The sequence below is a fragment of the Schistocerca piceifrons genome, chromosome 3, assembly GCF_021461385.2.
Source record: "Schistocerca piceifrons isolate TAMUIC-IGC-003096 chromosome 3, iqSchPice1.1, whole genome shotgun sequence".
Classification (NCBI taxonomy): domain Eukaryota; kingdom Metazoa; phylum Arthropoda; class Insecta; order Orthoptera; family Acrididae; genus Schistocerca; species Schistocerca piceifrons.
This window is the reverse complement of record NC_060140.1, coordinates 254523270-254811627: the sequence shown is the minus strand read 5'-3', so window position 1 is coordinate 254811627 and position 288358 is coordinate 254523270. Positions and strand designations below refer to the sequence as shown.

General features: G+C 40.3%; 1 protein-coding gene across 1 annotated transcript; it reads right to left on the bottom strand.

The window, feature by feature from the left end:
- Positions 1-65607: 65607 nt before the first annotated feature.
- Positions 65608-286962, bottom strand: LOC124788557 (vacuolar protein sorting-associated protein 13B). Its single transcript, XM_047255828.1, has 27 exons — positions 286869-286962; positions 259999-260133; positions 256194-256371; positions 255971-256076; positions 248239-248423; positions 241327-241430; positions 239990-240251; positions 230943-231139; positions 205922-206128; positions 200410-200548; positions 179037-179154; positions 178330-178472; positions 153814-153986; positions 145002-145193; positions 139802-139958; positions 133959-134093; positions 119906-120171; positions 116756-117025; positions 106572-106872; positions 104918-105132; positions 104454-104670; positions 100646-100853; positions 100085-100403; positions 90021-90239; positions 87529-89370; positions 75474-75842; positions 65608-70823 (listed from the first exon to the last, which is right to left on the bottom strand). Exons 2-27 carry the CDS (start codon positions 260083-260085, stop codon positions 65748-65750), a joined length of 11685 nt encoding a protein of 3894 aa, XP_047111784.1. The 5' UTR covers positions 260086-260133; positions 286869-286962; the 3' UTR covers positions 65608-65747.
- Between the last annotated feature and the right edge of the window lie 1396 nt (positions 286963-288358).

Genomic DNA, 288358 nt, shown 5'->3' with positions numbered 1-288358 from the left:
CAGTATAGGATCGGAAAGAAAGGGCGTCGTGTGACACATTTTGGCTCCTCTGCAGAGGCATACGCTACCGCCGGCATGGCCCTTTGCTTCCCTGGCGCACGCAAACCCTCTCGCCTGCACGGACATTGCTACTCTAAGGCTGTGTCTCCTGAGAGACCTTCAACAATACGAAGACGGTAATTCACTATACAAGCAATGATCACGGATTTCTGAAACGAAGCTACAGAAAACTGTATCCTTTGGTTCCATGTAATGTGCAAAACAGAACGCAGACGTTTTATCTTCAAAGCTTGTAGCATCTTGGTAAGGCATTTCACCAGACAGCCACCTTCCGTTGGTTCACGTTCAAGTCGCCCAACAAGTTCTAATTTAGATAGTTTAATAAAACTTTCCATTATGGCGTTTGACATATCGCAATCCCCATTTTAAAAACAATCTAGATCGTTAATAACAAATAAATCCATTTCCTAGTGCGTGAAATGGTACTACTGATACGGTACTGCTTCTGTTTGCAGCACACTCAATTTTACATTCGGTTGTCATATTTCGTCACCACTTAGCAGTGCTAGCTTTACGTCTCTTGCCGGCCGGAGTGACCGAGCGGTTCTAGACGCTTCAGTCTGGAACCGCGCGTCCGCTACGGTCGCAGGTTCGAATCCTTGCTCGGGCATTGATGTGTGTGATGTCCTTAGGTTAGTGAGGTTTAAATAGTTCTAAGTTCTAGGGGACTGATGACCTCAGCTGTTAAGTCCCATAGTGCTCAGAGCCATTTACGTCTCTTGCACAAAGAGATGGGCTGTACCTAAGAGGGCAGTTTGAAAAGTTCTGATCACCACCAGATGTCAGCGCTAGTCTAATAGTAGGTCATCTTTTTAAGAGTGTAAACACTCAACATCTAAGTTCTTCCGGTGGAGATCCGCGTAGTGATTTGTTAATATGGAAAAATCGAGAACCGAGCAATGATTAAGTACTTCTTAAAGATAATACATGTCGATTTCAGGGACTCTGATCCTTTGTATTTAACTGGTGAATGGTGTTAAGTGGACAGAGGAGTTTAAATTTGTTCGAAGCTGCTTAGATGATTTGTGTAGTGGTCGGCCAAGATTTGCGTCTAACCCAGAAATCATTGAAAAAGTGCGTAAGATAGTAATGGAAGATGGCTGCCTGAAAGTACGAGAAACTGCTGGAGATGTAGGGCTGTCATCTGAACGGGCTATCACATTTCAACAATGGAATTGGAACGAGGAAATTATCAACTAGGTGGACCCACAGCTCTTAATGGAGAATCAGAAACGCATTAGAATGGAAATGTTCTCACCCTATTTCAGAGCAACCAACAAAGTTTTTGCCCCGGTTTATGACCACAGATGAAACATGAGTCCACTACTATACTCCGGAGACAAAACAATAGTCAAAGAAGTGGAAATATGTTGATGTACCACAACCAAAAGAAGCAAAGGCAATGCGGTCGGCTGGAAAGATCATGGCGTCAGGATTCTGCTGATAGAGTACTTTCCAATTGCTCAAGTAATTAGGGGACAACACTACGCTAATCTCCTGGAGCAACTACAGCAACAGATACGAGAAACAATGCGTGGTTTGGTAGGGAAGAAAATTATCTTTCATCACGACAGTGCGCACCCAGGCACAAGTGTCATTGTCATTGCTAAGGCAAAAATACATGAATTAAGATATGAATTGCTGCCCACCTTATTCACCTGACTTGGCTCCATCAGACTTCCATCTCTTCCCGAAGCTCAAAATTGTCCTCGGTAGTTGGAGAGTCACTTCAAATGAAAAATAGATAGCCGAAGTTCACGGGTATTTTTCAGGCGTGGAGTAATCTAATTTTAGAGATTGGGATGAAGGCAATGGAACGTCGCTGGATCAAGTGCCTTAGCGTCACGGAGTCTACACTGAAAAATAAAAACGTTCCTCTGAGGCAAGTCGTTTTTTTTTCTATTCCATTCCGCAAGTTTTTAAACTATACATGTAGAAGCCATCAGTACCTACATTCAATAATTTTTTTTCCAGTCATCATTCTTCTGACTAGTTTTATGTGGCCTATCATGAATCCCTTTCCTGCGCCAGTCTTTCTTCTCGGAGTAGATGATGATGATGATGATGATGTTTGGTTTGTGTGGCGCTCAACTGCGGGGTTATCAGGGCCCGTACAAATTCCCAACCTTTGCTCAGTCCAATCTGCTACTTTCAGGAATGATGATAACAACACAAACACCCAGTCATCTCGAGGCAGTCTCGGAGTAGAACTTGCACCTCCATTGTTTGTTAGATGTATTTTAGTCTCTGGCTTTCTTTACAATTGTTACCCTCCGAATGCCCTCTAGTATCATGCCTTAGCACATGTACTATCTTTCTGTCCGTTCTTCTTCTCAGCCTTTTCCCTATATTCGTCTCTTCGCCGATCCTGCAGGGAATCTCCTCGTTCCTTACCTTGTCAGTCCACCTGGTTTTCAGTATTCTTCTGTAGCACCACATCTCAAATCCTTCGATTCTTTTCTGTTGCGGTTTGCCTGCTGTCCACGATTCATTGCCATTCAATACTGTGCTCCAAATGTACATTCTCAGAAATTTCTTCCACAAATTAACGAACACGTTTGGTACCAGTAGATTTTTCTTGGTCAGGAATGCCCTCTTTGCTTGTCTTCTTCTTCTTTTTATGTCTTCCTTGCTTCTTCCGTCATAGGTTATTTTGCTTCTCACTTCCTTAACTATGTCTATTTCGTGACCAAAAATTTTGTTTCTCGCTATTCACATTCCAGCTGCTCTGCATTACCTTTGTCTTTTTTTGTTTACTCTCAATCCATATTTTTTACTCATTAGATTGTTCATTTCATTCAATAGACCTGTAATTCTTCTTCACTATCATCAGCGAATGGATATCTTTTCACACTCAATTTTAATCTCGCTCTTGAACTTTTCTTTTATTTCCGTCCTTGCTTCTTCAATGTAGAGATTCAACAGCAGGGGTCAAAGACTGCATCCCTGTCTGACAACTTTTTTAATCAGAGCATTTCGTTTTTGGTTTTGTAATTCCAACCAACATCAACAATTACAAGACCATAGAGGGTACACTGATTACTGAAATCAATGTATGAGAATATATTTAGTGTTGTAGTTCTAGGCGCTTCAGTCCGGAACCGCGCTCCTGCTACGGTCGCAGGTTCGAATACTGCCTCGGGCATGGATGTGTGTGTCCATAGGTTAGTTAGGTTTAAGTAGTTCTAAGTCTAGGGGACTGATGACCTCAAATGTTAAGTCCCATAGTGCACAGAGCCATTTGAACCATTTTTTTGTAATAGTTCAGTACTGGTAACAATTTGTGAGTTGTGTTGTGTGGTCCACGTAACACTGAACCTACTAATACAAAATGTTAGAGTCGAAAACAACATTTGATAAACATTATCTTCGACTTTAATGCTCTTTGCATTTTTATTTACCGAAATATTGAGACTGTTGTGTTCTTAATGAAAAGCTTTACTGCTCTTACAAAATCCTGGAAATGTTGCAACAGAAGTAAAAGTGGATTTAGCAAGTGGGCATATACCCAGAATGCAGCACATTCTTCGACTGTTTTTAAAAAAGTCCGCGGTAATCATTGACAAGCATTATATCATCGTATTCCTCGTTTCAAAAAATTTGGAATACCATTTAAGGAGCTACGATATTCGATTAAAACGTTTTACTTTCAATACCTGAGCAAATGATAAACAAACAAGCAAAATCACTTATCCAATTTCGATGCTATAACGATATTAGCGAGTAAATTACAATACACTACATATCTTTCTGGTGTGGTTTTTAATAATTACTTTCACTTTACGTTTCAGCTTCTCTGATTCATTTTCGAGAAACACTATTTGCTTACGAAAATATATATTTTTATACTTGTCATGAAGTAGCATCTTAGCTTGTTAACTAAATAATTTATCGTAAATTATGATTTCTGTATTGCTCATGCAAGTGCACTTGACTCACAAATGTTGTATCGACAGAGTCGTTAAGTGCTAATATATTTTCAGTAGGTTATAAACCATACATTACTCCAACAAAATTCACTCTAAAATTCCGACGTGAGCTGTATAGGTTGAGCACTGGAATTATGCTGTTGCGTGTGGGCCTACTTGCCTACTACTGGACTGTAATAAGTACGTATTTCTCACTTTATATCTACGAATACTTATCTGGTATTTTAATTAAGTGAGAACACATAATTGAAAATGTTTTTCTCCCTGTACAAATTAATGAGCTTATTAATGTGTAAAGAAACGAGGTCATCACTGCAATAGGATAATATAGTCAAGCCAACAGTTGCATATTAGTGTTGTTTAATCGGTATGATACTATACAAAACTGTCGCCTCTAGACAATTTTCAATGAAGATGGTGCAGTTATTTTCTGTGTTACTTGCAGTAAGAACGCTCAAGTTCGTTTATTCTTTCTTTTTTTCCCTCCTGTCTTTTCATATCGAAAGGAAACATTGTTAGCGATGGATTCATTCATCACAGCGCATTTACAAATTTGCAGTTTTAAATCTACGGTGTTTTTAGAAGTTCCATAAATATACTGCTTGGCTTTTGCATAGTTCCTCAATCACCAGAGAAACAGAAAAGTAGTCATTTATTTTTGTTTTTGGCACACATATTTCAGTTAGCAGGGTGCTGTGCCTTTGAGGCGGAAATGGAAATTCACTATCACGTGCTTACAAAAACCATGTTAAACGTTATAAACAAACTGGAAAAGTCGATAATGCAGTGCAGGAATGTAATCTGTATGTGCGTACTTTCTTGATTCGGAGTGTGGGTGTTCAACGCATTACGCTTTGTCTGATGTCCACTGTTTTACAAATTATCGACGCTGAAAATCCCATCGTGGGTTCAGTGACATCAGCAAATCTCTGCGGCACTAATCTCTCATCAAAGGTACCGTCTAGCCAGATCTTGAGATAGCAAACGCTTTATCTGATCTCTCACTTATTAATGTCGAGGACAATGAATTCTTTCAAGTGAGGTCACGCTGCTGTCTTCCTCGAAAACATTTGTTCGTCTTTTCCTATCAACCATACTGGGGCGAATCGCATGTTTACTTCATAACCAGACAATAAATGGTTCAAATGGCTCTGAGCACTATGGGACTCAACATCTATGGTCATCAGTCCCCCAGATCTTAGAACTACTTAAACCTAACTAACCTCAGAACAGCACAAAACACCCAGCCATCACGAGGCAGAGAAAATCCCTGACCACGCCGGGAATCGAACCCGAGAACCCGGGCGTGGGATGCGAGAACGCTACCGCACGACCACGAGATGCGGGCACCAGACAGTAGATTCCAGCAAGCGATTCCTTTTAATTTGAAAGCAGCATGAGTTGAGCTTATGCAATAGTGTTTCTTAAATTTAATCTAGTTGTACAAATTCATACTTATTTTAACAACGTACTCTGAAACACAGCAATACAAAACAGGTTTCCGATACCATAATCTGTAGAAACTAGTGAGTCATGTTTCACATAAACATGAATTACAGTTTGCACCGCTTTCAGTTATAAGTGAGGGTTCTTTAGAGGACTAAGCATTTCATCAATTTCGTTCAAAACGCCTTTCTAGAGAATAACTTTACCCTCACCACGAAGGTTGATTTCAAGGGACAGTTTGACATTTTTCCGTCTAACAAATCATTGCCGGAGGTGAAAGAAGCAATAGACATATCTTGATTGTTCTATCTACCCTTTATAGCCAACTCTTCACTTGCCGAAACTGTCCTTGTCAGCGTCGCCTTATTCTGCCATGAAAATTACATTTTCAAACGGAGTATTTACCGACGATGTTCAAAACTTTAATCTTATACTCCTCCGGTACGAACCGAGTGATGTGGTGCAGTGGTCGGCACACTGGACTCGAATTCGGCAGGGCGACGATTCAAATCCTTGTCCAGGCCATCTGTGCTTTCCCTGAATCATTCCAGGCAAATGCTGGGATGGTTCCTTTGAAAGGGCACGGCCGACTGCCTCCCCGTCCTTGAAACAATCCGACTTTGTGCTCCGTCTCTATGATAAAATAAGTGAAATAAGGGAAATCAGAGCTCGCACGGAAAGATATAGCCGTTCGTTCTTTCCACGCGCTATACGAGAGTGGAATAATAGAGAATTGTGAAGGTGGTTCGATGAACTCTCTTACACATCCACCATAAAGACCCGATCCCTCTCCATGCGATTTCTATATTTTCTGAGCTCTGAAGCCGGCCGGTGTGGCCGTGCGGTCTGGAACCGCGTGACCGCTACGGTCGCAGGTTCGAATCCTGCCTCGGGCATGGATGTGTGTGATGTCCTTAGGTTAGTTAGGTTTAATTAGTTCTAAGTTCTAGGCGACTGATGACCTCAGAAGTTAAGTCGCATAGTGCTCAGAGCCATTTGAACCATTTTTTGGGCTCTGAAGAAAGACATTCGTGGCCGTCAAAAATGGTTCAAATGGCTCTGAGCACTATGGGACTTAACATCTGTGGTCATCAGTCCCCTAGAACTTAGAACTACTTAAACCTAACTAATCTAAGGACAGCACACAACACCCAGCCATCACGAGGCAGAGAAAATCCCTGACCCCGCCGGGAATCGAACCCGGGAACCCGGGCGTGGGAAGCGAGAACGCTACCGCACGACCACGAGATGCGGATTCGTGGCCGTCGATTTGCTTCGAATTAAGAGGTGTACGTCTCGGTACAGTCACGGTTTCGCAGCCATGAAGCCATTGACTGCCTTGTCTCGCAGTAGGATAAACGTATTAATAGTTATGGTGATTGCTTTTGAAATAACAAACCGTTTACTTACGTGTGTTCTATCTATCTCGTTTTCGTTTGAGTGCTCCATATGCGAAGACAACTGAGATCAAAGGGTAAGAAAGTCAAATGTATCACCTGTCTCTGTCAGTGGCTATGTTTAATACTCTGACGAATATTACTGCCACGCAGCCCCCACCCCCACCGCCCCCCTCCCCCTCACCACGATTCCCTACTAAGCTGAGCGCCTGGGATGTAGTGTTACTTACGACGCACCAGTTGGCCGGCAATCATACAAATGGGCAATGGTTTTCGTGGAACAGGAATAGTGTTCCGACTGAGGTGATGATTGCATTGACAATGCTGTTTGCTGTATTTCGACTGCTTAGGCGTAGGCGGTAGTCGACTACTTCCGCGTTGTTCCGAATGGTTGTCTTCAGGACACAGGTAGGCATACTTGACCCACTCTCACGGCGCTGTAAGAGGCTTCCCATTCAGGAGAACTTTTATTGTATGCTAGCTGCGCGCCAGAACCGGATATGGTCCAGAGTACGGTGGTTGTAATGGTGTTCCAACTGTGCCCGTTCATATCACATAGGAACACGTATGTAGGTCTTTGTGAACAAAAATTTTGTTGTCCATGTGGCAAGATAGCAGACTAGGACGGAACTTGAAATTCTGTATTTCACTAGTTGAGGGAGGAATGACGGTTCATGTTGAGAAAGCACTTGTTGATGCAACAAAAACAATGATGGGAGTCTCAGTATTCCGGCGAAAAGGTTTCCATGCCCGTTTTTACCGCCTTGCGGAGGCCGAGTATTACCAATGGCAATGCTGATATCCAAGATGTAGTATGACACATTATAGCTGCTTGAAGAGTTACATGCCACTGCTCTACTATCCCATTACCTGCAGGGTAGTAGCTGGTTGTGTGGTGGTGCTGGAAGCCGCACAAATTGGCTGGAACAGAGCTGATTCAACCTGTGTACCCTCATCCATGGTAACATGCGAACAATCCAAGTAGACAAAAAGGTTTGATAAATACTATATGTGATGACGTTAGCAATGGGAATGGGTCTTCCCATCGTGTGTATCGGTCGTTGTCGGTAAGGAAGTACCAGTAACTGTCTGCTGGGGTTCTCGTAACCTAACATGGTTTGCACCATACTTACTTTGAATCCCAAACTCACGTTGGACGTGACGTGGAATTTTAGGTCATCCATCTTTGGTACGCAGATGGCGGCGTATAGGATTGAGGCAGTAATCGAGATCAAACTGAGGTTTTTTTTAGGTCTTGGTAGTCAGAAAAAGTATAAAACGACTCAGACGTCTTACTAAGGAGATAGATATGTTAATATGGAAATGAGACTCTGGGTTGGGTTCTGGTCTCCTTTTAATGCTTCTTTACGTGTTTACGCGAACATGTCGACGAGTACAGATGCTAGTTTACAATCTGAGTCCTGAGACACACTCACAGTAAGCGTAAAACATAGACGAGACTTAGTATCTCAAGCTATTACTAGATATTCAACCAATTAGCAGAACGAATGGCGACGCCACGTGCTAAGGCCCTCTTGTGACTAGGACACACACAGTAATGTCTAAAGGCCACGACCATGAATCACGATTGGAAACAGTTACTATCGCTGTAATCGAACGCTCAGGAGCGGTTACAAATCATAATGAAAGTTACAATCAGATATAGATACATATGGGCAAATGAGCAAAGGACACCACTAACCACAGTCTAGAGGTACATTAAGGAAAGTTCACCAAGTCCTTTCAGGTGTACTAGCTCAACAGGGTATAAGTCGAACCTTGCTCACGACTCAAGCTCTCCCCTGCATGTCGATCAGTGGTCTCTACATACTGTGTTTGGGCTTGTTTGCTTACGGATGGCACGTGACTGCGTCGCCTATTTGTCAAAATTGCAGTCAGCGAGCATGACTTTGCCCTTTTTCAGTGCTTTCTGTCACGTACCAAACCGGCGAAAGTGATTGGCGTCGTCTCCTGGCCATTTATCTCTCAGTCTAAGTTACAAAACTTACTGCTAATATTCGTACTTAGACGATTTTTTGTTTTTCTAGCAACACTTCATGACTTGGTCATTACATCTCCTTTCCTGGAAGAAGATTTCTTCTCTATTCTTAGGACCTGCTTAACAGTTCTTTCTTATCCAAGCTATAACTGACATAGCTGTATACATGTACATACATACATAGGTTTTTCTATTAATACAGTTAATATATCCTTGAAACACAAATATGTTGGTGATGTTTCCTAACACATAAACGGAAATGCGCGTTTCAATAGTTAGATTTCTCAATCTCTACTACTCTTTTCTGTAACTCTAAATTATATTCTAATTTATGATACGCTGTCCTATTCCTTTTAGGTGCATGAAAGCGCAATTCTTTGCCTTCATCGATATCTCTTCATACTGTAGTGCCAATGGGAACCCCTACATGGATATGTGAACAGTTGGTAGTATGTGCCGGAAATTCGCTCAGTCTGTATAGTCTGTTGTGTATGTAGCGTGGTCCCCTTGCCATTTCCTGCACTCTCTCCTAAAAACGTCAGTTTATCAGCTCCTTTCACGGTTATATCTGTTGGTTTATAACTGTCACATAAAAATGTTAATCTTTCCTCTTTGGGGCTATATAGACCCATTCATTCTATCCCAGTGTTATCTGTTATTCATAAAAAATTTTGATACGGTTTTTTGGGAACTCCTGCGGTTGCTTCAACAGATTTATCTCACAGGGAGATTTAATTACAAATGTGTGTTTACTTGTTTTACGGGCTTGTGCTACCACCTTGCAATCTAACTGTTGTATAGGTGCTTGTTGTTGTTTGTCACCAGTTATTAGAAGATACGAAAAATGCATTAGCAGTACAGCTGTACTGTTTATTGGCAACATATGAAAATTTGTGGTGGGCCGAGACTCAAAATCGGATTCCATGGATTACGCGAGTGGTCGCTTTAATCACTTCGGCTCTTCCAGGGCCGAGCCAATCCTCGAAACGCCAGCATGTGTCCACGTCCTGCACTCGTACAATCGCTGTGATTCAAATGGTTCAAATGGCTCTGAGCACTATAGGACTTAACATCTGAGGTCATCAGTCCGTTAGAACATAGAACTACTTAAAACTAACTAACCTAAGGACATCACACACATGCATGCCCGAGGCAGGATTCGAACCTGCGATCGTAGCGGTCGCGCGGTTCCAGACTGAAGCGCCTAGAACCGCTCGGCCACTCCGGCCGGCTCGCTGTGATTCCCGCACAGGAGGAGACTTACTTATTATTCTCGTGGCCTTTGCCTAGGCATGTAAAAGCTATTTGTAACGTCTGCGTTTAACGGTCTATTATGTAATGTCCTTCAGACAACAGACACTGCTGTGATTTACACCGGTATGAAACACAAGCAATGTATTCAGCTTGCGAATGTGAGTCTCCAGCTCTACAATTCAGTTGTGACATATGAAAACTTGTGCCACCAGACCTCGTTCTCGCATTTCTTGCTTTATGCAAGCGGTCGACCTAACCACTTCAGCTGTCCGCGAATGCGGTCAGGACCGACCCAAACCTCAATATGTCACTGTGCGACATGTTTAAGTGATTAACATTACAAGATCATTGTTTAATGTAAGCGGGAGGTAAGCTATTGCAACTTTGAAACGCTGGTACATTATAACTGATGTAACCGCCAGAACGCTGAATGCAGGTATGCAACGTGCAAGCATAGTGTTGTACAAGTGCCAGATGTTAGTTTGTGGGATGGAGTTCCATGCCTGTTGCATATGGTCGGTCAATACAGGGGCGGTTAATGGTGATTGTGGATGCCGCTGGAGTTGTCGTTCGTTGATGCCCCATATGTGCTCTATTGGAAACAGATCTGGTGATCGATCAGGCCATGGCAACATGTCGACACTCTGTACAGCATTCTGTGTTACAAGTGCGGCTTGTGGGCAAGCGTTATCCTGTTAGAAAACACCCCCTGGAATGCTGTTAATGAATGGCAGCACAACAGGTCTAATCACCAGATTGACGTACAAATTTGCAGTCAGGCTGCGTGGGATAACTATGAGCGTCCTCCTGCTGTCATACGAAACTGCACCATAGGCCACAATTCCAGGTGAAGGTCCAGTGTGCCTAGCACACACGCGGACTGGTTAAGGTTCTCAACAGGCCTCCCTCTGATCAACACATGGCCATCACTGGCGCCAAAGGAGCACCAGCTCTCATCAGAAAACACAACAGATCTCTACTATATTCTCCAATGAATTGCTTGACACCACTGAAGTTGCTAATGGCGGTGGTTCGGTGTCAGTGGAATGCTCGCTACAAGGCATCTAGCTCGGAGCTGTCCTTGAAGTAACCGATTTTTAACAGTTCGTTGAGTCACTGTGGTGCCAACTACTGCTCAGACTGCTGCTAGAGATGCAGTACGATGCGCCAGACATACACCCCGAACGCGATGATCTTCCCTCTCGGCAGTGACCGAGCGAGGTGGCGCAGTGGTTAGACACTGGACTCGCATTCGGAAGGACGACGGTTCAGTCCCGTGTCCGGCCATCCTGATTTAGGTTTTCCGTGATTTCCCTAAATCGTTCCAGGCAAATGCCGGGATGGTTCCTTTCAAAGGGCAGGACCGACTTCCTTCCCCATCCTTCCCTAATCCGATGAGACCGATGACCTCGCTGTCTGGTCTCCTTCCCCCCAAAAAAAAACAACAAACAACCTCTCGGCAGTGCCACTGTGCTGCTGGTCCCGACGGAGGTTCGAGTCCTCCCTCGGGCATGGGTGTGTGTGTTTGTCTTTAGGATAATTTAGGTTAAGTAGTGTGTAAGCTTAGGTTCAAATGGTTCAAATGGCTCTGAGCACTATGGGACTTAACATCTATGGTCATCAGTCCCCTAGAACTTAGAACTAATTAAACCTAACTAACCTAAGGACAGCACACAACACCCAGCCATCACGAGGCAGAGAAAATCCCTGACCCCGCCGGGAATCGAACCCGGGAACCCGGGCGTGGGAAGCGAGAACGCTACCGCACGACCACGAGATGCGGTCGTAAGCTTAGGGATTGATGACCTTAGCAGTTATGTCCCATAAGATTTCACACACATTTGAACATTTTGAGCAATGCCAGGTGGCCGTCCGGAGCCCGGTCACCTTGCGGCCGAACATTCCTTTGACCACCACTGCCAACAATCATGTACAGTGACTACATTCCTACCAAGTCTATCTACAATATCACAGAATGAATATCCAGCTTGTCGTAGCCTTGTTCAAACTCTGTGAGGTGTTGATAACGGCGTCTTTGTCACCTTGACTGATATTAACTCATCACGTCCAATCTCAAAGGTAACTAACGCTCAGGACCGTTACAGTGCGCATTTAAATCAAATCTGTTTTGCATCCTCTTAATGATGCTACTAGCGACTGCCGTAAAATTTGAATAGACATGATTTTTCAGGTGTAGAAACACGCCTACCAACTTTTGTTTATGTTGCACAACTCCTTCTTGGTGTTGCATTTTTTTCCCCTGTCAGTGTATGTTCCGACGTGCCTGATGTTTTCCAGCATAGACTACTTACTAATACGTCCAAAGGAGTATTAATTGATAACAAAAAGCCACAATTTAAGTCCTTTCCTGCAATTATTTATCTCTCATAGGCTTTCCAGTGTTATTCATAAATCAGCTTCTTGGTAGGATCACTGCACTACTCAAGATATACAGGGTGGTCCATTGATCGTGACCGGGCCAAATGTCTCACGAAATAAGCGTCAAACGAATAAACTACAGTGAACGAAACTTGTCTAGCTTGAAGGGGGAAACCAGATAGCGCTATGGTTGGCCCGCTAGATGGCACTACCATTGGTCAACGGATATCAACTGCGTTTTTTGAAAATAGGAACCCCCATTTTTATGACATATTCGTGTAGTACGTAAAGAAATATGAATGTTTTAGTTGGTTAGTCTGCTGTCCCCCTTCAAGCTAGACAAGTTTCGTTCTTTGTAGTTTTTTCGTTAGACGCTTATTTCGTGAGATATTTGGCCTGGTCACGATCAATGGACCACCCTGTATAGTCAACACACGTTTATATTAAGACAATTTTTATTTATAACACGTTCATAGAAGATAGAGTGGTCATTACATGTTCAAGATCTCTTTTGTACTAGCTTATTATACATAAATCTGTTTCAAACATGCCTGTAATAAAAATGCACAGAGAAAATTTAAGTGATGGCACGATATTCTTGCCGTCGTGAACCGTCGGCGCTCTACTACTTAGTGGTCTGCACTGCCGATGGCTACGTCAGTAGAACCCCGTTGGACCACTTTGCTAGGCATCTTCACAGTGCAACATGATTCAAACAGAAAAAATAATATTTTAGTAACAAATCATACTCAGTGTACGTAATTAAATAACAAATTTTTATTGCCCATAAAATGCCGCTCATAATGTGTGACGCTGAGTGCGAATAAAATATACAGGTTTTAGTTGTATAAGTAGACAGTGCTTTTGATAATGTTGACTGGAATAGTCTCTTTCAAATTCTGAAGGTGGCAGGGGTAAAATACAGGGAGCGAAAGGCTATTTACCATTTGTACAGAAACCAGATGGCAGTTATAAGAGTCGAGGGACAAGAAAGGGAAGCAGTGAAAGGGAGTGAGACAGGGTTGTAGCCTCTCCCCGATGATATTCAATCTTTATATTGAGCAAGCAGTAAAGGAAACAAAAGAAAAATTCGGAGTAGGTATCAAAATCCATGGAGAAGAAATAAAAACTTTGAGGTTCACCGATGACATCGTAATTCTGTCAGAGACAGCAAAGGACTTCGAAGAGCAGTTGAACGGAATGTACAGTGTCTTGAAGAGAGGATATAAGATGAACATCAACAAAAGCAAAACTAGGATAATGGAATGTAGTCGAATTAAGTCAGGCGATGCTGAGGTAATTAGATTAGGAAATGAAACACTTAAAGTAGTAGATAAGTTTTGCTATTTGGGGAGCAAAATAACTGATGATGGTCGAAGTAGAGAGGATACAAAATGTAGACTGGCAATGGCAAGGAAAGCATTTCTGAAGAAGAGGAATTTGTTAACATCGAGTATAGATTTAAGTGTCAGGAAGTCGTTTCTGAAAGCATTTGTATGGAGTGTAGCCATGTATGGAAGTGAAACATGGAAGATAAATAGTTTGCACAAGAAGAGAAAAGAAACTTTCGAAATGTGGTGCTACAGAAGAATGCTGAAGACTAGATGTGTAGATCACAAAACAAATGAGGAGGTATTGTACAGAATTGCGGAGAAGAAGAGTTTGTGGCACAATTTGACTAGAAGAAGGGATCGGTTGGTAGGACATGTTCTGAGGCATCAAGGGATCACCAATTTAGTATTGGAGGGCAGCGTGGAGGGTAAAAATCGTGGAGGGAGACCAAGAGATGAATACACTAAGCAGATTCAGAAGGATGTAGGTTGTAGTAGGTACTGGGAGATGAAGAAGCTTTCACAGGATAGAGTAGCATGGAGAGCTGCATCAAACCAGTCTCTGGAATGAAGACCACAACAACAACAACATGTGGATAGTGGTAATAGTGAATTTTCAGTCATACCGTCGAAGCAACTTAATAGTTTGGGACTCCACCATTCACAAGGACGAAGACAAGTGAAAACTAGAAAACTTCAAGCACAGTCAATAATAGTTCACATAATAACTTAGCAGCTCCATATGATGAGAAACTCAACTTCCTTATCCTCGGGAGTTGTTGCTTCAGAAAGTCCAGATACCGTCGTTGCTTATGCACTTATTTTAAAATAAAACACAGAATATATCAGTTTTCTTGTTTTATAGTGTAACTGAATACTATGTGCATAAATGGTAGATACATGTTATCGTCTGACAGCCTCCGAAAGAGTCGCACTGAAACAACTTCCAAAAGGCAATAATGCAGGCTCACTGACTGTTCTTACTTCGACTACCACATCCTTACTGACTCTGCCTCTGCCCGCGTTGCTCGTGCGCCACTTCCTTTCATATAAAACAAAACAATTGAATACATTGTTAAATGTAAGATTTACAAAGCAATAATTAAAAGTCATTAAATGATTTCGTTACTTACATAAAAAAAACGGTCACATATTGCCCTACATGTTCTGATACGCAATTTGGAAAATTTGGAAGAGTTTACATAATTTCATATACAATTTCAATGAGTTTTGCAGTAGAACAATTTAAATTACATTTTAACCAATTATGAACAAATTATTTTGAATACAATATTGTAATTATTGTCTAGGATAGTTCTCAAGCGGAGCTATCATTTTAAATAATCAAAATGAATAAATATCGTTGCTTTTCGGAAACAAAGGAGTAGTAAATTTTCAAGAGTTTGTGGTGCAACAGCACTGCACGGTTCATATCACGAAATTTCCAAGTTGAATTATTAACGAACGGCTTACTCCCCTTAGTAGCTAATATAAATCGAGTAACATATTAATGTGAACTTTAATCTGAAATAGTAAGCCCATTTGTACTAATTTTTTAAAGGGCAATTTACTAATGAAGCTGGATATTGACATAACAGCACAAAGCCCAAAAAGTTAAAAATTCGAGCTACATTCACTTCTTCTGAGAATGTTGACATGAGGAAGGGATTTAAGAAAGGAATGGGTAGGTAGTCCACTTTCGCCCACTTGATGCCGCTCAAGCGGAAATGAAGGACGGTGCTGCTCATTGAAATCTGGAGCACCACACTCTTTGCCGAGTCCAAAGTGGTGAAGGATTTGACTTTTCCTACGCTATTAAAAATCTTGTCAATTTGGGGTAACCAGAAACACAGTCCTAACGCAGTTGTCATTTAGCTTTCAGTGCTGCTGTTGCTGTGGTTTTCAGTCTAAAGACTGGTTTGATGCAGCTCTCCGTGCTACTCTATCCTGTGCAAGCCTCTTCATCTCCGGATAACTCCTGCAACCTACATTCTTCTGAATCTGCTTAGTGTATTCATCTCTTAGTCTCCCTCTACGATTTTTACCCTCCACGCTTCCCTCCAATATTAAACTGGTGATCCCTTGGTGCCTCAGAACGTGTCCTTCTTCTACTCAAGTTGTGCCACAAATTTCTCTTCTCCACAGTTCTGTTCTGTACCTCCTCATTAGTTACGTGATCTACCCATCTAATCTTCAGCATTCTTCTGTAACACCACATTTCAAAAGCTTCTATTCTGTTCTTGTCTAAACTGTTTATCGTCCATGTTTCACTTCCATACATGGCTACACTCCATACAAATACTTCTAGAAAAGACGTCCTGACACTCAAATCTATGCTCGATGTTATCAAATTTTCCTTCTTCAGAAACGTTTTCCTTGCCGTTGCCAGTCTGCATTTCATGTCGTCTCTACTTCGACCATCATCATTTATTTTGCTGCGCAAATACCACAACTTATATACTACTTGATTTTAATTCCTACTTCAAATTATTCTTTTGATTCCTTTACTACTTGCCCAATATACAGATTGAATAACATTGGGGATAGGCTATAACCCTGTCTCACTCCCTTCTCAATCATTGCTTCCCTTTCGTGCACCTCCACTCTTATATCTGCCATCTGGTTTCCGTACAAATTGTAAATAGCCTTTCGCTCCCTATATTTTACCCGTGCCACCTTCAGAATTTGAAAGGGAGTATTCCAGTCAATGTTGTCAAAAGCTTTCTCTAATTCTACAAATACTAGAAATGTAGGTTTACCTTTCCTTAATCTATTTTCTAAGATAAGTCGTAGTGTCAGTACTGCCTCACGTGTTCCAAAATTTCTGCGGAATCCAAACTGATCTTCCCCGAGGTCGGCTTCTACCAGATTTTCAATTCGTCTGTAAACAATTCATGTTAGTATTTTGCAGCCGTGGCTTATTAAACTGATAGATTGGTAATTTTCACACCTGTCAACACCTACTTTCTTTGGAATTAGCATTATTACATTCTTCTTGAAGTGTGAGATATTTCGCCTGTCTCATACATCTTGGTCACCAGGTGCAAGACTTTTGTCATGGCTGGCTCTCCCAAGGCTATCAGTAGTTCTAACGGAATGTTATCTATTTCCAGGGCCTTGTTTCGACTTGGATCTCTCAGCACTCTGTTGAATTCTTGACGCAGTATCATATCTCCCACCTCATCTTCCTCTATGTCCTCTTCCATTTCCATAATATTGCTTTCGATAGTCCGTAATTATCCTACACTTACGCTTCCTCGAAGCATCCATCTTCTTCGGAATCATCAGTAACGGAAATTCCACACACTTGTGATTTTTCCATTTAACATCGCATCTGTTTCGTTTCAGAGGGCTTACTTTTTTGCCTCTGGTAATTGATATGGACAGATATTTACCACATTACCTTGTGCCTAAAGTTCCACCTTAATTTCATAGTACATCGTCTCAGTGTACGTTAATATATCACCTGGCAAGTGATAAACATCGTGCTATGCAGTCCATAGTTCAATAATCGAAGTCCTTTATCCTTTGTTTAATGATTCACTCAAACCAATCCATGTAACCTCTTAATTAGCGTCCTCGTCTTTTGGTCCACTGGAACTACTGTGGCGTTTATCGCCTCCTTCGTGACAGGTTCTGCACCTATCTTCATCTTCGGTATTTCCATTGTAGCTTCTTCTTCTGTAGTATTCAAAATACTCGTGATGTTGGTGCCTTTCTGTACGATCACCATTGCTGCAGCCAATACAGGCCTGTTGTCTCCCCATTACCTCTTTGGTCGACCTGTGACCTTTTCCTCTTATTGACCTATTTGTGTAAAGTCACGTGGGTACTCTTTCCTTTCCATCAGCTACCCACATTTGTACCTTTTTTTTTTCTTAGATGTGGCACCCTATTGCTACTTATTTCTTCCGGTTCGTCGCTCTGGGGGTGCCTCTGCTCCCTTCGGTCTACTTCGAAATCTACCTGGATTCCTACTGATGTCTTCGATCTCGCATTTGCCCTCACGACCATTCTCTTTCAGCTGCCCGATGTTCATCTCATGGAAGGAGAAGGGAGGAGGTTAGGCTTTTACGGCCCGTCGACAACGAGGTCATTAGAGGCGGAAGCTCGGGTTAGGGAAGGGTGGAGAAGGAAAGTGGCCTTGCCCTTTCGAAGGAACCATCCTGGCATTTGCCTTAGCGGTTTAGGGGAGTCACGAAAACCTAAATTAGTATGGCCGGACGCGAGTTTGAACCGTCGTTCTCCCGAATCCCATCGCATGGGGCAATGGCCCTCTCTTCACGGTAGTATCCAACTGCACAAGGTTCCAGGGTTCGGCTTTTTTCCTGTATGTAACGTCACTGGTCTGCCCTTGACACACAGCACTTTTGTCGCGTGATCTGTGATTACTTTTGAATCTCTGCCCAAGATTCCCTCATACGGAACGTTTAACTTATCGCCTACTATATGATACTTGTCTTCCTCACAGTCCGCAGTTCGTGGTCGTGCGGTAGCGTTCTCGCTTCCCGTGCCCGGGTTCCCGCGTTCGATTCCCGGCGGTGTCAGGGATTTTCTCTGCCTCGTGATGACTGGGTGTTGTGTGATGTCCTTAGGTTAGTTAGGTTTAAGTAGTTCTAAGTTTTAGGGGACTGATGACGATAGATGTTAAGTCCCATAGTGCTCAGAGCCATTTGAACCATTTTTCTTACACACACACACACACACACACATCGTTGTCTACTATCAACGTTAACATCGCGTCTCTGTGCGGCTCTGTCATCTCTTTTGTGATGCCTTGTATTATTTCGGTGGTGTTTCTGCCCACTGTACTCTTCAATGCTGCGTCGTTTACTAAGCTAACTTGGGCAGCACTATCTACTATGAAACCTGTGGTTCTGTCGCTGCCTGCATCTTTTGTTGACGAAGCTTCTACAAAGCTGTCGTCAATGGACTAGTTGAGGACAGCTTGCTAGAATGGGTCGACTGCACAATCATTCCACTCATCCGTTTTTCTATCTTTGAGTCTTCGTGCTTGCTAACCAAACACTGTCATTACACTGTTTGGCTACGTGGCATGGCTTTTTTTTTTTTTAACAAATGTGACATATCACAGATCTCGTTTTATCACACGGCTCTCAACGTCCTTGAAGACTGCACTGACGACACACAGTCGGCGGTATGCTTTCAAATTCCGTATGATGACCTCTGAATAGAGTTTTATCTATGGCTCTCGGCGGTGACAGACGACTGGGTGTCCGTTTCTCTGATCTCCTATAACTCGTCTGCATGTAGCCTATTTTCCAGATATGTCTCTCCGCAGTCAGTTCCTTGCGTCACGGCTTCCTCTCCTAAATTTAAAACAGTACCCTCTTGGGCAGTTGGATTTTCTGAAGTTTTTCTTGCAAGGGAAGATTGAGGCCTATTCTGTCAACATGTAAATTGAAAATGGAGGGGGAGAAAAGAAAGGAAAGCGACGGGCTATTGATGTCGGCTTCATTGGGACTTCACGCGGAATCAGCGGCGGCGAGTAAAAATGTGTGCCAGACCAGGCTTAGAACCTGGGACTCCTGTTTACTAGGCAGCTGTGCTAACCACTGCGCCATCCGGACATAGTGTTTATGGTAACTGTGCAGACTATCTCAGCACGGCTCCCTGCCGATGCACAATTCCCAAAGTAGGTCAGACATAATCGTGCATCCACACTGAAGAAGTGAATTCATTGTCCGTCGAGGCGAATCAGTTATATGAACGATAGATGCACCATTTGGGCTAACGTTAAATCCTTCCATGTTGTTCTCAAGGTTATTTTAATCTTTTCATTTCCAATTTCGTGTATTGCCCACGCCAGCTTCCCAATTACATCTTGGCTCCCCAGAATGTCTGATTCCCTGATTACTCCTCGGATGGCTTCCCAGAATTGGTACTGCACTGTGTCAATGAGAATTGCCTATTCACCTATTCTTTCTGCTAGGGAATGGTTTATGCATGGTAATCTAAAGTTCGTTCTGACTATTAGTTCTCCAATAGAGTTCCCTTCACATCTGTCCAAGTTAGTGCCGAAATGCATACAATGAGCTTACTTCGTGCAGTTCCCAAAATCCTGCTTTTAATGAATAGCACACTGAGACTATGGTTTGGCATTAGTTCAGATGCTAAGATACAATTGAATATGAACTCTCTGGGTTCATCTTTATAAACATCGCGAACTCTAAAATTACGTAAATGCGTCAGATATTTGATGGGCAGGGGCTTCACATCCCTGCTGATTCATATTAGAAGATTTTTCATCCTTTCTCAAGGCCTCCAAAAAGGATTTCCATTCTATGTTGTGACCTACACATCACGTTTGCTGGTCAGGGGGCGACACTGGGGTAGTGCCTCATGAAGGCGAAATGCTGGAATTCTGTGTTAACAACACGCGGGTGGTGCTGACTCAGCGCAATGAGGGTTCAGAGAAATTTTCAACAGGTTGTGCGTGTGTTAGCTGATCTTGGCTTTCTGCTACAGCATACATGTCCGCTCTCATACGGGGCAATCTCGTTTAACGTAAGGCCACACATATATGTTGGTAATCATTCTAACTGTACAGTTTGCTCTAGGATATGCAACGTCATTTACTGAACGAAACACTGTCTCCAAAAAGCAGGAGACACATATGGACGAGAAGCCACACCACAAGAGTGTTTTAGAATCTGGGACGACAATTTCTTGAGCTTCACACCCATGTCTCAGCTTTCCTGTGGCTGACTATCTGCGGTTTGCGTTACCACCAGCTTATCATAGTCAAAGCAAATAGATATAGCATTGAGTTAGGAAAAGTAGTCTTTTACATTCCTAATGTCTGTAGTGAACTGGCTAATAAACGCCAGCGGCCTGGACTGTCTGGATGAAAATGATTTACTTCATTTTGTAAAAGCCTCCACATATGTCAGAAGTGTCGAACAGCTTCATAAACGGTGAGCAGTTCTCTGTTAGATGAACTCCACTTGATCTGGAAGGAGGTCAGTTTCCGAAAGAAAAACCAAGCAGTTGCCATGGTTCTCATACATGTTAGTTCAGCGCCATTTTGATAGCTAATTGGCTGGTGTCTATTACGATATATGTAGAGGATGTACTAAGAGCAAAGCATTACTCCATCTAGAATTCACCTGATCGAAGGCTTGTTACTTATCCTGTCCTGTCAAAGCTGCAGTCAGCGGTGCCTGTGTGGCTGCTCTTAGAGAGCCTATATAGAGGGAGAGAGTGGCCAATGGTAATAACGTCGCTGATTAGTTGAGAGCTGAGGACGCCATGTTTTTACCAAACTGACGCTGACTTGGTACGAGTATAAATGATTCTCTTTAACGCTTCGAACGCCAATTCCATTGTACAATTATGTACAGGTTGTAATACGGTAGGTATTGAAGGACTTTTGCATGCTCTCTGTCGGTTCTATTTACGTAAATTACCTTACAGTCACTCTGCTGGTCAGATCTATGACGATACTTTTAGAACTTCACAGCAATTTTAGAGGCAAAATTTTTATTTAAAGTGATTTACTGAGTGTCACTAATAATATGAATTAGAAAATCATCAAGGACAGTCAAGAGGAATGCCTGGTTGCTCCGCTGTTGAGTGCAAAAATCGAAGTTAAGATGGATATATGATGCTCGTTTCCCCAAGAAATGAAGAAAGACGTAACAGTAGACAGTGAAAGTCAACCGACAAGGCGGGAATCGTAAAGGCGATTTACGGAAACCAACAAATTATTCAAAATGGTTCAAATGGCTCTGAGCACCATGGGACTTAACTACTGAGGTCATCAGTCCCCTAGAACTTAGAACTACTTAAACCTAACTAACCTAAGGACATCACACACATCCATGCCCGAGGCAGGATTCGGACCTGCGACCGTAGCGATCGCGCGGTTCCGGACTGTAGCGCCTAGAACCGCTCGGCCACTCCGGCCAGCAAATTATTCCTTTCTGTGTGAAGTAAGTAATTTTGTCCTGCGATATGCCCTTAGTAAGGCCCAAGCAACAATATTTTGTTTTACTTGGAAGGTTCACAGACTGTTTACTTAAATCTGCCTTTCTATACGAGCTATAAAATGCACTGGCCTGTAAATAGTTCAGTTTCTTTTTAACTGTAATAATAATTATAAGCATTTTGAAGTGCAACATTGTACACTAAAAAATACACGCAAATATCCATAGGTGTGCGTGAACAAACGAGTATCACTAATGTGGCTTTGTAGCACAGGGAAAGAGTTGTAACTTTGTAATCCGTGAGTTCGAGTCCTGCTCAAATCCAGGTTTTTTTAAACGTTATTTTCTAGACTTTTAATGGTTCTTGAGTGACAATTCATGCTACACGATGTGTTTTAACATGTATGAGGAACCCTAAGTCTACGTACTTTCGACTGGCGACTCGCACTTGGCTCTGTAGTCTTGGCTATTCACATTCCTGTAAATTATAATTATCGTGCGGATATTCAATTACCTACTTTGAATTACTTGCTGCTGTTTCAGTAGAGTACCTAAATATTGATTTTTCACAATTTTCTGTGGCATAGAGTTCCTAAAAGTGTGTACAGAATGACGTGTTCTGCACCATAAGAAAATGTTATAAGATCGACACACTTACAGTGCATTATGTGGGGACGGAAAGAGACGAGAGTTTACCAATTTCAGCGATGAATATCCGCAAGGAAAAATCTGAAGTAGCATCATGTACTCTGAGATACATCAAATGAACCTTCTTTTTCTTATTAATCAGTTGTCAATGTTTATATAGCATCATAAAATACAGCTGTTGAAATTCAGCAGACATACGCACTGCTTCACGATACTTCCATCTGCTCACAAATTTATTAGGCCTATATAAACATAGACGAATGGCATCTGTTTCAATCATGTACCGCGTATTAAGCTAGAAGATCTGCTTTGGTCTCAAGCGTCAAACACATGCCTTATTTTACTCATGAAGTGTCTAGCTTCCTCTTGCGTCGCTACCTAATTGTACGTCCCGCGCGCATTCTGGTAAAAACATAGCAGCCACGGCCCGATTGGACACTCTCTCCCTATATAGTCTCTCTAGCTGCTGCGCGAGGCAAACGCCATCTGTAAAAATTAACCATTTCTAAAAGCTCACACAATTGCTGGAAGTCCAAGGTCAGGGCATGATTTGCGTTGATTTGACCTTAGTTTAGAGGGATACACATTTGTCCTCATTTACCACTGACTGACATTTGAAGATCCTGCTGAAAACCATCTGTAAATTTTTTTATGTTCCAAGTGCGTTTTGGAACACACGTGGTCATCATCTAGATAAGCAAAACGGAATGCAAGTTTACGTGATACTTCTCCTAAAACTTATGGCACGTCAGTGTAGTGTTTTTCAAGTTGAATGGCAACGAAAATATACACTCATGCTCATAAATTAAGAATAATGCTGATACATGGTGAAACAACCCTCTAGTGGGTGGCTTGCAGGTTTAGATCACCTCGGGGTATGACCATGAGGTGCATTTGAGCTGCGGTCGTCACATGGTTGCGCTGGCAGCAGTCCACATATGCAGAGGTGTGTTGGTGCATGTGAGAGTAGGGTGAAGCGAGTAAGTGTGCAGACGTTTTCGGACGTGCTAATGGTGACTGTGTGTTGGAAATGGCTCAAAGAACACATATTGATGACGTTATGAGGGGTAGAATACTGGGGCGACTGGAGGCGGCTCAAACACAGCAGGTCATAGCACGGACCCTCTGTGTGATCTCAAGATTATGGCAACGATTCCAGCAGTCAGGAAACGTGTCCAGGCGCTACAGTACGGGACGTTCACAGTGTACAACACCACAAGAAGACCGATATCTCACCATCAGTGCCCGCAGACGGCCACGGAGTACTCTAGGTAGCCTTACTCGGGACCTTACCGCAGCCACTGGAAGAGTTGTCTCCAGACACACAGTCTACAGACGACAGAACAGACATGGTTTATTGGCCCAGAGACCTGCAAGGTGCGTTCCACTGATCCCTGGTCACAGGAGAGTCCGTTAAGCCTGTTGTTAAGAACACAGTACATGGTCATTGAAACAGTTGTCCCAGGTTATGTTCACGGACGAGTCCAGGTATAGTCTGAACAGTGATTCTTGCAGGGTTTTCATCTGGCGTGAACCAGGAACCAGATACCAACCCCTTAATGTCCTTGAAAGGGACCTGTATGGAGGTCATGGTTTGATGGTGTGTGGTGGGATTATGACTGGTGAACACGTACACCCCTGCATGTCTTTGACAGGGGAACTGTAACAGGTCAGGTGTATCGGGACGTCATTTTGCACCAGTATGTCCGCCATTTCAGGGGTGCAGTGGGTCCCACCTTCCTCCTGATGGATGATAACGCACGGCCCCACCGAGCTGCCATCGTGGAGGAGTACCTTGAAACAGACGATAGCAGGCAAATGGTCTGCCTGTTCTCCAAACCTAAACACCATCGAGCACATCTGGGATGCTCTCGGTCGACGTGTCACTGCACGTCTTCAAACCTCTACAACACTTCAGGAGCTCCGACAGGCACTGGTGCAAGAATGGGAGGCTATACCCCAGCAGCTGCTCGACCGTCTGATACAGAGTATGCCAACCTGTTGTGCGGCCTGTGTACGTGTGCATGGTGATCATATCCCATATTCATGTCGGGGTACATGCGCAGGAAACAGTGGCGTTTTGTAGCACATGAGTTTCGGGACGGTTTTCTCAACTTATCACCAATACCGTGGACTTACAGATCTGTGTCGTGTGTGTTCCCTGTGTGCCTATGCTATTAGTGCCAGTTTTGTATAGTACTACGTTGCGTGGTATCCCATTCTTAAATTATCCTTAATTTATGAGCATGAGTGTACAAAGAATCCGAAAAGAGTGATAATTGTGGTTTTTAGAATGTACTAGGTTGTCACAGGAATCTGATGATATGCCTTTTTGAGTCAATTTAATCATAAACAAATTTCTGCTGTCCTTTTTATCCATTACTTTAATTATAAACAAACAGCTTCTATCCTTATTATTCTTATGAGTGTGATCAGAACAACTTTCTATAGATAGTGTAACTAAACTTAACGTAATGTAACTATATAATTGTCCAACTTCATACTGTGCAGTACAGCCTATATTTCAAAACCACATAACACATATGTGTGTAATTTTGTGGTGCCTTATACAGATTGAAGTCTGTATTATGGGCTAATGAATAAATGTAAACCAGTTACAGTAAAAACTGTTTCTCCAACAAGTGCACTAGTAAAATCGTGGATGTTTGGTGCATGAAATAACAATAGGCATCGTATGTGAATTTGATACATGATAATCAATACATGGTTTCCATAAGCCATCTTTTTCCTTGACAAGGTGCAACGGTGATGTCCAATTTACTTGAATTGCGGATTATTCCTACACTTAATAGATCATCTATCTCCTTCTTTGCTACAGCATACATCTTAGGTGTCAGTCGGCGAGCCTTATAAGCGATGGAAGGACAGAGAATAACTAAGATATGGTGACGTGTATTGTGCACGACGCCGTTACAAGGCAATGATTGTCCATTATCACGTGCTGCGTGAGTCGTGTGAGCCATCGATGCACACTGAGGTCGAGCGTTTATAGTTCAGATGGGGAAGCACATAATTAATTTGCTGCGAAACACAATTTGGATAGCAATACTTAATTTTCTATAAGGGTTTTTGGATTGATGCTAATTTATACCATTTCGTGACATTTGTGCTCTAAAACTGCAAGACTGTCAGATGTGCAGTCGGAGTTGCGAGAAAATGAGTCAGATCAATCCATGTCATTTGCCTACTCACGTAACAGATTGGCAGTGCATGCATCACTACGTTCCTTATGCTGAACTGCGGCTTCTGCTTCAAGGAACAGGTTTTAACGTTATTGCGTAGAAACCATCTAACAATTTCAGACCCAGTTCAGATTTGTGCTGAATGCAAAAGTATTTCAACGCCACAGTGATGCAAAAAGTCAGCACTCAGAATAAGTTCGGTAACTTCTGTTAATACGCAAGTCCGCTTTAAAGGTTGTTTGAGACGCAGATCAACCACTTCAGTCTGTTCTCCATAGTTAGAAAGCGGGGCGCTATTAGCTGTTGTGAGATGAGTACTGGCTTGAAATTGTCCTTCTTGTATCATTGATAACACACTACTGTCAGATGTGATGTCAATTAGATAATTAAGCTGTACAAAAGTCCATCATGTATAATCAATGCGATGCACGGCAGGTACATTCAAGATTCAGGTTTGCAGGAAATCCATTGGTGTTCACATTTCCAATACTTGGTTTGGAGGCAGGTCCCTTAGTCGAAGAGTGAATAACTGTTTGGTGTTGGAAAAGTGACAGTTATGCAGAGATCTTGCATATTGCCACAATCAGTAATTGTTGAGTGTTGACAGGCAAGCGCATTTTCTATTTTCTGTGACCAGTTGTGCACAAACCCAGTCACCGTCATCTTTCGGGTAAGTGCAAGGGGCAATATACGCACACCAAAAAAAGTTTTGTATCACTTCGGTTCCGAGAGTTCCGGATCCTGTACAGAAAATTGGAATAGAGGTCAACATAAACATCATTTCCTCCCTTTTTATTGCTCACGAAAGCCACACATTTCATATTGTACCACCATACAGCGAGATCTTCAGAGATGATAGTCGAGATTGCTGTACACACTGGTACCTCTAACACGCAGTAGCACGTCCTCTTGCATTGATGCATGCCTGTACTCGTCGTGGCATACTATCCACAAGTTCATCAAGGCGCTGTGTGTCCAGATTGGCCCACTCCTCAACAACGATTCGGTGCAGATCTCTCAGAGTGGTTGGTGGGTCACGTCGTCCATAAACAGACCTTTTCAATATATCCCAGGCATGTTCGATATGGTTCATGTCTGGAGAACATGCTAGCCACTCTAGTCCAGTGATGTCGTTATCCTGAAGGTAGTCATCACAAGATGTGCACGATGGGGGCGCGAATGGTCGTCCATGAAGGCGAACGCCTCGCCAATACGCTGCCGATATGGTTACACTATCAGTTGGAGAATAGCATTCACGTACTGTACAACCATTACGACGCCTTCCATGAGCACCAGCGGCGTACGCCGGCCCCACATAATGCCACCCCAAAACAGCTGGGAACCTCCACCTTGCTGCAATCGCTGGACAGTGTGTCTAAGGCGTTCAGCCTGACCGGGTTGCCTCTAAACATGTCTCCAATGATTGTCTGGTTGAAGACACCCACGGTGAAGGGAACGTGATGCCAGTCCTGAGCAGTCCATTCAGCATGTTGTTGGGCCCATCTGTACCGCACTGCATGGTGTCATGGTTGCAAAGATGGACCTCGCCATGGATGTTGGGAGGGAAGTTGTGCATCATGCAGCTGATTGCACACAGTTTGAGTCGTTACACGAAGTCTTGTGGCTGCACGAAAAGCATTATTCAACATGGTGGCGTTGCTGTCAGGGTTCCTCCGAGCTATAGTCCGTATGTAGCGGTCATCCACTGCAGTAGTAGCCCTTGGGCGTCCTGAGCGAGGCATGTCTCTCTGTATCTCCTCCATGCCTGAACAACATCGCTTTGGTTCACTCTGAGATGCCGGGACACTTACCTTGTTGAGAGCCTTTCTTGGCACAAAGTAACAATGCGCACGCGATCGAACCGCGGTATTGACCGTCTAGGCATGGTTGAACTACAGACAACACGAGCCATGTACCTCCTTCCTGGTGGAATGACTGGAACTGATTGGCTGTGGTACCCCCTCCGTCTAATTGGCACTGCTCATGCATGGTTGTTTGCACCTTTGGGCCACTGTAGTGACATCTCTGAACAATCAAAGGGACTGTGTGAGTGTGATACAATATCCACACTCAAAGTCTATCTTCAGGAGTGATGCAAAACTTTTATTGATGTGTGTACTTTTGGGCCTGTGCTCCAAAACTTGTGTACTACCAGTAACAAATCAATATCAGGTTTTCGACAGTGCGGTGAGCACTTCTGCAGGCATTGTCCTCTCAGCTGGTTTGAATTAACATTTTGTTTTCTGGTTCTGTGAGCTGCTGTTGGAGTGTGTCCATGGCACATTGCAATGCGTGGACTCTGCAAGCAGAAGGTGCTGCCCTCTTGCGATGGCAGATGAAGTTTATATTGTGACACCATTACATGATTGAAACACCACACTCATACTGCCGTTTTGAAAAATGCTGTACATTTTATCAGCAATGCCCAACTGTGAAGACTTGTCCTTTCTATCACTGGACATTGCAATACTTTTTACTGGATACGGGATTTAGCTAAACCAGACCTGATGATGTTTGTATCAGATATTTCAGCTTCAGTATCAGAGTACATAGGTGGTGCCAAAATTCTGATCGTGGTTCATCACTAATCACTTTACTCTTCAGTGTCTGCTGGATACATTGGTTTTGTGATCTGCACATTCATTTCAGCACATTGTCTACAGGATGTCGATATCTACACCTTACAGTGGTGGCATGAATAACATCCAACACTAAAGTTTGAGCATACAAAGCGATAACAGTAAGTACGAACTGCATTTCATCATTGTGCACAGCATAAGCGGTGTTTGAAAGTTCCAACACTCTGAGCCAGAGATCCAGGTGCTGGATGCTGCAGCAGAAAGGAGACACATCGACTTTGCAGTGTACGATTTATGCAATGTTCGTGATGGGCGAAATATTCAAAGGAGCCACAAAACCCGGTAAGCTGGTTGAGTCTGAAAATCATCACTAACTGATTGTCCCAATAGAACTCTGTCTGTTGTAGCTGGCATTGCTGTTTCGTATTTAATGTTCTGCTGAGTGTTCATCTTCTTCACTGCCTCATCACTAATGGAAATGTTAACCACAATGCAGATAGCATACATACAAATGCAAAAGAAAGAGCGTAATTCAATTAATACTTGAGCAGAAAACATGAAACAAAGTACAGCTCACGATCACATGCGGAGAAGAACAAAGAGAACTGAGAACAAAGGTTAAGAAATTCGAAGTTATCACTTGTCTCTGTTAATGAATATATTTAATACTCTGAATAACCTCGCTGCCACAGAAATTTTGAGATTGACACGACTTCTTTGTTATGTGTTGGTGATTATGTGTGAAAAGTATCTGCACAGTGTTCGTCATATCGCATATTTAGTCTGTTTTCAGCTGCCAGAAGGGTATTATGTGTTTTGGTGGTATTGGTGATTATTCATTCTGTATAAAAATGAATCAGAGAATTTATATTGCAGAACGGAATAAAGGGCAGCAAAGTTTTAGGCGTGTTAAGTAGTGCTTTTGATGAGTCTTCTTTGAGGTAAAACAAGGGATTACAAGTGGATAAGCGGCGTTTCGATGGAGGCCATGAAGACGCTGCAGCATATCATCAACAGATGAAATCGAGGGGGAAATCAAAGAAAAGATTATGAACGAATGCCGAATCACAATCAGAGCAGTCGCTGATGATGGCGTATCAATTGGCTCATTGCATCAAATTTTTTCTGATGTTTTGTGTATGAAACGAGAGACAGCAAAATTTGTACCAATACTGTTGAATATGGAACAAAAAAGCGCCGAAATGGCATTTGGTCATGAGTGACTAGACAAAGTCAAAGTTATGCACAACTAGTTAAATGTGTCATAACAGTAGTAGTAGGGCAATAGGATTTCTGAGACATTTTGTTAGTGTGGGTTGCACACATACAGGGGCAAACATGATTGATTTAACCCCCTCCCACACCCACTAAACTATTGTTCTGTTACTTGATTTATGATCCCACAAAGATAATCCATCCTTCTGAAAAAAAATCTCCCCCACCCCTCCTCCTCCTCCACCCCTCTGGGAAACCCTGTTGCTGATACAAGCACACTTTTGATATCAAATTAATTGACTAATTAATTAAATTGATACATTAATCACCTCTCCCCCTCTAGGAAATCCCCCAGCCTACCCTTCCCATCCCCCACTCCCACCTCCCCTTCCCCCTATGGAAATTGGTGGGGAAAGGACTGTCTGTGCTGGAGAGGAAGTATCTTAGGACAAGAAATTCAAATCAATGTCAATTACATAGCAAAGGATATACTGTTTATTTACAAAATTCAGTTTGCAGGGCCAGCATCTCTCTTTTATTTGGTGGGACAAGCTTATCATTTTCTGCTTTTTTGCAAGATGCAGATCTTGTGAAATACATAAAAAATTAATTAACATTTAAAAGAAGCAATCAAACAGATTGTTTATTAAATAGGTTGTCTTTTTCCAATCACTCAAGGAATACCATCACGAAATTGACGTCAACATAAGTCACTGCATGTAATTACACTGTTAAAAACCTTATAATCCCATCTCACACCGACCACAGGGCAGATGTGCCAGCCACTTGGTGTATTCCCACATGCACTGCACCATACCACATGTGGCAGACTGCCGACAACCCTTTGAGCCCCAAGCGCTGGAGTGGGAGGCACCAGTCACCCTCACAGGAACACTCGATACTGAATGTTAGCTTATTTTGAAATTTGATACCAGACTCACTTCCTGTTTTGTTCCCAAATTCATACACTCTCCACCACATCAGTGGAAGCAGGAGTTTATGTGCTCACCTTGCAGTGCAGATACTGACTGAGCTAGTTCACAGTGCCACCATCAGATGACATTCCACCCCCACCCATCGCTCCCTCCCTCTCCACCCCTCCCAAAAAAAATTAGCAGGAAAAAGATTCACTCTATACTGGAGAGGAAGGAGCTCATGATACGAAATTCGAATCAACATCAATACTATATTGGTGAATGTCTTTACTTAATCAATTCACAGGAGACAGGCCTCCACAACTTGGATAGAGCTCATATCTGCACCCCCAACCCCGATTTTCACGATCTAATAACTGTAAGCAACATCTACCTCTCTTTAGAATGCATCATCAGATTACCACTAAATCATGTCTTGTTACAACATCTCCCAACTGATCACTCCATTTACTTTTCACAGATCCATATCAGTTTAGAAGCAGATGGTTCTCTTTTACAGGATAAGATGATAGATGGCAGTCTGGTTGTATGTACCCCTATTATCTCAATGGACATACAGAATAATGTTGTTGATATTAAGTAGGAACTGTTCTGTAGGATATTTGTTATCTCACAGCATGGATGTGATTGGTAGAGAGTACAGAGAAGCACATTGTAAATACTGTTTGTTAGGGTTTAGAACACCTAAGCAGTCCTGTAGTTGTATATTGCAGTCCCCCAGCTGGTAATATAATGCTCTTTAGCTAAGAACACTTTATGAAAGTCTGTAAGGTGGCTGCTGATAACTTTGGGGTCACACCTGGGCTTGTGATCCAACATGTATAAATTTATTACTCTACAAACTGATTAAATAAAGAATATGTATCGATATATTATTGACATTGATTTTAATTTTGTGTCATGAGTTCCTTCCTCTACAGCACAGAGTGACTCTTTTTCTGCCAATTTTTTCTGGGATGGGTGGAGAGGGAGGAGAACTGAGTTTTATAAATAAACAGTATGCAACTGACAGTCATTTGAATTCCCTATAGTGAGATCCTTCCTCTCCAGCACACAACCCTTTTTCCAAAAATTTCCAGGTGGGGGAGGGGAGGGGTAGTGGGTGTGGGAGAGGAGGGTTAGGGGATTTCCCAGAGGGGCAGGGGTGTTTAATTTGTCGATTTAATTAAGTAGTCAATTAATTTGATATCAAAGATGTTCCTGTATAGATGAGGCGATTTCCCAGAGAGATGGGAGAGGTGGAAGGGGAGGGGAAGGAGTAAAGAGTTTCTCAGAAGAATGAATTATCCCCATGGACTCATGAACCAATTAACAGAACGATAGGTTAAGACAAGGAGGGGGCCATAAATCAATCAAGTTTGCACCTGCACGTATGTTTGCCCCTGAACATATGCAACCCACGCAAACAAAATGTCTCAGAAACCCTATTGCCTTACTACTAAAAGTTGGTGAAATTTGGGTTTACTGATATTAGATCGAAACTAAGGTTCAGTCGTTCTAGTATTCTGGATCGACAAGACCAAAAGGCTAGCACAGGTGCAGTCACATGTGAAGATTATGCTCTCTGTGTTCTTCGATTTTAAAGGCATAGGGCACCGTGTGTTTCTGGCAGAAGGTCGAACGGACAATACGGAGTACACTACACAACTAACAATTAAAAAAAACGGAATTGTTGGGAAACAGTTCATGGCTTTTCCGCCATGATAATACATCGGCTCACACTTCGTTACATGTTCACGAAATTTTGGACAAAACGACGACATAGCCCATACGATTTTTTTCTATTCCCAAAAATAAAGCAAACTTTGAAGGGCCATCGTTTTACAAGCACAGACGAAATTAAAACGCACCTATGAGAGAGCTACAAGTTATCCCAAAGAATTAGGTCCTGAAGTTTTTCAGGAACTTGCTTCTTGTAAAACACTAGCATAACTGTGAAGGATGTAATAGGGACTATTTTGAAAGGAATAGCACTCTTGCATTGATGTGCACGTTTAAATAATTTTTTTCCAAGAAATAAAAATTACCATTTTTTCTGAACACGTCTCATAAAGGAGAACATACATAAAGATCGGTAGTTTCTTAAAGGAAGTTACTTTCTGTGTCGACCTCTTTTTAATTCTGAAATAATTTTATTTATAATCTAGCTACACTGATGGAAAAGAAACAGAACACCAAGGAGGATTGTGCGACATAAATGAAAGCTACTGAAGAGGCCCGGAGTGATTTTAGATTTATTGCAGTACAAGAGAGATTGCACTCCTGCCACCATTTTTAATGCAGCATTTTCTGCCATTTTATCTGAGCACCACGACTATGTCGCTGTTTTTACGGATGGGTCGAAACAATGGGATTCCGTTGGTTGCTCTATCGTTTTTCGGATCGTGTCCTCAAGGTCCGACTGCATCAGACTTTTACTGTATTTGATGCAGAATTTTCTGCGATCTTGCGGGCACTGGAGCAGATGAGATATTCTTCCTGTCCTAAATTTCTTATCTGTTCCGATTGACTAAGTGCCCTTCACTCATTGCAACGTTTGTATCCAGCAGATAAAATAGTCCAGACTATCCAGGATGCCCTCCTCCAACTACAGCGATTGGGGAAGGTGGTGGCTTTCTGCTGGATTCTGGGCATGTCGGCATTGCTGGGAATGAAAGGGCAGATCTCACAGTGAAGGAGGCGTGTCTCGATCCATAAGTGTCTCAGTGTGGTATATCCCTGCACGCACTCACCTCGCCGTTGAGCTCCCGAGTCATGCGTCGTGGGACGATGAGTGGCTGGAAGTGACTGACAATAAGCTTCGTATAGTCAAGCCCACAACACGTGTGTGGTGTACTTCCTTTCAGCCCCGTCGACGGGACGAGGTTCTCCTCACTCGGCTTCGAATAGGCCACAGCCCTATGACGCATGGCTTCCTGCTCCGGCGGGAGGACCCTCCAATGTGTGGTGCTTGTGGCGTCCAGGTCACTGTGCGCCACGTTTTATTGGATTGCGTTTTATTTTCTGACCAGCGAGCCGCGGCTGACTTGCCAGCGGACCTGCCATCTCTTTTAGGCAACACTGGTTAAAGTTTTAAAGTTCTGTGCCATGTCAAATGTTTTTACAATGATTTTAGGGAGAGGATCTTAATTTGCTCACTGTGTGACAAGCTCGCCCATATTTTATGTAAGTGGCCAGCCAATGACAATTTACTGTGGCATTTTTATTGCTATGTTTTCCCTTTCCTTACGTTTTACTTTCTTATGTAGCATTTTCCTTCTGTTCCTGCTTTCTTTGCGTGTGTGCTTCAGTTTTATTAGGTCTGCCCACATTCGTTCTCCTTAATGTGTGTCAGGGCGCTGATGACCTCGATGTTGAGCGCCCATAAGCTCCAACACACACACACACACACACACACACACACACACACACACACACACACACATACTCTCTCACACACACACACGAAAGTTGGCAGACATGTTTCTACATTTGAAAGATGGTGTCTATTCAAATTTCGCGCCAGTCGCGTAAGAATGGCACTAGTAAAGCCAATATGAGGCTGCATATCGGTTTCCTTCAAATATACATTGTACCGGTCGTGAGCATTAGCTTCTTTTGAGATTGGATGTGGTGAGTTGATGTTAGTCAAGAATGGCTTTAAGGCCATTATCATCACCTCACTTAGTTTGAACAAAGTCATGTAATAGGGCTACAAAAGGATGGGTGCTCCTTCTGTGATACTGCGTAAAGACTGGGCAGGAAAATAGCCAATGTACATGATTGCTGGCAGCGGTGATCACGAGAATGAATGGTCGCAAGATGACTGCACTCTGGATGGACACGTAGCATTACTCAGAGGGAAGACCACCTTGTTCGGCATATAGCTCTGGTGCACCATATTGCATCTGCAGCAGCATCTTCAACAGTAGTTGGCACCACAGTGATACAACGAACTATTATAAATCGGTTATGTCAAGGACAGCTCTGAGCCAGACGCCCTGTAGCATACACTCCACTGACCCCCACCACCATTTGTGACTTCAACGTTGTCAAGCAAGAGGACACTGGAGGGCAGGATGGAGGTTTGTTGTGTTTTCTGACGAAAGCTGGTCCTGCCTCTGTGCCACTGATGGACATGTGTTAATTAGGAGGAGGGCAGTTGAGGGCCTGCAACCAAGCTTGTCTACATTCTAGACATACTGGACATACATCTGGAGTTATGGCCTGCGATGGGATTTCGTATGTCAGCAGTAGTACTGTCGTGGTTATCCCACGCAACCTGACTGCAAATTTGTACGTAAGTCTGGTGATTCGACTAGTCGTCCTGCCATTCGTGAACAGATTCCAGGGGGTGTTTTCCAGCAGGATAACTCTCGCCCACATACCGCTGTTGTAGTCCAACAAGCTCTATAGAGTGTCGACATATTGCCTTGGTCTGCTCAATCACAAGATCTGTCTCCAGTCGAGCACATATGGGACATCATTGGGCGACAGTTCCAGCATCATCCACAAACAGCGCTAACTGTCCTTTTATTGACTGATCACGTGCAACAGACATGGAATTCCGTCCCACAAACTGACATCCGCCACCCGTACAAACAATGCATGCACGTCTGCATGCTTGCATTCAACATTCTGGCGGTTACACCATTTGTTAGTGTACCAGCATTTCACATTTTCAATGACTTGTCTCACATTTACAGTAACCTGTGATCTTGCAATGTTTACCACTTACACCTAGACAAATGTATTCCCAAAATTTCATTACACTACATTAATTACCTTTTGGTGTTGCAATTTTTTTCCGCCAGTGTATAAGCTAATTTGCCGTCGTTGGTCGTTGTCAGGTTATATCATACCAAGAGCTTTGTTATGCTTACAGCGTGTTATGAGCCATCTGGCGTTGTGAGAAAACCAATACATGGTGGCGTCACTAGTAAGGATGGCTGCACCAACGTCGACTAAAAATTAACCGCGGTGATGTAGGCATTTAATAAAGCGATCAGGCGTCCCGAGTTGGAAGAGCCAATTTCGATTTTTGAAGTCCAGTCCCCTTTTCCTCATCGGGTTCCGCCAGGAAACCTAATTGTTCTAGTTTTTTGAAATCGAATCAAATTCTCGGCCATGTGAGGTTTCACGACCTAACTTTTTAGGTTTCTAGCATTGTAAAAATATCTATACTTTACTTCAGTATCGTATCTCTAACGTTCCATCACGCTCCTTATTATAAAATGCGTCCACACGATCTACCTGATGATTCGTTCAAATTTAAGTATAGTATAATTATATAGTGACTGGGAATGTGCTTAAGTTTTAGATAATGTTCGTTATTTTATCATTTTTCGTTGTAGCGTTATTGCATTCTGAGCTGTGAGCAGTTACAAAATTAGTCCAAGCTTCGAGTCCCAGAAGTATGGTCATCTTTATATTTAACTCTGGTCAAAGCAAAATTCGACTGCACCAAACTCGGTTAAAGTCGACCGAGATCGAAGGCTCATAACCGATCGCTGTTAAAATAAAGTAAATATGTACTGTATTGAGATGGCGGCGCCTTTTGATGTTTTAAACGACCCAGAAGATGAAAAATGTTATGTCCTGACCACAAAAACCGTTTAGTGTACTCGCAGAAAGGGGAAATCCTTTCGAAGATTACAGGGACAGAAAATTTTATTTCGTCTTTTAAAAGAAACAATGTGATGGTTATCAGGTCGAATAAAGAGGTAGTTGCAATTTTCTACTTATCGGACTAACCCTGTCTCGCCCATGAACAAACTTCTAATAGCATCAAGGGCACATGCAACTGGTGCATGTAATGTGTAGTTATTGGTAATAATAGAACAGCACAAAGAATTATCAGTGATGTACTGAAGATCATAACAGCAGTGTTTTCACAATACATAAAGTTACATTCTCGAGCAGAATTACACTCCGTGATATTTGGTTTCAGTGTACTGGATGGATTTCCTACAGTATTGTATAGCGGATTTCACTGCTGCGGCACAGTGATGGTCTATCAAAACCTCGTCGTTTTAATACAATTTGTCGTGGCTAAATATCAAATAATAACATTTGTATTTACAATCTTTACAAATTGAATACCGACTGGGAGAAATAGCTAACGTGCTGATGCTGTAGCTTAATTGAGTGTGTCGTGAGCTGTAGCAAGTTCATATCCACTTCCGTCAAATTTGTTTTCTGGAAGATTCTAGGCCTTTCTTCTTAATTTAATAGAAGCATTACCTGCAGTAGTCGATATTGTGTATTATAAATGATGTATTTACTGCAATTCTTGTTGCAAAGGTCAACGACCCAGTGGTCATAAATCTTAACGTAGCTCTCAGTGTATGTCGCAAAGTAAACACATTTACACATTGGATTTTTTGTTACTATGCAACTTCGTGTAAAATGCATATACCATGGTTTTATGGACTGACTCATGTTTGTGTCTTGTCGGTAAATATCTTTTTCGATGATGAGTAGCTGCGAAAAAAACTCCTCTTCCATTCAAATGAATTACGAAACGCATCTCGATCTTGAAATCTATGTGATAAAATACGTCAGTGCAACAACGGGAATACGGACATAGCGCGTGCGCAAAGTGACATTGGACACTATAGTCAGTTCAAAACCGAAAATCGGATGAAGATTCAATTGAGTTAACGAGTAACTTTGAGTTAACGAGTAACTTCTACTTGCCTGTATGTCAGATCGCTGTACACCATTATTCGCTGTTCAAGCCATTGACGAGTCCTGAATCTTCGTAGTGCTACACCAGTTCACGTTTGCGTTTTTTTTTTTTTTTGCATTCTAAAATTTTCTCCTTACAGCTGATCAGTTCTAAAAGGATATCAGTTTCACTGAGAAACTAGACCTCCTTTCCTTGTCCTCCATAGCGCAGTAACAATAGCCACGTTACGATAACAAACTGAGAAGTGTGCGCAAGTTCACAGACAGCGATTAACATTATCTTTGCGTGTATAATGAGCGCTATTCATAGTAACACACGGATTTAGCATCGGTTTTGCTAACCGGCATTTAACGTTGGTGCAAGGCATCGAGGATCCTCAGTTATCTTGCTTTTTAATCGGTGTTGGTGCAGTCTGCCAATATGTTAATAATTGAAAAAATTTCACACGAAAAATACGGATAGCGACTGCATTTGTCGTGGGTAAAGAAGCAGAAGGCTTACCCACTGTGCAGTAACAGCCAGAACTAGATATTAAAAGACATCTTGCTGTACATCATGAGCTACAAGTAAAATTTGTAACACCCAGACCGCCATTCGGGCATATCAGTGGCATATATTCTATACGTCTATACAAAAATGACATGTATGTCAACTATGGAATCTTTATGATGTTAAAATTGAAGTGGATCTCTGTGGTAAACAGGTTGTCGTGTCTACATATAGCTATCAAAGGCTACACTACCACACTATGATGTGCTCCAAAGCCGTGTCCAATACGACCAAGAACTGTGATCACTTAGTGTTTGAGAGCTATACACTGAAGTTACAAAAGCCATGGGATACCTTCTAACATCGCGTCGAATCTCCTTTTGCCCGGCATAATGCCGCCCTCGACATGGCATGGGCTTAACAAGTCGTTGGAAGCCCCCTGCAGAAATTCTAACCCACGTTGTCCACAATTATGAAAGCAAAAGTGTTGCCGGCGCAGGACTTTTTTCATAAACTGACCTCTAGATTAAGTCCCATAAATGTTCGATAGGATTCATGTTGGGCGATATGGATGACCAAATCATTCAGTCAAACTGTCCAGAATGTTCTTCAAACCAATTGCAAACAACTGTGGCCCAGTGGCATGCTGCATTGCCATCCATACATATTCCATCGTTGTTTGAAAACATGAAGTCCATGAATGGCTGCAAGTGGTCTCCAAGTAGCCGAACGTAACCATAGCCAGTCAAAGATCCGTTTCATTCGGTGTAAACACAGCCCACACCATTATGGAGTCACCACCAGCTTGGCACAAATGGCTCTGAGCACTATGGGACTTAACATCTGAGGTCATCAGTCCCCTAGACCATAGAAGTACTTACACCTAACTAACCTAAGGACATCACACACATCCATGCTCGGTCGCGCGGTTCCAGACTGAAGCGTCTAGAACCGCTCGGGCACTCTGGCGGCTACCACCAGCTTGCACGGTGTGCTGTTGACAACTTCGGTCCATGGATTCGTGGGGTCTGCGCCACACTCGAACCCTACCATCAGCTTTTAATAAATGAAATCGGGACCCATATGACCAGCCCACATTTTCCAGTCGCTTAGGGTCCAACCGTTACGATCACGATCACAGGATAGGCTCTGCAGGCAATGTCGCGCAGTTAGGAGAGGCACTCGCGTCGGTCGTCTGCTGTCATAACCCATTAACGCCAGATTTCGCTGCACTGTCCTAACGGATACGTTTTGTGGTTATTTCACGGATTATTGCTTGTCTGCTAGCACTGATGACTTTACACAAAGGCCACTGCTCTCGGTCGTTTAGTGAAGGCTGTCGGCCATTGCGTTGTCCGTGGTGAGAGGTACTGCCTGAAATTTCATATTCTCAGCACACTCTTGACACTGTAAATCTTGGAATATTGATTTTCCTAATGGCTTCTGAAATGGTTTCTCACGTGTCTAGTTCCACCTAGCTTTCCACGTTCAACGTCTGTTTATTCATGTCGTGCGACCATAATCAAGTCGGAAATCTTTTCGCGTGTATCACCTGAGTCAAATGACAGCTTTGCCCTGCACTGTCCTTATATACCTCGTGTACGCGATACTACCACCATCTGTACATGCGCATATTTTTATCCCACGACTCGTCAGCTCAGTGTAACGGCCCGTCCACACGCAGCGACCTGTCTGCGCAGCTATCTGCGCAAATATCTATGCACGCTATAGATTGCTGCGACTGTGTTATGTTCACACGACACAGGTTCCAATCTACTGCTCGCACGTCATTTGTCTCAGTGTAGAAATAAAAAATCTAGTGGCAAGTAACTACTCTCTCGTACCGTAACCTCGAAGTTTCTCTTACTCATAAATGGAGGAAACCATTGTGTTGAAAAACAAATTACCAGAAATAATCCACTCAGTGGCTGCTTAAGAGAAGGTAATTTTGCTCTTAAACCTACATCATGAGTTGCAGGGCGAACTCGCAGACTGGCGTAATTATTTGAGGTAGGATTTAGAAACGTATAATTATCTTTTAACGCTCACAGCCGATAGTATAACATGGAAAAGCTTGTATGGGGAGAGCAGTTTCTCTACATAAGCCGCTGACGGTAATGTCGAGATTCTTGGCAATAGGAGCTACAAGGATCTAAAATTTGCTTCTGCAATTTCGAAACAAGCATTGAGTGAAACCATAGACCCAGTTCTGAAGGATGATTTCATGAAGGCAAGAAAAGTACCGGCACCTCAATTCTGACAAGTTACAGACGATATTTTTACAGTTTTAGACGTGTCTGAGACATAGTATATTCATGCAAGTCACATACGTGGCCAACGGTATACAGGGCGAGTCACCTAACATTACCGCTGGATATGTTTCGTAAACCAAATCAAATACTGACGAATCGATTCCACAGACCGAACGTGAGGAGAGGGGCTAGAGTAATTGGTTAATACAAACCATAAAAAAATGCACGGAAGTATGTTTTTTAACACAAACCTACGTTTTTTTAAATGGAACCTCGTTAGTTTTGTTACCACATATGAACATATAAACAAATACGTAATCAGTGCCGTTTGTTGCACTGTAAAATGTTAATTACATCCGTAGATATTGTAACCTAAATTTGACGCTTGAGTACCACTCCTCCGCTGTTCGATCGTGTGTATCGGAGAGCATCGAATTACGTAGGGATCCAAAGGGAACGGTGATGGACCTTAGATACAGAAGAGACTGGAACAGCACATTACGTCCACATGCTAACACCTTTTTATTGGTCTTTTTCACTGACGCACATGTACATTACCATGAGGGGAGAGGTACACGTACACACGTGGTTTCCGTTTTCAATTACGGAGTGGAATAGAGTGTGTCCCAACATGTCAGGCCAATAGATGTTCAATGTGGTGGCCATCATTTGCTGCACACAATTGCGATCTCTGGCATAATGAATGTTGTACACGCCGCAGTACATCTGGTGTAATGTCGCCGCAGACTGCCACAATAAGTTGTTTCATATCCTCTGGGGTTGTAGGCACATCACGGTACACATTCTCCTTTAACGTACCCGACAGAAAGAAGTCCAGAGGTGTAAGATCAGGAGAACGGGCTGGCCAATTTATGCGTCCTCCACGTCCTATGAAACGCCAGTCGAACATGTTGTCAAGGGTCAGCCTAGTGTTAATTGCGGAATGTGCAGTTGCACCATCATGCTGATACCACATACGTCGACGCGTTTCCAGTGGGACATTTTCGAGCAACGTTGGCAGATCATTCTGAAGAAACGCGATGTATGTTTCAGCTGTTTGGGCCCCTGCAATGAAGTGAGGACCAATGAGGTGGTCGCCAATGATTCCGCACCATACATTTACAGTCCACGGTCGCTGTCGCTCTACCTGTCTGAGCCAGCGAGGATTGTCCACGGACCAGTAATGCATGTTCCGTAGGTTCACTGCCCCGTGGTTTGTGAAACCCGCTGCATCGGTAAAAAGGTAGAACTGCAACGCATTCTCTGTTAATGCCCATTGACAGAATTGCACTCGATGATTAAAGTCATCACCATGTAATTGCTGTTGTAGCGACACATGAAACGGGTGAAAGCGGTGACGATGCAGTATGCGCATGACACTACTTTGACTCAGTCCACCGGCTCTCGCAATGTCCCGTGTACTCATGTGTGGGTTCATGGCAACAGCAGCTAACACACCAACTGCACCCGCTTCTCCTGTGACGGGCCTGTTCCGGACCCGTTTGCGTGCTACGACCATACCTGTTGCATACAGTTGGCGGTAGATGTTTTGCAATGTGCGGCAAGTTGGGTGCTCTCTGTCCGGGTACCGTTCTGCATACGCCCTGCAGGCTTCAGCTGCATTTCGTGGACACTCGCCATAGATGAGTATCATCTCCGCCTTTTCAGAGTTCGAATACACCATGGTCACAGTTCCTACACAGAGGTCTGGTAACACGGTGTACTACAGTTGGTCTGCGTGCGGAGACGAATGCAGAATAACAACAGCAGCAAGCGCTACATGCGGACACTGCGACAGCTAGACCAAACCACAACAGTGCACTACAGCCACACTCGTAAACACGGTCGTCATCGTAAACATGTCCCTGCAGATGCTGCTCGCCGACCGTGGCCCGTGTTTGTTAAAACACGCAACTGAACGTCGGAGGTTTCAAGCGTCAACTTTAGGTTACAATATCTCCTGATGTAATTAACATTTTACAATGCAACAAACGGCACTGATTACGTATTTGTTTATATGTTCAGATGTGGTAACAAAACTAACGTGGTTCCATTTAAAAAAACGTAGGTTTGTGTTAAAAAACATACTTCCGTGCATTTTTGTATGGTTTGTATTAAACAATTACACTAGCCCCTCTCCTCACGTTCGGTCTGTGGAATCGGTTCGTCAGTATTTGATGTGGTTTACGAAATATATCCAGCGGTAACGTTGGGTGACTCACCCTGTTTGTTTCTAACAAGGAGACCTTCCGGTCTCGAAAATTCAGTTCGCAGGTTGGTAATACATTTCAAGGGTGTCCACTCATATAAGTCTTACAGCGAACTATCCAGAAAATTCCGAGAAAAAGCGCTCTACAGTTTTAAGTGTAGCTCAAACGCACCTCTTATACGGTCAGAAGTAGCACTCTATCGTACAGATGAAACAGCTTGGTCAGCAACGTCTTAGATCATGCGCCTGATCCGGGTTCGAACCTACCTGCTGGCTCAATTTTAATTCGTTTTGTTAATTGTTTTAAAAATTATAAAACTATTAAATGAAGTTAATGATCTAAAGAGTCGTCACATAGGTCATAAGTAATTCTATTTTGTTAATGAAATGGCTGTCACAGCTACATAAAATGTGAATTGCACTCGTCAACACTTTCTTTTTAAAAAGTTGAATAACTTCAAATGAATTTTTAATGGAGATAAATTAAAGCCTTAATTACTGTCATTACAATGTTATTACAATATTGAGCCATATTATAAGCTACGGAAACGTTATAAATATTGATTGTAAATTCGAGGGACCGATGTCTTCGTGGAATAGCAGAGTATAGCTGTTGCCCTTTGTATACACAAACAGGCAGACGGTCAGGAAGTGTCAAGGCCCGCACGAAACTAGTCGAGCAATGGGCCTTGCATGCTACAGTGCCGGTTCATTCCTGACTTTCGAAGAGGTTGGTTGGTTGGTTTTGGGGAAGGAGACCAGACAGCGTGGTCATCGGTCTCATCGGATTAGGGAAGGATTGGGAAGGAAGTCGGCCGTGCCCTTTCAGAGGAACCATCCCGGCATTTGCCTGGAGTGATTTAGGGAAATCACGGAAAACCTAAATCAGGATGGCCGGACGCGGGATTGAACCGTCGTCCTCCCGAATGCGAGTCCAGTGTCTAACCACTGCGCCACCCCGCTCGGTGAAGAGGTTGGAGCGTTCTGTACTGTGAAATATTGTCGGAATCTTTACAATATTGTGAATTAAAGATGTCTGTCAATGAAGACATCACGAAACTGTCAGAAGCTGCAGTTTCATTATACAATGAAGTGTTGAAGGTAATGTTAAAAGACGCGATTGTTTATAACGAAAGCTTGCTTGCTGCAAAAAATTTTATTGCATCAGAATCTTCAGCGTCAATTTCTCGTGAAACAATGTTGATCGATGAAGAAATTTACAGACGTACTATCGAAATGTTGGCTGAAAAAATGCTTGTGACCGATGATGAAATTGCTCACGAACATGAAAACTGTGAAGTTGAACCTTTAGAAAAGTACGAAGACCACAGCTCATCGGATGAAAAAGACATAAAAAAGGAGGCAATCAATTTGATAAGTATGCAGCAATCAATTCGTGGACGTATGATAGTTTTGTTGACGCCCGAGAGAATTATCAGCAAATGACTACGTGGAATTTACAATAGCAGCACATCGGTTAACAGATTTTGAATTTAAAGCTCCTCTCAGCTGGGTTATTAGATTCAAAAATAAGCACGGAATTCGTCAGCGAAAAGTGACAAGATATATTTAAAGCACAGAAACGGTGACGATCGAAAAAATCTTGGCTATAGCTGGCACTTTTCGAACAGGGACGCTAAAATTGATACTGAATTTCAACAAAGATTTTGTTATCAAAACTAATCAGACAGCAGTTTTGTTCTCAATTTTTACGATTCACTGAGAAAAAAATTAAATTTTGGTTTTTGCTTGGGTTCCAGGATTTCAGTATCTGTCGGGGTACAACGGGACTCTGGCTGTAAAAGGAAGCAATACCATTTTCGTCAAAAGACACGACATGAATAAAGTGACGCATATACATACTGCTCAGTATGCTCTCTGTCTGGAACCATCCTAACTCAAGTGTTTGATTGTTTACAAGAGGCAACCTGTAACTTTGATCCCCCAGTTCAAAAAACAGTAAAAGAATATGAGCAAAATTATAAAGACTTTGTAACAACGTCTTCCAAATCTGTGACGCTAACGACAGAACTTATACTGACTTTCTCAACTGGTATTTGATGGCTTATGTTGGTCAAGAATGGTTTCTGTTGGTTATTGACTCTTGGGTTGGACAAGCAAAGCCTGACTTATACGACGAAATCTTTCAGGATGAGGATAAATCACCTACATGTACAATTAAAGTGGATCTTCCGAAATGAACTCCAATTGCTCAACCATGTGACATGTACACACATCAAAAAAAGTTTTGCATCACCCTGGTTCCGACAGTTGCAGAACCTGCACAGAAAATTGGAACAGAGATCAACATAAATATCATTTCCGCCCTTCTTATTGATCATAAGAACCACACATTGCATGTTGTATCACCATACAGCGAGGCCTTCAGAGGTGGTGGTCCAGATTGCTGTACACACCAGTATCTCTAATACTCAGTAGCACGTCCACTTGCATTGATGCCCGCCTGTATTCGTCACGGCATACTATCCACAAGGTCATCATGGCACTGTTGGTCCAAATTGTCCCTCTCCTCAACGGCGATTCGGCGTAGATCCCTCAGAGTGGTTGGTGGGTCACGTCGTCCATAAACAGACCTTTTCAATATATCCCAGGCATATTCAAATAAAATGTTCAAATGTGTGTGAAATCTTATGAGACTTAACTGCTAAGGTCATCAGTCCCTAATCTCACACACTACTTAACCTAAATTATCCTAAGGACAAACACACACACCCATGCCCTAGGCCCGGATCAGCCGCACAGTCCATGACTGCAGTGCCTTAGACCGCACGGCTAATCCCGCGCGGCCCAGGCATTTTCGATAGGGAAAATGTCTGTCAGAACATGCTGGCCACTCCAGTCCAGCGATGTCGTTATCCTGAAGGAAGTCACTCACATGATGCGCACGATGGGGGTGCGAATTGTCGTCCATGAAGACTAATGCCTCGCCAGTATGCTGCCGGTATGGTTGCATTATCGGTCAGAGGATCGCATTCACATATCGTACAGCCGTTACGGCGCATTCCATGACCACAAGCGGCGTACGTCGGCCCCACATAATGCCACCCCAAAACAGCAGGGAACCTCCACCTTGCTGCACTCGCTGGACAGTGTGTCTAAGGCGTTCAGCCTGACTGGGTTGCCTCCAAACACGTCTCCGACGATTGCCTGATTGAAGGCATATGCGACATTCATCGGTGAAAAGAACGTGATGCCAATCCTGAGCGGTCCATTCGGCATATTGTTGGGCCCATTTGTACCGCGGTGTATGGTGACGTGGTTGCAAAGATGGACGTCGCCATGGACATTGGGGGTGAAGGTGCGCATCATGCAGGCAATTGCGCACAGTTTGAGTCGTAACACGACGTCCTATGGCTGCACGAAAAGCATTATTCAACATGGTGGCGTTGTTGTCAGGATTCCTCCGAGCCATAATCCGTAGGTAGCGGTCATCCACTACAGTAGTAGCCCTTGAGTGGCCTGAGCGACGCATGTCATCGACAGTTCCTGTCTCCGTCTCTTAGTGTCGCCTCCATGTCCGAACAACATCGCTTTGGTTCACTCCAAGATGCCTGGAAATTTCCCTTGTTGGGAGCCCTTCCTGGCACGAAGTAACAATGCAGACGCGATCGAACCGCGGTATTGACCGTCTAGGCATGGTTGAACTACAGACATTCCTGGTGGAATGACTGGAACTGATCGGCTGTCGGACTCCCTCCGTCTAACAGGCGCAGCCCATGCATGGCTGTTTACATCTTTGGGCGGGTTTAGTGACATCTCTGAACAGTCGAAGGGACTGTGTCTGTGATACAATATCCACAGTCAATGACTATCTTCTTGAGGTCTGAGAATGGGGGTGATGCAAAACTTTTTTTGATGTGTGTTTTGACAGACAAGTAACAAATCTGATAAAGTGCATACAAAATTGTGCTTATGTTATTGAAACTAATAGATAAATAAATTCTCGTGAATACTGCATAAAAAATCAATAGCCCATCATTAGCTTCTGTCATAACCAATTTTTAAGGCAATAATCCCATATGCCTGGTATGCTTCCAGGTTTTCTGAAGAAAGGGAAGTTTTCAGGTATGCCAACGAAGTATGTTTTTCAACAGATCTAAAAAATAAAAAAAATAAAAAAACCTTGTTACTGTAAACCAGCGTCCTTCATAAATTGTGCAAGACGCCAAAAATGTTTTTTTCCATGTTTTCCTGACAATTATCATTTTGGTGCCAGGTGCTTGTATATAAAATACAAAATTGACAAATGAAAATGATATTGTAAAAAATTTATATAATTGAAACTCCACCCAGAATTTTGTGACAGTCGTAATTAATTTACCCCCATTAAAACGCATTTGAAATTATTCAACTTTCTTTCGAAGTGTTGATGAGTGTAACTCACATTTTAAGTAGCTGTGACAGTCATTCCATAAACAAAATTATTTATGATTAAATAGATAATATTTTATCCCCCCCCCCCATGAACCATGGACCTTGCGGTTGGTGAGGAGGCTTGCGTGCATCAGCGACACAAATAGCCGTACCGTAGGTGCACCCACAACGGAGGGGTAACTGTTGAGAGGCCAGACAAACGTGTGCTTCCTGAAGAGGGGCAGCAGCCTCTTCAGTAGTTTCAAGAGCAACAATCTGGATAATTGACTGATCTTGGTTTGTAACATTAACCAAAATGGCCTTGCTGTGCTGGTACTGCGAACAGCTGAAAGCAAGGGGAAACTACAGCCGTAATTTTTCCCGAGGGCATGCAGCTTTACTGTCGTCCTCTTGGGTAAAATATTCCGGAGGTGAAATTGTCCTCCATTCCGATATCCGGGCGGGGACTACTCAGGAGGACGTCGTTATCAGGCGAAACAAAACTGGCGTTCTGCGGAAGAATTAATAGTAGCTGCCTTCTTATCCCCATCGTTGTATTTCCTACAAGTAGGCCTATGTCTGACTCCTATATATTTCGATAACTTCGGCCATTACCCGTCTAGAACACCGAAGCGTATAAGCCGTTTTAAAATTCACTATGCTCACGGTCTCCCCCTCCCCCCCCCACCATTCTCTACCCCATCTCTGGCCACCTCCTCTCCCCCCTTCACACTGACCGTGAACCTTGTTTATTGTTATTGCAAACTAAACCTCGACTGGAAATTAAAGTCACTTAAAACCAATGAGTAAATCGGTCTGGTATCATTGTTATACGGGGTATGAGAGAGACCTCTCAGCTACTGGTAGCTTCAACGACAGTATTTCGCATGGTTTTAATCTGAGAACGGGTGAGTTTAAGACGTTTTGGACGATTCGTTCTAATCGTAAGCCGCTAAGCCATAAACACATCTATAGTCTCTTCCGTTAAAACAGTCTGCGAAGAATAATACGAAACAGCAAATTGTTGTGAAATTAAATGATGTAAAAATTTATATTATGGTCTGTACTTAAAATTGACTGCGAGAAAGAAGATCTCCACCAAACATTTTGGCAGCAGAGCATTTTTTTTCCTCGCAGCCGATTCTAGCAGAAAACCTGCACAAAAGTATGGCTTCGTATTACTGAAAATCGGTGAAGAACTTTTAAAAACTTTTGGTACCGTTGAACTACGACTTGTCTTCATATAGTAGTAAAGATATATCATTGTAATAAAACAGAATAGTATCCTGTCTTTCCTTATACCACTGAATAAAATTCCGGTTTTTCCTTGTAAATAGAATACGAAGATTTACAAAAAATTAATGATTGTGGGTTTGGTAACGTGCTCGTTACCACAGCACCGGCTGCATTAGCTGTATCGCAGAGTGCGTCCGTTTAGTTCGATGAAATTTGAGTTGAGTAATTTTCAGGCAAAGATTGCAAAACCATTTCCATTGTCTCCAACACTGCGGTAGGCATTTCGCAGCTAGGCGCAAAGAAAATGTGTGCTTCTTGCAAAACTACTACAGCGGAGTCGTTTGTTTTGAAGCATTTATCTAAAATTTCTTATTTGGACGCAGGAGATATGGAGTGTAACGTAATGATTCTGAAGGCTACATACCTAGCGACAAAGTAGCGCGCCTTTGTATAGTAGCCTACGTCGTTGGCCCACACCTTCGGAGTCCATTGCACAACGCGAAGTCCCGAGAAACTGCTCTCTGTTCGTTTAATTTGTGCCTACTAATTAAATATCATTAAAAAAAAGAAAAAATTAAAGGTAAACATTAATGGATGAGAGCTCTATTTTCGCAAGCCATTACCGTTGTTTTGACTTTTCTCGAAAAATTAGAACTAGAAGAGGTATGGGTTTCTTTTTCTTTATGAATATCCCTGCAGATTTCGAAACCCTTTGCCTCTGGCTGGAGAAAACGTTTCGAAAGAGTCCACTGTATTTAGGAAAACTATTCCAACCTCGGTCATAGCCTAGCAATTACACTCCGAGCTAGCCAGTGGTGACTCTTTCAACAGCCCGAGGAACGTATTTAGAATCTCGAAACAAACGATCTCAAGTGTCGTCCTAGAAACCTCACTTCGTTGAAAGGCTTGGCAAAGGTAAGAATTAATACTACTTTTATTGAAGTACATTTTAATTACGATTTTTAAAAACCACAACTTTATTAGCTATATTTGTGTTTATTACTTGAAACTGTTTAACAACACTTCTACAGTCTGGTTATGGGCGGTCTCTGAACTTCCTTCCGGAGTGCTACAAGCTGCGATGTATATAAAAAAAGATGAGTCAGTAGAGAACGAGTGACTGCAACTTGTGCTATAGGATGCTGTTGGCCATCCTTCCATTAATACTGTATCTCCTTTCTAATTTTAGAGAACCATCAATTCCTTGCTGGGCTAATGCAATTTCGATGCAGGTTCTTTCGCAGTTTCGCACTTTACCTGCAATACGCTCTGCGTAAAGTGTAACTTAATCTCTGAATCGGACCGCCTCTGATAAACCCCTTCATATAGTTGGGTATTGACAGCCTTCTGGATTGTTCTTCCTGCAGAAGGGGCTCTTCTGCTCCGTCATCTCGATCTTTTCCTGTTTTGGTTTCGTTGTTAACTTTATAAGGGAAAACAAAACTATTTTTTCAGTTTATTTATTACTACTCTTATGTATTTAATAATGTTTTATTCTACGTTACGGCCTTGTATTTATTTTACTTTCAGATGACGAAATCTAACTCTGAATGGACAGATATGGCAAGACAGTTCTCAGTGAGATGAACCCTCTAGTTGTGTGGGTGTGCAGATAGTAAACACATGCAAGATTGTGGCCCCAGAAAATAGTGGCAGCATACATTTCACTTATAGAGGACTCTCCATTTATTGTGCTTCCTGGAGTAGGTGCTGATGTAGGATGCCAGGGACGAATATCAAACAGTGATGTTGCCTGACAAGAAAACTGAAGCACCCAGAAGGGTGGGAGGAAAGTAAATGGAACTTCATGGGTCGAGACGGTTTGTCCTGTTATTTCTGTGATTACAAAATAGAGCCAAACACCTTGGCAGTATGACCCCTCTTATCAGTATGATGTTGCATCTCCTCTTGCCTGGATGCACCCATGCACCCACTGATTCAGTTTGGAAGGGTGTAAAGATGGTTGGATCCTGTCCTGGAGCATGGTGACCCACCAATGTCATATATGGTCCTCGAGATCCTAGGCGGGAGTTGGCATATGAGCTAGTGCCATGAGCTGTTTCCACTAGGAAGGGATCTGGGAGTACCTCAACATAATGCAGATAGTTCATAGAGGAAAAGAATGTAGGATGTGGGATGATGTACTGCTGTGCTGTCAGAATTCCATCAATCACAACCAACCGTGACCTGAAGTCATACCCGAAGGCTCCACACACCATGACGCCAGAAGTAACAGCGCTGCACCGCTCCTAAATGCTGGAAGAATGGGTGTAGTAGCGGTAGCCGTAACAGAACTGCATTTTATCGTTGGAAACATTGCGATGCCGGCCGGTGTGGCCAAGCGGTTCTGGGCGCTTCAGTCTGGAACCGCGTGACCGCTACGGTCGCAGGTTCGAATCCTGCTTCGGGCATGGATGTTTGTGATGTCCTTAGGTTAGTTAGGTTTAAGTAGTTCTAAGTTTTAGAGGACTGATGACCTCAGCTGTTAAGTCCCATAGTGCTCAGAGCCATTTGATGCCGTCCATGCTTCCCCATCATGGCACCACTCTAAACTCTGATGTTTGTATTGTTGTTTCAACAGCAACCTACTCATGGAATGCTAATTCCCTAGTCTTGCTGCTTCTAGTCTCCAACAAATGGTGTGTGATGGCACAGAATGTTGCAGGGATTACGATGTGCTCGTTGTACAATTCGACGACTCCCATTGTAGATGGATGTGGTCGATCACAGCCTTGACAACAATTATTACTGCCATCATGTTCCCATGCAGTCCAAAACTGGGCCGCTGTCACATTCCAGTGCCCCCCACCAAGTGGATATTGCACGATATGACCAGCCGGCTAAATAGAGATGCACAGTGCAGCACCTTGCAAACTCTGTCATTTAATGATTTCATTGTTGTATAAAACATTGTCGGCCTTCTTGCACAGCAATTCAAGGTAAAACCTCAAGCTTTTGACGATTACCTCCATCGTCTTCATCAGGGGCAACTGCGTCAGTAATCACCGAAAGGTCGAGGTTTCACCTTTAACTGACACAACAAGATGTCCAAGAGTGTTTTATACATCAGTGCCGTCGTGAAAGACTTCAATTTCGTATACTGATAACACTCTCTCCACTTTCTTCACAGTGATCACTCTTCATCTGAAGCTTTTCACGTCCTTTACAGAATATACACTACCGGGTCTGGTAACAATATAGCCGCGCGGTTTGAGGCGCCACGTCATGGATTGCACCGTCCCTCCAGCCGGAGGTTCGAGTCCTCCCTCGGGCGTGTGTGTGTGTGTGTGTGTGTGTGTGTGTGTGTGTGTGTGTGTGTGTGTTGTTCTTAGCATAAGTTAGTTTAGGCAGTGTGTAAGTCTAGGGACCAATGATCTCAACAGTTTGGTGCCTTAGAAATTCACACACATTTGAACAACAATAAAGATGAAGAACTCTAATGCACTCTGGTGCCCAGTCTACCAATACCTGTTGTACAGAAATGAAACTCTAATGCGGTTGTGATTATAGTGGCTCCATTATTGGTGGATTCCGACGACGACCGACATTGGCCAGAGATAGCCAATCTTTTCAAATCAGTGCGCTATACTGCATGCGGTCTCACTATAGCACATCTTATCTCCTGAACGTACAGACTACGGATGACAATTGGTGAAAGTCAGCTCAGTTTGTTTTCTTCGATCAAATTGACCAACATTCTTGCTATGAAATATGGAGCATGAGACACTCATAAATTTAGTCTAAGAAAAAGTTTGTAGCATCCTGAGGATGAAAAATCATCATTGGGAGATAGTTTGGGATCTATGGACTGAAATCACAGGTTTATTTGAACCTCGAATAGGCAAAATCTTTATTGGAAATTTTGGCATAGATTGCAACTTCAAAAAATAATTTCTTCAAGTGAAAAGGGTGGCTATCTCATATGCTTACAGCTACGGTACTGATTCTTTTTGTGGAAAGTAGTCATTAGTTGTTTGCAAATTATTATTACTGCTTACTGGTAGTAGGGTCATAATATGAAGTGGTTTGTAAATGTGGTGTATAGTATGTTTTCCAGTTGTAAGTGCTGTAGGTTATTAGAGTATCTTATGCTACATTTTGTGCTTGTCTTCCATTCGTGTGCTAAATGACAGCCATTGAAGGTTAACTGATGTGTGTCTGCACAATTTTAAACAAATACGGCAGACGTATTTATAACTTGCTTTTCTAGGTCACCACAAATTGTCTCGAGTATGTAACAGAAAGTTTCTCCCATCATCTCATATATTCATAAAACCTGTCAGGTTATTCCGAGAACTAAGGACAGAGTGTATAGTGCTCACCACATTCTTTATGAGGCAGAAAAGCACATGCATTCAGTGTCTCTTTAACAGCAGAAGTCACTATGCAGCACTCGTACCCCATAACAGTGGCATCATGGTCACCACCCCACCCTAAGTGGTTAAAATCTAACTTACTTCATGTATAGAATAGATTCTAACCTAACCTTCTTTGACCCTGCCAAAAACTGATGGAGGAGATCAAACGCACTATGACCACACTATCAGCCGATGTTATTGGGCGACCTCTGGTGACGATGTCTGACAACCGTTGTTGGTGCCATTATGAACGCAGCCTAATACTCACCGATGCTGTGAATTTGTATGAAGTTACATTAACATCTGATGATGTGTTTTTGGAGCTTAACTTTTTGTCAAGCAATGTATACAAATTTATCTAAAGAAACGGTGGAAAATAAACTAAATATTCTCCCAGAAAAAACTTTGAAAGGCACATCCACAACTGTTCCATATGTATTTGTTAAGATGATGCCTTTGCGCAACCCACCAATATGAAGAAATCTTGTCTACGCCAATGACTGTTATCTGCAGGAAGAATTTTCAATTGTAGACTGTGTATAATGGAACGAATATTTGAAAACATGTTTGGTATCACATGTTCTAAATTTTGAGTAATCTTGAAATCTATTAATCCCCACCTGGGAAAAGTGGAACCAATGGTTAATATGTGTATTTAATTACACTAACACAACTTCCTAGAAAGAAATTCAGTGTCAAGTAGCTTTTATACTTCTCCAGGATCATTTGATTAGGAAAATGTAGATGGAAATCTGGTAGATGGACAGTGGAGTTCTCAATTAGCAAATGGTCTAATACATTTAAAAAACATTCCTGTCTGAGCACTTACTGACACGCAGAAAATATGAGATGCATTCACAGGTTACCGGTACCTTAACCTCCAACAGGAGTGATCCCTTGGCAAAACGGACAATGAAAGTAATTGGCAATGACAACTATCTATCCTTTTTATTTTCAATTATGACTTCTCAATTTTCAGTGAGGATACATAAGTAATTGTTATTTAGGTAAAAACAGTTTAATTAATTGTTAATAAATCTATAAATTATTTCATACAGCTCAGATTTTAAAAAATGTCATGTTCTTTCCTAAACATTGAGAACATGGACTATAAAGTATTTTGTGCTTTTCTCATTCTGCAAATGGTTCTTAGAAAACTGTCTAAAGTTATAGTCGAAATGAAGTATTCAGAAGTAAGTTTCAAATTAACTAAATGCAAGGATTAAGTCTGCTATAACATGTCTCTCTTTCTCGGCACAGAATATTTACTAATTATTGGCATCCTTTTTCAATGTTTGGAATGAAGAACGAGAGATACATTCACGCTCAGTGAAAAGGGGAATGCAATGTACGAGTTGGGCTGTAGGAACTAAAGCAAGGGCACCCATGTTCGAGGGCAAGGGTGTGGGATGTGGCCTGCCCGCCTCCCTCCCCCCCCCCCCCCCCCCCCCAAACACTCATTCATCTCCCAAAATATTAAAACTGCTCCATACCCTCAATGTTACGGTCCCCCCTTCCCACTCCATCCAATAAGCTATCGTATTGACGCACTTAAGCTAAAGAAAACATAAAATTGCATTTTCTGTTTTACACATGTTGTAACAGCGCAATCTAAAGTAATATATTAGACAAGAGGTGTTCAACCTTGCTTACTTGGGTCACATTGGAATAAGATGTGTATTTTTGGGTTGCATGAAATATACTTAACATTAATGTTAACGCAGAGGATAACGGGATGGACCAGTGGAAGAACAGGATTGTGCCTTTAGTTCATTCGCGAGTAAACAAACTGTAGTTTCACATTGTCATCGGCAAAGAAATCAGGTGGCAAAGATTAGATAAACACCACCAATCAGGGTACAAAAGGATTTATTATATAACATGTGGTCTTAATATGTGGATGAAGGAATATTAATTTACTGAAAATATATACATATAATTTTCAATGAATTAGAAACAACATTTACATACCATTTGTAAACATATATAACTAATATTCGTTAATATAGTCACTCAGTATATGGAACTGTACAAATTCCGAAATAAAATAAAATATATTATTTTGATGGCAGTCGTATCAATCTTCATCGCAAACTCTATGCTGGCTTCCCCTGAATTCATGCCTTGTAGTAAAACCTGTGATGGGTGGTGAACAGACCAGTTTGATTTTTTCGGAGAAGCACCACCTTTTTTTACTCATACAGTTTCTTCTGTTCTCTCCTGAATAGTGAATTGTGTATTTTTTACCATGTACTGTTGTGACACTTCATATTTTTTGCATGAATGCTCCATAAATTCCTCCTTTTTCTTCTCTTTTGTAGTCTTGGGATGTCACATCCCACAGACATGGGTGGGATGAAAAATCTCCCTTTATTTTCATCTCCATGGCAGACTAGTAAAAACTGACTCAGAAAACATACTTACTACAGTAAGTTCTGCAACATTCTTAAGTGTTCCCCATTTTGATGGGGAATCTCAGATTCGCTTCTTTTATATCATGACAGTCATGGAAAATGAGAAAATGTCTCAGCACAGCCCTGAAACTTGGCCCATGACTGGTTTAAGGATAGTTCAGTTATATAGTATACTTGAAATTCATTACAGTTTGTAATTTTTCAGATACCATTGTTGTGTTCAGAGATCAGGTCTGATATACAATTTCCTTTTGTGTTCTGCAAAATAATTGCAAAATAATACACAATGCATAGAATAAAAGCGAGTAACTCTGGAACATCACAAGAAAAAAAGAAAACAGGAAAAAGAAACAAAGGCACAATAAAATGCTGATAACTGATCGGAATAAAGCAATAAACTCCCCACACTGCCTAGCAAACTATGCAAATGAGCATTTTTTGAGTGCTGCCGAGAAGTTACAGCAAAAATTCCCCAAAAACAAATATAACACCCATGCATAATTAAGCAATAAGTACATTGATGTTACCATCAACCAAAGAGCATCAAGTTAGTACAACTGTACAAAAACTAAAAAGTCAGTAGGCTTAGATGAAGTACTAATATGTGTACTAAATCAATGCATCTAGAGTATACAAGTTCCCTAAAAAAACATAATTCCAGAGTATTTAAAACAGGCAAGAGTTGTACTGCTGCTAAGGGAAAGGTAATGCAAAAGTCAGAGAAAATTGCTGGCCTATTTCCCTGCTATCATATTTCTCAAAAATAACAGAATCAATTGTGACACACAGATTAATGAATTACTCAAATAATACAACACAGTCTTTTAAGTGACTCAGTTTGATTTCCAAAGTAGTGGAAGTGTGGAATCAGCCACCACAGAATTCACAAAAGTGTTCCTTGCCACTCTTAACAACGATCAGTGTATCACAGGTTTATTTTTTGGCAAGGCTTGATCTATGACAGTATGTGCCAGTAAGCCTTATTGGTACCTCTGACAAAAAAAAGGCTAAAATAATGTTTTAAGGTATTAAAAAACACGCTCTGGAAGGTTACGGAGCTGAAACCTCTCTCTCTCTCTCTCTCTCTCTCTCTCTCTCTCTCTCTTTACAAATCAAACAATGTTTGTAAATCTTTCTAAGGCTTTTGGAACTGTTGACCACAAGTTTTTACTAAATAAGCTATAAGCATTAGGAATATGAGAGGTAGTTAATGACTGGTTCTGATCATGGTTCTGAACATACATATAGTACAAAGAGTAGAGATAACACATACCACAAATAAGTCTTAAACTTTTAGTAACACACACTAATATACGAATTCCTCAATGTAGCATTTTAAGACCAATACTGTTCCTGACATACATGAATGACTTTCCCTACAGTGTTAGCCATGGGGAAGAAGTTCTCCTTGCTGATGACAGTAAATGTTATACCCACTGAGAAAACAGAGAAAGCAAATGAAATCATCAATTAATTTTGCAGTTGGTCAAAAACAAATAAGGTAAAATTAATCATAAAGCAAACATATGCCATGAATTTAATTGGAGAAGGTAAATGACAGTTAAATGTAGATAGCATCTCTATCAGTGGTGTGCAGTGACCATACAGATAGCTGAAGTACTTAATATTATAATTATATTATTGTATTATTAATTATATTATCATATACAATTAGATATTAATTATAAATATAATCCCTTCTGATTCCACACTGATGAAACTGGCCCATTAACAAGAAATGACTACTACAACTAAACAACACAGATTTTTTCAATAGAGATTTAAACCATCTAATGCAGTTTATTTAGTTACATTAAAAGCATTTCTTCAAATAGCCATTGTTTTTATCTGCCTCATTTGATTACACCTTCCATGTTATATCGCAAAAAAAAACAGCAAAGCAGTGCTCCTCTAATTATAGAACACTATTGTGATCTTGAATTTATTAACTAAATTCTCCAGAGCTACCACTTTCCCCAGTTACACACTTAAATGAGACCTAACCACCCTAACATTCCCCCACTCTAGCAGAATGTCATCCTTCCAACTACATCATGTAATTTACAATAATTCTCAGTTATTGCTCCATCCATCTCAGTTGCACATTTTTAATGAGATTACATGTTTCAGTCTCTCTGGATCATCTTCAGATCTAAGTATTTTAGTTGTGACAGGAACCCAGCTTATGTACTCAGAACCACATATCAAGAGTACTCTGAGATGCAGTTCTGAGAACTGAAGACAGGTTCCTGATGCAACTATGCAGTCCTGAAGATGATCCAGAGTGATCGAAACATGTAATCTAATTAAAAACTTGCAGCTGAGATGGAGCAACAAATGAGAATTATTGTAAATCTCTACACAGTTGCTGAATCTCTCAAGATGATTATGTCAACTATAGTATCTCATGTAATCCTTTGCTTCTACTCAGTCCGCTTCTATGTCACATGATTCACCTTTTCATGACTGTTTCCACAGTAAAACTTGTTCAATATGACCACTCCTTATAGCACCACCACCTTTTATAAGACCAACTTGCAAAAACTATCTGATCCACAATTTGTACCATCTGATGTAAAATAACTGTTCGGCTACCCATGTTTGCGTGATGACCACTACAATGCCTGTAAAAAATAGAAAGTTAGTTATATAGTTTCAGAGATAATTTGGATGATTTCTACCAAAATGATGTCAAACAAGTCAGTCTAGAGGCTAAGCAAACATGATTTGCGGGCATTTGTACGTCTGTGTCCCGATCATTTAAATAACATCAAACAACACATTGGTTTAGGTTGGTTCCGGCATTTGCCTGAAGTGATTTAGGGAAATAATGAAAAATCTAAATCAGGATGGCTGGATGCAGGTTTGAACCATTGTCCTCCCAAATGTGAGTCCAGTGTGCTAACCACTGTGCCACCTCGCTCAGTACATTGGCTTACATTCAATGAAAATTAATGTAGCCTTTGTTACTACTCATTTATAAGTGAATAAAAACTCTGCCAAAAAAGAAAACATATTTATCTACTATACCGTCATTTGACCAGTGCACAGATTTCTATATGGAGGGGATAGTAATACAAATACCTGGAATAGAGAAGCAACTGAAAGACTTGAAAACAAATTAGTCACTAGATCTGAATGGAAAACCAATTCATTTTTATGAAGTGTAGTCTATGGCATTGGCCACTTACTTAGCTTGCATTTAGCATGAATCTCTCACCCAGCATAAAGACCTGGGTGACTGGAAAAAAGTACAGGTGACTCCTGTACGTAATAACTATAAAAGAACTGACCTACAAAATTACAGACCCATTTCCTTAATATTGGTTAGCAGCAGAATGTTTGAACATGTTCTCAGTTCAAATATGATGAAGTTCCTTGAGATGGAAAAGCATCTGTCCACAAATCAGCAAGGTTTTAGAAAGCATTGCTTGTACAAAACTCAGGTTGTCCGTTATTCATACGATATTCTGCAAACTATGGATAAAGAGCAACAGGCAGATTTCATATTCCTAGATTTCTGAAAAGCGTTGGACATAGTGCCCCACTGCAGACTGTTAATAGAGGTATGAGCATATGGAATAAGTTCACAGATATGTGAGTGGCTCAAAGACTTTTTAAGTAATAAGACCCAGTATATTGCTCTCAATAGCGACTCATAACTGAGTGACTGTAGGATGGTACAAGAGGGTTTAGACAAAATTTCTAGTTGATGTTATTCGGCACCTAGCTCTAAACGTAGAAAAACTTAAGTTGATACAGATGAGTAGGCAAAACAGTCCTTTAATGTTTGAATACAGCATTAGCAGTGTGCTACTTGACACAGTCAGGTCAATACCACCAGGAATTTCTCCTAAGAGACATCAGGCACATTTTCTATGGTATTTCAGAAGATATTTGCAGTTTCGTTTTTGCATTGCATAGCTGGAATCATCCCAAACTATTACTGTTCATCGCATCATTTATGACGCCCAGTGACAACAGAGTGTGTCATTTTATTTCCATTGGGTGTCAGTTTGTTTCCCCATTATACCAAATTAAAATTTAAATGTGAATTTCACTTGCCCACTCAATAGAGCACTCCCAAAATAGTCTAGTCCAATGTTCATTTTATCGATATTTATCAATAGGGACAGGAAACACAATGTATATGCAGCTATCCAGCAGCGATCCAGTAGTGCTGAATACTTGGCAACAGGAGACAGTGCAGGCCAGAGCAGTGCTGTCACTGCTGGAGTACTGGTTATTCTTTGTGTTTTACTGTTCCTGTTAATACATATCAATAAAATGAATATCAGACTAGACTAACCAGGTACCACCTTATCAAGGGACCACACAAAACTGCACTTTAAAAATCATTTTGTTTGTAACAAGAAACAAAATGATTCTTTCTGCTTACACTGTGCATCACATGAAAGGTGCAATGAGCACTATTTGCTAGGGCTGACTACAGCTGCACAGAGCAAAAAGGAAATTTCAAATATCTACTGAAACACCGGAGAAAATGTGCCTCACGACTCTTAAGAGAGACACATTGTATGTCTAGGGGTGCCACTGTAAAGGGATATGAAATGGAACAAGTATGTAATGGCTGCAGAGGGGAAGGCAAATGGTTGACTTTGGTTTATTGGGAGAGCTTTGGGCTGGCTGGTTGATTTGGGGGAGGGGACCAAACAGTGAGGTCATCAGTCACATAGTGTTAGGGAAGGATGGAGAAGGAAATCAGCTTTGTTCTTTCGAAGGAACCATTCCGGCATTTACCTGAAGCGATTTAGGGAAATTACAGAAAACCTAAATCAGGATGGCCGGATGAAGGTTTGAACCATCATCATCCTGAATGCAAGTCCAGTGTGCTAACCACTGCGCCACATCGCTCAGTGGAGTGTTTTGGGAAAGCATGGTTCATCTGTAAAGGAGACCACATATAGAACATTAGAGCAACCCATTCTTCAGTACCCCTTCAGAGTACTGGGATCTCCAAAAGGTTGGATTAAAGGAAGCCATTCCAACAATTCAGAGGTGGGCTGTTAAGATCTATTACCAGTTGGTTTGATTAACATGCACGTATTACATAGATGCTTAGGGAACTGAAATGGGAATTCCTGGTGGGACGACTACAATCTTTTTGAGGACTACTATTGAGAAAATTTAAGAGAGAACCAGCATTTTCAGCTGAGTGCAGAACAATCCTACTGCGCCAACATACATTTTGCATAACAACCACAAAGATAAGAGAAATTAGGGCTCTTCAGGAGGCATATAGACAGTCATTTTTTCTCTTGCTCTATCTGCAAGTGGGACAGGTTGGGAAATGATTAGTAGTGGTACAACGTAACCTCTGCAATGCACCATATGGTGGCTTGCAGAGTATGTAAATAGATATAGGTATGACATCTGTTCAATAAATTCTGGAACATTGCTCACAAAATTTTTCTACACTTACCTTTTACTTACTGTACATGATTTCTTTCGAAATACTCTCCTCTACAACTGATAAACTGGTAACCATGCCATTTCCACTTCTGAAGGCAGTCTTGGTACACCTCTTGCTGGACTGCATGAACTGCCATCTGCGAATTTTCTTTCCTCGTCTATCGTTGTAAATCTTTGTTCTTTCAATGGGATTTTCAACTTTGGAAATAAAAAAAAGTCCAGAGAGACCACATCTGGAGAGTACGAGGATGAGGCAGCACAATGATTTTGTTTTTTGTTTAACAGTAACACACCAACAGGAATGAATAAGCACATGCATTATTGTAATGCAAAACTCGCAGGCATTGTAACACAACCTGATTATACCACTGATTTACAGTTGGGCACTGTGGCGCAAATTCATGATGAACTAATCCTTCAAAGTGAAAGAAAACTAGCTGCATGGATTTGACATATGGCGTGACCTGATGAGCATTTTTGGTCTTGGAGAACCTTCCTCAACCCACTCTGAAGATTGAACCTTGGTCTCAACATCATAAACATACACCCACCTCTCATCACCAGTTATGAGTCTCTTCTTATCTTGTTGTCATCTGTGCGATCCAAAAGCTCTTCGCAGATTGCAAGGCAAAGGTCTTTCTGGTCTTGACTCATGAGCCGTAGGACAAACATGGTGGCAACATGACACATTCCAGGACGTTGTGTCGGGATTTTATGACATAGTCCAACAAAAACGTTGCATTTTTCTGCAATCTCTCGGACAGTCAGTCTTTGATTGGCATGCACAATTTCGTTAACATTTCTAACATGAGCTTGACATCAAGGGGCATCCTGAATGAGTGTCATCTCTAACTTCCATCCGGCCATTCTTAAACAATGTGAACCATTTGTAACACTGAGTGTTGCTTAAGCACTCATCACCATAGGCTTTCTGCATCATTTGATGTGTCTCTGTAAAGGTTTCCTTGAGTTTCACGCAAAATTTCATGCAGACATGTTGCTCTTCTCAAAACTCATGACACAACATTCTACCTAATACAGATTGAACAATAGTTAACTGACATACAACAATGAAACTTCTGTCAATTACATATTAAGCACAGGTGTGTGCAGAGATGCCAACCGCATTTCGCACCAGCAGACCACAGGCCTGAACTTACGAATGTTTCAGAATGGTTTGAACAGACTGTGAATATTACTCACATGACCAATGGTTAATGAAATATTTGTCTCTGGGATAGTAAGAGTTGATCAAAAGAAATGATTTCACATTAGATTTAAAATTCACTTTGCTACCAGTATGATACTTTTTTGTTATTGGGCAAATGATCAAAGATTTTTGAGGCTGCGCCATGAACTACTCCTTGAAGCAATGAAAGCTTTAGTGATGAGTAACAAAGGCCACTTTTTCAATTAGTCTTGAAGTTGTCAGTATAAGTTTTCTTATCATAATGCAATGGATTACTTATGATGATATTCATTATGAAATACATGTGAGGCATATTTAATTTGAAAGATGTATGGTTTTCTTTTTCACAAAATAATGAAAATTTGAAACTTCTGTCATTTCCCAATGTAAACCCTCTGCAACCACACAAAGTATTCTCAATGTCAACTCGAGATTATATGCTCACTGCAAATACCTTTTTAAGAGTCTGTTTTGACCACTGGCAAATTGCTGACGCAATAACAGTACGACTGATGAATGTGTGATCTTTCACCATTGGATAAAGCCAAAAATTCCTAGAAGCCATGTCAACTGAGTAAGGGTCCTGAGGAGCCACTCCATTTCTTTGTTTTCATGAAGAAACTCCTGTGTTGTGTTCAGCTGATTTGTTGGTACACTGCCTTGGCAAAACAGCACACATTCAGCCTCTTTGAAGTATTTTGCCATTGAATGCACAGTGTTCACATTTATGGCACCATAACCACACATTTCATTCAACTGATGTTTATAATTTCAATGGGTGTCAGTCTCTCAAGCACAGGAAGCCAATGATTACTCACTGTTTGTACAATGAAAACATCACCATTTGTAGCACCAAAATAAATCATCAGTGTCACTGCATCTGCTGTAGTATTGTGTGCCATACAGTGTTACCACTTGTGTTCTGCTTACAAAAAGAGAGTTTGAGTATTTGAAGTTAAACTGTATGCGCTCACAATCCTGAGAAAGAAAATGAGACCTTAGAACTCAAACACACCTTGTATATTGTGAAGATGCAGTTAGAATGCTAAATTCGTTGAAGAGGCTCCAGTTAGATGGCTGTGAACACCACATATCCTCCCCAACCACTTCCGTGCAATCAGTACTTTCTTCCTAAGTGATGAGGTACTCCAGAAAATTATGTTGTAGATATTAATATGCAGAATTCGATTTTGTTTGTTTTCAACACTAGGAATTGCATAAATACATTACTGAACTTTGCTGTTTAAGAAGCGCAATAAAATGTTACTTCCAGTCAAACTGACATCACTATGTATACTCAAGAAAACTGCAACCTTTTACCCTACTGAATGATTTCTTTTCATCTTTTCATTAACTGTTGGTTCTAGTCTGTTCATTGTTAGGATCTGTATACGCTGTCCCCCCCCCCCCCCCCCCCCCTTCCCACTTCCGCCCAGAATTAGGGGATAGACCTATTGTAGCAAATTACTTATTAATTCTTTGGAAAGATTATTATTAATACCTTCTGTTAATTATAGCACATGAATCATCTGCAGGAAGTATCAACTTTGTTTGATGTATGTAAAAAAATAAGAAAGAGCCTACATAAGCAACACTCATTATCGCTTTGTAGAGTGCAATTGTAACAGTATACAAACAATGTACCTACTTCACTCTTTGGAAACTGATGATTCTTCCATCTGGCATGAGTTCCAGAATGTTGCAGTATGCGTTGTTAAACAGTATATTCTTGGTTCCAGTCTACACTCCTAGTGTTCCCATATTGTAACTTCCTCAACTGCTCCCTACCAAAATTCATTTCCACTGTCCTCCCATAAACTATACTTTCTTTGTTTAATCCCTTCGAAATGTCTGTAATTTTTTTACTTATTTTAATTGGTTATACTGTTAATTTCATTCTCCTTCCATTAAAATTGTGCCTCTCACTTTCCATCTCTTTCCTTTCTTCTGTTTTCATTCTTCCCATAAAGTACTAGTTTTCCCTTTAGTTTTAGGTCATGCGTATGAATAAATGAAAAGATCCAATATTGTTTGACTACATGGCCAGCAGTCAGGCACTGGAATCAGTCACAATTGTCAAGTATCTAGGGGACTTTGGAGCAATTCAAGATAGAAGGGAATAAATTGTGCTACAGGAAAGACAGGTTGCCAACTCAGATTGAGTGGGAGAACTCTGAAGAAATGTGTTTCATAATGATACAAACACTCCACTGATTAATTCCTGAGATGTGCTCAATAGTCTAGGATTCTTTAGTAGGAAGGATTAATAGAACAGATGCAGAATATTGAAAGAAAAGTTTTGCGCTTCATCACATGATAGTTTGGTCGCCACAAGAGTACCAAAGAAACGCTGCATAAATTGTAGTGGGAGAATCTATAAAAAGACATTATGCATTGCAGAAGACCTAACTCACAAAATTCCCAGAACCCAAATTCTGAAATACGTTAAGAAACATTACTACTTTCACTGTACATAATGAGTAATGACAAAACGGTAAAAATAGAGAAATTTGGGCATTACAAAAGCTTACCAACAATCTTTCTTCCCATGTACCATCCATGAACAGCATACAAATGGGAGACATGAATCTGGTACAATGTACAGGATAATAATGAAGGCCATGAAACATTTCAAAAAATCGGTACAGATAAATGACTATGTACAATGTAACAAATGATACAGTATGTGGAAGACAAACTCTCCAAGTTTTTTGTGCGAAATGTGTTTTCTGTCTCTATCCTTCATCACATAGCACACATCTAATTGGTAGTCCAATTCTGCCCATACCCACTTCAGTATATCAGGAGTGACAGTAAGAACAGCTGAAGTGAAGCAGTGTCACATGTCTTCGAGTTTCTGTGATAGAGGTGGATCATAAATGTTATCCTTGATGTAGCCTAACAACAAAAAACCTCAAGGAGTAAAGTCCGATGACTATCGAGACTCCCACAGTAACACCAGGTCAGAAGCAGCAACACAACTCATCCAGAAACATGGCAATGTCTCATTCAAGAAATCCCATACACAGCTGTGGACAAGAGGTAACATCTTGCTGAAAGATGAAATCCCTGGTGTCAGCTTCACGTTGATAAGTGAGCCACAATTGCAGCATGCCGAGATAGGTGAGACCGTTGAAAGTTCTCTCAGTGACGAGGAAGGGTCTCTTCGTATCTTGTAAACTGGTGATGTCTTGTGAAATCTGTCGTGAAAGATCTTTGCACCCTCACTACCAGTCACCAAATAGCAAATTCTAGTAGCACACAAAATGCTTTGTCTGTCTGGCTCCCCGCCATTTTCAACAACTACAGTCAGTGGTGCCCCTGTCGGCAGTTCTCCAGACTAACTTGTCAGCACCAGGTAAAAAGCCCTACAACTACTAACTGTGAGAGTTCATAATTCACATACTGCATTATTTGTTACATTATGTTAAGTCTTTTACCTTTATATTTTAAAATGTTTCTTGGACTTTATAATTACTCTGTGTATCCTCTACCATACATCAACTGGTGGCTTGCGGAGTACAGATGTCAAAGCAGATTTCTGCACAGCAGTTTCCTCATTTGAACTGTTTTAAATCTCTTCCAACATTTGTCTAAGATTTGTCAAATGCACTTGATTTTAAAATCTCTTCTCTTAGTCTTTTTTCACTTATATTTTCTTTTCTATACTGCAAGGAAAATTTTAATAATTTTGTCTCATTACTTAATTTTCTACTACAGTGAATTTTAGATACATACATTTTAGTGCACTCATGTTTCTTACTACACTCCAAATCTATGAGGGTCATCATTTACACCTCTGGGATTCTCTCCTTTGTATTCCCAGAAAGAAAAGAAAGATATAAAATTATAAACAGACGACCAGTTGCAATGGATAAAGAATTCTTTACCTAGGTTTCAACAAATTTAAATTTGTCTTCTTCAGAAGGTGGCAATTTTACATTAGTATGGGCTGATGTATCATCGTCGTTTTTACAAATGTCTGCATAGATCCATTTGTCAAAATTAAAATATAGCCCTAAAAATAGGGTTTGTCACGTAAATATAAATTAGTACATGGATGTTGCAGAGCAGTCAGTTGTGAGCTCTATTTTTAGGGCTATATTTTAATTTTGACAAATGGATCTATGCAGAAATTTGTAAAAACGGCGATGATACATCAGCCCATACTAATGTAAAATTGCCACCTTCTGAAGAAGACAAATTTAAATTTGTTGAAACCTAGGTAAAGAATTCTTTATCCATTGCAACTGGTCGGCTGTTTATAATTTTATTACGTGGAACCGTTGCTGTTGTGCAGCTATGTTTAAAATAAAGAAAGATATTTTAATGTTTGACTCAAAGACTTGAACTTCAGTATTTTTCCATCATAAGCAAATAGTTATGACAGGTGCATCCTTACACAATAATGAAATATCCATAGATATATTAATGTGTGGAGAGAAAAGATTTCAAAGCATTGAAAATCTTAAAGTTATTTTCATTAGTAGACTCCTGGTTCCCTTGGCATTACACGTTCTCAAACAAATGAACAAATATAGTATCCATGATGATCAGCACATAATTGCAGAGTTCCAACGGACAAAAATTCTTGTCAATTTAGGAGATTAACTGGGGAATCATGGGCTCCCTTCTATGAAAATAGTCATGCACAACTTATATTTTGTAAAAAAATTGTATTAACAGAAAATTTATGTTACAGTAACAAACAACTGGCAAAATTTAATATCTTATAATACATCACAGTTACAAACTTCTGAGACAAGATGGAAAGCACAGACAATTATTCCAAACTTCTTTCACAATACTGGAAATCCTCTTCCTTGACACTGTCTTTTAATAATAGTCAAAAGTGCTATTAAATAATCTCTTTGCTGTGGATTCACAAAAAAAGTTAAGACAGTCTGGAAGGTCCGAGGTTCTACTTTTACAAAACCACATGAATTACTTGAACCTGAATCTGATGGACTACAATCACTGGCACTTGTCACAAGACCACCACTTTGTCTCACAAAATTCACAACCCTTGCACGAGATGAAGTATCTGTCTCTATGGAAGCAACAGGATGCTGGAAACACAAACTTATGAGAGTCGGATCATCAGATTTCTCAATAGTGGTGAGTTCTGAAAGTGAGAGCACTTTTTGTACATTATCCTGTTCTACATTTATTAAGAAAAGAGCATGGACAGTAAGTAAGAGCGTCACAGCTTCCATGTCAGCATTTTCACTGCGTTGCACAGCTTCAACAACATAGAGGAATGGATGCCTCACATCTGACACTAACTTCCAACTGTATTTAAGATGAGAGTTGACTCTGCCACAAATGGGGTCTACTGAAGGCTGATGCCGAATTTGCAACACTGTTGACCACCCAGTACCATGTAGCAGACCTTGGCCTGCAAGGGCAACAAAATCTGCAGCCCCACTAAGAGGCTTAGTAACAACCCCTACAAGCCCTCTTCCCACACTTGCAGCTATATTTCCACCAAAAATCATAGACTGTAATGGGTGGTGCGCAATCCCTCCTACTGCACCAAGTAAACTTATTCCTAGTCCTGTCAGACCTTGAACTACACCTTGTGTTAGTCCTTGTGGTGGCTGCCTCCGTCGTTCTTCTGTGCGTTCCAAGTGTTCTGCATCCAGGGTAAGTCGATCCAAATTTCGAGCTAAACTTGCAGCCAATTTTGTCACAGAGCTAAGAGTACCTGCTGTGACATGCTTCATAAGAGAGGCTGAGCCATGAGTAACACCTGCAATAAATGCCCAAGGCCCCTGGAAAATGCCTTGATAGGGCATGTTGACAAAGTCCCAAAGACCAGAGCCTACAGTGCGAGCAAAGCCACCTGGAGTTCCCAGCAATTCCAGTGAACCTACAACCCAACCAGCACCAAAAATGGCTCCAGACAGATAGTGCATTGTCAAAGTGTGTCCAAGTCGATATGGTGTAGTAACAAGATAACGGTGTTGAAATGCAGTGAAATGGAGTGGAGAACAATCCAAAGCTACATAAAGTGGAGCTGTCATGTGAACACTTAGTAGCATAGATAAAGGTTCGATAGTGAGAGACTGTAATTGAATTGGAAATGCAATCTGCTGTGCTTGGAATTCAATTGCTTGTGGAATTGGAATTACTGCCAAGTGAGAAGACTGTTGTGTAACCCTATGTTCTTTCTCTGTGAAAAATAAGCCTTTATTAAAAATGGATACTGTTTTATCAATAAGCTTTATTTTAAGGTTGTCTTCAATGTACAGGCTCAGAGGTCCAATGGAAGTTCTTAGACTTTTTGCAGTCAGATCACCAGTGAGTTTCTTTTCGAGAATAGCAAACACTTTTATGAGTGCATACTCTTCAGTCTGCTTAATCAGTACACTAGCTGGGACACGTAAATTTGTAAAGTGGATCATCTTAGGTGCCTGGCCTATCAGTATGACTGGAAAATCAAATCCTCCAGATTTAAACATCTGGTTATCAAGTTGCATATCCCCAATGTTGAAAGAAATATGCCATTCATCTTGTCCTGCAAAGCTTTTTTCTGTTTGGGCTGAGATACATACATTGTCTAAGGTCAGAGAAAGTATTTCGGATGTTATTGTACTTGTACTTGGTAAATCCTCAGTCAATATAATATTCAGTCCTTTTAGAAAGAGTGACAGAAGAAAACTATTTTTAGGGCTAGTATCAGGTTGAACATCTTGTGCATCACTGCATAATGGCTTTAAAGCTTGTTCTGAATTTATACGTCTTAAACATTTTGATTTTTCTTCCAATGGAGTAGATATATTGAAAGTAGTATCAGAAGTACTAACATTTAATCTGTAACTGTCCTCACCTTCACTGTTAGCAGTCGCCACTTGGACAGGAGAGCTGCCATCTGATATACTTCCAGTACCTTTCTCCATGTGTGTTTGTATTAATCTTATGCGTATGTCTCTAGCCGATATTTCAACATGGCTTACAGTATCCACTGTGATATGCAATGTGTGACAGTGAAATTCTGAGTGCACTCTAACATCACCATGGTTGGGGAGATACAAGAACTGTTCCTGTACTTCAATAATATCGAGACCCTGAGACCACTTTGGAAGTCCTTCATTATAGCAAGCAAATACCAGCTGTGGCATAACAGTTGGCTTAACTATGTTTGGAAACTGTTTTGATATGTAAGGAAGACTGTAGAATGAAGATTTGTTTGGGTGGACTTCACATAACCAATCAATGTGTGATGCTTCAAAAACAACACTACCATCATTTCCCACTGTTCCTTGTGCACAGAGAAGTTTGAAACTGCATTTGTTATGAATGATCATCTGAGGATGTGGATCACAGTGTACATGTAGAAATATTTGGTCACTAAGCACCTGAATGGAAAGAACAAAAGCCTCATTCATTTCTTTGCATTTGTCATCTGCTTTCACAGGAACTGTAAAGCTATGACGGCCAAATTGTTTGATTACTTTGATTGGGCAACACCATCCGCCACCCTTGTTGAAAGACACATAGTGATTTATTTCATCTTCTCCACCACCAACGAGTGTCCATTCAGTAACTGGAACACCTCTACTTTGTGGTCCTTGTGGTTCAGGTAGAACAACAATGTAAGATTGAGCAGCATTATGAAATTCTGACATACTGATTTTTTCTTTCAAAAGCAGACAAGACATTTGGAGCTCAAGATTTGTGTGGTTGCATACTATATAGCTGGGTCTTATATGAAGTATCCTTATTTCATCAGTGATGTCAGATTTCAGATTTGCAAAACACATCACTTTGCTTTGTTGAACTGGAATCTGTGCATGACCTACACTGGGTATTACACCAGAAATGTGTGGCATATAGAAACTACTAATTCTTCCTCGTTGTTCAAGTTGAAGAGGACAGGAGCAATGCTCTAGTGTTCTTAAATGGAATGACAGAACAAATGTACTTTCCATTTTAGGGGGAGCTACAACTCCAATGTGTGGAATATTACAAATTACAGAGCCTTCAATTATCAAGCTCACTGTACATCCTAATGTATTTACTATTAGTGCCCATGGTTGAACATCTACTAAAAGTGTACCAGAATATGGACTGTGAAGTTTATATTCCACCTGAACATGTGTCTGTGGCTGCTCTGCAGTTTCCCAAGGAAGTTCTGCATATTCTTCACCAACAAATGGCCAGCAACTGCCCTGTTTATTGTGTACTGTGTCTAAGATGACATCTATATCCACACCTTTTCTAAGGGTGCTATTAGGAAACTGTTGACGATCTACCATAGTGTATGATAATGGTACATAAGGATCAGAAGGCAGAATACTGTTTTCAAGCTGGAATGTTAATTTGTGTGTATGTTCAATAGTACCAGGGCAATATAACTGCTGTTCATCTCCTTTTCCTTTTATAATTGATTCAAGATGAACTTTTAAACCTGGTGTATCAACAAAAACTTTTGCTGGTAGTGGTAAATGAGATCTTATCATGAATAATGGAGAAAGTACTGCTAAAATTTTACCACCATTCCCAATTGGCTGTCTTATAATCCTACACCATACACTGAGAAACTGAGTTTTATCTTGCAAGGGAACTTTAACTAACCAAGGCTGGTTTGTTTTTACATTTTCCTCCAATGGAATATCTCCAGACCATAAACTTTCAAGACCATGAAAACGTATTCGTAAAACAACTCTTTTACCATCTTCTAGTAAAACAGAAGGAGCTGTATCTTTACCACAAACAAGAAGGGATCTAACAGGATGCATGGGTGCATCAGCATCTGCGACTGGCAAAACTTTACATTCAAAATGTTCCACTAAAAGGTTCGTTATTATTAATTGGCCTGATATTACAACCTGTTTTTGAGTAGCTGAAAGTGAGGTTACCTTCACAATCAAGCTGAATTCTCTCTGGCTACTTTCTGTAACACAGCACAAATTAGTACCATCTCTGTCAATTTCAAATGGCTGACTCCACACCCAACCACCATTCTCTGTTCCGACATGCATCATTTGCCTGGCTTTGTGAGTGCGCCAGGCATACATGTGGCACTGTCTGCTCCCAAGCAAAATATCTTCATCTGTCATTGCTTGACCAAATCTTATGGACTGCATCATATCATTACAAATTACATATCGACTAATTATGATACAGTTCTGGCTTTCAGGGTTATCAGCATAATTTCCTGTCCAAAGCTGTGAGGAAATACCTAATGAATGACCTATGGATGGTCCAAGCCTAATATTAATGGGACTCATAACAAGTGATGCTGTATTACTATTTCCAAAATTTATTTGGAAGCTTGTTCTAAAAGGCTCTACAATGCATTGTTGTGTCAGATATGCAAAATCAACTGAATCACAACGAATGCTGCTAGTAAACTCAAGAGAACTATGTTCTGAATTCCAGTGGCAGAAGAATAGAGCTGCAGTGTCTAGTAAGACAGAGAAAAAGCGCTGCGTAGAAGGAAAATTTCCATCCCATGTGAATGCCTGTAGTGGTACTGGCATCATTTGACATGGACTGTCTATTTGGAGGTGATTATATAAAGAAATCTGAATAGAAGTTACATTCACAGCAAGCTGAATATGTGGAACAAGTTCTGGTGAGAAGAAAGAGTCAACTCTCATGCAAGCTGCGAGGGAATGAGGTGAAATAGTAACATTCTTGGCAACTAAACTATCTTCATCACCAGTTTGAAGTATTAGTTGCACTCTCCAAGTGCAGCTAACAACAGGATGTGAATCTTCAGGTAACTTTAGCCGACAAATATCTGATTCAGATAACTGAAACTGTGAATGTTCTTGGTAGCTGTTACGAGCATCACTCCAATATTGTAATGAGCAAAGAACCTGTTCTTTGCAGTTAACACTCTCTTCGTGAGAATTGCTTGCCATCTGTAAATAGAATACAAATATAAATTACCAAAACAATAACAATAATGAACTTCAGAGACTAAAATAAGTACTACACAAACATATCAGATACACCCAAGTAACAGAAATTGCTGAACATTGTGCATCTCAAAAACTGCGAGGGCATTTTAGTTCCCATTATCAGCCTAAATTGCCAGATGCAAAAAGAGTCCATAATTGTTCATATTTACAGGGTGCCTGGGTATTATAGGTACAAACAAAAGGGACAAGTAGAGAAAAACAAAACAAGCAAATAATCCTAAAAAACATAGCCCAGAAACCAACAGTTTCCTCAATATGAAGTATTATGACTGAATACATGAACACCTTATAACAGAGTCCTCAAGGATACAAACTGCAGATATGTACTTGAAGATAAATACATTACAGTAAGTGTTGCACATGACCGCAATTCATGTGAACACAAGCTTCAGCACATCTCCTTATCAATGTTCGTACAAGTTCAAAAATCCTGGCAGGTTCCAAATGCATTAACAACCACCCACAATATTTTCTTGGTGTTCATGAACACTGTCAACATGGCTGGAATGCTCCAATGCTTTTAAATATCCACTCACAAAAATTACCAATAAGGGAGCTACTGAGAGGCCATGTTGTTAGTGAGCCACAGCCACACTTGCTGTCTAAGGTTTGTGTTACATATTCCTGAACAGACATATGACCATTGCATGGACCACTAATGCTACCTCTCACTATAAGGAGTATTACCCAAGGTCACTTTTTCCCAAAAACAGCTTAGGCATCCTTGTTTCAGAAAATGTTACCCTAAAGTCTTCATGAATGAACACACATTCAGCCTGGGGAAAACATGTTTGTTCACACACAGCTAATTCAACATTGGCTACAAAAGGGTAGGAAACTGTTTGGATATCATGTGCTGTCTTCCCCCCTCCCCCCTACACACACACACACACACACACACACACACACAAATCACCTGTTGCCAACACAAACATTCCTGGTGGTAAGAAACTCAGTTTCCCGCTGTACTATTTTTTTTTTAGTTTAGTTTAGAAATGTTTACTTTCTGGCTCATCATGTATATTAACTATTGATACCTTTAATAAACAAGTCAACTGGCTAGGGGATTTTTCCTAACCTCACAAAAATCACCAAGATATGAACAGAATACTGGCAAGAAGCAATTCAATCCACACCAGTTTAACTGACTCAATACTTGGCAAGAGTATGACTCCATCAAAAGGAATTTTTCTTGTGTCCATGTAACATGCTAAACAACTTACAGCAGGGCTTCCAAAAAGTGAGAGCCACAATAACAACAGTAGCAACTTCTTTTCTATGAAGTGTTGAGGAGAATGGATAGAAGGAAACAAAGTCATTGGGACCTTTCTAGATTTTAAATTTCTGATTCTGTGAATCATTCAACACTCTTATACAAACATGAACTCATGGTATAAGAGGCATTCCGGTCCAAGCTACTGGAGATGGTGGTCATGTCTGCGTGAGGTGTACTTGCTTTTGTGAATGAATTTGTGTGTGTTTCCCTTCCTGATGAAGGCTGTGGCCGAAGGATAACATACATATGTCTTTTAGTTGTGCCTGTCTGCAACTTAACATGTCATCATTATGATAAGAAGCAATCTAGCTTTTCCTTACATTGCTGATATGTACATTAGTAGTCATAAAAACGTACTTCGTAAATCTGAACTATAATATCTAATGTGTTTTTTTTTTCTGTATGTGTTCCACTATATTTGTATTGCAATTTTATTTAACAGAATTTTAAAAAGTTCACAACAGTACATTGTTGACAAGAAGAGAATAATTACACAGTGTCAACTGGAGCAGTGATGAAGTGATATTAATGCACTTAAAACATAAGAAGTCAACTGCAAATTTGTTGTCTTCATTTCTGTATTTATATATTTCTCCTTATGTACTGCTGTAAGTGTAATTGCATTACATTATCTTCTCAACATGTAGATGGATAGCTGCTAGACAGATAGTCATGATGGTGATGATAATAATGATAATGATAATAATAATAATAATAATAATAATAATAATAACAATGAGTGGAAGTGTGATTGTTGAAGTTAAGGTATACTGAATAGCTGAATGGTTAGTTCAGCCAACTGGATTATATGGCATGTTTCATTCCCAAAAATCTCCTGTACCATACAGAACAGCACACATCCCTACAATGAAATAAGATTTGGTCTTTGGAATAAAAGTGGTAAAAAACAAGATGAAGCATTAACTCTCCTCTCCATTGTGGTCTGGGGTGAGATAATGACTAAGGTGGCAGAAAAAAAAAAAACTGGAGAAGACAAGATGAAAGCAGTGGTATTCACAGATGACTTGATGATCTAGGGAAATTGGGAGGAGGAGATTCATGAACAGCTGTATGCTTGGGAAGGAACTGTGAGACAGTATGGAATGAAATTTAGTGTTAACAAATGTGACATCCTGTTTACAACTAGAAAGAAAGATAGAACAACTAGGGAATATGGATTGGAGGTGAACAATTTGAAGAAGATAGAAAGCATCAAGTACTTGGAAGTATGACAGAGGAAAATAGAAGAAATGAGAAAGACATCAGTGAACATAGTATACAAGCAGAAGCATTCCTGTGAAGTTTCAAGAGCCTGGTGGTTCCTAAGTCAATAATTCCAATAAAGTCAGTGTTTTCTACGGGAAAAACTGTAAAATGTCTTGTATAGCCACAAAAAATGCCAATCAGATATATTTTGTTGTTCAATCCTTGCAACATTTGGTGAAGAGGTGTATTAAGTGCATTCTCAAACAAGCAACACTTTTGAAACGGAAACTGTGTTGTACTAAACACATAAAGCATCAACATGGGATACTATTTTAAATATACTACAACCCCAAAAATTTGAACAGCTAATATCAGTGATGATATCTCTCCTATCACATTTCATATAAAGATGATTTACAATGGCATGTTTTGAACTAAAACAAAAAGAATGACACGAGACAGTGATGAAATATACACTGAAGAGCCGAAGAAACTGGTACACCTGTCTAATTTGTGTAATATCTGAAGTATTGCTGGAGGGAACTGACACCTTGAATCCTGAAGGGTTGTCCATAAATTCATAAGAGTTCAAGGGGGTGGAGATCTCTTCTGAACGGCACGTTGCAAGGTATGCCAGATATGCTCAATAATGTTCATGTCCGGGGAGTTTGGTGGCCAGCAGGAGTGTTTAAACTCAGAAGTGTTTCTGGAGCCACTCTGTAACAATTTTGGATGTGTGGGGTTTCACACTGTCCTGCTAGAATGGCCCAACCCGTCAGAATGCACAATGGACATGAATGGATCCAGGTGGATGCTTACGTACATGTTACCTGTCAGAAAAATCCCCACTTCATCGCTACCCCAGAGATAATGTATCCCATCACTCGTGTGCACAAATAAACTCACTTAAATCTTGATAACCTGCCACTGTAGCAGCAGTAACCAATCTAACAACTGTGCCAGACACTTGTTGTCTTATATATGCATTGCCGATCGCAGTACCATATTCTGCCTGCTTACATATCTCTGTGTTTGAATATGCATGCCTGTACCAGTTTCTTTGGCAGTTCAGAGTCGATTTCACTTAATGTTTTACAATACATCTACAAAACATTGGAGTAATTTACAGAGAAACAGTTCCAGCACCACATGAGCTTTTATTTTTGAGAGAATTTAAACTTTTCTTTTTCAGATGGGTTAAAAGGCATGACTTATTATTGATGCACAGCAGGCTACTTGACAATTACTGAACAAATTTTTGGTCTGTGTGTCATTAATCAACCCCACTGATATCCATGAAGATTTCTCTGTGCTGCATGGTAATGCGTCTTTTATTTAAACAAGTTGTCTATTATGATAAGACGGTGTATGACTACACCACAATGTATGCATTTATTTTTTTCTGTGTGTTTCAGCAATGAGGGCATTATAAACCGCATTTCTACTCTCTTTCTGAAGTTTTTTTAAAATTTGCAATCCACTTTTCAATGATTGTTAAAAATAATGAAAATGCCATTTAAACTCAGTTCTCCATCTCCACACCTTTCATGGGCACACAATATCTCCATTTTCAAAAATGTTTTACTGGTTACTGGCAGAAGGAGCACATCTATCTTGCTCTTCAAATTTCCAATGTTTTGAGGGTATAGATTTGCGTTTGCAGTTCACTCTTAAACATTTTAGGTGTTTTCTATTTTCTTTCAACAGCTGATTGACATCCTTGTATCATGGGCAGATCCTCCTAAAATGACCTGCCTCAACAGTGAATTCTACTGATCCTCTCTGATTCCAGTGTCTTGAGAATCCCATCCCTCAAAAGAGTACAGCAACAGAAATCAGTTGAAGCTGGGTTAGGTTCCATAAAATAAAAATGGTAAATACAACAAATGACTTAAAATCTTTTGCGGCGTACGGTTTAAATTTCACTGCATCCTCATTTCTAAGTTTAGTCTCTGTGAAAATGACACAATAAAATTTCCCTGTGTATAAACTACAGTAACTTTAAACACTACCTTCCCCCTCACACACACACACACACACACACACACACACACACACACACACACACACAATAACAATAACTAGGATGTAAGAAACAGGACACTTACCTTGTAAGGAACTGGAAAAATATCAACTCTAGTCAATGTGCGTGGTTGCGGATAACGCCAAGCCATTGTTGGTGGGTTACTCCAAAATACTATCTGATATGGGAGGGGCAGTTCTTGAGCAGAACGAGAACCTTCAGCTGCTTCTACAAACTGAAAAGCTCCTGCACGCAAATCATCCTTATAGTGTTGACTCGATACTGGTGACATACCAAAATACTGTTCATTGTGTTCACTTCTAGTTGGCACAGGAGAATCTTGTGACATATTTTGTAGTAATGGCTGATATTCATTTATCAACAACTGTAAAATTTGTAGATGTTCAGGCCCAACATCAATTAAAATAGAATCTGAGTTAGCTGTTACCTGAGCCTGAAAAAAGAGAGTGAAATAAAATAGAAAACCATGCCGATCAGTAAATCTTATGGCAACAAAACAAAATGCTACTCTCAGAGCACATATAAAAATTTCCACTTTCATATGTCAACTATCAACATCCTCTATATGGCAAAATAAATTACTTAAGTTCAACAAATGGCAGGATAACTTAACCAAGGCTGTAAGCCCCCAGTAGATTCAAGTAAATCTAAACATAACACAGAGTAATTCTTTGGAACAGCTGATTGACATCCTTGTATCATGGGCAGATCCTCCTAAAATGTAGTTATTATGGACTATAACTGTTGTGATGAAAGACTGTTAGCCAAAACTCAAATCTGGCAGTGTTTCGTATCTCAAAAATGGAGATAGGACTGTTTGTACAAGTAGCACATATTTCGAGGATGAAAAGTCATTCCACTCCATTCCCAAACTCATTGGTAGTGGTACAGCAACCACAGTAATGTTATAGAGAGAATTCTGTTGTGGTAACAATAAAGATGCATTTCTTAGTTCTTCATTTGCACAGCGTTTCTCCTGTATTAAAAGGCACCTTCAGACAATCTCAGAAAATTACAAAATCAAGTACAAATATAATGGCCATATACAATAACTCTGAAACAAGACCATGAAAAATATCAACAATGTAGGAAGAGACAGACTGCTACTTACCTTAAAGAAGACATATCAAGTTGCAGACAGGCACAATTAAAAGACACTCACTTACAGCTTTCAGCCACAGCCTTTATCATCAAAACACACACATGCAATATCATGTGGGATGTGGGCAGCAATCTGGAAAGGGTGGGGAAGGGGAAGGGATAGTGATGTATGTGTGGGGAGAGAGAAGGATGCTGTCTGGTGGAGTGCACTGGGACTAGACTGCCAACAGGCACAGCATCAGGAAGTTGTGGGGCATGGAGGGTGGGAAAAAGGAACAAAAAAGGAGAGGACTGCACACTCCACCAGACAGCATTCGTCTCTCTCCCCACCCACGCATTACTATCCCTACCCCTTTCCCTTTCCCTTCCCCTTTCACACCCCTGATATTCCTACCTGGAGTTCCCATTGTTTGAAAAGTGTGTAAAAATTCTTAACCCTACAACATAAATGTTACAGATCTTAAATTGCCTCTGGAAGGGGCAGGGGGGAGGGATGGTGGCTAAAGAGCGTACTAGCTCCCATAGTATGCAATATAAAATTTAACACTTACTGGACTATGGGCAAACAATCATCTCTTGAAATGAAGAGGCAATCGCTTAAAATTACACCAAGGAAAGAATGGGCCAAGTGCATGTATACCGCTAAAATAAAAAACAATGCTGATGGTCACAATTTGTACCCAAAACAACATAAGGTCATATACAAGATTATTACCAATAGCCATAACAGAGAAAAAGGCAAAAGGCTACCTTGTTAAGATTTACAGTAATGTAGCTATAACGAAATCTAGACCTTTCGCTGTTTACAGGTGTTGATACACACACCACAAGCCAACAATGGTAATAAAACAGAACTCACATATGGTAAGATAAAATGTGATTTTTTAGAAGTCTAGGTTCTGTCGGCAGCATAAAAAGTCCTATGGAGAAGAAAAACAATGTTGTTAAAATATATAAACCATGACTTTATACAGTAGGAGGTGGCAAACAGTCTGAATGTCAAAAAACCTAAGACAAAGACATAATTTGACTTACCACATGGAGACAATGTCCATTAAACACAAAATAGGGCCTGTTTACATCTGTCATACATGAAAAACCTTACGTGCTAGCATCGGTCTGAATAGATGAGAACTAAGGCCTATGGTGTCATAGTACTGGAAAGCTCACTAGGTGGTGACACTACAATTTCTAACTATGCAAGGCTGTGTGTACATAATTAGGAAAAATACCCAGTGCCTGAACCTTGATGGTTGTCTGTATATTATTACTCCACAGTAGTTGTATGGTTTGAAAGTAATGAACTCTAGAGCCCCTGCATTATAAAAACTCATATAAACGGTAACCCAGCTGGATTAATTGTCAGCAGTATCAGTAGCCTCGCTTATTATGTCTACAGATTTCTTCTTCAAATTTTAAAGGATAACATAACTTCTGAATTAGACTACTCTATATACAATCTTTATGTGTTGACTGCATGTTTGTGTGATCATGTTTTTCCAGAGGTTTGCCATCTTATTTCTCGTGATATCAAACACCTGTATGTGAATGTCCTCCTAAGGGAATCCATAGCTATTATTCGAACATTCTTGTCTGAGAAAGAATCGCTCCTAATGGGAGAAATTAACAATGTCATTACTCTCTTAGAGGTGTTCATATCCCAAAATTACTTTTCATTTAACAACTTTATTTATAAACAAGAGGACAGTTTGGTGATGGGGAGTTGCCTTTCCGGATTCCTCACCGAGGTCTGAATCATGTAGAATCTGAGTTTTTCAAATGGGGGTCTCCTCTTAGCAAACAGATCATCCCATATAAAAGTTATGTTGATGATATTTTCATTCTCTTCCAGGGTAATGAAGGCGACATAAACGTCCTCACTGAAAAGTTTATAGCCTACATCCAAAACTAACATTTATACACAATGTCATGAACTCCAAGGGGATCTTGAACTCTTTAGATCTTTCTTTGCAACTCATGGAAATAGAATTTTCTTCGATATCTTTAGGAAGCCTTCCACCGGTGTGTCTGCTATACCTTCTGCCTCCAATAATCCAAGATGTTACAAGCTTAGTTATTTTTGAACTGCTGTTGTAAGAATTTGTGAGCTCTCCCTTTCTGACAATGATATTTGGAAAGGATTGAACAATCTATGTTACGTAGTCAGAAAAATGGATACAGCCCAACATTCGTGCACCAGTTACATTCCGAAAGCAAAAATGCCTTGCAAACATGGGCCACTCCTCCTCCCCTTACTTCTGAGGCATGTGAGGTTAAACAAGTTGCGATTCTGTATTTAGGTCCTTTTTCTTGTCATTTAGCAAAGCTATTTAAACAGACTAATGTCCAAATTGTTTTTTCGCAGTGTAGCTCGATTCAGTATACTCTCTCCCATAATGAGCAACCCACTAATCATATACTTTGGAAATTGGGAGTTTATAAAATTAGGAGCCTAGAATGCCTGGCTGAATACATCAGACAGGTGGAGAGGTAATTTACCGTTAGATTCAGTGAACAATTGCTAACAAAAAAATTGCAGATTAGAAAATATTCCCCCTTTGCTGAACATCTAAAAGCTTCAGAACATTAGTCATCTAGTTTGAAAAATCTTATAATCCTGCATGTAGAAAATAAAGGATGAAAATTAAATTTGCTTGAGGAATTTGAACTTCAGAAATAAATTCAATTCAAATAATCGAGGCTTTTAAACAAATACTTATTGTCGAAAAATCAGGCATTTTTTGATGCTATGATGCACATATTCAAATGTGTTTTATGAATTTATATTATTTCAGACATTGGGCAATTTTCCTGATTATTTACACATAGCCTTCCATAGTTAAAAGCCTTAGTGTTGCCACCTGGCGAGCTTCCTGGTACTACAACACCACAGCCCTTAGTTTTTGTCTACTCAGACTAGTGCTAGCACATAAAGTTGTGCATATATGACACATGTAAATTGGCCCTATTTTGTGTTTAAGGGGAATTGTCTCCATAAGGTAAGTCAAATAATGTGTGTGTCTTAGCTCTTTCGACATGCACACATTTTCCTTCCTCCTGCTGTATAAAGTCGTGGTCTATATATTTTAACAGTGTTGTTTTCCTTCCCCATATGACTTTTCATGCTGTTGACACAATCTGTATTTTTAAAAGTCACATTAGATCTTACCATATGAGAGTTCTCTTTTATTACCACTGTTGGCTTGCAGTGTGTGACCACATCCCGTAAACCTTCACAAGGTAGGCTTTTGCCTGTTTCTCTTTTATGGCTATTGCCAATAATCTTGTGTATGGCTTACACAAATATTTCACCACGCTCAAAAGGTGTTTCTGTGTTACATTCCTCCGTGAGTGGTTATGGCAATATGAGCATTTGCAGAAAGAAGGTACTATATCTACACTACTCTGATGCATGCCTCTTTTTTTTTTACCATATGCAGTATTCAAAACTGGAGTGTGCATAAGATTCAGTGGTGCACTATATTCGGATGCAAACCTGAATCCATCATTCACTGGCAACATAAATTGAAATTTAGGTATTGTTCTTTATGGCACAATGCATTGTTTTAATTCTCAACTTTGTTAAATTATTGATGAGGAAGTCCCAAAATGGACGGCAAGCAGAAAACATCATATGATGCTACTTTCAAGCAAAAAATAATTATTGATGCTCAAATTATGGTATCAGGAGGGCGGAAAGAGAGTTCAATGTAGAACCCTCTGCCACGCATTTGAGTGTGAATTACAGGGTAGGCACACAGATGTAGATGTAGCTGCAGCTGAGAGAAACATTTGCTTATGGAAGAAAGAAAAATTGGCATTATTTACAACTACTACTACTGGAAAGAAATTCACTGATTATGGCAAAGGAAGGCATCCTGATGTTGAAGTAAAAGTTTTGGAATTCATCCGTGAAAGGAGGAAGAATGAGCAACCTGTGACTAGTGACACCATGAAAAACAAAGCAAAAGAGGAGGCTAAATTTTTAATATACTGAGGCAAGAGTTTAAGACTGGTTGTGGATAGGTTGATCATTTTATGCATTGGCAGATTATCTCTGTGACACTGTATAATAGTATACCAAAACTTTTACATGTTTTTGAGAAAAAATTTCAAGGATTTCAGTGGTATGTCATCACACTTCGTAAAGAAAAGAACTTTTCGATGGACCAAACAGGCAACATTGATGAGATGCCAATTTGGTTTGATACATTATATAATTACATGATTGATGAGATGAGGACAAAAAAAGTTACCATAAAAATATCAGGATGTGAAAAACAGTGCATAACTATAATGCTGGCAATTACACAAGATGAGTATGAACTTCCCCTTTCTTAATCTTCAAGTGGAGAACAAGCCCCAAGATCCCTAAAAATGAAAACCTGTTCCCTGATCATGTCATCATTTGAAATCAAGAGAATGGGTGGCTGACTGTAATGCTTGACTGGCTCTGAAATGTAAGGAAACTCCACACTGGTGGGCTTTCCAAACTACCATCAATGCTTTGTCTTGACGTATTTTGTGGTCATCTCACTGATGACATAGAAAAGATCCACAGCCTAGCCACTGAACTTGTTAATATTCCTGGAGGAATGACTTCTGTGTTAGAACCCCTGGACATTAGTAAACCTGTCAAAGGTTATGTTCAGGAACCATTAGAAAAATTTGTGAATGAAACTGTGAAACGACTGACAGGAAAAATTAAGCACACTGCATCCCACACATGCACACTGGGTTTCTGCTGTGTGCAAAAGCACTGACGCACCAATGATATTAAAATCATTCAAGAAATTTTGCATTTCAAATATTCTGGATGAGAGTGAATCTTTTTATTTTTATTTTCATTTTTATCTTTTTCTCTTTAGCAGAAACAACTAAGGCCATAATCGCCCTTGGTGTGGAACACCAACACTGAAAAGGAGTTAAAAGCAACTACACATTACATCCAATCAACAGAAGGAAAGAGAGCAAAAACTAAGGACTTCCCCTTGGAGAAAGATCAACAAAATATGCCATAGAGACAGCAAAGGTCCCTAACCAAGGATTAAATGTCCTTTGCCATATTGCTAAATGTGATTGACAGCCAGTGCATCATTCACTGAAACGGCCAATAACTCAGATGGCAAACATACACTGGAACATAAGCAATTAAAAAAAGGGCATTGCGTTAGGAAATGGTGAACTGTCATAAGGTGATGACAGTGCACACGAAGTGGTGGGGGATCACCACGTAACAAATAGTGATTGCTAAAATGACAGTGCCCAATATGCGACCAAGCTAAAATGATATCCTTGCGACAAGAGGGCCAAGAGGAGGTTGGCGAAGCCGTTGAGAGAGGTCTAATTTCCCAGAGCTTGTTCCTGCAAAGACAGCAACACAGAGATCATCTGAAGGAATGCAAGAGCTAGCAGGCCGAGGTAGGAGGACTGCAACCTCGGCAACAATGTCAGCAGCCTCATTTCCCATCAGACTGACATGGCCAGATCCCACATGAACATCACGGTGGATTGTTCAACAGTGAGCAAGGTGAAGCCTTCTTGAGCCTGTTGCACTAAAGGATAGACTGTGTACAGCACACAGAGGTTCTGAAGGGCACTGGGAGAACCAAAGCATATGACACAATCAAAAAGCCTGTGTCACCAGATACAGGGCGAAGTGCTCTGCTGTAAAAATTAAGCAGTGTTCTGGAAGCTGATATTGAAAATGGTCAGTATCAATGATGAAGGCACACCTGACACCACAATCGGTCTTAGAGCCATCAGTGTAGATGAAGGTGCCATCGCTAAGTTGGGTGCAAAGCTCCAGGAATTTATGGCGATAGATCAAATCCAGAGTAGTGTCCTTGGGAAGAGAATGAAGTTCAAGCCGAATACATGCTCCTGAATGAAGCCAAGGCAGTGAAGGGTTCACAGCTGTTGGGCATGTGGCAGGGAGTGTGGAATTAAGCTTCCAGAGCAGTAGCTGATAGTGAACTTCAGGAGGTAAAAGAGAAGAAAGGCATGCCCCATACTGGTGGGAAAGGGAGTTATCAAAAACTGGGGCATAGGATTGGTGGCTGGGCATGTAAGACAAACAGCATGCGTATCTGCTGAGGAGGAGATCATGCCAATATGACAGTGGTAGTTTGGCAGTTTCTGCTTAGACACTCTTGAGCAGGCTAGAGTAAAAGGTACCAGTGGCCAAAACGTATTCCACAATGGTAGATTTTGTTATGACGGTGTAAGATGGATGGACATGCAGATGAATAAACAAAACATCCATAGTCTAGTTTTGAATGGACAATGCTTTGGTATTAACAGAGGAGGGTGGTCCGAACCATTCCCCAGGAAGTACTGCTTAGGACACTTAGGACATTGTTTAAAAATTCCTGAAGGAAATGGTGCAGGCAGCCTTGGAAATTAATTTAAAGGATCTGTCCACTTTTGCTAATATGTCACATCTTTTTAAGTTTTTTTTCTGTTTACTCAATGAACTAATAAAAATGTTCCCAATTTCAAGAGACCAACCAAGAGACAAAATACTAAATGAAGTTTGTAATGGTTCCATGCAGTCACTGCAGATAAAATCCCGTCTCTTGGTTTTCATTTGCATGACAAATTGCTATACAAAAAAGCAGCAACAAGCAATGATATTATAATACTTAAATGCAGTGACTGAAATATTTATGTCATATCAATGTATCGAATGGCTTAAATCTTTATATCACATCAATACTGTGTAACACACTTATCCTGGAAAGAAAGCACACTTATCCTGCATGTCACCTCTTCTGGATGGCACTGTTCTACTGACCAATCTATCTGAGCACACATCCTGAACTCATTTAATGATCCTGTTTGCTACTGCATTTCTCTTATGGCTTCAAATGCCAGTGTGTCCACTGCTGATATAAGCCTAGTACAGATTAGATTAGATTAGATTAGATTAATACTAGTTCCATGGATCATGAATACGATATTTCGTAATGATGTGGAACGAGTCGAATTTTCCAATACATGACATAATTAGGTTAATTTAACAACATACTTAAGTTAATATAACAACTTTATTTTTTTGTGTTTTTTTGTTTTTCTTTATTTTTTATTTTTATTTTTTTTATTTTTTTTAAATATTTTTGTTTTTTTTTTCTTTTTTTTCTTAATTTATATCTAAAAATTCCTCTATGGAGTAGAAGGAGTTGTCATTCAGAAATTCTTTTAATTTCTTCTTAAATACTTGTTGGTTATCTGTCAGACTTTTGATACTATTTGGTAAGTGACCAAAGACTTTAGTGCCAGTATAATTCACCCCTTTCTGTGCCAAAGTTAGATTTAATCTTGAATAGTGAAGATCGTCCTTTCTCCTAGTATTGTAGTTATGCACACTGCTATTACTTTTGAATTGGGTTTGGTTGTTAATAACAAATTTCATAAGAGAGTATATATACTGAGAAGCTACTGTGAATATCCCTAGATCCTTAAATAAATGTCTGCAGGATGATCTTGGGTGGACTCCAACTATTATTCTGATTACACGCTTTTGTGCAATAAATACTTTATTCCTCAGTGATGAATTACCCCAAAATATGATGCCATATGAAAGCAATGAGTGAAAATAGGTGTAGTAAGCTAATTTACTAAGATGTTTATCACCAAAATTTGCAATGACCCTTATTGCATAAGTCGCTGAACTCAAACGTTTCAGCAGATCATAAATGTGTTTCTTCCAATTTAATCTCTCATCAATGGACATACCTAAAAATTTGGAATATTCTACCTTAGCTATATGCTTCTGATTAAGGTCTATATTTATTAATGGCGTCATACCATTCACTGTACGGAACTGTATGTACTGTGTCTTATCAAAATTCAGTGAGAGTCCGTTTACAAGGAACCACTTAGTAATTTTCTGAAAGACAGTATTGACAATTTCATCAGTTAATTCTTGTTTCTCAGGTGTGATTACTATACTTGTATCATCAGCGAAGAGAACTAACTTTGCCTCTTCATGAATATAGAATGGCAAGTCATTAATATATAATAAGAACAACAAAGGACCCAAGACTGACCCTTGTGGAACCCCATTCTTGATAGTTCCCCAGTTTGAGGAATGTGCTGATCTTTGCATGTTACAAGAACTACTTATTTCAACTTTCTGCACTCTTCCAGTTAGGTACGAACTAAACCATTTGTGCACTGTCCCACTCATGCCACAATACTTGAGCTTGTCTAGCAGAATTTCATGATTTACACAATCAAAAGCCTTTGAGAGATCACAAAAAATCCCAATGGGTGGTGTTCGGTTATTCAGATCATTCAAAATTTGACTGGTGAAAGCATATATGGCATTTTCTGTTGAAAAACCTTTCTGGAAACCAAACTGACATTTTGTTAGTACTTCATTTTTACAGATATGTGAAGCTACTCTTGAATACATTACTTTCTCAAAAATTTTGGATAAAGCTGTTAGAAGGGAGATTGGACGGTAATTGTTGACATCAGATCTATCCCCCTTTTTATGCAAAGGTATAACAATAGCATATTTCAGTCTATCAGGGAAAATGCCCTGTTCCAGAGAGCTATTACACAGGTGGCTGAGAATCTTACTTATCTGTTGAGAACAAGCTTTTAGTATTTTGCTGGAAATGCCATCAATTCCATGTGAGTTTTTGCTTTTAAGCAAGTTTATTATTTTCCTAATTTCAGAGGGAGAAGTGGGTGAGATTTCAATTGTATCAAATTGCATAGGTATGGCCTCTTCTACTAACAGCCTAGCATCTTCTAATGAACACCTGGATCCTACTATATCCACAACATTTAGAAAATGATTATTAAAAATATTTTCAACTTCTGACTTTTTGTTCGTAAAGTTTTCATTCAATTTGATGGTAATACTGTCTTCCTCTGCTCTTGGTTGACCTGTTTCTCTTTTAATAATATTCCAAATTGTTTTAATTTTAATTATCAGAGTTGCTGATTTCAGACATGATACACATACTCCTGGATTTTTTAATAACTTTTCTTAATATAACACAGTAGTTTTTATAATTTTTGATAGTTTCTGGGTCACTACTCTTTCTTGCTGTCAGATACATTTCCCTTTTCCGGTTACAAGATATTTTTATACCCTTAGTAAGCCATGGTTTGTTACAAGGTTTCTTACGAGTATATTTAACTATTTTCTTGGGGAAGCAGTTTTCAAATGCATTTACAAAAATGTCATGAAATAAATTATATTTTAAATTGGCATCAGGTTCACGGTACACCTCATCCCAGTCTAACTGCTGTAGGCTTTCCCTGAAATTTGCAATTGTTAAATTGTTGACTGAACGTACTACTGTTTAGTATTGCTGAATGGAGCCATGTCATATATTGTAACTAGCTGTGCACCATGATCAGAAAGACCATTCTCAACAGGCTGAGCATTTATCTGGTTAAACTTATCTTGGTCTATAAAGAAGTTATCTATCAGTGAGCTGCTATCCTTTACCACCCGAGTAGGAAAATCAATAATGGGTGTCAAATTGAAAGAACCGAGTAATACTTCAAGGTCATTTTTCCTATTACCCTCTTTCAGAGAATCTACATTGAAGTCCCCACAAATAATAATTTGCTTCCCCCTGTCTGACAGATAGCACAACAAGGAGTCCAAATTTTTCAGAAATAGATGAAAATTTCCTGATGGGGACCTATATACAGTTACAATTATAAATGTGCCTTTATTTAATTCAAGCTCACAGGCACATGCTTCTATATGTTTCTCTACACAAAACTTTTTTGTTTCTATATTTTTTGCACAATGATAACTTTTGACATATATGGCAACTCCTCCTTTCTCCATATTTTCTCTCATTACATGTGCAGAGAGCTTATAACCACTTACATTTACCTTATCCATATCAGTAACAATGTGATGCTCAGACAGGCATAGTATATCTATTTCATTCTCAGCTTCTAAATCTTCCAAACAAACCAGAAGCTCATCTACTTTATTCTTTAAACTCCCAATATTTTGATGAAATATGCTTACATTATTTTTAATTATACTTTTATGAGAACCTTTCCTTATTCTAACATTTGCAGTACTCTCCTGTCTGAGTTTCTCATTGTGCTTAGGCCTAGTTCCTATACCAGTGGTCACATGGTGTTCAGAGAGGCAGATTATGTCAATTGGGTTGGGTGACTTTAGTTCATCAATGCAATTACCTAGGACTGAGATACAACTTGGTGGAGATAAAATTTCTGGTGATTGGTGAAAATTTATAATTGATAGCTGTGATTGGTGATCCAATGTGCTAGAATTGTGCTGTTGAATTTCTTTCCTAAACTGAAGATTTGTTTCAATCCTGACCTCTCGTAGAACTTGACATCTTTCTGTCTTACCTATCATAAAAAAGGTGCTGCTCCAACACCTGTAACCACTGGTTGGGTACTATACAAAACCCTTAGCAAAGCATGAAGAATTGTGTGTCCACTCATGTGAAGCCTTGTAACAGACAACATTTTTCATCCGGTGTCTAACCTTAGGGTGCAGCAAATCAAGTCTCTGGACTACAATTTCTCCATAGGTGCTGGTGCTGCGGCACCACACTTGAGAGAGCAAATTGTATAATGTCTTAGCATAATTATTATTTTATTTTATCTCTGAATTGAGCTAAGGTGACTTTTGTAGAAAAATGTCTGCAGAAGAAATAAACCCTGATTTGAATTGTGGTGCTGCTCACAATGTTAACTTGTCATGACAGAACACACTGGAATGCAATCACGTCTTAATGTTCAGAATTAACTACTTTGTATGACATACTGAACAGTAAACAGCAATATGTTCTACTACAAAAGATTCACAGTAATGTTTCTCATTCACTGATCCATTTTCAGAACTGTTGATAAAAAGAATGTTCTGCTTACAGTATGTTTCTTTTTCAAAACTGCACATATATTTTTATTCATAATGATGTCTGTTTACTATTAAAACATTTAAGACTACAACTTTTAGGTATTGTTTCCTTTATGGTACACACAAAAATAAAGCTTACCTGTGGAAAGGTGGACCACATGTCCCATAAAAGATGACATTCAGCAGTACAACTCCAAGGGTTAAGTAGAACACGAGGAGAGCTACCAAAATGTGAGACTGTCATAACCAGGCTTGTGAGAGCTGTCTTCAGAACAACTTTGTCGCTTTGGAGTCGTGACGTGCAGCTCAGTGCAACTTGCACTCCAGCAATGCTCAATAGCATAGTACCAATCCCAACTTCCAATGATAAAACAATCTGCTGTGTTCTCACATTCATAGTGGATGCTCTTCCTGGCAACTGCCAAGACCTTCGTTCAGCATTCGTCTCTTGCATTTCTGATTCCACCACTTCCACAGTTCTGGAACTTCCCAGTGGTCCTATGACGAGACCTGTAGTTTGTTCATTGATGCTTGGTATTCCATCTGCACTGTCTGTACTTAAGACATTGCTCAGCACTGAAGCCAGTAAAAAGCAGTCTGCAAGTTTCCTTTCAACTCTGGTCAGAAATTCTAAAGTTGGAATGCTCACACAAAATCTTACTGGTCTTCCCAAATCTACTTCAATTTTTGGTGCTCTGTTAATGGGTTTCATCAATTTCACAGTCACAAGGGATGGTGGTATACCTGTATCAGGATGTGGATCACCGCCCTTTGTTTCCACAAGAGTAAAAGGGAAATCATCAACAGATGGTGTTGTCTTACTGACAGCAGTGCCTTCTCTACCCAATTTTACACTCAAGTCAAAACAAGAAACATTCAATTTCTGTGAGTCAAAATTATTTGAAAAGAATGTATGGGGTTGAGCAAAGATTATATGCAGTAATGGATATACTACTGGTTTTTGTTTCATTTTGTCTGCAAATTTATGGGCACCTGAATCTACTTTTGGTTCCCCCTCTTTCTCAGGATCTAATATCTTTCCAGTCACACGACTGATGAAATTTCTCTGCCAGAGTGATGACAGACTTTCTGCCGAGATTCCAGATTCACTGAGGTCATACAAGATCAGGGAAACTGTACCAGATGTCAAAAGTATTTCCAATGGTACAGTATTGCAAATCTTGTCTGTAGAAGGTGAAATATGTCCCTTGTTCCAATTGGAGCTACTGCCTCTATCTGAAACTTCTCTGCCACTTTCTTTAGGATTTGGGCACTTCTGCTGTGAAATATTCATTGAAACATGGGAACTAGATCTATACATTTGGAAACCACTTGCATGTGTATCAAAAGTGTCCTCATGGAATCCACTGCTAGGGGCAGCACTATCTCTAGGAGATACAATATGAGAGTGCTGCTTCACATACTTTGGCGATGACTGTGAGAGAACGTTTCCTTGCTGGCGGCAGTTTTCATGCACTGCACCAGTATTAATAAATGGATAAAACAGGAAAACAATTTCAGCAGCCAGAGCAGACGCCAGCAGCAACTGGCTTGTGCTTAGTGTTACAAGAACATCTGATACAGCATTAACTTCCAGGGCAGCTCCACATACAAGCACATGACCACGATAGACTACTGCAGGTGCAAGAACGATGCATAAGTTCAGTCCAGTGAGAACAGGAGATAATGTTGCACGAGGAACTATTCCATCGTCGGAACCTGTACCTTGGCAATCAAGGCTGTTCCAAGCTAGAGCAGGGTTTTCTGCCATAGTTCGTAATCCTTGGCTGGTAGCACCAGATACAGCACCAAGGCATTTTTCCAATTCATTCCATGGACCTGAACTGGCAGAAAGTCCATGAATATCAATTTGATATTGACGATCCTCAACTTCAGATCCTGGTACTGCTAACATTCTTGACTGTTCAGCTAGCCTCCAGATGTCGGGCCGTAAGGGAGAACGGCCTAATGGGTTCTTCACCTGGTAAAAAAGTTGAGAAACTATTAAGACACTACTTTACAGTTTATTCTGATACAATTGTAAACATGTCTATGAAATATTTTTAACATATACCACATTATTTTTTTCTCTAATGACCACCTTATTGATGGGGGGGTTCCACTACCTCACCTGAGAAAATATGCTACTTATAGCTGTACTGTATTACTCAATATTTTTGAGTAAAATTCATTTCAGACAGAGAAAAGTAAGCACAGCAGTTTATTATAAGTAGCTTGGTGGTCTTGTAGTCACTTTTAACCAAATATGCATGGTGTTACAAACAGTCACAGAATTTAATTTTTAGTTGCAACACGTTACAGACGTTATTTATAAATAATGGTACATGTAATTAAGGTTACTAACATAATTCAAATTATGCTCAATCATGATTTCCACTAACTTTTGTACTGTTTTCAATCTGGATTTTCTGAAGTAACACTTTTCATTTATGTAAATTGTGGATACTAAAGAGTGTCTCCCTTGCAAAACAACCTTCATGTTTGAGCTTGGCACACTGAAATGGCCTATACATGAACTATAAATTTCAGCATATTTATAAAGACATATTGATTATAGCTGTCTCTGTGTGCTAAAAGGGGTTTGTAAATGGAAAAAGAAATTATGCGTACTTGTGGAGAGATATTGATTTCATCTAACTGCACAACCATGACATTATTGGCAGCTCCAGGTATATCACATGCTGGAAGTATAACTCGGATGGCTCGAGTGTCCAAATACAATAATGGTAGTGTGCTGTTGTTCAGATGTTTTAGCCAATTGTTTCCCACGACTTCAGTAGTTTCTGTCGTGCCATGTTCTGCAGGCATTGAGACCATGGGCATTAGAATCTGGAAAAAAGAAGCAAAAAAAGGTGGAGAATGCTGTGTTTTGAAACAATGTTTCGTCTGCATTTGTAATCATATTCATACTCAATTTATATTTGGTTACTTTCAGCATGAAGAACTCAAAAACACAGAGCATAGCCACAGTGGTGGAGCCTTTGTCTGCAGGTAGGATTATAAGGTCATGAAGTTTGATGGAAGAGGTTTTCTGAGGGTGTGCCAGATGCAGTAAGTCCACAAGATAGGGTTTGGCAGGTATGAAGAGATGTGGGGGAGATATTAAGGAGGCTCTAGTGGTGGGATAGTGATAGTTGCAGCTCTTTCTGTGGTTGTGAGATTAGGTTTCACACTCAGGGATTTGCGGGATGATGATGATGATGGTGATGATGATGATGATGATGATGATGATGCAAGGGCTGAGGTTAGGAAGTTGTGGACAGCTATCAGGGTACAATTTGAGGAAAGTAAAGGTGAACCATGGTTAGAACTGAGGACTAAACTGAGTAATGTAGGGCTCAATATCACTTGGGTCTGATTGGCAGAATTGATGGTGAACAAGTGCTTCCACTGTAGGGGCTTGGAGAATGATAGAATGTCTTTAACAGGCCCAACATGATTAAATTTGGGAGTGCGACAAATGTTAAGATCTTAGGAGAAGACTGATACTGCAGTGTGACTGAGGCTTTAGGAGGACAGGTTCATAAATGTGCTGCACGTCTCTTTCAGCTCTGGATTCTGTAAAGTAATGGAAGGGATTTTCTGAGGGTGTGGCTGATGTAGTAGGTCCACAAGGTGGGGATTGGAAGGTATGATGAGATGTTGGTTAGGTATTATTGAGGCTCTTGAGGTGGGATAGTGATAGCCCAATGAGTCAGTAGAATAGATTAGACAGTTTTTTCCAGAGAAGTTGTGTATACTGCTCTAGTCCCTGGAGGTAGCAATGCTTACAGTCTAGGAAATTGGATGCCTGACAGTGGGATTGCAGTTTTACATATGGGGCAGCAGTAGCGCAAGTATGCTCGGACCTCAGTTATCTGGTATTGCAGGACTAGGCTGGTGAAGCTATGAACTGACAGAATTTGAATAGATACAAGTCATTGTGGAAGAATGTGATGGGCAAATTGATGGCCAGGCCTTTGGTGGGATACTATGAGCTTGGCAACAATGAAATAACAGTATGTAGGGCTGGGTTCTGGCTAGGGATGAGGAAACTTTTCTGCATTGGCACAAGTGGAAGGAGACGAGTCACATGTGAGGACAAAAACACACATAAAACACAAGGGGATATCTTAAAAACACGAAAAAGATGAAACCACATTAATCATACTGAAGCAAGGATGAAGGCAGATAAATTATAGTCAGTTGTGAACCTGTGTTCCAAAAGCTTAAGTCAGACAGCAGTCTACAGATGAATATCTCAATAGGGACTGTTACACCAAATTATGTAAAAGCGTCTGTTAGATTCCAGTTTTGACAGCACTTAGTGACAACTGTCAAGATTAGGCATTTTGTGTACGATAAATTTATTAAAAGAGCATAACTCCATTTCATTCAGACAGCGTATTAATTCTGTATGTATCAGCAGTTCCATTTCACTGAAATTTATCCACATCAATCTCTTCACAAAAGATCGTGTAAGTGAGTATTGTATTCAAATGTTCTACATTTTTCATTTTGTAATTTCTGAAATGTTCCACACCCATGAGAATCACCTCACTTTGGGATCTGTGGAACAAGAACTGAATCTAATCTAATCCAACCTATCAGTCTCCTCCAAAGGCCTCAGCTTGTGTCCCACTCCAAAATCCAATCATGTCCCACTTATTAAAGACTTTTTCCACTTCTCCTGGTCCCTACCACAATACCAACCACGCTCGACCTAGAACCAATACCAAACTGTGCATTACTCAATATAGTCCTCCATCTAACCATGAACCACCACCAACCCCATTCCTCCTGAATCATCGCCTTAGGCCGCGTCCTATGTAAGTGACAGAAGCGACCGACAGTGCGCGACACCTTCAGGCAACAAAACACAACCGCAGGTATAGTTACGGAAGTTCCCTACATGAGCGACATCTGTGGCGCTACCTGTCTCCCGCTTCAACTGGCGGCGACGTTATGTGTTTGAATCTAGTCGCTACAGCACGTGTGACAGAGAGCGGCAGCCACGTGTCTTCTCGACAAAGCAGTGGAGTGGATGCGATGGCAGCTATGAAATACTTATCATCTGATTTTACGAAAACTAATCAGTGAAAAAATTTGATTCTTACACATCTTATAGCTTGATATCTTTGCTCGATAAAGGGCTGAATTTATTTTCGTTATTCATCATAGTTACCGTGCTGCACAAAATTGGGTACATGGCTGTGCAAAATTTTTAAGAATTTGCAGAGGTAAAATCACATTGCATAGACTTTCCGTATAGTTCATTTAAGGCCATACATTACTGCATGTGAAATGTAACCAATATACCTAAATTGTATTTAAAGTTGAGACCGTAATGATATCTCTTTTAATTCTTGAGATATTGGTTGTTATATCCACAGATGGGTCGCTTGCGGTACGTCCGAATCTTTCCTGCGCTTCGGGAATCAAGTGGCCGTAAAAATCATCATTTCTCATAAACAGTTCAAGATATCGGAATGACGATTTTTGGAAATGACAGCATGAAGAAGGGACTATTTTATTGTATGATGAACAATCGACATGTTTTTGTAAATGCATGAGCAGAAGAAAACAAGACTCCCTATATATTGCACCATGAGGTTTCGTCCAAAATTTTTATAGCTGAACAAAGGGAGAGAACAGGTAAACGCGGTATCAAAGTGACCAGCATGAGGTCTAGTTTTCCATGAAAATATTTAACTGCTTGAAAGTAATCAGGATAATTAATGAAAACTTAATTAATGAGTTGAGGAAAAATTGAAATATTTCACAAAAAGCTGCTACCAAGCTACGTAAATGAAGTGCCAAAAATTTCATCTGTTCAAGGCCTAGCTATTTTACACATAAAAAAAATACATTGGTAAGGTATTTAAATGTCGAAAATGCTTCCTTCGAATCAAGTATGTTAGAAAGGCAAACGAGGAGTCAGTAAGATCATGCTTTCTGAATAAAGCTTGAAAATAAAATAAATGAAAGAAATCAGCAAAATATTTTATGAAATGATTTGGGTAAAAGAAATAAGTAGATCAGAGAAACATTCTACGTGCCTTTGAATGATGCTTGAAACCATGAACAGAAAATGAGGTGCACCAAACGTTTCCCTAATATTTTTTATTTCATGCGTTTAGACAAATCATCACAGAAAAGTTTGACTTCCTTTTCGAAAATTTTGTATGCTTTACTTTTACAGACTATTTAGATTAATTGAAACATTTGGCCTTAATATCGACTGCTAATGAATTACATTCGCAACATCAAATATCTGTAAAATTTCATGGTTCATTGTAATTTATTAGGAATTTAATGTGTGTGATAAACTGGGATAGGTGTGTATACACTTACAGATCAAGTTATTTGGAAAGGCCTTAAAAATGTACTTAGCGATGAAGTGTAAACAGTATACTTAAAAATTAGTATACATAATTGTAACTGAGTCAGTTAAAATTTAATGAGTGCCCAGAATCGAACCCAGGATCTTTCAGATACACGTAATCACAAACTATAATGCTACTGCTACACCATTTGAATTGGGTATCAATCTGTGTATTTATGAGTGTATTTAGGGTAGTTAGTCATGTAGTTAGTCATTCTTCCGCATTTATTGGCTGTTAAAAGTTCTTGATCATGTGAAAAGCATTCGTATTTAATTTATCGATGAGATAGTCGAATGCTCCTCTGCTCATTCAAGTGTATTCAAAGAATTTGTCTGGTGATCTTCGTAGTTCATATTTATGAAATTCTCCATGGAGATTCCTTCCTTTGTAAATTTCATGCACAGCATTCCTTTTCGCTTTATTTCTTAAGTAAACCTAATTTTGTAGTCTTACTCTCCAGCTAAAGTATTCTACAGTATAGGGGTGCCATTTTATAGAAACAGCTGGTTGGCTCTAAGCAGCCATCTTGTAGTCCGACATGGTCGCTCGCATGCAGGACACCGAGCATTTCACACGATGCTGCTGCTTGTTGCTCGAGTGTCACGTATCCAGAAGTTGCTCGCTGTCGGTCGCTTCTGTCACTCACATAGGACACGGCCTTATAATCTCTGAGAACTGACATCAAACACTGCTTCACTATCACTCCCAAAATCACTCAAAATGGAAAGTAAACTCACAACCACACAATGAACCTTATAATCCCTCCCTAGTGGTATGCAATATTCCTGTCCTTACTTATTCTACTCTTGTTCCCAACCCCTCATCCCAAGAGCCATATTCCATTAACAGATCTAGATCCAAGACCTGTCACATTACGAACTACTCCCACAATAGGCATCTACTACCTCCACCTACTATCCCACCAAAGGGAAAGCAGCCATGTGGTCTAACTGCCACCTGGAATTTTTCCACTACCACCACCTTTTCTGAAATGTGCAGAGCAGAACTCTCCTACAACATACCTTTGTTCTTGTAACCTCACTGCCTTCACTGGACCCCGCCCCCACCTGCTTTTATCCCCTTCCCTGCTCCCATCCCAACCACAAACAATGTGCCTTCTATCCTTCCCCCCCCCCTCCCCCTCCAGCATGCTTGTATAGTCCTTTCCCCTTCTCTGCTCCCCCCCCCCCCCCCCCCACCAAGCACAACATCCCCACACACTACACCTAAAAGCCCTCTATCCTGTCCCCACCACATCCCTGCACACTTTTAGCAGGGAGCAATATAGCATCTTTCCCCACCCCTACACTGTTGTCCCTCCACTTCCTCAGCCCTTGTCCTTTCTGTAACTCCATTAGCCACCCTGCCAAGGTCACGGCTTACTGTATTCAGGCCTTGGTGTCTGGAGACGGCAGTGGCCATGTGTGTGTGAAGACTGGTGAAGACTGTGGACTGTGTGTGTGTGTGTGTGTGTGTGTGTGTGTGTGTGTGTGTGTGTGTGTGGAGGGGGAGGGGGGGGGGTGCATTGAGGAAGACTTTATCCAATCCAATAACTTATGGAGAGGTAACAATCTTTACTATTTAATATCATTATTCCATCCTGGATTTTCCATAGCCCTTTTTATATGTCCGCTGAGTCGCTCATCACTCTCCTCCCAAAGTATGTTGTCCTCCCTACCATCCAGGATACTGGACAAGCAGTACTTTTCGAACATTTTGATGATGGAATGTCACGATATTGTATGCCACGAAGAGAGACTCTACTCATACACAAGGCTGGCTGATGGCTTTTTAATCTTCCAAGATGTAGAGAGTGCATGATTGTCTTCTAAAAGCCAATATGAATAGCATTCACAGAGATGGTGTTCAAATGGCTTGTTGAAAATGACGTCAAGCACCAGCTGTTTTGGAGTCACAATTCCATGTTTAACAACTAGATCTATGTTCAGTGAAGCGGCTTTATTCTTTATCTTCTGCCTTCAGCAGCAAATGCCAACATCAGAGTAATTATTTTTCATTTCCAGTTGTTTTTAATACAATACTGTTTGACTCTTTATAGTCTATATCACATTGCTCATCATGCCCCAAAAGATGGGTGACTTGTCGACATTGTTGATGAGGATAAGATTGCCATTGCCACATTTGGTTTATGTGCTTTGGAAGCTGACAAGTTTCTCGGTAGTATCTTCTGGCAGTCTCTGTGCTAGTGAAGTATTTGCTTATTTATTTATTTATTTATTAACTTGATATGATTAGGGCCATCACTCACTCTCTCACATCAGACCAAGGTTTCACACCTACAGTACTTTTTTACATTAGTTTCCTAAAAAAATAACAATCTTAATAGCAGTAGCAGCAGTAGTAACAATGACAATAATAACAATAATGATAGTGGCACATGTAAGAAGAATTTATAGGTGTACAAGATAGATGTTTTCTGATACAGTGATTTCTGGGGAAAAGAAATTTAAGGCGTCTGTATCAACTAAGAACACTGGGAAATCAAGATCATCATTTTGGAAAGAAGGCTGTACAAGGGTAATGGGTGTGTACAGGGACAATGGTAATCCTTACTGTTGATTTAGTAGATAAGTCATTAAATGTCTTCTGAAGCTGGAAATGTTATTCAGTTCAATAATTTAATGCAGGAGATTATTCACGAAAGTGGCTGAATGATGGAGTGAGAGAGAGAAAGGATTTTGTTATGATTGTGAAATATGATCAAAGAATCAAACATCATAGGTGTAATTAACACAGACATTCAAAACCGGTTTTAGGTGCTGTGAGCATCCTGAGAAAGGCTTTGCAAGATAACATAGCCATAATTGACAATTCGAAGCACACGTGTTTGTACAAGTTGCTGTGAGCATCCTGAGAAAGGCTTTGCAAGATAACATAGCCATAATTGACAATTCGAAGCACACGTGTTTGTACAAGTTGCTGTGAGCATCCTGAGAAAGGCTTTGCAAGATAACATAGCCATAATTGAAAATTCGAAGCACACGTGTTTGTACAAGTTCCTTTTTAGATCACAAGGAAATAGCTTTTTATATTTTTGTAGGGCATGGGGAGATGCTGATGTGTTCTTTCACATTGCTGTTAAGTGCTCAGTCTAATTTTTATATTTTCACCTATTATTGCTCCTAGACTCTTTGCTGAATAAGAAAACCTGATATTTGTCTTAAAGATCAAACAACGAAAAATGCAGCATGGAATGTAACAATACTATGAAAAGGATGGTTGCTACTCATCATACAGTGGAGACGCTGAGTCACAGATAGGCACAACAAAAAGACTCAGAATGTGAGCTTTTGGCCAACATGGCCTTTATTGAAAATGGACAAAACACACACACACACACACACACACACACACACACACACACAGGTGTGTGTGCGTGTGCAAGTGCAACTCATACACACATGACCACAGTCTCTGGCAGTTGGAGCTAGAGACTACAGTCACCAGTCACATGTGTGAGAGTTGCATTTTTGTGTGTGTGTGTGTGTGTGTGTGTGTGTGTGTGTGTGTGTGTGTGTGTGTGTGTGTGTGTGTGTGTGCGTGTGTGTGTGGTAGGGATTCCCAATATTTCAAGCTACCAAGCCTAGAATGATCAACCAGTACCGCTTTGGGTTTGGATGAGTTGAACTTTAAACCCTCCTGTGCTCATTTTGCTAGTGTACAAAGGTCACTTCTGAGATTCTCAATAGCTGTCTTCAGGTTTATTGGTTTTGCACTGGGATACACCTGGAGGTCATCAGATAACATGTGGTATTTGCAGTAGGACAAAACTGTTGACATAAGATTTACATACAATGAAAAGAGTATAGGACCAAATACCCTGGGGGATGCCCTGATACTACCTGCCCCCTCTGTGCCTTTACTGTGCCAGAGATGATGCACTGCCGGTGAGACGTCAGGTATGAGCAAAACCAGTGCACTGCACTTGGCGAGAAATTTGGTCTGCTAAGCTTGGCAAGTAAAACGCCAAAGTTGACAGATCAAAGACTTTGCTGAAGTCTAAAGAGCACACGATAGTTGCCTCCTGTGCATCTATGGTAAGCTTCATTTGTTACCTTTATTAAGGCAAATGTTATGCTGTAATGTTTATGGAAACCTGACTAGTATTCATCTAGTAGGTCATTTGTAGTTAGGTAGTTTGTTACTTGGTCGTGGACTATATATTCTAAGATGTTGGACAGTGCAGGAAGAATGCGAATAAATCAATAATCACAGGGTGCTGTGGCAATGTCCTTTTCAGGTAGTGACTTAATTAATCCCTCTTTGCACAACTCAGGGAAAACACTTGTGGTCAAGGAGTGGTAGAAGGAGTGGTAGAAGACATCTATTGGACTGTGATGCCACCATGTCCAGCAGGTATTGAACCAATACGCATGATGACTTTTTTAACAGTATTGCAAGTAACGTGCTTTAAATAGAATTTTTTGTGGCTACAGTCATTTACCCCCTTGAAGTGCTTCTTCTATGTATAAACCTGTGGCACCAACTGATACTTCAGGGAATTCTTTCTGTTGTACGTTTAAGGTCTTCACTATTTCCAGTGCCTTTAACAGGATTATTTGTGCCCCTTTAACTTGAACAAAGGAAATAATCCTAGCTTCAAGTTCATCGTATTTCCCAGCTTTTGGCTCTCTGTAGTATTTCCTCAATGGAATGGCAGTTTGCCATTTATTCTCAAATGTGATGCAACACTGCACATTAGATTCATGCAAACTATACTTTTTGCCAGATTTTCTGCTGTGCTCTTTACACAAGAAATAACTGTACCAAATTCCTAAATCTGTTTCTGGTTTCCATTCAATATTACCACTCAATGGTGATGACTAAATTTTACTCTTTAATCAGAGAAAAACTGAGTCTTTTCTGTCATGTAAAACAGTAGAATTGTGAGCACAATATCAATAACTCCCAAAGAGACATGTAAATAGTCGAAGAAAGTTAAAACTGTTACCTCACATACAAAGATTAATTTCTAGATACTAGCAAACTTGGTGCTCTGTTTCTAACTAAAGAATGACCATCAGCAAATTAAGGGGATGAGACCTGGATAAGTTGAAAGAAGTAGAGAATCTTGAGAATTCCGAAGGGAGTAATAGGAAACAACTGACTGAAGTAGGTAAAAAGATAAACCAGAAGAGGAAAGGGTAGTTTTGAGAGGTGAAACAGTAAAAGCAGCGAACAAACAATTAGGTAAAAAAGATTGTAACAGAATACTTTGGCAACACACAAGATGTTGAATTTGTTTGACAAGAGGAGAAGATATAGAAATGTAAAACACAAAGCAACGAAAGATAATACAGATGATCACAAATGAGACTGACAAGGTACAGAATGGTAAAGCAGGAATGGCTAGAGGAGAAATAGAAAACTATAGAAGCTTAGAGGACTACAAGACATAAAGATGCCATGTAAAGGAAAACTAAAAGAGCTGTTAATGAAAAAAGAAGCAGGTTGCCAGCATCAAGAGCCCAGATGGCTATTCAGTACTAAGTAAGGAAGAAGCTGGAAGGTGGGTGGAATATATCAACGGGCTACATAAAGAAAACAAACTTGAAGACCATCTTATAGAAAGTAAAGAAGTGCAGATAAGATGGGAGGGGGAGGGGAAGGGGCGATGGAACAACACTGCCATATGAATTTGACAGATCATTGGAAGACCTAAGTAAAAAAAAAAAGACATCTCTCCTCAGAATTATTAAAATCCTTGGGAGAAACAACCACAACAAAACTGTTCAGTCTGGTATGTCGGGTATTTGAGAGAGGTAAAATATTTGTAGACTTTAAGAAGGAAGTAATTGCCTCATCAGCACAGAAGGCAAGTGCTGACAGCCAAATTGTTACAAACCATCAGCTAAATGAGCCATGGTTGAGAAATGCTTATTTGAATTATCTACAGAAGTTTGGAACAACTGGAAGTAGTCGATCTAGAGGAAGATCAAGTTGGATACTGCAGAAATGTTTGCAGGTATATGACAGCAGTCCTGGCATGCAATGAAATGCCTACCCCACAGTACTGAAGCACACTGCTAGAGGAGCCAAAACAAAATGGCCAACCCATTACTACAGTGGAGTAGTACATTTCCTTCTGAGAACCTATAAAACATTTCAGACACTACGGAAAACGTTTAAACTCTGTGGAGAATTATTTGAACATATGAAACATAAATTGCCCAAAAATATATAGTGGTTCAATTTTTACTTTCCAAACATAAAATCACCCTTTGTACAACACAGAGTGTTAATATGTAAATTAGGCCACTTTTTATGTGAACTTTGGAGTCTACAAACCTTTATGAAAATTCCAAGTACTGCTGGTGGTAGTAAAAAATCCACTGCTTGCATTTTGATAACAATTTCTGAAATAGATTTATTTGCCTGCAATGGGAGAACTGTGCGTGTTATTGCTGGTGGCAAATGATTCGTTCCCCACTGTGTATGCACATGTGTGCACTGTGCTCGAGTGAACGTCATACTGAGGAAACCACCACCACCTTCATCAGCTGTGCCCTGATGTGACATGGGTGATGGTGGTGTGCTGATGTCATCCTGACCTCGCATCACTAATCCTAAAAATATACCCGGTTTCCACTGCTCAGATGCAGATGACCTATCAAAACAAGAATATCATAAGACATTAATGGTAACGGTGGCTTATTCAAGAAGGCAAAAGAAAGAACTAAAAACTACAAGTATTTACATTTTTCAATATCCTCTTTCCTCAGCAAACAAGATAAATTAAAAGGAAAAGATATATGCAGGTCTTTTTTTATTTATTGATAAATTAAAAGGAAAAGAGATGTGAGGTCTTTTTCTTATTTATTATGTATAAACATAAATTTATGTAGATACCTCTTGAAATGCAGAACATTGGCAGAAGCCACTTTACATTTCAGTTTTGAGTATATGTGCTGTAAGTCGAGTGATGTCATAATATCTTCCAAATCAATACTAAGTTTGTATTCATTTCCTTCATTTGAATCAGTTTTATCATCAACATATAATGACAAAACTAATTTAGCAAGTGTTGACTGAATCCATGCTGTCATTTTAACACCACCTGGAATAATGTGTGTATATTATTATGTTACACACAAAGATAATACAGAGTAACATAATACTTTTCTTTTCTAGTTATGTAACAGAATCTTGATAAAATACATACATGGTGACTCTAAAATAACACACTGGATACAGGGTATAGATATTAGAAGTATGGAATGGCTGATTGGATGGTTGGCTGGTAGATCTGGAGGAAGGGACCAAACAGCAAGGTCATTGGTCCCATCAGATTACAGAAGGATGGGGAAGGAAGTTGGCCATGCCCTTTAAAAGGAACCATCCCAGCATTTGCCTGAAGTGATTTAGGTAAATCACGGAAAACCTAAATCAGGATGGCCGGATGCGGGATTGAACCGTCGTCCTCCCGAATGTGAGTCCAGTCTGCTAACCACTGCGCCATCTCGCTCAGTAACGGCTCAAATTTAGGTGTGGTGGAGATCAGACAGTCTAATAATTGCTGAAATATTAGCATCAACTCCTTATTTCCTCCTCTTCAGTCATATATTAGCTATTATTACAAAATTTTGATGATGTTTCAATATTAGTGACAATAAATCACATTGTAATAATTCGATTATCTTACGAATAGTTAAGTCAACTGGTAACATGAGTAACGCAGTACTGACGCACACATTAGAACTACTCATAGCTATGAGCCACTTCTGTAGTGCAGTACATGTATGTTGGGACATAATTTGCAATTGCCACACATAGAAAACACTGGCCTGCTCACGAAATGTGACCACAGTACAGGATTACTATTAGTTCATTTGCATGACTGTAGAAGACTTTAAAGTTAAATCTGGAGAGCAGCTACACTTGCACATTGTCGGCCACTACAGTTTGCTGAAGTTTGTTGCACTGTGGACTGTGTGCACATGACAAAAAACCACAGATGTCTCCAGCAACACTCAGCATATCATCACATACTGTGGGGCATGGATTAGCCACAAATTACCTCTTTCAGTGCATCTCATGTCAGTCTTCATTACAATAAGCAGCACTGCAGTACTACTATTGCACACTGTATACTGCCTGCCACAGTATATTATCCTGCTGCATATGGAGCAAATGGTGATATAGTCTTTGATACTATATAATACTATGAGCTGGAGGTGGATTATATGTGCTAAATTCCAAAAATTATATATATTTCACTTGGTGCTCTATTCTCTGAGAAGAATGATAACACACTCGTTACATGATGTTCAGAACAGCTTCAGTGTGCAAAAGATGACACTTCTTTCCTAATCCATCACCCAATATTTCAACTGTTGAACATTTCATCAGCTGGATATTCACTCAGCTGAACTTTCGACTCTAATAATGCTATGTGGATGCTCCCTCTCTCAAGCCCACATTCAATGTGCATGTGGTGACCTCAGCAAACAATGAATCTGGCCATGGTAAATTCTTCTACCAAAGAGACAATTAGTATAACTAAATGTACCTCATTGTAACCCTCCTCCTGTCGTCCCCCCCCCCTCCCCCCCCCCCTCTCCAACAGTATGTTAATGTGGTGATACATATGGCTGGTTTAACTTCCTGTTGTCCCTTTACTCCCTTTTAATCATATTGAGGCTGAATCACTACTACATTAAATTGCTCCAGCTTTCTACACTGAAGTTGGTTTATACTCGAGTGCTCTCCTACCTGCTCTCATCCCGACTGTTTCACAAACTGCCTCATTTTGATACCTCCACCCCCACAAAATCAGTTCAGCCCCAAAAAAGCTGATCTTGCTGCTATGAGTAACAGATGATGCACCAACTATTTTACATAATTCAAGCATTTCTCACTGAAACAAATAGGGAGGAAAAACAAAGGAAGAGGACTCCAGAGTTGCAGGTGAGGGCGAGGAGCAGATAAGCCATGAAATTATCGAGTGAAGAATATCAATGAGAATAAGATGATGTAAATACAATTGTGAAAATAAGAAAAACCCATAATATGAATGCTGAATGTTGCTCAAAAGAATTAACAGGTATTAAAATTAGAAGAAGTTAAGTGAAAAATAAGTTCAGATCAAACCTGAAAGAGAGATAGCAGGAAAATAAATGTTAATGGGGACATACACTGCATTAGGCCACAGCGAAGGGTGTAGTTAAGTGGCTCATGTGACTGGGATGTCGTTAGACTTTGATACGGCCATAGGTGTAACAGCAGATTACAGTATGATGAAGACACACAATATTAATGCATTATTGTGGCCAGATTATGTGAGCTTAATGCATAAGATAGTCTATCCACCGGGTCTTGCAGCTATTGAGTTTTTTACATTTGACCGTTTCAAGAATACATTGCAAGTACCTCAAGATGGGACCCACCACTATCGCCAGAATCAACTGCTGTAGGTAAACAAGCTCTGATCACTATCACTGACTACATAAGGACAGGATGCAGTGCAACGAAATGCTTGCCAATTCAATGGTGGACAACAACTCCTGAACAGCCACACCATTCATGACTGCCTCCTTGCCATTAGATGGTCAAGGCATGGGTAAAAAAGTCATCTGGACTGACGTGTCATGGCAAAGATTGGCACATACTGATTCAGTTATGTGAGTGTGAGTGATAACCACATGAGGCACTGTAATACACTTGCCAACAGAACATAGCTCAGGCAGGAATCACAGATATTTATATATGGCATGAAATAGCTCCGCTGAGGGGCCTATCATTGCCTACCACCTGCCAACAACACAGGACCCACCTACCGTCAGATCATGCACATCCTCTTCTTCACCTACAGTGTCCCAATTTAACCGTACATTCAGCACGTGAATGCACCAGCCCACTATTCCCAAATTGTGTAAGATTTATTTGTGAGACCCTTCATGGATATGCGAGTGCTCGCGCAGTTCCTAAAGTTCCTACAGTTGTAAAAATTATTTATTAAAGGATGCTTAACTAAGGTTAAAATACATTACAACAGTGCATATTTTAATCTTTGTAATGTTTGTTATGGACTGTGGGCTCATATTTTAACATGCACCTGAAAATGGACATACATTCAGTAACTGGGCAGTGCTTTCACTTTTAGCAACAAATAATTTTTACAACTGTAACGATTTTATCACTGCTACTGAATAACTGTTGTGGATGCCCCATCAAGCGAAATGTGTGTCAATCTCCATAAACTGTGATGGTACATGAGATGTCATGGCTGAACATCCTTCTGGTGCCTCTCAGGCTCCATGCCATGACAGGTGAGCACAATCACCAAAGCTATCAAAGTGAAAAAGAGATGCTACAAATTACAGTATATGGGTCTCTAATTCAATTATTCACAAGTTTTTTTTTATTTGAAACAGATTTGGAAATGTTCCAAAAATCATCTAAAATGATCAGGGCCTTTTTAAACAAACACAAACACAAACACACACACACACACACACACACACACACACACACGGAGAGAGGGAAGGAGAGAGAGAGAGAGAGAGAGAGAGAGAGAGAGAGAGAGAGAGAGCACACCTGAGCACACTCATCTCCACCTACAACTAAACAAAGACTCCATGACAACAGAGGAACAATTTAAAATGAAAGAAATTAATTTAATTCACATGTTAGATGCACATAACTATAATTAAATAACCTGGGTCAGGGGATGTGCCACCGTCTGCATCTGCATGGAGTGATTCATGACTTCCACTGCTTTCACGGAACACAGTGGGGCTAGTAAGACTTTGAGCAGGTACTTCTGGAATTGTTTCAGGTACATGCAGTTGTTGTTGCTGCTGTTTAATACTGCCAAAACTAAAGGCAGATACTACATCCAAGACATCAAAAATTACTCTTGCCATCAGACTCATCTGTAGAAACGAGATAAAAATCAAAACTATATAAGAAAGCAATTATCGGTAAAACTATGTAAGAATCAGTTATCCAGCTTAAATATTTATCATGACTGAAAAAAGTGGGTGAAAATTTCTGTTTCAATCACTATTTTAAAGATATGAAATTACAAATCATAAAAAATGAATGAACTGACAAAATGGAACAATAAACGATTCTGGTTTATTCTCAACAGTTTATTACATTTCTAAAAATTATTCTCACCTGAATTTGTGATACTGCTAACTTCACTGGTGTAGTATCAATGTGAACACAGAAATACAATGAAGATAAAGAGGTCTCATCTGGTTTATATTTTGTAGTTATGGCAACAGTTGCTGTAGCAGAAACAGGCTTGAGAAAATGCAACTGTCTTGATTTCTGAAATGTGCAGATACTAAGATCTGACATTGAAATACTCCATGGGAAAGTCATTTTCTCTGGAACAGCAGAACATTTTTCTTTTTCTAATATTTTTTCTCAAATAGCAATTTAACTTACTTATCTTTAAAAATGTCTTAATCCTGTAATAACATAATTAACATGGTAGAAAGAATGAGCCATAAATATTATTCACTGCACCAAATTACAGTTTTTTTATTCAAAGTGAATTATTGCACGAACTTAAAAAATTAAATCAGTCTGTTATTTATTTATTAATATTATTCTTGTGTCAAAAAGACATGCATTTACATTACGTTACATAAAATTTGACCATAGCTTGGTCACTTCTAGTGCATTTCCGAGGCCTGATGCAAACCATCTTCCACGCAGGAATTGGACACAGTCACACTTGATAATGTTTTCTTCCTCATAGTGTCACCTTGCCATATGAACCCCGGATCTGCCCATTCCTCATCTCAACCTATTCCAGGGCTTCAATGTCAGCCATCCCTTGTCATAACCATGTGGTAGGGTTTCAGGTACTGTTTTTCACTCAGGGGGAAAAGGGTCCTTTGCTTCCCACTATTGTAACCTGGCTATTTCATCTGTGGTTGTAAGTATGTCCGATGTTCTCAGAAAACTCTTCCTGGATTTGCACATACATTTCAAGTCCATGTAATAGATGAGTTACTGCCTACACTATTTTCTTACCTTCCTAGTTCACAACTATTTCTCTTTGAACATGGTGGTGCTACTCCTCTCAGGTGGTAAGGCCACACAGTTGGAGTAGATTTTAAACAGCCTGTTGTAAGTCTGCATGTGTCATCAAGGGTTGTACACCACCTGTTTGGTGTGGCTTGAGTTATCCCAAACAGGACATGTAATGTGCAGTGGAATAATACAGTGCAACTGCAGAGGCTCTAACTGTTTTGCCTTCACTAACCCACTGTGCACCAGCCAGTTTTTGAGTTTTCCACTGAATCAAAGTGTTTGTTCTGTGAGGCAAGGTCGAGATCATCAGCATACAAGAAACTCCTGGAACTGGGGGTCATAGGTTGGTCGTTTAGAGTAAACAGGACTGGAGTCAGTAAACTTCCTTGAGGGAGACTATATCTCTGTAACCTCCATCAGCTGTTCTGAAAGTCAATGTAAAACCAATGATTCTGCAGAAGAATAGTGATGAACCTGGTTAGGTTTAAGTCCTTGGTCAGGATGTGGAACTTAACTGACAGTAGCTGATGGTTAATGGTCTTGTATGCTGTTAACAAATCGAGAAATAATCCAGAAACTGTCCTTTAAGCACAATGAAATTTGCCCAATAATCAAGAAACTTTTTTAAGCCTTTGAACTATGTTAGCTCATCAGTTCTACAAAATAAGAGTTGATTTTGGTCATTGCCCCCCCCCCCCCCCCCCCCCTCTCTTGCCCCACACCCAGTTACTGAGTGGGGTTGGAGCCTCACATTCAGCTAGTACATTAATTTTCTCTTACTCACCTTTGTTCCAGACAGCAGGTGGGAGCTCAATAGGAAATTTCTGAGATAAACAAGAAGCTTCAAGATGCATGCCACTGGTATTGGCAGGTGAGCTGGTGCGCAACACAATGGAAGGAAAACGCAGTATGAGAGCACAGCAGGTGGGAGACTGCTGCAATGCCTCCTCAACAGAATGTGAACCCACAGCAGAGAGTGTCTCCGTTGGAAGGTACAGAGTGGAATGGCGCAAGTCACCACATATGACTAAGCCTCGCCAAACAGGAAACCATTCCAGTGCCCACTCACGTGACCACCAGGATGTCTGAAATGTTATTTGGCAATATCACTTTTACATTATTTGTCAATATATTTGGACTTCACAATTTACATTTATTTATATAATGTAAGTCAACAGAAAAAAAAAAAAATCACTCACCAAGCAGCATCAGGAGAATGCACATATAAAAACTTTTAATGTTGGTAAGCTTTCAAAGCCAGTGGCTCCTCCTCCTGGCAGAAAGGTTGGAGGGGAAGGAAGAGGGTGATGGAAAAGGACTGGTGAGGTGTAGGAAAAACTGTAGAGTTCATAAAATACGCCACCAGAACTCTGCCTCCTAGTGAGTAATTTTTTTCTATCCAGTTACATTATATTTACAAAAACTGATCATTTTCATTGACTTATATTTATTGACATGTTACTGAAATATAATATTTGTGGAGGGATAGTAATTAACTAATAATAATTCATTTACAACAAAAGAAATGTAGTTAACATAATTTTTCCACATATGGAGCAGGACACAAATAGCTAATGACATCACCCTGTACTAGATAACAAAACAGACCATACTTTCCACAGTTAAATATTTAAAAGATCAACATTAACCTATTTGTCTCAAACCTCATGTATTCAAATACACCTGTTAAGCCTTTAACAAAGAAAAAGGGGAAACCGTAGGGACTGATAGAATATTACAATGGTTAACAGGTGGAAAATAAATCATTAATAAATGAAGATCAAGAAATTTATATAAGTTCTTGGCATAGCTCCTTCGCATTGAGCTTTCAAGTGACTAATGGTCTATCTGCTCTTTATATTTTCCTTTTGTTCTGATTTTTTATGACTTGTTACATCCACCAGCCTTTGTTGGCTTTTTTCCTCTCCTGCCACTTTGATGACAATATTAACTGTTAAGGTGCAGAGCTTGGGTTCTTGAACAATTAAGAGTTAACCTCTCTCCACTGAAACATTTAAAAGTCTCTGACATTATAACCTAGACTGTCTACTCCAACTGTCATCTGTTACTTCACCAATAAGGTCAAATCATTCATAAATATTATACCTTTTACAATCATTTATTTAGGTCAGAAATGAGACTAAATGACATATAAAACTTATGGGAAGTCAAAATGTGTTATTTCTGTTTAAGAGTTTTGGTTGACTGCAGTAGTGCAGTCTTTTAATGAATACCGTCATTTTCTGTGATACTAGGTGTGTGTCATAAAAACTGTAACATTTTGGTTTCTCTTGTAACATTTTACTACCTACACCTTGGTAAGTTTGTAGAAAAATGTCACTAGTTTTGTATCCGACAGTGACTTGAATTTCCCAAATAGCATGGATGTGGAAATGTCAGAGGTACTATGAGGCTATGAGTGACAATTGTAGGCTGCCACTGTTAAGGAGCGCGACCACCGAGATATATACATCACGCAATGCCACTCAGTGGCAACTGTTTGCACTGAGCCTGTGGCCCTGGGTTGCAGCACTGTTCATTATTTGCTGTACTTTGTAGCTGTTCCTATTGTGCCACTGCACAGCCAAGTTGACTTAGATTGTTTCCTGTCTTGAGTGGCTACTGATTTGGAACTGTTGTATTGCTACGCTGACTTTGCTATGTCCCGGACTTGTTAGTACTTCATTCACTTCATGACCTCAGTCTACTGCAGACTTATAAGAACCTGTGTTCGTTTCTGTGTAGATTGGTATACCTGCTGGAGCAAGTGACAATAAACAGTTTCTACCTACGCCACACAGGACAGAAAGCTGACAACAAGGAACTTTCTCAATGTGCTATTTTGTTTAGTGAACCACGAATCCTGAGTCTGCCAAGTTGTGCTAGCAGCAGCAGCAGGACCAGCACACATTGGTGTTACAGTTTCCCCAAAATCGACAACAGCCAGCAGCTGCTGTTTCTGCACCTGCCACTCTACCATTCGCTTCCTTTGATGAGGCAAGAGAGAGTTGGGAGGTCTATTTACAGTGTTTCAAACTACACTGCAAGGCAAGTCAAACTGACGATCCTGTACACTATTGTGTACTTTGCTGTCATCTAGTAGTAAACTGTATGAAATGGTGCAAAAATTATGCCCACTCTCAGATCCTAGTAGCTTGAAGTTTTCTGAAGTTTACAGTTTGCTGACTTAATACTACAAACACCAACTGCACATCATTGCAGCTAGGTTCAAGTTCAATCAGTGTGTTTAAGAAATTAAACATGCAGTGTGGGTTGCTGATTTACAGGGCCTAGCTTTCAGGTATGATTCCGAATGTCAGAAGTGTGGTGCGTCTTATGCAGATTCTTTATTTCAAGACGTTACCTGCATGGCTCCATACTGTGAGGTTAGTGCAAAGACTTAACAAATTTTGGATTCTACTTTGAGTGATGTGTTAAAAATTGACAAGGCGAATGAAGTGACTGCCTTAGCACAAGCTCTGTTCAATGATTCTTCTGGTTTTGACACTGTTACAGGGTGTATATGTGAACAAGGAAAAAAAATTCCCGGATTTCCCGGTTAAAAATACACTTTCTCCTGGATGAAAATACACTTTTTCCGTGTTAAGTGACAGTATACTTTTCCTCAGAGCTGTAACACTAAACAATCCTTTCAATGCTTGTGGTTTTATACACCGACGTAGAAATTCCCGGCACTTTAGAAAACTAAACTCAGGAGAAAAAACACGTTTTGGAAAGATGTCTGATGCATATTTTCGTATTACGTAAGTATAAATGCGAATTCCACCAAACATCGCATATTACTTTCCGAAGAATTGAAACAGAGATTGCGATGCGCTTTTTTAAGCCAGTCATAGCTCATGTCAAGCGATCTCGCCAGCCGATGTCAGCAGATATTCAGAGCATAGGACACGTGATGTAGTCAGCCAATAGCAATACCACTGTTAAGTTGCGCGAACACACAAATAGGAAAAGGTAATGGCTTAAATTAATGAACATGGTGTTGCTACAAGAAAAGAGAAGCTGTCACGTATAATATTGGCCTCTGGGATTAATAAGCTGCAAGAGAAGCTAAGCTTTCACACATAATTTTGATCTTTTTTGCGCACACAAATGTGCCAGTAAAGTTTTTTACAACGTCAAAAATGTCTGGTCGTCTGGGCTTGAAAATATTCTAAATGGTCGTCCTCAAAGATTTGAATTTTGAACGAGAGTCAAATGCTCTGTGATTTAAGAATTCATTGGACATTCGCACACAGAGTTCATCTTGTGCAAAAGGAAATTTAATTTACTTGAAAGTAACGTTTTCCAAACAATCATTCGGAATATTTTCCCGCGACATTTTAGAAACAGATTTGTTTCAGCAGTTGCGCCAGATGACATGTCGCCGCGATTGTGTAGATATGATGACGCAGGGAGCCCGCATGTTCGTACATGTAAAACATTAAAAGATCTTACATTATGTCATAAAAGAAACAAGACATTAGAGGATACTCCAATAGCATGGGAATTTTGTGAACCATACTAAAATGCATAAATCGGCTTACTGTGCACATTCGCCTGTCCAGATACAGATGTAAATTTTCTTGGAGTACCAGTACCACATTATCTCATGTTCGGTTCTTTATTATGGCACTAGAAGATGGAAATGTGAACTTGAAATGTAGCGAACAGTTGAAACTAGCCAATAGTGTGGAATTAAACACTTCGTTTCAAATAATTTATCTCAGCAGAAAAGATTAATAAAAGTCAAATTTCTTTAACAAACCAACAAAAATAACTTCATTGCTCTGCAAGGCAGTTAACGCTTGACTGTCAGAAAGGTGGAAACAAAATAAAATCTGAAACTAATAACATATTTTAGCTTTCCATAATTAAGCGAATGTATTTTAATTCACTTGATATCTCCCGGCCACAGAAATCCATTTTGCTTTCATTTGATATGAGAGCAATAAATGAAGAGGAAACAGCAAAATCACTTAACGTAAACACGGGTCACGTGGAGACTACCACCTCCCCACTACAACTCAGACTGCTCTACGCATCATTTCTGGATCTACGATATTTCCGAACCGGGGCAATATTAGATAGTGGCACTCCCCCTCCCTCGAGCGTTTGAGGTAGGACGCCAAAAATTTAAAAAATCGACTTTTCAAAAATATCTTCATTTTGTAGCACACATCTTTCTGATGAGTCTGATACATAAAGCATATATGATCAAGGGAACGTGAGACATGTTATTTGGTCTTAGTGTGCCGAAGTGCAGTGCCACGCCTCTTCACACAGCATTCTTCCATCGCATGTCTCTGTATTTCGTTCTGTGGAATTCAAACGTGTAATATTTTGTAATGGGTGCCATCAAACTATATTCAGGCCAGTGGAAATTAAAATGTCCTGTGGTGCCTCTCCTGCTCCCAGTTGGCCGGTTTGACATCCTGCCCCTCTTTAAAAAATCTCGCACTTAATAGTGGATGGGATTATTTGTAACTGGGAGAACAAGAATTCTTCAGAAAATTTGCAGTCTTTACTGCCTATTGGCTAATAACTTGCTGTTTAAAGTGACATAAAATTAAATGTAGAATACATAAAACGAGTAAAGACAAGAGCCAAGCAAGACGGTACACATTTCCTCAATCCTAGCATTTTATTTCTCTCTAATCATGCCACAACTTTATATGGCGTACTTCCCTTTCTGGCAAAGAATCTATTACCTCATCAAAGTTCGTCAACATTTTGATACACAAAAAAACAAAATGTTGTTGTCTACTACCAGAAAAGCTGTTAATACAAATAGAACCAACACTGGTGTGGTTTCTCGATCTGATTATGTGTATTTTGTCACTGAGTGCTAGATAAAATGAAATAGGCCTGCCTAATGTTGCAGCAATTGTTACACACACCAAATAAACGTGACTGTTTTAGCACAAATGGTCATTTTTATAATACGACAGAATATAATTCACGAAGTACCAATATCATTAAATGCCTATTAGGCCTACTACAAGCAAAAAGTTTTATGTTAGGAAATAGTTTCACATTTCATTCGTAGTCTCTAGCTACTGAAGCATGAGTTCAAAAAGTAGTAGTATGAAATTTTTATATAAATTTGGAATCGTTATATTCTTCGTGATTTGTGAGAGTCTCCGTTTCTTCTACTTCCTCGTTCTAACAAACAATCTTGTCATTACTGATTCTGTAACTATTCCAGTCAGTGTCAAAATTTATTCTCTGGTTAACCTCACTAACTCTGCCACAATCACCGGTTTACTTATTCCGCATTTGTTCTCCGGTCAGGCGTTATTACGTGTTCGTACAACGCGTTTTCCGCGCTACTCCCAGAATATAACTTCAGCGGGTGTAAACCACTGGCCCTTAGAAGTGCAGCAGTCTGGCCAAAAATGTTTTGTCAAAATTTCATTTTCTTGGATAAACGGAGAATACAATACGTAATCTTAGTTGCCTGTTTTTCCTGTTAGTCATTTATTTCCACTCTGGTAGTATGAATCTATGGAATTCGCTAGTAATTATAACAATGCTGATCATTTCCAAACCTAGTCAACCACATAAACAGCGATTGCTTCTCCCTTTCGGCTTTATTCGCTCAGCTCTTATAGACCCGTCCCCTTTTGTCTACAGGAAAGTTTATTTTTGGATGCGACGGATGCTGGGCCCATTGTGAAACAAGATCTTTTTCCTCAATAATATGAATTTGCCCCTGCTCCCCCCCCCCCCCCTCCCCCGAAACTGCCACATGCGTGAATCTGCCAGCTTAGGGCACCAGCAAAATTTTTCCGGATAGTATCTGGCTGCTTGCTGCTAACTGCCACGCTTCTGTAGCCAGAGGCGGAAGAAGGTACTACTCATACGCGACTCCACTGCACATGCACATAAGCTCGGTCGCAATGCTCAGACGAATCTATTGTAAACAGTTGTGACGTCACGCTCATTGGAGGTGATTTGTTGTTATGAAACACTGCATAGTCTTCCTAAAGGCTTTGACAGATTTTGCTGTTGGCAGACACTTGTATGAGCACTGTGTTTTGTATATAGTGCATTTCCTTTGCAACTTAAGTTTTATTTTCTCCCGGTTGTCCCGGGTCGTATACACCCTGTGTTAGTTGTTGTCGCACTCTTCCATCAACTGATGACTTCCAGTCAAGGTCATCATTGGGTTCATCGAGTTCTCATGCATCTAGTACTCTGGTGCCACAGCATTCAGCAGTTAGTCCTCCCTTGCCGTCCATGATGGTAGATATGCAAACACAAAAGTGCTTAGTTCGCTGGCAACGTATACCAAAGCAATGGTGTTTCCTGAAGATTTTTCCTCTCTGTTGTTGTATGAGAACCTCAGCAGATGTTGTGCCATCAAATCATGTTCAGAGGGTAGCCCTCATCTTCACCAGCATCCCTGTCTATACTGCGATACCTGTTTCGTTGCAGTCAGCCAAGACACCTTGCGAGTATCTGTGTTGGTCTGTGGGCATCAGCTTCAACCCCTAGCATGCTGCATGCTATCCTGCTGCTGCCAGGGACAACAGCAGATCAGATCCAGCCTATCATGCTGCAACTGGATGTCAATGTGGTGATGGCAGAATTTCAGTTGGACTCCAGTGTGGCCATACACTTCATTAATGGGAAAACGTATTGATGCAAGAGCTTTTCACTGCCGCATGCACTGTGGCGCAAAGTGATGATGTACAAAGGCCAGTTGATCCCGTAGTCTGGGTGACACTTACGGTTATTGTACAAAAGTGTAACGGGTCACCTCAGATCTGAGGTGATTTTAAGTCTACCAATAATGCCCAAGCAAATTGTCATTTGTACCTGAGGCAAGAGGAAATGTTATCTAAACTGGGTGGGGGGTAGTGTTTTCAAAAGTTGATTTTGCTGACACATATTTTCAGTTACCACCTGATGAGGCCACAAAACAGTGTCTAGTGATTAATAAACCTTTGACACATACAGATATAGCAAATTGCCATTTGGGGCTGCTAGTGCTTCCGCAATTTTTCATTACTTTCTAAAACAGCTCACCCAGGACATTTCTAATTGTTCCAGTTATTTGGATGATTTGTTACTTACCGGGGGCATGTAGGAGAAGCGCTAGCGCAACTTATGACTGTTGTTTGAGTGGCTGCAAGCCAACGGCTTACATTGTCATCTCGTCAAGTATAGTTTACTGCAGTTAAGAGTCAAGTATTTGGGGCACATATTACGTAAAGATGGGCTCACACCCACACAAGACCACGTGACCGCCATTATTAATTTACCAGTGCCTAAGAATTATAAAACTTGTAATCTTTCCTGGGCAAAGTCAATTTTTATGCTAAGTTCATTAAAAATGCTGCTTGTATGTCCCACTCACTTAATGAGCTACATAAAAAGGGTGCTATAGTTGTGTGGTCAGAGGCATGTTAACAGGCGTTTGTGAAACTTAAAAAGTATCTCATGCCAGCCCCTTGTTTGGCAACGTTCCAGCTGAGTGAACTGTTTACACTTGTCACAGATGGGTCTCACTGTGGTATTGGCGCCGTCCTGTTGCATTATTTTCTGACAGCATGGAACAACCTATTGCATTTGCTTATAAGGTGTTGAACTCAGCACAGTGAATTATTTGCAGAGACTTTGACCATATGGTTTCTAGAAGTTCCATGTCTACCTCTGTGGTACAAAGTTTCTTCTGATTACAGACCACAAGCCCCTGCTGTCATTCTCTGGCCCCATGCAAAACTTCCAGACAAAATGGCACAATGGCTGCAGTGGTGGGCATTGTTTCTTAATAACTACACTTATGGCATCCATTACAGAACTACCATACAGCACTCTAATGCTGATGCCCGGTCTTGTTCGCCATGTTGCCCTGACACCGATTTTGACAGAAGTGGAACACTGTGTTTTGCCTTGAACACGAACAGCAGCGAACCATGACAAGTTTCCCATTATGGCAGGAGAAGTAGTGGCTGAGAAAAACTCAGAACTGCTCCTTCACAGAGTGTTGACTGCAGTGCAGTGGGGCTGGTCTCAACATTTGCCTACAGATGTGGACCCAGAGTGGCCCACTAATTTTTCCCTCCGGCATAGATTTAATTTTGTGTAAGGAGTCATTTTGTTATCCATGGATGATACAGAAAGCTGGGTTGTTGTCCCTCCTGTACTCCACCCCCACACATTGCAACTTCTCCATTCTGCATATCTGGGAATGTGCCAAATGAAAGCAATGGTGCAGCATCGTGTGTATTCACTGGAATAGGCACTGCCACTGAATGTATTATATGCAACTGCTATGGCTGTGCACATAACCAGTCGGCTCCAGCACAGCGTTTTAACCTGTGGACCTGCCCATCACAAAGAGTACATATACATTTTGCTGGACCTTTCCAGTGAGTGGTGCAGTTGTTGATCAATTTCCTGTATGTAATGCAGACATCAACAACATCTTCCAGGGGCACAATCCAAGCCTAATCTACTATCTTCATTATAGAAGAGGCCCCAGCTACATTGGTTTCCAACAATGGCCCACGATTTATGGCTATGGTGTCTAGGTATTTTTGTAGATGTAATGATATCGAGCATCCGATCACCACCCTGTTTCACCTGACATCTAATTCTCAAGCCAAGCGGCTGGTTAGGAAGTTCAAATCAGAGATGAAAAAATCTTGACAATGGAAAACTCAAGGGATGCACTCACCAGATTCCTGGCAATAAACCAGTCCACTCCTGTCAATGGACATGGCCCAGCCAAGATTTTGCACACAGATGTTTGAGATGGCGGTCAGCCTGGAGCAGCTGGTCCATCATTGCCACAACTCCACCCACAGCATGACGTACTGCTGGGTTGTTGTTCCTCCTGAATCCTCGTCAGGATTGATGGGGCAGCACTCATGCCAAAACTTACCAGCCTCTGGGTCTGCTTCTTCTCCCTTCACCCTCTACTCTAGCACAAGGCATTGATGGGAAGTAGACAAGTAATGGGAGCCAATGGAAGTGGATCCCTTCCCTCCCACCATGCCACATATGGCTCCTGTTCCTACCACCTGTGCCACCCACTCCAGCCAATCGTGGGACTGTGCATGCTGTCGGGATGACACTGGTGCCATCCTTGTAACATGCAATGGCCTCTTCCCCACGGGCCAACTCAAGTTGTGCCCCAGAGGTTGTTACTGGGCTGCAGTCCATACATATGTTGCCACCTCCCACTCTGGCCATGGAGGACATGGCACTCAAGCCACTGGTGGGGACTTTGGTTTGGCTCTCTCCCCGTCCTCAACGCAGTTGGCATAGGTCAGGCCATTTTCGGCCTTACATGCCAATTAAAGGGAGGAAGAGTTTTGCATACGTCAGTGATTCAGATACCCCACCTACGATGGATGTGGACACATCAGAGATATACTACGGCTGCAAACAGTGGCTGCAGTTTGTCATCGTAAGAGGAGTCACCATTGATATATGCATGTCATGTGGCGCCAGCCGTTCACAACTGTTTGCCGCATAGCGTATGGCCCGGACTCGTGGCATGGCTCATTTCTTACAGTACTTTGTAGCTGTTCATATTGTGTCACTACACAGCCAAGGTAACTAAGTTTGTTTCCAGTGTCAAGTGGTTATTGAACTGGAACTGTTGTACTGGTACGCTGACTTCGCTACGTCCCAGACTTGTTAGTGCTTCGTTCACTTGGCAAACAGAGTCAATTGGTTTCTTATAAGAATGTGTGTTCATTTCCCTGTGCTTCAGTGTAACCCAATGGAGCTAATGACGATAAACAGTTTCTACCTATGCCATGCAGGATGGAGAAACCAGTATATTTTCTCTGGGTTGTATCTGATAACACTTCATTTGAAAAATATGAGACTACTCTTACAGACTAAATTTTGAATCAAACTATTAATCACTGGGTGTTTTGTGCAGGCTTTTGATTTTTACAACAGGACTGGTAAAATATTACAATTCACCAATAACTAATAATATACCTGTATAACAGCTTCATCTGGTACAGTCACTTCCTCAATATTCATAGATGGTGTAGGTACTGGACCCATCTCACGATCAGAACTGCTGTGTACCGATTCTTGTGGTGTTGGTGCTCTGCTACCTTCCGACATTCTGCGGACACGTCGCTGGCCACCAGAAGTAGATGGAGCACTTGTTGTAATACGGTCTACTGAAGGCATCCTGGTGGTCACTGTATGAGGAGTGTACTGTAGCCATCTCCACAAAAGAGGATCAACTGAAATGTTGACCTGTATGGCAAATGAATGTCTCACTAGGGAGAATGTATACATTCAAGAGGAGGTGGAATTCTCATCATGTTTAAGAAGTGGGTATAAATGAATGAAAATAAATTTTAAGTTGAATATTACACTTACGGAAACAGCATGAAGAAATCATACTTAGAAATATCAAAGTAGTGTATTCCTGTCTCTTCTCTCAGGTTATTAAACACTGAATTTTAAGCTCTAAGAACAAAAGATTAGTTTGTAGAAGTTAAGAAAAATATCCAAAAAGGGGAAACATGCAAGCACTTGTTGAAGTAGGATAACTTTGTGAGACTTAAAACACAACACAAATGCAAGGCACAAAACATTAACAAGAATATAAACAAACAAAGATATAACATTCATATACCACAATTTTTGACACTACACAACACATTCGAAGAAATGTATGTGATCAGCAGACAATGATTACAAGCAAAGGGGTCAGGTTTATGCAACACACAATACATATAAATGGCGCATGAAAGATGTGGCAGTGTTACATAATTAAAGAATAACACAGGAAATGTCAGTTAAGTATAGGAAAAAAGGAGAGAAATGAATGGGGTTTACACTGTGTGAGTTACAATTTTATTTGTACCATGATCTTTCCAGCTACTTTTCCTCAGTTTATGTAGGATAGTTAGCCCTTGTTGGCAATTAATCCAATTGTTTAAGGGGATGGCTTAAATCACATTGGTTCAAAAGAGATTGGTGTTGAAACTTGAAATAGAAAACAGTATTTGTAAAAGAAGTGTTTAATATACCCCATTTTCACCTCTTCACAAAAATCATCTTTTCAATGAATTCATAGATTATTGGAAAAAAGTAGATGTACGAAATTTTCTATTCAATGGCCTTGTGCTAATGAAGTATTGCGTATTAAGTTTCATATTCACCATGTGTTTACTCTATGAAATATAAGAATCCAAAGTTTACTACATTTTTTCATGCCACAATTTTCATGCCCAACTTTGATTTGAATTATCTATCGGTGTTAGCCTGTTAGCTCTTTGCTCTTTGTTTTGTGGTTCACAATCAAACACACTTTGTGTTGCAGTTTAAACCATGGTCTTTCTAATGAGCCCAGTTAGGAGAGTTTTACAGAACACAGCTTTTTGCAAAATCAGATCAAAAATATCACAGTTTTGACCTTTTTACAAAATCTTCAACTTTGCACTTAATTTATTCAATATTGGAAATTGGTACATAAATGAAACTTTACATCTGAGAACCTTGTGTTGCTAGGTTACTCCATTCTGAGTTTCGCATCCACCTTATCTTTAGTTTCTGAGATATAAGAAGTCAAGCTTTGAAATTTTTTCATACACACATTTTTTGATCGATTTGGCCTCAAATTTTCTGGCTGAATATCATTTGTAAAATTCTTTTCATTATTATTCCTAAGAGAATACACAAATTTGCACACAATGACCAATTTTTATTTCTTCCAACAAAATATTGTCCATTATATTGCGGCTCAAAATCACCAGAAATTCACACTTGCTCTGTGCAAAGTCGTGCATGGTGTCGAACAAGTGACTATATCTCAGCTAGTATTGCTTCGACAAATGTTTAACTATATCAGTATTCATTGTAAACATCTGCGAATGTAAATGTAAAATTTCAATGAATCCAAGATGGACAAGTAGGGAGGCCTAGATGAGTCACCATGGAATGACCCAAACAGAATGTAAAATATTATACTGAATAACTAAAACAATGTTGGTAGGAGAGAAAATTTTAATGACTGGGAAGAAATTGTTAAGAGAATCCCACAAGGTTCAAGTTGGAGTCCACTCCTATGTGAATGACCTTCCATTTACCATTCATCAAACAGAATTGGTACTTTTGCAGATGATAAATCCCATTACATAGAAAGCATCAGTTGACACTGTTACTAATGTTTTCCACAGAATTATTAAGTGGTTCTCAGAAAATGGACACTCTCTAGATTTGGAGAGAACATGCTATAACCAGTTCTGTACAGCAATAGAGTCATCCAAACAACTGGTGTAGCACATGAACAGAAATCAGTAAATGCAGTAGAATGCTACAAATGTCTAGGTGCATGTATTAATAAAAACTTGTACTGGAAGAAGCATATTACATAGCTGCTCAAAGAATTAAGTTCATCTACTTTTGCTCTTTGTGTCATTACTATTCTTAGAAACAAATGACACATTTTGCATGTTTCCAATCAATAATGTCTTTCGGAATAATTTTCTGGGATAACTCTTCACTGAATGAAAGTACTGACTGCACAAAAGTGAGCAGTAAGAATAATATAGGGTGTTTAACCACAGCTGCCATGCGTGTAACTGTTCAAGGAATGAGGCATTTTAAATGCACCATACCAATAATACATATATTTGCTAATGAAATTTGAGAAGAATAGTTACGTTCATACCTACTACATTAGAAGAAATTACACAGTGGCTCAGAAATGAGTTTAAAATGCAGCAAGAAATTTTTTTATCATTTACTCAATAACATAAAATTGTCTGACAGGTATCAAAGCAAGTTTTAAATCTAACCTACATTCACTTCTCCTGGACACCTCTTACTCCATGCACAAATTATTTAAGAACAGGTAGCCTATACAAAAAGCATTTACATATCCTGTAAATTGACTTGTTCCACATCATTTCAATAAAAGAATCATTCGAATTATCTATGCAATATGATACGTAATTAAAAGAGAGAGAGAGAGAGAGAGAGAGAGAGAGAGAGAGAGAGAGAGAGAGAGAGAGCCTTCTGTCAGTCAATACAACTCTTCATCAAGCAGTAACAGTATGACTCGATTTTCTTTCTGGGTCCAGTACACAATAAATATTTCAATAACAAGTCAAGGCAGTGAATCACCTCTCTCAAATGGAATCCCAGTAATGGAGGGTGAGACTGGATCTTGGGTGAAAGTGGTCGCTGTAATGAGCAACTGAAAAGTGGTAATGTTGCCGAGGCTGTATCTGGTCCAATTAATACAACAGCTTGGTCTGTAGTGCTCTCTGATTTTGGGAGCAATACAAATGCACGGACTGCTCCTACGGTCACAGCATGGCAATCTGTGTGTGGTAGCAGTACCTGATGATATACCACTCCTTCCACACCAATCTCCAAGTATTCCACATCTGGAAAAATAATGTACATCACATTAATTCTGTAAAAAAAAGATAGAGAGCTTATCAAAATAAAAATCCAAGTCATGAAAAAGGAGATGTAGATCAATGTTGCAGCAACATACAATACACAAGGGTCACTATAGAAGTTGAACCTGTCTGTGTATAGTACTGAAAACCTTTCTTTCTCTGAAATAATTGTGGACCTTGAATGTAAACATACATCTATGCGTTGCAAGCCACCATATGACAGATAGAGAAGAGTAGTTCATATAGCACTACAATTCTCATCTTTCATGTTCCACTCACAAATGATGGATCGTAAGAATGGTTGTTAATATGCTTCTGTAGGAACCCATTACTTTCATGGTCATTCCATGAGCTGTAAGTGTGTGGAAGTAATACATTGCATTATTCTTCTTGGAACATACAGTCTCAAAATTTTAACAGTAAACATCCCCATGACGCAAAGCAGCACTATTGAAGTGTCTACCACAATTGTTGGACAAGGATCTCCCTGATGTTACAGTATTTATTAAAAGAATCTATGTCAAAAAATGCCGCTTTTCATTCAATGTTGTCCATCTCTTCTAGTGATCTTACCTGACAGACTACAAAACTGACATATGATAATGAAGAACTAGCGAAATGAGTGCTTTGCAAATTAAACTCTGGCATCAGTGAATTATTATCTCTCTAAACTCTGCCCACAGGCCCTGGCACACCACCAGGGTACCAACCACCGTGTCATCTCTACCAATTGCACCGCTGGATGTGATATGGAGGGACATGGAATCACCATACTGCTCTCCAGGCCATTGTCAGTTTTTGTGAGCCATAGCTACTACTGCTCAGTCAAGTAGTTCTTCAATTGGCTTCACAAGGCTTTGTGTTTTCCATTCCAGTCCTTCCACCAAGGAAAAATCTCTGGCAGCACTGAGAACAAACCCATGTCCACTCACCTAAGGCGGTAGACATCGATGAATTACACTTCATTATAAATCTCCCATTGAATCTTACTCTGTCATCTGTTGTTCTTACAACTAATTTTATGCAGTCACTTCATTTTAGATCTCTCTACACAAACACTCTTAGATATTTAACAGTATTTATTGTTTGCACTGGTTTGTAATCAGTCTTATGATTCAACAATAATGGATCTATAAGCCTATTTATAAGCAACACACAAACATTTGCATGTGTCAAGAACAAAAAAGCAGTTCCTTTTACAAGTGTCAGTCCACTATAGATTAGCATCATCTGTGAACAGCCTCATAGGGCTTCCAATAAAGTTCTGTCTATCAACACACCTTGAAGGGTCATTTCAAGCTTAGATGGTGTGCACATTGTCAGGATGGGAAGTTCCCCATCCAAATGGCTGGCATACTACACAGTGACATCAGTCAAACACTCAAATGTTATCATGAAATACAACACAATGAAGACCTGCCACATAGTGGTCACAAAAGTTTGAAAAAACCAGCTATCTGTGAATTATGGCACACACGTAACCCTAGGAGAACACAACAGAACTCAACACTGCTGTTTTGGAGGCATGTGAAAGGGCTGTGTGAACCCAAACAGTGGGCAACCATCTCCATTTGGATAACCATCTCCATTTGATCAATTTAGCCTCTAGACAATTATTATGAAAAATGGTACAAATACACTAGTATAGTGGTGACTGATGAAGATATATAAAGGAACATCTGGAATGGAACTTGGATCTACAGTATTGCATTCTATTCACCAAATGTACAGTTATGAGAAACCAACTTTCCTAGGGGAGTAGACCTTAAAAGACTCAAAGTCTTCCAGGATCGAGGTTGGGCATGCAGCTAATAAACTTCATACTGTGAAAGCACCATATTATGGAACCATATAATAGATGAGATGTACAGAACATAACTTTGGCAAAGGAAAAGGACAAAATATTTGGGAATAGCAACTTGGGGCATACAAACAATGCTGAAACCTGGAAAAATGACAAAAATAGCTTATGAGGTCATGAAATTTAAATGAAATATTGACATCAAAAGAAGTAAGATGGCAAGGGCAAGAACAGATAAACAGACCTCGATAATCTGTGTTGTACAGTGTACCAGAAAGAAGGACAAGTCAATTTGGAGCAGGATTTATAATAACACAAGAGATTAGGAGAAGTCTTTTGGTATTTAAACTTATAAATGACAGACTCACCAAACAGATAACAAGAAGGAAATTCAAGAATATGACAATAACAGCATATGCAACAACAGGGGAAACAGAAGAAGGAATAAAAGAATAATTTTATGAAGACTTTGAAAGTACAGGTAGTAAACTCTAAAACTATGGCCCACTGATAGTTTCGGGAGTGTTTAATGCACCTGTTGGGGCAAATGAATGTAGAAAAGTATAGGGACATAAACTTTACATGAAGAAAGTAATGAGAATTGAGCTATGTTATGTCAGTTTGCTGTCGGAAATAATTTACTCATCAAGAGTCCCAGTTTTCCACACAGAACAATACATCTTGAAACATGGAAATCAAGTGTAAGTGGACTGGTTAACCAATCAGACAATGTGTTAATAAAAGCATGATGTGCCATGTTAGTTACAGATCAGAGAGCTGCAGATGTCCAAACTGTGATTCAGATTACTATGGTGCACGTCCATAGTGAGACCGAAATACATAAAAGTAGAATGGGGAAAAAGCTACTTGGAATATAGAAAAATGATCCAAAATTGTAAAAACTTACCGCATAAAAATTAAAGATGTCTTCACAACTAGAAAGGTGGTGGAACAGGTCCCACAAAGTGGTAAAAGAGGCAGCAGAAGAAACAACTGGCATAAGAATAAACGAAAGAAATGAGTGAAGACTAGCAGTGAAGCATAAAAATGTAGCAAGACTGCTGAAAATGCTACACACACAGACAGACAGACAGACAGACAGAGAGAGAGAGAGAGAGAGAGAGAGAGAGAGAGAGAGAGAGAGAGAGAGAGAGAGAATGAGAAATGTGGAGGGATATAAAGATTTGACATCTAATTCTCTTAGAATATGTAAGAAAAAGAAACAGTTGAAAGCAAAATTTCAAGAGATAGAAGAACTAAAGGAATAGAATGAAACAAGAAAATTCAATCAAGCAATAGGAAAGACGAGGAAAAATTTTCATCCAACACATAATACAAGAAAAAATGGAAGTGGTAAGATAAGTAAAGACGAAAATGATATTGCAGAAATGGACAGAATATTTTGAAGATATGCTCAACACCACTTCAAACCAGGCACCGAGATACTTGCAAAAACAAGAGGAGAATATACATGGATTGGATAAAAATATGGAAACACCATCAGAAGTGCATGCTTGAACATGTATGCATACACAAGCCAAGCCTGCAGGTTGCACTGTTGCGTTTGGCAGCCAACGGTGCTCTGTGTAGTTGTGAGTGTATTATGTTGGAGCCAATTGTCTTCAAACATGGGCAAATTGTTGGTGCTCGTATGGTGGGGACTCCCATACTCAAGGTAGCCAAAGTGTTTGGTGTTTCAAGAGGTACCATAGTGAAGATTTATACAACATACAGGGAAAGTGGAAAAACATCATCCACCAAGTTGCAACATGGTTAGAAGTATGTGTTGAGTGATAGATGCACAGCCTTTGAAGAGGATTGTGATAAAAAATGAGGGGACGACAGCTGCAGAAGTCACTGCAGAGCTAAAGTCACATTTTCAAACACTGTCAATACTGAAAAACATGACGAAAGCTCCATAAGCAGGCAATTAGAGGGTGAGGTGAAGGTTCAAAACTACTTATCAGTGATACATATGTGCATAACATGAAAACCTGGTGCTAAAGCCATTAAACATGGAGATGGAGTAACAGAAGAAAATCATTAGGTCACATGAGTCACACTGTTTCCAACTTCTAGCCGGATTTACATGCCAAGAGTGAAACATGGAGGGGGTTCAGTGATGATTTGGGCAGCAATGTCATCATATTTCGTGGGCCCCATTGGTACCCTGCAAGGTCACATTACTGCCAAGGATTATGTGACCATTTTGGCTGATCAGGTTCACCCCATTGTACAATGTATGCTCCCCAGTGGTGACACTGCATTCCAAGATGACAGTGCCACTGTTCACAAACCCCACTTCATCCAGAATTGGTTTCGTGAGCATGAGGATAAATTGTTGCATCTCCTCTGGACACCGCAGTCACTAGCTCTCAATATTATTGAGCCTTTGTGGTCTATTTTGCAGAGAAGGGTTGTGATCATTAACCAGCTCCATTACCATTACATGAACTTGCTACTATTTACAGGAATAATAGGATAAGATTTATTTGAAAACCATACAGGACTTGCATTTATTCATTCTGAGACAAGAGGAAGTTATTTTGAATGCCAACAGTTACACCATAATAGGCATGGTAATGTGTTGTGTTTTTGGTGTTTCCATATATTTATCCACCTTCTGGGGAGCAAGAGAAGAGGGAAGTAAAGATGCGAAAAGACTAACAACGCAGGAGGTGGATTTGGTTATATATAAACTGCAAAATAACTTTGCGCCTGGTGAAGATAGGGTGGTGTCTGAACTTATAAAATTTGGCGGTCAACCTCTAACATGTCAAGTACATGCACTAATAAATTGCATAAGGGAAAATGAAACCATGTCTGTGCACTGGAAAACTGGAATAATATGCTCTATGTAGTAGAAAACAGAAAAGTCAGCTTGTGAAAATTATGGAGGCATAACTTTATAGAATGCAGTCTACAAGTTATTTTCCATGGTGCTGAATGAAATGTTAAAAAAAAGTTTGCTGAAAATCTCCTCAGAGAATGCCAATGAGGTTAATGGGCAAATGGAGGTCCTCCTGACCAACTATTTTTTATTGGGCAAGTAATGGAGAAATTTCATTAATATAACATGGATCACCACTTTCTGTTAGTTGATTTTAAATGAGCTTTTGACAGTATTAAATGCCAACATTGTACAAATCACAAAAAGAATTGGGCATGTCTGACAAGCTAAGAAAGTTATCTGAGCTAACAATGAAGGATGAAAGACACAAAGGTAATGTACCTACAGGGAGAGTATTGCAATTGCGCCAAGAGGTGTAAACAACCTTAAAGAAATGTATGAACTAATGAATGCAGAAGAAGCAAAAATTGGATTACTGTAAATGAAAAAAGACCAAATACATGGTAATGTCCACTTCTAAGGCTAACAGGACATCCCGCATAACCTGAAGGGCTCTAGTAAATTTTTTAATGCTGTCAGTTGCTTCTGTTATCTAGGTGTCCACTGGACCAGTAATAATAATACAAGACAACATATGAGAGAAAGGATACAAGCACAAAACAGAGCCTATTATGTAAACTTACATGCATTTAAAGATTCTCTTATTACAAGAATAACCAAATTAAGAGTATACCATTCCCTTGCGTAACCAGTTGCTACATATGGATCAGAAATGTGGATGATGGCAGGAGCATATATGAACAATCTAAAGATAACTGAAAAAGCAAATTCTGCAAAAAAGAATTGGCCAGTGAGAGAGGCAAAGGGCTGGAGAGTAAGGTGCAACCTTGAAATACAAGAACTTACATAAGTGCAAGGTATAACACAATGCCCAAATGAATACTTAAAGGTAGACTGTATTCCAGTAGACTGTATTCCACCAGAAGGAAGGACCAACCAAGAGCTAGATGTTCGGATAATGTGTAGGCTGACCTTATCAAGATGGAGATCCAAGGATGGAAGAGAAAAGCAGAAAACAGAGATGCATCAAGGAAGATTGTTGAGGAGGCCAAGACCTATCAAGGGCTGTAGTGCCGAAGGAGAAGAATAATTTTATATAGTCACTGCATTACAGATCTCTAAGGATGAATACTCTAGATATTTTACAGCTTTTATTGTTTCTAGTCGTTGGTGACCGGCCTTATGATTGAACAATAATGGTTCTGTAAGCACATGTATGTGCAATACAAGAACATTTGTTCATGTTCCAGATGAAGAGCCAGTTCACAACCAAGTGTCTGTTCACTTCAGGTCTTCCTACATTGTGCAACAATGTTCTGGCACTGTGACTTCAGTATTACAAGACCATTATCTGTGAACAGCTTCAAGGGGCTTCCAACAAGGTTCTGTCACTCGACAAACAATGAAGGGTCATTTCAAGCTTAGACTGAGTGCACACTGTCACTTTATGGCAAGATGGGTTCTTAGCATGGGAACTTGCCCTCCTAACTAGCTGGTATACAATACAGTGACATCATTCAAATATTCAAACACTATCATGAAATACAACACAGTGAAGATCTGCCATGTAGCAGTAACCCTAGTCGAAAAACACCAGCTACCCACGAATTATGGAGCACAAGAAACATTACGAGAATACAACAGCACTCAATGCTGGCATTTTGGAAACATTTGAGAGGACACTGTCGACCTAGACAGTATGCAACTTTTTCCATTTGATCAATTTAGCCTCTAAACATTTATTATGAAATACAGTATAAATACCCCATAACAGTGGTAAAAAATTTGTACAAAGGAACACAAGGAATGGAATTTAAATCTGCAGCATTGTAGTCTATTCACCAACAAGTATGTGCTATGTCTGACACCAGGTGATTGTTGCAGGGGCAGCAGTGTACCCATGTATATAATGGGCATGGAGTACCACAGCTTCACCAAGGATGAGGGTCAGTTGTGTTCTATGCCAGTACCATTTGTTGTTGTTTGATGTTTCTTATCAATATCAAGGGACTTTGGGCTGGGTAACATCGAGAAAGTGCCCTCTAATATATTGTTCAGCCCTACCGTCAAATTTTGGTGATGGGTTTGTCTTTCAAGATGAGAATGCACAACCACATTCTGTCCAACTTGTAAACACCTTCAGGAGTCATGCATCAACTGAATCAGTTGAGTACTCTTGTGTCCTGTTGAAGCTTGAAAATGACCTCAGGACAGTGTGCCAAGGAGGACGATAACCATGAACCTCACTGAAATGTCTCTGTATTTCAACAATGACAGCCACATGGAAACACAAGAACTTTTCATCATTTGTACTGGATGTCATCCAGCAGCAAATTTTGATGACTTATTCTGTCATTTCCTGCACTCCTTGAACCCAGACTCTCATATGCTTGCAGATATGAAAGTTCTGCAAAACATTGTTTTTAGTACTTTGTATAAATACTATGGACAGTAACTGTCCTGTGACACTCCCTTGGTGGACATCTGAAATTACTTTCACATCAGATGAATTCTATCCATTAGGAACAAGCTGAACTGTAATTGCAAGGAAATTCAATCATAAAGCTGGTCCAAAAGTTTGTAAGCTCATATTTTTACACTAGGCAAAAGTGTGGAACTGCACTGAATGCCTTCCAGAGGTCAGAAATACAACATCAATCATGGCACCACTATCTACTGCCTATTGGATGTAAATAGAAATCTGATTTCATAAAACTGTTGATTGCTGAATACAGTCCTATTGATTCCTACAGACAGCCTCCAAGCCGTCAAAATAATTTTTTTTTTTTTTTTTTGAAAAAAGTTTTGTAATTCTAAATTACACAAATATCAGCAGTATAACCATCAAATTGTGTAGTACATTAAAGTAAAGAAACAGATGTGCTTGCATTGTTACTTTCCTGTTTACTTACTCATGCAGTAGGATTAGTACTAAATGAACTGTGAGTTAGTTAACACAATCTCCAGTGATCAATCTACAAGTCACATATTGGGATGGTGTGTGTGTGTTTGCATGTGTGCATGCATGAGTCTTTTTGCTCATAAAGGACATTTGGCACTTTAAGGAAGGAAGATTTGGGTCTAATGTCCCGTTGACATTGAGGTCATTAGAGATGACACAAAAGCTCGAACTGATTCAAGGATGAAGAAGGAAATTGGCTGGGACCTGTCAAAGGAGCTGTCCCGGATTTGCCTGGGACAATTTGGGAAAATTACGTTGCAATAACCTGGCTCCCAAGACTGTGCTAGCGTATGATGTTTTATTGAATATCTGTTTATGAACCTGACCAGCTGATGAGTCCAACAAACTCTCTATTGTTTTGATGATAAATTCTGAAATACAGTCAAGTTCCACATTCCATCAGTGAGAGAGATGGGTTTACTCTTTGGTCTGTAGTTGCTCAGTGGATAGAAAAATCTAAATCAAAAAGCAGAGACAGAGGACACGCTGTTATTGTATGTGATTGAGAATAGCCCTGTACAAAACTTGAACATTATTGTAACTCATTGTTGTCTGCCACTAAAGGCAGTTATATTTTACTTTGCCATTGTGACAAATGTGTTAAAAGTATTGAAGAGAAAAGACCGTAATTTTCTTCAAGGATATAATATAGTGTTGAAAACATATTTAAACAAGTTTCATTTTATAAATGGTGCATTTCCAAGAACGAACACACATGCAAGGCTTCTGTAGGACCTTCAGACATTTGACTCAAGCAGTTTGCTGACAAATCTCCATCAGAGGCTTAGGATACACTGGGAAGTGTTTTTGCTGACATCTGAAGTAATCTGCTGTCTGGCTACACATTGTTGAACTAAATGATAACTGAACTGCATTGGATCAGTTTGCAAAGCTTCTGTACAAAGTCCTAAATATTATCAGCAATTTACAAGTGACCAGTAGAGATCTGCAGCTGCTCCTACATGAGATCATTGAGCACCATTAATTACTGTATTACAATTCTCAGCAGGAACTGTTAAATTTTCAAAAACATACATGAAGGAGTCCAATTAAGAGCATTCAAGACAGCGAAGAGAATCTATAATTTCTCTGTACAGATAATATTGAATGATTTTAACTCAACTGAACTTTAATGAGAACCTTCCCCGCAGCAAAATAATTTAATTTCAAGGAGGCTGCATATTGGTTAACTTCATAATTAGTTACTTCAGTTGATTTTTTTTTCCAGATGTAGGAGTAGTAAACAATGCTTATCTAATACCCCGGCAACATTTGAATGAAAATTAAAGGAAATATTATAATGGAAAACTTAATCAGGATGGCCACACACAAGCTTGAGCTGCCATCCTCCTGAGTGCCAGTCCAATGTGCTAACCACTGCACCCCCTCCCTCACAATCTCAATGAATAAACCAATAACAACATGCTGACTAAAAATCACTATTAACACAATCCTGTACAGCTGAATTAAATATTCTAGAAACAAGCAAAAATCTCCCTCATAGTTAATTAGTTACAATATGTTCAGCAGTTCATCAACTCTTTCTATCTATTTATTTATTTATTTTCTCAGGTTCTGTGGGCCATGTAAACCAAAGTTGTTCAGTCCTGTAACAAATTACTTAATAAAAGTGCTGATAAAATAACTTAAATATTTAATCAAATACATAAAAACAAAAGATTTGCAGGAGTAAAGAATCTAATCTATTTAGATTTAAAAATAAATGTACTAAAATTGTGTGCAATGTGTCCATGAATTCCACTGATAAATCTGGAGGGATTATTAAAGAATCAAATTTTGATATAAGAAATTTGCAGTGCCACATAATGTTTTTTATTGGAAACATTCATACTGATTTATCTGTTTCACGATGATCCTGGTTTATTTATAGATAACAACATGAAGAGATACCTAAACATACCCAGAACAGTGCTGCACTCAGCAGAGGTTTTGTAGTATGCATTTTTTCACCATGGATGTGTTATGCAGCTCTTTGCAATAGAAGTGCTCTCTCTGGTGTAGTCCGGCAAGAATTTTTCTGCCAGCAGTGAATCTTTTTCATTGTTGTTCTCCTAGCTTCCAATGAGGGTAGGTATAAGCGCACAATGTGTGACTGTGAAATTTTGATTCTTGCTCATAAAAAACACCACAGAAATAGCTGAAAGCAACTTACAATGATAAGTCACTCATGTGTACATGTGGTTTACTCATTTCAAAAATGGCGATGCGCTTAGTGATGACAAACCTTGCTCTGTGTCCATGAATTGCCCAAACAAATGAAAATGTAGAGAAAATTCATGAACTTCTACTTGAAGAATGACAGCGAAACATTGAGCACATAGCAGTGTTAACATGATAGTCTTGGAGCTCAGTTCAGTGGATCAAGGAATCAGGATTGCTGTGAAATTATTTGTGATTACAGTTACAATTGACCACCAAAACGAGCATCAAATGGAAACACGCTATGCTTTGAGAGCACAGTTTCAAACTTAATTTTTTTTTCTGAAGACAAGTCATGGTGCTTGGTTATAACTTTAAACACATACAACAATCAAGCCAATGGAAGATGACACTACTGTCTTTGAAAAAAAAATTGCTTCTTGATTTTAGGTGAGAGGGATAGTGCAATGTCTTTTCATTCCTGTGCATGAAAAGGGACTTGAAAAGACAGTGATTTGATGACACACAACAGAAGCAAGGGGGGGGGGGGGGGGGGGGAGTGGAGGACAAGTTGGCTGCTATCATATGAAAAATGCCTACAACATTGAATTCACTGAATGGACAAATCAATTATTTTTAATAAAATGCAATTTGAAGCTAATAAGATTGCTTTGAAAGGAGAAAATCCTATGATTTTAGAATGCCCCCTCACACACAACCATAACAGATTAAAAATTAGTAAACATAAATGCCACTTACAGATTAGACCTTAGGCCTGTTTTGGCTAGCTGATTGATACCTACAAGTCAGTACAAAGAGAGATCTTTGATTGAGGGACAAGTGATGAGCATGTCACCAAATCCTCCAGCTGTTATTGCCAGTCGATGAATCCAAGCAGCTCCTCCTCTGGCCTCGCAAGGCTGATTGGACGCCGTTTCAAACGTCCCTACTTCAGAAAAGAATCTGTGGCGGTACTGCGTGACCCATTCCAAACTTCCTAGCTTAGAAATGTCTGAGAACTGGGAATCAAATCCAGGTCCTTCTGCACCATAGTCAGTGACACTAACTGTCCAGTTACAGACGCAGTCCTTAAAAATATGTTAATTATTGTTTCTTTAAATACACTGACCACTACAATCTCGACACTTGTGAGGTCTACATCTCCTTTTCTGCTCCCAAACTTCTAATAACCCCTGATATGACCACTATCTACGCCAGTGATAGTCAACCTAGTATCACAGTGGGCAGTAGGCAGCAGTGCTTACAAAATTATTTTCATTAGGTTTTCATAAAATTTTTACATGATTATTTGGTAAGTAATTATTATTATACATTTTAACTGGCTGTACCTCAGGTTTATAAATTTTATAAAGTTACTTCTCTTCTTTTGTAGAACAGGTTGACGGTTAGAAAATGTTATTACTAACAGTGAAACAAAAGTGGGTGGTAGGTAAAAAAAGGTTAACTATACCTGATCTGCACCACTACTCCCCAATATCCATGACTTAAAGGCTACTGAATAATTCCACCCACAAACAAACCTAAGACCCCTTCGTCCATATTTCTCTCCGTGCGAGTTCCTTCTGCTGAGAACTGGGTTACAAGAATTTTTTTCTGCCAATCTATTATCAAATAAAACCAAATTCTTCAGTTGTATTCTGCTACTTTCCCATATATCTTGTCTACCTCCTCTTGATATTGTCCAATAATTCTTCTTCTCTCCTCCAAGGTATTTTTTTTTTTTTTTAATTGTTGTCTGCTTTGTCTGTCACACTGCAGTTAGGCAGAAAACTTTGATTGGTCTATTTTGTGGACAATTAACGATCACCAAAAAATGCTAATTTCTTGTCTGGCTTTCAACTGCAGGAATTGGTGGAATAAGCAAATCTGCTAACCACACAACATTTGTGTGAATTCTCCTCCCTCCCATGTATTGTGCGATAAGTCTGTTAAAGGAGATCTGCCAAAGCATGACAAAAAACACGCTAAAAATATTTCGCAACAATGCCTTCACAAACCTGTGTTCAGTTTTTTCTTTCACTGACTTGTTTCTCTATGCAATCAGCATTAATCAGTCACTATACTTTCTTCATATGATTAACTTCTGGTCACTATGCTCTCACCTTCTTCCTAATAAAAATATGTGGTATTCTACTCATGCTTACATTTATTACCATGCAGTCATGTAACTCTCTCTGCTACTATTTTTGCTACTGTGTAAGAAAATTCCTGTTCTGTACAAGTGAGCACATTTGATAATTAACTTGCACTCATTTTACTGTTTCAGATTGTAGTAGTACACTATCACAGATGGCTGTGAAGCTGTGTTACACCTAGGCTTCGCACACAGCTGTAAACATTATTAGCTGAGTGCACACTTTATATTACACACTAAGATGCATCACAAAGGAATCATCCAAATGGGACTGAAATTGGTACATCTGATGTACATGCACAGACAAACAAATCACTACAGTTTCAGAAAAACTGGGGATTACAGTTTCAGAAAAATTGGATGATTTATTCAAGAGAAATAGCTTCACAAATTGAGCAAGTCAGTAACACGTTGGTCCACATCTGGTCCTTATGCAAGCAGTTTTCGACTTGGCAATGATTGATAGAGTTGTTGGATATCCTCTTGTGGGATATTGTTTCTAATTCTGTCGAACTGGCACATTAGATTGACAAAATCCCAAGATGACTGGAGGGCTCCGCCCATAATGCTCCAGAAGTTCTCAATGGGGAGAGATCTGGCAACCTTGCTGGCCAAGGTATGTTCTGGCAAGCGTGAAGACATGCAGTAGAAATTCTCATCATCTGCAGGCAGACATTACCTTACTGAAACCTAAGCCCAAGATGGTTTGCCATGAAAGGCAACAAAATCGGGCATAGAATATCATTGACACACCACTGTGCTGTAAGAGTACTGCAGATGGTAACCAGAGGGGTCCTGCTATGGAAAGAAATGGCACCCCAGACCATCACTCCAGGCTGTCGGGCCAAATGGTGGGTGACAATCACTTGGTATCCCACCACGGTCTGGGGTAACTCCAGACATGTCTTCGACCTGGAATCTCATTGACTGGAGTAGAATTGTCTCTGGAATTTCATTGACTGGAGTAGAATTGTCTTGAGTGATGAGTCCCACTTCAAACTGAGCCCCAATGACCAGCGAAGATGTGCCTGGAGATGCCCCAGACAGCAGTAGGATACCAACATGACTGTTGCTGACTGTGCTAGTCAACTCTACCATAGCTCGCAAGGTCACTGGATCTCTCCCAAAATAAGAACATTTTGAGCATTGTGGGCAGGGTCCTCCACCATCTTGGAATTTTAAAGATCCAACACACAGTATCACTCAGGACAGCCAACAACTCTATCAATCAATGCCAGTCCGAATAACTGCTTGCATATGGGCCAGAAGTGGACAAAACATGTTACTAGCTTGCTCAATTTGTAAACCTCGTTTTCTTGAATAAACTATCCAATTTTTCTGAAATTGTAATCATTTGTTTGTCTGTACAAGTACATCACATCTACCCATTTCTGTCCTATTGGTATAATTCCTTCATGGTGCAACCCCCCCCCTCCCCAACTTTTCTTTCTTAGCATGTATTTATCTTTTCCACAAGAAACTAATATAGTAATTTAATGTGTAATATAAATAGAATCCAGAGTGACTGATTGAAATATGGTAAAAATAAATCTAAAGTTTTGTGACTCTCTCTCTTTAACTTTGGCTATCAAAAATTATAGAAAATAGAGTTATACTGGTCAGTTCTGGAACATACAGATATAAATCAATTACAATGGTGTAGGGATAGCAGATTATAAACTTTCTGTGTCTTAAAATATCTTGAACAACAACAGTGAACTCAATCCCATCCTTGACTAAGACGGGATCTTCTAACAATGCAATACTGTAATGTACTTACTCATTTCCTTTCTGGCATCCTGCAATAGTGTTGTTGTATTGATAATATTACTAGTATGTGAAGCATTGAAGACCGACTGAACAATACACTCAATAACAAGCATCTTTGCCTTAGTGCACGTCACAGTTACAATTTCTGAAACCAAAACCACAAGGCTTAATCATGAAGGTACACAGTGAAAAGTGAAAAACAATATTCTCCAAAAAATGAATAATACACATGAAGCATGCTAAAAATTAGTCTTGTTTAGACATGCAGTATGTATGTAAGAAATGAAAAACATTTGGCCAGTCCTTTCGTAAATGAACAGTTTGTAATTTTAAGAGCTACCAGCGTAAGAAATGGATTGGAGAAGAAACATTATAATTCAAAGCTCAAAGAATAAGGTACTGTAAACTGCACAAGGCTGGACTACGTAATTTGAACTATATCTGAGAGCCATCCTGATCCATTGTCACATGCAATCCACAAAATCTGAGGAACTGGTTTCAACTAAATGGCATTCTGGATGTGCCCAACGTATGTAAGTAACCTCATAATCATGGAGTGTTCTTCAAATAAATTTTGACACATTTGGGGAACTATGATGTAGTACACTGTCTTGGTGAATGTACAGGTTGTGTGCAGGCTCCTGTAAGTGAGAAAACAATTACACACCATCATCCAGTACATTCTTGTATCACTAACCAGTGAAAGGTGATGAGCTTATGTTATCATGGGGCTCATTCTGCCCCATATGAACATCCCCCATACTATATTATTTCCAGCACTTGCCCCAACTGAAAGCTGTAGGTGGTGGCACACGTGCCAGATGTGGGTTCCAACTTACTTGTATCCTGCCAGCAGCAGATACAAAAATGTCCACATGATTCATCAAACCAGAAAACCTTTTTCCGTGCTTATCTACATGTCCCACGACATACTGTGAGACATGGTGCAGGGGCATTTACACTGCATAACAAGAAGTTCTGTTCTGGTTTTGAATGGTATGGCTGCTCACCAATAGATCTTTAGCGCTAAACAGGGAAGTCATTTGTTGTAACATGGCTCACCTGAGCTGTTGCAATCCATGCTAGTCAACAGTGACCCAATTATCAACATTTTGCTGGCCACAGCAATTGACTTATTGTGGCAGCATTCCACAAGATGCTCCTGGTACATCCATAAAGTGGCGATATGTGAAAAGCCCGGAGCCTGCACAGTATACTATGTATTAGGCATCCATGATCTCGCCACAAACAAATGAACTGATATCATGCATTTAGTCATTCCTGAGATTGATTATTATTCAAAAGAGCAGTACATGATCTGATGTTATCCCATTCACTTGACAGGTGGAACTGTTGCATTTACCAAGGCACTAGAACAACTATCTCTCCAGCTATCTCTTATTCACCTCCTCATGAGTGAATGCCTCCCCCTATGAACCATGGACCTTGCCGTTGGTGGGGAGGCTTGTGTGCCTCAGCGATACAGATAGCCGTACCATAGGTGCAACCACAACGGAGGGGTATCTGTTGAGAGGCCAGACAAACGCGTGGTTCCTGAAGAGGAGCAGCAGCCTTTTCAGTAGTTGCAGGGGCAACAGTCTGGGTGATTGACTGATCTGGCCTTGTAACACTAACCATTAAGGCCTTGCTGTGCTGGTACTGCGAACGGTTGAAAGCAAGGGGAAACTAGAGCCGTAATTTTTCCCGAGGGCATGCAGCTTTACTGTATGGTTAATGATGATGGCGTCCTCTTGGGTAAAATATTCCGGAGGTAAAATAGTCGGATCTCCGGGCGGGGACAACTCAAGAGGATATCGTTATCAGGAGAAAGAAAACTGGCATTCTACGGATCGGAGTGTGGAATGTCAGATCCCTTAATCGGACAGGTAGGTTAGAAAATTTAAAAAGGGAAATGGATAGGTTAAAGTTAGATATAGTGGGAATTAATGAAGATCGGTGGCAGGAGGAACAAGATTTTTGGTCAGGCGAATACAGGGTTATAAATACAAAGTCAAATAGGGGTAATGCAGGAGTAGATTTAATAATGAATAAAAAAATAGGAATGCGGGTAAGCTACTACAAACAGCATAGTGAACGCATTATTGTGGCCAAGATAGACACGAAGCCCACGCCTACTACAGTAGTACAAGTTTATATGCCAACTAGCTCTGCAGAAGACGAAGAAATTGAAGAAACGTATGATGTAATAAAAGAAATTATTCAGATAGTGAAGGGAGACGAAAATTTAATAGTCCTGGATGACTGGAATTCGGCAGTAGGAAAAGGGAGAGAAGGAAACGTAGTAGGTGAATATGGATTGGGGGTAAGAAATGAAAGAGGAAGCTGCCTGGTAAATTTTGTGCAGAGCATAACTTAATCATAGCTAACACTTAGTTCAAGAATCATGAAAGAAGGTTGTATACATGGAAGAACCCTGGAGATACTAAAAGGTATCAGATAGATTATATAATGGTAAGACAGAGATTTAGGAACCAGGTTTTAAATTGTAAGACATTTCCAGGGGCAGATGTGGACTCTGACCACAATCTGTTGGTTATGAACTGTAGATTAAAACTGAAGAAACTGCAAAAAGGTGGGAATTTAAGGAGATGGGACCTGGATAAACTGACTAAACCAGAGGTTGTACAGAGTTTCAGGGAGAGCATAAGGGAACAAACGGCAGGAATGGGGGAAAGAAATACAGCAGAAGAAGAATGGGTAGCTTTGAGGGATGAAGTAGTGAAGGCAGCAGAGGATCAAGTAGGTAAAAAGACAAGGGCTAGTAGAAATCCTTGGGTAACAGAAGAAATATTGAATTAAATTGATGAAAGGAGAAAATATAAAAATGCAGTAAATGGAGCAGGCAAAAAGGAATACAAACGTCTCAAAAATGAGATCGACAGGAAGTGCAAAATGGCTAAGCAGGAATGGCTAGAGGATAAATGTAAGGATGTAGAGGCTTATCTCACTAGGGGTAAGATAGATACTGCCTCAGGAAAATTAAAGAGACCTTTGGAGAAAAGAGAACCACTTGTATGAATATCAAGAGCTCAGATGGAAACCCAGTTCTAAGCAAAGAAGGGAAAGCAGAAAGGTGGAAGGAGTATATAGAGGGTCTATACAAGGGTGATGGAAGAGGATGTAGATGAAGATGAAATGGGAGATATGATACTACGTGAAGAGTTCGACACAGCACTGAAAGACCTGAGTCGAAACAAGGCCCCCAGAGTAGACAACATTCCATTCGAACTACTGACGGCCTTGGGAGAGCCAGTCCTGAAAAAACTCTACCATCTGGTGAGCAAGATGCATGAGACAGGCGAAATACCCTCAGACTTCAAGAAGAATATAATAATCCCAATCCCAAAGAAAGCAGGTGTTGACAGATGTGAAAATTACCAAGCTATCAGTTTAATAAGTCACGGCTGCAAAATACTAAAGTGAATTCTTTACAGACGAATGGAAAAACTAGTAGAAGCCGACCTTGGGGAAGATCCGTTTAGATTCCGTAGAAATATTAGAACAAATGAGGCAATACTGACCCTATGGCTTATCTTAGAAGCTAGATTACGGAAAGGCAAACCTACATTTCTAGCATTTGTAGACTTAGAGAAAGCTTTTGACAATGTTGACTGGAATACTCTCTTTCAAATTCTGAAGGTGGCAGGGGTAAAATATAGGGAGCGAAAGGCTATTTACAATTTGTATAGAAGCCAAATGGCAGTTATAAGAGTTGAGGGGCATGAAAGGGAAGCAGTGGTTGGGAAGTGAGTGAGACAGGGTTGTAGCCTCTCCCTGATGTTATTCAATCTGTATATTGAACAAGCAGTGAAGGAAACAAAAGAAAAATTCGGTGTAGGTATTAAAATCCATGGAGAAGAAATAAAAACTTTGAGTTTCGCCGATGAAATTGTAATTCTGTCAGAGACAGCAAAGGACTTAGAAGAGCAGTTGAACGGAATGGATGGTATCTTGAAGGGAGGATATAAGATGAACATCAACAAAAGCAAAACGAGGATAATGGAATGTAGTTGAATTAAGTCGGGTGATGTTGAGGGTATTAGATTAGGAAATGAGACACTTAAAGTAGTAAAGGAGTTCTGCTATTTGGGGAGCAAAATAACTGATGATGGTCGAAGTAGAGAGGATATAAAATGTAGACTGGCAATGGGAAGGAAAGCGTTTCTGAAGAAGAGAAATTTGTTAACATGTGTTAGGAAGTCGTTTCTGAAAGTATTTGTATGGAGTGTAGCCATGTTGTTGTTGTTGTGGTCTTCAGTCCTGAGACTGGTTTGATGCAGCTCTCCATGCTACTCTATCCTGTGGAATCTTCTTCATCTCCCAGTACCTACTGCAACCTACATCCTTCTGAATCTGATTAGTGTATTCATCTCTTGGTCTCCCTCTACGATTTTTACCCTCCACACTGCCCTCCAATACTAAACTGGTGATCCCTTGATGCCTCAGAACATGTCCTATCAACTGATCCCTTTTTCTAGTCAAGTTGTGCCACAAACTTCTCTTCTCTCCAATCCTATTCAATACTTCCTCATTAGTTATGTGATCTACCCATCTAATCTTCAGCATTCTTCTGTAGCACCACATTTCGAAAGCTTCTATTCTCTTCTTGTCCAAACTATTTATCGTCCATGTTTCACTTCCATACATGGCTACACTCCATACAAATACTTTCAGAAACGAATTCCTGACACTTAAACCTATACTCGATGTTAACAAATTTCTCTTCTTCAGAAATGCTTTCCCTGCCGTTGCCAGTCTACATTTTATATCCTCTCTACTTCGACCATCATCAGTTATTTTGCTCCCCAAATAGCAGAACTCCTTTACTACTTTAAGTGTCTCATTTCCTAATCTAATTCCCTCAGCATCACCCGACTTAATTTGACTACATTCCATTATCCTTGTTTTGCTTTTGTTGATGTTCATCTTATATCCTCCTTTCAAGACACTATGTATGGAAGTGAAACATGGACGATAAATAGTTTAGACAAGAAGAGAATAGAAGCTTTCGAAATGTGGTGCTACAGAAAATGCTGAAGATTAGATGGGCAGATCACATAACTAATGAGGAGGTGGTGAATAGGATTGGGGAGAAGAGAAGTTTGTGGCACAACTTGACTAGAAGAAGGGATCGGTTGGTAGGACATGTTCTGAGGCATCAAGGGATCACCAATTTAGTATTGGAGGGCAGCGTGGAGGGTATATATCGTAGAGGGAGACCAAGAGATGAATACACCAAGCAGATTCAGGAGGATGTAGGTTGCAGTAGGTACTGGGAGATGAAGAAGCTTGCACACAGGATAGAGTAGCACGGAGAGCTGCATCAAACCAGTCTCAGGACTGAAGACCACAACAACAACAACATGAGTGAATGTTGCTGTATAACTTGACACAAGTTTATAGATTTTGTGAAGCAAACCAAGGAATGACAAATGTTTCTTTGGCACAGTATACACTGAAATTAACATCAAGGAAAAACTAAAATTGTGGTCAGTACCCAAATTTGAAACCAGATCCATGACCTTTGCACAGAAAGTACAACTGATATCGCAGTTCCCCAGAAACGCAGAAATATGAGTGTGAATCTAGGTCCAGCACAACAGTTTAACATATCGCAAATGTACATTTTTTGTTTCATTAATTATCTCTGTGGAAGTTACTTTATTAATATAATACAGTTTTACAGAAAACTGTGACCTACCTGTGCAAATTTGGCAGTTAGATGAATACTACACTTAAATTATTGAATCAATACCGCTAAATAATATTTATAACACACACACACACACACACACACATTTTTACTGAAAGAATATCATGGCTACTACTTGCCTGTTTCTACAGTTTGCTCTATATGAGGTATAGCTGGGTCAACCCAGTACTGTGGAAGGACAATGCTCCGCTGACTGAATGATAAATTGCTTGGTAGCAGAACTGTAGTTCGCTTACAACTGGCATCCAAAATCAAAGAGCTGGCAATGCCCACAAACTGGAAGGGAGCAGAACTGTCAATTTATTTTTTTTACATGTCACATTCTCAATGAAAAAAAAAAAAAAAAAAAAACGATTAGATTATTGCTACCAACAAACACAATCTATTTATTTATTCTGCACAGACAAATATAAGATTTGTTTTGGACTGTGGACAAATGTTACAATTCATGTCATAACTTTCTGGGATGGTTATAAAAGCTCAATATGTCACTATTATTTATAAATAATATGGTGCAAAAGAAAGTAACCTATACCTCTAAGAGTAATTCTTTAATGCTATTAAATCACTCCAGCCATATGCCAGGATGGTTCCTCTGAAAGGGCATGGCCAATTTCCTTCTCCATCCTTAAATAACAATTGATGCCTGTGCTCCACCGTTAATGAACTCAATGTCTAAGGGACATTTAACCCAAATATATCTTCCTTCCTATAAAATCTCTTACTAATAAGATATACCTTCAAGATACATTTTTGAAATCAAAGCAGCTTCCCTTTGGAAGTTTGTTAAAGATTCTGATCCCCACTTCCCATGTGATAGGAGCTGTTGTCTGCACTTACTGTGTTATGCCTTGACATTGAGAGAGAGAGAGAGAGAGAGAGAGAGAGAGAGAGAGAGAGAGAGAGAGAGAATCAGTCTTTCCTTATCCCGTCCAGTAAAACTTCCCTGGGCAGGGCTTCTCGGTGACTTTTCCAAAGTACACCCCTTCTCATAAAACTCTCTAGTTTCTTAGTCTTCGCCCCTCTTCCTTCCCCTTCAACACTTCTGCTAGGGGAAGAAGTCATTGGCTCCGACTCCGAGAGCTTGCATAAGTAAAACTTTTTTTTACATGTGTGTTTTCCTCACTGAGAAAGAAAACAACAGTTCTGAAAACAAGGGTTCTGTTGTCACTTTTACTTTTATTTGTGTCTTAGCAGCAGTACCAAGCACTGATTTCTTCAGTAGAGGTAACCTGCTGGAGTAAAACACTGTACCATCCAAGTTCACAGTCTCAATGTGGGCCCCAAGAAATCAATAACTGTTTAATATTTTTACATTTCTCCATAAGATTTTATACTCTACATCAAGTTGTCCTGGCACAGTACACATCTTAGCTACATGAGTGCTAAATCAATGGACCGAAGTCCATGGACAGCAGAGTCAGAATAAACAAATAGCACAGCTACCATACACATTCACACCACAAATTTGACATTCACATAAATCTTCTTAATGAAAAAAATATAATATGCAGTGAATCTGGTCTTGGTTTTTGAAACATTTGACAAAAGTGTGCTTGCAGACAGACTTAATTCTAAACTAATCTGAACATAGGATACAGTAGTTATCTTTAGACAGATAGGGAAGCAAGTTGTCAACCATACTAAAATATAAAACTGATGTAACTGTACAGAAATAAAGATATTCCAAACAGGCAAATTCTGAACACACAGCTACAAGTAGTCAACAGTATCTATCCTAACACAGTGAATGCTACATTAGAGCAAACTGGTATAGTACATAATTAACAACTTACAATCTAAAACATACCATATGAAACAGAAGTCTGAAATCGAGAAAAGAGGGAGCTGGAAAGCATGTAAAAAGCCCACAGATAATCTACAGGGATGTACTTACCAACACAGACATAAGAATAGCAACAATGAATGTAGTGCCACAAAAAAATTTACCGGACTCTGTGCAATCTTCCACCCAAGGAAAACAGGTGAGGCTCATTGTCAAATAATAGTGGTAATTAATACACTGCTATAATTTATGTAAATAATATTTATTAATCTCGTATGGTTCTTCAAGTTACTGATGCAATAGTATTTTCTCTGTTTTGTGTAGTGTGTGCAGATGATATGACAATGTGGCAGCACCATATATCTTCACACATGAGGCTAAGCCAGTCTTATTCTGCACCTCTGCCATCCTCTCTCTCTCTCTCTCTCTCTCTCTCTCTCTCTCTGTGTGTGTGTGTGTGTGTGTGTGTGTGTGTGTGTGTGTGTGTGTGTAAAACTACAATGCACAAATATTCAGTCAAATCTTGGTAAGAGTTCAAAGTGGCACAAATATTAGCAACTTATTTGAAATGTTCAATAATGTGCAATTGTGCAATTACTAAAATGAAAAGAATATAGCATCCTAGGACTAAAATAGCAATAAGTTGCAGTTGGAATTGGCAAACTCATACAAATACCTGATTGTTTATACTTTGTAGGGATATGAAATGGAACAACCACATGGTCCAGTCATAGGTACAGCAAGTGGCGGCCTTTACTTTATCGGTAGAATGCAAGGGGAATGCAAATAGTCTACAATGGAGGTGGGTTACAAATAACCCATGCTTCACATCCTAGAATATTTCTCAAGTGTGTGGGATCTATACCAAATCGGACTAACAGGGGATACTGAGATAAAGGTAGCACACATGGTCACAGGTTTGTTTGACACATGGGAGAGCCCAACAGCGATGCTGAGGAAACTGACCTGACTGACACTTGATGATACACACAAACTATTTCGAGAAAGCCTACCTGCAAAGTCTCAAGAATCAGCTTTATATTACAATCCCCTATATATTGCTCCCATAGTAATCATGAGGACAAGAGTAGATTAGTTGCAGCATGCACAGAGGCATTTAAATAGTCATTTTCCCATGCTCCATACATTTATTTATTTAACCGTATGGCTAGGGCCCCGTCGTGCAGGGCCCCCTGTCAGGCAGACCACTTGCCAGGTGCTGGTCTTTCAATTTGATGCCACTTCGGTGACCTGCAGTCAATGAAGATGAGAGGGTGGTGATGAGGACAGTACAACAGCCAGTCCCTGGGTGGAGAAAATTCCCCGACCCAGCCGGAAATCGAACCCGGGCCCAGAGGATTGACAATCTGTCACGCTGACCATTCAGCTACCAGGGTGGACCTCCATACATGAATGGAAATGGAAAAAGCTCTAATAACTGGTACAATGGACGTACCCTCTGCCATGCACAACTCAGTGGCTTGCTGAGAATGGATTTAGATGTAGATGTTGCAGACACTATTTCAGTATAAAAAGGAAAAGGCACCACACACTGTGTCACATCATTTCAACAATAGATACATACACTGACTACATGCAAATCTTCTTACAAAGCCAATAAACATATCTTTGAACAAGGAGAATAGGCAACAAGAGTGGAACATTATAAAGGTAATTTTAGTAGTCAATGCTTCCCACCTCAGTGATAGATACAGTGTAGTAGAAAATGGGAATAAAGACAGCAAACGCTGAACACTGGAAGGAAGAGAGAGAAAAAAATTAAAATAGCCGGAGAAAGAAAAAGAACCTACACTTGTTGCCAGAGGAAGGTTTATGCTATTGTTACCAATGCAGACCAACAACTGCTTGAACATCTTCCCACTGAAAAGAAGATCAATAAAAAATGAGGGAGTACCCAAAAAGTAAAACTAAAATCAGTGGCTGCAGGAGTGTGCATTTGGGTGTCTGTGGTTGTTTGTATGAATGTGTCTACTTACTTCGGTAATAGAGCAAGAGCCAAAAGGTTAGGGTGATTACTGTTTTCTGATACATGTATCTATGTGTCACACATCAGTCCACTACAAATGAGTGGTTGCCTTCTCCTTATTTTATACTTTATGAATATTGCCCAGCTTTCAGGATGTATTTTCTCACTCTGCAGTGAAGTGTGCATTGATATGAAATACGAAAGCAGCACAATATTTTTCTGAAGATAAAATTGGCATTTAAGGAATATTGGCTTCTGTCTCTGGTTCTTCGGCCGACGTTCATCTAATGATTTTTCTGACGTTTCGCCAGCACGAGTGGCTGGCATTGTCAAAGCTTCACCCTCCATTGCCGGTGGTGAACTGGAGCCGAGCTCGCGGCCGCAGACTATATGTACCTGGCGCGCCAACGTCCGAGAGCTTCTCCGCAGTCATTTCCGGTGCGGTTCTCCTCTTGCTACCTGCGACGGTCGTTTGCTGCAGTACGGGAAGCCAGGATCCGTTTACCTTAAGGCTTTCCTCTTTCTTGTTGAAACTGTTAACGTGCAAAATCACGCAAACAGTTTCAACAAGAAAGAGGAAAGCCTTAAGGTAAACGGATCCTGGCTTCCCGTACTGCAGCGAACGACCGTCGCAGGTAGCAAGAGGAGAACCGCACCGGAAATGACCGCAGAGAAGCCCTCGGACGTTGGTGCGACAGGTACATATAGTCTGCGGCCGCGAGCTTGGCTCCAGTTCACCACCGGCAATGGAGGGTGAAGCTTTGACAATGCCAGCCACTCGTGCTGGCGAAACGTCAGAAAAATCATTAGATGAATGTCGGCCAAAGAACCCGAGACAGAAGCCAATAGGCAGATTGTCAACAAGTGGCCACGAAAGCCTTAACACTTTTGTATTTAAGGAATAGTTTGTATGTATTCTACAGCAGTATCTCCAACTTCTAACTAGTCCTAGGCTTATAAAAGCACTTCTTTATAATTCTTCAATGGTAGCTAAACCTTTTATCACTTTGACATATAAAGAACCATGGACTCCTGGGTATCTAACAATGGAAAATCCAGGATGGATTCCTGGGTATGTTGAATACACTACTTCATCTCACTGACACATCAAACATCTAGGTACAGAGCAACTGCAACAATTTGTTTGTTTGTTTGTGTATGTGTATGTATGTAGCACTATGTCAGTAAAATCTTTTGATACTTTACAACCTTAGATCAAGAATTTGCATTTTACAATCTCAGATTTTTTGTTTGTTGAGCACCCTACATTTTTATCTCTACATCAGAAATTTTGTTCACATGTCATATAGGACCATTTGTTCTACATAAGTAGCATTATCTAACACCCACAATTTACTGGCTCTTACAAGTGTCATACAAAATTTCAGTTATGGATATAAGACAAAGAACAATCATTCTACCCCTTATTTTTGGCTGCTTTATATGGAGCTCCTTAGAGTAAAGAGATATATCTTGGAGCTATTATTTTATATAGCAGCTTTGTTGAACAAAATGTATTTTATAGGTTGCATCTGTAAAATCATACCTTCACATTAAACATTGAATGGCACATATCAAACATGTGCTGAGGCGGAGATGGTAATTGGCATGTTGTCTTCACTAGCCGCTTAGGATACATAGGTCGCACCATCTTTGCATCCAGGCACTGACATTCCAAAGTTACTTGAGGTAAGGAATTTGGTGCAAGCTGACACAATGGTTGTATTCGTGCTGATCTCTAAAACATACAAAGAATCACCAGTCATCGTGAGCTCCAGAGGTCATTTTACTACTACTACTACTACTACTACTACTACTACTGCTACTACTATTATTATTATTAAAAACGACTAAAACTGCACGGATACACATTTATTATGTCACAACCTGTTTTCCTCATCATGTAACATTGCCAACTGTTTTCATAATGTTCCCCACAAAGTTGAGCCTATATAATGACTTAGCAACTCTAATTATGAGATGCAACATTAAATGCAAACTCTGGAACATCATCTTATATATGCTAGTGTACACAGTACGCCAAGTTGCCTGCACTCACTACTCGCCATGCTTCTGACAGACAGCTGATGGAGTGCTTATATGACACTGTGTTCCAGAAATTGCTTTCGACATTGTATAAGATAACTATACTTCTTAAGTCACTATACTGGCACAACTCTATGAGGATTTGTTGTGAAGGCTATTGCAAGTATTCCCAGGTGATGTTCATTCAAAGGAAACCAGACGAGACATAATATGTGGGTATACAGATGTGGTAGTTTTGTATTAATATTAATCTTAACAATCTTTGAGCTGCTTTAATTACAAATAACATTATAATTGTTCCATTGCAATGTGTGTCAACCATGTGACACAATAAATATAAAGAATCTTTAAACTGCTTTAATTACAAATAACATTAGTATTGTTCCATTGTAATGTGTGTCAACTATGTCACACAATAAATTCAAATAACAAATTTTTGAAGTTACACGGCAACTCAATTACACAAAATATTTACTGTAAGTGAAAGAAATCTTTGGTGGTTTTTTTGTGACATGTATGCAAAATGAGAGTCTTTGTGTCTCTTCTTGCTCTGTATCACAGGAACATTTACATACATCTTCCATCCTTAGGGAGATCAATACGCAGATAGAGGTAAAGAATATTCATCAAACTATAACTGCAACTACAAAAGCTTCAACCAACTTGAAGTTTCTGCTTCTTTGTAATAAAATCCAAATTTTAGAAATATTTGTCTCTCAACATTAGAACAAAAATAATAAGATCATAATGGCAGAAATATTAATTCATATCCTCATGATGTCGCCACTGTCCAGTTTCAGCTTAGTATAAAGCAGTTTCTCACCAAATGAAAACACACAATGTGTCACTCTATTTCACTTCACATTTTTCATGCAAATTCACTCTCAGGCTAAGCAATTGCGAGAATGACATGGCTTTGACTCACTCTACACAGAACCAAACAATTAAGTAGCAAAACTGACAACAATGTAGAAATGCTGCAGGTCTTTGGACCAACAGGTACATGCAGACAGCAGCAGAAAAATAAATCAATGTGAGAAATTTTAATTCAGAATGTTACTAAAATACACAAAGTATTGTCTAGTGATAGTATGGCAAGCATGGGAGGAGAAAACTGCACAACAAGAACAAATGAAATGGTATGTGAGAGAATACAAATGTCAGAGACAAAAAGTGCAGTGGAAAAGAGGAAAGAAGTTGGAAGGACATTGGTTTGGAGACAGAGGAACAGAAAGAAGCAGAAAAATGAGAGCAAAGCAAAGGCAATTAGGCGATAACGTATTGACCCAAGTGTGTTGTTTAAAGAGTGTATCCAAGAAAAAATACATGGTCAGTGAGAATGAGCAATATGGTAGTAATCAGCAACATAGAAAAAAAAGTTGTGGGTAGCAATCTACAGCTAGGCTGACAGAAAAAGCTTTGTATACTCTGAACAATACAAAATAAAATTGTTAGAAGGAGCTGAGCAAAATGCAGTGCCAGTGGGTACAACAAACTAATACTATCAGTCTCTTTCAATGAGTTCTGATTACAACAAAGGCTTACATAAAATAGTAATCACCAGAACATATATTATGTCTAATTATTTGATGTGCCTTTTCACCACCAAATAGATAAAGCTACTCTTCAAGACATCCAATTTCAATGCAGTTTTTAAGAAAAAGTATTTTGGTTACTGGTCATTAGTATAATCCCTCAATGACAAACTGAGATGGAATGTAGATGAGCTCTAGCAGTGCAAAACCACCATACGGTGAGTACACCAAGGGCAAGTGTAACAGCTTCATATTTTTCATCTGACTGCCACATTTTTTTCTGTTTGCTTTTTCTAATCATTGGTGTGGTATTACATTAAAAATTAATTTTGTCTTACCATCCACTGTTGCCACAAACTTCCTTCTTATTTACAACATAAAACTGATGGTATTGGAACTATTATTCCACAATACAAGCAAGAATTAAAATAAATGGAGATTACATTCAGTTTCTTGAATTCCAATGTTATATGCAAACAAATGTCCTATGTCCTACTGTACAACCTTTTTTTTTTTATCAAATTCAAAACACAAGTTCAGTTCTACTATTTTACAAGTTCGTAATTTTCTCATAAAGCAATTGTTGGATTGTTTCATAAAAGTTAGCACAATGATCCCAAAACAATATCCCCCATCCCTTTTCTGTCACACAAAATTTTGTTTGCCACTCAGTATCATTACTTTACTGTTTAACAATAAAAGGAAAGATTGCTACTCACCATAAAGATAACATTTAAGTTGCAGAAAGACTCAACGAAAAGACTGTTACAAGCTTAGCTTTTTGCCATTGTTGTTGTTGTGGTCTTCAGTCCTGAGACTGGTTTGATGCAGCTCTCCATGCTACCCTATCCTGTGCAAGTTTCTTCATCTCCCAGTACCTACTGCAACCTACATCCTTCTGAATCTGCTTAGTGTATTCATCTCGTGGCCTCCCTCTACGATTTTTACCCTCCACGCTGCCCTCCAATGCTAAATTTGTGATCCCTTGGTGCCTCAGAACATGTCCTACCAAACGGTCCCTTCTTCTCGTCAAGTTGTGCTACAAACTTCCCTTCTCCCCAATTCTATTCAATACCTCCTCATTAAGTACGTGATCTACCCATCTAATCTTCAGCATTCTTCTGTAGCACCACATTTCGAAAGCTTCTATTCTCTTCCTGGCCAAACTATTTATCGTCCATGTTTCACTTCCATACATGGCTACACTCCATACGAACACTTTCAGAAACGACTTCCTGACACTTAAATCTACACTCGATGTTAACAAATTTCTCTTCTTCAGAAACGCTTTCCTTGCCATTGCCAGTCTACATTTTATATCTTCTCTACTTCGACCATCATCAGTTATTTTGCTCCCCAAATAGCAAAATTCCTTTCCTACTTTAAGTGTCCCATTTCCTAATCTAATTTCCTCAGCATCACCCGACTTAATTCGACTACATTCCATTATCCTCGTTTTGCTTTTGTTGATATTCATCTTACATCCTCTTTTCAAGACACTGTCCATTCTGTTCAACTGCTCTTCCAAGTCCTTTGCTGTCTCTGACAGAATTACAATGTCATCGGCGAGCCTTAAAGTTTTTATTTCTTCTGAATGGATATTAATACCTACACCGAATATTTCTTCTGTTTCCTTTACTGCTTGCTCAATATACAGATTGAATAACATTGGGGAGAGGCTACAACCCTGTCTCACTCCCTTCCCAACCACTGCTTCCCTTTCATGTCCCTCGACTCTTATAACTGCCATCTGGTTTCTGTACAAATTGTAAATAGCCTTTCGCTCTCTGTACTTTACCCCTGCCACCTTTAGAATTTGAAAGAGAGTATTCCAGTCAACATTGTCAAATGTTTGCTCCCAGTCTACAAATGCTAGAAACGTATGTTTGCCTTTCCTTAATCTTTCTTCTAAGATAAGTCGTAAGGTCAGTATTGCCTCACGTGTTCCAATATTTCTACGGAATCCAAACTGATCTTCCCCGATGTCGGCTTCTACCAGTTTTTCCATTCATCTGTAAAGAATTCGTGTTAGTATTTTGCAGCTGTGACTTATTAAACTGATAGTTCGGTAATTTTCACATCTGTCAACACTTGCTTTCTTTGGGATTGGAATTATTATATTCTTCTTGAAGTCTGAGGATACTTTGCCTGTCTCATACATCTTGCTCACCAGATGGTAGAGTTTTTTCAGGACTGGCTCTCCCAAGGCCGTCAGTAGTTCTAATGGAATGTTGTCTAATTCAGGGGCCTTGTTTCGGCTCAGGTCTTTCAGTGCTCTGTCAAACTCTTCACGCAGTATCGTATCTCCCATTTCATCTTCATCTACAGTCTCTTCCATTTCTGTAATATTGCCCTCAAGTACATCGCCCTTGTGTAGACCCTCTATATACTCCTTCCATCTTTCTGCTTTCCCTTCTTTGGTTAGAACTGGGTATCCATCTGAGTTCTTGATATCCATACAAGTGGTTCTCTTTTCTCCAAAGGTCTCTTTAATTTTCCTGTAGGCAGTATCTATCTCACCCCTAGTGAGATAAGCCTCTACATACTTACATTTGTCCTCTAGCCATCCCTGCTTAGCCGTTTTGCACTTCCTGTCAATCTCATTTTTGAGACGTTTGTATTCCTTTTTGGCTGCTCCATTTACTGCATTTTTATATTTTCTCCTTTCATCAATTAAATTCAATATTTTTTCTGTTACCCAAGGATTTCTACTAGCCCTCGTCTTTGTGCCTACTTGATCCTCTGCTGCCTTCACTACTTCATCCCTCAGAGCTACCCATTCTTCTTCTACCGTACTTCTCTCCCCCACTGCTGTCAATTGTTCCCTTATGCTCTCCCTGAAACTCTGTACAACCTCTTGTTTAGTCAGTTTATCCAGGTCCCAACTCCTTAAATTCCCACCTTTTTGCAGTTTCTTCAATTTTAATCTGCAGTTCATAGCCAATAGATTGTGGTCAGAGGCCACATCTGCCCCTGGAAATGTCTTACAATTTAAAACCTGGTTCCTAAATCTCTGTCTTGCCATTATATAATCTATCTGATACCTTTTAGTATCTCCAGGATTCTTCCATGTATACAACCTCCTTTTATGATTCTTGCCATAGACTGCTTCAAAAAAAGGAACACACACACATTCATTCATTCACACAAACAAGCTCACCTCACACACACATGAACGGTGTATCTCTGGCAGCTTGGACTGGAATGCAAGTGTCACATGGAACAAAAGCAAAAGTCTGGAGATGGCGGGGGACAAGAAAGAATAGCAGGATACAGGTGGAGGGAGAGAAGAATGCTGTCTGGTAGACATGGTAGGCATGGTAAGAATGCCTCCAGGTGCACCATTGAGAGACTGTGGAGCAAGGACCCGTGAGGGAGGGTGGGGGTGGGGCTGGGGGTGGGGGCGGATAGGGATGTGGGAGGGGGGGGGAAGGAAACAGGGTGCGGAAAAGGAGAGAAGCAAGATGGGGGAAAGAGAGACAGGTGCATTGGCAGAGGGCTACACTCAATAAGGGTGAAGAGACAGTGAAAACTGTTGGGTGGAAGGTGTGGGACAGTAGGTTACTGTAGGCTGAGGCCGGGGTAATTTCAGGAGTGGAGGGTGTGTTGTAAGGATAGTTCCCATCTGCACAGGTCAGAAAATCTGGTGGTGGAGGGGAGGCTCCAGATGACCTGGGTTGTGAAGCATCTATTGAAATCAACCATCTTCTGTTCAGCTGCATGTTGTGCTAAAGAGTGGTGTACTTTGCTCTTCCCCACAGTTTGACAATGAGCATTCATCCTGGTGGACATCTGGTTGGTAATCATACCAATATAAAAGGCTGTGCAATGATTGAAGCAGAGCTGGTCTATGACATGGTTGCTTTCTCAGACTGTCTGGCCTCTGATGGGGTAGGATAAACCTGTGGCAGGACTGGAATAGGAAGAGCTGGATGGGTGGATTGGGCAAGAACTGACCACTGGGTCTTCCACAGGGATATGATCCCTGTAGCAAGGAGTTGGGATTGCAAGTGGTACAGTGATAGACTAGCATGTTGTGAAGGTTGGGTTTTTGACAGAACACTACTTTAGGGAGAGTGGGAATGAACTTGGGTAGGACGTTCCTCATTTCAGGGCATGACGACTGCTAACCAAACCCCTGATGAAGGATGTGGTTCAATCATGTTAGTCCGAGGTGGTATTGGGTGATGGAGGGGACACTTCTTTGTAGTTGGTGAGATGACTGGGGGGTGTGTGGGGGAAATGGCATGGGAGATATGTTCGCGGACTAGGTCAGGAGGATAGTGCCTGTCTGTGAAGGCCTTGCTGAGAGCTTCAGCATACTGGGCAATGGAGTTCTTGTCCCAGCAAATATGTCGTCCCCAGGTGGTCAGGCCCTATGGGAGAAATTTTTTGGTGTGGAACAGGTGACACCGTTGAAACGTAATACTGTCGGTGGTTGTGTGTTAAATGTAGACAGAGGTGTTACGGCAGCCATCAGAGAGGAGGTGGTCAACGTCCAGGAAGGTGGCACACTGGGATGAGAAAGACAAGGTGAAGCACATGGGGCAGAAGGTACTGAGGTTGAAAAAAAATTGAGGATATTGTACCTTAGCTCTGAGTCCAGATTATGAAGATATCATCGATGAACCTGAACCAGACCAGGGATTTGGGGTTTTGGGAGGTAAGGAAGGTCTCCTCTAGATGGCCCATAAACAGGTTGGCACACGAGAATGAAATGGGGGTGCCCATCGCTGTGCCACAGATCTGTTTGCATACCTTCCCTTCAAAGGTGAAGTAGTTGTCAGTTAGGATAAAGTTAGTAAAATGTATGCAGAATGAGGTAATGGTTTTGGAGCCTGAAGGATGTTGGAAAAAGTAGTGTTCAAAGGTGGCAAGACCAACGAGTATGAGGTATGTTGGTGTTCAGGGAGGTAGCGTCAACAGTGACAGGAAGGATTCAAGAGGTTAAGTGGTGGGGAGGGTGGAAAGTCAGTGAAGGAATTGGTTGGTATCTTTTGATGTGGGAAGCTACATTATGGGCAACTGGTTGAAGGTATTGGTCACGAGGGCCAAAATTCTTTTGGTGGGGGGCACAATAACGATCTACAGAGGGGAGTCCAGGATTGTTGGATTTGCAGATTTTGGGGAGCATGTAGAAGGTAGATGTGTGGTGTGCCTCTGGGGTGAGGAGGGACATGGATTCTGGGGAGAGGTTCTTGGTAGGGCTTAAGGCCTTAAACAGGATTTGTAGGTTATGTTGGACTTTTGGGATGGGGCCACTCAGGCAGATTTTATTAGTCGATAAGTGAGACAATTGGCAGTCGCCTTCAGCAAAGTAGTCACTGTGATTCATAATGACAGTGGTGAAAGCTTTGTCTGCAGGTAGGATGATTAGGTCAGGATTTGTTTTGAGGTTGTGTGTGGCTTCCTCTCTTCTTCTGAAAGGACCAGCTACAAAGGAGCATCCCCTTTGTCGCACAATACAGCCCGGGACTGGAACAATTAAACCACATCCTTCGTCAGCGCTCTGATTACCTGAAATGAGGGACATCCTTCCAAAGATCATATCCCAGTTGAAGAACCAGGTACCAGATCTGCCCAATCCACCCACCCAGCACTTCCTATTCCAGTAGTGTCACTGGCTTATCCTACTCCATGAGAGGATGGGCCACCTGTGAAAGCAGCCATGTCATATACCAGTTCCGCTGCAATCATTCTGCAGCCTTTTATATTGGGATGATAACAAACCAATTGTCCACCAGGATGAACGGCCGTCATCAAACTGTGCGCTAGAGCAAAGCAGACGACTGTTACCACAACTTAACATAACACACTTGATTTCAATGGCTGCTTCAACAATAAGTGTCACGAGGATCCTCCCCTCCAACACAAGCTTCTCAGATCTGCACAAATGGGAGTTATCCTTACAACACAATCTCCGCTCCCGAAATTACCCTGGCCTCAACCTATGGCAACCTACTGCTCCACACCTTCCACTGAACAGTTTGAACCCTCTCTGCCCTATCACCTCACATCTTCTCACCCTCACTGTGTGCTGTCTTCTGCCAATGTGCCTTTCCCCTTTCTTGTTCCTCTCCTTTTCCACGTCCCATACCCCTACCTGTCCCAACTTATTACCCCACAGCCTCCTAACATTGCACTTTGTGGCAGTCTTGTCACACCTCCATCCAGAGTCCCTGCATGCTCTGCCAGACCCCCCCCCACCTGTATCCTGCTCCTCCGTCCCATTCAGATTGCATCTTTTGTTCCACATGGCAGTGCATTCTGGTGCAAGCTGCAGGAGACGATGGTCACATGTGCATGAGGTGTGCTTACTTAAAAGAGCCTTCCTTGCTTTTGCCTGAACTGATTTAGGAATACAACAGAAATTTTTTGATTAGAAAATGTAAACTGAAGATTGCACTTATCACTTCCAGATTATGGTTCCTATGCTTAGTCATCACGTCACATTACTGAGTTCATATGTGCTACCATTCCTACGTTTTCACCATGGATCACCAAGGGTTTTCTTGTATATCATCTGTCATTTTCAAATGTCTGTCGTCTCTCACATCAATAACATACAAAACAGGCAGACAGTTTTCTAAAAGAACAACAGCATCAGACTAGTCCCACAAAAGGCCAGGTTTCACAAAACATTGTATTCACAACTCAAACATTTACAGTTCACACACAGTAAGCAAAATGCATCAAAGAAACAGATTACATTCTACAAGCAGCTCAGGAATTAAAAAAAAAATCAATGACATTAATGCTATGTTGAATGGAGCTAACCTTGCGTTTCCTGTTTGCCTGCATAACAGAGGGCTCAAAGGGAGGATGAGTCGCCAGCTGCAGTTGTATTTCTGGTTTGAAGAATGTTATTTGAAACACTTGAACAGGTATGTTGGCTTCAAGTGCCTCAAAATCCTCTGCTGAAGCTGGTGGCAGCTGCTCACGGCTAGGCTCTGAACAGTTACTGTTCATTAAATTCAAGATAAAACATTATAGTCGCTACAGGTGTTATATTTCTGAGAGTGTGAAAAGACAGATAATAAACATATATCAAAAAAATATTTTCATCATATTCAAACAGAACAGTCTAAAACATTGGTATCACATACAAATTGTGGCCCATTAAGCACAACAAGCCAGATCTAAGAGAATCTAAATATTTTCTGATGCTAATCAATAACAGGAAGGGAAGTGAAACTGTGAGACATGGTGAGAAATAACTACATCATAAGGCCCCATATGGTCAAATAGCTTTTGTCTGTACACTGTTGTTCAGTGTTTCCAGTTCCCATGGTTTCAAGCATGCAAAATGCATTTACATCCACCGATCTGTACCTTCATATATTTCATTTCATTTTTCTGCTTTAGTTTTCTCATTATTTTTCATTTTAGTCTGTATTACTTTTCCGCTCAAACAGTCCAAGAGTGTACTGCCGGTCCATAGTGTCCAATGGGCACAATATTTCAACGATCAGACATGTCGCCATCATCAGGTGCACTGAATAACTGAGCTCCTGAGGGCGGGCGGCCGTCTTAAATCCCCTCCTCAATTGCACTGACGCCACCACAGACACCAATGCCAGTGTCTCAGTGACCGCAGACGTGTGAGCACGGACAGCGGAGAGAACGCCTCTCAAGGGGAGGGGATTTAAGATGGCAGCCCGCCCTCAGGAGCTCAGTACTTCAGCACACTTGATGATGGCGACATGTCCGAGTGTCGAAATATTGTGCCTGTTGGACACTATGGATTGGCAGTACACCCATGGACAGTTCGAGCTAGAAATACGCCAGGAGAAACTGAAGAATCACATGCATTACTTTTGGTTTTTATTTTTTTAAATAAGATTTCTAGTATTAAATGTTTGAACACTTCAAGATGGACACTTCAAGATAACTGTTACAGAAACAAGTCTCTTTTTATGAACACTTCATTATATAAACATCTTATTTTTAGAAAGTTCTCATTTCACAAGCGTTTCTTTCATAAACATTTCTTTAATAAAAATTAAGAAATAAGTGCCTTCTTATAAAAAGTCTTATAACAGTCATAAATGTCTCATTCAGCAGCAATCTATTGTAAGTAGACATATTATTTGCACATTTAATAAAATTCTACAAAGGCAACTTTCTGACACAAATTCTAACAAGTTTAGTTTTTTGTTAGTTTTCTTTCATTATGAATACATACACAGAAAGCTAAAAAATAACAAACACGTTTTACTTTGACTAACACATCTGCCTACACAGAGTAGTAATGTTGAAATTTTACTCTCATGTTAGAGATAAATGGAAGAACTGGTAATCCACTACAACGGATTAAGATATACTTACAAAATGTCTAAGTGGAACATATCAAATGTGAAAATAAGAAATGACAAAACGTAAGATTTCATTACCAATGTGATCGCAATTTCAACAGCACTACATTGTAATGCAAACAACAGACCAACAAACACAAAGTGAAATACGAATGTGTTCAATGATAATCAGCAACACCATCATTTTACTTATAAATGGCAATGTACGAAGAAGCTGCACTCACCAGAAATCACCCGTGTTTGTCATATGGTTGATAGTAAAATTAGAATGTCAAATAATCCACAAAATCTTGAACATAAAATGATGAGTTAGTACAGAGATCACTGGAGACTGGACCTCACCATATGTGTGTTTACAGAACCATCTTAAAAATCATTTTATTATTTGGGGGTAAACGTGAAAAATGCAAGTTAAGTGTGAACAGGTAGAATATTATATAATAGTATAGAAGTATAGTGCTTTAATCATATTACCACCAGTCTCAATAAGAATTCCTGATTATCTGTATCATCTTAGAGCAGAAGGAAGGGCACACGTCTTGATACCAAGTCAAAAGGGAGCCTTACACATGTACATATTTATGAGGGTCATTTTTAAAGTAAGAACTGATAGCACATTGTGTCCAAGCATCCTGTCACATGAAGTCCATTTGTCGCCATGTCAATCAGTAATCCTGCCAATTGTGAAGTGCGCTCATTATTTTGGTTCTTAAATGCAAAACAAATTCGTCCTGTTAAAATTCATTTGCAGCTTGTTGAAGTTTGTGGTGCAGGTATAAAGAATGAGATGGAAATGTGTGTAAATTTTGTAGGCTTTTTAATAAAGGAAAAGCAAACATTCCTGATGAATATCAATCTGAATGGCCTACTGTCATGAATGACAACTTGACACAAAAAGTTGGCAAGGTGATTCACAAAAACAGGCGCTCACTATTGATGAAATGCATCGTAAATTTCCACAAGTTTCAAGACGAGCAGTTTTTCATACTGTTAATGACAAACTTCACTACAAAAAAGTGTGTGGAAGATGGATGCCGAAAATGTTGACAGAAGAACACAAAACAAAGTGAAGGGCACATTCTTTGCCCACTTTCGAGTGCTATAACAAGGTTGGTGATGAGTTCTTGAGTCACACTGTGACTAGTGATGAAGCACGGATTGTGCATTACACCCTATGGATCGTAATCACATAGAGCACCAATTATTGAAAACATCATCTATTAGGGTCATAATGTCTTTATCCACCCATGTTGGAAAGTTCTTCTTCTTCTTCTCCTCTCTCTCTCTCTCTCTCTCTCTCTCTCTCTCTCTCTCTCTCTCTCTCTCTCTCTCATTTCTTTTTTTTTTTTTTTTCGGGGTGGGGTGTGTTTCACCCATGCAGCCATCCTCAGAACCATAAAAAGCATTTATCTGTTACAGCCATTTAACTAGACTTAAGTCAATGATCTCAGCAAATTAACATTTTTACTATGTTATAACACAAAAAATTATTTTTCCTCTATTCTTATTTTGTCCTCTGTTACAAAATCATATAGGAGCTTATACCCTTTTTGGTCTTCTGTTGCTAAAAGAGTTTTAAGGTTTGTTAGTAAAGCATTTCCAGAGGTCATCAGGTCCTGTATCAGTTTCACAGTTTCTGCCATCTGTGGCAGCCAAAGAAAACGTGATTAATATCTTCCTCACAGATACATTAACATGGAGAAAATGGTATCACATTGAGGTGGTAGAGATGTTGCCATAATCTCCCGTGGTTGAATGGAAGTCATGTCATTGTCATTATGAAGTTTCTGTTGTATCTGCAATTTTGGTACCAAGGACATGATGGGGATTTGGTACCACTGCGGCATAGTGTTCTCACTTTAATTTTGTAAGACCATTGGAGGTTTCCAGTCCTTCATGCACTGATTATAGTCCTCATGGTATGAAGAAGATCAGTGGGTGGTATTTTATCATATTTCAACTAACCAATGTACACAGTTTCCTTGGCCAGAATAATTACTTTCTTGTTTCCCTTTATTCTACGGTGAACCTTCAGCATGATGGTTATCTTATTTAAGCGGGAAAGCTCATGAACTGGTTCTATAATGGGATTTGCCAGATAATTTTTGGCACTGCTGTCATTGTATCATTTTAACAGCATCAATGCTGTTAAAATTATAATTGTCTCTTCTAGCATTTCTTTTGTGTATTTAAGTTCCTCTAAATCTGCTATATGTTCCATAGGCAGTATGAACGCAACTTCAGGGTGCTTGAATTTCCTCCTTGATTAATCTTGCCATCTCCAAATGCACCTCCCGCCCTAACTCTTTTTTTAGACTCATCTGTGTAAAAATATTGTGAGGATGGTCATTGGCTACGTTGTCACCTAAAATTTTCTCATTCAGTGTACCTTGGATGATTGCATTGTGTGTCTTGATATTCAGATTCACTAGTGTTGTAATAAGGCGTGCTTGAGCAGCTTAAATTTGAGGAAGAGGCAATGTATTCCGGGAAAGACAAGGCACTGAAGTACAATTCTGCTAAGGGCAGTAGCTTTTTCTTAATCCAATATCTGCCTCCATACCACCTTGCAGTGAGATCTCTAATCTTTGTCCATAAGCTGTCATGTAAGAAGTGGAGACATTTCAAGAATAATTTGACAGGGATTTATTTCATTCATTTACTTCCACCAGCAAAGCATTAGTCGGACCCAATTTGACTGCTCCAGTACAGACTCTGATACCTTTATACTTGTAGTTATCTAGCTTCTGTAGGCTATTGTGCATTGCTGAACCAAAACAGATGTGTAGTATGATCCAAAGATCCTTTTTTCTACCATAATCTTTTACAAAATCTACACTGCAATCACCACAGACTATTAACTGTTTGCTACTGTCTGACAAATAGCATAGTAAGGAATCCAAATTTCTTACAAGCAATTCGAAATTTCACAGTGGAGATCTACATACAGTTGCCATTGAGAGTGGACTATTTTTCAGTATTAATTCACAGTCACACACACCTATGTGCTGATTACTACAAAATCTGCTTGTCTCAACGTTTTCGAACTTGCGTTAATATATGTAACAACTATTCCTCTTTCCATATTAGTTCTACATGAGTAAGATGCTAGAGTGTAGTCTTTACATTTAACTTCTCTAATTCTTTGGTTATTTGGTGCTCAGATAGGCACAGGATATCTATCTTCTCAGAGCTCTCTAAATTTTCTCAACAGACAAGGAGCTCTTCTACCTTATAACTCAGTCCTCTAATATTCTGATGAAATAAGCTAACCTTACTTTTCTGTACATTCATAACCCATTTGTGTGATTCTTCTCTTATTCTGACTTCTTTCATAACAGGGTGCTTGAACACTGATTCAATTCCAAAAAATGTACCTCTTTGACATTAGTAACTACAGGGATCTTACATTTTGTGATGGTGCCCACTTGTACATTTTCTGCTAGAAGCTCAACCAACCAATCTTAGCCTCTTTTATTCAGGTGTAGGCTGGTTCTAGTATAAAACCATTTCCCAATTATAGAAACAGGGACTGTACTCGTGTTCGTGTGCATTTCCATTTCAGTCAGCAGCAGCCTGCTCAACTCTGTGCTCACGTGGCTCGTGTATTTCCTACACCTACTTCATCCAGGTCATCGCTAATGCTGTAATTTTTGACGACACCTCATGCTGTCCCCTGCTCCTCTTACAACTTGATCCTCCTTATCAAAATCTTTGCAAAGATTCCCTATGCCCTCCTCTCAACTGGATAATGCTAGCAATTGCCAAAAGCAAACACTGTTTTTTTTAGATAAGGATTGGAGCTGATGTTTGAAATGTTGAAAAAACTCCTGAAATATGCAGAGAATATAACTTTAGTCACAGTTTTATGGCTTACAATGATTACACTCTACAGTAGCAGAAAAATTGAACGTATATGAATTCATATTTCACTTGACAGCATTCTGTTTTTCCTTGTGCATAATCATAGTTTAGACTTTACTATTTATATTTTTCACAAAAGTACATTTAAAGTTTTACTAAAAGAGCATTTTCGTAAATCATTATCTTCACTGAAAGCTGTAATTCTATGTAGGCCTATATTAAACAAATGTTTCGCCCTATCACCTATGAAAGCATTAAGTCATTCAATGCAGCTGTTTTGTCATTCAATCTTTTCTAACTGTTTTGTTTCTTCTTCCTTTGAACATGGTCATGTATATTTTTGTGTCGTCTAGTAAATGAACCAAATATTCTAGATGTGTGTGTGTGTGTGTGTGTGTGTGTGTGTGTGTGTGTGTGTGTGTGTGTGTGTGTGTGTTTGTATAAAAATGATAACTATAAAAATGGAATGAAAGAGTTAATAGAGGTAGATAGACGGGCCATAGTGCTCAGAAACAGTGGCCACGTGTGTGTGAGTTGTGCTTGAGTGACTGTAAATTTTTTACTGTAGAAGAAGGACTTCATCCGAAAGCTTAAATATTTTTGCCACTCTTTCTTTGTGCCTGTCTGCAAATCAGCACATCCTTTATGTGGTGAGAAGCAGTCTATCCTTTCCATATGGTTGAATGAAAGAGTTAATGTTTTTAAGAAAACTTAACAAATTATGTAAAAGATTTTTTAAAATGTAGCCATGACAATCAAACTAAAAAAAAAAAAAACTGCCCTCTGTAATCAACTGCAAGGGCCATTCCATAAGACATGGTAACTATGGTATATTTTGTGAACATGTGGCATCACAATAAATACATTCGAAAGTCTGTGGCAATCAGTACTGAAATCAACCAGCAGACTGCGACTGCATGTGAGGATTGCTCACTACTAGTGCTTGAAACATTCAGTGTGGGCTTCGCCATGCTAAAAGATGGGTGTAAACAAAATGGAATAGCGAGCATATGTGGAAACTGCCTTTCTCACTGTCAGAAGTGCTACTCAGTGTCATGCGGAACTATAAGTAACTGTGGGTGACAGGGCATTGCCCTATCTCACAGTTGCATGTTGGCTGGAGGCTTTCTGATGTGGATGTGCAGCTACAACAAACTCACCATGAAGTGTGCATCCCACAGCTAAGTGCAACAGAATCCATCAGCCATGAAGGTCATGCTCATCTGATGTATGATAGACACAGTATTCTAGAAAATCGCCCTTCATGATAATGCTACAGCCCATACTGCAAACATCATCAAGAATTGTGAACAGAGGTAGGGGTGGGAGAACCTCTCCCGCACATCTTACTCACTAGACATCCGTCCATTTGCCTTTGACCTCCACAACTGAAGAGGAGGCGCTCCGCAAACTGTGTGGATATCCTCACGGCATATTGGTAACAGATGGCACACTTCGACAGTAATGCCAATGGTATTCAACACCTCCCCTATTGTTGGCAAAACTGTGTGCATGCAGTGTGGGACCATTTTGAAAGACAGTATTTGATTTTCATTAACTTTTGTTCTATTTGTATGCATGTACAATAAATTTACACAGAGTTCCAATGTTCATGTTTCATTTCACCTCCTGCACTGGATCCCTAGTTTATGTTGGCATGCAGATACACTCTGCCTTACTAGCTCAATGTACATCGTGGAATTCCCATGTTGTTGCATTATTGTCAGATATACCACAGATGCCACAACTTATAGGATGACTCTCATACTTATCCATGAATTCTGTATTTCCTTTTCATCAAAATACTGTGGAAGTTATCCGAAGAAAAGAAGAAATACATCTTTGTGGATAAATGTATTCTACTTTAGAAAAATTTTAGACATTTCAGATTATTTTTTATTTTTTTCACTTTGTATTAGATTGACTATTCTTTTACCTTTGGTTAATAAGTGATGTAATGTGTGAGGCCAGATACATGAAGTAACCTTAAATTTCCAGCCTGTCAAGTAACTCCACAAGTTAATGATTAGTTGGCAGCATTATCCAAACTACCCAGCATTCAGCATTCTTCTGTAGCACCATATTTCAAAAGTTTATATTCTATATTGTCCGAACTGCTTGTTGTCCACATTTCATTTCCATAGAAGGCTATGCTCCAGACAAAAATACCTTAAATATCTTCTGGAAAGACATCCCAATAGTTTAAAATTTGTATTTGATCTTAACAAATGTCCCTTCTTCAAAGAGAGTTTTCTTGTCTTCCAAGCCTGTATTTTATATCCTCTCTATTTTTGCCATAGTTAGTAATTTTTCTACCGGGTGATTATGTGGACAAGGAAAAAACATTCCCGGATTCCCTGGTTAAAAATAAATTTTCTCCCAGGTAAAAATACACTTTTTCCATGTTAAGTGACAGTATACTTTCCCTCAGAACTGAAAAAGTTATAAATGCTTTGAATGGCTATGGTTTTATACACTGGTGTAGAATTTCTCGGCACTATAGAAAACGAAACTCAGGAGGGGGGAAAAATACGTTTTGGAAAGATCTTTGATGTGTAGCAACATGTACACTGCATATTTTCATATTACAAAAGTATAAAGGCGAATTCCATCAAACACCGCATATTCAGAGCATAGGACACGTGATGTAGTCAGCCAACAGGAACATAGCTGTTAAGTGGCACGAACACACAAATAGGAAAAGTTAATGGTTTAAATTAATATACACATTGTTGCTACAAGAAAAGCAAAGTTTTCACGCATAATATTGGTCTCTAAGATTTGTGGCAACATAGAACCACTGGCTCACCCCGCAATAATATCGCTACCCTACCGCAGCGAGAAAACTGAATCTACCAGATCAGTGTGCACGGCTCGTGGTCTTGTGGTAGCGTTCTCGCTTCCCACGCACGGGGACCCGGGTTCGATTCCCGGCGGGCCAGGGATTTTCTCTGCCTCGTGAGGACTGGATGTTGTGTGTCTTTCATAATAATTTCATCCTCATTCACTCGCAAGTCGCCGTAGTGGCGTTAAACAACTTGTGGAGCGGCGACCGAACCGCCCGTGAGGGGTCTTCCGGCCACCAATGCCATACGCTCATTATTATTATTATTATTATTATTATTATTATTATCAGATCAGTTCTCTGTAGTACATGCTCTATACTACACGCACTGCGTATACACTGCGAGAATAAAAGTATCCATGGTAAGTGACGGGAGTGCGAGTGATTATTTATCATCGTAATTACCACACCCGCTCTCCAATGCCTATAGATTAAGAAGCTCCATGAGAAGCTGAGCTTTCACATGTAATGTTGATCTCTTTTGCGCATGTTACACTTTCATCACACAAATGTAATGTTCTGGGCTCAAAATTCTTCTAAATGGCTCGTCCTCAAAGAGTTGATTTTTAAATGAGTGTAAAACACTCTGTGATTTAATAAATCAGTTTCAGGAGTTGCCAGAGAGCACCAGATAACAGGCGTCACCACTCTTGCGCAGCTACGATGACATAGGAAGCCCATATGTTCATACGTGGAAGACATTTAAAGATCTTACATTGTGTCATAAAAGAAACAAGACATCAGAGGATACTCCAAGAGCACTGGAATTTTGTGAACCATATTACAATGCATAATTTGGCTAATAGTGCACATTCGCATGTCCAGATTCCCAATGAAGTAGGCCTCGACCTGACATTAAGCTGTTCAGAGTAAGTTTTCTTCAACTACCAGTACTGTACTATCTCTTTATTTGGTTCTTTATTATGGCATAATGCCATACATGCTAGAAGATGAAAATGTGCACTTGAAATGCAGCGAACAGTTGAAACTAGCCAGTAGTGTGGAATTAAACACTTCATTTCAAATAAATTGACTGTCTCAGCAGAAAAGATTAATAAAAGCCAAATCTCTTTGGCAAACCAACAAAAATAACTTCATTGTTCTGCAAGGCGATTAATAAGGGTGTATACGTGAACAAGGAAAAAAAATTCCCGGATGTTTCCCGGATTTCCCGGTTAAAAATACACTTTCTCCCGGACAAAAACACACTTTTTCTGTATAATTAAGTGACAGTATAGTTTCCCTTGGAACTGTAAAACTTATCAATCCTTTGAATGAATGTTTTTATACACAGGCGTAGAATTTCCCGGCACATTAGAAAACGAAACTTAGGGAAGAAAACTCCTTTTGGAAAGATTTTTGATGTGCAGCAACATGTACACTGCATATTTTCGTATTGCAAAAGTATAAATTCGAATTCCGCTAAACACTGCGTGCTACTTTCCGAACCATTGTAACCGAGATTGCGATGCGCTTTTGTAAGCCAGTCATAACTCTTGTCACGTGATCCCGATGACAGCGGATATTCAGACCACAGGACACGTGATGTAGTCAGCTAATACCAACATCACTGTTAAGTAGCGCGGATACACAAACAGGAAAAGTTAATGTTTTAAATTAATATATGTAGCGTTGCTACAAGAAAAGCAAAGGTTTCACATATAATATTGGTCTCTAATGTCAATAAGCTTCAAGAGAAGCTAAGCTTTCACATATAATGTTGATATTTTTTTGAGCATGTTACGCTTTAAGATATATCATCGCACAAAAGTGCCAGTAAAATTTTTAGCAGAGTCCAGTGATTTGTCCTCAAAGTTTTCCACAAATAAATTAGCTACCGCAGAGGAGAGAGAGCTTCCCGTGACACTACATCAATTTGCTCATAATAACGACATGAATGTCTGATCTTCTGGGCTCGAAATACTTCTAATGGCTCTTCATCAAACGCTCTGTGGTTTAAGAAATTCATCATACATTCTCGCACATAGATCAACTTGCGTAAAAGGAAATTTACTTTGAAAGTAACACTTTTCAAACCACCATTCGCAATATTTTCCCGCAACCTGTTAGAAATAGGTTCGTTTCAGTAGTCGTCAGAGAGGGCCAGATAACGCGCCACCACACTTTGGCAGCTGCTATGACGCAGGAAGCCCGCATGTTCGTGCGTGTAAAACAGTAAAAGATCTTACATTATGTCATAAAAGAAGAAATCAGAGGACACTCCAAGGACATATGATTTTCATGAACCATACTAAAATGGCACATTTAAAGTGGATACTTAAAGAGCACATTTGTATGTCCAGATTCCCAATGAAGTAGGCCTCGACCTGATATTAAGCTTTTCAGTGTGGGTTTCGGGATGTCAATTTTCTTGGAGTACCAGCACTATATTAACTCATTTTTGATTCTTTACTATGGCATAATGGCATACACGCTAGAAGATGAAAACGTGCACTTGAAATGCAGCGAGCAGTTGAAATTAGCCAATAGTGTGGAACTAAACACTTCGTTTCAAACACATTGACTGCCTCAGTGTATAAGATTAATAAAAACAAAATTTCTTTAGCAAACCGAGAAAAATAACTTCATTGTTGTACAAGGTGATAAAATTTGAAACTAATAACATATATTAGCCTTCCGTAAATATGTGAATGTATTTTCATTCACTTGATAGCTCCCGGCCACAGAAATCCATTTTGTTTTTCATTTGATGTGAGAGCAGTAAACAAAGAGGAAACAGCAAATTCACTAAATGTAAACATGGGTCACGTGGAGACTACCACCTCCCCACTACAACTCGGACTGCTCTGCGCATCATTTCCGGATCTACGATATTTCCGAACCGGGGCAATATTACATAGTGGCACTCCCCCTCCCTCGAGCGTTTGAGGTAGGACGCCAAAAATTTAAAAAATTGACTTTTCAAAAATATCTTCATTTTGTAGCACACATCTTTCTGATGAGTCTGATACATAAAGCATATATGATCAAGGGAACGTGAGACATGTTATTTGGTCTTAGTGTGCCGAAGTGCAGTGCCACCCCTCTTCACACAGCATTCTTCCATCGCATGTCTCTGTATTTCGTTCTGTGGAATTCAAACGTGTAATATTTTGTAATGGGTGCCATCAAACTATATTCAGGCCAGTGGAAATTAAAATGTCCTGTGGTGCCTCTCCTGCTCCCAGTTGGCCGGTTTGACATCTTGCCCCTCTTTAAAAAATCTCGCACTTAATAGTGGATGGGATTATTTGTAACCGGGAGAACAAGAATTCTTCAGAAAATTTGCAGTCTTTACTGCCTATTGGCTAATAACTTGCTGTTTAAGGTGACATAAAATTAAATGTAGAATACATAAAACGAGTAAAGACAAGTGGCAAGCAAGACAGTACACATTTCCTCAATCCTAGCATTTTATTTCTCTCTAATCATGCCACGACTTTATATGGCATACTTCCCTTTCTGGCAAAGAATCTATTACCTCATCAAAGTTCGTCAACATTTTGATACACGAAAAAACAAAGTGTCGTTGTCTACTACCAGAAAAGCTGTTAATACAAATCGAACCAACACTGGTGTGGTTTCTCGATCTGATTACGTGTATTTTGACACTGTGTGCTAGATAAAATGAAATAGGCCTGCCTAATATTGCAGCAATTGTTACACACACCAAATAAACGCGACTGTTTAGCACAAATGGTCATTTTTATAATACGACAGAATATAATTCACGAAGTACCAAAAAATCAAATTTTCAAAAATATGTTCATTTTGTAGCCCACGTCTTTCTGAAGAGTCTGATACATAAAACATATATGTTTGAGGAAATGTAAGGCATGTTATTTGGTTTTAAGTGTGCCAAGGTGCAGTGCCACCCCCTTTCACATAGCATTCTTCTATCACACGTCACTGTATTTCACTTCGTGAAATTGAAATGTATGTATTTTATACTGGATGCCATCAAACTATATTCAGGACAGTGTAAATTAAAATGTCCTGTGGTGCCTCTCCTGCTCCCAGTCGCCCAGTTTGACATCCTGCCCCTCTTTTTTTTAAAAAAAACCTCACAATTAATACTGGAGGGGATTATTTGTAATCGGGAGGACAAGAACTCTTCAGAAAATTTGCACTATTTATTGCTTGTTAGCTAATAACTTGCTGTTTTGTGCGACATAAAATTAAATACAGGATGCATAAAACCAGTAAAGACAAGAGACAAGCATTACAGTACATATTTCTTCAATCTTTAGCTCCTAGCACTGTTTTCTCTTTAATCTTGATACAGCTTTACATGGCGTGCTTTCCTTTCTGTGACAGAATCTATTACGTCATCAAAGTTCGTCAATTGTTTTATTACATGAAAAATCGAAATATCGTTGTCTGCTGTTAATACAAATAGTACCCAATACTGGTGTGGTTTCTCGATCTGATTATGTCTATTTTGGTGCTGTCTGCTAGATAAAACAAAATAGGTGTTTCTAACACTGCAGAAATTGTAACACACACCAAATAAACGAGACTGTTTTGGCATAAATGGTCATTTTTATAACACGACAGAATATAATTCGTGAAGACCAACATAAAATGCCTATTAGGCCTACTACAAGGAAAAGCTTTACGTTAGAAAAAAATTTCACATTTCATTCATACGCTCCAGTTTCTCGAGCATGAGATCGAAAAGTAGTAGTATGAGATTTTTACATAAATTTGGAATCGTCATATTCTTCCCTAATTTATGTTATGTTCCCGTTTCTTCTCCTTCCTCGTTCTATCGACAATATTTTCATGACTAATTCTGGAACCATTCCTGCCTTCGTCAAAACTGATTCGCTGGTTAACTTCACTAACCCTGCCAGAAACACGGCTTTAGTTATCGCTGATTATTCTCCGGTTAGGCGTTTTTATGTTCGTACAAACTATTTTCCACGCTACTTCCAGAATAGAACTTAAGAGTCTGCTAGACGGGGATTGTACAACTGGCCCTTACTAGTGTAGCGGTCTGGCCAAAAATTTTCTGACAAAATTTCATTTTCCTGGATACACCGAGAAGATAATATGTAATCTTTCTTACCTGTTATTGCTGTTAGTCGTTCATTTCCACTCTGGTAGTCTGAATCTACGGATTTCCCTAGTAATTATAACAACGCTGATCATTCGCAAACCCAAGCAACAACATAATCAGACAGCGATCGGCATTCACTCGTTCGGCTTTACTCTTCTCAGCTTGTATAGCACGGTCCCCTTTTGCCTGCAGGAAAGTTTATTTCTAGATGTGACGAGGATTCCCCTGACAGACTTCACATACACTATGCACGCATTCAAAAAGCGACTTACAATTATTTTTTTCCCCATGTGACCAAACTGCTGATTTCATCGGTCCTAGGCTTACACACTACTTAATCTACCTTACACTAACTTACGCTAAGGGCAAACACATACACCCATGCCCGAGGGAGGATTCAAACCTCCGACGGGGGGGAGCCACGCGAACCGAGACAAGTCCCCCAAGACCGCACAACTACCCCGCGTAGCTTATGATTCATTCAGAAATCAACTTATAGAGTGTGTTCAAAAACCAACAGGGATACGCATCAAAATCATATGAGTAATCGATCAAACCAACATGCACTGGATGCTAGGCGCTTTGTGAAACGAGGTTTTCTCCTCTCAAGAATATGAATTTGGCGCCCCTCCCAGACCCCTACCCTCGAAGACCAGGGCCCGCTGCACATGCGTGAATCTGGCAGCTTGGGTGCGGCAGTAAAATTTTTCCCGGTTGCATCTGGCTGCTTGCTGCGACTGCTTTCACAGCCAACAGCCCTGTTTCTGTAACCAGAAACGGGAGAAGGTACTACTCATTTGCCACTCAACTGCGCATGCGCATGAGCCCGCTCGTAAATGCTAAAACGAATCTAATGTAAATAGCTGTGACGTCACGCTCATTGGAGGCAATTTGTTGTTATGAAGCACTGCATAGTCTTCCTAAAGCCTTTGATACATTTTGCTGTTGGCAAACGCTTGTATGAGCACTGTGTTTTGTTGTTGTATATGGCACATTTCCCTTGTAATTTATGTTTTATTTTCGTTTATTTCTCATTAATATTTTATTGTTGCAGTATTATTCTGCAGTAGTGGGATTCAGTAATATCCTTTGTTAGAGTATCGATTCTTACCAGTCAAAACTACAAAAATTTAACTGAAGACTAAAACAATGAAAAATACCCAGAATTCTAAAATATTCCCGGGTTTTTCCCGGTTTTCTCCCGGATGAAAAAATTCCCGGGTTTTTCCCGGATCTCTCGGTTGTCCCAGGTCATATACACCCTGTTAATGCTTGACTGTCAGAAAGGTGGAAATAAAATAAGATCTGAAACTAACAACATTTTAGCCCTCGATAATTATGTGAATGTATTTTAATTCACTTGATAGCTCCCGGCAACAGAAATCCATTTTGTTTTCATTTGACGTGAGAGCAGTAAACGAAGTGGATAAGGCAAAATCACTAAACGTAAACATGGGTCACGTGTAGACTATGCACTTCCCCACAACAACACAGACTGCTCTGCACATCTCCCCCGAATCTACAATATTTCCGAACCCCACCTTGCCACCAGCATTTGAGATAGAATGCCAAAAAATGTTCATATTGTAGTGCACATCTTTCTGAACAGTCTGATACATAAAACACACATGTTTGAGGAAATGTAAGACATGATATTTGATCTTCAGCGTGCCAAAGTGAAGTGCCGCCCCTCTTCACACAGCATTCTTCTATTGCATGTCACTGTATTTCGCTCTGTGGAATTCAAACGTGTATATTTTATAATGGATGTTATCAAACCATATTCACGGCAATGGGAATTAAAATGCCCAGTGGCGCCTCTCCCGCTCCCAGTCGGCCTGCTCCTTTTAAAAAAAATAAAAATAAATAAATAAATAAATACAAATAGTACCCAAGACTGGTGTGATTTCTCGATCTGATTGTGTCTATTTTGTCACTGTCTGCTACATGAAACGAAATAGGTCTGTCTAATATTGCAGCAGTTGTAACACACACCAAATAAACGAGACTGATTTGGCACAAATTGTCATTTTTATAGCACATTAGAATGTAATTCTAATGGACGATAAATAGTTTAGACAAGAAGAGAATAGAAGCTTTCTAAATGTGGTGCTACAGAAGAATGTACTGTATGATATGGATGAATCGGACCAAGATTTGTTGCTATGGAGATCCGGGATACACCCTGTGGGCACAAGAAGTACAGTTCCAGGAAACTTTAGTGTTTGTTATCATAATATGAAAGAGTTTCTGGATAAGTATTCTTTCCTACAAAGAAGTTGTTTTGATCCATTTCGGATTCATAAGAAGACAGTGAAGTGTAGCCTCAGAGAAATTGATATAAAATCAGTATTGAAAGTGAATCAGTGCATGGGACTTAACATGAAACCAGGACAAAAGTTATGTTCCAGTTGTGTTACACTGCTAAAAAATTAAGAATATTCTGATAATTTACATGACAATGACGAAGAGTATCAGCCACCTTCAACCACAGCGGATGAGCAATTAAATACTTCAGGGTTTGTCTCCCATGAAGTCACACAAAGTTGGGAAAAGAGACAGGCCCAGCTATGGTAGAAGAAAACTACAAGAAGCTCAGATGGAATTAAAACACAAAATAGCTGACACACTACTGGTAGATGTGAGACCCATCAAAATGCTAAGCAGATGTTTGCTGCTATAAAGGATTCTCGTCTGGATTACAAAGGTGCAATGAAGCTGCTAGTGTGTGACATCAGTTCCTACCAGTGCATGATACACAGGTGTGAAAACTGTCCTAAGTGTCCTGGTAAGGCAAATCTTGCATAACATGTGAATAACAAACTGTATGGTGAACTCCTTATGGATGATGATGAACTTGTTTCTTATGAACAATGGACACACATGGATTGCATAAGTCTTGAAACAAAGCAAAGTACAGTGGAAGATTTTGTTGAAATGTGCTGTCAAAAAATGGACAAACTGACCACAGACAGCAACAGCACAATCGGCTTATCTCCAGTTTTGTAAGGATAATTTGAAACAAGATGAAATTATAGTAACACTAGACTTTTCTGAAAATTATGCATTTATAGTTCAAGATGCCATCCAAGGATATCATTGGGACAACAGTCAAGCAACTCTCCAGCCATTTGCGATTTACTATAGAGGTGAATCAGGTGATGTGTCTGTCATGAACCTGTGCATTTTTAGTGACTGTTTAATTCACGATGCAATTGCAGTTCATGCCCACATTCACACTGTCATGGCATATGTGAAAAACAACTGCCTCATATACATTTTGCGAAATACTTCAGTGATGGGGCAGCTAGTCAGAACAAAAACTGTAAAAATCTCAAAAATTTATGCATGCATTACCATGATTTTCAGATTCACGTAGAATGGAATTTTTTCACAACAAGTCATGGTAAAAATGTATGTGATGGTATTGGTGCTACCATTAAGTGCATGGCAGCACGAGCTAGTCTGCAGCACCCTACAGAAGGTCATATTCTAACACCTCTTCAATTATTTACCTGTGTACAGAAAAATATCTCTGGCATACGATCATTCTATGTTTCAAAAGATGAGGTGAAATCTGTTGTTGCTAAAAAGCAGACTAGAACACGTTAAAACTGTTGCAGGCACAAGGAGCCATAATCACTTCTCTCCAGCAGACTCTGACAATGTGCAGATGAGCAAACTGTCCGGTTATAACAATAGGTTCATGCACAACATGTGTCTTCACAATTTGTCTGACTCAGGATTCAGAGGCAAAAGCAGCAACATACAACCAGGTTGCTATGTTATTGCTGTTTATGATGACAAACGGTACTTAATGTGTGTTGCAGAGTGCTGTGAAGCAGAAGGTGATGTATTTGTGAACGTCATGGCACCAGCAGCACCAGCAAGATCATTTCATTGGCCACGTTTGGCAGACAGGTGTTGGATTCCTTTTGAACATATTCTTATGACAGTTCCAGTTCCTACCACAGTGTCAGGAAGACAATACAATTTGCAACTCAATGTACAGAGTACAGTAACTAAAGTGGGGGAGAACTTCTGTTCAAAGCACAATCGAATGGTTTTTAGCAGTTAAGGTGCAGTAAACATTAATGATAGGTTGTGTTAATCTGTCTATATGTTGTTGCTTAGTGATTAAGCTGTTGTGGGAGAGGATAAGAAGAGGCAGCACATATCTTTTTACAAAATTGTGTTGTGGAACAATGGCCACATCACCAAATACATCTGTCAACTTCCATTGTATACAAATGTCTTGCAATAACATGCTGAAATTTTGAGACATATATCATCATGGTCTACTTATGCAGTGTGTGTAATTTGGTTTGGACACCACATGTCCCTTTTGTCCTACCACACTTCGAAAATCCATGTTTTTCAGGTAAATTTTCAAATTTTTTATTTTCGTGTGCATGTAACTCATTTTTGTGACTGATAAGGGCATGATGAGTTCTGTGTGTGTTTAGGCCACATTAAGCTTACCACAAAAAAATTTATACCCTGTGAATTATATTTGGCATAGAGGGCACCTACAATATGTACCTTTTAATGTATTTCATTTTTTTAATCACATTTTGGAATTTTTTATTTTCCCTCAGAAATATGTTGTTGCTGTTTTGATTCATGGAGTGTGTTCTCTAAATGGATGTTACTGGGTTGTAAAAATTTCACTGGACTGTGTGGAATAGCTCCAAAGTTATTAAGACCTGAAGTTGGGTCTGAAGATAGATTGCCAGATGCGGGCTGCAATTTCCGGGTCACGCCATCTTCTGCCACAAGTCATAATTCTGGAACTAATTGGCAGGGGAAACTAAAACATTGTACACGAGTGTTCCACACGTGGTAGAATTAGTGTACTGAATTTCAGTCAAATCTGAGACTATGAGCTGGAGCCACCGGTTGAACTGACATGGAATGACCCTGTTCCAACTTTTGTGTCAGAACACTCATGCCTGCCAGCCACAGACTTCAGTTCAGTTGGATACTGCTTTGCTCAGGCCCCAAATGGGCATGTGATACATGGACAGCTGCTGAGTATACACAGGATCAGTAGTAGTGACAGCAGGTGACTGCAAATGTGCTTTGATCTTGAAAGCATTTTGCACCATAAGGAGCTGTCACCAGATGGCTAGTGGCAGTTTCCCAGTCTCCACACAGACGTTAGGTATAGGGCTAACACTGTAAGCCCCAGCAGCTAACCTTCTATCCCCATATTACACTGATTTAATAATATTAATGTATAAAGATCATGAAGAAATGTACATATCACAGTTATAGCCCAACTGGGCATGAAAAATACTCCAGTAAAACTGCAAAAGGCATGATCTGTAAGTCCCTCAGTTCTACTCATTCAGAAATCTGAAGTTCCTTGTCTTCAGATGGGGAGCATATACATTTATCATTGAATACAAGGTCCTGGAATCACAATGACTCTTAAAATTGATATTATCACCTCTTAAGTTGTAGGGAGGTTAAAAACAGGGCAACGACATATAAAGCAAACATCTAATCTCCTACCCAAAGGAGTAATTAAAACCTTTTCCCTCACCCTATCCTCTAGCCTTTTAAATGTCAACTGCAGCTGACAGGTTGTAGCTGCAAGTCCAGATGATGATTAGTAAATCAAAATGGTGCTCACAAATAGGAATTCTGTACTGAGTTTTTAATTGTACACAATGTACTATTTTGTTATAGCAAATAGACTGCTACACTCAGTTGAACAACACCTGTCTGCTGGGGAAATTTGTTCGAGAGAGGATTCCAAACTCCGTATCTGTAATAGTACTATTCAAGAAAGGAATCTTGCTAGGCCAGGCAGATGTCCATGGAACACTAATTCAGAAAACAAAACCATGACATGGTGCTTCCAAAATATTAAGGGGACTTTGTCTTCAGTTTCCTCAGAACAAGCAATAAACTCATCATTTTTAAATATGAGAAATTAATGCCACATGCACAATATAGCCATAAAAAAAAACCACATGATACATGATTCGCAGCTAAAAAAAAAATCAATATGCTCTGTTCCTACAATCTACCAGTCGTCGGCTGCAGCTGACAAATTACTTTTGATGGAAAAGCAATATAAAACAAATGAAAAATATTTACTGTGAATAGTGATTACTTAACGCCCCTCTCTCTGTGTGGATCACTGAGAACCATGTGTAAAACACTATCTTGAGGAAAACATTCATTTTTTCAGAGCTGCACAAAAAAAAAAAAAAAAAAAAAAAAAGGGAATATATCAATATTCAGGTAATGATTTAAAGGTATTATCCTTCCAAGTAGTGCTGCAGTCCTGGTCAAAAGAACGATATCTGACAACACTCACTGCAGAAGAGGAACAGTGAAAATAATATACTGGTAAAGGAATGACAGGAATGCATAGTTAAAAACACAGATAGGTATCCTGCTTACACCTCTTTCCAAAAATTCATTCATCAGAGAAAGGAACAAGATGGGACAAGAAAGGATAAGATGGGCAGAAGCCTGGCAAAGAAATAATTCACTATGTGACGTTGTTTCAGATAGAACAGTAAGTACAGAAAACAATTTTGAAGTAATATTATTCATTATTTTCAACATTGGATTAGCGGGAAAATAATTTTTTTAAAAAAAATTGCATATTTACAGTTTTTAAGAAGATGTCCAAAAACTAATATAGTTTTTACAATACAGACATTAGCTAAAAGAGAATCAATGGAGTTACTAGTCAGAGATTTGGCAATGACAATACACTATTCAAAAGTCAGTGATGAAATATGTAAGAAGGAACATGGATTTCTTCCAAACAAACTGAAACAACCACAATCCTTAAACAAAACAGGCTAAAATGCACACAAAAGTATAGAAGATACAAAGTAAAAGCAAATAATATGTCAATAACCTATACTGCCCACTCCATCTCCCACATAAAACTAACTGATTTTTAGTAGTGTTGTTTGCCACTTGTTCTCACTAAATACAATTAACAGCAAGAAGCTACTGACCATTTATTCAGAAGTTAGTTCTTTACTAGTAAGATGAAGACTGGATAATTTCATACATGATATCCTAACATCAGCACAACTTGGATGTAATTAAGCAATGTCCAACACAATTCCTTATAAATTCATTGTCCCCATAAAGTAAAGGCTGTAAGTTATTTGATAACTTGGACTCTGTTTTCCTTGCTGACAGCTATGTGTCACGTGCAATGTCTTCCTTCTGTGAAGAAGACACTGATGGTGCTTGTCTGATACATTGTTCATTTTTCTGCACTTTTGGCTGCTACAGAGGAAAAGCAAAAATTGACTGACATCCAGGCCATTTGAGAAGTTTGACGCAAAGACTTTTGTGGTCTGAAGGAGATAAATAGCTTCTCAACCACTTCTGCAGACATCATTTGTCTATTGTAAAATTCCCATTTACACACACACACACACACACACACACACACACACACATTCGATGAGTCTGAAAATATATTGTATCCCAAAAATGTATTTTATATCAATTTCAGCTTAGTATTTTGTGCATTATGATACTTTTGTGGTATTGATGGCATCTTAGTTTACTGCACCCGACGCACTGCTCACAGCTATGCTAGAGATGGCTCTTACAAATCTTCTGCCAGAGTGCTGCTAGGCAAGTTCACTCTTCCAGCACTCGCTGTTCTCCTAGGGGGTGGTACAACGTGTAGACACCATAAGAGGATACTAGATTAACCTGACCTCATAGATTGCGACTTTAGGCTGGCACCTTCTTTTAAGCAGCCACACTCAGAGCTTTGCCCCATATTCAGCGTAGCTATAGACTTATCAACATTAGTATGGAAGGCTACAATGAGAACATTACATCAATGTAGCATGATGCTACTAAACATTACTAATATTCAGAGAGTGTCAAAGTGGATCAGTATTCAAGACTATTTGTTACAATAAAGAACTTTATTCTCTTTGTATGTAACTCAGTACCACAGGAGAACCTGCAGCACTTCTGAGTTATGTACATCTCAATTATTAAGCATACATACTGTAAGTAAACTTATTAATGTGTTATCTTTTTGTACATGTCTGACTTTTTATTGACCATCTCCACTATCAACACATTAGACATCAACTGATAAGTCTGGTAGGTGATCATCATTCATAACTAATTTCTTAATTTTTGTGTGGAACGCACAAATATGTGAAGTGTCTTTGTGTATGCAATGGCAACTTCTAGAGAGCAATCCTTCAACTGCACATATTCAGTTTCATATCCAACAAATCAGCTCATTACTAGCAGTTATTGACAGATTGATGGATGCACACCAAACCCATCAAACAACAATGACTGAAGCACAGAATGTTATGAGGACAGGTGCTGTCCCCTCCACCCTCCCGTTCATCTGATGCCCAACAAGGGGACTGAAAAAGTGGATCAGCTGCATCTACAGTAGCATTTTCAGGCATAAAAAATATAAGATGAATCACGGTGCTCTTTCTTTTTTCATGAGTAGTAGTGCATATTTTCTGATTGCATTGCAAGTTGTTCCCTCAATTAGAGCCCCAAAACCTATCATATGAAGACATTGATCAAGCACTAGACGATTACTTCAAAGTCGGATCCACGTAAATGCCACTTGTTTCAAATTGTTTTGTATGTGTCAAGGGCAGATTGCTGAACTCAAGGGCATGACTAGGAACTGTAAATAACTGTTCTTGCAGAGCCTCGTTTCAAGATGAAATGCTTTGTGATGCCATTATTAAAAACCTTGCTGATAACAGAATACAGGTAGAGATTCTAAAGCATCAGTGCCCTGGTCTCAATAATGTTCTTAAAGTTACTAAAGTGCAGGAAGTTTATAGCTTCACTTAATTTGACTTTAATATGCCTGTTATTGCAATGCTGACTGTATACACCTTGCAGTGGACTCAGTTTTGCATGGCTCGGGAATGCTGCTGTCACAAAGAACTGCATAAACACAGTGTGATGCGCACAGCCACTTCCTTGACCAGTTCAAACCTTCTGCAGTCTTGTGTGAAATATTATGTAATGCATGACACAAACACTGCCTTCTCCACCATGTGGAATGTTGCCACTGCCATAAATGCCACTCACAGCAAGGGTGCATGCAAAAGAAATGCAAACAGACAGTCTCCGCAAGTTGACTATAGCACGCAATCTTGGGAATGAGTAATGCAGTATGAATTGCATCTTTGTTAACCGCATTCACAGAGTACATGAGAGACATCACTTTTGGATCTCCCATCAGTGTACCACTGGGCGAGCTCACTTTTCCAGCACTTGCTGTTCTCCAAGGGGTGGTGCTTAGCATACACAATGCCAGAGGACGTTAAATCAACATGACCCCACTACTGTGACTGGCCAGTGCATCCTTTTAAGCACCCACATTCAGAGCTTCATGCCAGATTCATTGCATCTATAGACTTATGTATGGAAAACTACAGAGAAGACATTACATCAATGTCTAAACATTACTGATATTCAGGGAATATTGAAGTGAATTGGAATTTGAGACTACTTTTACAATCAAGAACTTTACTCTCTTTGTACACAACTCAGCATCACAGAAGAACCAATAGCACTTCAAAGTTATGTAGGTGTCATTTATTAACTCTATATAGTGTAAATAAACTTACTACTGTGTTATCTTTTTGTAGGTGTTTGATGTCTTTATTAGCCACCTCTACTACTGAAACATCAACCTTGATACTTAAAAGGTAAGCATACTCTCATTAGCATATGCTACAAACATGCTTTTTATTGTTAGTATGAATACAGATGCCACTTTTTCGATTCAACAATCTGGAATTACATCCCAATTATTACATCCAATGTATCCAATAAGTTAAGAAACAAAGCTTGAAAACATTCACAGAAATATTTTTGTTCATACACCAACCATGTAAGGGCTAAAGTTAACAATCTGAAAAACCAAAGTAAAAATGAAAAGAATTTACTTAAGTTGATGAAATCCTGATGGTTATTAATAAAATGATCAGAAAAAATGCCATTGTTTAATTTAAACAGAAAATAAACTTTAAAAACATTTATTCAACTTTGATTCCATCTATAATGCTTTGTTTGCTTACAAAACTTCACATCTGGTAATGTTAATGGATTTAGTGTGCTGTTTTCATGCCATCTATTTCTTAAAGCTGACTGTCATAACTGAAGTTTAACAAACATTCCAAAATAACATCAAATTAGCCAATACAGCTGATTCTTTAACATACTAGGACTGAATTAAGATGGACCTTGTATCACCAGTTGGACGCAGTATTCTGCAGAAATGGCAACTGGAATTTGTAACTCCACGACTGTACATTGCACTATCCCCAGGAATTTGAGAAGGCCCCTACTTCTGGAGAGGAGATCTTTTGACTCGAAATTTCACACTTTTTCCCTCTCGTCTAGAGCATAAAATGATACAGTATCGTCTCTTTCTGACTGATGCATTTGGTTACATATATGACACACATATACGCAAAGTTATGGTATAGAAATGCTGTGTTCTTCAGAGTAAGTGACTGTAACACTGAATGTGGTCTCATCAAGCCATCACAGGTCTTGTTTGGCCACAGACAAATGGTAAACTATTGTTGTGACTAAAGTATGCAACAGAAGGATGAAGCGTCCTTGTGGAAATTTGGGCTGGTATACTGCAACCACGTCGATTTTGAGTTGGGAGCAGGTGCAGGAATCGACATGCTCTTGTGTTGGAATGGTTTCTTTCTGCAGCTCAAGAAGGGATGCACAAGACTCTATTTTGACTATATCACCACAAGTGGCTCTATTGCAGAATAGCACCAAAACTGTTGTCACACCAAAGAAAATGCACAATTCTCCATCATCAGCCACACAAAACCAAACAAACTTAAGTTACATGGTGATCGCCAAAAGCCACAAAATTTCCTGTTGCACTCAGTAATGCTATATCTGCAGCTTAGTACAATCATAATCACTCATTTCTACAAATGTGTGTGAATACTGTAATGAATGAAATATCTGGCAACAGATTTCAAAAGGGGGAAAGTGACTCTTCCCACCCCCACCCCCACACCCACCCCCCTTCTCCTCCTTTCCCCACCCACTTCTCAGATTTCTATGCTGTTACCCTATCTTGACCCTTTTTTCCCCTTATTCAATGAAAAATCTCATAGTACTATTAAAATGTGATTATTTATGTGAATGTGACTGCAGTCACAAAAGACACTTACCTGGTTTCGGTACCGAGTATGGACAGTAATCATAAAGCAAAGCAGCACCCTGAACTGCTTGCAGACGATGAAAGAGTCCAGAAGATAACCGCAGTAACATAGGCCCCACAACAACACGACAAAGAGCTCGTTCTGGAAGATTACTGGTGAGCAGAACATATAACAAATTAACTTCATAATATCACATTTTACCTTTTTCCAAAATTGTAGTAACAATGTGCAAAATAAAAATACTATATTTATTTATTTATTTTAATGGAACAGTGTAAGCTCACCTACATTTAAAAAATGAGAATCTAGTTTAGGTTTTCATTTACATGCTTAACACAAAGAAACCGTTAAAATATTAGACAAATGCCATGAGTAGTACAATCGAACAACAAGCAGGAGAGGCCAATGGAAGTATTACTTTTTGGGGTGCAGGGAAAGAAACTTAGGTATGAAACATATTTTATAGTGGTCCTTACTACTGTGGATGCATCAGCAAGTTCCACGTATGTCTTAGCGCAGTCAAGTAAACAAACTTACAATATTATATCACACATATGTCATAGCGCAGTCAAGTAAACAAACTTACAATATTTTAAGACAGAGAAAAATTGTGTTTAATTACATATTTGCACATATGTAAAAACATTACTGGCATATATTATTCAATAAGAACCAATATATTTTCAAATATAATTAGTATAATTAATAGGAGGTACCTGTATTCCAAATCGCTGCCTAGTTCCGAGAGACGCTCTGAATTGAAGTCATCAGGAAGTTCTAACATGTACAGGTAATCAAACGCTAAGGCAGGAGTCTTCTCCAAAAGTAAAGCTTCTGTAAAATGAAAAGTTAACATCACATTATAAACCGATTAACACATTCTGAACATTAAAAACAGAAGTATTTAACTTTCAACAATAGGTGAGAATAATGCACCTCATGGGATGTAAAGCTGTGCCAAACAGAAGCGCAGAACAGCTATTATGGGGCAATTATGGTAGAGTGCACACAAAATACCTTAGCCCATAGCTGCAAAGTGGGCCTGTTAGGGGATTGGACAATGGCAGTGACAACCAGTAATTTGACAAGTTAACCATTTATTATTAAAAGCGCAATAGGACATAGGATTAAGCTGAAATTGTATGAGAAGCAGCAATTTATTTTGGGCTGGCCTGCACACCTTTTTTTCCTTTCAGAGAGACATCATCAGTATCGATTTGTGAATAATGCATACAATTCCCTAGTGGCCATGCTAAAGTTAGCTTTTTTTTTTGCCAAACCACAGCAGAGTTTACACAACTTCACCTCACTAACATGCTAATGCAATTGCAACTGTAATAGAATCCTTGAACAGTACATTATAATACAACTGAAGACAAGTCCAGTGAATGGTATATGAAAAGCTCTGACTCACAAAAAATATGTGTAATTTCTTCACTTATACTGTTGTAAACCTACAATTACTCACATTTCGCCAGTCATCAATGGCCCTTAAAAAATTGTAATCCCATTGAAAAAATCTGTAGTTACTCAAATATTGTGTTCATAAGGAAGTCCTGCATGCTAACCACAGACAAAATACTCTCCTCTTCGTGTGCTGTCATTTGCCAAAATCTCATTTCAGTATTTCAAATTGTTTACGAGACAGAAGGGATATTATGAACAGTTCACTTTCACTATCTCATTTGCAAATGCAAAAGAAAGTGAGTTCAGGACACAACAATCTATTTTCTCAAGATGGGTGACAGATGTAGATCTCCTTCCAAGTTTAAAGAAAAATTCATTATGTTAGCTACATTTTGTATGCAGCAATGTATGACCGAACCAAATGAGGCTACAATACACAATGTTTTATGGTACAACATATATTTTTATTGTGTTCCCAGTTTGCGTGAATCTGTGATGATTTCAGTCTGAGTAAATGGTTCAAATGGCTCTGAGCACTGTGGGACTTAACAGCTATGGTCATCAGTCCCCTAGAACTTAGAACTACTTAAACCTAACTAACCTAAGGACATCACACAACACCCAGTCATCACGTCAGTCTGAGTAACCCTATGGTATTCCCAGAAGTACCATGAAGCTTGTAACAGATATATTCTGCCACTGCTAGTATTTCCATTCTGTAATTATTTTGGTAATGATTTACTATCCATTTAGTTCCGCTTCAACTGTGTTACAAATAACTATGATTAGTAATTTATTTTCCATTTTCTATCCATATTTGGCCACGTTTATCACAAGTTGAAACTTCCTGGCAGATTAAAACTGTGTGCTGGACCGAGACTCGAACTCGGGACCTTTGCCTTCCGCAGGCAAGTTCTCTACCGACTGAGCTACCCAAGCACGACTCACGTCCTATCCTCACAGCTTTAATTCCACCAGTACCTCGTCTCCTACCTTCCAAACCAAGGCAAAGGTCTCGAGTTCAAGTCTCGGTCTGGCACACAGTTTTAATCTGCCAGGAAGTTTCAGCACACAATCCGCTGTAGAGTGAAAATTTCATTTATCACAAGTTATTTTACAGAGCCTTAGTTACACATTTGTAATACAATGTTGTGTTCACAAATATAAAGCATAAAACTTTTATTGCAAGTGTCTTATGATGCAAACAATGCTAGTGCCACAGATGCTCCATTAACTGAAGGCAATTAGAGAGATATAAGTATTTCAATGGTAACGCAAAATCAGACCACCAAGATCTAAAATAACATTCTAAGTAGATGATAAGATTTGAATATAATTGTCAATCACAATGCAACCCTTTTATGATATGTAGTGAAGGGATTGTCAATGTGAGCTGTTGAAAATTGTTTGACAATTACTGAGTTACCGGAGGTGGCTCCACATTGACATACTTACCAAACAAATCTTTGAAATTTCATGCAAGTGGTGGCAATTTTCTCTGGGGTCTTTCAACTCAATACTGTGAAAAATGTCTGTGTTACTAAATAAATATATCAACATAAAATAGTTTAATTTACTGCAGTAGCCACCAGAAAGAGCGTGGGAGGCACACATCGGCACAGTGCGTCATGGACGGTAGTTGCCGCAAGTAGAGTTCCGTCCACCAGAGGGCACGCGAGAATTTGGCCGCGACCTCTGCCGGCAGAACAATAACAACTCAGGCAGCATGGGCCGGGCCCAGTCAGATCACATCGGGCAGGCCTAGGAGACAGTTCCTGGTCTACGCTATGTAAAGTGCGATGGAAAACGTGAACCGTGTTACTACACAATTGGCAACGAGTAGGGACGTTCTTTCGCATGTTGCATCGTTGTTCTGGTTTCGTGGCTGATCCACGGCATGGAGGATTTAGTGCGGGTTTTGGTTGAGCAGTAGACGGAGCTCATGGCAACCATGAAACAAGTGCTTCTGGTGTTGCTCTCCACGCAGTCTGCTCCAGCGCCGTTCCCTCTTCCCTTTCCCCCATATGACGAGACGGCGGAGGATTGGGACGCAAATGAACATCGCCTTCGGCAGCATTTCCAGGCGTTTCATGTTGCCGATGCGGAGGTATGTCGTGCTCTTTTCTTCTCTTGGATATCTCCCTCACTGTATCAAGTTTTGCGGCAGCTAGTACCATTGCAGGAACCCTCATCCTTGTCTTTTGACGCATTGTGTTCATTGCTGTCTTCATATTATCACCGCTGCATGCATGTTGTGGCAGCTAGGGTCGAGTTCTATCAATGCAAGAAGCAGCCCCATCAGTCTTACCAGGCGTGGGCCGCTACCCTGCACGGTCTTAGTCGCAAGTGTCATTTTGTCACGGAGCAGTCGCGAGAGTCGTATGCCCACGTTATGGTGCGAGACGTCATTGTTCGTTTGGCCCCTGATAGGGAGGCCCGGCAACGGGCTCTGCAGTTAGAGGACCCTTCCCTTGAGGAAGCCCTGTCCATTGCTCAATCATATGAAGTCTCTTACACCACAGGTCAACAGTTGGAAGCGTGGTGCGACGTCGCGGCAGTTCAGGGCGGCGCAGCCACGTCCACTGCGTCTGGGGTGGATGACGTGCGAGCGGTACAATCCGGCCATTACGGCCGCTCCCGCACAGCACGTAAACAGAGTTTTGGCCGCCGGCCCCTGTTACCGTCCTGTGTGTCGTGCTATATCCATCACGATCGGTCAGAGTGCCCCCAGCGTTGGGCCGTTTGTCGCAAATGTAATAAAAAAGGACACATTGCTAAAGTTTGTCGCTCAGCCTCAAAAGAATCGAAGGAGCAGGTGCATAGGATATGGATGTTGACATTGAGGAAGTTTCATCGGGCCAGGCTCCCGACGCATCGGCACACAAACTCTTTATCGAGGTGTCGGTTCGGTCGTGCCGATTACAACTGCAAGTAGATACAGGCGCGGCAGTTTCTTTGTTGAATGCACAAACTTACTCCGACCTTGGGTCGCCCCCATTGGCACCAGTTTACTGGCGTCTACGCGGTTATGGTAAACAGTTAATTCCCCTACTGGGTCAATTCACTACCGACTTGACTTACAAATCAGTCACTTGGCCTATTACTTTTATTGTTGTCAGTGATGTGAGCTCCGCTAACCTTTTTGGCTTGGATGCCTTTCAAGCTTTCGGTTTTTCTATCGCTGACACCATACAGTTGGTCTCCGAAGATGTTCCCTATCAATCATTGGAATCTTTGATCTCTGACTTTCCGGATATCTTTGAGGAGGGCCTGGGGCGTGTTTCAGACTTTGATGCTCACTTAAAGTTGAAGGCGTCGGCTCGCCCGCGTTTTCTATGCGCGAGGCAGATCCCCTTGGCTCTCCGCCCTCAGGTAAAAGAAGAGCTAGACCGGCTGACAGCCCTCGGGGTCGTTCTTCCCATTTCTTCTAGTGAGTGGGCTTTGCCCCTCGTTATTGTCAGGAAACCCTTGGGAAAATTACGTCTTTGTGGCGATTTCAAGGCCACCATTAATTCCCAATTGGTGGTGGACACCTATCCTTTGCCTTGTGCTGATGAATTGTTCTCCGCCGTGGCGGGAGGCCAATATTTTTCGAAAATCGATCTTTCGGAGGCTTATCATCAGATACCACTTGATGAGGACTCCAAACAGCTGGCGGTCATCAACACCCCGTTTGGCCTTTACCAATACCTGTGGTTGGCCTTCGGAATATCCAGTGCCCCGGCGATATTCCAGCATTATCTTGAGCATGTCATGTCGACAATCCCTCATTGTATTAATTACCTGGACGACATAATTGGCACAGGCCGCAGCATGAAGGAACACTTGAACAACCTTCGCACCCTCTTTCTCAAATTCAGGTCTGTGGGCTTGCGTTGCAACCTGCGTTAAGTCAAATTTCTTCCAACCGTCCATTGAGTATGTGGGCTACACCATCTCTCAGCATGGTGTCCAGCCGCTAGGAAGTTTGGTCCAAGGTAGTGTCGACCTTCCGCGGCCCACTTTGCTGAAGGAGTTGTAAGCTTTTTTTAGGCAAGATTGCCTATTACCACGGCTTCATTCCCAGGGCTTCCACCATAGCCCGCCCCCTGTACTGCCTTCTGCGCAAGGGTGTTCCTTTTGATTGGTCACCTGCATGCGATCGAGCTTTCACCTCATTGAAGGGCCTCCTCACATCAGTGCCTTGTTTGATTACTTTTGACTCCCATAAGCCGTTGGTCCTGGCTACAGATGCTTCGCACTATGGGGTGGGGGTGGTCCTGGCCCATCGCAACGCGGATGGTTCCGAGCAGCCACTGGCGTTTGCGTCTAAAACTCTTAGTCCCGCGCAGGCCCATTACTCCCAGGTGGAAAAAGAGGCTTTGGCCATTGTCTACACTGTTACCAAGTTTCACCCTTTCTTGTATGGCACAAAGTTTCAGTTAATCACTGACCATAAGCCGTTAATATCGTTATTTGGCCCCGGCTTTCCGATGGACGTGGAGGTCATCGCTCCTGCACGACGCTCCACCTTCCGATGCAGTGGATCACAGTGGCTTCACCCCCTGAAGGAGGAGCAGTGCAGTAGCCACCAGAAAGATCGCAGGAGGCGCACTCAGCATGGCGCATCACGGACAGTAGTTGCCGCAAATAGAGTTCCGTCCACCAGAGGGCACGCGAGAATTTGGCCGCGACCTCTGCCGGCAGAACAATAACAACAACTCAGGCAGCACGGGCCAGGCCCAGTCAGTTCACATCGGGCAGGCCTAGGAGACAGTTCCTGGTCTACGCTATGCCAAGGCTGAGAACCACCACAGTGCAGCGGAGTCACAGGGGGGAGGGGCGGTAGCGTGCCCTGAGAAACCAACACGGGTGCCGGCAATGGGGAAGCCGGCGCCCGAGGGGTCGGAGGGTGGGTGCCCAAACGTGAACCGTGTTACTACATTTACTTACTCTTTCAGTGAGACCATGCCACTCCAAGAAAACCATGATGAGATTACCCAAACAATTGCAAAACTTCACTATACTTCACAGTTGGAATAAAGTAATCTAAAATGTACACTTGCACTGATATTCTCCATATGTAGACACATTCTGCAGTGAGGAACAATAATAAAGTGGATCCATCAAAATTCATAACATGTTTCCCTCAGTCGAAAGTGTATGTTTTTAGTAACTTGCATCACTGAATCCTGTTGTTTGCACTCATTTGGTTTGCATGAAGTTTGATATTAATAACTCCACACCTTTTGTTTTATTTATGTATTGCCTGTTCCATTGCTAACAGTGACACAGTGTTTTCTAGATGTGTAGCCTCACATTCCTCTCACTGGTGGCACAACTACTACATCACCTAAATCTAGCCATTGGTACATGCCACTGATCAGAGAAGTTTTCTTGCCATTTAGTTGGTTAGACAGCTTGCTGGACTAAAATCTATACACTCATCTGCTGCTTTATTTCTGGTGATATTTGGATTTCTGACTGGATTTAATACAATGATAACCTTTTGCTTCGTTCTCATTAATTTTCTCAGTATTGCAAGCAGACAGACAGTTGCGCTGTTGACAACTCTGGTTGTCAAGCTTGCTTGTAAGTAGCACATTTGTGTTGCAATTCTTTGGCATTAATAAAGCCTGTGTACAGATCAACACCAAAGCTGAGATGGGAACTTTCCTGAATTTAGGTATCTTACGGAACAGTTGGACAGCACTATTACAATCATTAATGAGATGCTGGAAGTGCAATGACAAATACAGCAGAAACTAGCAGAGCAGCAAATTCAGTTACAATTGGTGACAATGCTGCAGCAGTAATTGGCATTGCTTCAACAGCAATGTTAGCAATCACAGGGCAAGCATTTAAAATCAAGCTCAGCATTGCTCCTGCATTCCTGTCTTTCAGCGAGGAAAATAAAAAATGAGAAATCTATCACAGTTGTTTACGACTAAATTTTCTGGCATGCAATTTCACATATCAACACAGGCGATGTGCACTTCTCTTGTCCACTAGTACTAACTATTTGAGCTTCTTCATAATTTATATCCACTAGCAGACCCCAGTAGTCTGTGACCCCAGTAGTCTGTCATATTCTGCAATTTGTAATATGGTGTCTAGTAATTTTACAAAACAGACTCATATAGCAAGCACTCATTCACAGTTTTTACAATGCAGAAAGTGAGATAATCTTACAGTGTTTGGCAGCAGATCTTGAAGGTCAAAGGGGCTGTTGTTGATTTCACTGTGAAAGAGCAAATTGCAAATGAACCTAAAGCTGAACTGTTAAAAAGTGATGTTATAGTTGGTTTTGCCCCTGAACAGAAGATTTGTACGCAAGCTCTGAAACAGCCTCATATGAGGAAATTGAAACTGCAAAAGAATGTGATGTATTGCAGTAGCACAAAAAGAATAGTGCTATAGATTTCTGTTGCACATCATCATTGTATAATTTTTCTACTTAATAAGAGATAACATGTGACAATCAATCATGCCACCAATCTTCAGTGAAAACATTACCATTTTTCATTACTGCTACCCTCTGCCTATCCTCAATGCTGACAGCATCCTCAACTTTTATCACTGAAAAATCAAATCTATACAGGCATGCCTGGATTGCTTCCACAAACATATGAGATATAACTGCTCCCACCATCATGCAGAGTGCACACAGTGCTACAAGTGGAATCGCCTCACAGTTGTTTGTTATGATCAGCTATTGCATTCACCAGTTGCTCCGCCACATTGTCTATGGGGTTGAACAAAAATACGTAAACACTAAAAGCATAAGACCTTACCAAGTTTAAAAAAAACCTTTGCCATTCAGAATAGCTTCCAGTCATCTTGAAATGGACAAATACAAGTCCTGTATGGTTTTCAAGGGAATCTCATACCATTCTTTCTACAAAACAGTGGCAATATCAGGAAATTATGATAGAGGTGGGTAGCGATCACACACCCTGCTCTCCAAAGTAGACCACAGATGCTCAGTAATTTTGAGATCTGGTGATTGTAGTAGCCAGAAGAGATGCAACAATTCCTCTTCATGCTCACAAAACCAGTCCTGGACAATGCGAGTTGTGTGAACAGGGGCCCTGTTGTTTTGGAACACAGCAAAACCATTTAGAGTACAAAGACAGTACCATGGTATGCATCTGGCCAGCCAAAATGGTCACATAATCCTTGGTAGTAACACAACCTGGCAGAGTAACCATAGGACCCATGGAATACCACCAAACTCCTCCCACACCCCTTTTTTATGCTCTTGGGACAGAAACTCAGCAAAAATTTGGAAACAGTGTGAAACAAGACCCACCCAAACAAATTACTTTCTTGCACTACTCCACAGCCCAGGTATTATGGCTTCAGCACTACATTTTCCTATTATGGGCATTTCCATCACTGGTGAGTGGTTTTGGAATCCCAGCTTGCCCTGCAACTCTGTGCTTCAGAACTCGCTTCATGTTGTTTCACTCCCGAAAGGGTTGGAGAGTGTAACATTCAGTTCTGCAGTGACTTTTACAGCTGTCATCCCCTATTTTTCATCACAGTCCTCTTCAATAGCAGTCAGTTATGACCACTCAAATGCACCCTTTTGTCTGCATTGTGACTCAGCGGATGATGTTTTTTCACTTTCCTTGTATATGGTACAAATCTTCACTATGGTGCCTCTTGAAACACCGAACACTTTGGCCTCCTGGTTTTGGAGTCATCCAGCATACGAGCTCCAACAATTTGTCCACGTCTGGCTTCACTTAGATCCAACATAATGGACTCACAACTACACAGAACACTGTTCTCACCATGTCTAATACTTGTAACATACTAAGGACACTGACAAGTACTGTTCGTGGTCAAACACAACATGCACTGTTGTCTAGAATCTTTATTTATGTTCAAGCATGCACTTATCACATTGTTTCCATATTTTTGTCCAACCCCTGTGCATCATGTAAACATTATGCCCACTCTCAGCCCAGAAACAGCCATGCCAGAAAAGCTGTTGCTCACATACAATAAACATGGCACTTCTTTGTGATTTCAAATTGACACAGGCACATCAGTCTGTGAGCTAACATCACAAAGATGTTTGGGCTCAGATGTGGTTCCTCTTCATCGAAACACCTTGGCTCAAACTCATTTAGGGGTTGAAATGCACGTGTTGCATTACACGCCCTAAATTACACACTTGTGACCCTTTGGTTAAATTGTCTGGCTGATGGCAAGTTTGCAAAATACAAAATTAATATTACGTATAATAACAGTAATAATAATATCTGGAACTAAATTAATGACCCATAAATGATATAGGCCACACAGTTGTAATTTGGTTAGAATAATGGTTATTCAGAAAGCAAACTAATAGCAAAAACGGTTGTATTTAGAATTACTATTACACTTGAGCGCATATCCATTTGATACAGTTCAATCATTCACAATCTCAGTGAATTACAAGTCTAATACTTCACCTAGTTAACCATGTGAAAAGTTAAAAGTTCACACAAGGCACGCAGCTGCTCACCGCTCAGAGACTACGTCCTGCGATACCACAAAATGTGAAATTTTCCAAGTTGTTTCACTTCCTAGCTACCTAAAGACTGACCATCTGCTTTTGCTTCCCCACCAGCACTGTACCCTTTGGTGTCTCCAGCTGAATGGTCCGTTTTCACGTCTCCATCCGAACTGTCCCCTTTGGTGACTCGACCAGACCTGCCCTCTGCCCATCTCCAACCACATTTCCCGCACGCTGAACATCTTCGCTCAACTGACTATCACAGTTCCCTTTCCTGAAGCCATCCATCTGATTGGCAACAGCTTATTCTATGTTACTTTACATTTTAAGGTATTTAAATAATCAAAGCTTGATCACTTTCATGCTCTTAATAAAGTAACAATAATATCCATTACATAATAAACATTAGATTCTTTTACATAAAACCAAAACAATTTTCTTCTTAGCTTTGAATGTCACGGCCAGTAGCCTTGCATCAATGTGCATTATGATAAATAAATAAAGAACAAAAGTAACTATTATGCACTAAACTTTACAACAAATATTCTATTACCTAATGATTCAATAAGGAGTCATGCTGTCATTGTTCAATGTCTTTTGTGTGGAGGAAATGATGATCTGACACTTAACCGAAAATACTGATAATTTAAATTTACTGTATCTTTTAAACAAATAAAGTTACAGAGTTGATATTTACAATGTTTGTCATTTTAATGACGCGCTCCTATATGAAATGTTGATTGTTAAGATCGACCAAAGCATTCAGATTTTAGCATTTAGGTCTCTACTACAAAACTTGTTAATTTCACTTTAACAATAAACCCTAAACTATTATAGATGTGATCAGTATTCAAGTTTTAGTGGGATCACCATGAAAATTTATGGAGAATGGCAGATTAAAATTACTGTGGCTTGATTCCCTGCACTACTACAGAATTAAATGGTTTTCATAAAAGTTTCCCTTTATGGTCGATCTTAGGTCTGCCATATTATCACCACTACGTCTCCTTGGCCACAAAAGCCTTCTACTGGGTTTTCCTATGACGTATGTTCTCGTCTGTCAAACTCGCACACTACAGTGCTTAGGCCTCAATAGGCAATAGACACCAGTGAGTTTCCCCATCTCGTGGTGAATCTGTGCCCTTTGTGGCACGCGGTCCTGGACAATAGGGTTCGTTTCACAATTCCTGTAGGCTGACTCTTTTGGCCATATATTTAAATGAGAGCACAATGTTCCTTAACTCACAAGTCTTATTCAATAATGAGAAGACACACAGTTATACGTAGTCCACTCTACTGAAACAGACACACAAAAATCTACTGAATCACAGCACATAAGATTTTTTCTTGCTAGAGCAAGTCACTGTGGCCTTGACAGTGCATACAGAAGTGTTAGCAGAATGCCCCTTGTCATCAAATCCCAATGGTGAGCAACATTTTTGAGCTAAACTCACTGGTTTTCATCCTTTGTTTTCCACATTCACAATTTAATGAACTTAAATATCAGATGCTATTCAACTTCATTATATGAACAACTTATGCAAGGAGTATACGTCCTTGTTTGAACAAACTCTCAGATATGCACTTAAGTATACTGTACACACAACACTAAAATGATCAGCTAGATTGAAACGGGACAAACTGGTAAACAAAACCACTGCAGCTGCTAAAAATTCTTCATTTTTACTCTTTCAAAACAGCAAGACAGCTGCAGCTCAGAGGAAATTTTTCAGCTTTGTTTGTGAATTAACAGCAATTACGTTTTGAATTTGACATAGTTTTTCCTTGCTAATAGTTGCATGAAGGTTTACATATGCCACATTATGTTGACCTGTTGGAATCTGTAATGGCATAATCTATTAGACCGGATTGACTGTGACCATAATTTCAACACATTTGAATAGCTCACATGCTGTTAAACGTGATATTCACATTTTGTTACATACTTGTTCTGGAAAAGACCCCAGAAAATATCTCTGTGGCCTGAAACTGGCTGGCCGTATTTATGAAAAGTAATAAAGAAGAATTTTGACAGCCTAGATGATTTCCTTTACCCAAATTTCCTGCTTCAGTCCTTAAACAACACCTACACATACAAAAATAAAACATTCTTTTTTTACCATCAGTATCTCTTCTCTCAAGCCTACTCCATCCCATTTGGCCTCCACATGATCTTAAGAGAAAGTCTGATGGCCTCAAAAACCAAATCACCACCACTCCCACCAGTGAGCCACCATTCTGGTTGTCATCCATAAAGCAGGCATAGTTTATCACCGCTGTGTATGCTTTTATGCTACTGTTAATTTGTTAACTTGAGATTAATAACTACTGTACATAAAATATAACTTGGATCTTTCTGGGAGTGAAGTAATCAATGGATATTAGATGTCTTTGGGCCTGTACATAATGTTTCCAACTATTTACAACCTTCACTACTAAATAAGACATGCTGTGGCACAGTAATATGCATTGTGAATGAAATGTTGATCCCAGTGCCTGCCCTGCGAGAATGAGGCAGAGCCTGTTTCCCCTCACCTTTTCTTACCTGACAGCAACCCATAAGCTAGATGGTGATCTCATGTTTATATTCTCAGCAACCCACACAAAAGGGGCTATTTATATTGTGTATATAGTATCCTACTTCACAGCCTGACCTATCAAGAGGTCACCATTTTACAAAAATTGATCTGTCAGATGCCCATCTGCACCTCCATTTAGATGAAGCACAACATGAAGTCATATTTTTTTTTTCCAACTTGTATACCGTATTTACTCAAATCTAAGCCGCACTCTTTTTCCGGTTTTTGTAATCCAAAAAACCACTTGCAGCTTAGAATCGAGTGCAAAGTAAGTGGAAGTTCTGAAAAATGTTGGTAGGTGCCGCCACAACTAACTTCTGCCGTCGAATATATGTAGCGTTACACAGGCATCCTTTGCAGGCACAAAGATAAATACTGGCGCCAAAAATAAATTAAAAAAAGATGGAAGACAAGCTTTCTTTCTCCGCCCCGAGTTTCGACCACCGCATTTTCATACATGGTCCAACAGAGTAAATACAAATTCCGTATTGTTCATCTTCGAATGTAGCAGCATTCCAATGTACTACGAAAATCCGACTGGCAAGACGGTTTGGGATGTTTATCAATATGGCCAACTCTACGTTCTGAATTTTTTCCTATCTGTGAGAAGAGATGGTTCTTAATAGGAACTTTTATGAATTGTGAATCACATGCAGTATTCTCTTCACCATAATAATAATAATACGAATTTAAACATTTTGCCATGTATTCTTTCGTGTTTGCTGTTATCTCATTTAAATCCTGTCTGTCTAATAAACTACGAAACTAGAGTTAGACAACAGCAAACGCGGAAGAATATACATATCATGTCATGTTTGTATTCGTATTATTCTTATGCCTAATAGTGATACAGTCAGAAATTAAGCACGGCAATTGACTAGATTTTTAAATCTAAGATGACTCTAATTTCTGTGCAGAATGTAATGTACTGAAGAGGGGTCTGCAAAGATTTTCAAACGGAAAAAAAATTTCGCTAAACTCTCGTTCAGAACATCTTCTATCATACGCAGTCTATTATTTGGTTCTTGTTGATCATTATCAAAGAAAGCAGCAGTGTAAGTAACAACAAATAGCAGTCTCTTACCATTGTTTCGCTAATGAGACGATTCCCCTCTCTCCCTCACCCCCCCCCCCCTCTCTCTCTCTCTCTCTCTCTCTCTCTCTCTCTCTCTCTCTCTCTCTCTCCACAGTACAATAATGCATTTTCGGCTTAGAGTGACGTAAACACCTATATAAAGAGAACGGCACTTATCAGATCAAAGAAAAATAAGCAATCAATTCAAACCAGATGAAGCACTTGAAAAAGGAAGGGTATCTGTATAAATACGGACGGAGCACCTGACGCATAGCAATGGCTACCTGGTAATGCTTAACTGCTAAGCTTACGACTCGAACCAAGCTACTGTAGCTGTATCGTCATTCATTCGACCTAAATTGTGTCTCATATTACAATGGGCCAACTTTGTTTCAATTTGGAGGTGCGACCAAAAACTTTTCTCTCCCCTTGAATTTCGAGTATCAAATTTCAGGCACGGCTTAGATTCGGCAAAACTTTTTTCCCTTGATTTTGAGTCACATTTTTCAGGTGTGGCTTAGATTCCAGTGCAGCTTAGATTCGAGTAAATACGGTAAGTACACTGTTCTTCCCTTTGGTATAGCTCACAACTTTACACAACGTCCTCCACGAGCAGATGATGAGTGCACATCTGTGAGCAGTGAATACTGTACCCCCTCCACCTCCATCATCGTAGGAAAGAGGCTGGGGGCCATGTGGAGACTTGCACAAATGAGTAAACCAATCCTGAGGGAAATGCCTGAAGAAATTTAGACTGTCTTTATAGTCTCTGTCGCACTGCAGAGCAGTTACTTCAAGCAGCAGATCATCATTCAGCTCCACTTCCAATCCTGAGTTATTTCCCAATTTGACTGGTGGGCAGTCAGTAAATACGAAAAATAATAAATTCTATGATAAACCTAATTTTCTACACTTTCCTCAACACTGCTAACACACACACACACACACACACACACACACACACACACACACAACACAGAGAGAGAGATGACCACAGTCTCCGGTCTCAGGCAGCTGAAGCCATACAGTCCGGCTTCAGCTGCTATAGACTGTGGTGATGTGGTCATGAGTAGCCGATGTCACTAATGTGTTGCAACAAGACACTGGCACTGTTGTCTCCCACAAAAACAATGACAGCATTTAGCAACAAACTCTCTTTGTCTTTGAGATGCTCAACCCACAAACTGAACTTACTACACTGAAAAATTTCAAGAATCAAGTTGTTAATCGCATAATTTGTTTACTGGCTGGAGAAAGACAATCTAGGGCATGCTGTCTGTGCCCATATGGCTTGTGTCCACATTGAAGCAGCTCCTTATAGTTTTTCTCCTAAGCCCCAGCAACTACGAGATTGCACCCATGTTAAGTTTGTCAACCCCCTCCTAAGTGCCACATGGCTTATCAATATTGAGTCTTTGTTGAAGTTTCTATACTTCGTGTATGTGGTACACATTGCATCCACCTCAGTCACATCTACAATTACAGCAGTGGCAAAAATTTTCACCATTAATGGCACACAAAAAACTGTAGTATCAGGCAATGATACTTAGTTTATTTTCCCCATATCTGCAGACTTATGCTACTACAGCAGGATAGCCCCAGACACTACCTGAGTCTTTACTCCTGCTTCTGGAGTGGAGGATGAATGGATGGGACAGACCTTTAAAGTCCAAATGAAGAAAGCCTGAGTGTCATATCCACAGATGACACCATAAACACTTATTAAGGTCCAAAAGATCAACCCCATCCACAGCCACATCCCAGAAGAACTGCTCCATAGCTGGTGTAGCTGGTGGCTTCAGATGAAGCTAGACCTACTCCAGCCTCGCTACATCTGCCATAGTCATAAGAGCATTCCCACTTCCAAACAAGCTCTTTGGTCAAGACCCACACACATGGAGACACAACTGGACACAATAGGGCATAATGACCAACAAAATGGATGAAGGTGGGCACACAAACTGCCATAGCAACCAGCTGTAGCCACAATGGTCTGATGACTCAATATTTCCTACATTCCGCCAGCTGCACAGGTCCACAAACAATGCACCTGCCTCCTCCAGCATGAGCAGCGGCAACAGCAGATAATACGTCTAGTCACACTACAGGGTGACATGGCCCTTCATGGAGAACAAACCACTGTCTAGAGCCACAGAGAATATCACTTCAGCTCCACAGGCATAGAAATCTACATGCCACTTGCTCAGTCCAGCCTATATACATCAATTTCTCAGTGCCACTGTTATAACCTTTAATCACTACTAAAGTGCGTGGAGATACAAAAGTAGAAACACTAGCGGGTTACATGTTACTAACTCCGTATCTGTCATTCGACTGCCGGGCCGTGACATGCGGCCGGCGCCGTTCATAACCAGGTGGCGCTCCCGCGCTCGGCCGAGCTGCGGAGCGCCTCTATCGCCGTGTTCGCGTACTAACGTAGCGGCACTTTTGAATGTCGTGGCACTGTCACAACACTTTTCCCCCCTTGAAAAAAAAACGCTCACTTTCGTGGAGACACGGACAGTGCGGAGACATCCATGGCCTCTTGGGAGGTCCCGAGAAGATCCCGCGGAGAAACACGAGAGTATGGTCGAAAATGTCCAGGACGGAAGCTGGCGCGTGGAACGTGCCTCCTGGACGAGATGATGGGTGAAAACTCCGGAGCAGCATCCATAGGTGTCGTGGACCTGGGGGTGTGCTCCAGCGAGATGGGTCCCGGAGAAGGCGGCGTCGCGACTGGGGCCGGTTCCGGCGTACTTGGAAGCGGTAGCGACGGCGGCGGCAGCAACACACCCGGAAGATCGGCAGCAGCGACAGGACTGGCTTCTCGGGCTGGTGGAGACGAAAAAAGGGGCGGTGGTACCGGCGTGGCCACCACTCGTGGGCGCATCTGGTCGTAATGGCGAACAACCATGCCGTCGTCCGTACGTATTTCACAAAGCCGGCGGCCGCGAAGAGCCTGGACCACCCCTGGAATCCATTTAGGGCGAGATCCATACCCCCGTGCCCACACGTCGGCGCCCACCTGGTATTTTCCCGCACTAGGGGACACAGTACAAGGCCTGACAGGGTGAAGCAGATGCAGTAGGGTGCGCGGTTGGCGGCCATGCAAGAGTTCAGCAGGGCTGCGATCACCCAGAGGCGTGAAGCGATAAGAACTCAGAAATTGCAACAGAGCGTCATCTGTGGAAAAATCACTAAGGAATTTTTTCATTTGGCTTTTGAAAGTGCGGACAAGGCGCTCGACCTCCCCATTCGATTGCGGATGGAAGGGCGGTGCTGTAACATGATGAATCCCTTGTCCAGTACAAAAATCACGGAAGGCCTGCGAAGAGAACTGAGGGCCATTGTCCGTGACAATCGTGGATGGAAGACCTTCTAGCGCAAAGATTTTTGACAAAGCCAGCGTCGTCGCCGCAGTGGTGGGCGACGGACAGCGAACAACAAACGGAAACTTCGAGAAGGCGTCAATCAACAGTAGCCAATAAGTGCCGAGGAAGGGGCCGGCAAAGTCAGCGTGCACCCGTTCCCACGGCTGCGCCGGATCAGGCCACGGAGAGGGCAGAGAACGAGGCGCAGCCAGTTGTTGAACACACTGATCACACGCAGCGACCATGTGGGCGATGTCCGAATCGATACCGGGCCAATAAACGTGCCTGCGGGCCAGGGACTTAGTCCGAGAAATCCCCCAATGGCCCCCATGCAATAGTTTGAGAACAGCTTTGCGAAGAGAGGCGGGCACCACAACCCGTGGAGATGCGCCATCCGTGGCGAGAAGAACAACACCCTCACGAACAGACAGACGAAGGCGCAAGGCATGGTAGTTGCGAAGGGGATCCGACGCCCGGCCCTTGGTCCTGTCCGGCCAACCACGCTGAACAAAACTGATCACCTGACGCAGGACCGGATCCCGCGCAGTAGCCGACGCGACCTGCGAACCTGTAAGTGGAAAACCCTCGACCGCACGACGTTCTTCCTCATCAATGTGGAAACAGAGGAGTTCATCGCGATCGAAAACCGGGTCGGGGCCCATCGGCAAACGCGACAACGCGTCAGCGTTGGCGTGCTGGGCCGTGGGGCGATAGTGAATCTCATAGTGAAAACGAGACAAGTATAAGGCCCAACGTTGCAGGCGGTGAGCTGCCTTATCCGGAAGCGACGCCGAGGGGCTGAACAGAGAGACCAGCGGCTTGTGGTCGGTGATGAGGTGAAACTTAGAACCATACAAAAAAACGCTGAACTTTTTCAGAGCATAAATGATAGCGAGCGCCTCCTTTTCTATTTGAGAGTAACGCCGTTGGGCATCGTTGAGGGTCTTGGAAGCGTAGGCGATGGGTCGTTCCGACCCATCCTCATACCGATGGGTGAGAACAGCCCCTAGGCCATACTGTGACGCGTCAGTCGCCAGAACCAAGTGCTGACCCGGACGGAATGTGGCAAGACAAGGCGCCGACTGCAAATGAGCCTTCAGGCGGACAAAAGCCTGCTCACACTCGGCGGTCCAACAGAAAGGAACGTTTTTGCGTAACAGCTGATGCAGAGGATGAGCCACCGCCGCCGCGGAGGGAATGAATTTGTGATAATAAGCAACCTTGCCTAGAAACGCCTGAAGTTCTTTGACCGTAGACGGCCGGGGTAGAGCGGTAATGGCCGCAACGTGTTGTCGTAGAGGGCGTATACCCTCACGGGACAAGTGGAAACCAAGATACACAATGGAGGGTTGGAAGAACTGAGACTTGTCCAGATTGCACTTCAACCCTGCTGAATGCAGAACCCGAAACAGTGAACGCAAATTGCGAAGGTGCTCCTCAGTGGAGGCCCCCGTGACGACAATGTCATCCAGGTAGTTGATGCAGCCGGGAACGGAAGCCGTGAGCTGTTCCAAAAACCGCTGAAAAATGGCCGGCGCGCTAGCGACGCCAAATGGCAACCGCTGTTACTGATACAACCCACAAGGAGTGTTGATGACGAGAAATTCCTTGGAAGATGCATCCAACGGCAACTGATGGTACGCCTCCGATAAGTCAAGTTTGGAAAAGAACTGGCCCCCAGCGAGCTTGGTAAATAACTCCTCAGGACGGGGAAGAGGATAAGTGTGAATGAGGCTTTGAGCGTTGACAGTGGCTTTAAAATCACCACACAATCGCAGACTCCCGTTTCGTTTAGAAACCACCACGATGGGCGATGCCCATTCGCTGGAGGTAACAGGAAGGAGAATCCTCCTTGGCACGACCCAGACCAGCAGAGAACACGGACGAGAATTCAGAACACAAGCCATCCAGCTGTGGATACGGAATGTCCTCAGATATGAGGTGCACATCATCATCAATGGAAAACCCGAACAACTGGAAAGCATCATAACCGAACAGGTTTTCAGTGCCCGCATGATCCACCACATAAAACGTGAGGGGCCTAACCACAGACTTGTAGGCAGTGGAAGCATCAAACTGGCCAACAATAGGAATTTTCTGCTTATTATAAGTTCGTAGATTTCGCGTAACGGGAGACAAGGGAGGGGAGCCCAACTCCAAATACGTGCGAGAATTAATGAGAGTTACTGCAGAGCCAGTGTCCACTTGCATGCGAATGTCTTTATCCAGAACACGAACAGTAACAAACAACTTATTCGTTTGAGAAAGCACACAGTTAACATCCATGTCCGATGCCTCGTCCTCGTCGACAGGAACTTTAGGGGACTGACACACAGAAGCAACGTGGCCTCTTTTCCTACATGAATTACACGTGGCCCAACGTTTTGGACACGCGGCTCTGTCATGCTGTACGAAACAACGTGGACAAGAAGGAAGGGCGGAACGAACCTGCTTCTGTGGTTGCTGTTTTCGCTGCGAGCGTGGCGGCCCAACGCGACGTCGTTGACGCGAGTGCACCGCCGCCACATCGTCGTTTCCCTGTGAAACAGGCACATTGTCTGCGTCGAAAGTGGTCTGGACAGCGCCTACATCACACCACGCGTCTATTTGCGCACCAGCAGCGTGAGACACTTCAAAGGATTGAGCGATGCTGAGAACTTCCGACAACGACGGGTTTGGCAATTGTAAGGCACGTTGCCGAACTTCTTTATCAGGAGCAAGCCGTAAAATAGCGTCCCGAACCATTGAATCAGCGTAAGACTCATGATGAGTGTCCGTGACAAACTGACATTTCCGACTCAGACCGTGGAGTTCCGCCGCCCAAGCCCGGTAAGATTGATGGGGCTGTTTACGACACCGGTAAAAAGCCACGCGGGCGGCAACGACATGGGTGTTTTTTCGGTAATAGTTAGACAATAAGTCACACATTTCTTGGAAGGACAGAGAGGCAGGTTCCCGCAGAGGGGCTAACTGAGATAGCAGCTGATAGATCCGTGGGGAAATCCAAGATAGAAATAACGACTTACACATAGGAGCGTCGACAACGCCGAAAGCCAAGAAGTGTTGCCGCAAACGCTTCTCATAATCCTCCCAGTCTTCAGCGGCCTCGTCATAAGGAGGGAACGGAGGCGGAGAAGAGGAAGACAGACGATGAGTAAGCGACGTCGACAACGCCTGAATAGCAGCCGTCAGCTGTGTTTGTTGTTCAATAAGCGCTTGCATAAGCTGTTCCATGTCTGCCCCGACACGAACACACAAGTCCACAACGCAGGAAAAAAAATATCCCATCCTCGTCGCCAAAAAGTGTTATAACCTTTAATCACTACTAAAGTGCGTGGAGATACAAAAGTAGAAACACTAGCGGGTTACATGTTACTAACTCCGTATCTGTCATTCGACTGCCGGGCCGTGACATGCGGCCGGCGCCGTTCATAACCAGGTGGCGCTCCCGCGCTCGGCCGAGCTGCGGAGCGCCTCTATCGCCGTGTTCGCGTATTAACGTAGCGGCACTTTTGAATGTTGTGGCACTGTCACAACAGCCACCATTTAAATCAACTGACCAAGTGCCTGAGTCAGCAGTCCTGGAGCCCCAGGCAGGGATACCAACTATGACCACATGCCTTTAAGGTTGCCAGGGTGCAATCACCGCTGTGGGTGGGTTAAAATGGGGAGGAACCTAACATCTCTAGTACATGAACAAATGACATCTGGCTCAGGCTATGATGACAACCTTCTGACAGTGCCTCCAGGAAGAGCTTTGCATGTCTTTCACTGGCACTGCAACGATTGCATCATGTGAACTGCCCAGTGACCATGAGCTGAACATAACGAGCTAACTACTGATGCACTCACTGGTTATTTGTTGTCACTGGCAGTGATAGAAAAATTAATTTGCAACACTTGTTGAATCCAATGCTGAAACAAAAATCAAGTTCTTAACACAGTTTTTAAATGTTCTTTAAGGAAAAAAGTAAAAGAATATTGCTCCCATTTAATTGTGATGCACCAGCCAAAGATTAGTGACACAGATATCAGTTATCTCAGTATAATTCACACCAAAACCCAGTTGAAATCACTAAAACTAAGCAATGTACCAGGGGCCAATGGAATCTCAGCCAAGTTGTACTTGGAAACTGCACCAGTTACAAGAAAAACAACAAAACCCACAGAGCTATCATCCAACGTCACCAACACTTGTCTCTTATAAATTCAGACATAATGACATGTCTTGAGCAAAACGGTCTTTTGCAGAGTAACCACCATGAATTTCAAAACTCATGAATCACACAAAACTCAATTACCTATCCATCCAGACGTAATATACTAAGAATCACAGGCCAAGGTACGAGTTGAATAATGTTCTTTTTATTCTTAAAAAACTTTTCATGGAGCACAATGAAATTCCTACTATATTCTAATAATTATAGCTTTTGGCCATTAAGGTCTTTGTCAACAATAGACACACACACACACACACACACACACACACACACACACACAAGAACTGGAAACTGGCAGCTAGTTTACAAACCTTCATTCTCCTATTATGAATTTTCATTCTCCTACAGAGCACAAACATAAGCTGTTACAAATTCTTGGTGCTGTGGCCCAAACAGAGACTCACTCCCTCCCTCCCTCCCTCCCTCCGTGTGTGTGTGTGGGGGGGGGGGGGGGGGGGGGGGGGGGGTTGCATGTGCGGGAACAAAATTTTACAAGTTGAGCTATAATGTTTCAAATCTTGTTTATGGGCTGTTCAGTGACTTCAAAGTTGAGTGATCAGTTATCTTTACTAATTTTTTGTATTTCAGACCGAATTTTCTATTATTGTATGAAGATGAGATTAGATTAATTATGGATCACATAGAAGCACACAGACAGTAATTCGCCCCACATCCTACCTTCATTCGGAAAGAGAAACGAGTATACCCTCTGTCTTGCATTTTCTGGTATTTTCCAGCAAAGAGAAACATATTTATAAATGTAATTAAATTATAAATAAAACTCTGCTAACAACAAAGCAGAACTGAATGTCTCTGGCAGTGAGAGATAAATATGGCTTTTCAAATTATTAAAGCATATAATTCAGATTTGTCCTCTTTGATATGATTTAACTATTAATAACCTCAAATTTTCATTACATTTTAAATTTAGTTTACATAATATATTTACCTGTGATTGTGTCAACATGAAAATCCCACAGTATATTGTAATTTCTCTTCCTTCCCTTGTTTTCAACGGAGTCAACATCAAATAGAGAATCTGCCAGATAATTTTCCTGTTTATGACCGGCAGAGAAGAATTTTGCGTCCTGAAAAATTGTATAACAATAACTATTTAATACATTTTTAATAGTTCCTGAAAAATTATTGCTTATGGACATTAAAACATAAAGAACTCTACAATGAAAATAGAGTTTACTGCACAATTCTATCATCAACAAACAAATGGAACTATGATACTTTTTACTTAGCAAAAGTTTACCACTAAAGAAAATAAGTGTCAGTGAAAGGTACAGGGGTGGAAAATACTGAAGTTGAAACACACGCTGAAATGAATCCTTAACCCAAGGAAGATAATCCACATTATTTGATTGTATTGGCAATAACTGGTCAAAACTATTAACACCAGAATATATTAAACATTTATGGATGAAATTTATGAAAAAGCAAAACATAAACAGGCAAGATGAACGCCATTTTGGTCCACACAGTTCTGCAGCTCATGTGGTTAAAAGAAAATTACGGACAACTCAGTTACCGGTGTTCAAATATATTGGTCAATTTCCAATGAAAGCAGCACAGGACAGAAAGTTTCTCATTGGTAAGAGATCTCAAGACATGTGGCTAAATGAATTCTTTGTGTCAGGGTACTATTGGCACAAGTTTAAGTAGTATTTCTGGTACTGTGTCCCTGCAGTGCCGCTGGCAATCATCATCTGTGTGTCTCCTGCAGCTAGGCCACATCTACCAAGTATTCATGAAGAATCTTGGATAAGTCTTCACTTTCCCCTTAGCAATGCTATTGAAGGTCAAGTCCACTAGACGACATCCAACTGTGCCAACAATGAGAGTCATATATGTTCACCGGTTACCCACTGTGAGAGGCCCACCAGGAATCAGAAATCCTGCATCTCTATTATTATTATTATTATTATTATTATTATTTGCTTTCACGGCCTCATTGGACCTCTTTAGCCAATCATTTCCTGGTCCTCTTCTTCAGTAAGCGCACATTTCGTTCTTTCTAAACTGCCCAGTATCTTTTCATTCGATCTGATCTTTCCTGTCTTTCCTCATCTGTAAATACACTTTTCATTGGTGTCATTTGTCTACTTTTGGTTTAAATCTTATTTTCTTGTCTTTCAGTTTCTTAGGATTTTCTGTCTTGTTTTGCAGATCATCCAAGGTTATATCCAGTTCACCCATATCCTCTTTAATTTCCTTGATCCACCCTAATTGTTGCTTCAGATTCCACAGTTTCTGCATGTCTACTGTATCTCATTTTCTACTTTGTATCTAATTTTTATTGTATCTAGTTATCTACTTTGTAAATTTATTTGTGCCTACAACTTTTCTGGGAACTGACACTTAATGTAGCACCATAAAATAAATAAAATTAGCTAGATGACAATTAACACACATCAAAAAAAGTTTTGCATCACCTCAGTTCTGAGAGTTCCAGAACCAGTAAAGAAAATTGGAATAGAAATCAACATAAACATCATTTCCGTCCTTTTTACTGCTCATGGAAACCACACATTGTGTGTTGTACCACCATACAGTGACACCTACAGAGGTGGTGGTCCAGATTCCTGAACACACCAGTACATCTAATATCCAGTAGCACATCCTCTAGCATTGATGCATGCCTGTATTCATTGTGGCATACTATCCACAGTTTCATCAAGGCACTGTTAGTCCACAATGTCCCACTCCTCAACAGCCATTTGGCGTAGATCCCTCAGCGTGGTTGGCGGGTGTTGTTGTCCATAAATAGCCCTTTTCAATCTATCCTAGGCATGTTCAATAGGGCTCACGTCTGGAGAACATGCTGGCCACTCTAGTCGAGTGATGTCGTTATCCTGAAGGAAGTCGTTCATAAGATGTGCACAATGGAGGCGTGAACTGTCATCCATGACGACGAATGCCTCGCTAATATGCTGCCGATATGGTTGTGCTATTGCTCGGAGGATGGCATTCACGTATCATACAGCCGTTACGGCGCCTTCCATGACCACCAACGGCGTACGTCGATCCCACATAATGCTAACCCAAAACAGCAGGGAACCTCCACCTTGCTGCACTCACTGGACAGTGTGTCTAAGATGTTCAGCCTGACCGGGTTGCCTCCAAACACGTCTCCGACAATTGTCTGGTTGAAGGCATATGCGACACTCATCGGTGAAGAGAACATGATGCTGATCCTGAGCAGTCCATTCGGCATGTTTTTAGGCCTATCTGTACAGTGCTGCATCGTGTTGTGGTTGCAAAGATGGACCTTGCCATGGACATCAGGAGTGAAGGTGCACATCATGCAGACTATTGCGCACAGTTTGAGTCATAACACGATGCCTTTGGCTGCACGAAAAGCGTTATTCAAAATGGTGGCGTTGTTGTCAGGGTTCCTCTGAGCCATAATCCGTAGGCAGCACTCATCCACTGCAGTAGTAGCCCTTGAGTGGCCTGAGCGAGGATTGTCATTGACAGTTCCTGTCTTTCTGTTACCTCCTCCATGTCTGAACAACATCACTTTGGTTCCTCCGAGATGCCTGACACTTCACTTGTTGAGAGCCCTTCCTGGCACAAAGTAATAATGTGGACGCGATCAAACCAAGGTATTGACCGTCTAGGCATGGTTGGACTACAGACAACAAAAGCCGTGTACCTCCCTGATGGAATGACTGGAAGTGATCGGCTGTCAGGCATCCTCCATCTAATAGACGCTGCTCATGCATGGCTGTTTGCACCTTTGGGCAGCTTTAGTGACATCTCTGAACAGTCAAAGGGACTGTGTGACACAATATCCACAATCAACGTCTATCTTCTGGAGTTCTGGGAACCGGGGTGATGCAAAACTTTTTTTGATATGTGTATGTTCAAAAATCTAATAGGTGAAAAAATGGAATGACAGACAAAATTACAGTTTTTGCAGAAGAGCTCCAGTGCTGAGATAACATGTGTCAATTATATGTATTCTATGATGACTATGTTATGGCTACAAATGTGTCAGTTTGACATATTCTATTTTATTATGCTAACTGCACTGGGGTGCCAGGCAGATGCACATGGAGTACTTTTTGAAATTTAATTTGAATACATCATGAAGATCCATGTGCGATATGTGAATTTGTTTGAGACCACTGTGTCTATCACTAATAGATCATAGGCATTTTGCAACATGTAGAGGCTACATATTATGATGTGCATCAGCACTTTATGATACAATGGCAAAATAGAGAGGCATCGCCAGGAGAAACTTGATCAACACAAATATTGTGGTATGAATGGCATTCAGAGTGGTGCAGTACATCAAAATGAACACGATAATGCAATTATTTGTGTGTCATCAATCTCATGTGCATACAATGATAATTTTAAGTAAATAATCATGTCACTTAAATGTGCTAAAATTTGCATTAACAATTCTGTTAATAAATTCCACTCAAATGTAACCCCCCCCCCCCCCTCCCCTCATTCTCCTCTGAGGATTTTCATACACACTTTCAGGGGAAATGAAAAACTTAAACTCTTAGTCCTCTTATATTCAGATAATTTTTCACATAACATGCAGTATTTTTCTATGACAAAAAATTCATAAATATCATAGGTTAATGGTGTTTCTTGCAGAAGGTTCTGCAACCAGTTTATAATACAACTGCAGACAACCTTGTAGGTGGGACAGCCATAGCTATGAGTAGTCATCTTGGGTATTAGCTGCTTTATCTGTATTTAATCCATTACTATTGGATTACTACTGGTTATTCTTCTCGATACATTGTTATACAAATGTTCACCTGAAGATGTGGCTTTTAGTGCCAAGAAACCAGTAGTGATCCAATAATAAAGGGCTGAATACAACTGAAGCAGTTATTAATACTCAAGATATAATACAACCAATCAAGTTGGCAAATGCAATTTGATCAGTTACCTGAAACAATTTAGAGAAGAGACTGATGATGAACTGATGCATCATCATGGTTTCAAGAATTTGTTTGTTTTTAATTTTCAGTCACTGGCCTACACCACCATTAGTGAAAATTTTGACACCGTAAAGAAAAAAATAGAAGTTAATTTAATTAATTGACAAACAACCTGCAGTGCTAAATGAAAATTATTAGAGCAACGAAGGAAAGCGACAACTTTGAAATAATCCTGGTGAATGACATTTCAGTTCAAGATATGTTCAATGATTACAGTGACTGCACAGATAAGAGAGGACAAACTATCTGTCCAGCAAATAAAAACTGTAGAACGTCTTGCTAAATGTGGACAAGCATTGTTCTGTTGTACATTGTTCCAGGAGTGTCACGCAGAAAGGGTACTTAGAGGATTCTATGGTTTTCATGCTATAATGATTTGTGTTCAGTGTACCCAGAGGTTGAGGGAATGGGTGTCACGCAAGACAGCCCATCATTTTCCATCACGTCAAGTGTTAAACCAGTATGACTGGATAAAGCACTTTGGGTGATACCTCTATACTGTGCGATAAACAGCTCAAATCAAAGCATGACTTACTAGAAAAGTCAAATTATTGATGATCAATATACCACTGTCTATAATGAATGGCCCCAAAGTACCCAGTTAGATGTCTTGTACCCTGTATAAGAATATGTACAAGTAGTCCATAAAAAATACTGAAACTAAGTTTAGCAATGAGTGTTAGGTGTGTGAACAGAAAGAACGAAAAGTGAAAGCAATTACTTGATCTTCTATTTTGTTTGCTGTATTGTGCCACAACCAAGTATGGAGAGTGTTAAAACCAGTGTGCTCCAATGTCAAGAGTGAATGGTGTGAAGATTTTTTTGAACAGATCTAAAAAGAAGTGAAAGCAAGAGGTAACAAGTAATATTGTTTCACAGCCAGCAATTCCTACAAGAAAAATGAAATGGTTGACAAAGACAGAGTTATCAAAGGACAGAAAAATTGGAATCTGTTTAAACAAGTCACACAAACTTTATGTCAGGACTTGGACTTAACAAAGGAAACTAAGAGGTGATGCTCAAATTTCAATTTGCCGTAACTGAGCTGCAGGAAGTTTCCAGGTGAAACATGAAAAAAATACAAATGAATCTTGAAACAAATAAAATTATTCTCTCCACCATCATTGAATAAATAACGTGCATTTGATGCTTATAACATAGCTGGCAGTAAAAGCTTATTTTTGAGGATTACACTATCAAGTGCTAGATATCACCAGCAAAAGACTATACCACTTATGCAGAATTCATGTTGAAACAAAAACAGTAAATTCTCATGGTGTGTGTGTGTGTGTGCTGTGCACACAAACACGCACACATGCGCACGTACACAAGAGTATGATCTCAACAACAGATCAGGGATACCAATGTGATAGCAAAGTTTGTGGAAAGAAGTTATATATATCTATCAATCAAGTCTAGCTAGTAACTTTCCAGCACTGATAATCACAATAAGAGAATATAAAATCAAAATTCAAGGTTTACCATATCCCCTCCATTCTCTTTCACACCACAGAAGCAGTCACCATGAGGTTCCAAAGAAGCGTAACTGATTCCCATTCGAGCATTAAGCCACCTTGAACCATGCATCATAACATCACCATAGCAGCCTTGGAGCTGAAGAAATAAAAAAGGCACGAACTTCACCTTACGTGGACCATAGTAACTCCTCTCTGATGTGCTTTCTGTTACCTGCAAGAAAAATGGCAGAATATAATAAGTGTTAATGCTATAAGTTATTGTGAACTTTTGACATGGCAGCTTCAATTGTATTATATGCTATTTATAACATCATTGATGCTAAGCAAATCTCTCACAGTAATAACAATTATATTGGTTGCGACAGCAGAGTAGCAAGATGTGTAACTGGAGTTGAGTGAGTTAAACTTTCAAATTCAATGGCTATCATGACCACAGAATAATTGATTAATCAACATTCATTGCTGATACTGTATGGTTTCATGGGTAGTCCCATTAGTTGGGATGTATGTTAAAGTTAGACCACCTCCCTTACAGATGAGAAAAGCTACACAGAGGTCAAATCCGAGGCAGAGTGTAAACTATTGGCACTTAAATATTCTTATAATGCAGTAGAAATGGCTGCCAACTGAGAAAGGATGCTAATAGTGGTATTAATAATGAGAGCACTAGTAGTAATAGTAGTGGTAACACTAGTAAACACTAGAACAACATTTTTTACAGATAAAATATTGAAGCAGGATTTCCAACGACACTGTAGTCTCCATCAGAATAGACTCTGATAATCCAATATGACTACCACTGAGTTATTCACAATGCTTCTTAACTATTCACAATGCTTCTTATCAAGCTCACATGAAAGACATAAAAAAGTGTCAGCTGAAACTAGATCTGGACTGTAGGGAGAATATATCACACATTCCTGGTAAAAAAATAAAAAAAAAAAATGAAAAACAATGCGGTAATATCATTGGCATCTTCAAACCTACTATTTACTAAGTTACTGCCGCTATTTCCACAAAGAAAGGTCTTCATGTTGAGAAATCATTACATTGCCTTCATACCAGCCACTCTTGCCATTTCACCACAGTGGTTCTAGGGCTTTTTCTTTCTTTATTGTTTTATGAGTGATTACAGACCTACAATGTGTCTTACCATAACGTAGAAAATTTTACAAAAAATCTCATTCCCATCAATGTTGGTAGAAGTGTTATCAGTTGCCATAGCATAATGTTTATGCCTACATACATATGCAAACCACTGTTAAGTGCATGTCTTTTCCTTTTCTAATTGTGTACAGAGTGTTGGAGCATGAATGCTTAAGTGTTAGACATTTCAGGATTTAAGCTAGCTTCCTACTTCTGCAGAGTAGATATGGATGGAGGAGAAGTAGCCACATTTATTAAAAACTGCCATAAATTCAAGAACATTGACATTAATAAATTCTGTTTAGAGCAGCATCTAGAAGCACTTGCAACAGAAGTAGAGTTCCATAAAAGATCCTATATAACAGTAACTATTTCTGAGCACCTGCAGGAAATTATAATCTATTCATAAATCATCTAGAAGCTCTTTTGGGTTATTTAACAGGAAGAAACAAAGAAATTTTGATTGCTGGTGACATTAATACAGATTTTCTAATGCACTCTTCCAGTAAACGTTTACTGCAGTTAGTAATGTTGTCTTTCAATCTAACTCACACTGTACACTTTCCAACTAGGATCACTGAATCCTCAAGGACAGCCATTGATTACATTTTTATTGACAAATCAAAGGAACAAAATCATATCATAAAACCTGTAATAAATGGACTATCAGATCATGACATGCAGTTCCTTGTTTTAGTTGTAAATTCTAAGCAGATTATAAGGCTGCTAAATCTGAGTACAGGAGAGTGGTCAATCAACCAAAACTTGAGTGTTTTAGAAAACTGCTCAAGATATGAACTGGAAAGATGTTTATAGTGCTCATGACATGAATGAAAAATGTAACACATTCATGAACAATATCAGTACCATGTTAGAAAACTGTTTTCCTCTAAAAGTTACTCAAATTAAACAGAAGTCTATAATAAAACCATGGATTACACAAAGAACAAAGATCTCCTGTAAGACCAAAAGGAAAATGTATCTGTCATCCAAGAATAGCTCCAATGCTGATGATTTAGCTAAATATAGGGAATACTGTAATATATTAAAAAAAAATAATTCAGACGTCTAAACAAATGCACTACGAGAAGAAGATAGCAATGTCAGGGAACAAAATAAAAACAATATGGGATATAGTGAAAGAGGAGACTGGTAAACCAGAAAGGAACAGGAACAAATAGCATTAAGGGTAGATGACACATTAGTAACCAATTGGCATAGTGTGGTAAATCTATTTAACAAGTATTTTATATCCAATACTGATAGAATGGGATTGTCAGGATCAGTAAATAATGCCCCTGAATATCTGAAACTAGCCTATACAAATACCTCCATGAACATGAATATGTCACTCACTTCACCAAAAGAAATAACTTACATAATAAAATCTTTAAAAACAAAGCATTCTAGTGGTTACGATGAAATATCAACAAAGTTAATTAAGGCGTGTTCTTGTGAGTTTAGTACAATTCTAAGTTACTTGTGTAACCAGTCAATTACAACTGGGACATTTCCTGATTGGCTAAAATATGCAGATGTTAAGCCTCTATTCAAGAAAGGGGATAAAGAGATACCATCAAACTACAGACTGATTTCACTTTTGCCAGCATTCCCAAAAATTTTAGAAAAAGTAATGTACAGGCAGCTTCTCAACCATCTGACCACAAATAACATATTATCAAGAACATAGTTTGGGTTTCTGAAGGGTTCTGATATCAAGAAGGCTATTTACACCTACAGTGAAAATGTACTTAATTCATTAAATAACAAATTACAAGCAGCAGGTATTTTCTGTGATTTGTCAAAGGCATTTGATTGTGTGAACCACAACATCCTTTTAAATAAATTAGAATTCTATGGTGTCAGGGGCAGTGCTGCTAAATGGTTCAAGTCATACCTCGCTAACAGGAAACAAAGGGTGTCAGAGCAAGGGTCTAGTGAAGTAAGTCATCAGTCATCATCAGAATGGGAAGAAACTACATGTGGTGTCCCACAAGGATCCATCTTAGGGCCATTGCTTTTTCTTTTGTACATTAATGATCTCTCATCAGTTACACTGCCAGAAGCAGAGTTTGTATTGTTTGCAGATGACACAAGCATTGCAATAAAAAGTATGTCGAGTGTAGTTCTAGAAAGATCTGCTAATGATATTTTCATGGATATTAATAAATGGTTTAAAGCCAACTCATTGACATTAAACTTTGGAAAGACTCACTACATGCAATTCAGAACCTGTAAGAGGTTTCCACCCAGCATATGCATTAAGTATGAAGAAGAGCAGACAGTCTTAAATTCCTGGGATTGCAACTTGATAATAAATTCAGTTGGGAGGAGCACACCACAGAACTGCAGAAACGCCTTAACAAATCTGTATTTGCAATTCGAGTGTTAGCAGACATAGGCGACATAAAAATGAAAAAGCTTGCATACTTTGCCTACTTTCATTCCATAATGTCATATGGTATAATATTTTGGGGCGACTCTTCAAGTCAAACAAAAGTTTTCAAAGTCCAAAAGCGTGTAATACATATTATTTGTGGAGTAAATTCACAGACATCCCGTAGAAACCTCTTCAAAGAACTGGGTATACTAACTACTGCCTTTCAGTATATCTACTCCTTAATGAAATTTGTCCTAAATAATATATCTCTTTTTCCAACAAACAGCTCAGTTCATACATACAATACCAGGTACAAAAATGATCTGCACAAGGACTTAAAAGCACTTACTTTAGTTCAAAAAGGGGTCCACTACTCAGGAACACTAATCTTCAATAATTTGCCAGCAAACATAAAACATTTAGTTACAAATAAAGATCAGTTTAAAAGGAGCCTGAAAGACTTACTAGTGCCAACTCCTTCTACTCCATTGACGAATTTTTTAATAGAAACAAATGATGTATTGTATATACTCATACTATTAGTATTGTTATTTCAGCTAAAAAAAATTGACATGTTCCACATCCATGAGGATCTCCTCAGCAGATTAATCTAATCTTTGTACATTTTAAAATTATCTCTACATAATAGGAATGACATCGTCAGCTGCATTTATAGGTCTTAATTTATTTCTGATTAATTTTGGTCTTCCATTACATTATCTTCAGGCCCTAGGTAATCAACATTATACATATCATACATGGTGGAAAAAAAAATCAAAAGCTCCTGTGCGGAACCTTCTTTCTTGCTGCAGCTAAAAAAGCAAAATATAACACCACACAAAAAAAAGAGACTATATAATGTGCTCTGAGAACATAGCCCACAACATGTAAGCCAGCAAAAGAAAAGTTACATAAAAGTACTACATCAGAATGTTGAATACACAGAATATTGTCTCAGTACAGATGTGAGAATACCCATAGCTAGAGACTTTGAAATCACTGGTGTAGTGACTGACGACTTTAGATTGTTTTGTGTGTACAGATCACCAAATGCCAACATCAGCATCCTTCTAAAAACAATGCCAACTTTCTAAGAATAAATATGAAGAAAAACCTGGCAAGGGGAAAGAATCAAAACCAAGACAAGATTGTGAAGAACTGTTAATACAATACAATACGGACGCAACAATATCTGCACCGACAAGAGTGACTTCTCAAAGTCAGGCAGGTATTGATGACACCATTACTAATATTTGTAGGTGTCACTACGAGTGAAATATCTGATCGACACGGACAGCTGATCTGCTTCGTGTCATGGACAGCTGATCTGCTTTCACAGAAATGAGAACATAATATCACAACCAAAAAAAACAAACAACCAAAGATATCAAGAACATCAGTGAACAAAATATTAACATCTTTAGAACAATGTTATGCAGGAAAACCTGGATAAACCCTACAGCTATAGATGTAAATGAAAAGTATGATTCATTTATTACAATAATTAAACACCATTTTAATACAGTAATCTCCAAAGTAAAGTAATGATCAGACAAAGTGGATTACCAGTGAAATAACAGAACTGCAAAAGGAAGCTGCGCGGTCTGAGACAGGGGGGTGAAGTTGAAAATTACAAAATGCTATGAAAGAAATACAGAAAAATAATAAGAGGGGCAAAAGCAAGAGCAATTAATGCCACCATAATGAACTCAAAAACCAAGGTAAAGGCAGGTTGGAATGCAATTAATGCTGAAAGAAAAGAAAAAGCTGTATCGAACAAAGAAACAGATATTGGGTCTATGAAAATAGACAACAAATTGGTTCAAGATGGCAGTGAAATAGCTAACATACTTAATGATAACTATATAAATGTGGTAGGGAACTTAAAATTGGAATGAAATTGTCCACACAAGAAGGTTAATAAAAGTCCAAGAAATCAGCTGGTGATGACAAAATATCGGAACATATAATAAAGTAAGTAAGTGAGCATACAATCTCACCATTGCTGGACAAAGCAAACAGCTCTTTCAGTTATGGAATTTTTCCAGAAAAACTAAAGATAAGCAGGGTGGTACTAGTGTACAAAAGAGGGAAAAGGATGACCCCAATAACCACACACCAATTTCACTGATACCAGGTTTCTCAAAAATACTGGAAATGCTTATGTATAATAGATTAGTTGATTATCTGGACAAATACAACATTCTTATACCATCATCACAGCACAGTTTCTGAAAAAGTAAATCAACGAAATCAGTGACTACCAGTCTCTCAGAATTTATTATATAGTCCTTAGACGAAAAACAAGTTGTATCTACAATGCTTCTGGACCTCTCCAAAGTGTTTGACACAACTGACCATCAAATACTGATAGGAAAATAGGAAAACCAAAGAATTCAAGGCCACACAGATGAGTGGATAGAATCACAATTGTTGTTGTTGTTGTGGTCTTCAGTCCTGAGACTGGTTTGATGCAGCTCTCCATGCTACTCTATTCTGTGCAAGCTTCTTCATTTCCCAGTACCTATTGCAACCTACACCCTTCTGAATCTGCTTAGTGTATTCATCCATTGGTCTCCCTGTACGATTTTTACCCTCCACGCTGCCCTCCAATACTAAACTGGTGATCCCTTGATGCCTCAGAACATGTCCTACCAACCGATCCCTTCTGCTAGTCAAGTTGTGCCACAAACTTCTCTTCTCCCCAATCCTATTCAATACTTCCTCATTAGTTATGTGATCTACCCATCTTATCTTCAGCATTCTTCTGTAGCACCACATTTCGAAAGCTTCTATTCTCTTCTTGTCTAAACTATTTATCGTCCATGTTTCACTTCCATACATGGCTACACTCCATACAAATACTTTCAGAAACGACTTCCTGACACTTAAACCTATACTCGATGTTAACAAATTTCTCTTCTTCAGAAATGCTTCCCTTGCCATTGCCAGTGTACGTTTTATATCATCTCTACTTCGACCATCATCAGTTATTTTGCTCCCCAAATAGCAAAACTCCTTTACTACTTTAAGTGTCTCATTTCCTACTCTAATTCCCTCAGCATCACCCGACTTAATTCGACTACATTCCATTATCCTTGTTTTGCTTTTGTTGATGTTCATCTTATATCCTCCTTTCAAGACACTATCCATTCTGTTCAACTGCTCTTCCAAGTCCTTTGCTGTCTCTGACGGAATTACAATGTCATCGGCGAACCACAAAGTTTTTATTTCTTCTCCATGGATTTTAATACCTACTCCGAATTTTTCTTTTGTTTCCTTTACTGCTTGCTCAATATACAGATTGAACACGATCGGGGAGAGGCTACAACCCTGTCTCACTCCCTTCCCAACCACTGCTTCCCTTTGATGTCCCTTGACTTGTAACTGCCATCTGGTTTCTGTACAAATTGTAAACAGCTTTTTGCTCCCTGTATTTTTCCCCTGCCACCTTTAGAATTTGAAAGAGAGTATTCCAGTCAACATTGTCAAAAGCTTTCTCTAAGTCTACAAATGCTAAAGTGTGCAGCATTTATGTTGGCGGCCAAGTTTAGGTTCGTTCTGCGCATCTGACATCACAAAACACAGTCAGCCAATGAACAGAGAACGACGTTGCCACATCTCGACTGCAGTGCAGAGCATGGACGAGTGTCTTCAGTTTTAGAAACGTTCAGTCATAAATAGAGTAATAGAACAAAATCAATGTTTGATAGCAGACATTCTTTTATAGAAAGTTTGGAAAAAGCATTCTTTATACCAATTGCTTCATATTCTCTTAATTAATTAAACCAAACAAGCAATAAGACTCCTAATTCAGGTGATAGCAAGGAAAGGTGTTTGTATCACTCTCATGAACCGCTTTTTCGCAATAAAGAACAGTGGTAATTGTTTATTTCCTATTGTACTTCGACGAGGCGTGAGTAATTCATAGTCATACCAACAGTGTTTGTCAGTATTTTGCGTGACGTGTTATAGTCCTCATGGCGTTATGTACTCACTCATGGCGTTATGTACTCAGACGAGGTGCGTTAGCGTAACAGTTAAGGTGTTTGGCTGCTACGCGAAAGGTTATGAGTTCAAACCTCGTGCGCTGCTTAATATTTTCATTATTTAAAAACAATATCGAAGTGCCTTACTTCACGAATAGTCCGCCCCAGTAGCTGAGTGGTCAGCGTGACGGATTGCCGTCCTCTGGGCCCGGGTTCGATTCCCGGCTGGGTCGGAGATTTTCTCCGCTCAGGGACTGGGTGTTGTGTTGTGTTCATCATCATTTCATCCCCATCCGGCGTGCAGGTCGCCCAATGTGGCGCCGAATGTAATAAGACCTGCGATATGGCGGCCGGACCTGCCCCGCGAGGGGCCTCCCGGCCAATGACGCCAAACGCTCATTTCCATTTCCACTTCACGAATTATATTCGTTTGAATGCAATTTTTTGAAATTTCTAGTGCTTTGTCTCTTCATTAACCCTTTCGCTGCTGCAAACACGTGCTCGCCGCATTCCGCGCTGTGCGCAATTTTGTCATCACTACACCGCCCGCCTGTGCAGACACATGGTGTTCCCACTGCTTTGACACACTTATCATTCGATTTCACAAAAACTATTTGGCCCAAAAATTTGATTTTTACACGTCTTCTTGACTGATACCTTCCCCCCCATAAATGACTTAATTTTGTTTCGATGTTCAACGCAGTTATTATGCAGCATTAAATGTAGTAAACCATTGCACGAAATTTTGAAGAGTTTGTACAGGTAGAAGTCCATAGCGTATACTATCCGTATGGTCGATTTTAGTTGCCACAATGTTGAGAATACTGTATAACAATATCTCATTTAATTTAAGCACGACATAGGTGTCGTATGTAATATTGAGAAATATTCCGTCTTTCCCGACTGTAATAAAAGTATTATTTACACCAGACGCGTTTGGCCTTATTTTAAAGCACTTCAATCAAGGAAAGGTATGGCACATACACAATGGTACTCATGTTCTCTTTCTTGTTTTTGTTCCACAGTCGCAGTTTTACCAATGGTACTGACATATATTCCTCTTCTGCAACTGTAATAAGGGACTTATTTAGACCAGAAACGTTTCTCTCTTTTGAAGCATCTTCAGTGGACAGTATTTTGTCTCCTCCATTGCCAAGTCACCTTTCGTAGTTATGTGCTGCGGTAACACAATATTCAACGTTTGTGTTGGCAGATCAGTGTTTTAGCAAATAAATGATGTTTGTGTGTGCCACACACAAAAATTATATTTGACATAGCTCAGAGCACTTCACTGATAGACGGTATATTCAAGTCCTAATGTTTTTGTAAGTCCACAGTTTTGTTTAATGTATTTTGTCTACTTCCTTTTGATTGATTGAAGTGCTTTAAAATAAAGCCAAACGTGCTCAGTGTAAATAAAACTTTTGTTACAGTCGCGAAAGACGGAAGACTAGAAGAAGCATTATCAACTAGATTATTAGGTATTATAGTAGATAACGAGCTGAAATGGGCACAATATATTTGTACTGTCTGTATGAAACTCAGATCCATCACATTCATCATGAAGCAGCTATTACAGTATGCAGACAACCAGCTTCTGTGCACAGTATACCACAGTATACCATGGATTCTTTGAACCATATCTACAGTATGGAGTATAGTGTGGGGAAACTAAAACATTCAAGCAATAAAATGGGTGTTCACATCATGAAAAAAGCAATAATACCTAATAATCTAGTTGATAATGCTTCTTCTAGTCTCATTTCATCCACCTCTAAATCCATGTGCGCAGGCTTCTCTTTATTTCCAAACACCACATACCTTCTTTTTTAGGTTTATAACAAGTCAGTTTTCCAGGAGCCACTGATCTGTGGTGTTGACAGATATGTATGCTCTTCTCTCAAGCTGTACCACATTTTGGTCATTTTTCAGTTGTACCATGTCATCTACATACAATATTTTATTTTCCTTCTCTTCAATACTTATGTCATTAACCGACAGATTAGACAGTAATGGTGGCATTACAGATCCCTGTGGCTCTCCATATTGATGGCTTTGGTTTCTGACACTTATACATTCCCTATTGATACATTTTCTTTCCTGTTGCATAAGTGTTGCATAAGAGTAGACCACATTCCATTAGAACTACTGACAGCCTTGGGAGAACCAGTCCTGACAAAACACTTCCATCTGGTGAGCAAGATGTATGAGACAGGCGAAATACCCTCAGACTTCAAGAAGAATATAATAATTCCAATCCCAAAGAAAGCAGGTGTTGACAGATGTGAAAATTACCAAACTATCAGTTTAATATGTCACAGCTGCAAAATACTAACACGACTTCTTTACAGACGAATGGAAAAACTAGTAGAAGCCGACCTCAGGGAAGATCAGTTTGGATTCCGTAGAAATATACGCCGGGAAAGCATACATTCACAATAAGGATCATATTAAGAAGAAAGATTTCTGAAACATACAAAAACTGTTTTAAAAGATAAGGCATTTTAAATTTTACACCCTTATACATGTATAAAACTACAATATTTGTCACAAAAGATAGTGCAGAGTGGAGTACATATGCTAGTGTCCATATCCACAACACACAAAGGAAGAATGTCATACAAAGCATATCCCACTGACTGATAATGCTTGGAAAACAACCCCAGTACTCAGTATCAAATTACTAAGTAGTCTGTCTAAAAAACTGCTTGACAATGTACACGACACTTAAGTTTTCAAAGAACCTCAAAGGCTATCTGATGGAAAAGGAATTTTACAATATTGAAGAGTACTTATCACATTAAATTTGTATATATTGTTACTTGTAATCAATTATGTTAGAATGTTATAAAAATGGTTAGGAACTATGTGATAACAAATGTTTTCTATTTTTAATGTGCCCTATATTGCATTTACATTTACTGCACACCATTGTAATCCTACAGGATCATTCAAAATTCAATTCAGTTGGATTCCATTCAATTAATTTCAATTGTTTGTGGTGTCAACGGCAGCACCATCTCAAGTTGTTGTGCTGCCACCATTCACACCACAAGCACGACAGATTGTTATCCATAATCAACTGCAAATAGAGTAAGACCTAAAAATACTGTTAAATGTATATATCCCTACCACAAAGATGTAGTAAACATTGTCATGCACGATCTACTGGAAGATGGGTGTACAGGGAGACCGAACTGTAATTAATCTAATCTTTTTTTTTTTTCCACCGTCTTTAGTAGTGGGTGAAGCATATATCTGGATTCTTCACGTAATACTGGTTCTTGAAAATTTGGAAGAAGGTTTTCCTGGGATAAGCATGACCTATCTTCAAACTTCTGCCAATTCATGTTTTTCAACATTTGCATGATGCTCCCTTGTGAGTCAAACAAACCTGTAACAATGTATGGTATATACCCCACAAACTTCAGCAATATTCTAACATGAGATGCAAAAATGCTTCATTGCTGATTGACTGCATTTTCCCATTTTTCTGCCAGTGAACCAAAGACTGACATCTGCCTTGAGCCTACATATTCTCTGGAGTATGCCTGAAGTTACAGCTACTTCTGCTGATGACTTCATCCAAGATAACATGCAGCATCCTCCTCCCTTCTAAGAAGTCCTCAATTCAGACACAAATTTTGTTTGATACTTCATGTAATTGCACATTTATTAATAACCCTTGGTGTGATGCCAAGTGAAATGATTTCCAAGAGTCGAGAAATACTGAATCCATCCAACTGCCCCAACCCATGGCTTTCAAGGATGTCATATGACAAAAACACAATGTACACATGTGTCACACAGAATGATGAATCAATTACCATAGAAAGCATCAGTACTTCTGTCAGATTATCAAATGGCACATGCTAACTTTTGCTTGGAATGGTGACAGCTCAGTCAACCATGATTTTCTTCACTTTGGTAACAAGAGCAAATAGACTGTTTTGTTTTACAGCAAAAACATGGCTTTACTTAAGTACATTAATTAGCAAAATCTAATAATGTCAAAGAATAGCTTCATCATATGCCCACTGCACGATCTTGCGAACTCCAAGCAGATTTCTGCAGCTGAAAACATAGCAGGAACAACAGTGATACATTAGTTTCTGAATTAATAGAATTAAGATTTTTATTCAAATTTAAATTTTATTACACTCCTCATTGTTCTGTAAATAAACTCATAAGACAAAAAGGTTAACAATCTTTGTCCTTTGAGGGACTTAACTGTTATAACTTCAAGTTGAACAAATATATTTCAAGGAAGACGCAATACATGAAAGTCACAGATCAAGTAAACAGAGTAAGATGTGTGTACACTTTAAGAGTCAAATCATAACTGAGTCCAAGTCTAGCGGCCACTGGCTGGCTGGCTGGCCACTTAGGTGGCGCTGCTGCTGCATGGCTGGCATGTAGAGGACACGCGTAACTGCGCGGCAACACTTTGAAAGATCGGCGAGTCACAACACCTTTCCCACCTTTGAATTTTTTGCACTGGTTTTGATGGAGGTGGCCTGTAGATTGCTAACGTCCACAGGTGTTGTTTGACTGGCCTTAAAGTCTCGAGGAGGAGGCTTCCCGTACGGACAGAAGTGTCCCCGATGATATCGGATCGAGATGACAGGAGACGTGGGGGTCGAATCTGCTGGGGCCCCGTGCACCAATCGGCCCGTTGTGGCAAGTCCGGTTGTTATAACGGGAGACATGGGCGATGTGTCCGTGTCCACAGGAGAAGGAGGCGAGTAGAGTTGCTCCGACAGATGATGGTCATCTGGTTCCTGCATGGGCACGTCTCCTGGCAGCGTCAGTTCTTGTGTTAGCACTGATATGATGGGGAGAGGACTGCGTTGTGAGTAATGAGAGATTCCAGTATCCCGAGCATCAGGTAGAGCCAAAGGTGGCGTAACGGCATCCAGAACATGCAGTGCCGGCACACGAGGCCGAAGCTGGTATGAAGAATGACGCACTGCAACACCCGTGTCCATCTGGATTTCATACAGGCGTTTGCCAGGTGTCAGAAGATGCGGCCAGGACTCCATTTTGGCGCCTGCCATCTCCCCTGTACCCATATAAGGTCGTCGGCGGTGAACCGCCCAAGCGAAGGCACCTGTGGCCGTGAGGTGGAAGGCCGCAGAAGATGAAGTAGCGTGCGGGGCTGTCGGCCATGTAAGAGCTCAGCCAGGCTGTGGTCGCCCATGGGGGTGAAACGGTAAGAAGCCAGAAATTGGAGAAGCGCATCATCAGCAGAAGAAGTCAGTAGTTTCGTCATCTGTGCCTTAAATGTGCGGACCAGTCGTTCAGCCTCACCGTTTGACTGTGGATGGAACGGAGGGGCCGTACATGCATGACGCCGTGACGGACACAAAAATCCGCAAAATCAGAAGAGGCAAATTGTGGACCATTATATGTAACAAGAGTAGAGGGAACACCTTCCAAAGAGAAACTGCGAACTAGAGCATTGGTGGTTGCCGCGGTGGTAGGCGACGTGCAACGGACAATGAAAGGAAAGTTAGAGTAGACGTCAATAACGAGAAGCCAATAAGTAACTAAAAAAGGTCCCACAAAGTCAGCATGAATATGCTCCCAGGGCTTCTCAGGCGAAGGTCATGGTGACAAAGATGACTTCGGGGCGGCAGCCTGTGACGCACAAGGGCCGCAGGCAGCGACCATGTGTGCGATTTCAGAGTCGATGCCGGGCCAGTACACATGACAGGGTGCCAGAGATTTTGTGCGAGAGACACCCCAGTGCCCTTGGTGACGGAGGCGCAAGACTGAAGCACGCAAAGACGCAGGTAACACAACATGCGGCGAAGCATTGTCAGTGGAAAGGAGGATAACACCATCCCTAGCCGTGAGGCGGTAACGCAAAGCATAGTAGTTCCGCAACGGATCAGAAGTCTTAGCGGATGGACAATCTGCCCAAGCCTTCTGAATACAGCGTAAAACCCGGGAGAGGGTAGGGTCTGAACCCGTAGCAGCTGCCAGCCGGTCCCCGGTGATGGGAAACCCGTCCACAACCCGCTACTCGTCAACATCCAGGTGGAAACACAGAAGTTCGTCCCTATCAAATGCCAGATCAGGACCCATGGGACGGCGAGACAGAGCATCAGCATTCGCATGTTGAGCCGGCGGCCAGAAATGGATCTCATAATTGAAACGAGACAAGTAAAGAGCCCAACGCTGGAGGCGGTGTGCAGCCTTGTCGGGAAGTGACGTTGATGGATGTAACAAGGAAACAAGTGGTCGATAAGTAGCCAGGCACGGGGCCTGTTTCAGCGTAATCTTCAATTTCTGGAAAGCTGCATCGCATGATGCGGACCATGAAAAGGCACGATTTTATGCAACAGGCGATGCAACGGCTGAGCCACCAAAGCAGCAGATGGTAAAAACTTGTGATAGTATGCTATTTTCCGCAAGAAGGCCTGCAGTTCCTTAACAGATGTAGGGCTAGGAAGGGCATCAATCGCAGCGACAGTTTGCTGAAGCGGATGAATACCATCCCGATAGAGCTGAAACCCCCAAGTATGTGATATATGCCTGAAAAAATTTTGATTTCTGAAGGTTACACTTAAGACCGGCAGTCTGTAAGACATGAAAAAGTGTGCGGAGATTTTGAAGACGTTCGTCAGTGGTGGAGCCAGTGACAACAATGTCGTCCTGGTAATTTATACACCCAGGGAAAGTGAGCAATAATTGTTCCAAGAATCACTGAAAGAGAGCAGGGGCACTGGCAACTCTGAATGGCAATCGTTGGTATTGATAGATGCTAAAAGGCATGTTAAGGACCAGAAATTGCCGGGAAGCAGTGTCAAGAGGAAGTTGATGATGAGCTTCTGACAGGTTAAGTTTAGAAAAATACTGGCCTCCAGCAAGTTTAGTGAACAATTCTCCAGGTCGAGGCATAGGGTAAGTGTCGATAAGGCATTGACCATTTACAGTGGCTCTGAAATTGCCACAGAGACAAATATCACCATTTGGCTTAGCAACAACAACGACAGGAGAGGACCACTCACTGGAAGTGACAGGAAGCAAGACCTCTGAAGCAGTGAGACGATTCAGCTCCCATTTGACCTGATCACGAAGGGTCACAGGAATGGGCTGCGCCCAAAAAAACTTAGGCCGAGTAGTGGGTTTGAGTGTGATATGAGCTTCATAGTCGTTTGCACGGCCTAACCCAGGAGAAAAAAAGAGACGAAAATGTCGTCGACAAGGAATCCAATTGGTCGGCCACAAAGATGGGAACAGTGCGAACGACAGACGTGTAAGATACCACAGCATCAAATCGTCCTAAGAGAGAAATCTTATGTTTATTGTAAGTCCGTAATTGCCTAGTGACAGGTGACAGGATTGGAGAACCCAACTGAAGATACGTCTGAGAATTGATGATCGTGGCAGCAGAACCAGTATCCACCTGCAAGCGAACATCTCGACCAAGTATTTGGACAGCGAGGAATAACTTCCCTGAAAGGGAAGAAGTACAACTGACAGACAACACAAAATCAGAATCAGCGTCATGTTCATGAACATCATGTATGCGGTCGGATTTGCAAACGAATGATATACGACCCTTTTTTTTTTTTTGTATTTGTGACACACGGCCCAACGTTGTGGACAATCTTCTCATGAATGTTTCGTAAAACACCGCGGACATGAAGGAAGTTGCCGTGGGTTTTGCTGCAGTTTCTTAGAGGTTTGTTTTCGGTTAGGCCGAGGCTGCGCTTGGGAGCGTACAGGGACCACGTCGGCCGGCGGGGACACGCCACACGCTCCATCAACATCGCACAGAGGTTGTATTCCCCGACATCGCCCCATGCCTCTATTTGCGCTCCAGCAGTGCGAGAAATTTCGAAAGACTGAGCTATGGATAGGACTTCACCTAGAGTCAGATTTGCCAACTGAAGGGCATGCTGACTAACTTCATTGTCGTGCGCCGATCGGATAATAGCATCCTGTACCATGGAATCGGCGTAGGATTCTTTGTGAACTTCAGTAACAAATTGACACTTTCTACTGAGGCCGTGAAGTTCAGCAGCCCAAGTGCAATAGGATTGATTCGGTTGTTTTTGACAACGATAAAAGGCAACACGAGAGGCTACCACATGCGTTTGCTTTTGAAAATAGACGGACAGAAGTGAGCACATTTCAAAAAAGGACAAAGACGCAGGATCTTTCAAAGGAGCTAATTGCGACAACAACTGACACATTTGAGGTGAAATCCATGAAAGGAGCAGAGACTTACATGTTTGTTCGTCCGCGACATGAAATGCCAAGAAGTGCTGTCGAAGATGTTTTTCGTAATCAGACCAGTCTTCCACCATCTCGTCGTAAGAAGGAAAAGTAGGTAGAGACAACAACATATGCCCCGCACTTGATGCTGCGACGAAATCACGAATTGCATTTGTGAGAAGCGTTTGCTGTTCTATGAGACTAATTGTTGGTAAGGCGGGTACCAGGTTGAGATTCATTTGGGAGAGTGCTTAGAAAATGTAGTCCATCAACAAAGGAGGTGGCTTACAAAACACTCGTTCGACCTATACTTGAGTATTGCTCATCAGTGTGGGATCCGTACCAGGTCGGGTTGACGGAGGAGATAGAGAAGATCCAAAGAAGAGCGGCGCGTTTCGTCACTGGGTTATTTGGTAACCGTGATAGCGTTACGGAGATGTTTAATAAACTCAAGTGGCAGACTCTGCAAGAGAGGCGCTCTGCATCGCGGTGTAGCTTGCTCGCCAGGTTTCGAGAGGGTGCGTTTCTGGATGAGGTATCGAATATATTGCTTCCCCCTACTTATACTTCCCGAGGAGATCACGAATGTAAAATTAGAGAGATTAGAGCGCGCACGGAGGCTTTCAGACAGTCGTTCTTCCCGCGAACCATACGCGACTGGAACAGGAAAGGGAGGTAATGACAGTGGCACGTAAAGTGCCCTCCGCCACACACCGTTGGGTGGCTTGCGGAGTATCAATGTAGATGTAGATGCAATAGTTGCTCTAAAGTAGCCATGGAATCATGTGGGTCAACGATGGAAAAGAAAAATCACTACCTCGTTGCCAATTGTTATAACTTCAAGTTGAACAAATATATTTCAAGGAAGATGCAATACATGAAAGTCACAGATCAAGTAAACAGAGTAAGATGCGTGTACACTTTAACAGTCAAATCATAATTGAGTCCAAGTCTAGCGGCCACTGGCTGGCTGGCCGCTTAGGTGGCGCTGCTGCTGCATGGCTGGCAGACAGCGCCGCATGTAGAGGACGCGCGTAACTGTGCGGCGGCACTTTGAAAGATCGGCGAGTAACAACATTAACAACTACTGTGATTTACAGCAGTATGACTAAACAAGCTTCTGGACAAATAAGCCATAGGTGTCTAACCAATGGAGTCACAATAAATCACACTGGCCAGATTACTTTGGTTGATATTGGCATTTAGCATATTATTCTGCACAGTCCCAGAAACTTTCAGTGTTATTCTAATTCAAGGACACAGAGGGTCTTTACAACTCATTTTCAGCAAACTAGATAAGAGGCAGCAGAGTCATATCTCAGAGAGGAACTTGGAAACATGTAGCTCTGGACAGGAGCATGTACAAGAACACTGGTTAAGGTTTTGATGAATAGTTGACCATACACTTGATAGTATGCACCTATAGAACAATTCATGAAGAGAGGGACCCTCCATGGTATATAGACACTTATAAAGAAGCTTCGAAAGAAACAGACAACAGTGTAATATAAGTAAACAAAGTGTAGGGGTATAGATAGAGAGATGCTGAATTTCACTGTGTTTGGCTGACAAAAGAGCAATATGAGAATTATTCAGTGACTAACATTGTGGACTAGTGTTTAAAGATGTCTCACAAAGCCCGAAGATATTCTGGTTATATGTAAATGCTGTTATTGGTACCATCGACAGCATCCAAATACTCATGAATGAGACAGAAACAAACTGATGTAGCAGAGCAAACACACAAATGGTGAACCCAGTTTTCAAATGTTTCTTTGCAAATGAAGATCCAAGGGTAGAATCTTAGAACATATTTTGAACTCAAATGTAATGAGGTATCTTGAACATCATTCCAACTCCTTTCTCAGCGCAGTTTCCAGTTCTTGCACGGTTCAGCAAGCAGTGTTCATTGAGAAACATTTCTGCCAAGATCATTCCAGCTATGCTCTAGAGGTTTTGGGTATGGTTGGGGGGGGGGGGGGGGGGGAGGGTATGCAGATCTTTCTTTATGTTCAATATATACTTTTCAGTGTGTCTGACACCTCGCCATTTCCGTGTTGGCAGGCAAAGCTTGGACATACCACACCCATAAACAGATGGACATGATCCAGAATAATCTCCCTGCAATACCACTGTGCTGTTACAGTGCCTCGAATATAGATATGCAGCATTGTTTGCCCATTGTGCAACATTCTGGAAGCCATCTTTTCTCAATCCCCTTTGTTTAATAGGACCTGCTAATAGCCTTTCTAATTTCTTTTTAGGCGCATGTGCAACTATCAATCATACAAACACATGGCATGTTGTGTACAAGCTAGCAACTTTGCTCTCCTACACTGGTACCTGTCAATCACACAGAATCTGAAACAGGGTATCACATTATCTCACTTTCCCACACTTCTTGCTAATCACTTGCTTCTGAAGGGTCATGATGAAATTATTCTACCTTCCCTGCTTCTGCTAGAAGTCTGATTTCATGCCTGACACCCTCTGTGTAAGATGACACACCTCATGGCAAGTGAAACAAATCACTATACATTGCGCACATTTCAGTAATGGCCACTTTCCCTAATGCATTTAAATAACTAACATTTATATTCTCTTTTAGAATATTTATTCATACCTTTACTTGTTGCTTGGTCTTAACTGACATAGCACACACTGGATGATTCCTTTTTCCAGCACTGCCTCAGCTACCAGCAATGGGAATTCTGCTGCTACTACCTTATCTGTGGCATTCAGTAAATATGTTACACATATCCCTACTTCCATTTTTACCAACACATTATTATATATTTTGGAACAATAGCCTCTGTCATTCCTTTTACATCCATTTTTATTTGGCACACTCATTCCTCTCGAGGCCCTATTGTCAGCATTCTTTTGACTTGAATGCCTTTCTCATTACCTCATTTTATTTTCACTCTGGCAATCTCTGTTCACTTACAGTCTCTACTAACCACCAGATTCCTACTTGCCTTTTGCTTCAGGTTCAGTCCTGTTTACAAAGAGTTGCCTCTTTTCTCATACCCTCTGTCTCAATCTCGCATTCCAATTCCACTGAGCACCAAAAATTCAGGGTAGAGCCCAGCAGATATTCTACATTTCATACGCTTAAGGGCTGCCTCCAGTTCAGTGATCTTATATGGAGCACAAAATCCTGGGTTACACTGAACAGTTTCTTGATCTCACTAATTCTTTATTTCCTTGTCAAACATTTGTTTTATGCTTTGAAACTCTCAGTAAGTTACTGGTGTTGTGTTGCCTGAGACTGTTGACTTCTTTGTGTTGTGGGAAGAGTCTTGTCCCAGTTTCTGAAACAATGTCGAAGCTTTTCTATTGGAATGTGTGAAGCCAGCATCCCTGGTTTCCTTGTGCAAACTTTTCTCCCCTTTGTTCATTCAAGGAATTCATCAGGACATATCTGTTTCTTGGTCCTCACTTTCCTTGAATTTATAATATAGCTGGTTGATCACTTGGGTCCATGCACAGATGTACTCTTTACAGCATCCTACGTGTACACTGTTTTTGGCAGTGAAACTTTGAGTATGGGCTTGGTATGGCAGGAATCTTTTCTACTGACTCATCAATACTTTTGAGAATTTATTCCACTCTGCTTTCTGAAAGTTCCAATGTGATACAGAAGCAGATCACATTGGAGGAATATGTAGGCTATAGGTGGTGAGAATGGGGCAACATTGTCTTCTGGGAAGGAGCGTTCTGATGATAGTACCTGTATTATGCCCAGATGTGTCCACAGTTGACATGCAAAGTGCAGGTGTGCACTCTGTACCCCATCTTCTACCCTTCTTTCACATCAAAATGGAGATTGAAGTTGATTACTTCCACACAATTAATTAATTCTTCACATAGGATCATTACTAGCAAAATTTAAGATAGTTTAAGTTATTGTTATACACAATGCCATTTGTGAAAAGTGCAACACCGAGAAGGACTTACCCAAATAGTGCCACACTTGGTGGAAGTGGTGACGGGTGTGCAAGCAATACTTGATACGTTTTGCAGCGAGATGGGGTACATGTAGGCTGAGCAGAGCCCTCTCGTGTCGGTCCGACGGGTTCAGTGATGTGCCTAGTGTAGTCAATACAGAGCTGCCACACAAGGTGGAAACTATAAAGTGAGTGCCAGTGTGCCTTGTCGACATCAAAGGGAGCCATATGGGCATATGAGCAAGTTCGAAAGGGGCGTAATGATTGGTCTTTGGGAAATGGGGTTGTCATACCATGACATTTCAGCTTGCACAGGGCATGCTGCTACGACAGTGAAGCGTGTGTGGAAGCAGTGGATAGAGGAAGGTCGTACACAGTGTCGAGTGGGAACTGGACCATCAAACATGACCATCATTTTGTGCACTCTTTCGGATGAGTCCCACTTCAATGCTTCCAACAGTGATGGCCGCATACGTGTCCGGCTGTACCGTGGTGAGTGCAACCTGAAGGGCTGCACTGTAGAGTGGCATAGCGGACAAACACGATGTGTGATGGTTTGGGGCACCATTGGTTACAACAACCGATCTCACCTCGTACATACCGCAGGCACAGCAACCGGTACCTAACGGCGGTTGTGGAGCCTGAGGTACTCCCCCTGCTTCAGGCACCTCCACAGGCCATATTTCAACACGACAATGCCCAGCCACAAATTAAGAGGAATGTACAGGCCTTCTTCGAAGAGCGACGGGTGCCACTGCTTCCCTGGCCTGCACATTCGCCAGACATTTTGCCTACCAAACACGTCTGGGATATGGCTGATCGGCACCTGGTGTGTCAAGGTTCTCCAGTAACTGATGCCACAGATTTGTGGGCTCGGATACAAACTATGTGGAGGGAAATCCCTCAGGAACGTATTCAGAACCTTATTGATTCAATACCACAGCATGTAGCAGCTCTAATTCCAGTGCATGGTGGCCACATGACATACTGAATAGTAGCGCTCAAAGGACATGTACTGATTTGAAAAGGTATTAATTTCTTACTTGTAATGTACCTAACCTGTGGCGTTAAATTAATTGATTTCATGAATTTCCTTCTTCGTGTTGCAGTTTCCACAAATGGTAGTGCATAAAAAAAAAAAAAGAACTGGTAAAGAAGGGGTAGCTGCAGAACACTTTTGCCCAATATCTCTACTTATCTGTGCTTGGGAAGAATTACAAGATCAAATTATTTCCATGGTACCACCTGAACAATATGGGTTTACACCCCGTAGAAGTTGCTGTGCCTGAGTGCTCTCCTTGATTACTAACATAGAAACTGGCTACCAGAAGACACTCAAAACTAGAGTAGTATTTCTTGACCTGTCAGCAGCTTATGGCAAGTGTAGCATAAGAATCTAATCCCTAAATTTCTGGAAACAATACATTGCAAGACTCTGGGTAACCTCTTAAGCAACATGTTGAGCAATTAGCTGTTTAAAGTACAACAAGGTGAAAAGAAGTGCATATGGCATGTACTTAGGTTGGCTCACCTCAAGGCTCTGTTCTCACTCTGTTCTCGCTACATAGCAGACATGCTAAACTAGACCTGCCAAAAAAACTCCAGTGTGCAGGTGACCTTGAAATTTCATATCAGAGTGAAGATAATTCTGAATATGATGAGCACCTAACGAATAGCCTCACTAGACTTTATGAATATTTTAAGATATGGCGACTTAAAGCTCATCTTTCTAAAATGGAAGTAAGCCTTTTCCACCTCTCCACACACCTAGCATCAGCAAAGACGAGTCCACAGCTTGGTCCTTCTTGCATAGTCAAAAACAACAATAACCCAAAATCTCTCGGTGTCTCATCTCTGCAATTATATTAATGATATCCTGACTCCTAATGCACCTGATTGCATCATACTTTCCAACAGCACTTTAGATACTCCTTTGTGTCAAACATATTTGCACCCCATTATCAATATGGAATTTCATCTGGCTGTGTATGCCTTACCGACACTCCAGCTCTACAAATTCACTTTTGTTTTTGCAGATGGCTATCACTATTTTTCCTTGCAAGGCACATCATGCCTGTTTTCTTATGCCCTTGCTTAATTTGCGAGCACTTTCTTCTTTTTCTGTGCATATCATGCACACTTCATGCAGTCTATTACATGGTGACTAGTTTGTTACAATGCTTCGATGCACAACTGGACCTCTATGCCCTGGCAAGTTTCACAGTGAACACCACATCACTAACAAATTTTCAGTTTCTCAATAACTACCCCTAAAAATGGAGGGATCAACATTGGTTTTCCCAACTGGCACTCTCCTATTATTTGCTCCATTCCCCATTACTGCTGGTTCTGTCTTCCCTACTCTTTTATCTGACAGACAGGCCTGCAGTACATGGACTGGTCTGCTGCACCTGAAACAATTCATTGCTTTTATTTTGCTATGCAGTGCTGTACCTCTAATTCAGATATTTACCTTTTCATTGCTAAAGCAATCACACTTTCCTCTCTCAAAGCAATCTCTATTATGTCTGCTAATGTCATTCATTATCTACAAGCATGCACTATTGCTTTGATCATATCTTCATAAACAAAGTTCTACTTAGTTTCCAAGTGAGCAGAAGGCTGCTAGTCAACTCTAATTCTTGCAGTGTGCCCCAAATAGCTTCGCTAAAATGATGTTGCGTCACATTAAGTTGTAACCACCATTGCTCTATATCTTCTTCATGCTCTTGTCAGTTTGCAAACATTTTGCATGCTTAATGATCTAACATTTTCTTACTCGGGCAAGTCTCCACAAGAATCGCACACAAATCTTATTAAGTGATTCTTAGATCTCTAATTAACCATTTGTTTTGCATAGAACCCATTATCATAGTTTTTAAAAATTTCAACAAAGTTCCATCCCACTCTGTGCTGACAAGCTGGAAAGCTATACCACAATCATTGATATTTTTGTTACCATTAAATGACTGTGGTATTAAGTTAACTTCTTTCAACAAAGCAGCACGTTTCCCACTGGGTGACTTTGTATGTTAGTGCCGTTGCACAATTACATCTCCCTCGCCTGACATGCCTGCTAGGTTGTTTCACTCACTGTGTGAAGACCTGCTTCTACTCATCATCCACTGTTGCATGCTGACTGTGTCCTCACAGCACCATCAGTTGCTGCCGCACTGCTGCCAGCTGCCGTCCATAGCGACTACCTTGGCAGCACCAGCTGCTGTCATATTGTTGCGATCTTTATCAGTAATAATCATTTGCAATGAAGCACTTCATACAATTTAACTGTGAGACAATGTTCTCATCATCAGGTTGTTGAAACTCGCTTCATCATGTTCTTTAGATAAAATGAAATGAAATAAAAGAAAACAAAACATTAACTATGTGTCCTAGTCTTCTTATCCACTTCACACAATGCAACCATGCAGCGTGCTACGTCCTCCTCTTCAGCTAGTGGGCACTCTTAGTATCCACAGCTGAAGAATAGGGGACAGCCAGCTGCACAGTCACAGTTAGTGAAGTGAACAGTTTTACATAAGATGAGAACCCATAGTCAAATAAGCTTTTATTTTATTTTATTTCATTTTGTGCATGCCATAAACTGAGTGTCAACACCCTGATTATGAGAGCAGACTCTCGAAATGTACAGCTGAACTTTATCAAGTACTATTAAATTGGACGAATGCAAATAATCATAATACATAAAGTATAGCAACTGCTGCCTCATATCCAAGAAATGGGCAATAATGAAGCACTGCGGATTCATCTAGTCAGGCAAGTGTCTCATGGAAATCCTCATTCAACTCCAGTTGTCACTACAAGAGAGGCATTGTGCATTAAAACAAGGTTAACCATTACAATTCTGAGAAATCATATTCCACAAAGAGTCGAGGTACTTATTACGAGGGTGAGTCAAATGAAAACCTTGTGCAGAAGTGGTACAAAGCTGTATCACTTTTCCACATAATCTCCCTCCATGTTTAATGCAAGTCCTCCAGCACTTACAATGTGCATAAATTCCTTTAGAAAAAAATTCTTTTGGTAGTCCGCGCAACCACTCATGCACTGCGTGGTGTACCTCTTCATCAGAATGGAACTTCTTTCCTCCCATTGTGTCTTTGAGTGGTCCAAATATATGGAAATCACTTGGGGCAAAGTCTGGTAGTATGGTGGATGAGGAAGACACTCAAAATGCAGGTCTGTGATTGTTGCAACTGTTGTACGGGCGGTGTGGGGCCTTGCATTGTCATGTTGCAAATGGACACCTGCTGACAGCAATCCAGGTCACTTTGATTTGATTGCAGACTGCATATGATTTTTTAGGAGATCTGTGTATGATGCACTGGTGACAGTGGTCCCTCTAGGCATGCAATGCTCCAAAATGACGCCTTTTTCGTCCCAAAAGAGAATCAGCATAACCTTCCCTGATGATGGTTCTGTTCGATACTTCTTTGGTTTTGGTGATGAGGAATGGCGCCATTCTTTGCTCGCTCTCTTTGTTTTTGGTTGGTGGAAGTGAACCCAGGTTACATCCCCAGCAATGATTCTTGCAAGGAAGCCATCACCTTCTCGTTCAAAGTGCCGAAGAAGTTCTTCACAAGCATCAACACGTCGTTCTCTCATTTCAGGAGTCAGCTGGCACCCATCTTGCTGACACTTTGTGAAACTGGAGCACATCATGCACAATGTGGTGTGCTGACCCATGACTAATCTGTAAACATGCTGCAATGCCATTCAGTGTCACTCGGCAGTTTTCCTTTGTGCCTGACCTAGACAAGGAGCATCTTCCACCGAAGTCACACCATTTGCGAACTTCCTACTCCATTCGTAGACTTACTGCTGTGACAAACATGCTTGTACTGAACCTTCATTCGTCGATGAATTTCAATAGGTTTCACACCTTCACTATGCAAAAACCGAATAAGAGAACGCTGTTCTTCCCTGGTGCAGGTCTCAAGTGGGGCAGCCATCTTTATACTGATACTGCAACAGTACGTGTGCATCTGCACTACGCTGCCACCTACAGGCCATTCTGCACACTGTTTGTAGCATGTTTACCAACTTAAAGGATAATGGTGTGAAATTACAAATTTAACGTTTTCATTTGACTCACCCTCATACTTCCTCCTACAAACATCTTGCAAAATGACCACAATGGTACAATCACAAATGTTCCAGGTCATATGTAGACCTACCAGCAGTCATTCTTTCTATGTCTTTCTATGTGCCGTTAGTGATTGGGAATAAAAGATACTGGTACGCAAAATACCTTCTGTCACAAACCATAACGTAGCTTGCAGAGAGCAGATGCAGATGCAAATTGCACAGTACCTTCAACGAAACTGAAGCCTGCTCCATATAAAAACCAGCGTGCATTGTAGGACCAGGTACTGGAATGTATTGGTCATTTTCCCACTCCTCTGTTCCATGTGCTGGATATAGTGAAGGAACAAAGCTCAAAGCCCAGCCAGCCCATGATTCTTCTGCTTTTTCTTCATCGTCACCTCCATTATCATCTTCATCACCATCTAGAAATATATTCTGAATTAGTATTATCAGCATAGAAAAATCTGCAGCACAATCAATAGCATATCAAAACAAAGGAAAATCCAGGGGGAATAATGACAATATTATGAAAAGGATAGATTGCTATTCACTGTATAGTGGAGATGTTGAGTCACGGAGAGACATAACAAAAAGACTGTTAGATGGTGGTGGTTAGTGTTTAACGTCTCGTCGACAACGAGGTCATTAGAGACAGAGCGCAAGCTTGGGTTAAGGAAGGATTGGGAAGGAAATCGGCCGTGCCCTTTCAAAGGAACCATCCCGGCATTTGCCTGAAACGATTTAGGGAAATCACGGAAAACGTAAATCAGGATGCCTGGAGACGGGATTGAACTGTCGTCCTCCCAAATGCGAGTCCAGTGTGCTAAAAGACTGTTAGACCAGAACCCTTTTGACCAAAGGCCTTCTTCTGAATTAAATAACATGTGCACACATACATTCACGCAAACGCAACTCACACAAACATGACCACTGTTCTGACTTCTGAGGACAGTCTATTCTGGTCTAGTGTAGCCCGACTATTATCCCTTCAGCCTCATTCATTATGGTGTCTAGCCCTGGCAGCCAGAGACACTGGCCATACGTGTGTCAGTTGCATTTGCGTGGATATGCGCATGCGTGTTGTCTTATTAGGAAGAAGAATTTTTGACCGAAAACTTTCTTGTGGCTATCTGCGACTCTGCATCTCTGCTGTGTGGTGAGTAGCAATCTATCCTTTTTATACTAAAATCAGCATATGGAAACATGTAGATAGCTGTAAAATTGCTATTTATTAGAATCAGGGGCTCCTACCAATGAAAGGGGGAAATAGCTGGAAATGGTTGGAATCTAAAGGGTATATGACAAGGCTTAAAGTGCCTTGGAGCAACCCCTCATCTGTGAAGTTCTAGAGGAAAAAATAGATGACATGTGTAGTAAATTTGGCACTAAGATCACAACTATTTGGATGCTGGTTGAAATCTGCAACATGTAATCATGTATTGCCACAATACATTTTTGTCTATTTGTAGTGTAGCATCTGATCAGTTGCAAAAATTGTTTGGAGGGCTGGAAGTTAGCAGCAGTTAAAGCTAATCAAGACAGTATGTAGAGAATAATAAGTAGAGTGAACACCCTTCAACACAACAGTTGTGAGCCACGTGCCTGTTTAGCACATATACCACTTGGACTCCCCTTCCTCAACACTCGTTCCTCAGAATATGAGCTTCCATTTCACCACCAATCTCGCCTCAATATACAGTAATTTTTTTCACTCTTGTTATTCTTCTTTCTTTTATTGTTTGTTTACCTTGCCTTACCTACTCATTTCATTTATTTGATTATTCCTCTTTACAATTGGACTCTACTAAGTGTTCACCTTTTTTGGCTCATTTATGGCTTTCCACTGAACACTGACCTGCTTACAATCTCTCTTCTATTTTTAAATTCTCATTTTTCAAATTTCATCTAGCAGCATAGTAGAGTTTGGAAGAAAGTTAAATGATATCAAGTGGAACACAGTGGTGAAAGTATATGGTTCCACAGTCCCTTTCAAGTATCAAACATTTATGATGAACACATGCAGACTGAAGCGCAAATGAAAATTTGTACCAAGGTGGGGATTCTAGCCTGGGTCTCTTGCTCATTTGGCAGATGGGCTAACAACTATGTCACCCTGGCACAGTGGCTTTGTACAACCATGCGAACTACCCCAGCATGGCTATCTCCTCAATCCAAATTTCCATGCACCACGATGTTCAAGTTAATGGGGCATACCAAGTGAGCAAAGTCATGAATGGGAATTTGGACTGAGGAAGAAGGCATGCTAGGGTAGATGGTGCAGTTGTATAATGCCACTGTGACAGGGTGGCATAATGATTAGCACATGTGAAAAAGACCTGGGTTCGAATTTTGTCCTTGGTACAAACTTTCATTTGTTGCTTCAGTCTACATATACACATCATACTTTTTTTTTTTTTTTTTTTTAAAAAAAACTTTGTGAGAGATTAAAACTGAGTGCTGAACTGGGACTCAAAGCCAGAGCCTGGACTTTTGCAGGCATTACTCTTACCAAGTGAACTATTCAGGCAGAACTCACAATCCATCCACAAAGAGTCATTTCTGCTAGTACCTCCCTCCCGTTTCCCAAATTTCAAGGAACGAGAAGAAAGGCACATTCATCCTTAATACAATCATCATCATCATCATCATCATTTAGGCAACTCCTGCTCTACATGTTATTAACAATTTTCTTGATCCAAATGAGGGAAAATTAGTTTGCTTTCCATATTTCCATTCATGAATGTAGAATGGATTAATGTGGGGAATTTTTATTCTTAGACATGAGATACTTACTTCATAATAACACGTAACAAAAATTTTTATATACCATTCATCCTCAGCCTCCTATAGATAACTATCCATCATTAACAACAGTTTCGCAGTACAGTAGTCCCTTATGACGTCACTTCTTAATAACCATACAGGAATGAAACCACAAGTGTTATAAATATAACACCAGTAATAAAACTGACCTTCAGTACAGTAGTCCCTTATGAAGTCACTTCTTAATAACCATACAGGAATGAAACCACAAGTGTTATAAATATAACACCAGTAATAAAACTGACCTTCATTATTCATGGCTTAGTGTGATACTTAACCAGAAACAGTCAAATAAATATGTACAGCCACTCCCTTGGGATTTTAAAATGCTGATGGACAATAAGAACAAGTTTAAAAGAAATTGAAAGTTCTTTACTTGGCAAATCCTTCTACTCCATTTTATTTGTGTGTATTAGGAGGGGACACACACATAGTGATTTGTAACCTTGTAACCATTCATTCAAACCAGCACAGAGCCATATTTCCTTGCAGAAGTATATTATTTTTGTCAATCAGTTTTGACATAAATCACATTATGTTGAGATACAGAGAACACAATCCATGGTATATGAAAGTAAATAAGTAATAATGAAAACAATAAATTACTGACAAAATTATTTAATTGGATAGATAAAAAATCTACTCACCAAGTGGCAGCAGAACATACACATAAAAGACTGCTGTAGTTGGCAAGCTTTCGCAGCCAGTCTTTCCTTCTCATCCCGTATGGTAAGTCTCCTCTGACCTATGGTTCTGAGTGACTTTCCTGAAATCTAACCCTTTTGCTAGACCTCTTAAGTCCTTTACCTTCATCCTTCGTCCTTCCTTGTCAACCCTTCTGTCTGAAGATGGAGCTGTCACTTAGTGAATAGATTTTTTATCTATCCAATAAAGTAACTAAGTAAGTTGCTCACTCTTATACTCATGGCATATTCATGGGGTACCATTAAATCATAAAACACCTCTAAGTACACCATTCTTCACAGATTTAAAATAATAATAAGAAATGTCATAAAATTTGGTGTAAAGGATGCCCATACTATTATTATTATTGTTGTTGTTGTTGTTGTTGTTGTTGTTGTGGTCTTCAGTCCTGAGACTGGTTTGATGCAGCTCTCCATGCTACTCTATCCCGTGCAAGCTTCTTCATCTCCCAGTACCTACTGCAACCTACATCCTTCTGAATCTGCTTAGTGTATTGATCTCTTGGTCTCCCTCTACGATTTTTACCCTCCACGTTGCCCTCCAATGCTAAATTTATGATCCCTTGATGCCTCAAAACATGTCCTACCAACCGATCCCTTCTTCTAGTCAAGTTGTGCCACAAACTTCTCTTCTCCCCAATCCTATTCAATACCTCCTCATTAGTCGCGTGATCTACCCACCTTATCTTCAGCATTCTTCTGTAGCACCACATTTCGAAAGCTTCTATTCTCTTCTTGTCCAAACTGGTTATCGTCCATGTTTCACTTCCATAAATGGCTACACTCCATACAAATACTTTCAGAAACGACTTCCTGACACTTAAATCTATACTCGATGTTAACAAATTTCTCTTCTTCAGAAACGATTTCCTTGCCATTGCCAGTCTACATTTTATATCCTCTCTACTTCGACCATCATCAGTTATTTTACTCCCTAAATAGCAAAACTCCTTTACTACTTTAAGTGTCTCATTTCCTAATCTAATCCCTTCAGCATCACCCGATTTAATTTGACTACATTCCATTATCCTCGTTTTGCTTTTGTTGATGTTCATCTTATATCCTCCTTTCAATACACTGTCCATTCCATTCAACTGCTCTACCAGGTCCTTTGCTGTCTCTGACAGAATTACAATGTCATCGGCGAACCTCAAAGTTTTTATTTCTTCTCCATGGATTTTAATACCTACTCAAAACTTTTCTTTTGTTTCCTTTACTGCTTGCTCAATATACAGATTGAATAACATCGGGGAGAGGCTACAACCCTGTCTCACTCCTTTCCCAACCACTGCTTCCCTTTCATGCCCCTCGACTCTTATAACTGCCATCTGGTTTCTGTACAAATTGTAAATAGCCTTTCGCTCCCTGTATTTCACCCCTGCCACCTTCAGAATTTGAAAGAGAGTATTCCAGTTAACGTTGTCAAAAGCTTTCTCTAAGTCTACAAATGCTAGAAACGTAGGTTTGCCTTTTCTTAATCTTTCTTCTAAGATAAGTTGTAAGGTTAGTATTGCCTAACGTGTTCCAACATTTCTACGGAATCCAAACTGATCTTCCCCGAGGTCTGCTTCTACCAGTTTTTCCATTCGTCTGTAAAGAATTCGCGTTAGTATTTTACAGCTGTGACTTATTAAACTGATAGTTCGGTAATTTTCACATCTGTCAACGCCTGCTTTCTTTGGGATGGGAATTATTATATTCTTCTTGAAGTCTGTGGGTATTTCGCCTGTCTCATACATCTTGCTCACCAGATGGTATAGTTTTGTCATGACTGACTCTCCCAAGGCCATCAGTAGTTCTAATGGAATGTTGTCTACTCCCGGGGCCTTGTTTCGACTCAGGTCTTTCAGTGCTCTGTCAAACTCTTCACGCAGTATCTTATCTCCCATTTCATCTTCATCTACATCCTCTTCCATTTCCATAATATTGTCCTCAAGTACATCGCCCTTGTATAAACCCTCTATATACTCCTTTTTTCCACCTTTCTGCCTTCCCTTCTTTGCTTAGAACTGGGTTGCCATCTGAGCTCTTGATATTCATACAAGTGGTTCTCTTCTCTCCAAAGGTCTCTTTAATTTTCCTGTAGGCAGTATCTATCTTACCCCTAGTGAGACAAGCCTCTACATCCTCACATTTGTCCTCTAGCCATCCCTGCTTAGCCATTTTGCACTTCCTGTCGATCTCATTTTTGAGACGTTTGTATTCCTTTTTGCCTGCTTCATTTACTGCATTTTTATATTTTCTCCTTTCATCAATTAAATTCAATATTTCTTCTGCTACCCATGGATTTCTATTAGCCCTCGTCTTTTTACCTACTTGATCCTCTGCTACCTTCACTACTTCATCCCTCAGAGCTACCCATTCTTCTTCTACTGTATTTCTTTCCCCCATTCCTGTCAATTGTTCCCTTATGCTCTCCCTGAAACTCTGTACAACCTCTGGTTCTTTCAGTTTATCCAGGTCCCATCTCCTTAAATTCCCACCTTTTTGGAGTTTCTTCAGTTTCAATCTGCAGTTCATAACCAATAGATTGTGGTCAGAATCCACATCTGCCCCTGGAAATGTCTTACAATTTAAAATCTGGTTCCTAAATCTCTGTCTTACCATTATATAATCTATCTGATACCTTTTAGTATCTCCAGGATTCTTCCAGGTATGCAACCTTCTTTCATGATTCTTGAACCAAGTGTTAGCTATGATTAAGTTATGCTCTGTGCAAAATTCTACAAGGCGGCTTCCTCTTTCATTTCTTCCCCCCAATCCATATTCACCTACTATGTTTCCTTCTCTCCCTTTTCCTACTGACGAATTCGTCACCCATGACTATTAAATTTTCCTCTCCCTTCACTACCTGAATAATTTCTTTTATCTCGTCATACATTTCATCAATTTCTTCATCATCTGCAGAGCTAGTTGGCATATAAACTTGTACTACTGTAGTAGGCATGGGCTTTGTGTCTATCATGGCCACAATAATGCGTTCACTATGCTGTTTGTAGTAGCTAACCCGCACTCCTATTTTTTTTATTCATTATTAAACCTACTCCTGCATTACCCCTATTTGATTTTGTATTTATAACCCTGTAATCACCTGACCAAAAGTCTTGCTCCTCCTGCCACCGAACTTCACTAATTCCCACTATATCTAACTTTAACCTATCCATTTCCCTTTTTAAATTTTCTAACCTACCTGCCCGATTAAGGGATCTGACATTCCACGCTCCGATCCGTAGAATGCCAGTTTTCTTTCTCCTGATAACGACGCCCTCTTGAGTAGTCCCCGCCCGGAGATCTGAATGGGGGGCTATTTTACCTCCGGAATATTTTACCCAAGAGGACGCCATCATTATTTAGTCATACAGTAAAGCTGCATGTCCTCGGGAAAAATTACGGCTGTAGTTTCCCCTTGCTTTCAGCCGTTCGCAGTACCAGCACAGCAAGGCCGTTTTGGTTAATGTTACAAGGCCAGATCAGTCAATCATCCAGACTGTTGCCCCTGCAACTACTGAAAAGGCTGCTGCCCCTCTTCAGGAACCACATGTTTGTCTGGCCTCTCAACTGATACCCCTCCGTTGTGGTTGCACCTACGGTACGGCCATCTGTATCACTGAGGCACGCAAGCCTCCCCACCAACGGCAAGGTCCATGGTTCATTATTATTATTATTATTATTATTATTATTACTACTACTACTACTACTACTACTACTACTACTATCAAATTGCTAAAAAAAAGTGTGATACCATACACAGATACATAAGATAGGTAATCATAAAGATTAAATTACCACTTAAAAAACAGTGTTAAGCAATTAATTTTTGGAGTCTCGGTTGGGCACACAGTTTTAATCTGCCAGGAAGTTTCAATTAATTTTTGCTTTATTTCCAGGTACATGTCTGCAGTTCTGGCACCAACTGAAATCCTCACATCACAGTACCATGGCACATCTTTAGAAGACCTTGAACAAAGCAGCACAGTCAATCTATACTTTTGTAAAAAGGCTGTGCTACTTTGTTTTGCTCCCTGGATTTCAACATGTACCAGAATTGAAGATGAACTTGCAAATAAACTTTTTTGAACTGATCATTTAAATTTCATGACTACTTCTCTTATGTAGGACAAACATATAGCTTGGAACAAAATTCTGCCTGGAGATAAAACTGTGTTTCTTCTAGTACTCTAGTGCAGTTTTCCAAATGTGAACCATAATCTAAGAAGAGTAAATGTAACAATAAACACACTGTCATGTAAAGATGTGAAGCAGAGTGACACAACAATGTAACACAAAGTGTTTCCTAACATTCCATTTCCCTTACTGATATTTACATCATTTAATATTTCAGCAATTAATTTGTTTAATGAAGAGGTTTAATGAGACTATCTTCCTCTGAGACCTATTATTCTTCACTCAGAATAGAACATTCAAACATCTCTTAAGAGCTGCCTTATTCATTTCACTCTTGATACTTATCACCAACATGACATTTTATTCCTTCTCCTTTCTCTGTTTGGCTTCTATTAACTTTTCTTTACTGTGAGACTACTTGTAAACTGTACAGTGGTACAGCGAGGTGACAAAAGTCGTGGGATACCTCCTAATATCATGTCGGACCTCCTTTTGCCCGGTGTAGTGCAGCAACTCAACCTGGCATGGATTCAACAAGTTGTTGGAGGTCCCCCACAAAAATACTGAGCCATGCTGCTGCTATAGCTGTCCACAATTGTGAAAGTGTTGCTAGTGCAGGATTTTGTGCATGAACTGACCTCTCATTTATGTCCCATAAGTGTTCGATAGGATTCATGTCTGCCAATCTGGGTGGCCAAGCCAAAGCTCAAAGTGTCCAGAAGGTTCTTTAAACCAATCACAAACACTTGTGGCACAATGATATGGTACATTGTCATCCACAAAAATTCCATCACTGTTTGGGAACATGTTGTATAGGGATGGCTACAAATGGTTCCTAAGTAGCCAGACATCCAGAGGACCCAGTCTGCTCCATGTAAACACAGCCCACACCATCATGGAGCCACCAACAGCTTGCACAGTGCCTTGTTGACAACTTGAGTCCACAGCTTCGCGATTTGCACCACACTCAAACCCTACCATCAGCTCTTACCAACTGATAACGGGACTCATCTGACCAGGCCATGGTTTTCCAGTTGTCTAGGGTCCAAATGATATGGTCACGAGTCCAGTAGAGATGCTGCAGGTGATGTCATACTGTTAGCAAAGGCACTTGTGATGGTTGTCTGCTGTCACAGCTCATTAATGCCACATTTCGCAACACACTGTCAAGGCCGTCAGCCACTGCATTGTTCATGATGTGATGTAATGCCAGAAATTTGATATTCTCAGCACACTCTTGACACTGTGGATCACAGACTACTGAATTCCTTAACATTTTCCAAAATGGAATGCCCCATGCGTCTAGCTCCCACAACCATTCCCCATTCAAAGTCTGTTAATTCCCATCGTGCAAACATAATCACATTGAAGACCTTTTCAGATGAAACACCTGAGTACAAATAACAGTTCTGCCAATGCATTAGCCTTTTATACCCTGTCCATGCAATACTACCACCATCTGTATATGTGCGTATCGTTATCCCATACTTTTGTCAGCTCAGTGAATGCTGCCACAGTATTGGTAATGTTACTTGTTTAACCCAACTAAGTATTATTCATATCATTTTTCCCTGTTTCATATATTATAAATGATATTGAAACATTGAATTTACTACTAACCTAGATCCTGATCTGTGTCCTCAACAATCGGATGACTTCCAGTACTGCTGTCCTTGCGCATGCTTCTCTGCAACTCTCTACTATGAAGTGCACGAAGTAATAGCACTAAACGCATCAACATTGGCACTTGTTGTTCTGTCAAACTGAAATCCATGCGGCCACAATGCACATCAATTCGTGTCACCTTGGCTCGTTTTGATTTAGGTGACAGATAACTGCAAAGCAGTCGAATATCCAGGGAACATCGATACAGCAGAGGCTCCTGAACATTATCAATAATACACACATAAGTTATTACTTAGTTAATACAAACAAATCTGAATTATTGTCAACAAAATATAATTTTAACATTATTTGGGACAGAAAACCAACATTTATCTACTAGTTGCTGAAGATGGAACAAATACAGCACAACTCACAGAAGAAGAAAAAATAGAAAATTGAATTTCTGGCTTTTAAAACATGAAATAGTTCATTCTGTTGCAATGCAAGAGACTGAAGCTTTTTACATTGTGCATGCGTGTGTGGGCAGGGGGGTGGGGTTAGATATGAGAAATTTGTGAATGACAATAACTGGTACTTGAGCAAGGCTCAAAATTAGAATGGAGTTGTTAGTTGGATAAGGTAAGTTCTGATATGGACATTTGGTCAGTTTTGGTCATCAGCATGGATGGCAGACAAATATTTCCACTGCAGAGAATGGGTGGAGGAGACTGAATTTTCTATTAGTCCCGTATAACACAATTTAGATGTGGAACTGAAGATGAGGGCTTGGATAGGACTGAGACATGAAAGATCAGCTATTCATGGCACTGCAACATGTTTTATTGAGACTCATGCTTTTAAAATCAAAAACCTTACATAAAATACTAGGAGGAAAAAAAGCTCTGACAGGTTCATTCACACCATTTGAAGTTACTTGTTTTTCATTAATATATGTTTTAAAATATGTAAAATATACATTCAGATATACTACAATGTCCAATATGCATGTTGCATATGTCTGTTCAACACATTTGTGTGCCTTCTACTCTATCTACGTGTGTATTTTGTAGCTTTATGTACAGTTACACTTTGGCAGCATTTTTTGTTGGGAATCATTTGCCTGTCAGTTCTACCAGGAACCATTTCTTTACCATGAAACTTTCCTATAGTAATTAAAACAATACAATACACAACAATTACTTTTCTGTTGTGAAGTTACATTGTTTCTAGCACTGAAGTTAAGAGTTCCACATATTTTATACTAACAAATATTAAATCATTTACAAGGTTGTTTCATAAAGAATAGTAATAACAGTATAGAATAGTATAGTATAATATAGTAATGTCATTACCTGGTACATTTCAATCTTCCCTGAAGCATTTCTCTTATCAAGGCATATTGTAAGGTCAGTCAGAGAAACTACTTTCCTGAGTGTAACATCCACAGATGAAACATCTGGAACAAATAAAGCAACAAATGAAATGGTTCACTACACAATTAACACTTTCTTGTATTCCAATGCGGCCATATTTCTATTCCCTTGTATGTCGATAAGTGTCATGGATGTTGAAAGGGATCTACAGTGATAACTGAAACCACAAGGAATACTCATAATAGTGATACTATCTGGCATCTCTTTATAAGAGGAGAAATTGTGTGTTCACATCTGGCTTCAGAACATAAGTGGAACAGCATGTGATTTATCATTATCAACATTGCACAATCATCAGACATAACCTTAAAAAGACATATATAAAGGCAATGGGAGAGCCTGCAATGTCCTACTGAATGTTCTTCTGTACCAAACAGGGGAACACATGGTTCAAAAAAACTGAGAGTACAAGTTTTGCCTCTCATTACTGGACTAGACATACTACTACTACTACTAGCACTACAACAAAGAGAGCCCCACTGCACATGTTTGGTGTTTAAATTGAAAATGATAACTGCTGACAGTTTTAAGAATGCATACAAAATATGGAGGTAGGTTAGAAGCAATATGTTGTCATACTAACAGACATACACTTTCAGTATAGCAACTCAAGAGACAAAATGTAAATATTTAGGCACTGTATTCTATCACATAATGATCCAGAGCAAGATACCAGAAGATAACATTGTGTGTATTGAACCGGGGATCTATAAACAACAGAGAGGCTTCGTCCCACTGTAGCCCTCAGTGGTTCACAATCCCACAACAGGCTACAGCAGTCCACCCACCCCCACCGCCACCCCACACTAAACCCAGGGTTATAGCGTGGTTCAGCCTCCAGTGGACCTCCCCCCCCCCCCCCCCCCCCCCAAAATGTGTCTCTACCAGACGAGTGTACCCCAAATGTTTGCACAGTAGAATAATTATGATGTACGCATATGTGGAGACAGTGTTTGCGCAGCAATCGCCGACATAGTGTAACTGAGACGGAAGACAGGGAACCAGACCGCATTTGCTGAGGCAGATGGAAAACCGCCTTAAAAATCATTCACAGGCTGGCCGGCACACTGAACCTCGACACTAATCTGCCTTGCGGATTCGTACCAGGGACTGGCATGCCTTCATACTTGGGAAGCAGCACATTAGACCGCACGGCTAGCCAGGTGGGCACAGAAGATAACATACTTTAAAAGATGGCATAATGACATTTATGTTGAAGGAAGGCAGAGAGCAGAGCGGGGTAAATTCTGAGAAGGAAAACAGTACAGTTTTTTTAAAAAAAATAAAAGAAAATATACATGTGGGAAAACCTTTGGAGCAATCCACAAATGTAATGAAGAAGGAAAAAGTGAAACATACACATGGAAATACGGCCTAAGAATTCAATTCACTATCAGCAGCCCTGATTCTACCATAAGTAACGACACTTGCATCAAAACTGTAGTCACTGGAAAATTCGCTTTCCCACTGAAGCAGTTCAAGTGTTTGAGCTCTACGTAGCTATGATACACAATCGAACAAAGCAGATTAAGCTCAATGGCTTGTCTGGATGCCACAGTGCTTGATCTTGTGGACATGTATACACTTGTATTTTTTTGTTCTGTTGTATTGTATTGTATGTTAACCGGGGACCTAGAAACGACGGAGAGGCTCCGTCCCCGCCGCAGCCCCAGTGGTCCACAACCCCACGATGACTATCGCAGTCCACTTCACCCCTCCGCCGCCCCACACCGAACCCAGGGTTATTGTGCGGTTCGGCCCCCGGTGGACCCCTCAGGGAACATCTCACACCACACAAGTGTAACCCCTATGTTTGCGTGGTAGAGTAATGGTGGTGTACGTGTACGTGGAGAACTTGTTTGCACAGCAATCGCCAGCATAGTGTAACTGAGGTGGATTCGTGCCAGGGACCAGGTGCTCCTTCCCGCCCAGAAAGCCATGCATTAGACCGCACGGCCAACCGGGCGCGCTTTTGTTCTGTTACAGAAAGAGCTATAGCATAATTTTTAATCTAAATCATAAGAGTGGCTTAACATTCTTCACTTACTGTTGGTACAGACGAACCAGGGACTGTAATCTGCGATCTCTCATTAGTAGTTTAATATCTAACAACTGTGCTACAGGTAAACACAATAATGATTACAATAAAAAGCAACTGGAATGAAATGTTTACTGTGGAATATTGTCACTGTTCTACTCATTTCATTTCTGGAACTGATAATTGAGTGATAATTGTTCTTGTTAAAGCATAATGTAATGTATTGCGAATACATAGAAAGAAGGATCCTTTATTGTATGATTATATGATAGCGGAACAAACACTGGTAGCAGTTACTTCTGTAAAATATCTGGGAGTATGCGTACGGAACGATTTGAAGTGGAATGATCATATAAAATTAATTGTTGGTAAGGCGGGTACCAGGTTGAGATTCATTGGGAGAGTGCTTAGAAAATGTAGTCCATCAACAAAGGAGGTGGCTTACAAAACACTCGTTCGACCTATACTTGAGTATTGCTCATCAGTGTGGGATCCGTACCAGGTCGGGTTGACGGAGGAGATAGAAAAGATCCAAAGAAGAGCGGCGCGTTTCGTCACCGGGTTATTTGGTAACCGTGATAGCGTTACGGAGATGTTTAATAAACTCAAGTGGCAGACTCTGCAAGAGAGGCGCTCTGCATCGCGGTGTAGCTTGCTGTCCAGGTTTCGAGAGGGTGCGTTTCTGGATGAGGTATCGAATATATTGCTTCCCCCTACTTATACCTCCCGAGGAGATCACGAATGTAAAATTAGAGAGATTAGAGTGCGCACGGAGGCTTTCAGACAGTCGTTCTTCCCGCGAACCATACGCGACTGGAACAGGAAAGGGAGGTAATGACAGTGGCACGTAAAGTGCCCTCCGCCACACACCGTTGGGTGGCTTGCGGAGTATCAATGTAGATGTAGATAATTTTGTACAATAATGAAAGTGCAGCAACGTAGTCATGTAACAGTTCATAATCACTTGCAATAAACCACAAATCACAATCATCATTTGTTTCCAACAATCAAGGTAATGCATCAATTTTACACAGTGAACATATTTTAAGAATAGAACAAGAAAAGAAGTAACAATTAGCGTTTTCCTGCATAAGTGTGCTCCATTAAAGCAGACTAACATTCAAGCTCCTAGGAATTCTCATGACCTCCACTATGATGATCATCACTTCTTTGAGAATACAACTAGGAAATTCCTGAAGACTTCTGCTTGTTGCAATAAATATCAGTATGTGTGTGTGTATTACAATGACAACTTACTGTCAATCATTCTAGTAATAGATATATTAAAACATAAAAAATTGCTTATGACTTATAAAGTAGTACCACTTTTCATTTAATATGTCATCCTGACAGAATGATACTCCCTATCATCAACCTTTATTCCTAGCACAACACATTATATAATAAATAATGAGTACAATACCGTTGCAGTGTGTGTGTGTGTGTGTGTGTGTGTGTGTGTGTGTGTGTGTAGTACAAGAGAAACACCTACAAGTATTTATCAAATGCTGAAAACTGATCAGCTACTGCTGGGATGACTGGTAGAGACAACATGTTTTGAAACAGAACAGCCATTATCAAAATGTGAGTTTTGCCATCTACAGTTATGGAAAGGATATTCCAACCTGGACTTTCCACTGTTTAGTTTCACTGTCAGTGAGGTAAACAGTACACAGAATTTATGCATTTAAATTCACAATATTAGGTAAGAAAAAAGAACATAAAGTGTAAAAATAAGTTTTAAAACAAATAGATAAAATCAATAAATATAACACTGCAAAATATGCATTAAATTTTTTTTTATATGTGTCATATAAATGAACTTCCATGCATTAATGAGACAGGGAGAAAGTCAACATTTGGAGAAGAGTACAGATAGACAGTCAAAGACTATCTACCGTGGAAGACAAGAACAAGCAAAAGGTCAAGCTTCCAACAAGAGAACAAGCTTGGTATTATAAAAATACAGAAAAAGGAGCTGTTCTAAATTGATATTACAATACAACTTATTGCAAATATGATTTTAGTTGACTCTTAATGATTCTGTAAATCTATGAATACAATGTTAATTGAAATAAAGCAATGAATAATTGACTAATGCCAGTAAAAGTTACCACTTAATTGAAAAATGAGAAATCCCCCAAGCTTTCATTTAATTTGATTTTTTTTTTTAACTTAGTGATTCATTTGAGAGAGAGAGAGAGAGAGAGAGAGAGAGAGAGAGAGAGAGCATTGGAATAATGGTAAAACACTATGACTGCTCCGTGGATTTTAAACTGATGCTTCATGAATTTCCAGTCATTAAAGTTACAAATATTACAAAAACCTAATAACAAGAAACTTGACAAATTTATTAAAGGGAAAAACATCATGAGCAGTTTTCAGTAGTATGTCTTAGTTACACCTGCTCCAGGTATGTTACTTTCAACAGCTAGTACAGAAACTTTCCTCTTCAGCCACATGTAATTTAGTGCTGTGACTGCATGGAGGTAGGAGGCAGATGGAGTGGGGGGGAGGGGGGGGAGGGAGGGGGAAGGGGGGCATGTGCACAGCTAGTAAAAACATATTTTCAATAAATACTGAACTTCTCACTTTCTAATAAAAATGATGAATCTTGCACATCATTTCTTACATTTCTTGCTTTACAGATAACACAAGGTCACCTTACAACTCTCAGAGTTATTGCAACTGGATGAAATTATTGTAGCTCGTTACCTTGATGGCACAGAGACGTGTGGCTGGGTGATCACTTATAACAAAAAACACTGATGAAACAATGCACCTGAAAAAGGCCTTCCTAACAATTTACAGAGCAAATCAGATATTTTACACAATCTTGAAATTTGTACCAAGTTTCTCTCATTGTCAAGTAAAACGGGCAGCACATCCTGCTTCTCCTCCTCCTACCGCCGCCACCGCCGCCTTAAAGGGTTGGCGATCATGTATTTATACCAGACGTGGCACACATTTTAAAGTGATAGAAAACTGATCACAATTAGCGTAGACATTCTGAACTGGCAGCCAATGAACTAATAAAGCAAGACATCCATCCTGGCAAAAGGAATGTCATCAGTATGTTATGCTCTTACACTTCTATCATCAGTTTGTAACAGTCTGTTTCTTGTGGTGACATACTACTCCGACTCAGTTCTTCCTATGGGCTGCTATTCTGGGGGTCAAATGCACAAAACATGGACACAATTAATTTAAATTGCAGAAAAGGGCTATAAGAATAACAACTAGAAGTAGTAATTGGGCTCAGTGTAAAGAACTATTTGAAAACTTGGGTATTCTTACTACACCAAATGAGTAAATTAACATTACTAACTATTTAACAAAGAGTTCTCTGCAAAATCTTGAAACAGGAGCCAGTTTGGACTTACATTTACTGGAGATGTATGGGGGGGAATCAAAACAGCATTTTATATCAGAGATTAGAATTGTACTATACATTGTCTGTGGAGATGAAAAAGATTATTAAAATACATCTATTTAAACAGGCAGCTAAACCATTCTGCATAAATAATGGATATTACACAGTTAAAGATTACTCAGAGGACTCACAGTAGCAGTTAATAAGGAAAAGGGATAACCTCAACAATCTGTCATGTTACAACACACGATAAAAATATAATACTTTTACAAGAAACTCATGTGCCAAAATACATAGCACATAATAGGATTGTTTTGCCATTCTCCTGAGCTCAACATCTCACTCATCAGGGTGGGATGTTGACTCAGTTTTTCAGTTGGAACGAGCATGAAGACGTGCATCAAGCATAGTTGCATGTTTACTGGTCTGCAGTTAGTACAAGAGGCACATCAGCATGTTCATGGTCCAAGAGTCAACAGTAGGTGTCCTTAGTATGTGCAGCCATTAAGTGCTAAACTATGTTTTATATAATAAGTTATGTGGTGCAAATGGTGTGTAGGTCAAAGAACACGGTAGTACAATAAGGGCAAACTGAATGAGGCAGCTCTATCCTGATTTAGGCTTTCTATGGTTTTCTTAAATAATTTCAGGCAAATGCTGGCTGATTCCTTCATCAAAGCCATGGTGGACCAGCTGTCCTATCCTCATAAAGGCACAGATAATCTGTGTGTATGTATGTTTGGAGCTATTTATTTTCAATGTATCAATATGACAAATACTCTACCATTAAACAAATATATAAAGATAGAAAATACTACCACTACCACTACTACTACTACTACTACTACTACTACTACTACTACCACCACCACCACAGCTGCTGCCACCGCCGCCACCGCCACCGCCGCCGCCGCCGCCACCACCACCACCACCACCACCACCACACAGAAGTATTTTAATGTTAAAATCTATTTTTGAAGGCTTATTACTGTATTACTTTTTGTTGGAATTCACATTGCCATCTACTGTGTTTGATACAAATGCATTGTAATAGACAGCAAGAATACAGAATACATAGCAAAACAAAGGTCACTTCTTGTCACACTACTACAACTGTTATCGTAGATACACATGCAAACTTCAGTTTCTTGCAAAACATATGCTACTGAGCACCCACTAATTGATAGCATAGCCCGACCTTTTGTCTTAATCATGGTAATTTCATATTCAAATCCCATATCTATATTCAACACTAGCAAGAAAATATTTCCTTTTGTTTAATAGTCATAGTACTATGGCAAAATTAACATTCAGTTTTTGGATGTAGTGCAAAATACTGCTTAATATTCAAAAAACACTAACAACTGTAAGTTTTATAGAGCATTAAAGGCGAAACAAAATATTTAACATTATATCTGACCTGCGAATGATGGCTTCCATTCATTGTTCGCAGACTGAAGAGTCACAGTTTTCACATTTACTGACAAAACAATGTCTTCTTCCACATATTTCAAAATCAAATTGTTACATTGGACATTAATATTACTGACTATCCTATTGACCATACTCTGAACATATCCTGGAGGTGCAGAAATGTTCTCTTGGCTGTAACAGAGCAGAAGCTATAAGAAGTATAAATCCTAAATACACAAGCCCAATACAAACACTTACAATGAAGCAGAAGAAAACCATATACTAATCAAACGCTGAAACTTAAATAAGAAACAGCTGAGAAAAATGCAAAAAGTTAAATATTATACATTTATTTATGAGGTTTTGCGAAGCTATCTGATTCAGAGGTATTTTAATTGGTTGCAGAACAAATCGGTACACAGACAGTTCACGGATTGCATATCTTAAGAAACAAAAGATTTGCTGTATTGTATGCATATTCAGTGGAGACTTGTTTATTTGGTTCTATTAATTCAGATCTCTGGTTCATTTAGATTTTCTTTCTTTCTTAATAGTATCATAACTGTACATTGCGGTATTTCATACTCCAGAAGTATAGTCACACCCACCAATAATGAACCTAGCAGCACATCTCTGAAATGCTTCAATATCTTCCTTTGATCTGACATGGTGGGGATCCCAGACACTTGATAAGTCTCATAAATGGGTCACTCAAGTGTTCTATACTTGATCTCCCCTATAGACAAGCTATACTTTACTGGACCTCTCCCAATGAACCAAAATCACCGTCCCTTCCCTACAACTGACTTCATGTGCTCATTCCTATTTCATATCATTTTGCAACATATGTCTAGATATTTCATTGTTGTGATGGTGTCATGCATAATACCACTAATACTGTATTCGAACATTACAGGAGTGTTTTTCCTACTCATCTGCATTAACTTACATTTTTCTACATATTAGAGCAGCTGCCATTCATCACACCATACAGAAATTCTCTTAAGTCATCTGGTATACTCCTAAAGTCACTTCCCTGCGAGCTACAGTGTCATCAACAAACAGTCACAGATTGTTGCTCACCCCATCTATCAGATAGTTTACATGTAGAGAACAAGAGCAGTCCTATCACATTTCCCAAGGACACTCCCGAGAATACCTGTCTCTGATAAATACTCACTAAGACAACATACTGGGTTCTATTACCCAAAACGTCTTCAAGCCACTCACATATCTGTGAACCTATTCCATATACTAAGGTCTTCATCAACTGTTTGCAGTATGCCACTTTGTCAAATACTTTCCAGAAATCTAGGAGTATGGATCTGCCTGTTGCTCATGGTTCACAAGCTATTATGTGGGCAGAGTACAAGCTGAATTTTGCCCAAGTGATGCTTTCTACATCTGTGCTGATCTGTGGACAGGAGCTTTTCTGTCTCAAGAAAATTTACTACACTCAAAATTAGAATATGCTCAAGAATTCTGCAGCACGTTAGCATTAGCGATATTCGTCTGTAATTTTACAGGTCTGTTCTTTTACTCTTTGTATATATGGGATCCACTAGTGTTTTTTCTAGTCATTTAGGACTTCATACTGGGTGAGAGATTCGTGATAAATGTGAGGTAAGTATGGCATCTATGCTGAAGAGTACTCTCTATAAAAATGACTTATTTGTTTTCAACTGTTGCAGTTGCTTCTCAATGCCAGGGATGCCTATTTCTGTGTCCTCCACAGAGAAGACTGTGTGATGGCCAAATGATGGTGTCCATATGATCACTCTGTGTGAATGATGTTTTAAATGTGGAATTTAAAATTACAGCTTTCTGTTTGCTGTTTTCTATTGCTACACTAGACTGATCAATGAATGGCTGGATAGAAGCCTTTCACCTTCTTAGCAGATTTATGTAGGACCAGAATTTTCTTGGGTTCTCAGCAAGATCTTTCACTAATGTATGACAGTGTAAGTTGTATGTTTCACAAACCAGCCTTTTTATAGATGTGTGAATTTCTAATAACTTCTGGCTGTCTACATTTCTGAGATTGCAACTATCTCCATTTCCTCAGCATTTTCTGAATTTTATTATTAAACCACAGTGGGTCTTTTGCATCCTTAATATACTTCCTTGGCACATACCATTCTGTAGCACAATTTACGATCAGTTTAAACTTTGCCCAAAATTTCTCCACATCCATCATAATGGAACTAAATGGTGTCCATTCATTATTAATATAGAATTGTACAGTTCCATATTTCTCCTGTTGGCTGTGAACTGACACAGAAGAGAAAGGCAGTGGTAGATAGTGGCAAGAGACAAAAAATTGTATGCACTACATATAGTGGATAATGGGAGTTGTCCAACATTGCTGCTGAATTTGATGATGGAATTTCAACAGTGTCATATTAAATGAATAACTGAAAAGAAAATGAAGACTTTTGTTTCAAACTGATTACAAAGGACAATCTGCTGAGTCAACAATAATCGAGTCCTGGAAAAATTAGGGTAGGCAATTGGTGAGTCCAATGGAGCAGTTAGTACATTGAATAAGAGATATGATGTAAATGTTGACCCATCAGAGTTCGGTGATTCATTTGAATATATTCCAGCAAGAAGCCACCAGAGTTCAATAATGCATCTGCAAACATTCCATGATGCCAGGATGCTTCGACATAGGTGTTAATGATGTAAATGACTGGAAGCAAAATGACAATGATTTCTGATAATGGAATTACTGCTATTTGTTCATCTGCAGAAAACAATGATAGTGATGTTAAATTAGCTGACAAAGTTGGTGATCAATCTGAAAACATTATTATGCCACATATACTGTCCAGCCAGATCAACGTGACCACCTGTCAAAGGACTAAATAACTACTTTCTGAAGCACAGACCACTGTGATAAGTCCAGCAAGATACCAACAGGGATGTGGAGCCATTATGACTCCACTGCTGTAGCCAGCTGTGGTAGGTTTCTCAGTTGAAGATCCATGGTGCAAAAAGCCCAACTGAGATAGTCCCACAGATTCTTGACTGAGTTTAAATCCGAGGAGTTTGCTGGAATGTGGAGTATGGTAAACTCATATTGGTGCTCTTTGAATCACACAAGTTCACTGTGAGCTGTGTGACATGTTGTGTTGTCCTATTGGTAGAAGACATCGTGCTGAGGAAAAACAAACTGCATGTAGGGATGGACACGGTCTCCTAAGCAGATGCATATTTGTGATGATCTACGGTGCCTTCGAGAATGAAAATATCAGCCCAGGAACGCCAAGAAACATTGCACACACCATAACGTTTCCTCCTTGTTTGCTTTCAGGCTTTTTCGCTCTACATGTCAGCGATCATCTGTCCGATGGAGCATAAAATGTGATTAATCTGAAAAGGTCACCTGTTGACACACAGTGGATATCCAGTTTTGGTAATGATGGGCTCTGGCCTTCATCATCAGTAAACAGCAGTCAAGATGGGTTCATGAACCAGGCACCTGCTGTGGAGACCCATACACAGCAATGTTCAGTGAACAGTCATTGAGGAGAAACCTTTGGTTCACCTGGGTAGTCACTTACTCAACAGTTGCTCACATATTAGCCTGTACACAGTCATCATTCACCCATGATCTATGGCCTGTGGTGTACCACAGTTGTCTTGGCACTAGATTTGGCTAGTACCATTTGGCCATGCTTGATATACTTTAATCACAGTACCATACAAAAAGTTTACAAACTTAGTCATTTCAGAAATGCTTCCACCACCCTTGGGTCAGAAGCCAATGATCATGTCCTTTTGTATATCATATAAATCACTCTGTTTCCATATTACGACAATGACTGTGCCATTTTCTGCATCCCCCGATATGCTATATATGCCCTCCACTGCTAGTATTGCCAGCTGCTATCTGTGAGTGGTTATCCCATGCTGACACTAAACACAGGTGGTGGTCACATTATTGTGACTGGACCGTGTAAATAGGCAGTTGCGCAAAACAAAGCAGAATGTTAAGTGGAAGCAACTTTGGCTGAAAAAAACACTGGTGAAACTGATGCATGATCTTGTGAGGGGTCAGGATTACAAGATAGAGACCATTTTGTGGAGTCAGTCATCATCAAACTAATCACAAACCCTTCTCTTTTCACTCAATAATTCAATCATCCCCCCCATGAACCATGGACCTTGCCGTTGGTGGGGAGGCTTGTCTGCCTCAGCGATACAGATGGCCGTACCGTAGGTGCAACCACAACGGAGGGGTATCTGTTGAGAGGCCAGACAAACATGTGGTTCCTGAAGAGGAGCAGCAGCCTTTTCAGTAGTTGCAGGGGCAACAGTCTGGATTATGGACTGATCTGGCCTTGTAACATTAACCAAAACGGCCTTGCTGTGCTGGTACTGCGAACGGCTGAAAGCAAGGGGAAACTACAGCCGTAATTTTTCCCGAGGACATGCAGCTTTACTGTATGATTAAATGATGATGGCATCCTCTTGGGTAAAATATTCCGGAGGTAAAATAGCCCCCCATTCGGATCTCCGGGCGGGGACTACTCAAGAGGACGTCGTTATTAGGAGAAAGAAAACTGGCATTCTACGGATCGGAGCGTGGAATGTCAGATCCCTTAATTGGGCAGGTAGGTTAGAAAATTTAAAAAAGGAAATGGATAGGTTAAAGTTAGATATAGTGGGAATTAGTGAAGTTCGGTGGCAGGAGGAGCAAGACTTTTGGTCGGGTGATTACAGGGTTATAAATACAAAATCAAATAGGGGTAATGCAGGAGTAGGTTTAATAATGAATAAAAATATAGGAGTGCGGGTTAGCTACTACAAACAGCATAGTGAACGCATTATTGTGGCCATGATAGACACAAAGCCCATGCCTACTACAGTAGTACAAGTTTATATGCCAACTAGCTCTGCAGATGATGAAGAAATTGATGAAATGTATGACGAGATAAAAGAAATTATTCAGGTAGTGAAGGGAGAGGAAAATTTAATAGTCATGGGTGACTGGAATTCGTCAGTAGGAAAAGGGAGAGAAGGAAACATAGTAGGTGAATATGGATTGGGGGGAAGAAATGAAAGAGGAAGCCGTCTTGTAGAATTTTGCACAGAGCATAACTTAATCATAGCTAACACTTGGTTCAAGAATCATGAAAGAAGGTTGTATACCTGGAAGAATCCTGGAGATACTAAAAGGTATCAGATAGATTACATAATGGTAAGACAGAGATTTAGGAACCAGGTTTTAAATTGTAAGACATTTCCAGGGGCAGATGTGGATTCTGACCACAATCTATTGGTTATGAACTGCAGATTGAAACTGAAGAAACTGCAAAAAGGCGGGAATTTAAGGAGATGGGACCTGGATAAACTGAAAGAACCAGAGGTTGTACAGAGTTTCAGGGAGAGCATAAGGGAACAATTGACAGGAATGGGGGAAAGAAATACAGTAGAAGAAGAATGGGTAGCTTTGAGGGATGAAGTAGTGAAGGTAGCAGAGGATCAAGTAGGTAAAAAGACGAGGGCTAATAGAAATCCATGGGTAACAGAAGAAATATTGAATTTAATTGATGAAAGGAGAAAATATAAAAATGCAGTAAATGAAGCAGGCAAAAAGGAATACAAATGTCTCAAAAATGAGATCGACAGGAAGTGCAAAATGGCTAAGCAGGGATGGATAGAGGACAAATGTAAGGATGTAGAGGCTTGTCTCACTAGGGGTAAGATAGATACTGCCTACAGGAAAATTAAAGAGACCTTTGGAGAGAAGAGAACCACTTGTATGAATATCAAGAGCTCAGATGGCAACCCAGTTCTAAGCAAAGAAGGGAAGGCAGAAAGGTGGAAAAAAGGAGTATATAGAGGGTTTATACAAGGGCGATGTACTTGAGGACAATATTATGGAAATGGAAGAGGATGTAGATGAAGATGAAATGGGAGATAAGATACTGCGTGAAGAGTTTGACAGAGCACTGAAAGACCTGAGTCGAAACAAGGCCCCGGGAGTAGACAACATTCCATTAGAACTACTGATGGCCTTGGGAGAGTCAGTCATGACAAAACTATACCATCTGGTGAGCAAGATGTATGAGACAGGCGAAATACCCACAGACTTCAAGAAGAATATAATAATTCCCATCCCAAAGAAAGCAGGCGTTGACAGATGTGAAAATTACCGAACTATCAGTTTAATAAGTCACAGCTGTAAAATACTAACGCGAATTCTTTACAGACGAATGGAAAAACTGGTAGAAGCAGACCTCGGGGAAGATCAGTTTGGATTCCGTAGAAATGTTGGAACACGTTAGGCAATACTAACCTTACGACTTATCTTAGAAGAAAGATTAAGAAAAGGCAAACCTACGTTTCTAGCATTTGTAGACTTAGAGAAAGCTTTTGACAACATTAACTGGAATACTCTCTTTCAAATTCTGAAGGTGGCAGGGGTAAAATACAGGGAGCGACAGGCTATTTACAATTTGTACAGAAACCAGATGGCAGTTATAAGAGTCGAGGGGCATGAAAGGGAAGCAGTGGTTGGGAAAGGAGTGAGACAGGGTTGTAGCCTCTCCCCGATGTTATTCAATCTGTATATTGAGCAAGCAGTAAAAGAAACAAAAGAAAAATTCGAAGTAGGTATTAAAATCCATGGAGAAGAAATAAAAACTTTGAGGTTCGCCGATGACATTGTAATTCTGTCAGAGTCAGCAAAGGACTTGGAAGAGCAGTTGAACGGAATGGACAGTGTCTTGAAAGGAGGATATAAGATGAACATCAACAAAAGCAAAACGAGGATAATGGAATGTAGTCAAATTAAATCGGGTGATGCTGAAGGGATTAGATTAGGAAATGAGACACTTAAAGTAGTAAAGGAGTTTTGCTATTTAGGGAGTAAAATAACTGATGATGGTTGAAGTAGAGAGGATATAAAATGTAGACTGGCAATGGCAAGGAAATCGTTTCTGAAGAAGAGAAATTCGTTAACATCGAGTATAGATTTAAGTGTCAGGAAGTCGTTTCTGAAAGTATTTGTATGGAGTGTAGCCATGTATGGAAGTGAAACATGGACGGTAACCAGTTTGGACAAGAAGAGAATAGAAGCTTTCGAAATGTGGTGCTACAGAAGAATGCTGAAGATAAGGTGGGTAGATCACGCGACTAATGAGGAGGTATTGAATAGGATTGGGGAGAAGAGAAGTTTGTGGCACAACTTGACTAGAAGAAGGGATCGGTTGGTAGGACATGTTTTGAGGCATCAAGGGATCACAAATTTAGCATTGGAGGGCAGCGCGGAGGGTAAAAATCGTAGAGGGAGACCAAGAGATGAATACACTAAGCAAATTCAGAAGGATGTATGTTGCAGTAGGTACTGGGAGATGAAGAAGCTTCCACAGGATAGAGTAGCATGGAGAGCTGCATCAAACCAGTCTCAGGACTAAAGACCACAACAACAACAACAATTCAATCATATTAAACTGCTTTAATTTTTTATGTTTAGTATGTTATTTCATGAGTGTTTGTGTCTACCAAATAAAAACCATGATGCACTAGATGTGTTTAGATAATCTGCACATATGATGAGAAAGCTGTCCCAAAAATTATCTACGCATTTCTCTTTATTTTCTGCGTTTTCTCTCTCACTCATTTATTTGAACAAACAATTATGATTAAAATTAGCAAGGTGCATTTCAGACACTAAAACAACAGCTTAGTTTCGGCACATCAAATTGCAAGAAAATGACAAAACATACTTCCTTGGTTTCCTACGTGATTCCTTTGCGGCAACACTGGTAGTTCCTGAATGACCGGTTGCTTCTGGACACACAGTATCTTCATTTTTTAAGTTCAAAATGCATTCTGAAAAAAAGGGCACACAGATCCAAACTAGTGGAAAATTTTAATCCTGTTACAATCTACGTGAAACTTGAATCACACCCAAAATAAAATTCATTAAGCATTTTTGGAGAAACCAACCAATAGTGTTTATTGTGATGCTTATAGGCTCAGAATTCAACTTCGTCCAAGGTACGTGAATCAGGAGTTCATGTATGTGACCACTTGCAAAGCTGAATGGCAGCTGCAGTTCTTGCTCCAAGACTTCAAGTCGAAGCTCCAGATTGTGAAAGGAAGCATCTCCTCCCCATAAAGAAACCTACAACAGAATAACTATTGGTATACATTTTAATGACAGACTCAACTAAGACAAAATTCAGTATGATAGTCCAACTCTACATCAAGTTCAGCTACTGAATTTTACAGAAACCGTAATCTTCAGGCACCAAGTGTTGCAGTACATGTCATATATAAATAATGAACAGGCTCACAAGTTCATATTGTATTCACACAAAATCTTTAAAAATATCATTTACCTTTACCAAACATAATCACATAAAGATATTTATACAGTGTACAAGAACTTTAAGGTCACAATCATATGACCAGGACATGATTCTAAACACAGAACTCTGTGATAATGAATTAATGGCTAGGAATGAATCTTTAGCATTTTATTGACACAAACAACTTGAGCCTTACAGTAACAATTGAAGGTCACAAAGATTACAAAAAGTATGTAATTCAGCTCTGTGGTACTCCATTGGAAACTCCACTGACACAATTCAACTCTGTGATTAAAATCATATGGTTCCATAGCTTGCTCATGTTGTTTATGATTGGAGGGTACATGTTACTTCATCAGTGCTCTCCACATTGTATTCCTCTAAAAGAGTATTTCATAGTTAAGTTGATGTGATCTTATGGATGATTTCTCCTCCACACAATCAAATGTAATCTGCTTAAATTCTACAGTACAAAAAATTCTTTCTTGAGACTCTTGGCAAACTCTCTGATTTGATTGCAACAACTTATATTCCCATTGAGAAACTGCAGTGAAACTTCTTTCTGCACAGTCACTCAATTTTCTGGACACTACATTCAGCTGCACCAGTCTCAACGACCGGTCATGCACTATACATAGTGGCAAACTCCACCTCTGTGTATTAATTACGGTAGCACCGCAACACCGATATGGCAAGCAACTGATTGTTAAGAAATCTAAACAGTTTAGAGACACATGCCTGACACGCAATGTCCCTTGCCTCAAACTATTCAATTTCTGATCATCTACCATCTGTATACTGTTTGTGATACCCTGTATGTTCACATACCTGCAATTACTATGCAAACAATCTCATAGCCCTTCTCCAGCATTCCAGACTTCCCTAACAAGCACTACATGTCGATTAAGAATCAGTTATCAAAGCACGGTGGTCATGTGTTGTCTGATGTCCCCAATGTCTGTGAAGTATAAGGCTTGCAGGGTTAATTTAAGGTGGAGATACATAAAGAAATCTGCCAGTGGCAAATCTGGAGAATAAGGAAGAACAGTCACCATGTATTGAGCAAGAAAGTTGAGCACATGGATTGCAGTGTGCAGACGATCATTGTCATGAAGGAAATTCCACCATCCACTCAGTTACAGTTCTTACCAACCCCCTCCCCCCTCCCAGAAGTGTTGCAGTAGCCATTTCAAAACTTCCATATTGACAGTTTCGCCCTTGGGTAGAAATGAATGATGTATCAAGACCTTCCTATTGAAAAAGACAATCAATATCATCTTAATCTTTGTTTTTATCAGCTGGCTATCTTTGTTTTTATCAGCTGGCTATTTTGGGAGGTGGGGAAGATGATGAACACCATGCCATTGATGGTCACTTGGTCTCCAGATTGTATGGTAGCACCAGGTCTCACTCATCTCCTATGAAGATGGTTTCCAAAAATTGTGGATTCCAGTCAGATATGTCAAAGAAATCTCCACACTTTCCATCAGAGTTTGCTTCTGCTAATTTGTTAGTGTGTTTGGTACAAACGGGCCACATAGCTTCCACCTTTTTAAAAGTTCATGAACAGCAGTACTTACACTGTCTTGTTGGATGTCATCTGTGACTGTGCTTATTGATGGTCGACCCAAATGCGGCTCATACTTGACACCTTCCTTTCTGTCTCTACAGCATTTAAAACACTCAAACACACACGTTTTACTCACTGCTTCAACACTGTACTCCTTGAGTCTCCATTTTCATTTTACTTAATTTGAATCAAAATTTCATGTTATGTATTGTTCCATTTAGCGCTTCATTTTACAACAATACAAGTTCTCACAGTAACTTGGTTGCAGCATACACCACTGCTCCACTTCGGTCATCTGAACAACAGCGAGTGCTTGTTGACATACAGGCCATTCACTGAACTTTTCAGATGCAGCTTGGAATAATAATAATAATAATAATAATAATAATAAAAACACTTGCATATTACTACATCAGGCCAACTGAATGTGATTCATGACATAATTTTTTTGTGAGCATGTGATGTCATGTAAGTGAATGTATTTGAAAATTAGTTGTTTAGTATGTTACTATTTCTAATCTAGATCTTGTCATCATCTTTCTCGGGTGTTTATTTGAGATTGGTTTGACAGTTATGAAAAGATGTGCAACATGGCATCTACCACAATTTTACTTTAAAAGTACGGAGTGTTCAATAACTGTACAAAATGCCACAAATATGGGAAAGTGATTAAAATGGTTAAAGCTTTTTTTTTCTATACTAGGGATGGATTTACATAGCAGTGCTGAGAGGACAGTGCTCGGAGATCTAATCATAGAGACACTTGGTATGAAAAATAAATGCTTATCATCTGTGACACTATTATGCTAGCTGTTTTTAAATTTTTCTTTAGCAGTTCTGTTTTCATGGGACTAGGATCACCGAACATGTCATTTTGTTACACTTATTTTTTGAGTTATCTGTTTCGTAAATACAATGGTGTTTTATTTTCTGTAGTTATTTTGTGAAAGTGTTTATCTTTTAAGCGTTTCCTGAAAGTTACATACGTTTTTACTCAGTTTTAAGAACTCTTGAGGAATGTGCTATATTTTGGTTGGTATCAGGTAATTCAGTTAAGTTACATTGGTGAAATGAAGTTATTGATAGGAATGTAGCTCTCCATTTGCTGGTTAGTTAAAGTTTGTGAACTGCTGACCCGTATCCGTTTCATGAGAATCACGAAGTTAACTTTGTAGTGAAGATATAACTACCGACTTCACAACAAAATAGACTCTTTTTTTTGTGACAGTTGCTATTAGGTGGTTGTTGGGCATTGTTAAGTTCAATTTAGATGCACAGGTTACTTGAGTATAACAATACCAGCTTTATATCAAAACTGGTTTTCTGTATAGTTTTTGGTATAAATGCTATACCATGGTTGGTTAGAATCATGCAGATTAATTTAGCTGTACATTTTAATTGAAAATAATGATACTAACTTTAGGTTAGTATAATGGAAGGAAACATTCCACGTGGGAATATATAACTTTAGGTTAGAATTTATAGATATTTTAAGAAAGATAATTTAATTAATTTCTTTGTTTATGGGTTTTCCATTTTGTGCCTGGTCAGAGCTCCCAGTTTCCTGCAGATGATTCATTAATTACATACCAGATATACCTGCTGTCATGTAGTATTTGTGTGCATGTTTTTCATAAATGTCAAGTCATATCTACACAAACTGCTTACATCCACCATTTTGATGTTGTTGTGGATCACAACTGATGCCCAATACTGAAAGGTTCAGTATTTTCATAAGGCCGATGTAATTCTTTGAACTCTGCAGGTATACCGGCAAATACAAGTTCTTTCCTTAATCACACATTCCCAATTTCAATGAAAGCAAAATAATCAATAAACATATTACAAACACATATTTTACAATGTTTACCTGTGAATCTTCATGTCTGAAATTTTTTATGTATTTATCCACATAACTAAGTAATATAGGTGTGATGTATGATTCCAGTTTGAACATAGCGGACTTTTGTTATCACAGAACATAGTATCTTCAGACAGCAAAGACCTGGAGAAAGAATACATCATTACTACACTAACTGCAATGCAAAAACAGATTACTGAAATTAAAAAATTTCTACAGAAACACTATCATACTGGTGAAAAATTTAAACTGATGTACATCTATTTATTCAAATAATTCACCACAAAAAAGAAGAAGAAAAGGTTTAAAAGGAGAGGATTGTAGGACTAGAGTAAATGGGCCAGCAATGTATTTACATTTGGAATTCATTAACTATGTATTATATAATTACTAATCTTATGGCAAAACATACTGTATGCCTCGGAAAAATTTCAACTCAAGTTTGGGACATCAAAGTAAACACTTTGCGAGGTACTGGTAAATGTTGATCACACGATAGTCAGAATGAAATAGTCATCGAATAAGTATTGTGTCATATGGCAACTTATGACATTTCAAAGATATCTCCCCCCAAGAAGTCATGGGAGACATAGTACAAGTTTAGATTGGACAAAGTTGGAGCAGAAAATCAATCATGAGCATTTGAAAGAAACCATTCCAGCATTAATCTTAAGTGGGTTAGGGAAAGCATGGATGGTGCAAGTCTAGTTGTTCAGATAGGGATTTGACTTTCACTTCTCCAAAACGTCAGTCAAGTAACTTGGTCAGCACATAGTTCAGTGTAAGGTAAAAATATGTGAATGATAATAATCAAGACGAAATGATTTGCCACATTTCTCCAGCCTGCTGACTATCCTGTGCATACGTGTGCTAAGGCAGAAGGCTGAATAGTACATAGAACTGCTGTCAACAAATAAGCAGAATTTGAAATGTATCCTTACTGTAGACACTGTATTTTAAAGGCAACTCCAAAAAAATGATACTTTACTAACCCATGTAACACAATTTTAATAATGCATTCTGAACCACTAAAGTACTCTGCCAAGAAGAAAAACAGCAGAATGGAGGGCCATCCTGAAATGCCCCCTTCATGGATTTGTGCACAATATATATCCATAGAGTACTATGCAACCTTCCCAAGTCTAAAATGTACTACTATCAGATGTTATTTAAGCTGGAATGGCACTTTTATGAACACATTCGCATAGCTTGCTTGTTGTAGGTGTCTTGCAAATCAACACAGTGGAAAGCAACAAAAAGGATTCCAGAATCCAGGTGAAGTGGAGGTTTTTGGTTTTGGTTTAGGGTGCAAAAACAACTAGGGTCATACATGCCCATGTCAGAACTGTTGAACAAGAAGACAAAGAGTGGAGTTAAAATGACTACACATTAATGCCAATTGACGGAAGAGAAGACAGTTAAAAACAAGGACATGCAGAAAGGTCTACAAAATACGTCATACAGAGCCAGAGGTCCTGAACTAAAGATTAAATGTCCTTCACCATATTGCTATAATGGATAAAAAGTAAAACACGGTCAACAGCCTGGGCATTGTTTGCTAAAACAGCGAATAACTCAGATGACAAACACAAATAAGAATGAAGGTGGTTAAAAAAGGGGCATTCAAACAGGAAATGGCAGACCGTCAAAGGTTGAGGGCAATGACCACAAATTGGTGGGGATCATCACTTAACAAATGGCAATGGATGGAAAGACAGTGCCTGATATGCAGTCTAGCTAAAATGACCTTCTCACGGCGAGAGGGCTCAGAGGAGATTGTCCAAGCCGCTGGGAGATGCTTAAGAATCTGGAGCTTGTACTCATGAAGGAAGAACCAGTGGTAACCTGCTGACAGACAGCAATGCAGAGATCATCATAGGGAATGTAAGAACTTGCAAGCTGAGGTACAAGGACTGCAGCCTTGGCAGCAGCATCAGCGGCCACATTTTTCTGTCAGACTGACATGCCCGGAAACCCACAAAAACATCATCGTGGCTCCATCAAGAGTGAGTAAGTGACAGCTTTCCTGGACCATTGCAGTAAGGGGTGGACAGTGTACAGCACACAGAGGCTTTGAAGGGCACTGAGAGAGTCGGAGCACATGACGCAATTGAAAAGCCTGTGTCGTCAGATGTACAACATGGCCCGATACAGGGCGATGGGCTCTGCTGTAAATACTGAGCAGTGCTATGGAAGCCAATACTGAAAATCGTCAGTGCCAATATAATGAAGGCACTCCCAACACACTGTCAGTCCATGAGCCATCACTGTACACAAAGGTACTATTGCAAAGTTCTGCGCAAAGGTCGTGAAACTGATAGTGGCAGAACAAGGCAGGAGTAGTGTCCTTAGGAAGCAAATGAAGGTCAAGGTGAACACAGACCGCAGCACAAAGCTAAGTTGGTGAACACTTTACATCCATCAGGAAAGTGGCAGCTAGCATGAAGTTAAGCTACCAGAGAAAGAGCCGAAAGCACACTCCACGAGGTAACAGAGAAGAGTGACACACCCCATACTTGGGATCAAAGGAGTCATCAAAGGAGGAGGCATAGGATGGGTGGCCACACATGGCAAACAGCATGCATACCTGCTAAGGAGAAAGTCACAGTGGTAGGACGGCGGTAATTCGGCAGTCTCAGCATACAGACTCTCAACTGGGCTAGTGTGAAAGGTGCCAGTGGCCAAACAGATGCCGTGATGGTGGATAGTATTGAGGCAGTGTAAGGAGGACAGACATGCAGATGCATAAATGAAACACCCATAGTCTAGTGTCAAACGGACAAGAGCCGGTGCAAATGGAAGAGGATGGTTCAATCTGCTCCACTAAGGACACGTAGGACACTGACAGACCAGCATACAGCGGGCTGCCAGGTAAGATAGATGGGAGGACCAGGAAAGTTTCCTATCGAGCATGAGCCCCATGAATTTCATATTTTCAATGAATGGAAGACCAACAGGCTCAAGATATAAATTGTGCCGCCAGAAATTCATACAAATGGTTCTGACAGGGGAAAATGAAAGCTATTGTTGATGTTTTGTTAGCAAATATGATCGAGACATCGCTGAAGATGCCCCTCAATGAGACAAGTCTGTGGAGAACTGCAATATATGGCACAATCATCAACGAAAAGGGAGCCAAAGATGCCCGGCAGGAAACAGGCCATTATAGGGTTAATGATGATAGGAAAGAGGACAACACTCAGGACAAAACCCTGGGTCACACCGTTTTTCTGGATAAAGTTGTCCAGCAAGGCAGAACTCACATGCACCTTGAAAACTCGGTTTTTTAAGAATTCCTGAAAGAAATGGGGCAAACAGCCAGTGAAACCCCACGAGTAGAGAGTACGAAGGATACCAGTCCTCCAGCAGGTGTCACAGGCTTCCTCCAAATCAAAAAGCATGGCCACAATCTGGGATTTCTGCAGAAAACCATTCATGACACGGGTTGACAAAGTGAGGAGATGGTCAACTGCAGAATGCCGTGCTCGAAATCCACACTGTGCAGTTGTTAGTAAATTGCTGGACTCGAGCCACCACACCAACCGGACATGAACCATACATTCCATCACCCTGCAAGCACAGCTGGTGAGAGAAATTGGGCGGTAGCTAGAAGGAAGGTGTTTGGCCTTACCGAGCTTAGGTATGGGTATGACAGTGGCTTCACGCCAGTGTCTGGGAAATGTGCCCTCTGCCCAGATGTGGTTGTACATATGAAGGAGAAAGCCCTTGCCAATAAGAGAATGGTGCTGCAACATTTGAATGTGAACATCGTCTGGCCCAGGGGTGGAGGATCAGGATGAAGTGAGAGCATGATCTAGCTCCCTCATAGTAAACGCGGCATTGTAGCACTCATTATTCTGAGAAGGATATCGCCCGAGCCTTCTCCACTCTTTTCCCAATGGAGGAAGGCAGAATGGTGGTGGGAGGAGTTCGAAATCCCCACAAAATGGCAGCCTAAGGTGTTGGACATAGCAATAAGGTCCACTATGATATTTTCTGCTACTCTCAGGCCAGAAACTGGGGAATGGATCTCGGACCTGGAGAGCCGTTGGAGGTTGGCCCACATGATAGAAGAGGGAGTGGAACTGCTAAAAGAACTAGTAAATTAAATCCAGTTAGCTTTTTTGCTATCCTGAAGAATGCGACGATACTGTGAACAAAATTGTTTATAATGAAAGCAGTTTGCAACCATGGGATGATGGTTAAAAACGTGGAGAGCACATCACCATGCGCGAACTGCATCACGACATGCCCACCGAGGGACTGGGACATGGCACAGGAAAGAGGAAGTGCGAAGAATGGAATGTTCTGTGGTGGTGAGGATAATGTTTGTAAGATATTCTACCTGGTCATCGCAACTGGGGAAATGTTGTTCGCCGAAGGTCGCTAGGGGGGAGTAAAGCTTCCAGTCGACCCTAGTAAGCTGCCATTTGGGAGTGCACAGAGGTGGGGTAGGAGTCAGCAACCAGATAGCACATGGGAAATGGTTGCTTGAACATGTGTCACAGAGAATGGGCTACTCGAGACAATGGGCAGTGCAGCAGGTCAAGTCCAAATGGGAATACGTGTACGTGGAGTCTGAAAGGAACGTGGGTGCTCTTGTGTTAAGGATGATGAGATTACACTGATTGAGAAAGTCAGCCAAGAGGGCACCTCTTGAACAGGTTCTGGGAGAACCTCAAAGGGGATGGTGTGCTTTAAAGTCATCAAATAGCAGAAAGGAGCGAGGTAGCTGCCCAATAAGCTGGCAAAGTGGTGACATCGAATGAGGGACAGATGTAAACAGTACAAAGGGAAAGGGTCAAGTGAGGAAGGGAAATGCGGACTGCAACAGTTGGAGCTGGGTAGTCAGGGAGATGGGTTGGCTATGATCATCATTCCAGATTAGCAGCATGACTCCCCCATGAGATGGAATGCCATCCTGGGGGGAAGGTCAAAGTGGACTGGGAAGAAATGCGAGAGCTCAAAGCGGTTGTGAGGATGCAATTTTGTTTCCTGATAGCAGAGTACAAGGGGACACTGTGATTCTTTGTTGAATCGAAGGCTGCAAACATTCCATTGGAGGAGAGTCATGAAAAGGAAAAAAACAAAGGGTTGTCATCTCGGCGACTGCCGAGTGCCAGCCTTTGAAGACTCACTGCTACAGGGCACAGTGGCTAGAGAATCCTGCTCCATGAGGTCAACAGAGGCATTGGCATTCTCCTTCTGTCAATCTGTGGAGTCCAGTGCAGAAAGATGGTTGGTGGTGTGCACCAGCAACACAGAGGTTGGCCGGGCAAGGGTATCGCGTGGTGACACCATCAAAGAGGATCTCAGAGTCAGCGAAGGAGAAGACCGTTTCCCTTTGATTGATTACCTGCAGCCTTTCTGGTTGGCAGATGAAGACTCAGATGTTTGTTGGCTGGAGGGATGTAAAAAGTCTTCCCAAGAGTATTCCTTCTGCCCTTTCCAGCCTGCTGGTTGTGTAGCATGTGACTTCGCCCTGTGAGTCGGAAGATTGGTGGCTTGGTGCACAGCTGGAGGAGGAGATGGGGATGCTACTATGATACGGGGCGATTTTACAACTGCGGCGCTAAATTTGAGATCACACATCTGCATTGCCATGTCCTTCGTGGAGTTAGATGTAGCAAGAACAGTACTGTAGGTGCCAGACGGTAGAACGCAAGGCTTCCGGCTAGCCAGCAACTTGCAAGCGACTGGATAAGGCACTTTTTCCTTCACACAGATCTGAACAGCCTGCTGTGGCACTATCTCGGGAGAAGGTGGGATAGACAACATTGCAGTTGATACAGCCACGAGGAGGAGGTGGACAATCACCCTCATGAGCATCCCTACCACAGAATACACATTTGGCGGCCTGTTGACAGGACTGTCAAGTGTGGTTGAAATGACGACACTGGTAACAGCGCATCAGGACTGGAATGTACGATCGAACTGTGAGAAGTTCATAGCCTGCCTTGATCTTGGACTGAGCACCACTCTACCAAAAGTGAGGAAAAAAGTGTGTGTGGGAATTAAGGATGCATCTACTGTTTTCATCACCCAATGGACTGCAATGACACCCCAATCAAAGAGGTACGTCTGGATTTCTGGCTCAGTCAGACCATCGAGCAGCCTAATGTAAATAACACCATAGGAAGAATTCAGCATTCACTGGGCCTCAACATGAACAGGATAGCAGCGGAGGAGCAAAGCAGCAAGCAGTTTTTGTGCTTGAGAATCAGGAGTAGTTGCAAAAGCAAAACTGCCATTTCATTAATGGCAGTAGGAATTCACAGGACCAGCAATTGCATCAACACCTTACTGAATAATAAACGGATTCACCATAGTGAATGACTGACTGTCTTCAGTAAGTGAAACAACAAGGGACTGTGGTACAGCTGGAAGGGTCTTTGAAACTTTTGCCTCATTCCATTTATGTTTGGCAGACGCTGACAGTGAAAAAGATGATTGGCTCACTGTGAGAAAATCCCCCATTATCACCAGCACCTCCAATGGCGTGCCCCTTCCAACTGGGCACCTCCTCAGAAGGGAGCACACCCACCTTAGGTGATTATTCACACCTCAGGTCAAACCTGAAAACCTGACAGGGAGACCAATTGGCAATCAGAAGGTATCATCTCAGGCAATCATCCCTCCCTGGACCTGTCCTTTACCAGGGGATATGTGCGAACACTACATGTCAACCCAGGGCTGGGAATTGTGTGTTACCCAGTCACCTGTTACACGTCAGACGCATGGGCTGGCCTTCAGGAGTGCACAGGGAGGAAGAAGAAAAAAGTGGAGGAAAGGCAGGAGAAGGGGAACGAAAAACAGAAAAAAAAGAAAGAATGAAAGACAGTGGAAAGACTGTTCTGACATCGGCAACTGAATATACAGAAAGAATTTCCAACAACATCCCAGACATATTTCCCAAGAGAGGGGAAAAAGAATAGCAAGAGGACAGCCATGCAGCACAGAAGGGAAAAGATGCTGCAAAGGATTTTCTCACAGTGAAGCAAGCACAAACCCGTCAAAGAGCAGCGAGCCTATTGGAGGGGAGGGGAGGGCGGGGGGGGGGGGGGATGGTTTGATCAACCTCCTTTCTTTCCAGAACTTGTGAGAGCAATAATATTGTGGTATGTTTTCAGGTATGTATGATTGCTTCCAGTTTTATGTGGAGCAATAAGCTGTTTCCATGAACTAGGTAATTCCACAGATTCAAATTTTATTACGAGCTCCAAAAGTAACTTGTCTCTAGTGAATTAGCTGTCACAATATGCTGCACTGGACATTAAGAAAAGGCCTGCTGCTGTCCCTCAGAAGGAATGAAGATTACTGTTTAACATTCCATCAACAGCAATGTCATTAGACATGGAACACAAGCTTGGATTATAAAAGGATGGGGAAGGAAATCAGCTATGGCATTTTCAAAGGAACCATCATGGCATTTGTCTGGAGTGATTTAGGGAAATTGTGCAAAACCTAAACCTGGATAGCTGGATGGGGTTTGACCTGTTGTCCTCCCAGATGCAAGTCCAATGTGTTAACGAATGCATCACCTCACTCAGTGCTGTCCCTTGGGCTGCAGTAAAAGACTGGCATCCCTACCAGCCACGTCTGTTACTGTCCCGCAGCATCAAAAAGTTAGATCTTGGTAGTGTTAGACATTATAGAGTAAAAATATTTCACAACATTGTGCCCTGGGTCTCTTGCCAAGGTTTAAAGAACGTCACTACTTCAGACAGCAGTAGCGAAGGACATATTGCCTTTCCCATTCCCTGATATCACCTACGCTGTTTCCCCACACCTTAGCAGGTGAAATGGAATGATTAACGGAATTCAGAAAATCTCTCCACTGTTTCCCTCCTAATCTCTTTAATTGTTAATATTGCTCACATCCTTACAATACAGAGACTGGCCAAGTATTTGGTCGCAAATAAGCACTTCAACCTCCACCATACAAATGTTTGCAACTATTGATGGAATTACATGCACTGTTCCACTGTGGCATAACTTTGCTGTAGAGTACTCAGTTGCCTTTACTGGGAAACTACAGTACTTAGAGATGGTTTTATATGACACAATTACATGAGCATTTCACAATGCCATAGTAAATTTCAACCAGTCATTCACCATCTACAGACAAAAGGCAAGTGTTTTCTCTTGTGTTTTCAACAATACTGAAGGCAACAGCAGGTCTTAAGTATTGTCAAAAAACAAAACAGAACTGATTTGCAGCAAGTGTCTGAAGATGACCAACAACTGAGTCATAAAAAATAAATACATTGTAAAATTAATCACTGACTCTCCATAGACGATACATCATTTTTTCCAACCATGCAGATGCCTATCTATCTGTCCATCTGAAATATATACCTTTTATAGGGAAACTGCCGAAGCTGAACACTCAAGGACTCAGGAATGAGGTATCAATCAGCACATGGTCGGAGCAATGGAATAGCACTGTTTGGCCAGTATCGGCACAGCTGAGCGATGCAACAGGTGGTGACACACCTCATACTTCCAGCACATCATAAAACCCTAATCTTCCCCAACAAAGTAATTGACTGACCATTTGGTTCCTTTGCACAAGCCACTGATGTCTCTAAGCTTCCTGGCAGAAACAATCAGTCTCTCTTCTCTATCGTTCAGATTTATATTTTGGATTGCTCTTTCGACTGTAATGTTCTTGACAGCCTTACTTCAGACTTCCGAGTAACAATATTTGATCTTTTACACTGTATGTGTAGGTATGTCCACCAACAACTATGGTGATGATGACATTCACACGAGCACACCGTCTATGGATACCAGACAACTTCAGCAGTAGTTTCAAGAACAGAAACGGCAGTGAACAAAACATATTACAAACACAGAGGTGGAGTACTTTCATGTCCTGCTTTGACCTATTATGACAATAAGTCACAACATAAAAATGGAAGGTGTATCTGCAAAGACTACAACATGTTTCTATGCATTACAGAATACCTCACCTAAGCTGTAGTGATCACAGCTGCTTGTGTGCTCTCCCCCTGATAATCTGTACGAATCGTGTACTGTCAGCAGACTTCACTGGAATCATCATCTGAGTTGCTAAAACCACTTGGACAATCACAGAGAGCATTTTGCAGTAACAAACTTCAGTCACAATTATATAACGCTTGGGTTATAACTGTAAAAGGTTTGAATTGCCTTCGCCAACTAGATGGTTCAAATTCAAAGAGCCTAGAGTTATACACCAATTTCCCAGTCTGTGACAGTGTGGTTTGTCTCATCCCTGACTCTGAAGTTTGGTCAACAGTATTATATCTGCTAGATTTTTGTGTGAAAGAATAATTTTGTCGTAGCATGAGTTCTGCAGAGAGTTTGACATCCATCCCCAGCTTTATCTGCCTCTTCTAAGACAAGGTAAAATCCAACTGCTCATCAGAAACATCTGTCCTCCAGCTACATTCCCTCCACAGCTGTTTCATATAAGATGGCAGAGCACAGATATTGCCTTACATTCACCAATACTTGTGAAGCATGTCAGGATGTAGCTCATAACAGCCTCTCGGCTTAGGTGCACATGAGAAAAACAGCTTGAAATATTGCATAACAACTCTCTATAGAACGTTTAGATAGCTCTGCTAGTTGAATTGTCAACTATAACAGTCCAGGCTGACAAGTTGATACAACTTCATCATAGTCACTGGTGAAATGGAAAAAATCCTTCCACTTCTCCAGTGTAAAGTGTCCCACAGCACACATCAGCTAGCTGTAATAGGCAGCCATTACAGCTTCTGCTTTCTCTCACCAAGAACATGCAAATTGACTTAGTCAGTGCATATATGTGAATAACACTTGATGCACACTCACAGCAACAGCTCTTAATTAACATACCATTCAGATTGTAGTGGAAAACTGATTAACTTTTGATACTGTTTGTGCTCAACTGGTTCTTTTATGTGACATTTACTCAGATGATAGTATAATGCAATTTATACAAAAAAAATTCAAGTCTGTTAGGTCTCAGGCTTACAGCTGCACTTTTCTGCACCTCAAGTCAGCCTCCAGACTCACACTATGTGCAGTAATGTGATCACATGTACTGCACAGGTGACACTGGGGTCATACTTTCACTCAAAAATTAAAGCGCCTCATCTGATTCCAGTGACATACTTTCTCAGTATGACTGACAAAGATATTTTTGGGTTTCTAGTTGAGTTGACAACTCCATTTTGGCACACAATATTTTGACAAAACAACTTCTTCAGGTGCTCTGAGCAGTGGTCTTATGTGCTCTTGCTGCCTAGATTATAAACAGATGTATTATTGTGATCACACAACAAGTGGAACATTCTACCAATCATTCAATTTTTTGACGACAGAAATCCACTCCTCAGTTATGGAGTCATTTGAGAATCACTGTTTGAATGTCCTAATTCCTGGATCATTAGATATTCTCTTTCCTCCCCGAAGTTCTTTCAGCTTGCTGAAAAGATAGACATCATATGGTGCAAGATCTTGACTTCCCAATCAGCATCACCCATGTCTGTATGCTCTTGGTCAAATTGTTGGCATCATTTTACCACAAATAGATACAACATTGCATCTGACCCATATACTTCCAGAATTTCATAGTATATCTGTGTGTAATTTAGATATTTTGGCCACTAGAATCATACTGCCCCTGTACTCCAACTTTGGAGTATGTTACCCATTGCCTCACCATATCACACATGCTACAAGGCGTGTTTTTTAAGTAAGTACCATTTTGAAATTAAAAAAAGACATGCAAAGATATCTCAATAATTTTATTTTTACATGAAAGCCTGTACCTTAATCTACTTTTCTACATAATTTCCGTCAATATTGAGGCACTTGTCATAACATTGTACCAGTTTTTGACTACCCTTCTCATAGACCAGTTTTTGACTACCCTCCTCATAGAAGTCTGCCGCCTGACTTGTTAACCACTGCACCACCACTGTTTTGACTTCGTCATCGTCTTGAAGACGCTGTCGGCCCAGGTGTTTTTTCAAATGCAGGAACAGATGGTAGCCACTGGGCGCAAGATGGGGGCTGTACGGAGGATGATCTAGAGTTTCCCATCGAAAAGATGTGATGAGATCTTTGGTCTGATTCGCCACATGCAGATGAGCGTTGTGTTGCAGCAAAACGATGAACTTGCTCAACTTCCAAGACTGTTGCTTTGATTCTGTTGTGACACAGGCCACCCATGTTTCATCACCCGTAACAATTTGGATTAAGAAACCATCACCGTCATTGTGGTACTGCTCAAGGAAAGTCAATGCACTGTCTAAACCATCTGTCAACATTTTTGGTACCCAATGTGCGCACAATTTTCAGTAATTCAAGTGCTCGGTCACAATGCCATACAAAGCACTACGAGTAACATTAGGAAAGTCATCCTGCAAGGAGGAAATCGTAAAGTGTCTGTTTTCTCTCACCTTATTGTCCACTTCCTGCACCAAACTTTCATTAACGACCGAAGGACGCCCACTCCCTTGTTCATCATGCACATTTGTGCGGCCATCTTTAAATGCTCTCACCCACTTTCTTACCATTCCATCACTCATAATGTTTTCTGTGTAAACTTCACAGATCTCACGATGAATATCAATCGCTTTTGGCCTTTAGCACTAAGAAATCTTATAACAGCCCGTACTTCACAGTTGGCGGGACTCACGATTATCGGAGGCATCTTAAACACTAAGTACACAAAGTAAACAAAAAAGAAGCAGAATGTAATGGCCTCGGTGCGTAGATTAAGGTACTGGCTTTCATGTAAAAATAAAATTATTGAGATATCTTAGCACGTCTTTTTTTAAATTTCACAACGGTACTTACTTAAAAAACACGCCTCGTATGATGCATCTGTTATCCATACAGCAGCAGACAGGTACCAGCAGGAAAACTGAAACATGTACTCTCTTCTGATAACACGCCACTCTTGTTGGGCACTGGTATTAGCATGGGACAACATGTGTCACTTATTTTATTAAGTCCCTACATAACTTAAAATACCCTGTTGTTAGAAAATGGGCAAATTGTTTAGCATATTTGAAATAGATGGAAAATGTACCACATCTAGTACAGTGATCTTTCTTCCATCACGAGTCTAAAGTTGTTATCTGTCATTTTCACATCGTTATGGTCTTCTGTGGTAAATCAATTTTGTGAATCCTTGATTAATTTCATAAGAGCTTTTCTGTGAATTGCCTCATGCCATGGCAGATTGTGCACAAAGTAATCCTATGTGAGGCACAGTGTGTAACACCAGCTCAGAAGCATGCTGCACAATTTGCTACTGATAGGTTTGGTCAACACAGGAGTGTTACTGAGATGCTCCGTGGATTCATATGAGAATCCCCGGAAGAGAGACTGACATTCTTTCTGTAAAACACAACTGAGAAAATTTAGAGAAGAGGTACTTGCAGCTGACTTTAGGATGATCCTACTGCTGCTGACATGCATTTTGCATAAGGGCTGCAAAGACAAGATAAATCAGGGATTGTACAGAGGTGTATAGAAAGTCACTTTTCCCTTGCATCATTTGTGAGTGGAATAGGAAAAGAAATGACAAGTCGTGGTACATGGCACCCTTCATAGTTAACCATTTGGTGACTCGAAGAATATATACAGAGGGGCCCATAAAAATTAGGACACTCTTTGATAGTCAATATTAAAGGAGCAAAATGACATACCATTACAATTCTTGCATGGGGGAAGGGTTATTTTATGTGTTCAGCACAGCATCCAAACAATATTGATGCTGCTGAAATGCTGACACATCCTTATTTGTTTTACCTCCACTATTGCAGCTTGTCCATGCATAGCTGACACTACCTGCATGTATGGTAATTCATGACCTACTACATTACAGTACTGACAACTCAATGGCTAACACCAATTATAGCAATCATGGTGGTTGTCCACTATGGTAAGTGGTGGAAAGATGTAGGAGGAGGTCACGATGCCGGTAATCCACCACCCAGGCAGACGCAGTGCGGTAGTGAATGGATGCCTGGGAGAATCTGACATATTATCGATGTGAAACAGCAGTGATAAATCACACATTTATTACTCCATACTACAATAGCCCCCCCCCCCCCCCCCCATGAACCATAGACCTTGCCATTGGTGGGGAGGCTTGCGTGCCTCAGCGATACAGATAGCCGTACCATACATGCAACCACAACGGAGGGGTATCTGTTGAGCGGCCAGACAAACGTATGGATCCTGAAGAGGGGCAGCAACCTTTTCAGTAGTTGCAGGGGCAACAGTCTGGATGATTGACTGATCTGGTCTTGTAACACTAACCAAAACGGTCTTGCTGTGCTGGTACTGCGAATGGCTGAAAGCAAGGGGAAACTACGGCTGTAAATTTTTCCCGAGGGCATGCAGCTTTACTGTGTGGATAAATGATGATGGCATCCTCTTGGGTAAAATATTCCGGAGGTAAAATAGTCCCCCATTCGGATCTCCGGGTGGGGACTACTCAGGAGGACGTCATTATCAGGAGAGAGAAAACTGGAGTTCTACGGATCGGAGCGTGGAATGTCAGATCCCTTAATCAGGCAGGTAGGGTAGAAAATTTAAAAAGGGAAATGGATAGGTTAAAGTTGGATATAGTGGGAATTAGTGAAGTTCGGTGGCAGGAGGAACAACATTTTTGGTCAGGTGAATACAGGGTTATAAATACAAAATCAAATAGGGGTAATGCAGGAGTAGGTTTAATAATGAATAAAGCAATAGGAATGCGGGTAAGCTACCACAAACAGCACAGCAAACGCATTGTTGTGGCCAAGATAGACACAAAGCCCACGCCTACGACAGTAGTACAAGTCTATATGCCTATTAGCTCTGCAGATGACGAAGAAATTGAAGAAATGTATGATGAGATAAAAGAAATTATTCAGATAGTAAAGGGAGACGAAAATTTAATAGTCATGGGTGACTGGAATTTGATAGTAGGAAAAGGAAGAGAAGGAAATGTAGTAGGTGAATATGGATTGGGGTTAAGAAATGAAAGAGGAAGCCGCCTGGTGGAATTTTGCACTTCATCATAGCTAACACTTGGTTCAAGAATCATAAAAGAAGGTTGTATACATGGAAGAAGCCTGGAGATACTGACAGGTTTCAGATAGATTATATAATGGTAAGACAGAGATTTAGGAACCAGGTTTTAAATTGTAAGACATTTCCAGGGGCAGATGTGGACTCTGACCACAATCTATTGGTTATGACCTGTAGATTAAAACTGAAGAAACTGCAAAAAGGTGGGAATCTAAGGAGATGGGACCTGGATAAACTGACTAAACCAGAGGTTGTACAGAGTTTCAGGGAGAGCATAAGGGAACAATTGACAGGAATGGGGGAAAGAAATACAGTAGAAGAAGAATGGGTAGCTTTGAGGGATGAAGTAGTGAAGGTAGCAGAGGATCAAGTAGGTAAAAAGACGAGGGCTAGTAGAAATCCTTGGGTGACAGAAGAAATATTGAATTTAATTGATGAAAGGAGAAAATATAAAAATGCAGTAAATGAAGCAGGCAAAAAGGAATACAAATGTCTCAAAAATGAGATCGACAGGAAGTGCAAAATGGCTAAGCAGGCATGGCTAGAGGACAAATGTAAGGATGTAGAGGCTTATCTCATGAGGGGTAAGATAGATACTGCCTACAGGAAAATTAAAGAGACCTTTGGAGAAAAGAGAACCACTTGTATGAATATCAAGAGCTCAGATGGAAACCCAGTTCTAAGCAAAGAAGGGAAAGCAGAAAGGTGGAAGGAGTATATAGAGGGTCTATACAAGGGCGATGTACTTGAGGGCAATGTTATAGAAATGGAAGAGGATGCAGATGAAGATGAAATGGGAGATAAGATACTGCGTGAAGAGTTTGATAGAGCACTGAAAGACCTAAGTCGAAACAAGGCCCCGAGAGTAGACAACATTCTATTAGAACTACTGACAGCCTTGGGAGAGCCAGTCCTGACAAAACTCTACCATATGGTGAGCAAGATCTATGAGACAGGCGAAATACCCTCAGACTTCAAGAAGAATATAATAATTCCAATCCCAAAGAAAGCAGGCGTTGACAGGTGTGAAAATTACCGAACTATCAGTTTAATAAATCACGACTGCAAAATACTAACGCGAATTCTTTACAGACGAATGGAAAAACTGGTAGAAGCCGAACTCGGGGAAGATCAGTTTGGATTCCGTAGAAATTTGGGAACACATGAGGCAATACCGACCCTACGACTTATTTTAGAAGCTAGATTAAGAAAAGGCAAACCTACGTTTCTAGCATTTGTACACTTACAGAAAGCTTTTGACAATGTTGACTGAAATACTCTCTTTCAAATTCTAAAGGTGGCAGGTGTAAAATGCAGGGAGCAAAAGGCTATTTACAATTTGTACAGAAACCAGATAGCAGTTATAAGGGTCGAGGGGCATGAAAGGGAAGCAGTGGTTGGGAAGGGAGTGAGACAGGGTTGTAGCCTCTCCCCGATGTTATTCAATCTGTATATTCAGCAAGCAGTAAAAGAAACAAAAGAAAAATTGGAAATAGGTATTAAAATCCATGGAGAAGAAATAAAAACTTTAAGGTTCGCCGTTGACATTGTAATTCTGTCAGAGACAGCAAAGGACTTGGAAGAGCAGTTGAATGGAATGGACAGTGTCTTGAAAGGAGGGTATGAGATGAACATCAACAAAAGCAAAACAAGGATAATGGAATGTAGTCGAATTAAGTTGGGTGATGCTGAGGGAATTAGGTTAGGAAATGAGACACTTAAAGTAGTAAAGGAGTTTTGCTATTTGGGGAGCAAAATAACTGATGATGCTCGAAGTAGAGAGGATATAAAATGTACACTGGCAATGGCAAAAAAAGCGTTTCTGAAGAAGAGAAATTTGTTAACATCAAGTATAGATTTAAGTGTCAGGAAGTCGTTTCTGAAAGTATTTGTATGGAGTGTAGCCATGTATGGAAGTGAAACATGGACGATAAATAGTTTGGACAAAAAGAGAATAGAAGATTTTGAAATGTGGTGCTACAGAAGAATGCTGAAGATTAGATGGATAGATCACATAACTAATGAGGAGGTACTGAATAGAATTGGGGAGAAGAGGAGTTTGTGGCACAACTTGACTAGAAGAAGGGATCGGTTGGCAGGACATGTTCTGAGGCATCAAGGGATCACCAATTTAGTACTGGAGGGCAGAGTGGAGCGTAAAAATCGTAGAGGGAGACCAAGAGATGAATACACTAAGCAGATTCAGAAGGATGTAGGCTGCAGTACGTACTGGGAGATGAAGCTTGCACAGGATAGAGTAGCATGGAGAGCTGCATCAAACCAGTCTCAGGACTGAAGACCACAACAACAACAACAACAACAACTACTACTACTACTACTACTACTACTACTACTACTACTACTACAATAGCTGCCCTGATGCACAGAGAGACTAATGCCTGTTGGGCATAAGCCATGCAGCAGTGTCATGCAGACGAGGAAGCGATTGTGTCAATTGCCAAAGCAAGGTCAGTGAGAGTGATCGATGACAGATTGTTGCAGATCTCACAGCGCTCACATGTGGTCTGGCACTGCCATGCTGAAGCAGTGGGTGCTCCATGTGTGGGCGAACTCTTATGCAATTAGAAACTCAATCACAGCACACTGTTTCTCAAGCACCAACATAGTTATGTTACACACTGCCATGTTATATGCTACAATTCAGAGCCCTCCAGTGGCAGAGGGTTGCAACTTGCATCAACAAAATGGGAAAGTCAAGCAAGTAATGTGCATAACATGTAATATATCAGCTGAAGACGTGCTTTGTTGATGCTGCAAATTTTGCCATTTTGACTGAGATAAACTGATGCTGCAGTGTTCATCTTCAGCATGCCAGTGCAGAAGTTGTCACAGGATAAGCTGATTAAAAAATCCATGCAATTTGCACCATTATTTATATGTTAAAGCCGACTTTGGAATTTTCCTTTGTGTGAGGCAATGTGTGCCAGATTCATATGCCAATTTGAAATTCTAGACTCGCATATCTTGCTGTTAACATTGCTTCTGTATAACCTTTCCTTGATTGTGTCAATACTCGTTTGTATTGTTATATAGTGTGGTATTTCGAACATTTGCGAGTGCCAACATAACCTGTACTTTTATTGTCAACTGTAGGCTTAAACTTAGTAGTGTTATTTTACAATTTTTGAAACAGCAGGCCTATCCTGCTTCAAAATAATCATTCTTTAATTTCACTGCATAATTATGTGGGAAATATGTTATTTCTGATAATTTTTAGATTCTTACAAAACTATATTTTTGAAAACATTCACAAATTACTGGTACAACTGTTTTGCATAACTTATTTCATAGCAAATCAGGGTTTGTGATTCATGGTTGCTGCGAAAGAATAGATCACCCCAAATTTCAGTATATATAAACATACATTTTCAAGAATTTTAGGAAGCTACCATTGTCCTGTGGATACTCTTAATTCGTAGTAATTCGACATTTGTGATTCAATCATCTTCAGCTTGTAGCTCCTTTTTCCATGTTTACTTTAACAATACATGTGTTTTTGGATGGGGTCCGCCTTTAGCAAAACACAATTTTGTTTTTTATCCCAGTTACTGTAGCAAATACAGTATTGTAACCAACATATTATGTTACGGTACATCTAGTTTTCTCTTCGAGAGGAGTGTATACACTGACAATTTCTAAGGAGCTACTTCCGACAGAACAACTACCAACTGCTATGTAACAATCGACAATTGCTACAGAACTCCTTACCAATGATACTAAAAGGAAATGTACAGGGTGGAATGTGTTAACTGCAGCAAAACCTGTGCATGAACAATCTGTAGGCATTTGACAGCTGGTGCAGTTATGATGTTTGACGAAGGTGGTTGTTGAACTGATTAGTGTAACATTCAGTGAAGTACGGCAACATCTCTGTGAGACACCGTTTGAGTACTCACGATTGTGGATGAGCAGTTGGACAGCTTGAAGCCAGTCAATGTGTCAATACTTTGCTCACAGTAGTAGGTGTATCCAAAAATGTCATCTTGTAATTGAAAAAGGCCACTAAAGATAGAAATGCTATATGAAGGCATGCCGGTGGTTGTAGATGGATCACCACACCACACTGCAAGAGGGGCATCAATACACAGGCCTAGGCAAGAAGGAACAGACATCTCACTCCTAGGCAGATGACTGCAGACCTCGCAACCGCTACCAGTACACATGTCCTTGCCAGCCATTTCAGGGCGATTTAATGAGACTGGTTTGTATGCTCAGAAGCCTGTTAAATGCACATGCTTGTCAATGAGCACCCTTTCTCTGAACCACGTAAGAACTGAAAACTGCCTTGAAAGGAGAGGGACAATATCCTTCACGGACTCCTCAACGGATTGGTAGCCAGCATGAAAACAGGTGCAAAAATGTGGATTAGAGCCTGAGGAGGGCATATTCCTTACTGACAGTCCAATATTGACCTTTATGTTGAGAGTCGAACTGCGTCAAACATGAATGTTGTTTATGTCTGTTATCCTACTTTCGCATGTGATGGAATTTTAAATATATCACACCAGCTCTCTTACATATGCACTGTGTTTCAAGTTGTCCAACACTGCCTGTGATTATTCCCATCTAACAATGTCTTTGGTCCTTAGCAACTGCCAAGCAGTTTATTATCTGCATGTATTGTAAAATAACTTTATTTTTGAGTTTGTTAATGACTATAAATAACCTCAAACAGTTGGGGAAACCTGCAATTTTTACCACAGGTTTTTCTGTTTCATTTATAGAAATCTTGTTTTGTGTATTTGCTTCAATTCTCAAAGGAAATAAGTAATTTTTTACCTCAACAGATTATAAGGTAGTCAGCAAGATTAGTTTAAAGTTATTTGTTCGCTGTACTGTAATACATTGCACTACCCACAATGCGGCTCCACTGTGAATGGTGTTCTTGAACATGCGATGAGTTGGTTGACATTTGTAAGCAGCTGGAAATTGTCCTGACTACTATCAAATGATTGACAGTTGCTGTGAATCGGTGTGTCTGGAGAGTCATGTACCTGTGGCACCGATACTAAAGGCACCATTGAGTACTGCCTCTCCTGTGGATTTTGTCTCCTCTACAGGAAGCACAAGTGTCATTACTCAACCTTTTGACTATGAGTGGCCTGTCAGTGGTGGCTCTAGGTGTCCTGTACAGGGTAGATGGGGACTAGGTAGGACTCAGGCTGTTATACCGACCCCCCTAACCAACAAGTTCAAGCTGCTGCCTTTCAGTGAAAGTGAAACTGAGCCAACAGGACTCACCTCACCTGTTTTCGGGAAACCTGCTTTGTCCTGTGCCAAGAGGAGGCTAATGCAAAAGGGTAGGGTCTATTAAGCAATGCCAATTCAAACATGCGGCAAATAATAGTACCCTTTACGGAAATGGCAGCATGGGGCATGTAAGAACACTCAGTGTGTAAGCCTGGGGCCTCATTCAACCTATTGAAGGCTATACTGACAGCCACTAACAGAACAGGTTGCAATCAGCTGCAGATTGTGGTGCACATAGGAACAAACCATGCCTATCATCTGGACTCCAAGGTTACACTTGGAACTTGGATTGCCCCAGAGATTGGCAGAGAAGTTTTAAAAGACCAGCTCTGTGAACAGAGTTTCAGAGAAGCTCACAATTTACAGCACTGTCTCCAGAACTGATCATGGCCCCCTGGGTCTGAACTGAGTGGAATGACTGAAGCAAAGACCTCAAGGGGTCTGTAACAAGCTAGCCAGCAACTTCCTGAACTTGCGCCGTTGAATTTTGACCTGTAGGCCCCCAAAATGGGTCACGTGTGTGCTATACATCAGAGGCTGCTACCCAGGTAGCTGATTGTGTGCAGAGTGCATGCAAGTATTTTTTAGAAGCTGTAAGAAACACAGAGTAAGATCCCTCTTTCCACACACAGGAATATTAAAATCCTGGTAGTTAACTTCAAAGCAGCCATAACAAAGTGCCATAGTTTGAAGTGCTTCTGAAAAACAATGAAGCTCACGTAACACTAGGAAAAGAAAGCTGGTTGAAATCTGAAATTGATAGCAGTGATATTTTTGTGATAAATTTAAGTGTATATTGAAAAGATAGACTAATGGGAAATGGAGGTGGCGTATTTGTTGCATTAGACAAGAAACTCAAATCTATCGAGATAAAAATTGAAGCTGCATGCAAGATTGACAGGGCAAGTTGTAGTATCAAGGGAGGACATAAAAAGGTAATTGGATCCTTCTATCATCCACCAGAGTCATCACCTGATGTAATAGAAAACTTTAGAGAAAACCTCATTTTGCTGGTATGTAAGTTCTCCAATCATACTGTAATCATCAGTAGATACTTTAATCATCCAACAATTAATTGAGAAAATTACAGTTTTGTTAGTGGTAGGTGTGATAATGCATTCTGTGAAACTTTACTAAATGCCTTCACTGAAAACTACCTAGAACAAATAGTTAGGAACTCCACTCATGATGGAAATACATTGGATCTAATCGCAACAAATAGACCTGACGTCTTTGAGGATGTCCACATCAAAACTAATATCAGTGACCATAGAGGGTTGTGGTAACAATGATTACCAAAGTACAAAGGACAACTAAAGCAAGCAGGAAGATATATATATTCAGTAAGCTAGAGGAAAAAATCAGTAGTGTCATACTTCAATGAGGAGCTTGAAACTTTCACCACAAGACAGGAGCATCTACAAGAACTATAGCTCAAGTTTAAAAGAGTAGTTGACCATGCACTGGATAGATATGTATCCAGTAGAACAGTTCCTAGTGGGAGGGAAGCTCCATGGTATACAGTCACTGTAATGAAACTTCTAAAGAAACAGAGATTACTGCATGATAGATGTAAAACAAAGCGTCGGACTATAGACAGAGAGATGTTTAATGAAACACATTTGGCTATCAAGAGAGCAATGCATGATGCCTTCAGTGGCTACAGTAGCAGAATAATGTCAAGCAATCTTCTGCAGAACCCAAAGAAATTCTGGTCACATGTAAAGGCTGTTAGCAGCACCAAAGTTAGAGTCCAGTCACTTGCAAATGAGACAGGAGCTTAAATTGAGGGTAGTAAAGCAAAAGCTAAAGTGCTTGACTTCATTTTCAGATGTTCCTTTGCAAAGGAAAATCTATGAGAATTGCCCCAATTTAGTCTTTGTGCCACTGAAAAGACGACAGAAGTAAGCGTTCGTGTCAATGTTATTGAGAAACAGCTGAAATCGTTTACAAAGATCCAAGCTCCAATGGAATCCCTATCAGATTTTGTACTGAGTTTGTGGCTGAATTATCCCTACTACAACCTATAGTAGATACCTCAAACAGAAAACCATGTCCAGTGGTTGCAAGAGGCCACAGGTCACACTCATTTACAAGAAGGGTATTAGAAGTGATCTACAAAACTACTGTCCAATATTCTTGACATCACTTTGTTGTAGAAGCTTAGAAAATATTCTGAGCTCAAACACAGTGAGATGCCTCGAACAGAATGATCTGCTCCATGCCAACCAGCGTGGATTCCGAAAACATCGAGAATGTGAAACCCAACTCACACTTTTCTCATATGACATACTGAAAGCTTTGGATCACGGCAGTTAAGTAGATGCAGTATTTTTGATTTCTGAAAAGCATTTTACTCAGTAACAAATGCCATACAGGGTATCACGCGAAATTTGTGACCGGACTGAGGATTTTTTGCTGGGGAGGATTCAACGTACCATCTTGTGTTAAGAGTCATCATCAGATGTGGAGGTAGCCTCGGGTGTGTTCCAGGGAAGTCTTTTGGGACTCTTGTTGTTTATGTTGTATATTCATGACATTGAGGACAAAATCTGCAGATGATGCAGTTACCTATAATGAAGTACTGTCTAAATTCAGTTGGATATTGATCAGATATCAAATTGGCACAAAGCTTGGCAACTTGTTACAAATGCTCAGAAATGTAAAACGGTGCTCTTAACAAAATAAAAAACATAGCATCATATGCCTTTAATATCATTGAGTCACAGATGGAATCAGCCAGCTCATACAAATATCTGGGTTTAATAATTTGCAGGGGTATGAAATGTAATGATCACATACACTCCGTCATGAGTAAAGCTGGTTGCAGACTTCAGTTTATTGGTAGTGCACTTGGGAAATGCATCCAGTCTACAAAGGAGATTGTTTACAAATCACTCGAGCACACCTTTCTAGAATATTGCTCAAAAGTGTGTTGGACCTAACAGGAGATATTGAATGTACACAGAGAAGGGCAGCAGGAATAGGCACATGTTTGTTTGACCCATAGGGGGTGTCACAGTGATGTTGAAGAAACTGAACTGGCAGACTCTTTGAAGATAGACATAAACTGTTCCGAGACAGCCTATTCACAAAGTTTCAAGAACTGGCTTTAAATGATGACTCTAGGAATATACTAATAAGCAGCTCTCCATGCTACCCTATCCTGTGCAAGCTTCTTCATCTCCCAGTACTTACTGCAACCCACATCCTTCTGAATCTGCTTAGTGTATTGATCTCTTGGTCTCCCTCTACGATTTTTACCCTCCACGCTGTCCTCCAGTGCTAAATTTGTGATCCCTTGATGCCTCAGAACATGTCCTACCAACCGGTCCCTTCTTTTTGTCAAGTTGCGCCACATACTCCTCTTCTCCCCAATCCTATTCAATACTTCATCATTAGTTATGTGATCTACCCATCTAATCTTCAGCATTCTTCTGTAGCACCACATTTCAAAAGCTTCTATTCTCTTCTTGTCCAAACTATTTATCGTCCATGTTTCACTTTCATACATGGCTACACTCCATACAAATACTTTCAGAAACGACTTCCTGACACTTAAATCTATACTCGATGTTAACAAATTTCTCTTCTTCAGAAACGCTTTCCTTGCCATTGCCAGTCTACATTTTATATCCTCTCTACTTCGAGCATCATCAGTTATTTTGCTCCCCAAATAGCAAAACACCTTTACTACTTTAAGTGTCTCATTTCCTAATCTAATTCCCTCAGCATCACCCGACTTAATTCGACCACATTCCATTATCCTTGTTTTGCTTTTGTTGATGTTTATCTTATACCCTCCTTTCAAGACACTGTCCGTTCCGTTCAACTGCTCTTCCAAGTCCTTTGCTGTCTCTGATAGAATTACAATGTCATCGGTGAACCTCAAAGTTTTTATTTCTTCTCCATGGACTTCAATACCTACTCCAAATTTTTCTTTTGTTTCCTTTACTGCTTGCTCAATATACAGATTGAATAACATCGGGGAGAGGCTACAACCCTGTCTCACTCCCTTCCCAACCACTGCTTCCCTTTCATGTCCCTCAACTCTTATAACTGCCATCTGGTTTCTGTACAAATTGTAAATAGCCTTTCGCTCCCTGTATTTTACCCCTGCCACCTTTAGAATTTGAAAGAGAGTATTCCAGTCATCATTGTCAAAAGCTTTCTCTAAGTCTACAAATGCTAGAAACGTAGGTTTGCCTTTCCTTAATCTTTCTTCTAAGATAGGTCGTAAGGTCAGTATTGCCTCACGTGTTCCAACATTTCTACGGAATCCAAACTGATCTTCCCCGAGGTCGGCTTCCACCAGTTTTCCCATTCGTCTGTAAAGAATTCGCGTTAGTATTTTGCAGCTGTGACTTATTAAACTGATAGTTCGGTAATTTTCACACCTGTCAACACCTGCTTTCTTTGGGACTGGAATAATTATATTCTTCTTGAATGCTAGTAAATGCCAAAAGTTCACCGACACTGATATCACTGGCAATTTTAAAATAGCAGATCATTATAATTCATTTTGATCCTACAGATCTGAATCATGTGTAGTCCTGCTTGTCCAAGGAAGACAAATGCAGTAGAGTTTGGACACTACTTGATTGAATTAACAGTTACCATATAAAGTTTTACATAGAATTCAAACCACAGTAGGACTACAAGCAACCACACAAATATGTGAAATGGCAGCAGTTTTATGCACCAAAGTCACACTTCCACCCACTATAGAAGAACAAGCCATACTAAAACCAACATGTTTTGAAGATATCTTTAATATGGCATATCGCTTAAAGGACATATTTTCATAATATGCAATCATAAATACGAAAGTGCCAAATACAGCAAGTTAGCATGAAGCACTGCCACAAAAACGTACGTACAGAATATTATCAAAGCAATGTATGTTACCCTAAACAACTACCTAAGCATCAAATTAATGAGATAAATGTTTAAAATTCCACCAATGAGGTGGTAATTGGAGACAGATCAGAATATCAACAAACTTCAGATACTGCTACAGGACAGAAATATTGCTAACATCATGGCAATAAATAAATCCTTGAATGTACCATTCTCTCCATCAAGTGGAACGTGAATCGACACTACTTGGAGGGCCCAAGATATTTAACAAAGTTATTGGAAAAATTAATGAGAGAACCAGAGCACACAGTATGAACCAATGTACCATTTTTTAATCCACTGAATATAGTTTGGTCTTGTGCATATTTATGCTGCATTCAACCACTTTAATATTATGTCCTCCAGGCCTGAGTACTTTCTTAAATAAGACTGTGTTTATAATAAACAAAAAGGCAAACAGAAAAATTCTACAACTCTTGGGTCCCTGTCCACATTATTATTATCACTAAATATGTGAAAACACACAGTATGATTCCACAGAAAATCTTAACAAACAGTATTTTGAAAACCAACATAAATTTCACTTATCATCAACAACACTCTAATCACAATTAAGTAACTCAAGAACTGATGAGGGAAGAAAGGTCAAGGTTTATTGCCCTGTTGGTGAAGACATCATCATAAATGTAGCAAAGGTAAGAATGGCATGGCTGTAGAATTTTCATAGGAACCATCATGTCACTTGCCTCAGGGCATTCACAGAAAACATACATTTTGGTAAATGGATCCATGCTGAATGTGAATCCTGTGTCGTATCAACAGGCAACCACACTTGGTGCTAAGCAGCAGCCAAACAATCACAGCTTCTCTATAGCAACACCGCAAATGTTGGCAGCTAACGCAATAATGCATCATGATTTACTTTGTATATCCTCTGCTGTAAGACTCGTATTTGAAATTGTGTGGCAAAATTTTTTGGGGAGAAAGAGTCAGTCCAAAATTGCTCTTCAATAGTGGATATGACTGCCATGTAGAACAACTGAACATCTAAACTCTTTTGACAAGAAACAAGACCATCCAGTAAATCACATTCTCTAAGATGACACTCTATTATCATCCAGCCACGCATCCTTTAGAAATTAATTTTCAGGTAATATGATAAAGTTCACAGATAATATTTTAATAATCTCTACAATCACAAATAATCAGCTGTTCTTTATCCCAAATTTTACAGCCATTAAGGCTAGAATACTATAATACGAGTGACAGGAACAAAATAGTGTGAGCCGATGACATTGCTATCCTGAGTAAAAGTGAGGAAGGATTGCAGGACCAGCTGAATGTAATAAACAGTTCAATGAACACAAACTATGGATGAGGGCAAACCAAAGAAAGACTAAAGTAATGATAGTAATGATGGGAAGCAGAAATGAGATTAGTGATAAACGTAACATCAGAATTGGGAACCACAAAGCAGACAAAGCGAAACATGCGAAGACTGGGAAAGAGGAAAAAGTGTTTGAGATATGATGCTATAGAAGAATACTGAATATTAAGTGGCCTGATAAGACAAGAAATGAGGTTTAGAACTGGTGGGGAGAGGAACATGTGGAAAGCATTGACAAGAACAAGAGACAGGATGATGGTACATGTGTTATGACATCAAGGATTAGCTTAAACAATCTCTGGGGGAGTTGTAGACAGTAAAAGCTGTAGGAGAAGGGGAGAATATAGATTATAAATAAAAAACTGTTCATTGGGCATATCTCAGACCAAACTATTTCATCACAACACCAAAAGATACAGCATGCACTATGGTCCAAGTCTCGACAAAATATCTTTCTGCTCTTTAGAAATATCAAACATCTAACACAGAGCACACATCAGTATTTTTTATATGTGATTTGTGGCTTATGGAGAGCTGTTGGAGTCCATTAACTAGTTTATGAACCACACAATGAAATGACATAATGTATAGCATAGACACCAATACTATATCGTTAGATGAGAATGGACAAGAGGACACAATAAAGAATTTATTTTTAATTGCTTTTGACATTATTAGATACAGAAAATCAGTTTAGACAAAGTGGCAAAGAAAACATGACCATTCGTTCAGGATACAATAATGTTGCTGATTATTTTACAGCATTAACACTGTTATTCTGATCAGATTAGTGCACCTACAAGGAACTTTTATATCTACAAATTTTTCAATCAATAGCAGCAGCTATTAATAGAGAATTGGCACAATGAGAAAAAAATATCATAATTTTCGTTTAGGATACATGGATAAAAGGAAAATCACATAAAATATATAACGACAGACTAGCTACACATTATTGAGTGGAAAACCAAAAGTTATTCGACTTCGAAAAACAAACTGCAAGCAACAAAATGCCAAATTCACGGCTGACAGTGTGCTACGGATGCCAAGTTCAAACAAAATAATTACAAGGTGAGCGACATTGTACTAGTATTATCTCTAATATGCTATTAAAATTTGGTTAACTTACGATGCGTGGTACTGGCTTTCTGGACATTATTTTACAAACATAATGTTATTTTTGTAAATAAAAGGCACAACAAAACAAAATTTCCTTATTAAAGAACCAATTACAGGTAGTAAAACTTTCTGTTTAATCAATTACTTCTACGAAGCGCAGCATGGTTTATCACCGTACCTTCGCTGCTGTCAAGCAGTTACTTGACACGTAACGCCCACATCAACAACCGGCTCCACAACGAATACAGTCTGACGTCTGTAGTCGTCCGTCACTATTTTGGAACACGATTAATTTTTTGGGGGGTTGAGTTTGTACATCATAACGCAAATAAAAATATTTTTAAACGCTAGTAAAAGTAAACGGAAAAACATGCTATATGTCACAATCAGCTTATATTGGCCATCTTTGCCGTAACAAAGCCTTTAGTGCTGCCAACGTTGTTGCAGTCGCCAGCAAAACTTGCAATGTTGAGACAATGAAGTAAGTTAAGGAAGCGAAAAGACATTTTATGCAGCAGTTACGTAATTTTAGCCGTCATAAAAACTTTGCAACATAGTAAATATAACGAATACATAATTTATTGATACAAACTATCAGTAAATCTCACATTTTTAGAGAGTAACGTTCACAGGTCTAAGTGCTATAGAATTTCATAAAGAAACAGGAAAGAAAAATTTATAGGTTAACTCTAATACGGAAGATAATCTTCACCAAAAAAAAAATCCATCACAGCGAAGCTAAATGATGACAGTAAAAAGTATTCCACTTGTGCTAATACATGTGATAACCTTCCCAAGAAACCTGTCCTCGACTCTTTGGCTGCAATAAGATAGGGCTTAACTAAGAACTACTCACACTTGTGTAATAGGAATCTACGTCTAAGTCTTTATTGCTGCTTCAATCATCCAGTCAATTTTTACAGTTTTTTTTGAGGAGTAATACAGGAAAGAAACTTTGTATCGGTTAAGGAGGATTCGCGCTTGAGGGAACGGAACGTCACACCACATCACGTCAAAACATCCCACAATGCGTTCCAAACAGAGGCATCCACGAAGGCCACAATGGCGCACAACTTCACGTCACATCATAGCCAAGGTTACTCGGGAAGAAAGTTCTGACGTTGACGTTGTATGGGGGAAATGTGTCGATCGAAGTTATCCAAAATTAGCCACGCTAACTAGTGTTTCAGTTGTTTATTTTGTGTTTTTGCTTCTTTTTAGTCTTTTTTTTATTATTTTACTTTGTTTTCGTGACAAATAACAAATGTTCCAGGACGACTAGGATATTTTTAAAGAGAAAAATGATGTAGGTTTTACAATAACAGAACTGAGCTGACACCTACATAGAGTAGAGGAAAGTGTCCGAAAGCGGACCCCTCTCCTAAAGTGGACCCCTTAGTCTCCTGGCTCTGCAGTCTCCTGAACTCTAGCGGCACCAAGTGTGAACACTAACTTACGCTTCTACCCGTCTGTAGTGGAGCGCACCAGTCGCCCACTTCACTCATTGTTTGTTTGTTCGTCATTACGTATTCTGACAGTGGTTGAAGCTTTCGCACCGAGCTACATTTTTCATTATTTCTCCAACATATAGGAAGGTAAGCGTTTCGACCTGTATATATTCTTAAATGGTAAGGTTCATGGTCTTTGCTTATCACTAAACCGACTCAT

Excerpts from the sequence above, each read along its gene's own strand:
- LOC124788557 (XM_047255828.1), bottom strand. The coding sequence starts at position 260,085 with ATGTTCAAACTGGAATCATACATCACACCTATATTACTTAGTTATGTG. Across the intron at positions 139,959-145,001 it reads ATTCAATGTTTAATGTGAAG|TTTGTGGGCATTGCCAGCTC; the intron begins GTATGATTTTAC and ends GCTCCCTTCCAG. Across the intron at positions 106,873-116,755 it reads CAGATGAAGCTGTTATACAG|ACATCCTGGTGGTCACGTGA; the intron begins GTATATTATTAG and ends ATAACATTTCAG.